Below are 207,500 nucleotides of genomic sequence, written 5' to 3'. Positions count from 1 at the left end.
TGAACGGTCACGTCATGGAGTACACCACCCTGCCGGGCTCCGGCCGCATCAACGGGGGCGTGCATGGGGGCTACGGCGTGCACGGCGGCCCCATGCTGCCCCAGGGCTGCCATCACCTCCACCACAAGCTCCCCAACGGCTTGGCACTGCTCAACGGGTCGGGAGGCCTGTTCTCGCCCGCCGGCCACCCACACAGCACCCACGACGGCACCCTGCCCCACAGCGCCGTGGACTGCGAGCACTCGCACCCCCACCACCACCATAACGTGAGTCGTGTGTCGTCGTCCCCCGCCCCCAGCTCTCTCTCTCTGGGCACCGCACGCATAAACACCAACCACACGGAGACTGGGGGCTCATTCTTTGCAGGTTGATCCGTTCCATTCCGGGCATTGACATGGCCAAGTGGTGGTGTTTTGACATGAGCAGGTGTGAGTTGAGTTTAGTTTGGCTGACGTTGTGTTTGTGTTCCCCACACGCTCGCTCCGTCGGCTGGCTGGCTGGCTACAGGGAGGAGGGATGTACACCGCTCTGCCCCAGACGGACTCCTCTGACTGCATGAGCTGTCAGAACTTCTGCAACAACAACAGGTACGGGAGATGTTCCTCTCCTCTGTGCCTTCACTGCCAACGCATGTCTGCCAACGCATGTCTGCCATAAGGTTAATGCAACTCAGCTATTTATATAGTCGATTATACAAAATAAATCATTTAAATGAAATAATTTAAATTCTTTCCTCATTCGTTTTTTTCTAGGTGCAAAAAGCACCTTAAAAAAACACGCTTCTCGATAAGAAATTAATCGGTGTCCCTAATGAATGAATTTTCAGACTATATTGCAAATACTGCAAAGAATACAGATTCAGGCGCATCGTTCTTTGCCCTCTTCCTGCATTGTAAAAGGATGAAAAGGTCTGAGGACCTGCGGTGTCATCCCTCGATATGCTGGTTCCCTGCTAAATCTGGAGTGTTGATTTAACCTGGAGGGTGTAAAAATGGGACCAGTACAAATCCCCTTTTTAAGAGTCAAATAACACATTCCACACAGAATAATCCCGAGCGTTAATTTTATGAATTAACACTCGGAACAGCATCGGCCTGTTTGTGAGCTCACAAAGCGAGGGAGGCTCTCTCGCACCGCCTCAGAGACCCCTCCTCTCCTCTCAGGCCTCCAGGCCTGTTTATGTACTCAAGGGTCTCCGGCATCACAGTTTACTCTCTGTGCGCCCGGCCAGTGGACCTAATGAGGCCTCTGTTTATTTACCTCTGACTGCTGGGAAGAGGGTGGGGGGGTGGGGGGGGGTTGTTTGTGGGGGAGGAGGGGGGCGTGTGCGGTCACAATCGAGTTCTGACAGAGAGGACCAGACGCTCCTCTCCGCTCTGCGCGGGATGGAGGAACCCGTTGATGCGCCGCTCCTACAGCTGGGACACGCGTGGTTCGCCCAAAGTGACGTATTGTTAAACGGAACGGTCCCTGACCAACAACCCCCACCCCTCGCCCGTTGTCGACCTCTTTGAGCTCTCTCAAAACGGAAATGAGACTCGGCCGCTGACAGCGGGTGTTTTCTTTTGTGGCGGCCATTTCCACCGTACTCCATGAGTAGTGTTTACACAAGAGTGTTGTTAACTGTCTGTCTGGAAGATAAATAACTGTCACTCATCCACCTCCCCTCCCATCTCTTCTCTTATTCTGTCTGTCTGTCTGTCTGTCTGTCTCTCTCTCTCTCTCTCTCTCTCTCTCTCTCTCTCTCTCTCTCTCTCTCTCTCTCTCTCCCCTCAAAGCAGATGTTACTCCAAGACCAACGGTACGTTCCCCAGTGGCACTCTCCCCTTAATGCATCGTGTGGCCCCGTGCCACCAACAAGACGGGCTGGAGATGGTTCCCCTGGGCCAGGTATCGCCGCAATGCCACGGGCCAGACGACGAAGCCGGGCCGGATGACCGGGCTGACGGGGACAACAGGGACTGCTCGCCCTCGCGGCTGTCATGCTGTCTTGTCGGGGAGGGTGAAAACTGCCCAGGGGATGACACCGGTGAGGCCCACCACACTTTACACATTATGTGCCCTTTCACTCTTTCAAAATATATTAGCGACGTGGTGTGCCCACCCAATTTCACAAACGGGTGTACAGACGTCCTGGGCACTGCATGGGACCATTCCTAGGATATCTGGAGACGTCTTGGGCACAAATTGTGTTAAATCCCAGTATTTTTCTTAAAGCTACTGTAGACCGATATATTGGTTTGGCCAATGTATGCGCTATTATTTGTCTTTTGGGACGACGTCGGCTAGAGTAAAAAATGATGTTCAACCTTGCATCCATGTTTTGGACATTCAAAAGTGTGTGTGTGTGTGTGTGTGTGTGTGTGTGTGTGTGTGTGTCCGTGCTTGTGTGCACAGCTGAAGAGGAGCCGCAGTGCGTGGATTCGGAGGGTCCGGTTGTATGTTGGGAGACTCTGGGACTGCCTGACTTGGACTGTGACGACAAGTCTGGCTGGCTGTCCGGCAGCAGCCTGGCAGGGGAACTGATCCAAGCGGCCCCCCAGGAGGTGTGAGCGTAGCCCAGCCACCCTCTCCCACTGTGAGGGGGGGTTGGTGTCGGGACAGTCACAAGGGAGACGGACTACACAAGGAGAGCCGGGACGTCAAAAGAGACAGCAGAGTGACTGACTGGTAAAGCTCGGTTCATACTTCGTCGCACCATGACGTTTTGAAACGCCGGAAATGGAAGATCTGCTGATATTGGCGCACGGAAGCATCGTCCGATGGGGCATACATGAGGCTGTGATGTGTCCGTGGGAGAGGATAAGCAGCGTTGTGGCTCAGTCTGAAGACGCAGCGCGGTACGGTGGCATGGACACTTCGACTGACGCGTCGAAAAGGACAGGACTTGTGGGAGAAATGGGCGGGGAGGCAAACAAGATGGCGGAAAAGAGCACCCAAACGACTGAAAAAACTGTGCTGACCCAGCAGCAGAGGGAGGAAGACTCTTATAAAGAACAACAAACAATACAAAACAAAAAAGATCAAAAACTCTTTAGAAGACTTATTTATTATTTTTGTAGTAGTAAAATATTATTTCATATGAATGTACCTGTTTAAAAGAAAAAAACAAAGTTTGTCTTTTATATTATTTATGCCTCTTTTCGGATGAGAAATACTTTTTATTTTTTTTGTCATTCCCCCCCCCCCCCCCCCCCTTTGTGTTCGTCCTGTGCTCCACGCGTGTGGGGATTAGCAATTGTACGTGTAAAGTTTTTGTAATAATATAAAGAGAAGCTATGGAAGAGTAAACCGCAGACTTATTTCCAATCTTTCTTTCTTTCCTGTCCCCTCCCCGCCCCACCCCCCCTGTGTGTGTGTGTGTGTGTGTGTGTGTGTGTGTGTGTGTGTGTGTGTGTGTGTGTGTGTGTGTGTGTGTGTGTGTGGGTGGAGAGAGCACTGGATGTGTGGATGCCGCAGCCAGTTCCCCCTGCGGCCGCGGTTCCAACCCCGTCGATATTTCTGGCAGGCCTTTGATGTGGCTCTGTGATGGGGCTTGCAGTGACCCCTGAGCGGGGTGAACAACTCCCTTCACTGCTCTGCTCTTTGCTCCGCTGGCTGCTTGATAGCTCATTACTTGACACAGAGGAACCAGTGGTGAAACACATACTTTTTAGTATGAGTAGTTCACCCAAAAGAAAGACGTATTTTCTATCAATTACACACCCCGTTTTCAGTTTTTATCGCATTCCCGAGCCAATAATTTGATGACAGTGTTCATCGGTCAATAGGAGACTTGGCTGGTCTCAAAAAAGTACCAAAAAGGAAAGTATTTAACTTACTTATAGTTAACTAGACTTACATACAATTTTTTACTTAAAGGAGCATTCAGTGATTTGGGTGATTTGGAAAACCCCTGGTCTGCCCCGGTAACAAGATGTGCACATGCACACGCTCTACAGTGGGGGGACACGCGACAGGCCAACAGCACACACACCAACGCCAATCGATCATGATTGGCGGAAGGCCCCTCTCTATCCTGATTGGATGATAGCTGGGCCACCTTGCCAAAAATGAAACCTACGGTTTTTTCATCCCTAGGGGTAGCTCTGGTCTATAGCCTTCTACTGCTTCAGTATAAGGCTATGGGACTTTCGGATCCCATAGCCTCTCCTCTTAAAATAAATAAAAATAACCTTTTTGCTACTCACCAAAACAAAGGCGGGTTGTGTCCTTAGTGGACGCACTCTGAGCCCCCCACCACATGTAGAAACGGTACTTTTTGGCCAAAAAGGGATTTCTTTTCACCGGAGGAAAATATTCTCTATGAGGCAGTTCTCTGGGCAATATCGGTAAAGGGCGCATTGGAGTAACTAAAAGTATTTTTTTTCCCGGTGGAAACAAAATCCCCTTTTGGCCAAAAAGTACTGTTTAAACGTGTGGTGGGGGGCTCAGAGTGCGTCCACTAAGGAAAGTAGGCTTTCTAATGACACAACCCGCCTTTGTTTTGGTGAGTAGCAAAAAGTTTCTTTTTATTTATGCTGGTCTGATTTCGATTTGAGATTCAAAACCGAAAGTCCCATAGCCTTATACTGTAGCAGTAGAAGGCTATGGACCAGTCCAGAGCTACCCCAGGGGTTAACTGGGGACAGGGATGAACTCCTTATATGGTCAGCACACTCTATAGTAGGGATGATTATCACAACAAAACAAAATATAAGTGATATTTGAATTAAGTAAAATCACTGAATATACCTTTAAGCAAAACTAAACTTAAACTTGAACCCCAGTATGCCTATTCTGGGGGGAACGTTCACATAAATAGTTAGTGTAGTACTTGATAAATGTACTTAGTTACTTTCCACCACTGTTGCTTGATAGCTCATTACTCGACACAGGGACATGCTGTTCCCCTCGGGCGAGCTAATGACCCGCGCGCGGCCACGGTCCGATAGAAGCAACGGATGCCGTTATTATTATGTCAAAGCGACACAGTTTAATCTGGCCCGGGACCTTCACGCGGATTAGATTTGTGGCTCTGTTGCCCCTGCTTTATTGAGTTAACTTTTTAACCCAAAGTTGAAGGGAATGAACCTCAAAAACTATTGGTCTCGTGTCGTTGTCGGGTGGAAACTTCATGGGTCCAAAACTGTTAATTTTCAGGATGCAAATAAATAAATAGCAGAATTTTGCTTCATGAAATTCTTTTGAAAGTGAAAGTGGTTAAGTGTGTCAAGTAATGACAAGAGCTTCTGACTAAATGAGTACATTGTACTGTAAAGATCAGCGACAATACAATATGCTGTATTTCCTGAGACTTTCTCCTAGCATACAACCATCCTCCTCGTGTCATATTATAAGACCCGGGTTGCTTTTTAAAATGAGCTGGGTGGGGCATGTACGGTTGATCTAAAGCTGATAGGATTGCAGTGGGCAGATGACAGGGCTGGCCGCGCCTCAGCGGGGGGATGTCTGTGGTGCAGTGGCGTGACGCGCGGAGCCTGTCTGCCTGCATGAGTGCCCAGTGTTGGCCGCCACCTCCCCAGGCCCTGGCACGTCCTGCTGCTGGCATCTCTAATCTCCCGGCCCATCCCCCATCTAGCCCATTGGTGCGCGGGATATTCCTGGCACCCCGTTCCTGTCTGCTTCTGCCGCCCAGTCGTGCCGCGGGCGAAAGAGCCGTTCTGTCAGTTATTTTTAGTGATGAGAACTCCTCACTGTTGCGGCCGGCTGCCAGCGCTTTTTAGGAAATTGACGTGTGTTTCTTTACATGCCAGGCCTTTTCTCAGGTGCTGGCTGTTTGTTGTTTCCCACGCCGCACCCTGCCCCAAAAAGGATATTGGCCCCTTGTTGCTTTCTGCTATCGTGGACTTCACTCCGGGCTGTTCTGCCGAGGGTGTACAATAGATGTGAGCACTAAAGAGCCTCGGAGCCGGAGCTCGGGAAACTACCCTTGGTTCCCTCAAACTCTCTCACAGACCAATCCCAGGGAAAGGTAGCCACCTCTCTCGGCTTCCCAGCTCGGTCAGCTCGAACAGATTTCTCTGTGTTCCCACTCTGCGTTCATTTATAATGACTCAGAGAGCTCAGTCCTTTGTGGCCTGATGCAGCATGGGATGGAGAACAATGAGTAGGACATGAAGCTGGGAATGAAAGAAGGAACGGTCCTGGAGGTTTTGGGGCGTTTGGATGGCGTTTTGTGGTGGAGGGGTTTAGAGAGCACACGCTGACAGATGCGGGCCGGCGGCTGATTAGCAGGAGATAAGAGAAGCATGGGCCGTCTCCAAAAAGCTTCATCCATCCCCCGCGTCCGTCAGTCGCCACTGGCCCCTACAGGCCCTGCGCCCTTCACCCCCGCGCGGCCACGCCCCCTTCATTAAGGAGCTCCAGGGTGAACAAGCGCCCTCATTGTCCGCAGCGGAATTCCTGCCCCCTCGCCGCGGAGCCGACCTGTTAACGGCCGGACCCCTCTCTCTCCTCCACCCCGTCATTCTTCCTCTGTCTGAACGTCAGCATGTCCCTGAATGAATGTGATTATTATGAATCGTAATGGTTTGTGTGTGTGTGTGTGTGTGTGTGTGTCTGTGTCTGTGTCTGTGTCTGTGTCTGTGTCTGTGTCTGTGTGTGTGTGTATGTGTATGTATGTGTTTGCATGCGCGTGCGTGCGCGTGTGTGCGCGCCAGTCCCCCGAGTGGTTTTATCCTTGAGATGTCACAAACCGCAAGTGAAGCATGTTGTGGTTGGATGAGCTCCAGCCTTCTCGGAGCAGCGTCCCTTGAAAGGAGGAGGGGGTGAGGTCATAGACGATATATATGCATACAACAAATAATGTGTCTCTCTGAGGACAGCTGTATGCATCTGCAGGGCAGGCAAGTTCTAACATCTAGAGAGGTATAGGGAAAGTTCCCACATCTCTCTCTCTCTCACGCACGCACACACACACACGCACGCACGCACACACACACACGCGCACGCGCGCGCGCGCACACCCCACTTCACGGTACAGGGGTCTTATCTGAGGGTGTTTTGGTATAAATAACTTGAACCCTCTTAGTAAAAACTGACCTGAATTACTGAACTTTACTTGGACTTAGACTTTTTGGGGGGGGGGGGGGGTTCTACACCAAATCTCTTCCCAAACAAATCACTCTTGTGTGAAGTCAGGGGCGCCCACTGTATTTATATCGGCCACATTACATCTTACGTCATCATTTAGTGCCCTAAACAAACATAAAAGTCCATAGACTTGGCCGGGTAAAATCTGATTTATGTCTCTAAAGTGCTCTAAACCAGTGGTTCTCAACCTTTTTACAGCAAGCACCACCTCACAAAATAGTTGTCTCTCCAAGTACCATTATGATTCATTAAAATACAGTAGCGTACACCTAACCACATCCCATCCTATTCAGCTAGGTACAGTTCACACAGAAGGCAAATTAATTCCTAATCATTACAAAAATAAAGAATATATATATTTTATGTATTTATTTTTCTCACATTTGTCAGCCAAAGTATTGCTGTACAAAATAAAACTGACATTTTAACACAGTTCTCACACGGCAGCCAGACACACATGCACGCACACACACACACAAACACACTCACACACACACACACAGAGTGAGAGACACAAACAACACTTGCTTACTGCCTACTTTGCTATGCGTGAGGGAGCTACGTATGAGAAGTTTAACTTGTTACCACGGTTATGCAATGCGCACCGCAGCACAATGCAAAGAAACATTGTAATAACAAGCTCACAACGTGTCGATGTAGATTGGCTATTTTATCGTAACGTAATGTTTTTCAAAAGTAGTTTAGGGATAAGGGTTTAGCATGGACGAAAATAGAGCCCTTTATCTCTTTGGGTAAAAATCTGCTAATTTATTTTGTGGAATTTTCGCCCCAGAATAGGGATGCTAGGGTTCACTTGTTTAAAGGAACACTTTGCTGATTTTGAACCTAAGTCATTGTCTAAATATTAGGCCTAATATTTACACTACAATCAATTTCATTAAGACTCTTCAGCTCAGATTAACCATTATTGTAAAGCTATTGCATTTAGTATGGCGGTGTGGCTCATGTGATATGTCAGATTACCTGTGTACCGAGACACAGCTCTGATATCAACAACAACCCTCAGAGCGGAGCACAAGATAAACACATTACATGAACAACATAACAACTTTCAATTGAATGCCATATACCACAGATACATAGCACAATAGAACAATCCATAAGTCACATTATAATCACAGAATCACCCATTACAGAACTCGATACCACGTATCATATGATGGTACAACCCATAGAGAACTAAATGCCACAGGGAGGAGGCCGGGGAGATGGAGAGAATTTGAACGCCGACATCAACTCCTGTGTCAGCTAGGATTTAGACTGAGTGAATGCAGAATAGTGACTGCCTGATTTGCACTGAGGAAATGTGGGCGTGAATGAGATAGGCATAGTGAATGAGATTGAAGGGAGAGAGATAGCTGATTTAAAGGAGCAGAATTAATTACTGTTAGAGAATTCATATTATATTGAATGAACCAATTCTGACTTCCATGGCTCAATGAACTATCGCTGCGCTGGATTTTGACAGAGAAACTTCCCCTTTCTGTCCATTTCCAACACGGTGAACAGGCACAATGTCACGGCCACCAAGGGTAGTGGCTAAAAGACCAGGAAGTCAGGGTTATAGTTTATCAGACTTTACCCTATTGACGTCACAGGAGTAAACTTTACAGCACTAATGCAATGGCGTTTCAGAGACACAGAAGCCTGCTCCACACTATGGCTAGTTTTGGCTACTAAAGCATAGACATACTATTAAAGACTGTGATGGTGTCCTTTTAAGTTACCGATACTTTTAAACTATCTACAAGAATTGAAGTAATAATTGAATTGCTCTCTCCTTTTAATAAAGGAATGCATTATACAGACCTGTGTCACAACCTGTGTAAACTACTGAATTTTTATTGTATTACGTTTTATCCACCAAGCCGCCACTTCGCCACGTCATCTGTCTGCACTGACAAGAATAATGATCCATTTATACATGGATGGATGGCTTTAGAGAACTTTTGTTTCATGGGAAAGGCTTTCTGTCTAAAGCACTTGTCATGAAGGAACCCATAGTGTTTCTTAGGATTCAGATTCAGGAATGAGAGCTTGCGGCCGCTGGCAATTTGCTGTCTACAATTCTGAGATGTTTCAAAATGCCCCGGATATCATATGCCACAACAGGGCACAAAGCCTGTCATTTGGTGGAAATCACAGTCATGATACAGTATCCAAGGCAAAAAATAACTTTCAGCTCAGTCAAATAACTGTATACTTTACACATGGGACAAAAAGACAAAGACATTATTAAAAATAAGCCTTGTGTTTAGAAATAAATCTTGAGTTGAAGAGTCTTGAACCGAATATCAAAGGCTTTTATCAGACGCACCATGTAGTGCCGGTAATCAAAAACACAACACATTTAACGTTTTTTGATTTATTTCTCAAAGAGTTTATACAAAGTCTTGGTTTCTTTTGTTGCCCGTTTCTCAGATATGTGTTAAAGTGCTGAACTTGAAAGACAGACAGACATTAAACTCCCTTTAGTTTCTGTGGAACCCACAGAACAATGTGAAAGTGATCTGTCCACAACCACAAGTATAGACGATCTATAATTAGTCCTCCCCTAGCCTCAGCTGGGTGAAATAAAAGATGATCTTTGCCCCGTCGTCCATGTCATACAAGGCCTGGCAGGTGTACGTGCCCTGGGCGGCCGGGCGGACCTCCTGAATGAGGAGGGAGGAGGTGTTTGAGACCACGGTCATCTGGCCGAGGTCCGCCGACTCCGCCTGGAGCTTGGGGCCCTGGCCATAGTTGTACGCCACCGCTATGTTCTTATCGCTCCCCGGCTCCGCGTAAGCCCAGATAAAGATGGACGGCACCGTGGAGCCGCAGTCCAGGGTGACCGAGCCGCCCACGGTCGCCTTGGCCTCGTAGCGGACATATTCCACCTCTTCCTCCGGTGTCCCCAGACCTGGTATACACAACAACAAGACCGCCCCAGTAGACAGGTCGTTAATTCTCTGTATGTTTGCCTCAGCAAAGCTCATGGATGACTGAGCTGTCCTATGTGTTTGTGTCTGGTGTCAGATGTTAAATATTAAGAGTCTTCGCGAAACCTCTTCCAGGCCTCCCAATTTACTAGGGCTGGTGGTGACTAAGCCAGTTCTTGAAGATGAGAAATAGGCCTATGGGATAATTAAACACACTCATTGTTTATCTCCCCATGACCTGTTTGATGCAGGACATTTTTATGACCTGCTTTTCCATGCTCAGCGTTTTGGCTGCACAATAAAACCTAGTTTGTGATGAACACAAAACTTTAATCCTCTCCCCCAACCTCTGTTAGAATGTGTCTCTGTTAGTCAGTAAAGCCTTACCTTGCAGAGGAATGGCCAGCGCCGTGCAGAGAAGAAAGCAACGAGGAATCAACATCGTTTCCACAAACCTTCAGGCTGTTACACTGCTGGAAATGTCAAGGCAGCAAGAGAGCTTGACTTGAAGCGTATCAGCTGGACAAAACGGGCTCCTCTCCACCGCGTTGGAGATGCGTTCAGCGAGTGAGGGAGGGAGGCAGGCACACACTGGCGGCTCAGCCTCATTATGCTTTCCAATCAACCCGGGATTCACTTTAAATTATTCATCAATGCTTCCACCTCCCCTGTGTCCCGCTGTTGGCCCAGTTTCTTTTTCACTCGTGGTCGGTCTAATGGCTTGACCTGAGAGGGGTGCGGTGTCAGAATAATGCCTCCACTTCATCAATTATTGATTCCGCTGGAAAGGATAGCCTTTTTAGAAATTCCATCAGTTCCACTTCGTAATGAGTGGAATGCAGCAGGTGCACAAACACATTCAAGTTATTTATTAGGCCCATCGGAGAAGTGCAGCCAGCGTGAAATTAACACACTTTAAATCTAGCAGAAAACCGTAGCAGGCAGTGGTGGACAAAGTATTCAACCCTAGTACTTGAGTCAAACTAGATAGTCCTGGTCAAATATTGCTGTGAAAGTTGTGAAAGTGAAAGTTGCTCAGTCAAAAATGTACTTGAGATAAAGTACTAGACAACTAGTTATGCTTTGAATAATTAAAGGACGTCACGTAAGGACCACTTCACTTATTTTCAATCTAACTTTATCCACCTGTTTCCAGTGTCCATGAGCCTTTGCATTTTGTGTGTGCATAACTTCCTCTTCCTGCTGTGACCAGTGTTGTCCGATTTTGCGAAACAAGCAGCCAAGAGAAACAAGCAGCCAGGTCTATGAAAACATGCACAAATGTGGCCAAATTTGACTGAGGGCCAGCCATTGGATTTTTTTGAATTTTCGGATATTTGAAAATAGCAGATCTACAAGCTCACAACGACACGTGACGTGAGGTTGTAAATCTGTTAAAAAATATATTGAGAATAAATTGAAATATTTTGAATAACACAAATCTTGTATTGGGTTTCCTGGCACAAAATGTTTTCAGATGGATGTCCGTGGACAATTACATATTAATCTGGGGTTCTTTGACGTGAATAAATGTGGGAACCACTGGTTTAAACAACATTAGGAAGCAAGCAACTACTGTACACTTTAGAAACAACCAAAAATAACACAGCCAGCAACTACCAATATTTACAAGCGACAGAAAAACAAGCCAAAGGTCGCTTATTATAATAAGCAGCCATGCCAACACAGCTGTGACAACTGAATAGAAAGTGTGGAGGAAGTGAAGCACACACAAGGAGCCCAGTACATTCCTGCCAAAATAGGTGAATATAATTGGTCCTCACTAACGCTTGTCAATAATATGGTACCATTATTTGTATACTCAGAGGAGGGCTGTGGACAGTTCGGAAACCTGCCATCAATACTGCACTGATATTCTTGTCGACCCACTATGCTATTGTTAAAGCATACAATAGAAACATTATAAAAATGTCAAAGCAAATAAAAAATATCACACGCACACATGCGCGCGCGCACACACACACACACACACACACACAATTTACAATTTAGGCATTTAGCAGACGCTCTTAATCCAGAGCGACTTACATTAAGCAAGAACAAAAAGCATGGGAATACATCACAAAAAAGCATTTATCATGAAACATGCGTAAGCTAAGAAAGTAACAGTGGAATATCTATATTATGAGACACACACACACACACACACACACACATTTAAACAATAATGTTTGCTGTAACTGATCTTAATGAAAAAGGTTAGCCATTACCGTACATTTGGGTCCAAAGCCTTTGCCAGCTACATCTTTTTCTTCCTTTTTTCTGGCATCCCAATTCATGTACAGGTCCTGGCTCAGCATGGAAACTCACTCCAAAATGAGTAGTGTAGTTTGTGGACATGGTGTGGTGTTACACAATACTGGTGACCCATGTGTCACATAGTTGAAACTGGTTACCTATTAAATTCAACAAGTTACATGTTACTTGACGGCCTTATAGAAATGTAGTAAGTAAAATTAATTTTATTTATTTTTAGTATTGTAGTCGTGGAGTTTAAGTCATTTGTTTCCGAAACAAAAACAAATGCTCAAGTTAAGTACAGATACTCAAAAGAATTTACTTAAGTAGCCTACTATACTCAAGTATATGCACTTTTTGTTACCGTTCACCACTTAACAGGGTAGCCCAGCCAGAAGTCCAGAAGCTTGTTTACTACAACAATGACAAGGGGCACTCGCTTTTGGCTGAGCACTTCCCTTTCCAGAGACCCGGTTTCAAATTCATGTTTCCTGTGATTGGATGGACACTGCAGCACGTTGTCATCTGTCAGCCTGTTTTCAGGGTTGCATGAAGTAGTGTATACACGTATTTAAATATGTTCATTTACCTAATGCAGTAGCCTAGTGTATATTATTTCCAGAAGCTTAAATACATGTTGCAGTACAACGTTTACACAGCTAGAGCTACAGTATAGTCCTGATAATGGAAAAGTCGCAGACTGTAATAATGACGGATTTTATTTATAATGCACTTTACATTTTGTGATAAGTGCTACAGTAAGCAAAATAAAATGAATGCATTAAATAAACATTTGTCGTCACGCCACAACAAATATCTAAGAAACGGAAACAAAACATTTAAAACATGAGGGCATATAGAGCCTAGAGGTGAAACCAGTGTAGCTAAATAAAAAAAATGCTTCGTTAAAAAGGTAGGTCTGTGATGAGGTTAGCATTTGAAGAGTGGAGGCTGCAAGTCGAGGGTTTTAGGTAGACTAATTCCTTGAGGTAGGAAAAGGCCGGAAAGGAGTGTAGTGTATTGCTTATCCAGGGACTACTTTATGTGGCAGACCACTCTGCCTTGTGCTAGGTGCTCTTTAAGGTCCTGCAGCTGCATTGTATACCCTTGATTGATGTGTGTCAGTTCTGGCTTTGACCAGTAAAGTACTATAAACCTGAGCTCCCTTCTCCAGTGTTTTATTTATTTATTAGTTGTGTTCATAGGCCACATACACAACAGAGAGAGAAATCAAGGTAGGTGTTGCGTTTGGGAGCTTGTGGTTTCAGGAAATGGTTGGTGGTGGAAAATAATGTCTTAAGAGATGCCAGGGCGTTGATGATGTTGGAGTTAAACTGTGACTCCTTGAATAGGCCTTCTGGTGTTCTCTATAGGGCCAGGCTAAACTATGGACAGTTATAGGTCAATATCATTATGTAAAACATCCCAGGTATACTTGTCAAAGTGTCCTTGAGCAAGGTAATATACAGTACATCGATCCCCATAAAAGCATCCGCCGATGAATACCCACCAAACACAACCAGCACTAGAAGAGCATCATGGGTATAGCGGACTCTCTCCGGGATGGGGATGGGACCCAAAACCCTTAGCCTGGGTAAACCCACTCCCCCTGCTGGACAACATTTCATTCTGCCAGGAGGGGTGAGTCTGGCATAATCGCCTGTGTGGCTGTTTAGCCGTGGGGCGGGAGACTAGCGTTGACGGACAACCCCTTCAGCCAATCAGCGTATATCAAAACAAGAGGCGTCATCTAAACGCGTTCCGTTCCTACTTCCTCATTCCCATGTTTGTTGTTGTGAATGAGTCGAGGAGTTCACACGTCATCAACTGCTCAAATCGTTCCTGATTGGCCAACGTGCGCTGTCAATCACAGAGCCCTGAGCTCGGTCGCGGATTGGCTCGTACCAAAGCTGATACAATCTTAAGGACTTTGTATTACCATTTAGCCAGACTCACCCCTCCTGGCAGAATGAAATGTTGTCCAGCAGGGGGAGTGGGTTTACCCAGGCTACAAAACCCTGGCATCGGTCAGGCTTTATAATGGCTTAGTTTCCACTCAACTAAGATTTAGGAGGAGACAAACGATAATGAAACGCTGCACGTCATTAGTGGTGGCGTGCAGCAGTGTTGTTGTTTCCCATGCAGAGCCGCTGGCTGGATGTGTGGCCGCTGGATGCCGGAGCGCCGCTGAGCGCTACAAGGCCTGCGACTGGCCCATAAAGCTCCTCTCGTACCAGAGGCAGCCTCAGACTGACGAGAAGGCTCTAATTAGCAAGGACTTAGTTAGCATTCAGCTTTTCTTTTTTTTCTCCTGTGGGGGGGTTTGAAGGAGGACTATATTTAGAAGAGTGCCTGGAAGACAGACAGATGTAATAAAAGTCCAATATAAAACAACATGGTTTCTGAGGGCAGGGTTGTATTTGGTGGGAGCCAGTTCAAAGATGTGTCAGGGAGAAACCTTGCAGGGCTAGTAAACGCTGCACAATCTTGCCGTTTCCTCTTGAACCCGTGCTTTCCTGTGGGCCTATACTGCTTGACTAATCATGTCTCTCTCTCTCTCTCTCTCTCTCTCTCTCTCTCGCTTGCTCTCTCTGCCCCTCCTTTTGTTATAACACAAAAGTTAAAGATCATTGATTGATCATCATTGATTACAAAATTGTGAAAGTCTCATTCAACAGTTAAACTCAGTCAACAGTGCATGCAAGTTTAGCTGACCACAACATTTCCAACGCGCATTGGATTCCAGCTGGACAGCAGTGTTGAAATAAGTTTTTCCTGACCACAGCTTCCTGTACATGTCTCCACACTGTCCCGGGCTAAATAAAGCAAGAGCTGCATATTAGATTAAAACAAACAACTGCTGCTTTTATTTGTCAGTAGGGTATGAAACGGCTAAATCATTTTAAGCGTAGCTGCAGTACAGTAGGCTAGTATAGGCTAGAAAGCGAAGGACAAGTCACAGCCCATGTTACTGTAGCGTCATGAAAAGTATATAAGAAAATGTGTGATTGGTAATTAATGGGATCAGTGTGTCTGTTGGGACGGTTGACCACATTCCTTACTGGTGATGCACGTCTCTTTTTTAGAGATGGTTGTCAGGGTGGAATCCTGGACGCAAGGACCAGCCACATCTGTCGCCTGCCTGCCTGTCTGTCTGATTGCCTGTGATTTTCTGTCTGTCTGCTGAGCCTAGTTGTCTGCAACTAATCGGGCGCGGGCAGGGGGGAGGGGGGATAACTGGAAAATGTGAGCGGTTGAAAAACAAAATGTTTTTGGATGGGGTTGGAGGAGGAGAGTAGCGTGCATAGTGGGAGGGAGGGGAAAGGTTGAGGGGGCAGAGGAGATGCAATGGAAAGGTTGCATCTTATCTGGACCCTCTTATAGTCCTTTAAAAGCTTTCAGGTGTTGCCGCTGAGCAGATCCGGCCGGGCCGGGCCAGGCCCGGGCCCATCAGTCTGAACAATGTTCCCGTTTTCTTGGCAGCAGATGAGAGGGGCAGAATCAGACCCAGATAGCTCAGAATAGAGCTGTGGATGGATCTGGGGAACACATTATTACTGCCTCTGTCTGGGCCGGGGCGGGCCACCCCGACATGTGCCACCCTCCCAGGCTGCGGTACGGCGGTGAGTGTGTGTGTGTGTGAGTGTGTGTGTGTGTGTGTGTGTGTGTGTGTGTGTGTGTGTGTGTGTGTGTGTGTGTGTGAATGCTTGGCAACGGCGAGGCCTTTCTTATATGAATGGAAAGCATTACAAACCAGGTGGGTTCTTTGCGTGTGCCCTGTGATTAGATCAGTCATTACTATTGGCATTGTTCACAGCGGAGGTAAGCGCTCATTTTCGGCAGACCACCTGCACTCGATGGAACTTGTTACTGACGCTCAACAGCAGATGATTCAATCTCTATGTGGGGGGAGAAAAAAACGAGGGAAAAAAGCAAAACAAAAAACAATGCAATGTGTGGTTCCGTTTACCCTCTAATGACATTCTCTGATTTTCTTTTCCTGGGCTGTGGACAGACTTTTGTCCTGCATCTGTATCTGAAATCAAATTTCTAGAACTGTTCAGTGTTTAGCAAATAATGACGTTCGTTTCACACCGGTGTACACCCGCCATCTTGCGTCATCGTACGGGGTGCGTGCAGCTGTGAGCCCCCCTCTTCAGCCCCAAATCAGACCTTTCTTCAGCCGACGGTTGTGTCATCATGGACCACACAGAGAGAGACATGGCGGTGCTGTGTAGCTGCTCTGGTAGACAGAATGATGGATATTAGGCAACCTTCCATATATTCTGTGCCATGTCGTCACTTCTCTACCGCATCGTATTTCATACGTTACAAACGTAACGTGATGACACAAGCCAGTTGTCACTAGACTGCCACCCTCGGCAGGACGGTTGTCCCACATGGGCAACTTACGCTAACCTCAACCGTATCAAAATCATCCCTAAACTTAAAGGAGTAGTTCATGTTCACCCATTTTCAACCTATTAAAGATACCCGCCTACCAGTGACATCGTCGATGGGGAATCCAAGCTAATAGAAACTGTAGGCTTTCTATTCCTGGAAAGTTAGCATGCTGAAATAGAAGCCATTGTTCTCATATTCCTTACATTTTAATTTAAACCGATGATGTTGTAACCTCTGTGCCCAGAGTCACATTGTTGTATTTTTTGTTTGCAATGTTTCAATTTTCATGTACTTTATTATTTTCCACCAAACCGCTACTCTATGAGATTTTCCTATTTATCCGCTGAACTATATGCCACAAGAAGTCAGTGAGATACATGTGTTGCTATGGCAACAGGCAGTGATTGAGAAGCCTCGCCCACAGCTCACCTGGCTGATGGAGTGATGGGCAATCACAGTGTTTGGGCCACCTGGAGAGATTGACTCTGTCAGTCCAGAGTGGAGGTGAACAGAGAGACAGACAGGCTACTGGAGAAGCAAGAGGAATTTTCTACCATTGGATTTAGTGACCTTCTTTCCATTGTGGATTATTTCCCTGGATATTGGACCAGACTTTGCGAAGGAGTTTAAGGGTGGCCAGAGGAGACTGGCCACACTCAGTGAGTCGGTGTATACTGGAGACTGGTTTCCATTTGATTTATTTTGGGACATTTAAGTTTAGTTTTGGACAGTGCCAGGACACTTGAGATTTACACCCATTCTTTTGAGGCAGTTTTATTTTATTTTGATTTCATTAGGTGAACGTTTTGCTATTGAAAACGTTATTTTGTTTTGATTTAATAAATTATAGTTAAACTTATTTAACTTTAGTTATTTTTATTCTGAACTGACCCACCACCTCCCTCATTTTGCTATAATTGGTTCCTTAATTGTTATTGTTGCAACCGTTATAATGTCACACTGGTAGGCGGTTTTCTGAACTGTGCACATTTCATTATAATATAGGTTGAAAATGGGAAGTAGTCCTTTAACCTCAACTAAATATAATTAATTAGACTTGACTAAACTTAACCTGAGACTAACATGGCGAAGTGCTCAGATGGGTGGGCCGCCCGCATGCATTTTCCAGAGCATGTTTATTTTAATGTATACTTTATATCACAATGAAACGCTATTTTCCCAAGGTTTTAAAGAAAGAAATACAACAGAGGTGTAGCAGTAGCAGTTCCTATCCCCTTCTCCACCCCGTAGCTCTCATATGGTCACAAAGGTCAATGACGGTCATAGCTGAACTCAACGGGACTCCACAAATTAATGGTGGACACCACGTCTTTTGCATAATCTTTTAAATGACTATACTTAATCACATTTAAGTGGTGTAATCACAGTAGTGTAATGTGTTGTTGTGCTGTTGACGCTCGTTAATGTCAAGGCAATTATATTATGTTGACGCTCGTTGACGCTCGTTGACGCTCGTTAATGTCAAGGCAATTATATTATGTTTATGCACTGTCAAATAGGTCTACATCTATTCTAAGGTAGCATATACTTGTATAGAGTCAGACATATATATCACCATGTCACATGTGCTCATACTGTGCACACATGTATTACATAATTCTTTGCGTTTGAAGTGAACACAAAATGCATTTTGAGAACCCACAAATTTCCGCGCTTTGCGTGCACGCTGTTTGCGAGTGGTATTGCTTACAGACGAGTAATTCAACTGCATGAAATCACAACCTTTTAATGGAGGAGATCTTTCAGCATCATCGGAGGATTCTAAATCACAACGGCTATAAAACAGCGCTTTCCCTTTCCTCCCTGGCTCCCGCCTCATCTCAGAGCCAGCAGAGCTCCAAAATGGAGGCCTGCTCCTGGCCTGCATGTTATGTCCCACAAATAAAGTTCCACGTTTAAAATTAAGCAATAACAATCATCCTTCCACAAATGTATAGACACAGGGTGGTCCCAATAGGAGCTTGACTGTATTACTATGTATCGGGAGACAATGAGTTTCACCCTGGCATTTGCCAATGCACCAAGGCAGAATTGCCTAATCATGACATTGTAAAATAAAAGCCGACTAGAGCTGATCTTCATCAGGGCAAGTGGGCACCATTGAACACCTGGTTGATCTCCCTCTCTCTCTAGTCTTTACTTGTACTTTACTTGAGTATTTACATTTGAGTGGTGCAACCACTACTATAGACAGATGTGTGTGTGTGTGTGTGTGTGTGTGTGTGTGTGTGTGTGTGTGTGTGTGTGTGTGTGTGTGTGTGTGTGTGTGTGTGTGTGTGTCCCTGTGTCCGTCCCTGTGTCCGAGCACGGAAGTAGCATATTGTCACCACCAAGTGTCACTGTTGTGCAGAGTGTCACTGGTGTGCAGCCTAACACAGACAGAGGCCAGGGAGGAGAGCCAGTACAGTACAGTACAGTACAGTACAGTACAGTACAGTACAGTACAGTACAGTACAGTACAGTACAGTACAGTACAGTACAGCACCACTCACTTCAGACAAGTCTTTTCAATACTTCATAGTTTTATTCCACTACTTCTCAGATGCAAACATTTTACTTTTTACTCCACTACAATTATTTTACATCTTTACTTTGAAGATTTAGATAGATTATTACAAAACATACATTGACCAGTTTAAGCCCCATTTTATTACAAAACATACATTGACCAGTTTAAGCCCCATTAGAAGATAGATCTACAAGCTAACAATGTGTCACAACGTGCGCATTGCGTGAGCTTGTACGTCTGCTAGTTTTCACAAACAATATTGACCAATTAAAAAACATCTGAGTATGTATTTACTTCAGTTCTGTAAGTTTTTTTTAACACACCTTTTACATGTAAGAGAGCATTATTTTAAATGGCGGTATTGTTACTTTTACTTAAGTAAAAACATCTGGAGTATACTTCGGGCCTGGGCCTCCCTATACCTGAATAACATCACAGATCCCAGGCAGCCTCAGATGACTGGCCTTGGGACGGGGGGGCAGCAGGAAGGGGCCTCTATCCTGAACCCAGCCCCATGGGTGCACGAGCAGGAATGATTGCTTCGCGATGAATCTGCACTTAATCCGCTGTTATAAATTATCCCATCCCCAGTCCAGCAGTTAGACTCAATTTGTGTTCCTCCTGATTTAACACGAGCCAAGTTGAAATGTATTATCTTTATGGCCGACAGACAGTGGTATCTTTATAGCCGACAGACAGTGGTAGACAAAGTACTCACTAGTCACTACTCAACCCCAGTAAGCTTACAAGATTCTCTTAGTCAAATTGTTTGCCGTCGAGGCAGAAACCGCTTACCTTTTTTGTTATTGAATGCCCTCCTTGATCATACTACAGCGTTAGCGTCACACTAAAGCATAAAAAGTAGCAGAGCTCCAAGCTTTGAACATTGTGCGAATAAACATGTTTTGAGCTTGTAGATCTGCTACTTTTGCTGTTTTTGAATTAGAATCCTGAAAAGTATGTTGAACATAATGAGGTTTTTGAAAGTATTCAAAAGTACAAAGTACATTTTCTTTTTCATATCAATGCATTGCTGTATTGAAATTGATTTTCCTAAATAATTCAAAGCTTTTCTATAATTGCTAATTTCTATAAAGTACTGATACTGTCCACCACGGAAGTACAGTACTGTTTACTGAAGTACAGTACTCAAGTAAATGTATTTCATTGCTGTCCACCACTGCAGATGTTAAAAGAAATCACACACGTGTGAAGTGAGGGGTGCTCTTATCATCATACATCTCATTCCAGCCAATCACAATTTGCATCCTCAATTTTGTCTTCAATGTCCTATCAAAAACTTATCGTGGCCTAAACATGCAAATTAGCCACTTGCTGAAACCTGAAACCACTGTGCTTTGATCAGCAGAGAAGGGCGGGCCATTCATATTTGAATATTCATAGATCAAGAATTTCTCAATGGGAGTGCGGGCGGGACTTACTCACGCTGTGATACAGACACAGATCCCCACCTTGGTGGTGGTCTAGTGGTCTTCTAGGCATTTGACTTTGGTATAGGGTTGGGTTTAGGCATAGTTTTACTGAGGTTACTTTAGGAATTCCAGGCCGCGCAGTTCCGCCGGCTGTTTCGCCCGGGGCGTGTTGGCAAATGGGTGAGTAGTCGGTGCCAAGTCTCTGCTACAGTCCAATGTTTTTTATAGCAGTGCTGACCCGACGTTAGGACAGACACTCATGACGTGGTGGTAGGTCGGTTATGTAAAAAAACAGACAGAGGTTTGCAGTCCGACACACTCTCTTCTACGGGGCGAAGAGGGCGGAAAGGAGGTTCATGTCAGGAAGACGAGCGCCCTGCTCGAGCATGACCTGCAAAGAAGCCAGATGGGGATTGGGAGTTTAAGCACCACCGAGGCCTTCTGCAAACAACATGTGGAAAGGCTTTGGCGTCTAATGTAGCGTGGAGTATTTATGGTGCCGCGCCACGGCGCACACAGACCAACGTCCGCTGCTCTGGATCCCGGCAGCAGATACACTAGTAACACTACGGTCACTCGGGTCATTTCCACGGAGCAACCCCCCATCTCCCACCAGGGACCGCTCATCGTGCTGCTTCTGGTTCAGCTGTTTAGTGTACAGTAGCTCCTACCCACAATCCTCTCTGAGCAGGTGGTCCATCACAGGCCTCTTTTGTTTTCAAAGAGTCTCCAAATAGCAGCTGGGGAGGGGGGGGTTCAGTGGATACAGAGCGACATGCACTAATGTAACGCTATAGTGTGGGCCTTGGCTTTGTACCCCTTTCAGAGCATCTGAACCCTGTAATGTTACACTGTACTGTTGTTTTATTTAACCCCATGCAGCATCAGTATTGTGAGAAAAAGCTTTTGCTACAATAGCAGATCGACAAGCTCACAACGCGTTGCGTTACGTTGTGAGCTTGGCGGTCGGCTATTTTCAGCGAAAGTTTTCCCCACAATAACAGAAAATGGAAAATACACAAGTACAGAGTCCTGAGGGACTCCGCTCAACCATATGTTTAAAGGAGAATTCCAGAACAAACGTTTTCTTACCTTAATCTGATGTTATTACCGTATATCCAGGTGGTACAGGTGAAAATGTGCATACCAATGTAACCAGTGCCAACGTAACGAGCGATTGTCTGAACCTTCAAAGGTTCGGTGACAGCCTTATTGGGTTTAAATCACGCGAAATCACTTATTTTGATCCGTCGGAAAAAGACAATAACTGTAGACATCTGTCTTTCATAATGTCGCATAACTCTCCATAGTGTCGTAGTGGGCCAACTGCCGTTAAACCCACTGCACACGCTCTGAGCTGCGGTGCGCTGGGGAGTGGCAAGGGAGTTATGAAATATTTCACCTCGTTCTTTAATATAATAACATTAGATTAAGGTAAGAAAACAGCTACCCTGGAATTCTCCTTTAAGTGGTTAAGAATGGGCGGTCCACTGGCACCTGCCTATTGGTCCACCAGCCCATCATTCCAAAACCCCAATAGTCTGAAAAGCTTCAGGTTAGTGTGGGTTAGTCTCAGTACTAATGTTACAGGTTAGTCTCAGTACTAATGTTACAGGTTAGTCTCAGTACTAATGTTACAGGTTAGTCTCAGTACTAATGTTTCAGGTTAGTGTGGGTTAGTCTCAGTACTAATGTTTCAGGTTAGTGTGGGTTAGTCTCAGTACTAATGTTACAGGTTAGTCTCAGTACTAATGTTTCAGGTTAGTGTGGGTTAGTCTCAGTACTAATGTTTCAGGTTAGTGTGGGTTAGTCTCAGTACTAATGTTACAGGTTAGTCTCAGTACTAATGTTTCAGGTTAGTGTGGGTTAGTCTCAGTACTAATGTTTCAGGTTAGTGTGGGTTAGTCTCAGTACTAATGTTTCAGGTTAGTGTGGGTTAGTCTCGGTACTAATGTTTCAGGTTAGTGTGGGTTGGTGTGATGCCCCACACATTTAGACACACAGTAGGAGTAGTGGTTAGGGAGCACCTGCCTAATTGTCTCCCTATAGAGGGTATGCGCATGCTTAAAGTGAATGGCACATCGAGTGGCAAAGCAACATGCAAAGTGAGTTTAACATGGTGTAACGTTGTTTAATGCAATCAGATAGTGATGACTGTTTGGATGTATGGGTTGTCAAGGCCAGAAAGTAGTTTTTTGCATTCCTGCGTAACTTCCGAGTTTGATGACGATGTCACGCGCATACCCTCTATAGGTGAGCCTGGGTGGGGCACTCAATCTTGATTGCTCATTGGAGAGCACCTGGGCCCGGTGCCTCCAGTGAGCTATAAAAGCAATGTCCCTGCCATTCACACTGAGAGATCCAGAGGAGGCAGACCTGCTGTCTGTGCCTCCACTTGCTGCTTGCCTCCATGTTCAAACTCTGTAGTTATGGTAGCTTTATTCTTTCCATCCACACATGCACCACACCATGTTCCACAGATCCATCACCACCACCACACCACTGATTACTGACTCCACACCTCATAGGATCCGTTGCCTTGTTATGTTGCCCTTAATTCAGTTATAATGTCTAGGCCTATTTTATAATAAACACAGTTCTTACACTGTTGCTTCGTCTCCTGCCTCCCAATGTTTGTCATGGCCAAGAGCCAACAATGACAAATGGGGGATCGTCCGTCTCAGTACGAATGTTTCAGGTTAGTGTGGGTTAGTCTCAGTACTAATGTTTCAGGTTAGTGTGGGTTAGTCTCAGTACTAATGTTTCAGGTTAGTGTGGGTTAGTCTCAGTACTAATGTTTCAGGTTAGTGTGGGTTAGTCTCAGTACTAATGTTTCAGGTTAGTGTGGGTTAGTCTCAGTACTAATGTTTCAGGTTAGTGTGGGTTAGTCTCAGTACTAATGTTTCAGGTTAGTGTGGGTTAGTCTCAGTACTAATGTTTCAGGTTAGTGTGGGTTAGTCTCAGTACTAATGTTTCAGGTTAGTGTGGGTTAGTCTCAGTACTAATGTTTCAGGTTAGTGTGGGTTAGTCTCAGTACTAGTGTGGGTTAGTCTCAGTACTAATGTTTCAGGTTAGTGTGGGTTAGTCTCAGTACTAATGTTTCAGGTTAGTGTGGGTTAGTCTCAGTACTAATGTTTCAGGTTAGTGTGGGTTAGTCTCAGTACTAATGTTTCAGGTTAGTGTGGGTTAGTCTCAGTACTAATGTTTCAGGTTAGTGTGGGTTAGTCTCAGTACTAATGTTTCAGGTTAGTGTGGGTTAGTCTCAGTACTAATGTTTCAGGTTAGTGTGGGTTGGTCTCAGTACTAATGTTTCAGGTTAGTGTGGGTTAGTCTCACTCAGTACTAATTTTTCTGGTTAGTGTGGGTTAGTCTCAGTACTAATGCGTGCAGTCGGATGAACGGTGCCGCGGAATAAAGAGCCATTGGACCAATGCAATGGCACCGCCCCGGTCAACCTCCCTGATTCTTCATATCCATATTGAGTGAAACTGCCGGGATGATTTGTTTATTTTTCAAACACAGTTCTTATATGAAGCGATCTAAGATCCCCCTATGGGGATTACAATACAAATTTAAAAAGTACACAAACCCGTGAAATAGCACCCTCTAGCGATTGACGTCAGACTTTGGTGCTCTATAGTAAATTAGTAATACAGTCAAGCCTGTATAAGCATGCTACATCTACATATCCAACCCTAACTCTAACATCAGAAAAATAAAACACCATAAAGGAACAGAATTTTAGGTCAAATGTAAACAATAGGGGGTGGAAATTTACCTACCCTGGGACCCCAAATAACGCCCTGATTGTTTTAGTATCCAGTATATTTATATTTGTAGTATAAGAAACCTTATCTCCATATTTTAACCTTTTGTTTTTTGTACTTCATCATACTAAAGCGTAACACAAAATCGTCAAAGGCAATGCAAGCAAAAAACGTGGCATGAAACAGCGCATTTTGGACTTGTCGATCTGCTACTTTTGCTCTTTTTGAATCCTGAAAAGTAAAACAAAGTTTGGGATATGAGGTTTCCACCCGACATAGATAGATAGAAGACATTGAAACAGCCTGGTCAGCATGCAGACAATGGGTTCACCTATATAACGTATACAATCCCTCACCCACCAATCCGACTCATACCTCAGCATTTCTCAAACAGGCAGGCAGTGTGATTTCAGGGGCATCCAAGGCCAACACCGACTCTTAAGTAATCCCCCCCCCCCCACACACACGGACACGGACAGGACACACGTGGACACACAAAGAATTCAATAAACTGTGATTCAGTCTTCGAATATAACTGCAACCTGATGGGAGGATTTGTCGTTTTCCCTGTGCGGTAGAATAAATACTCCAGTAGGCGAGAGTGTGAGCCTGAGGGGTAAAATAGACTGTACATATGTCTTGGAAAATAAACACAAATGTATTCATTTAATACCGTCAATTACCAGCATACTGTGTAATATTGATATTTTAAAAAAGGGTACTTTCTAAGCTGTGTTATATAAATCAAATATATTATTTAAAGTTAAAATAAATGGGATACATTGGAGCTAGTGTCTGTATAATGTATGAAAATAAATGAGACATTGGTGTCCATGGTTCTTCCCAGAAGCCCTAACCCTAAACCTACCCCACATTTCACGCTGTGGGTGGGCCTAACAGCCGTGGGCCTAAATCCTAAACGTCCGGGGACTGGGAGAACATGTTTTCTTAACTTTTATTTCTATTATCATTCAAATTAACATTTTAAGTTTCCCTGTCTAAAAAACGAAAAGATAACATTTATGAGGCTGCAATGATCACAAGAAGTCCCTTTTACATTGTTGCGCCCACACACAGCACAGCGTGCGCTCTAAATATAACATTTATAATGATCTCCTCTCAAGTCACATGCCCGTCGGCCACCAGCCTACTTAGGAACGATGCAAGTTGGGAACCTAGTATGCAATACCCGTTTTCATAGCACCCGTTTTCACCATCTGTCTGTGTCCCATATGTCTGTCTGTGTCTGAAGAATGTAAACTGACTGTGAAAAGTGGACTGGCTAAAAGGTGTGGTGTTGCCATGGCAATCAATTGGCGGAGGCAGAGGCTGGGAAATTCTACAGGTGAGGGGACTTAGGCTCATTAGGTCCACTGGCAGAGCCTGACCAGAGCCTTTTGTGGACAACCGTTTATCCGACATTGGGAACTGCACTGCATGGCGGTGTGGAACGTGTGTGTCAAATTTGAAGTCGTGGGGCGAAGAGTTCTCAAGTTACGTGGATTACAGACATGCGTACATAAGTACACACAGAGACATGCTGCATTTATAGTACGATGATTTAAAGATTGACACCAACACAACAGTTGGCAGGCTTTAGCTTTCCAGCCTATTCCTCTTATATTGAGACAGAGTAGGAAAGCATCGAGGAAGACAACTCAAAAGAAATCACAGGACAGCAGACATTAATGATGGGATGGGAAAGCATCTTGGGGTGGACTATGTCTGATTCCAGTTCCAGAGACACCACACCGCCTGTTCACTGCATGAGCAGCTTCAAGATATCGCACCGATGAATCGTGCCTTTCATCCTGCCCAACCGACCACAAAACATTAAAGATCAAATACTTTTCCTCACCGATTTGCATGCAGAGAGGTTATTCCTGTTGCACAGTTGACCGCGTCGGATGCGTTTTATGAACGTGTCTACATTAAAGACCTGTTCGCAGGCCGCAGCTACGCCATTTGAGGCAACAGTGACCAGCCGTCCATGTTGTGGTTGAGGTTGTCTCTGGAAAGCTTCATGTGCCCCCTCTGACCTGCACTGAATCCAACGCTTTCTCTCCATCGTGGTCTGGCTCTCAGCTTACATAATAGTCTGCCTCAGTAAGAAAAACAAAAACAAAATATTAACCACCATTAAACCATATACCGGTGTATACACAGATATATACACACACATATATGTGTCTCGAAACACAGCACAAAGCAACTTGTTGATCTGCTACTTGCTATTTTTGAATTTGAATCAATGTGAGGTCATCTCGTCGCTGGAAGAAAAGAGAACAAAAAAGGCCTTTCCTGTGATGGAAATTCTATTTAACGTTCCGCCCAGAGTCAAATTCAAAGGAAAAGGTGCTGTTTTTCGACGATGGGTTCTCAGATTGCTTTTCAGGTAATGGGGACAAAAGAAACTGTGTTCCCGTAGATTCGGTGTAGTTATGATTTAGTAGTCACAAGCTCTTAATTTTTAATGCTTTCACATTACATTCACTGTCAGTCTTAATCACTTTCACTTTCATTTTCCAAATAATAAAAAATAGGAAAAATAGCAGATCTACAAGCTCACTCCTAACTCCTAACAGAGATGCAAGGTTTCATGCCCGACGGCAACAAAACAGTAGTTCCACAAGCAAACACAAGCAGGAATAAACAAGTCATTTTGTGATTAGCTCAGACTTGGGACACAACAGTGTGCATTGACTTTCTTGGTTGCGTATTGCTTTGGTGTATGGATTTTATTTCATTTCGTATAGGCATTATAGCATTAGATTATTTTTTTGCCCCCCAAAACAAACTTGAACCCTACAGTGCCTCCCCCCATCTGGAAGCAGTAGAGAGGCTTGTCTGAAAGATAAAAAACGATATGAATTGCTGCTGGCAACTCCAGTGTCCAATCTGGGATCTATTACATAGACAGGATTCTGAAAGTGAAGTGAAAGGGGGTGGGGGTGGGTTAGGAGACACTAACAACAAATTCTATATTGCGGTCTGGTCCAGTAGAGGGACGCACCCACCACGACTCCCCCCCCCCCCCCCCCCCCCCCCCCACACACACACACACACACACACACAATAGTTTGTATCAATATACTTGTGAGGACATTGTTTGTTTTAGGACAGCGGTTCCCAAACCTATATGGCCATGTACTCCCTGTTACGTCCCGACCTAGCTGACACTCCCCTCCCACATGGAAATATAGATTGCATAAGCTATATAGAGACATATATTTCCTATTTATCCACATATATGTGCATATATGAACCTGAATATGGCATAGCATAGGCCATATTCTGCATGCATATACTTGCCATATATTGGCATAATATGTTGATATATTTAAAATAAAACCATATCATAACCATAATAAAAAATATAAAATAACCATTTCTCATGGGAGAACCAGTACTCACAATGTCAATTTCTCAAGTTCTACTATACTTAAGGGAACATTTGGTTTACTTGTATAGTAATACAAATACACACACAAACACAGAGAGAGAGAGGGGGGAGAGTAACACACAAAACAAACTATGCTTTGACCTATACAGTTCTCAGTGTCTGCTTAAGGATTGGCTTAAAGACCGCATGCATGCTGTCGTTCCCGCCTCCCTTGCACGCTGCCTTTAACAAGCAACTGATGGCAGCTCCAGATGAGGACCCGAATGAGGACCGCTCCAAACCAGATGCTTTGTCACATGTGGCCGTGGGCCATCTGAAAGGCATAGTGCAGTATCAAGAGTAGCACCACCAGGCTAAGGAACAGTTTCCATGTACCCGACATCCGTCAGATTGCTGAAGCATGGCATGAGCCTTGCCCAGCGACCTGATGACAGGCGATGCCTTGCTCAGCGGCCTGATGGCAGGCAATGCCGTTAGGCTGGCTGTAGACCATCTTTTTGCTCTTCCTGAACCGACTATGGATTATACCAGGGACTAGTTTAATTGGACTTTAGCTCTTCCTTGAACCACCCGCGGACAATACGCACCTTGAATAACGTCCTGCACCTTGAATAATGTCCTGCACCTTGAATAATGTCCTTATGCACAGTACACAGTAACTGCTATTTTAACGCACTTTGATCTATTATCTCAGGTACTATGTGTACTGTACATTTATTTTGTAAACTCATTTTTACTATTCATCATTGTGTGGATTTACAAACAAAAAAGCACATGCAGGCGAGTGAATAAAGCACACATGCGTGTCCAACCTCCCCCTTAGCCTCCCTTGCTATAAATGCCTTCCCGCTTCCCTGGATAAAACATATTGTGATTCTACCCCCTGGAACCCCCCCAAGGACCCTGGGGATCCCTGCATGGACCCCAGTTTGATAACCACTGCCTTACAACGTGTGAGCAGGTATATCTGGTTCAATGCCTTGCTCAAACCCTGCAACCTAGTACAGCTAGTAGAAACATATAACCCATAAAAGAGAGTCATCCATTACAGGTCTTTTACAGTACTACACTTTCAATAAACAATCCAGACTCCATATTCCATATTAGTCTTTTTCCTAATAAATAAACTTTAATCATCATATTATACTAACATACCACTGTGCTAACAAACCATTCAAGCTTAAAGATGATATTCCATTTTGTCAAGAGGCATGAAGCATGTCCACCATTTTTGTAGTGAATATGCCTTGAAAACATCTGCCTTGCAGCCTTGACGCACTGCATTGTGGTCTGCATACATGGGGCTGGGGGGAGGGGGTGTAATGCACTGAATATGAATATCACAAAGTAAAAACAGAAGGGGAAAAAAGACCGGAGAATGGGCGAAAGACAAAAGGATTTAATAGGATCCAGATTGTTTGGATGTGTCATTGTTTCAAAGGAGAGAGAGATAGAGAGAGATGTGTGTGTGTGTGTGTGTGTGTGTGTGTGTGTGTGTGTGTGTGTGTGTGTGTCTCTCTCTGAGACTTTCACAGCCCTATACAAAAGGTCACAGCAACACCTCAAAGTCCCTGTAACCTCTTTTAGGGTCAAGCTTAAATTCGTAAATAGCCCAGCGCCTCGCCATGTGGGCCCGTAAATGTTCTGAGAGAGCGGCCCCTGCCTAGCTTCGTCTCCCATTACTCACTCAAAGGTAAATACTTATGGTTACAGTCAGATTGTGTAGCACATCCTGGGACAGTAGCATTTACAGTTGTTAGTCCTGTTACACATCCTATAAACTAGACAACCTGGGCTATTAACTGCAGGGCTTTTTTTTTCTTTCTTTTTTTGTATAGACAATGCAACATTTGATTTCAGAATAACCACAACATTGCTATTGCTAGTGTATGTACATATATTTTGTGCTAAGGAGAAATGGAAGGACATTACCGGTAATAAGGAATTATTTTTCCTTTTGGCTACATACTGTACATACTCGGCATGTTTTTCATGATTGATACAGCTTGGTTTGTTTGTTTTTCAATCCCTTTCTTTTAGAACACAGCCTTACATGCTGTGTAAAATACAATGTAGCTACAGTTAACGCCTCATGCTTCACATACACATATTTTCTCACAACATATTTGTATGCAGTATTGGGTAGTAGTTGTTTTCAGAATAGTTACATAGTTTTATAGACATAGTTTCCCCTCATTATACATCAGTGCTGGCAACATGACACATGCGAGGGGGTAAGATGAGCCACTATTTACATTTTACATGGTCACATGCGTGCTTGCGTACGTATGTAGGCTATGTATGCATGCATGCATAGTTGCATACATACAGTACATACATACACATACATACGTACATACATGTATAAATGGCCTACTAGTGCGCAAGCAGAGCGCACAAGTACTGTGACGGCTTTCGATGGTGACGTATATGTCGATCAGTGTCGGGTGGATTAAAGGAAATGCCTCTATGTATATGTATATGTAATTTGTAAATTGATTAGCGGTATAATGTGGTTACTTTGCGTATGCCCCGTTTGATGCGTATGTATCGTAGCAGCATATGACGTCAGGGTATAACTGGGTATAACTAGCTCTCAATGATGACGTAATAAAGATGTGGATTAAAGGACCCAATGCCAGGGTGTAATTGGTTTTCGATGGTGACGTAATGACGATATGTTTTAGTGTCGGGAGGATTAAAGGTAATGCCCCTATGTATACATACATATGTAATCTGACACCACTGCCATATCAAGCACAAGTAGTCATTACACTGGCACGGCACATTATGCATCAAACGGCGACATACGCATTGAAGCACTGGACGGAAACTATTACTTGCACGCTCTGCTTGCGCAAGTAATAACTGGGTGGGTTATTCATTTCCAACTTGCATCGTTTCTAGTGTATGTGAAGGGTGGTGTGTTCATCATGCTCTGCACCCCGCCCCGGGTGATGAACTCGAAGAAAGTGAGCACTCCTTTTTCAATCTGACTGTTTTTCAATCACACTGTAACATATACCATATCCCTGAAACACTTACACCCTATACTTAGTTTACCAGGTTGACCCAGGGGTCTGTACTTGGCTCCCCTCCATTTTCCCTCAACACAAAATCTCTGCTGAAAAAGCAGATCCAGTGAGCTTGTAGATCTATTTTCTCAGAATGTTTGCCTATTATGACATGCCTACATAATTACGACACTAGGATTCATGTGGTTAATGACATAGGCCTATACATTAAAGTATTGTGATCTCATTCTGTACAACATGCACATGGCCTTACATAGAGTACTGAATGTAACGCTGCTTGTAATAGTGATTATTTTACATCACAGAAAAAGGCTAACACAACTTACCTAAAGTAGCATTATGTTTCCAAGCACAGATTCAGCTGAGCTTCCTGGTTTGTGGGCCAAGTCAAGTCTGATATGAGTGAAAAGGTGCAGTTCAGTGTTAGATGCTGGGCAGAATTTAAATTCATCAGGATAACTATACTGCCACCTGCTGTCTGTTCTGCCTCTATACAAACGGAGTAACTGCATGCTCTGGTGCCCCCACAGATCTACAGTACGACTGGTTTTAATCCTAGCAGATTAAAAGTGGTCAAATAGAAAACTAGAGGTATTATTATGGGTGGATAATCACTGTTACCATCAGTATGATGAAACAAGCTGAAGCTAGACATTGTGCTGAGTAAAGCAGAGGCCTCCACCAAGATTGCAGTTTCTCTAGACTAGCACAGTTTCTCAAAAAGAGATCCAGGGACCCACAGGGGTTTTTGGAGGGTGCCAGGGGGTGACAGCAAAATGAGGAACAGCTAAAACACTAAAGCCTTATTTCATTGTCCGGCTATTGGAAACATACTTTATGTACGGGGCGACTGTGGCTCAGGAGGTAGAGCAGGTCGTCCAATGATCCATTTTACACAAACTTACATTCCCAATGACAATGAATGGAGAATTTATGTCATACTGTATGTGGACGAGCAAATCTCTCTAGGTCGTCCTCAGACGAGCCCTCCATCGTTGCTTCCAGTCATCCCGGGTGGCCATACATCTGGTCAGCTCGTTGGTAACTTGGTGCTTTGGGCTCCTGCGTCGTTATTGAGTACATCCACGTATGTTAGCGTGGGACGTCCTCGTGACCGGTGCCCGTGTGTTGGTTCCCACAGCACTAGTTTGCTGGCTGGCAGCTCTTGGTGTCTTACTGATGATCTTACTGATGTTGAGTGATGCACGCAGCATTCTGGTGTAGCACCCGTCGAGAGACTTCTGCAGGGTTGGCTTCAGGGTCCAGTATTCATGCCATATAGGAGAACAGACTCTACCGTTGCGTAGAAGAAGCTGAGTTTGGTTCTCTCATTTTTCTCTTACACAAACTTACATTCCCGTTGACAAGAATGGAGAATTTACGGCATATGTGGACGAGCATAATCAGCTATTTTCGTCCTAAAGATAAAATTCCCATTGACGATGAATGGAGAATTTACATCATGATGATATACGATGATAAGAGCGCCCCTCACTTCACATGGGTGTGATTCTTCACAATATCAGGGTGTGTAGCAGCAACCCACTGATGTAATAACGTCTCATTATGTACGGTTCATAATGTAGAAATCACTCCCGTGTGAAGTGAGGGGCGCTCTTATCATTATACATCATCATACATCATCTCATGAACAACTGAATTTATGTGATTGGTTAGCCGATTTGCTCGTCTATATATTACGTAAAGTTTCCCTTCATTGTCAATGGCAAATATGAGACGTGTGTGGACAAAAGCTGTATATAGGAGGCTAGCCCCTCAAAATTCACATTTGTGTGAAGTGAGGGGCGCTCTTATCATCATACATTACATTCTGTGCTAAGCCAATCAAATCATCACAAAGGTTATTCCGGCCACTCACTTCAGGCGTCTTCACTTTTCTGCCCTCACCCTCAATGTACTTAGCTCAGCCAATCAAATAAATCATGTAAGTAGCATTGTCAGTATCATGGTAATATGCTGTCAGTAGCATGGCCAGTATCACATCAGTTCAGTATCATGTCAGTTTTGCGGCAAGGCTATAACATAAACAAAACACAAACCCCCTAGTGTCCATAGTGATGAACAGGCCTGCGCCACCAAAGCGCACACTCTTCTTTAAGGCAAATGACTACAGGGATTGTTTTGGTTGTAGTGGATCAAATTACATTCTCATTATAGGGTTCAGGACAGTGTATTGACTTTTGTTCTGTGTAGTATTCTGTTATGGAGAAGGTTCCAGGCCTTCAGTACCTGCTTCTGGGTGACCTCTGGCTCCCACTGTGTACAGAGTACCACGTTGGCATGCTCCACCTGCCTAGCACTGGAACCCTGGCTCTGTAGCCTCCTCACAACCTCTTCTCTGCTCAGCCCGTCCCGCTTGGTTATCCTCAACACTGCCTCCTCCTCTGGTACGATGGTGACCCAGAGCTCATGGACCATGTCTGTCCAGCCAGCATCCAGTAAGACAGCTGCGTCTATAACACACACCTGTTTACGTTCCTCTCTGGCCTGGTGAATTCTGTCCTTGACCAGAAGTTCAACCTCGGGCCACACAATGTCTGTCAGGGCTTTTAACCGTCCCTTGTTACCAAATACTTGTCTTCCTAGTATGCGCCTGTTGATGGTTTTATCTTCATTCAGAATATCTGAACCAAACTCTTCCAGTACCCTCTGGTAGGCAGTTGCCCCCGGCCGGTATGTCTCGTGGACCAGCAGATCGGCGTCAATGTGGACGGCGCCCAGGGCCTCCAGGCGCTTGGCGACGGAGGTCTTCCCACTGCCGCTGCCTCCTGTCAGTCCAATGATGTACGGGACAGCAGGGAGACAGGACTTGCATTTAGGTGGGGTTAATAGGCTTCCCAGAAGACGAGAGCGTAGGTTGGATGAGCTGATCTTCTCTTCCTCCTTCTCTGTGTAGTGGAAGTCTTTCAGCAGCTGGATTTCACAGATAATCAAGCTGGGCAAACCATTCTCCACACGTCTCTTGTTGATGGCCTCGCCACCCTTCCTGGTCTCCTCACTAACCACAATGCACTGCAGCTCAGAGTCCACCACGGAGGATCCAAGGGGGTCGTGGAGCGGCACGACCTCCATCTGCAGGGACGGCTTGGTGTCCTGCAGGAACTCCCGCAGCCTCTGCACCCGGACTGGATAGGGCTCAATCAGCTCCTTCAACAGCTTCCTCTTCAGCATGTCCTGGTCACACACCCCGGTGAGGAGTCTCCTGTTGGCCAGCAGGCATGCGGTGGTGAGCAGCGTCTTGTGGGCTCCATGCAGCCGGTCAAACGTCCCTCCAACCACTACGTCACTGAAGGTCTCCAGGGGGTCTGACTCGTGCTCGACCGCCTCTACCCCTTTCCGCAGATCCTCCAGCTGTGGGTGGAGAAGCACTGAAGTCAGACCGGGGCTGCACACGTAACAATGGCTGGCGTACCTCTGCAGACACTGGGCCACCAGCGGTGAATGGCCAGGGTCGTGCATGGGGAAGTCTGTCAGCACCACGTCCGGGGTGTGAGAGAGGGGCTGCGGGGTGGGGAAGGGGCAACCTGTCCCTCTGCCAGAGCTGGAGGCTGGCTGGGTGCACAAGTTGGCCAGGAGCACACGCAAATCCAGATGTGCACACACGTCAGCCGCGTTGCTGTAGAGGCGTGATATCAGGCTGGACAGGTCCGCCATAGGGGGAAAGAAAACGGGCCGAGGTGGACTCCCGCCCCCCAAGTTCAGACCTGGGTGCAAATGGACATACAGGGTTTGATCCACTACCTGGGCTGCTGAGCTCAGCACCGGGAGGATGCGCAGGGGGAGGATGTGGAGAGGGGTGGTGAGCACCAGCAGACCGGTGCTGAACTTAGACATGTTGTTTATTGTACGTATTCAAGTGACTAGCAGCACATCATGGAGTATGGGGTCTGATTCCTGTGTCCTGACAAGGTCACTATTGAAGCCCTCTAAGAATAAAGGATGCTTAACTCTGGCTAGTTGGTGGTACTTGAAGTTTGAGAGCAGACAACCATTTTGATCCATAGTATCGGAATCTGTCTGCCTCACTGGAGATGCTCATAATACTGTCAGGTGCATTTGTTTGCTCATGTCATCACAATGATGTCAATGAAAACAATGAGTCATGACCTGATATAGAGTGTCATGTCATGCCTAACTATGGAGTCTGTCTATAATGTCAAACTTAGTCACTGGACTCACTCTGACACATTGAGTAACCATGGTGACCTAATACAAACAAACCTGGATGACGAAATATAGTAATTACCGACTTTATTCTGGATAAACTTTTTTCCCCTGTGACTATATGTGAGTCAATACATCATCATCATCATATATTGCAGTTGTTGTTATTTTTAAATGCCTCTTGTGAAAGATGTACTGTACCGTTATGTACATCATCAGTGATGATGTACATAATGGTACAATCATAACCATGGTAATGCAAGGTGATGATTCATCACCTTGCATTACCATGGTTATGATTTTGTTTAAGTCTCAGGGAAGCAGTAACTAATTGAGAATAAAAAGACTACTCTGCTTGTATGCAGCACAGTCTTATTTCTGCCTGACCATGGACACCTGACCTTAACCCATTCTGACCTGAGATCAGATTCATACGAGGTTTCCGCCGGACACACACTGGTCTGATGAACCCATTCTGACCTGAGATCAGATTCTAAAAAATGTCAGTCGCTCTTCGATTTTTCAAAAATAGCAGACCTACAAGCTCGTATCGCGCCACTCGGTGGCGCGATATGAGCTTGTAGATCTGCTATTTTTAAATAGCTAAAGCATAACATGATGCTGACACCAAAATGGGTTAATACTAGATCATCAAATACTGTCCCATCTGGAGATGCTCCACTGTCAAACAAGAACACTGCCAACTTCTGCAAAGATCAGAAAGATGATTGCAGTGATCTCAGATCTCCCTTAACTTAGAGTTATATTATGTAACTAAAGTCTGTTCACCCATTGTGGAAAGAATATAGAATACTTCTCCCTGGCCCAAAGAGTTAAATGTATAACACAAGTCTAATCCTCTGCAGCAAACAGTTGCTTTTACGCGTGCGCACGCGCACACACACACACACACACACACACACACACACACACACACACACACACACACACACACACACACACACACACACACACACACACACTCACACTCTCTCTCTAAAGTGACACACAAACATGTTGTAGGCCTACCCCACTGATTCTAAACACTGAAAACAAATTTACAATTTAATTAGAACCATTTAACCATATGTAATGCTTTATGTGGAATGAATCCATTGATAGAAGCTCACATCACACAGCATGTTGCACTGAACTTGGAGATCCACTATTTTCATTTCATTTTCAAGTCTTTTTTCATAGAATGTATGCCAGCATGGGATCACGAATTCCTCTGTAGGAGAACAGCTGCACTCATCTCTCTGTTCGAATGAAAAGCCTTCAAGTTTCAACCCTCCTTTTCACCATAAATTATGCACACAGACACAGTGCACACTGCTAATTGCTAAACAAATTACGATGCACAGTGCACAGTCACACTACTGAACAGATAGACCCAAATCACAATCATCACATCAATCACATGACATCAATCTTCTGTGAATTGAGTACATGAGGACCCCATTGGAAACACGCTGAAAGACTTTCTTGGATTCATCCTGTTAGCAGACCTTAAGTTGTGTTGTACTGTATGTACTGTACTTTCCTGTGCGTGTCCATGCAAAATGTTAATAAAGTAATCAATCAATCAATCAATCAATCAACTATCAACCTGTAATACAGCCTACTATAATCACACCACATGGAACGTGAGGAAAGTGCGCCATCTTGTGATAAAGCACAGGTACTACACATGTTGCCGTTTCACCGTATACAACGCTGCACTCAAACGATGTTTACAATTTACATTACTTAACTGGAGATGCCAGTCATCATCAGTTATGTGTTTAATACATAGAAATATAGAATTGTTTATCTTTCTGGAATAGTGATTGGCGTTACGCTTACGCGGCTACGCCAGAGGTGTGCGTGTGTGTTGTCCAACATGGTGTTGTTGTATTGCATTATTTACATACACATAATACATACATTATTTTAACGTATATGCCCTTGTACTGATACCGAGTAGCTGGTCCGGTACTAAAAAGTCTAAATACTAATTTCAGCTTTCATTATAAACAAGATGTTTGTTGTGGAAGCAGACGCAGTGGTGATGACGTCACCCGGCCAGGATGACCACCACGTGTGGTTTGTGTACGTTCATGTCACGTCGCGCGTTCTTAGCAACGGTTGCTAGGTTTCGCGTGTCATCATCAACAAAATCAGAATGTACACAAATTGTGACGTGGGATCGATGACTGACGTTGCAGAGTGTCCATAAAAGCGTTAGGCTACATCATAACTTTTTCATTTCAACAGTCAAGATGTCCCTAATTGGAGATATAATACCTTCATGCAGATACTCAGGAAATGATTCCACCTGTACCACAGATGAATATGACTCCATGGATTCAACTGGAGAGAGCAGCAAGAGGATGAGAGGAGGGGCGAAGAGTGAGGCAGGGCAGAAGGAGGGTGCAGCCGTCCCACTGCAAAAACCCAAGACACGCGGCCGTGTAAAGTTAGAAATGGAATTAATTGAGAACACGTTAAAGCGACGCAAAACCTTCAGCAAGCGTAAAAATGGCATAATAAACAAGGTCAAACAGCTCTCCACTCTGACAGGATCCCAGGTTCTCTTGCTAGTGGCCAGTGAAACGGGACACCTCTACAAATTTGCCACCGACAAGCTCGAGCCCATGTTCACTAGTGAGGCAGGCAAAGACCTGATTCAATCGTGTCTCAAACTCAAATCACCAGCACTGGACTCAACACCACCACCCCACGATGATAATGAGCCCACAGATGATCATGTGAGCGCCACAGCTGCAACATGCTACAAGGAAGAGGTGGACCTCACCACCTTCCAGGCGTCTGAGTCGGAGAGCCTGGACAACACTAATGATGAATCGAAACCATCTTTCATCAACGTGACCAGTCTACTAGGAACACTAGGCACCACCACCACCAGCAGTGCCCAGTCCATGCTGCCCACAACCTCCACCATTCAGGAGAGCAGCAGTGTCCAGTCCATGCTGCCCACAACCTCCACCATTCAGGAGAGCAGCAGGCTGCAGGTACAACAGCACAGCCAGGCCCTCGTGTCCTCCCTGCCAATGGAGGGTCACATGATGTACCCCAGTCCTCTTCACACAGTGATCTACCAGGAGCCCTATATTATACAGACGTTGATGGACATGAAGCAATTGATGGACTTTACACAGTACACTGCCAATTCAAGCTTTTATTAATTAAATTAAAAGGCAGAGAAGGTTCAGGTTCACCGTTATTTGATCTTATATAATATAATGTTCTCATTGCTTAATGCTTTTATGTTTTGGGTTTTCTGTTGATGATTCTGTGAAAAACTTTGTAAGTGATTTAAAAGGTGCTATATAAATAAAGATTATAACTATTATTGTGATTTTGACTATTATTATTTATTATTATTAGCTTATAAAGGCATATGACATGGCAATGTCATGGATGTGGTAGGCTAATGGTTTAAAGGACAACTTTAATTTTTCAACCAAGGTTCATGTTTTAGATTGTTATCAGAGCAATTTTAGCTATTTTTCACAGGGGGCGGGGGCATTTGAACATGGTCCTAAATATGTTTTTTTTTTTTACAAAACAATATGGTGATTTATTTTTGAATTATTTACTATAGACCCCAAGAAATTATATCTGGCCACAAAAGATCACAGGATCTGAATGTGACAAACTGACATATTGAGCCTATGACAGACAGTATGGCATAGTACCTCTACCTTCACATTCAGTAGATCCCGTGATCTTTTGGACAGATGTAATTTACTGGGGTCTAGTACAACTATAGTAAATATTAATAAAGAAATCGCCGTAATTAAAAAAAGGATGTATTTAGCCCCATGCTCGAATGCCCCCGCCCCCTATCAAAAATAGCTAAAGTCGAGTTCTATGGACTCCTATACCCACCACTTAATTACTTTTATTTAAATAATAAATCACATCCGTGTGAAGTGAGGGGCGCTCATCGTACATCATCATGACGTAAAATAGACACTGTAAAATTGTCCATTCATTGTCAATGGGAATTTAATGTTTGTGCACACACACACACACACACCAAAAACTGGATATAGGAGTGCCCTATAGAGTTAAAAATAAAATAGCAGGTTTATCTAAAGGTGAAGTTTCCATAATATACGAAGATTTATCACAAATATGTATGTACTTCCTCAATACCTGTTATCCAATCCTGGAATACTTACTGACTTCAGGGGATTACATAATTTTATCAATTGGTCCATGGCATGATCCTGAAACCCAAATCATCAGCAGATCCATTTTAATTTAGAGGACGCAAGTAACACAAATTGTCCAAAATTGTTATAGCCGATCTACAAGCTCACAACGTGTCGGTATAGATCGGCTAGTTGAACGATTTCAAAATGTTATTCAAGATAGTGAAATATGGCAAAGAAGTTTAGGGGATTAAGGGTAAGCCAGGCGTGCCCACTGCCCAAGATAGGGCCATATAGGTAGTTCTGTGTCAGCCTGTGGCCCCTTCTCCACCAAAATATCTTTATTCTTTATTTTTTATTTTTTATGATGGTTTATATCACTTCTGCATCTTCCAAAACTGAATAGTGACACACCCACTTTGCTTCCAGTTCTGAACCAATTAACATAGTTCAAAATTAGTCGTGGAAAAAGAAAGGAACCGGTTCTGGTTTAGAAGTTCTTCAAAATATTCCATCCATTTGTTCTTCCGTTGCTCATCTCCCGTTATCTGTTGTCTTCCCTTGCACTTGCACATACACACACATACTTGCACGCACACACACACACACACACTTGCACGCACGCACGCACACACGCACGCACACACACACACACACACACACACCATCATTGTCTTTTTATAATAATGTGTTCTTGGCTGTATGACTAGGTTTCATTGCCAAAGTGCTGGGAGATATTGAACATGTCCCGTACGACGTACAGTAAGTGAGATGCTGTTTTACACACAGTGGCACAGGTCGCTCCGCACAAACCATTAGTTGCTTGGTAACACAAATTGTCTCTTGCCAACTCTAAAATAGAATATAATGATGATCGGATTTCAGCAGTTGGTTGAAGGAGAATGTTATTGAAATACTAGAACAAAGCAATGATGCTCTGATGATTTTTTTTTTTTTACATTCCTACTTTTTGATGTATACTAGCACAAAGCAGTAGACAGATAATTCTACAGTATGAGTACATATTCGTACATACTCGTACAGTACTGTACATTACTCGCACAGTAATGTACAATACATAGTACAGTACAAGTACATACTCATACAGTACAGTATGAGTACAGTGTGAGTACATACTCACGCAGTACTGTACAGTACAGTACGAGCAGTACAGTACGAGTAGTACAGGAGTTCAGTACAGTACTGCAACTATAAAAATAACAGTATAGTTGCACCACTCAGTTCACACGAGTGTGATTTTGTATCTGTAGGCTCCCAATCTACACAGTAAAATGCAACGTTTTCCATTTTACTTTGAGTGTGCACATTTGTACACTCTCAGACCTGAAGGGTCCTTGGTGGTCCCTGAACCAGATGTTGAGAAACAGTGAATTGACACCAGTGTATCACTGATGGGCTATCACTAATGACAAACATGATCCTAATGAGCTAATCGGCATGAAAAAGACTAACGTACGTGATTGCCAGCAAATTAAACACACACATCCACATGTAATTAGTCTCAAAAGTCACATTAAGACTAATGAGATTACTCAATTGCCAATGTGTCCATTCTCCATATTCCTCATTCAGAAATTTGATTTGTGCACGCACGCGCGCGCGCACGCGCGCACACACACACACACACACACACACACACACACACACACACACACACACACACACACACACACACACACACACACACACAGTGTATAGTATACTGTACTACTTTACACTGAACTACACTTGATTCAAATTAGTTTATTTCTGCATAACGATACGAAGGTTCCTGAACCGTTCATCCCTTAAACAAATTTTCCTGCGTTTGTTTCTTCCTTGCTGCTCCATCACACTCCCGGAGGGAAAACCAATTTACATTCTTGTTTTGGTCTTCAGATCCATGCCAGTTTCCATGACAACAAAATTTTCACTTTCTCGTCCCCTCTCCATCTCTCTCTCTCTCTCTCCATCTCTCACTTTCTCTCTCTCTCAGTTCCTACTGTTCCTTTCTTCTGTTCTGTCTTGACCTTCCTCTAGCATCATTTCATTCGCTTTTCTCTCCAAATACCAGAATCTATCCTTCACACTCTCATTTCCTCAACTAATTGTGCTCATTCCTCTGCTCTGGTGAATAGCAGAGGGGAATAATAGACCCAGGGGGACAGATATCTCTGTCTGGAATGGCATTCACGACTTCTTCAACATTATGCAATGTGTTCCTTGTGTAGGCTCACTCTCACCTCATTGTCATGCAAGCCTCTTTGGGCTGGTTGGGCAGCATCTTTGGTGGAACAGTGGTACCCAAGCGCATATAATGACAGAAAGAAAAATAAATAATTACTTTGCAGAAAATAGTTTCTTTCTTTCTTTCTCAGAAGATATTCTGCATTGCGTTGGACTACTTTTGTGGACAACACAACATGCCAATTGCCAAAACCATGCATCCGCCTTCTCAAACATAGTAGGAAGACAATGTTGTAGCAGTCTAGTGGAAACCTTGTATGTCCAAAACGGTTACTTTTCAGGAAATGGTAAGAAAGACCCTGTGCTCCAATGTAGTTATATTATTAGTCACAAACTCTTTTCATTGGTTAAATATTTATAAAACCCACAGACAGATGTCACTTTCACTTTACCAAAAAAAATCTAAAAGAGTTAGGCATTCAATTATGGGGAAAAACACAATAGAATGAAAAATGGAGATGCAAGGTTTCTGTCAATTCTGTCTCAATATCCAACAGACGACCTCTGCTGCCAACAGACTCACTACACCCACTCAGCCCTGGCTTACTTCTCACTTACTGCTCACCAGTACCCGTTCCAGAGACCATATTACACCTGTCCTCCGTGACCTTCACTGGCTACCGGTTAAACAAAGAATCCACTTCAAAACACTCCTGACCACCTACAAAGCACTAAATAACCTGGCTCCCCCATACCTCTGTGACCTCCTCAAACGCCATGCCCCCTCTCGCTCCCTCAGGTCTGGTGATGCAAACCTCCTCGACGTCCCCAAAACCAAACGGCGTACGTGAGGGGATAGAGCTTTTGCCTTTGCTGCCCCAACCCTGTGGAATGCCCTCCCTAAGGCACTTAGATGCCCCTACCCTTCAAACCTTCAAATCCACCCTCAAAACCCACCTCTTCAAAATTGCCTTCCCTAGCTAACCCTTTTCACTGTCTTTTAATGTTCTTTAGCTTTTAGTGTTATTTTTCCTTTTTCTATTAAAGTTGTTTTTATTTGTTGTTACCTCTGTAAAGCCCCCCCCATGTAAAGCGTCTTTGGGTACTCAGAAAAGCGCTATATAAGTTTGAGATATTATTATTATTACTTCTTTGCTAAATAAATAATAATTTAAATATTTAATAGTCCACACTATAGGGATGCAACAGTCAATTGATTTTAATAAAATAATCAAATAAATAGCAAAGCTATTTACCAGCACACTGGTAAAGTGGCTGTTGCAGGTTCAAATCCACCGTTGTGCATCCGGCTTTGTCGAGCGTCTTACGAACACAATTGGCTCGTGTTCGCGGGAGGGAAGGTGGGGAGGGTGATATTTGTCATCATTGTACATAATTCTACGGGCTGGGGAGTAGGACAATGGCTCTATGTCATCCCGGTGGGGGCTCCTCACTGGTAAGTGAGTCAGCAGGATGCAGTGACAACAGAAATATGTGTTGGGTGGAATCAATTGGCTAACTAAATTGGGGAGAAGAAGTTAAATACAATAGCAAAAATGTGTGCTTTCCGCAAAAAATACAACATTTATAATAATAATAATTATTATTATTCCAAAGAAGATCACACTTGTGTGAAGTGAGGGGCATCCAGATTTTTGGGGGCATGTTGATGTTCTCATGTCCATGGAAAATGAAATACATTTATTACAAGATGTATTTATCAGCAAGGTGACATCTTACATCGTCATTACTGCCCTAAACAAACATTAAAGTCCATAGACTTGACTGGCAAAGAATTACATCATAACTACCAATAACAAACATTAAAGTCCATATACTTGGCTAACGATGGGGAATTAGGCGGCTCTAAACAAACTTAAAAGTCCATAGTCGTGGCTGTTGTCACTGTGCCACATGACTTAATTTCGGAAAGCCATGCATTGGATGTGCCCCTCAAAAATAAATGCATATATACAGCGCTCACTCCCAATTTACCCCTTGGGACTGATGCTGACACACACACACACACACACACACACACACACACACACACACACACACACACACACACACACACACACACACACACACACACACACACACACACACACACACACACACACACACACACACACACACACACACACACACACACACACACACACACAAACGCACACGCGCACACACACACGCCTGGTCTGCTTATCTATTCTGACTGCCTGTAAAGATAGTTTGGTTTGGTGTCTATATTTGCATAATAGTTCACCTGGGGGTATTTTGTCGAAATTTGCCGGAGCCCACCGCCAGGGGGAGTCCTTTCCTGAAATATCAGCCAGAAGGTAGCAAGACCGAGTTAAATTTGTATGAAATTATTGAAATAGCAGATGGACATAAGCTCACAACGCTTTTGTGGCCTTGTATTGTAGGTCTGCTATTTTCGGCGCGCGACACCGTCGTGCAACGAATCATACATTGGGGTTTATTTTAGTGAATCTCGTTGACTTTGGCGATTCAGCTCAGTTTAATTGATTCCAAAATGATATGTTAGTGTTTTTCTCCTGCATAGGCCTATTCTGTCTTTGAGGACCCTGCAGCTTGCTGCTGACCTGATAATATTATGTAGCCTATATTGATCAATTGGTTGATTGATTGTTTGGTTGGTTAACTGAAAGGTTGAGTAGCCTGCTTGATGGCTGATTTAGGGGAAAGTCTGCTAATATTAATATTGCATATTAATAGCCTAACTAACATGTCTGCGCGTCATCATCTTCCTCACACCCAAAAGTAAAAACACTTAATTAAAACAGTTACATCCAGAACATATAGGCTACAATTAAGTTGTTGACATAATGTCATAATAATAATTAGGGCTATCACATTATTGGACATGAATGTCATTGTCATGGACAAATTTGAATTGCTTGTTTATTCATTTGTAACTGTACCAATGGATCCAAAATGGACACGAAAATGTTCACATTTTCTATTTCATTTGTAGGCCTATTATTCTCCAGGGTTAAATCGACACTGAGTATTTTTTTTTGTTTTACAGTGTAGCATAATATTACCCTCGCCTCATTGTCAGTCAAATAAGGACCCCGGGCCCACTGGGCCGTGGCGATCATCATTACAATGACATACGGATGCCTGCGCGGCCACACCAGTATAATTGCATGTGTGTCTGCAGATCTACAGTATCATGGACTTCTGTTCTGTGTGTGAAACGACCTGTCTGCCTGTTTGTCTGTCTCACACATCTCACACATAACAGTGGTGGAGCGGAGTCATGAACCGCTGCAAGGTGACGCGTCCTCCTCCGTCTTCGTGAGCAAGAGAGAGAAAAAAAAAAAGAAAAAAAAAAACTTCCAATCCAGGAGAGACAGACGGCCGTCGGGTCGTTTTGTTGTGTTTTGTTATTTATTGTGGGAGAAAACCTACGCAGAGGCAGTAACCTACCTAACCTAACCTTCCCTACACCTATACGGACCGGGGGGCTGCCCCTCTCTGACTAGAACCAGTGGGACGCTAGTCTGCTGCTTGCGGTAGCCGCGCTCCGGTGGTGGCGACCAGGCAGCGGGCGGAGTGAACAAGGCAGCAGCGAGCGGCGGCAGCATAGCGGCCACTTCGGGGAATGAATGTCGACTGGCCGGCCGTCAGTCCTCCAGACATCACCGGCCCTCTGCTGACATCTCAGCCGCCAGGCTGCAGCGACATGACGGGGTACAGTAAACACACACAACGCCGCCGTTCTATACCAGCCACTTGGCGTTCCGTACGTGCTTGTCCCTTTACTTATTATTATCGGTTGAAGTGGTAACTTTGTGTTCACTGGAGTGTGGCGGCGGCGGGGGGTCTCGCGGCGTAACGCATTGAGTTACATTGTAACAAAGTTCCAGCGGATCCCCGTTAGCTAGCATTGCGTTGGGTTCAAGCTTGCAGATGTTGTGGTGGCTAGGCAGGGGGGGTGTTGCGTCGGAATCGGTGAGCTGTTGAATTGCGCAACTCCAGGGGTCACTGTTGTGTCAAGTCTTATCTTCGTTTTATTTGCGGTGTTGCTCGTGCACGAATGGACGCTGCTTTGGGCGTTTTGGTGTTTGTTACAGTATTTAGGAGATAATGGTTGCCACTGTCATGGCCAGTTTGGTCAAGGTACTGCCTTTTATGAAAACATGATTTTCTTCTGGACGCAAGGATCATACATATAGTTCACTTTAAAGTCTTATCGCTCGGCCGCCGACAGCACAACTGAAATCGGGGGGAATTGGCGACAAGGGGGTCGCGGGTCGCCGTATTTTATAGGTCACCGATTTCGCTGTAACGACGGCAACGTCAGCTTTACAGTAATGTGAATTAGCATCATGCTAAAGTAGTTAGCTCCATGGGAGCTGTCTCAGTCTGTCTAGCACAGCTGCACTCAGTCAGCAGACGGGTTGACATCCCAGCACGTCGGCTCTTTAATGTCAACTTGACGCTGACAAAAGAAAAAACAGAGTCCTGCTTTTACTGCCATGTTTTGTCACCAGATGTTGTTTAAGTTCCACTAGCCTGGCTGGCTGTCACTGTCACAGCTAGCTGAAGGTGACAGACGGAGCTCAGCAAGCTTCCATCAGCGGGTGGTTTGCTAACAATAAAGCAGAGGTTCTCAAATATTTTAATGTTAATTAGGTGCCCCCCAAAATCGAAAAGATTTGTTACCAGAGACCACCATAAGGGAAGGTCTTCTTAATTAGTTTGTTAGATTAGATTTAGCACAACTGTCTAGACTGTAGGTGGGGACGGGGAGTCATTCTTATACATTATTTTTCTCGAATTTTTCAGCCTGGTGTCCCTATTTTGGACATATCATAGGGGCAAGCTGCAAAACTGTTAAAAATAGCTGATCTGCAAGCTCACAAGGCAACTGACAGCTAGATTGACATTTTGTTTTATAGTAGTGCTTTAAATTGTTAAACTGTTCCTCATTTAGCTGGGAAGCCACTGGAACCCTATCAAGGACCCCCAGGGGTCTCCACACAAGAACCACTGGGGTTTACTGTAATGGTGACATTAAGCTGTTAACTGCATGCCTCGACAGTTCAATTGGATGTCAAAGAACCAAGTCTTTTTAACGCTGTCTGACACCTCAACTGTTTGTGTTAATAACGCTAGAATGTTGTCGAAAACACTCAAATTGGGTGAAATGTTTTGTTGTGGTTGTTGTGCTGTGCACACATGCTGGTAATAACAATAGCTACTCCTGGCATTAACTGAATTACTATGGCAGTTATAACCATCAATTCTTTGGTTATAGTTGAAGCGTGTGTGTGTGTGTGTGTGTGTGTGTGTGTGTGTGTGTGTGTGTGTGGGATGATCACAGTTGACTTTGACTAACCATTTCCATGGCTCTTGGCCAGCTCAGCCTGTTGAATATGGTGTGATTATGCTGCACTTCAGCCTATTCACTGCTAGTGGTAATATAATCTTTCCATCAATCAATCAGCCAGGTGTGTGTGTGTGTGTGTGTGTGTGTGCGCGCGTGTGCGGTCGGTCTGTGTACATGCACAATATGCCAGTGAGCTAGCCTATATATAGCACCTAACAGAGTTTGCAACTTGATCTGAATTGTCTTTGAGGGCGCCTCCAACAGCCTACTGTGTGGCTTTCCAAGTGCAAGTGGAAGCAAGCTTGTCTTGCAGATATAATCCCGGGTCATTGTTTCCAAAGTGTTTTCTGTGTTCTATTTACAAGTTACTACAGTATATTTCCTATTGCAGTGCTGACAGCCGTTGCTTTGCGAAACAAGATGAATATTAATGGAACTTGTGTGCAAAGCATAGACAAACGGAGGCAAAATCATGTAAATTAAGTTGGTTTGGATTTGTAGGGGGGAAAACTATAAACCACATTATGTTGGTGAGCTGCGCTGCGCTTGGCATTGCCAATTTGGGCAATATCAAGTTGTTAGATAGATATGGTAAATGGTGATAGGATAATAGGTAATAGCTGAGAACAGAAAATCACACCTGTGAAGTGAGTGTTGTGGGGGTCCCCGGGGGGTCTGCGGAAGTTCCAGACCCACAGGAACATGGCCAGGGTGCCGGTGAGCTGCCCCACGTCCGAAATGGTACTGTACTGTACTGTCACTGTTCTGTACTGTAACACCCCAAATCACCATATACACTGTGTGTGTGTGTGTGTGTGTGTGCGTGCGTGCGTGCGCAACAGTGACACTTGATTGTGAAAACTAACCAAACACTATTTTGTGCTCAGACAGACCCAGCCAGGGACACACATAGCTGTCTATAGGAGTGGTTGCACCACTCAAAAAGGGAAGTACATGTAATGCAGTTCTCCAGCCTGAATCGAACCGAACCGAACGAATTATATTAAAAAGGGGGAAATAATTAGGCTTCATCTCTCTGTTTTGATTGTGCAATGGCAGGGGTTTTCAACTGACCACACCACTGTTGTGTTGGTTGGGGATATGGGCTATTAGTTCTTTTTCGGGGGGTACTGTTTCTCAACCAATAGTCCATGGACTACTAGTGGTCCATGCTATAATTATCTGCAGGTGGTCCATGGTGAAATGTTTTAAAATGGAAATTAATAAAATACCTTTGTTAAATATGTTTAAATAAGCTTGAAAATGAATAATTTGTTTCGTACGCACAACAAATAATATCTAGCCCTTATCTGTCATTATTTAACTGAAATATGCTAGTGGCCCAGAGCTAAAAAAGGGTAGAGAACCACTGATCTATTGTTAATCTCACGGTTAACCGAATTCCTTTCTCTTAGTTCATCCAACCTTCCATATTAAACTCATCATGTATTAACTGATGATAATGATTGTACACACATGCAATATATATTTCTTAATAATGATAACTCAGCTTGGCAATCTGCACAATTCCCTTCTTGAGGTTCAAACTCCCTTTTCTGTCTAATGTCTTCACCTCCAACTTCCAGTGAATTATTAGAACATTGACGCATCATCATAGGTCACCAGGTAATTTAGTTTCTCTACTAGTGGGAAAAATAAATAAAAGATAGTCTTCTATGTTTGTGTGACAGGGACCACATGCAATTCCTTCACGGACCACCATTGGTCCATGTACCACCAGTTGAAAACCCCTGCTCTATGGTGCCTAGCCCTAGTGCCTACACCGCCTTGGGGTGCAGTGTCTTGCTCAAGGACATTTCAACACTAACTGGGGATTTGAACCAATTACAGTACGTTCCGAATACCACCTGCCACACTGCTGCCCCAAAGTGCAACTCCAGTGGGACACAAACACATAACCTTTGAATCGCATCTCAAGTGATTGTGCTGTCTGTTGCACCATGGAGACACCTGTTTCTTTCTTCAGTAGTTTACATTCTTCATAATTCATATGAGCTGAGAGACCGCATAGACTTGACATCACTCCCAAGCTCTTATTTGGAATCTGCTTCCTGTCCTTTTTTCAGAATTGATTTGAAGGAATAAGCCCATGGCAGTCACTACCCCCCCCCCCCACCACACACACACACACACACACACACACACACACACACACGCAAGCCTAGGCAGATTTGGTACACTGTGCTGACAAAGTGTTTCTTATCAGGTTAGGTGATCTGAGCGCATGGGGTGAGTTACAAGAAGCACTGCTAAGGTGAGCTATGAAAAAATAATGTGTTATCGAGAAGGTTTCCACAAGCACAATATACCGTGACAGTTCTGGACTCCACAAATAACGGAAAAGCAATGTGCTAAGCTGCTGTTTACATTTATTTTTCAGACCATGTTTCAGGTCTGATCTATTGGAATGTCCAGTGACTGTTACCCTTTTTTGCATGGACACGGTGCAGTATTCAAGCATGACATTCTTTTGCCACTCGTCCCGAACCCTCGGTTCTGCAACATTCTGTGAAAAAAAAAAATAGGTAAACATTCTGCAAAAATCACACCAGTGTGAAGTGAGGGGCGCTCTTATCATCGTACATCATCCATTCATTGTCAATAGGAATTTACTCTTTGTGTAGGACGAAAATAGCCGATTTGCTCATCTACACATAACGTAAATTCTCCATTCATTGTCAATGGGAATTTAATCTAATCTTTGTGTAGAACAACAGACAGCAGGCACCCTTCAAAAATGCTCACAGTACTTTGTGAACTTGTAGATCTGCTACTTTTGCTATTTTACCTTCAACAAATTCTATAGGTTTCAATTGGTCTAACTAGGGGCCTTTCTGGATGGTCACAATTATAATGTCCTCTTATTTGGTTCCCAGTTAATGGTAACGTCCAGGAGTAGTTTGAAACGGTAGAATCCTGTTGATTTACCAAACTCATTCAGTTTTCAGCTTTTTGTTGTTGCTGTTGATTATGATGATGCATCAAATCAAAGAAATCCTGCAGTGGTTCCATCCGTCAACATTTAAAGCACAGCAGAGCTTCAGTAAGTAGCAAAAACTAGATTCAGACAGTACATGATGTGCAACAAATGCACATTGAAAGCTTTATGGCACCCAGCTAAAGTCAGATGCACCAACAAGACGGTGTCTTTGACACTGCAGGTTATGATTAAGAAGTTGAACATGAGAAACTGTATGGATTTATTTGATCTATGTCAGCAATTTGTTTTTGTCTGATAAACTTTTAGAACATCTATAGTGGCTCTTTCCACAACCCATTTGAACGCAATCAAATTGCTGTATTGTAACGGCTCTTTGGACTGAAATGTATATTTGACTGTTCTTATACATGCAGTGTGTTCACATTGCAGTGAATATTTTGAGTACTAACCAGTGACCATCACACACCATTGGCACCTGACAAAAAGACCACATTTATTTCCGTATAATGCAAAGTTGACAATTTGCATCTCCTCAGTTTCAAATCAGGAGAACAAACTGCAATATCAACCTTTCTTCATTATTACCAGCGGCCAAATATAGCAGCTTGTGGCAACTATAAATGGTTCCTCTGGTCTTCTACCAGAGCCAGCTCAGTTATCGGGGCCAAAACTGCAAGCTAAGCCAGGATACTATAACATAGCTGATATTGAATTCTGTAGATCCCCTCGGTGTAAATTCACCCTGTAGTTGAACCCCCCCCCCCCCCCCCCCCCCCCGCACACACACACACACACACACACACACACACACACACACACACACACACACACACACACACATGCAATGGTGTGTATTCAACTCTCTTGGTCAAACTGTGCCAGGGAGCATCTGGACAGACTATTGAGAGATTGAACGGAAGCTGTGCAATTGAACATGAAATATAGCTCTATACATTTGGCACATACTGTACTGTTTTGTGTCTTTTTTAATGTGTTCTAAAGTTTTGGCATTATAATCTATTCTATAATCAATTAACCCATTAAGACCTGAGGCCGAATTCTACAAATGCCTTCTAAATCAGTGTTTTCATTCCAAAGACCCCCAGAACCCAATATGAAAATGTTTTGTGGCAAATACCCAAATGTTCAGAAATACCAATGTACAAGCTCGCTTTGAGCTTGTAGATCTGCTATTTATGAGAACCACTGTTCTAAACCACTGCTCTAAATCTTAAGAGTTTTCTGAAAAACGTATGTTGCTACGTACTGTATATAGCTGTATATAGCCAGAGCTACAAAATTGGTGGGAAAAACTAGTCTTATATTAAATTGTGTATAGGATCAATACAAGTAAATGAATACATGATAACCCTTCCACAGTAGTAGCTTTTTCATATTTTCCTAAATAATGCCTCATTTGCATATTTAAATGTAAAATTTGTAATACAATAAATCATTGTCTTTGTGTAAGTATTCAATTGGGGAAGTGTCATGGTGATAACAATCTAATATAGGTATGGTTTTGCCCACTCAATTCATAATTAACATTCCAATTTTGGAGCTCTGGCTCATGGACTAAGAACCAAAAATAACTGAACCGGTTCCATTGGGAACCAACCGGTGCATAAGGGGCCCCAGTGTCAATTGTCTAGTAGTGTAATCCTGAGCACTGCACTTCCTCTGCCAACCTTGGGAGAGCAACAGACAGACCTCATGTTTCCTTCCATGCATGAGGCTTCCAAGCCACCTTTTTTCACCTGACAGGGGGGAGTTTTCCCAGTCGGACATAGCGTGTGGAAGGAACACGTTATTCCAACCAGTTCTTTCCCCTCCATCAGGCCCCCCGGCTGGCCAGGGGGAGGCAGTAGTGAGACCAGGGTACCTACCCTAGGGGACACGGGGAGAACATGCAAACTCTACACAGAAAGGCCCCTTCAGCGTATTCCATTCATCCGGTGTGTTACAGGTGTGAAGCAGTCCCCTTTGAATTGATTAGATGGCTAAAATAAAAACCGCTCTAAGACCTACTGACCTACATAAAAAGTATAATGGCACGCTACGGAAGTGTGGAAGAGTTTGAAGTACGATTGTAAACTTAGGACTGATAATGTCCTTATTCTGGGTGATTTGCTTGTACTTTACACCCGCCTTATTTTATTGTAATGATGGTATAACATTATTATTATTATTAAAACGTTGGTTCCTTTGATCCAAGGTGGAATGCAATCGATTTTGATTATTGTTAGCTGGTCGTTGTCGGTCATCAAATTTTCTTTATGTATTTAAACAATAGGCTTTAGTGATGTCAAAAATAATCGATGCAGCAATGTCACATAATCGATAATCGAAGCCTATTAATTATATCTAATATATCGTTTTATTACTGTTATAATATATATAACTAAAAAACATTGCATGGATGCACCTGGGACGTATCCTCAGTGATGTATCCTGAGGTCAACGGGGTTTCGGGTCTCTCAACATCATACCCCTCACTCAGGCGAACCAGCCGGGAGTGATCAAGTCCCGACTTACGTCCCAGTAGCTACCCTCAATCAGTCCCACTAGGGAAAAACCAGGGGCACACAATCTGTTGGAACTACTCCAGAACTATTCTGCCAGGGCTGGGAGGTACACTTCTGGCACATGGAGGGACTAGGCTCTGTGGGTTGTCTCCTGGCCGGGCCCCTCCTACGTCTCACCAGGTCCACTCCTGCTCTCACCAGGAGTAGAGCGAGGACCTGTGCGTTGCACCAGAGTCCCAGCACCAGACAATTCATTCAGGAGTGGTGGGCAATGGTTCCGCAGGGTCATGGTGCTGCGGTTCCGCTTGCTGCTTACATGGCCCTCCTAAAGGCCTCACCGAGGGTTGTTGGTCTCCACGGAGGACACAGGCTGGGGCGCTAACCCATACTGCTCACCCGGGTGCCGTCTACATTCCGGCTGTCACCCGTCTCTCCGGTGGTCACCAGACTATACCTGGTTGTCACATAGTCTATTCCTATGAGTCACTATAAATAGAAGAACTATAACAAAAAATATATAATATATAATATAATTCTAGATTCAGATTTCAGAATTCAGATATACTGAACAACATTTTATGTTTGTATTGACTGATGAAAAATGTGCCGTAATTGAATCGTTCGCTGGTGAGTTGAATTGAATTGTGAGGGCAGTGCTATTTGCACACCTCTAATATGATTAGCCTAAAGCCTACAGGGTAACCAGAAAGGTCATTTTTATTCATCCGTTCTTATGTTCAATACCAAGAACACAATTAAATCATTCATCACAATTATTTGCACGATAATTCATGGTCTACTAAAATTGCATGATCATGACAGCTCCAAATGCCCCACTACCACGGAGTCTCTTGGGCCTGAATGTATAGGAAATCGTGGCTGTCGGGTGGAAATGTCCAAAAATATCAGGAAATGTTCAGAAATAGTGAAAATAGCAGATCTACAAGCTCACAATGTGGCGATGCGACACATTGTGAGATATTCTATTCTTCACTTTAGCGTGACTCTCGAAGTAGGGCATTTAAGCTGCTATAAGCAATAATATCAATCAAACCTTTAATGACCTTTTTATTTTTTTTGGTATTCAGACAGCCAGCAATGGGTAGAACGCTCCCCAAAAACATTTGTCTCTGTGACACATCTAGGGGCCACAATCTGCATTCAAAGATTTTCCTAGAAGCTTTGTCATTTCTACCCATTGCTGGCTGTCTGAATACCAAAAAAAATAAAAAGGTCATTACATTTTTGACATATAGATGTGTCTGATATATTTAAATGACGGAACGTTTAAATTTGGAGATTCAAGGTTTCTGCCAACGAAAAAAAGACCCTCTGCAGTCTGCATCATGAAGACAGACCTTGCCTACTTAAAACGACTTGGAACACTCTCTGACTTTGTAGGACCATTATAATGAGTTCAAGAAAGCTGGCTTTTTTCTCCCATGGCACAGCCAGCGCACATTCAGGTCAGGCAGTGTGGCAGGGAGGCAGTCATTTGAAGCGTCTTTCTTTAACCATATATTGTAACCATTAAATTTTTTACGCCACAATTTATAGTGTAGCAGATTGGTGACACAGTCGTTCACTTTGTTCACTTGATCTACATTACAATGTATTAATCAATGCCAATTAGTTGACATTCTTTTTTTTTATAAGAGTGATTGCTGTATGACTTGGCATGAGGTTCAGCGTCGGCGGAAGTGTGTAATACTCACTGTAGCTGTAGTCTACTACGAACTGTAGTTATTATGTAAGTGTCCCGACTCCCAAATGCTATCTAATATAATTAGCCCTGTATATACACCAACTCGGGGGCCACCCACTGACCTAAGCACTCTATGCGGTTACTTAGGGCTAAATCCACTAGAGGAGCGTTCAGACGGGCCTGGGTGACTGGTGTAGCGGCTGTAGCCGTCTGGGAACCTTGGCTGCTAATCCAGCCTGACAGCAGGTACGAGTCCCTTTGCTGCGTGTCACCCCCCCCCATCTCTTTCCCCATTTCCTGTCAGACTGTGACACGTGAGCTTGTAGATCGACTATTCTCAGCATGCAACATTGCAACCAAGTGTAAAATCAACGCCATTGAGGTCTGCCACATTTTAGCATTTACTTTATCGGCAAAATCAACTGTCAACTAAAATCGTATGATATTTAGTCGACTAAAACTAGAGATTTCAGATGACAAAAACGAAGTCATTGAGAAGCGTATAGGAGAAGGAGGCTTGCAGAGCAGCTCTGCTTTATTTCAATTCCTCTCTTGCTGGTCGTCGATTTTGTATGGCTGCTACCTTCTTAGCCTAGTCTCTCTTGTAAAAGAGATTTATCTCAAAAAGAAAAAACGGTGAAAAGAAAAAACGAGGTCCTCAATATTTATTATAAGATAGATGGCACATTCATGTCTACTCATTCTGTGTCTCAGAGTGGAAAGTTCATCAGTTCATCAGTTGTAATGGTAAAACAATATTTCAGGTAAAAAACAAAAATCAAAACAATCAATATTGATTCATTTCAGCGTGCTAGCTTTCCAGGAAGAAAAGGTCTGTACTTTCTAGCTTTTGGAATCCCCATCGATGATATCTCTGGTAGGAAGGTTTCTGAACTGTCCACAGCTCTCCTCTGATACACGGAGCAAGTAGACAGAAATGATACCATCTTATAATGAGCATTAGTGATGGCCAATTCTGTGAAGATATAGGGTTTGATGATAGTGAGGTGCTCTTTAAGCCCTCTCTTAGTCCTACTCTTTGGCAACGAGCTCACATTGACGTGTCACAATGAAACATATTATTGATACATTTGGTAAAAAATAGAGGCACAATCAAGACGTGTTATATTTTTTTGTACAACCAGTGAAAACATTGTGGTATAAGATTTATTTCAATATCACTCAGCCCTATATTCTCAGCCAACCACAATTTGGGTAAAGTGGCCTATCCTCTCTCTGCTTTCTCTACTTGTTAATTGGCCACCACTAGCTTGGAAACTGGCGAGATAATCACGTTAGATTTATACTCAGGAACAGGAAATTGGGTGCATCCTTTTATGTCCCCCCTGGGCAGCAGCTTCCTCTTCCTTTTTGTTAGTGCCGTTAAAATGGTTATTTGAACAGTTGTCCCCTTAAATTTGAGGAAACTTGGAATGTAATTGGGATGACTCCATAAAGCTGAGTCTAGAGACCACTTAAGAACAGTGGTTCTCAAGCGTTTAAAGTTTAAACTGTAGCCTAACTCATTTTGCTGGGGACACCTTGGAACCCCCTCCAGGACCCCTTGGGGTTCCCAGACCCCACTTTGAGAATGACATACATGGCCGGTTAAAACTCAGCCATGGTTCCACACTTGTGTTGCCAGTTAAGACACATGCGTGGCCAGTTAAGACTCGCCCGTGGCTCCGACATGCATGACCGCCGGATAAGACGCGTCCCCGTTTTTACTATTCAGTTTCGCACCAGTGAGGGGAGGGAGGGGCTAGCCCACACCGTGCCCGCCGCAGTCAGCGCACACCTCAAGGCAGACGGCTGTGGAACGTGAACTCGTGAAGCACAACGTGTTGAAAGAAACAACACAAATAAAAACTCCAACACGAGGATAAAGGAAACATTCAGTCCAAATGACTATTATAAACTTTCACGACAGTAGCCTACAAATATGCAACGGCTATACTAAATTATACTAAATTGGTCAATATATAAGTAAAATAATATAGCCTTTCCATAGGAGTATATTTTTATATTTGTCCAAGAAGAATACAGGCAGTAGACTATCACATTAAGTTATGTAATAACTAAAACATTATAGTAGCTATAGGCTATTCTGGGGAATGTACTCGTTTACCTCAGAGAATGTTTTCATTATGGATACAACCATAAAATGGTCTATGGTCTAATCTAATAAATTGATGATCAAATGCAGGAGTTTTGACAATTCAACTAACTAGGGCCGTCGCCTTGCCCCCCCGCCCCTCCCTCCCCTTACTGGTGCGAAACAGGGTAGTAAAAATGGAGACTCAGTAAGACTCGCCCGTGGCTCCGACATGCGTGGCTGGTTAAGACTCACCCGTGGCTTCCGTGTGCGGTTAGGTTAAGGTTTGGGGTAGGGTGTCGGACTGTTAATATGTCGGATCAAACATATACAGTATGCACCCCACGATGGGTAATGTCTCAATAGTAGAGCACCAAATGCAACTGCCCCAATTGTAGAAGTTATATTGTTGGACCAACGGTCGGACATGCTGTGGAACATTATGCTGCTCCTGTGCTTGCAGTTAGGGTTTGAGGTAGGTTGTCGGTCTAATGACAGTCGGACCAATAGTATGTCTAAACTAAAGCCTGTACCCGAGGGGACAAGACAAGACGGTGCTTTCCTGAGGACGGGATATGTTTTCATGAAAGTGACTTGAGTACATTTACTCATACTGCAACTACAAGTACAATTTTGAGGTAATTTAACTTTCCGTCCAATTTTAAATACTTTATACTTCTCCACCTCATCTCATAGGCAAATATTGTACTTTTTACTCCACTTTGACTATTTGTAGATCTAGATTATTATCGCAAAACATCCAGTAACCGATTAAGGCCTATTTTGTACTCTGTCTATTTGAAAATGGACAATCTTAGGAGCTCACAACGTATCACATCGAGACATGGTTGTGAGCTTGTATATCTGCCGTGATGGACTTGAGGAGTTGGACCTGTTGATGAGTCCATTAGCAGAGGGGGAGAACAAGTCTGTCCTGTCCTGAGGACACACAGAATGGCCTCTGTCCAGTCAGGTTTTTTCTTCTCCCTCCAGTTGCTTGTGTGTCATGCTGTCTCCCTGCTGTCTGTGCTGTGGCTGCAATTTGGTCTTTTTCCTCACTCTCTCTAATCTGGCCTTGTTCCCAGAATGTGTTGGACGGGTTTCAACCCCTGACCCTCTGTACAGAACCAACCCAGCTCTTCTCTTCTCTTCTCTTCTCTTCTCTTCTCTTCTCTTCTCTTCTCTTCTCTTCTCTTCTCTTCTCTTCTCTTCTCTTCTCTTCTCTATCCCTGAATGGAGGCAAAAACAACTACAGTCCAGGGAGTCCTAAATCAGTGGTTCTCAAAAATATTGGGCTAGGAGGACCCATTTTTTGGGCACTCAAGCATTTTTATGCGTCACGACTCACAAGTAATTCCACCATATTTCTTTTTCCCAGAAATTGGAACATTTTTCTAAAATCTTCCCCCAAAAAGAAAGAAAAAACCCCCCAAAACAACCTGATTATTGAAATATGTCTTAAATGTTCATATGGTACTTTTAAAACTTTAGGCCTTTTTCTTTTCTTTTTGTCTTCACCCACAGCTGAAGTGTGAAAGAAAGCGTCAGATTTCAGATAATGGATGTGGGGCTTTAAATCCTGTCTACCTGCGAGTGCTGTGCAATAATTTGGACAACAGAGCAAGGCAGCAAGCAAAACGGGTGCAGTACTTAGTTTAGACAGTTTTAAACAGCCTAATGACAGACTCTGGTCCACAGCAGCCATTACTACAATATACATTAAAAGGTAAATGGTATAGCGCTTTTATCCAAAGCGCTTTACATAGATTGTGCATTACATTTACCCATTCACACACACATTCATACACCGATGGCAGGGAAAACCATGCAAGGCACCAACCTGCACATCGGGAGCAATTAGGGTTACTTTGCGGTGGCCATCCGGCCACTCTACCCCTGAGCCACTGCTGCCCATACATTGTAGTGTGGCTGTCCAGTGGAAACATTGTATGTCCAAAGCAGTTCAGTTTTTGTTATTATTTAAAAAAAACACACAATTGTGAAAATGGTACATCTACAAGCTCACAGAGATCTGCTATTCTCACTACTTGTGTCCGAAGTATGGCATTAACCCATTCTGACCGGGCACCCATTTTGGTGTCGGCATCATGTTATGCTTTAGCTATTTAAAAATAGCAGATCTACAAGCTCATATCGCGCCACCGAGTGGCGCGATACGAGCTTGTAGGTCTGCTATTTTTGAAAAAAATCGAAGAACGACTGACATTTTTAGAATCTGATCTCAGGTCAGAATGGGTTCGTCAGACCAGTGTGTGTCCAGTGGAAAACCTCGTATGAATCTGATCTCAGGTCAGAATGGGCTAATTTACAAAACAATATATAAAAAGTTGAAATATGGAGATAAGAGGTTATCCGCCAAGGACCCCCCAAATGGATACATATTAGACCACACGGACAGTATTGTTTGCGTGTTGTCTTCCTGGGAAGGCCACTTTGCAGTCTGTCATTTTGATACCAGGGCTGACACCAAATTATGCTGCCACTCTGAGTAACGGAACACCAGCACTTGCCCTATTGCACGGGAAGGGACAAACGTGGACTCTTTCCATGGGGACAGTGTTGCTACTTGGGAGCATGAACACAAACTCAACAAAGTTACAGGACCCATTTCATTTCATTTCATTTCATTTTATTTCGCACATGGAGTATCACAATACAGTACAAATCATAATAGATAACAATTCATTTGTCTTACATACTTCATTTGTTTTTCATACCTATCTGATACACCCATGACGAAAAGGAGCAGGAAGAAGAATAAATTCTTATAAATACCTGCCCCCTTTTCACTCAAGTTAGTTTTTACTTTAATGATTGGCTCATACACATCCAAACAAAACAAACAAAAACAAAATAAAACAACAAAAATCAAAAGAGTAAGACAAAACAAAACAAGCAAGAAGTTGAGCAATGACACGTGCAAGAAATAATAGCTAACCTATTCGTCGGCTTCATATTGCCTAAATATTAGATTTTCGTAATTCATACTCAGGTGCCAGGCAGGTCGCTCAAAACGAGAGTGATTACCAACAGAAGCATATTGGGGGGATTTTGGCAAAGTAAAATCTTTGGGGGGCGCTACTACGTTTAGCCCTGTTGCTCATCCCACAATTGCACAATCCTTACGTTATACCTTGTTGTAAAGGTGACTAAATCGACGATAACAACAATTTAAAAATAAAATTGGTATTACTGAAGGGGAGAAATAATCGACCAAAGTATATTTCTTTTAATTGAAAGTGGTTAAGTCTGTCTGTATGTTTTAATAAATATTTATCCAATACTTTATTACATGAGCATCTGACTAAATAATAACTACATACATTGGATACATTGGAACACAGGTTCCTTTTCCCCCCATTTCCTGACAAGTATAGCAGTTTTGGATAAACAAGGTTCTGTGACGCTGTAACAGTCATCTAATGTGTGAACAGAGTACAGACGCCACACAGACCCTTCATAAAGGAGGCCAGTGTGTGAACGACTAAGGTAGAGCGGCCGTCTTGGAAACGGAGGGTTCTGGGTTCCAATCCCCCGCTCCTTCTGGCTTCGTGTCCCTGACACTGAACTGCTCTCAGTGAGCAGATTGGTGCCTTGTACCGCTGTCCTTCACCGTGTGTATGTAATGCACATTGTAAAGAACATTGGAGAATAGTGCTATATAAAAGTGCACCATTTTTTATTCACCAAGTCCTTTGCCAGATATATTTCATCCATGATCCAGAAATGTTATGGATCTCGTATATAAATAAATACAAACTAAGCTGTGATGACTAAAACTATGGCTAAATATACTGACAAAAGCTGGTCAACAGATTAAAACTAGATGGAAATGTTAAACAAGGTTTAGAGAGGACAACATCCAGTAGAACTAATCAATGTCATTTTAGGCTTGGTGGTTTTCCTGGGTGTCACGCTCCGAAAACATTTTCAACTGTATCAATTCAGTTGAACTATATCTAAAATAAAACTATACTATACTAAAACTAAAAACATTGCAGATGACTGACTGAATAGTTTTAAAGACTATGACTAAAACTGAGTAAAAATCAAAATGTGCTGTCAAAATTCATTCTGATTCCATTAACAGAGTTAATCACTTAAACCCTGCTATTATACTCAGTTGACCAAGGTCCCTCAGGGCTTTATACTAGGTCGGGTCCGCTAGTATATCCCTTTATAAAAGCAGAATTAGCTGTAAATTGCTGATCTACAAGCTCACAATGCGTCGCCATATGACGCATTGTGAGCTTTGTATATCAGCTATTGTCAACAAATGTTATCCCCAGAATAAGGACGCAATAGGGTTCATGTGGTGGTTAATCATTGTTATTGTAGCTTATGTAGAATAATACAAATTCAGTTTGATTCACCTTTACATCTGCAGGTATGAGTGTAGGCCTGTATTAAGCGAACAGTAAGGCTCCAAGCACATTATGTTTGACAGGAAACACACACACACACACACACACACACACACACAGTCACACACACACACACACACACACACACACACACACGGTGCATTAGACCACAGAGTGGATAATTCTTTGACGAATCCAAAGTCCCGTCTCTGTTTCTGCGAGTCTCCTACTGGCTCACAGCCCATAATATTTACTCGGCTCACTGTGTCATGTTCTGTTGCCACAGCAACCTGCCTCAATATATTCCACCTCTCCAAATCAACTTGTTTGGCTGTCACCTGTATTTTCTCAAAGTCTATCTACTTAAGCCCATTCTGACCCGGCACCCATTTTGGTGTCAGCATCATGTTATGCTTTAGCTATTTAAAAATAGCAGATCTACAAGCTCATATCGCGCCACCGAGTGGCGCGATACGAGCTTGTAGGTCTGCTATTTTTGAAAAATCGAAGAGCGACTGACATTTTTAGAATCTGATCTCAGGTCAGAATGGGTTCATCAGGACCAGTGTGTGTCCGGCGGAAACCTCGTATGAATCTGATCTCAGGTCAGAATGGGTTAAACCCAATGCTTTATAGTTGATGGGAGACCCCCAGGGAAATTTTCTTGTATATCAGCTCACGTACAGTAATGTTCACAGCAGAATAGAGAGACGCTATATTCGGCATGAGGCCGAATAGATAGTGTGGAGTTTGAAGGGGCTTGTTCTCTGAGAATGAATGAAATAAAGGAATGCTTCGTTGCTGTCAGGCTGAAACCGTATATCTCCATATTTAAACGTTTTATGGTGCTCCTATGCACAGCGTTGTGTGTATGACCACGGAATGGGCTCGGAATGCACAGTTTTGTGTGTTTGTGTGTATGAGCAGGGAATGTGCTCAGCTGATTGGCTGAGCACATAATGTTATGTATGATAATAAGAGCACTCACACCTCATTTCACACGAGTGTTTCCATAAATTCATGCCTTACAAACACAAATGTTGTGAAAATAGCATACCTTCAACGTGTTGCGAGCTTGTAGATCTGCTATTTTCACTATTTTATCAAAAATAAAAATAAATAATAAAAAAGGGACGGTTTTGGACTTTGGAGGTTTCCAGTCCACCCGACTGCAGCGACTTCCAATATAGGGCTGCAACTATTGATTATCAATTATCTATCAAAAACTAAATAAAATATTCGTCTATCAGAAGGAAGTGCCCAAAACAGGGACGTCAAGTGTTTAAGTGTGTCTGTGGGTTTTATAAATATTGAACCAATGAAACAAGGGGTCTGTCTTCACTGTAACTATCAATAAAGGCACAAAAGCCAAAAACTAATCTTAACACAATATAATGCCCAAGACGTCCACAGACGTCATAGGAACTACCGCATGTAGTGTCCAGGACGTCTGTGGACGTCTTTGTAAAAAAACTAAACAAGGCCAGCTTTTTTATTAACAGTTTCCGTGCCTTGAATGGATTACTCCAGGTTAATGTCGCTGCCGTATCGGACATACCCGCCTTTTGTTTTATGTGTTTAATCCGCCGTAATGTAATGAATCAAAAGAAAATCCGTCTTCGTCGCAGAGTATGAGACTGGATGCCTTCGCTGTGATGACGAAAACGGAAATCGTCACATGCTGTGGGCTGCTAGGGCTTCTGGGAAATTGAGGCCAATGGAAATGCATTGGATGCAACGCCTCATTGAAACCAATCTTGTGTGCGTCTTCCGGGTGCACCAAGATGGTGGATGCTACACACAGATCATAACAAACCACGGGAGCTTTTTTTGATGGATTTTCGCGGATTAAAAGCCCAAATAATTCAGCGTATGCTCTAAAGGTAATACAACAATCTCGGCAGTGAAGGGGGGTTGATTAAAATGCGGGTTAATCGTAAAAAACAGTCAAACTGTTAATGTTTTATGTCAAAAAACCCCACTTCGCTATTTTGAAAGAATGAAAGGGCACATAATGTGTTTTTTTTAAAAAGGGAAAAAAAGTATTAACAAGAGCTTGTGACTAAATAATAACTACATTGAATCCTTTTTTCCATTTCATGAAAAGTAACGGTTTTGTTCTTTTGGTCAAGGTTTCCGCCCGACAGCATTGTTGGGAATGTTGGTGAACTTTCAGCTAAGAATGTTCTAGTTCATGTTTAATCACTGGACAGAACGTCCAGTACATTAACTTGAGTAGGCCTACTAAACACTGGACAGAACGTCCAGTACATTAACTTGAGTAGGCCTACTGTAATTAAGAACATTTTGTAATATTTAAACGGAAATATTGTAAGCTGCCTTATGCCCTGTTTAAATAAATAGTGAAAATAGCCAATCTACAAGCTCAATGCATCACATCGTGTTGTGAGCTTGTAGATCTGCTATTTTCTTCACTCTTTGGACATATTTAATGTCATTGCAGCAATGCATTGATATCAAAAAGAAAGTGTGCTTCATAATTTGTACCTTGAAATGTGAATACACAACAATTGACTTGAATTTATATATAGCCTACTGTAGGCTATATCTACTTTGTCCACCACATGTGTTTAACCCATTCTGAACGGGCACCCATTTTGGTGTCGGCATCATGTTATGCTTTAGCTATTGAAAAATAGCAGATCTACAAGCTCATATCGCGCCACCGAGTGGCGCGATACGAGCTTGTAGGTCTGCTATTTTTGAATAATCGAAGGAAAGACTGACATTTTTAGAATCTGATTTCAGGTCAGAATGGGTTCGTCAGACCAGTGTGTGTCCCAGTGGAAACCTCGTATGAATCTGATCTCAGGTCAGAATGGGTTAAGGCAAAGAGAGAGGGTGGCACCTTTTTACCTCACTTCACCTTACTTCCCCCTCCTCCTCCTCAGTGGTCCTGGCCTACATGCTCCAGTGGCGCCGGGTTTGTTGGGCCCAGCCGGTGTCATAAAGTCCCTGCAGAGTGCAGCTCTGTGGCGCTGCATGCACGCCGCTACTGCGTCACACGCATTATGCTTCATTCATCACCGCAATTAAACACTTTGGCCTCACTGTTTGGCCCCGTCTCAGTCTCACAGAGCCGCTTTGTGGCCCCCGGAGGGCCCCTGTTCTCTCTCTCTCTCTCTCTCTCTCTCCAATTGGCTCTGTGTTTTCTGCTTCACTTTGGACTCCTGATGTCCCAGCGGAGTCATGTAGCTAAAAATACCAGCTGGCCGTCCTAAAAATACAGAGTACTGTGTGACCTACTGGGACCGAATAGGAGCTCACTCTCGCTTTCTCTCTCCGGACACGAGCATGCGCACGCACGCACACTAGGGGAGCAACAGTTGATCGATTATTCAAAATTGATTATGATAAGATAATGCATTTAATGAATTAGTCAATATCTTTAATTATTACAAAGTTATATAGTTCGGGCTATGGAAACGCCATGGTTTACATACAGCCCTGCAAGCTATGGGATCATCTTTAACTACTGACTACAAACGGCCACACAGACAGAACGGTAGAACACACACACACACACACACACACACACACACACACACACACACATACACACACGCTGTAAACTTATACTGTACATGCAATGTTGAATCCAGGTTTTGTTATTGGCACTATAGCTCAAACAGCTTAAACATCAACTTCCCATGGTTGTGGGTGGCGATGATTCCATGTCGGGATGTCACACCTGGGGTCCTCGAAGCATTCGCTGGGGATTTGTCTTTCAGTAGGCATTTTGAAGACAATGGAAACCATGGGCGTGGAGCAGTCCTGCAAATGTTAGTTTGTTTCCCCATATGAAGTGAACAGAGCACAAAATACTTTGACTGTGCACAACCGCGGGCCGGGTATGGACTAGTCTAGTTATTATTTTTAAGCCATTACAACAGGGAAAGCATCTCTGTCACTTTAGATTTTAGCGTTGGCTATTCAAAAATAGCAGATATACAAGTTCATAGTGCATCACTTCATAGTTCATTCTATGCTATGCCGTGTTTCTTGAAAGTGTTGAAAAGGTTGCATAATGTACATTTTGTTTTAACACATCTTCTCTTCTGGGGGTCCCTGCCACAACCAAATACATCTAAAATGTTTTCGTACCAAGGACCCCCAAATGTAAAACGACTGATTTAGATGGCATTAGGCAATAGATGTTTCAAAGACTCTGACATTCCTAGGGCGGGGGGTCTTTGTACATTTTTTTTTTGCTCAGAGCACTTTCACTTCTCATGCTTTTGCACTGACCAAATGGACACTTTTTTGATTGGCATTCAAACCCTGTACACTCAAGACACTGCCCCCGCTGTCACCCTTAGATCTCCATATATGGAGCTGACCTGTTCTGACATTCCATATGTTGATCTGACCTCATCAAACCCTGTACACTCAAGACACGCTCCATATGTGGCCAGTACAGAATTCATTCCATATGTTGATCTGACCCCCCATGCAAAAGCGCCAGTGCTCACCCAGCAGTCTGCCGTCACCCAGGCGGATATGTTGATCTGACCCCCCATTTCAAAGCACCAGCGCTCGCCCATAGTCTGCTGGTGACAGGTGTCTGTGTCGGTCTGTCTGTCTGTCAGGTCTTGCAGTGGAAAGGTGGAAATGAGGATTGGAGTTTGGCTAGAGTGGTGTTTGTGGTCAGGCTTCGTGAGGCTTGTTAACGGTCATTAGTTACTTACTGAAACAAGGACAACCTAGATGTGTGCATAGTTGATCTGTGTGGTTTATCACCTTTCCTTTGGGGTGTCTGGTGGCACGTCTCAGGCAGCCCAGGTTTGTATCACCCTCTCAGGCAGTGGTTCTCAAACCTTTCATTACCCCTACATTAAATTTGGTTTGACTCTGTTCAACAGATAAATATTGTGAAAAGAGCTTGAAATCTTGTAGATCGGCTATTTTCAAATGTTTGCCTCTTTCTTATATTATTTGACAATTTGGTTACAGGTTTGGTTAATGGATGGACAGTTAGTTTGTTCATTAAGAATGGTCTTAAAAGTCCTTACATTGTCACTTCACTGTCCTCTGAGGACCCCCCCAAAATCTTCTTATTCTGTGTTTTAGGCCCAAACTGCAAGTGCAACAAAACAGTTTTAAAGACATGTCACACCAAAGCAAATCCTTGCAACTGCCATTGGGGATAATGGTTACACTTGTGTGTATGTGTGCGTGCGTGCGCAGGTTTTGTTTGAATAATTTCGTCATGGATGTGTCATTTTGCTATGGATGTGCATGACCGACAAAAATTGAAGTCGATTATACTACTGCAGCTGCTATTGATAGCGATTATTTGATAATTCGACCAAATTCTATGTTTTAACAGTTTGACTGTTTTTTACGTTTAACACGCATTTTAATCAACCCCCTTTCACTGCCGAGATTGTTGTATTACCTTTAGAGCATACGCTGATTATTTGGGCTTTTAATCCGCGAAAATCCAGCGAAAAAAGGTCCCGTGGTTTGTTATGATCCGAGTGTCGCATCCACCACCCGGATGCACCCGGAAGACGCACACAAGACTCGTCTCAATGAGGCGTTGCACCCAATGCATTTCCATTGGCCTCAATTTCCCAGAAGCCCTAGCAGCCCACAGCATGTGACGATTTCCGGTTTTGTCATCATAACAAATGCATCTAGCCTCATTCTCCGCGACAAAGACGGATTTTCTTTTGATTCATTACATTACGGCGGATTAAACACATAAAACAAAAGGCGGGTATGTCCGATACGGCAGCGGCATTAACCTGGAGTAATCCATTCCCGGCACGGAAACTGTTAATAGTCATGTTTTTTTTCATCATAAATTATTTAATCCATTATTTTGACCTAATCCCTAATTGCAAGTGGTTATCGTCTCTGTCGGGTGGTAAGGTCATTTGTCCAAAACTTTTTCCTTTCAGTAAATTCCAAAATAGCAAATGTATCAGAGTTTTGATTTTTGTGTGACGCTGTAGTATGATCAAGTAGGACATTTGATTTCCGAAAAAACACAAAAGTTAGAATATGGATAATAATATTGGACTTAATTGGACCCTTTATGCAGTGGTGGTAAAGTAACCAAGAGCATTCTGTCAAATCTTGTACTCAAGTAGTATTCTGAGTAAGGTTGTCCCGATCCGATCACATAAATGGAAATCGGGGGCCGATCACGTCACTTTCTAATGATCAGAAACGGATTGGGAGCAAAAAAACGTGATCGGGACATCCCCAGTATCAATACTATATATCCATATCATGATATTCGACTGGATAATGTCTGTGACTGTGATATGGCATAAGTATTCTATAAAAATATAAATCTCGAATCCGGAAAAATCGGTATCGGCAGATACTCAAAATCAATTCTGAGTAGGGGTGCAACGGTTTTCGGTTTAAAACCGAACCGTTCGGTACAGCATACACGGTTCAATGCGCTCTAATGAACCGCGCTATTTCGGTTTGCATTAATTAATTTCTTACAGCTGCGAAGAATGTATTTCTCGGTCACACACCGGCCTACTTAGAAGTCTAGCACTCTTTCGGTCACAGAAGTGTAGAACTCTGTCGGCCCACCCCCTACACCCCCCCCCCCCCCCACACACACACACACAATTCAAAGGGCTTTATTGGCATGAGAAAACATACGTTTACATTGCCAAAGCAGAAAGAACACACACACACACACACACACACACACACACACACACACACACACACACGCACACAGAGAGACGGCATGATGAGGAGAATCCACTCCAGCCCTCGTCTTTAAACGTCGTTCTTGGAATAATTATTGATCGTCATACACAGAAACACACACAGCGGAGTAACCTCGCGCCAACAGGCTTCTAAGCACGGTCTTTGTAAATTTGTTCAGATCTGATTCTGCATCTGCACTCGCTGTTTGAGTGCTAACTAGAAAAAGTGCCCTTCTGGGCGTAGGACATTGCAGCTTGCCTTCATCTGGTGGTTGGATAAAAGGGCAACAAAAGTAAACTAGGGAGTTGGCAATACAAAGTTATCCACAGATCCGTGCAGTTAGAGGTAAAAACACTTTTCGGCCAGTTATAGCGCCACCTTGAGGCTGAGTTGAAATTGTTCATGTGGCATTTCGTCCTCGGCCTAGTGGGAATGTGGGTGCACAATTTCACGGAAATCACGCGATGTGTTCATGATTTTCAGCATTTTGTTTGAAACTGAGCACTCCTGTGAACTTTGGAAGCCAATCTTAACCAATCAGGATGGAGTCTGAGAAATCTGAAAGACCGGTTTCGTTGAATGGCTCTAGAGAGACTGTGTACCAATTTGAGTGATGTTTGGACAAAATATGTAGGTGTACTGTGCAAAAACTTGTTTTGCACAAAGCGGCCTCCTGGTGGCGCTATAACAGGCCGTTCTGGAAAGTTTGGGGCAGAGGTTCATCGTTGGCATCCAGGGAGTGTGTGCAAAATTTGGTACATGACGCATTCACTGTGTGAATCCTCCCCTCCCCTCCACCACTCTCCTCTCCTCATGTGCTTACTGCCCTGTGTGAGCGCATAGGTGCATTGTTTTTTCCCCTTGCAAATAATGATGAGGCACATTAAAATGGCAATATAAGGTTTTTTTCCCCCTTTAAAATAATGAAAAGGCAGAAATGCCTAATAAAATAATATATGCTAAAAAAAAGAAAGAAGAAAAGAAAATGCTATAAATAAACTTTTTTGAGTGGTGCAAGCCACTGCCTGGCTGGCTGGCTGGGTATGAGCATGAAAACAGCATGGTTGTTTTTCACCACCTGTGCGCAACCTAACACACACACAAACACACACACACGCACATTATTAACTGTATATATGATGATTTCGTGTGTGCCAGTACAGTGACAGTACAGTACAGTACAGTACAGTACAGTACAGTACAGTACAGTACAGTACAGTACAGTAGAGGGACCGGCACACAGTAACTCTGTAATTTCTCAACCGTTTCGGACACGGGGCGGCTCGCCGGAACCGGCCCGGCCCCCTGGGCGCGTTCCTGGGGGTCACTTCACACGGGTGTAATTATTTTTACTGTACCGAAACCGAACCGAAACCGTGGCCCCCATACCGAGGTTCGAACTGAACCGAGGTCTAACTGAACCGTTGCACCCCTAATTCTGAGGTACTTTTACTTTAATCGAGTCATTTTTCAATACATTACTTCTACTTCACTGCTCCTCTTAGGCAAATACTTTTTACTCCACTGTAATTACTTGACAACCTTACTTACAATTTTGTATGCATTGGCTATTGAAATATTTAGATACTTTTACTTTGGCACTGTAAGTATATGTTGATGCAATACTTTTTTACTTTTACTCAAGTACAATTTTGAATGCAGGGCGTGCCACCATTTCTATATTGTGCTACTTTAGTACTTTTACAAAAAAACAATCAGACTACAGTGTGTGTGTGTGTGCATTGTGACTCTGCGCTTATGGTTCTGACTGTCAACCGAATGATAGCTTTTATAAATTAGGCGAGCAATCGCTGGTACGTTGCCAGGCAAATAGTTTCTCCTTGGCGAGCATTGTTATTTACTTGTACTTGCATATAGTGCTGTCATAGTGAACACATACTGCCAGCTTTGGTTTCAGAACCAGATGTAGGATGCCCTTACTTAACCTCCATTGTTTTGTTTTTTTTAGGGCCAGACCGATGTCAGATCTTTAGGTCTGATGCTGATCCTGATTTTGAGAGTCCTACCTACCACTGATGTTTTGAACCATACAGTATTTTGATTGAAACAAGCACAAATAATAATAATAATACATTTGTGTATTTGAGAACTTTCTAGAGAAAACAAATATCAGCTGCATCAGTACAGAAGTCGTTAAAAAATAATAAAAAAAATAATGGGAGATATATCGGCCAAACCAATACCATTTTGCAGGCTCATCTTTTTTCCCTCTGTGGGTTAATCCTAGTCTGAAAGACTAGACCCCCCCGGGAACCCCCACACCACTCACTTCACACGGGTGTGATTTTTTAAATAGAGTTTGAAGTTACATTGGGTTTGTATAGGAAGGGGGTGTGTCTGATAAAATCAATATCAAATATATAAATACTGAATCAAGCAACTTGCTCACAAAAGCCAAAGCCAAAAATTAGAATGACCCACACATTTGAAAGTGAACTGTCCCTTTATTTGCACTTGCACACTGCTCCTAATACTTAGGATGAGATGTTTTCATGTATGCACAAATGGACTGTGACAAAAAGGACCCCCATTTCCCTTGTACCCAATGCGTTCCTCCACTGCTTTCTGACCACAGCGTGGGGCAAAATCATACACTGTCCCAGCCCCCCCGACTGCCCTGCAAACAAGAACCCCCTCCTGCTTTTCAGGATAAGTCAGGCTTCACTTGGGAAGGCAGGAAGGCACGTGGGTGACATCACCTCTACGTAGCCCAACCCCTTGCATCCAGCAGCGAAACGCAGTCTGCCTTGGGCAGTTGGGAGATGTGTTTTGTTGGATGTACACACACACCGCTCCTCGGCCAAAAATAATAAGCTATGGGAAGCTATTTTTCGGTGGCACGTTATGCTTAATATGATCAAACAACAAGTTTACCTCAGTGTTTTTGTGTGGGGACATGTTCTGTATCTGCTGCGTGGATCAGCTCGAGTGAGAGCACACATCAGCCCTGAGCTGTGCTGCGCGCACCAGAGAGTGCACAGCAGAGAGGGATTCCATAACTCGGTTCACATGGGTTTGATTTTATTTTTTAGATATTAATTTTGCTTTTACTGCCTTTCCTGATAGTATAGGTAGATAGACAGGAAATAGGGAGAGAGACACAGTTAAAATGTCATCGGGATCGGGACTCGAACCAGTGACATGGGGGAGCCTAGGGGTCCGCTCTACTCTATCTTGCAGACCTGGGATTCCCTCTACGGCAGACCGGCCACACACACACACACACACACACACAGTCACACACACACACAGTCACACACACACACACACACACACACACACATAAACACCCATACGATTTGTCAGCCCCCGCCTTGTGTTGAGGGAGTGAGTCACACATTTTGTCAACAGGAGAGAGACAGGCATGTCTCTGTCTGTCCCCGTCGTGTTGGGTTAATGACTGATAGATAGTCCTCGCTCGCTGCACAAGGCTCTATCTGTGTTGACCGGAGCCGGCGCTGGTTAATGACTAATTTCAGGTGTGTGTGTGTGTGTGTGTGCGTGTGTGCGTGCGTGCGTGCGTGCGCGCGTTTCTGTTTATTCTTCACCTGTGTGTAGGTGAGTGAGCATTTTGGGGGAGGGACAACCTGGGCTTACTCACTCACTCCCTGTGATTAGGTTTTTCCTTAAGTCATCAGAGATGTATTTCACATTAACCACTTAAAGCGAGGAGCCCCCACCAGGAGGATGTAGAGATTCTGTCCTACTCCTCCCGCCCGACACTCCCTTCTGCAAGTATTGAAATTTGAACAAAACGTCTTTGCTCGAGGCCAAAAATTATAATTTGATGTCTTCCCGTGAGGCTGGGACTCGGTTAAAATAGCTGATCTTCAAGATCTGATCTTCTTTTGTTAGACATCATGCAAAGAAAAACATGTTCATCAAGGAAGCATCAAAGATGTATACACAAAAGTCTTCCCGACTTGTTTTCATTGTGGTCCTTGGTCTGGGACAAACATTGCAACAAAATACATACATTACATCAATAAACCAGTAATGCCCTGTAAAAAAATATTTACGTTTTCGAGCCAGGTAGGGCTTTACGCCTGCTAATTATTAAGGCCAGACGGTGCCTCGGGCCAGCCCAGATAGGCCCCAGGTAGGGCCGTGCCTTAATTTTCGGGCCTGTTGAGAACTCCAATGCCTTTGGAGGCCGTGTATGGCCTACTTGTGCGGTTGTTGTCTGGTCGAGACAAGAACACAGGACCACACGGCACCACACAACACAACACCCCGCGCAGGATAGACGCTTCTACAGCACTAGAGAGAGAGAGAGAGAGCCATGCTGATCACGACGATTCAATTCAGTTTGATTTTTATCATAGTGCCGATCCACAGTTTCCATGTCAAGGACCCCCACATTGAGACGAGATTCAAGCAATATCTCACACACACACACACACACACACACACACACACACACACAGATTTTAACCTTTGCAACAAAAGTGTGTGTGTGTGTGTGTGTGTGTGTGTGTGTGTGTGTGTGTGTGTGTGTGTGTGTGTGTGTGTGTGTGTGTGTGTGTGTGTGATGGACACAGACAGGTGTTGTGTCAAGAGGGCATCAGCTTGCAGTTCTGGACTTGAACCCAGAATAAGAATGTTGTAGTACACCGTAAAGTCCTCAGTGTTCATTTAACTCAGTGTACGGATCCATTTAGGTTCCAGTCTACCAAGGATTTTACTCTGTAGTAGAGCTTGTCTCCATACCTAGCCAGTATACCGTATCACAGAGTAGAATAGAACATTATGATTTTCCTAGTGTGACGCGCATCAGTCTTCTATGGACACAATATTAGTGTAAACAAACGGCGGGCACAGCGACAACAGAGCACTGTCTGAAACGGTGGCTAAACCTGTTTTTGTTCAATGGTATCATATGGCAGTATGTCACAGAAGATGCGGTCCAAAAACGGTGGCATTGAAAACCCACTGCGTGTCACGTAACGAGGTGTTTCACTGTTTCAACAGGTAGCCAGGTTAGCTTCTGCATGGCTAGCTTCCAGCCAACAGTCCAAGGCAAGCAAACTTGTCTTCTCCCAGGGATAGTCATGGAATAAGGCTGCATCCTTTCCACACGTTGCCGTTGATGCATTATAGTCTTCCTTAACGCAAAACAATAACGAGATGCCGCAGCTACAGAGTATAGCCTTGTGTTATTGATCAACATGGTGGATACCAGTTTTTTATTTATTATTGTAGCAGCTAAAATGGATGAGGTTGAGGAAAGGTGAAATGCTGCTGCTGCTGTTGTTGTTGCTGTGATGTGATCTCACTGCACATGGGGATTTTGTTTTTGCTGCTACTATCCAAAACTCCTCTCACTGTGTCATTATTACATAATGAGTAGTTAAACAACTAGTCGACTAGTAAAGTAGGCAACTAGTAAGAATCACTAGAAGTGAAAGCCCTAAAAAAAAGTGTGTGTGTGTGTGTGTGTGTGTGTGTGTGTGTGTGTGTGTGTGTGTGTGACTATGCTGTGGCCACAGCGATGGTCAATAGGTGCGGTTGGCGGGGGCTTAAAAATGTTTTTCTAACTCCAACAGCAAGAGAGAGGGTGAATACATGGACGGACTGGTATACCACAGGTCCATTATTTGGTTCCATTTGTGCCCTCTGACTTAAGTGTGTGTGCGCGCGCGCGTGTGTGTGTGTGAGAGAGACAGTGCTTTGCTTGCTATGATCTATCTTTGAACTGGTAAGGACTAGTCTCTCTTAAAACAGTTTAAAGTAAATATCTCTAGATCATTATGTATGTTCATGTTATTGTTGACTTGATAAATGCTAAAGGTGTCTTCCAACTATTATTCTGGGGACGTTTGAGTAATATAATTTGATCAAGCCTTTTCTAACATTACAGACTACACAATAAGTTATAAAAAAATAAGAATAAAACATATTGCTGTCAGCATAGAGATACTGAGTAACACCTAGGTGTGAAATGTACGCGACCAGTCACGACCTAGTCTACTCCAGGGTTGCCAAGTCTGCTTACTTCCAGCAAAACTTGTATTGGTTTTTTTCCCACAGTTGCTTGCCTGGTTTTTGGATGTTAGTTATCTTATTTCTGGCAACACTCTTGGATTTGAATCCTGCAAATTAGCAGTTTTGGACATATATGAGGTTTTCCACCCGACAAAGACAATATCCTTCCTGCAATTCTTACAAACGTCTATTCATTCATCATCTTGTTTAGATTAATAATCTAATAATCTCATAATTTACAACCGGTCCGTAACGCTGGTCGCTGGTTTCGTTTTATAGGCCATGTTGTTGCCCCAGAGCCAGACAACGTCCTGCTTCCGGGCTGCATGCTTCCTGGCCTATTGGGTCACAGTTAAAGGGATTAAGGAATTAATCTGGTTTAATTACATTGGTCATTCATAAATCCAGTTTAATTACACAATCATCCACTAAAGCAGACATGATTTAGTTTTCGTCTAAATACACACAACCCTACTATTATCAGTCGACATGTGTGCGTGTGTGTGCCGTTACTGCCGTAGACCATCCTACTCTAAATGCGTCACGCCTCTGCGTTTGTGTGTGTGTGTGTGTGTGTGTGTGTGTGTGTGTGTGTGTGTGCGTGTACGGTTGTAATGCACGTAACTTGAGAACCGTTTGCCTCACCGACTTCAAATTCGACACACGCAATCCACACCCCCGCAGGGAGTGCAGTGCCTGGTATCGAGTCGGTCGGACCCACGGTTCTCCAGAACCACTACAAAAGGCTCTGATCAGGCTCTACCAGTGGGTCTAATCAGCCTAAATCCCCTCGCCTGTGCAATTCTGATCATTTCAATGCCATCGCACAATCAGTGTAATGTAGTTGTTCCGGCCATGTCATAAGGGTAAACAAAACATATGGCTAAAATAGCTGGTTTACGGGCCCGTTGTGAGCTTGTGGGTCGACTGTTTTGTTTAAATTAAGTTAAACAATTTCATAGGTTTAAACATATTGTTTGTTACACCATCACTAAACACAGGTATATTTTACCCAATATAAAAAATATTTATCATCAAAATATATTGCAGTACAGCAATACATTGCCAGTACTTGAGGTGCTTTTTTAATTTTTAGTTTTTTCAAATTTGATTTCATGAGGGGGCCCTGTCATGGGGGGGAAATCGGTGAAAAACGTGCATATTATTATTTAAATATTCCTAAAAAAAGTTGGGAACTTCTCCTTTGGTCCACCCATTCCTAAAACATGTGAGAATGGTCCAGTGAAGAAAACAATAACAATTAGTTTTTAATAAATCTTTATCCCACGATTTTGTAAACCATTTTTTGTCAATTGTCTAGTGGAATCCTGGGCACACTCCCTCTGCCAACGCGGGGAGAGCAACAGACTGACCTCATGTTTTCTTCAATGCATGAGGAGTCCGTCAATCTTTTCAACTGACGGGGAGGGTTTCCCCATTTGGGTGTAGCGCGTGGAAGGAAGTAAGGAACACATTATTCCAACCATTTCCTTTCCCCTCCATCAGGTGCTCCGGCTGGCCAGAGGGAGGCAGTTTTAGAGACCAGGATTACTGCATGTTTTTGTGAGGATTCCTACCGTAGGGGACACAGGGACAACATACAAACTCTGCACACTCCTTTTGCCAACCCCACTCAGGGTATGGGCACTGATGACGCAGAGGAGAGAACATGCCCCCAGCCCCCACAGTGTCCCCAGCAGGAATAGAGCACAGGATCAGCTGTGAGGCAAACAATTTGTATTTCTGTTTGCCTTTTAAGGCTTCGTAATCAAAAATTGCATTTGTGCACTTAAATAATACAAATAAATCACTGACATATTTAATAATTTACAATATAGCGGAAGTAGTTGATCCACAAGAAAAGAGGGCCACAATTGTAAAATGACTTAAAGTCTGGGGTCACAAGACCGTGACAACGACACTAGGGATGCACCGATCCGGCTTTTTGGCATTCGATACCGATTTCGATACATGGGGGTCCAGTATCTGCCGATACAGAGTACCGATCCGATACCCCCCACAAAGAAACGTAAAAGCTGTATGCCTCACTGTGTGGAGTCTGGAATCATTATTTTGTGTAAGGCAACATCAAGGCTTGACTTAAACATTACTTTCCCAACTTTGTAAAACAAAATGTAACAAGCACAGATATAAATGCACTGAATTATTTATTAAATAACTGTGCAACAATTAGACCAGGTTAATGTGTGCGCAGGCTAGCCTGGCTGCATTCCACATGTTATACTGTCAATACTACACTGCTGTGTCACAGAGGAGGTAGAGTTGTTTTCATACTGTAATTACACATAATTATCGGATCGGATCGGATAATGGATCGGCCACCAATCCGATACCCGATCTAGAATTTTAGCCTGGATCGGCGCCGATCTCCGATACGAGTATCGGATCAGTGCATCCCTAAACGACACCATTAATAGCAAAATCATTCAGTGTTTTTGAAAAGTATGTGCTTTACTTTGAGGAGTTTGTTTCAGAAGGATTGATCTCTATATCAAGTCTCAGTGTGGGACAAAATGACAAAATGAGATGTCAATAGTTCCCTGTTCTTTGTGTGCTGTTGATGGTACATTCCCACAGACAAAGCCAGTCTGATGCATGCAGTAGAAGATGGCAGAGCCTCTTGAAGTTGTCCCACAGCCTGATCTGATGTAGGATGATCTTGCAGGTATCCCACAGCCTGATCTGATGTGGGAAGATCTTCCAGGTATCCCACAGTCTGTCAAAGTTCTGATAGTTGACGCCATGGGTGTTCTTCAGAGTATGAAGAAGGCATCAACCATGCTGAAGCTGGCAGATCTTCAGGATGCATTTAACAAACGCTATTATGAGGGACGCATTGTCTTTGATCGGTATATGGATCAGTCATTAAAGAAAAATACTTGACAGAAGAGAGCTACTTCATCTGTAGAATATGAAATCCATCCAGAGATGAAGCTCACCATGTCCATCAAGGATAGTAAAACAAAAAAAAACAAGTTAACCACTTCACTAATCAATGACATAATGTATTTGTTTTTGCCCTGAAGTAGGGTAATTGAAAGGCAGAGAGTTGACAAGTTTGCTTTTTTCCCTTGAAAACAATGAAAGTCAGACCAAATTAAGATGTCTGTTTTGCATAGCTCAACTCACTCAAGGATGTATTGGATCTGAAAAATATTTTGTGCCATTAGTGTCACTAGACTGGTGCCCGGCTGTAGAGAACTGAGTTGATGGATGATGGAAGTAGGATCCATGCCCCACCCGGCTATGCAATACCCGTTGTACCCGTGTCAGAGTACCCGTTCCACCCATTTGTCTGTGTCCCTTTCATGCCCATATATAGAGATATCTGTGGCTGTCTCTCTCTTGAGAAAGCCTGGTGTTTCTTTCTTCCTGTGAAGTGCTCCTTTTCAGTCATCTCGGCAGGTTAGCTTGAACAATTTCCAATTAAGATGTGGGTTCTTGTACCAGTGTCTTGATTTCAAATGCAGTACTGGTGGGTGTACATTTGGGACCCTGAGTGAGTGGTGTCACTAACATTCCTCCTATCTAGTAAAGTAGCCTATACATTGTTTTCTTATCCGTTAATGAGCTTAAGTTAATGCTTATGGAAAACCTTAAAAATGGTCAACTTGTACAACCAACCATCCAATAATATATATTTCTTTACATCTATTTTTACATTGGAATATGGAATGAATATGGAATGTGTTCCAGGCCACAAGAAATCTCAGCTGGGGTGAGATTTGGCCCGTGGGCTGCCAGTGTAATATCACTAGTGTAGAGCGAAAAGGGGACTACGTATAGAGGGTGACCTAACCCTGATTAACAAAGTTTATAGAGATTAAGTGGTTTACCATATGAACCCTATAGCATACCTTACCTATTCTGGGAGACGATCATTCGTCAAAAATAGACTATTTACAAGCTGCATGTTTTTTTTTGCTGAATCTATTTGGTGTCGAGGAGAATACTAAGCAGACCTATTATAGAGCCCTGGGGGACCTCTGTCAACCAAGTGGTTAAACTAGTTTGATGTTTTTTTCTTTCTAGTTTTTTCTTTCTTTCTTTTTCCAAACGAGTTTGCACTAAACACAGCCGTGAGTAAGTGCTGGGCGGCGGGCGCTTTCCGTTGCTTCGGACTGGAACCCTCAGAGCGAAACTGTGAGTAAGTATGAGAGAGAGAGAGAGAGAGAGAGAAAGAGAGAGAGAGAGAGCGAGACAGGTATTGCTAGAGATAGTGTAGTAGTGGAATGTGTGTGGTGGAGTTGTTGTGGTTTGCAAGCGGCCTGGGAGAGAGGGGGAGGGCCCGCTGCTTCACCTCTGATGGCTCTCCTTCACCCTTAAAGGGACAGTTGCATCTATTGTTCCACTTTTCTTCCTTTTTTTTGGAAAGTGTGTGTGTGTGTGGGGTAGCTTCTCTTCTTCTCTTCTTGTCTACTCAGATTTGTTGTGGTCACACATGTTTGAGGGGCGCAAGCCTCCTATACACAGGTTTAATGTTTGTCTTTAGTTCAAAGTTTGTTGACGCATTGACAATGAAGGGAAAATGTACGTCATGATGTGTCGTTTATGTCATATTGTCTCTTTATTGTTAATGGCGTTTAATGTTTGTTTTACATCACCATTACATCACCTAATCAACATGAGATAGACTTTAATAGACAAGTAAGATGCGCAAACGCGGGAAGCGAACGCAGCTCGTAAATTGCAATAACAACAATTAGAATAAATTACGTACTTTTTTTTCTTTTTAGTTAGTAATTATTTTAAGTTTTCTACTGTGTGTGTGTGTGTGTGTGTGTGTGTGTGTGTGTGTGTGTGTGTGTGTGTGTGTGTGTGTGTGTGTGTGTGTGTGTGTGTGTGTGTGTGTGTGTGTGTGTGTGTGTGCGCGCGCTACAGCTGTGCCCTCTGGTGGCGGGCGGGTGGTGTCACAGCGGGACAGACAGACAGACACACAGACAGACAGACACACAGACATGATCTGCAGGGTCTCATAGTTAGTGCTCATTGCGTTCGCAATCACTGCGTTCGCAATTAGCGCCCCTCAATTCACACAGGTGTGATTTTTTTAATACCATACCAGAGATATTAAAAAGATCCCTGGCTAATATGCCTTATATGCCTTAAGTATTTTATTTTGTATTTTATTTTAGAAAACGGACAATTCCCGTCTCAAGTTATAACTTTTATCAGCTTTTGATATAAACAATACACAAAGATGGAAATGTTCCCATTGTTTTGGCATCTATTGTAGCGTACGCCCATATTAGCCGTGTGTCACAACATACATTAGAGCGAGAGCCTTCATATAGGCCTACTTAGTCTCCACCTCCCCTACCCCTAACCAAGGGAAACGTCTTAAGGCAACACTGATTTAACAGGTGGAGAAGTCAAACGCAGGTCTAAGATAATAAAGGTTCTATAATAGACAGTAAACAACAGCTGTGTCACAACAGAGCAGAATAACTGCCTTCAGGCAAATAGTAACAGCTGTTGTTTTAAACATAGCTGCCCTGAGGTGTTTTCTATGTTTAACCACCCCAATTTCCTTGACAATATGATGACCACGGATGTGCTCTAAAAGTGTGAAAAGGGTATTTTTCATTTCACTCCATCCTTAACCGTGCTGCCTCCTGTGTCCCCCTGCAGGTCAGCAGCATGTGGTCAGTGACGCGTCCTCCACAGCAGCAGCATGGCCCTGCGTCCACCGGGTGAGATGAGGTGAGGCCTCATCCCCAACTCTGGAACAATAGTTCTGAACCACAGTCTGGAGCAGTAGTTCTGAACCACAGTCTAGAGCAGTAGTTCTGAACCACAGTCTGGAGCAGTAGTTCTGAACCACAGTCTGGAGCAGTAGTTCTGAACCACAGTCTAGAGCAGTAGTTCTGAACCACAGTCTAGAGCAGTAGTTCTGAACCACAGTCTGGAGCAGTAGTTCTGAACCACAGTCTAGAGCAGTAGTTCTGAACCACAGTCTAGAGCAGTAGTTCTGAACCACAGTCTAGAGCAGTAGTTCTGAACCACAGTCTAGAACAGTAGTTCTGAACCACAGTCTAGAACAATAGTTCTGAACCACAGTCTAGAGCAGTAGTTCTGAACCACAGTCTAGAGCAGTAGTTCTGAACCAGTCTAGAGCAGTAGTTCTGAACCACAGTCTAGAACAATAGTTCTGAACCACAGTCTAGAACAATAGTTCTGAACCACAGTCTAGAGCAGTAGTTCTGAACCACAGTCTAGAGCAATAGTTCTGAACCACAGTCTAGAACAGTAGTTCTGAACCACAGTCTAGAGCAGTAGTTCTGAACCACAGTCTAGAGCAGTAGTTCTGAACCACAGTCTAGAGCAGTAGTTCTGAACCACAGTCTAGAGCAGTAGTTCTGAACCACAGTCTAGAGCAGTAGTTCTGAACCACAGTCTAGAGCAATAGTTCTGAACCACAGTCTAGAACAGTAGTTCTGAACCACAGTCTAGAGCAGTAGTTCTGAACCACAGTCTAGAGCAGTAGTTCTGAACCACAGTCTAGAGCAGTAGTTCTGAACCACAGTCTAGAACAGTAGTTCTGAACCACAGTCTAGAGCAGTAGTTCTGAACCACAGTCTAGAACAATAGTTCTGAACCACAGTCTAGAACAATAGTTCTGAACCACAGTAGTTCTGAACCACAGTCTGGAGCAGTAGTTCTGAACCACAGTCTGGAGCAGTAGTTCTGAACCACAGTCTGGAGCAGTAGTTCTGAACCACAGTCTGGAGCAGTAGTTCTGAACCACAGTCTAGAGCAGTAGTTCTGAACCACAGTCTGGAGCAGTAGTTCTGAACCACAGTCTAGAGCAGTAGTTCTGAAAAACAGTCTAGAGCAGTAGTTCTGAACCACAGTCTAGAGCAGTAGTTCTGAACCACAGTCTAGAGCAGTAGTTCTGAACCACAGTCTAGAGCAGTAGTTCTGAACCACAGTCTAGAGCAGTAGTTCTGAACCACAGTCTAGAGCAGTAGTTCTGAACCACAGTCTAGAGCAGTAGTTCTGAACCACAGTCTAGAGCAGTAGTTCTGAACCACAGTCTAGAGCAGTAGTTCTGAACCACAGTCTAGAACAATAGTTCTGAACCACAGTCTAGAACAGTAGTTCTGAACCTCAGTCTAGAGCAGTAGTTCTGAACCACAGTCTGGAGCAGTAGTTCTGAACCACAGTCTAGAACAGTAGTTCTGAACCTCAGTCTAGAACAGTAGTTCTGAACCACAGTCTAGAGCAGTAGTTCTGAACCACAGTCTGGAGCAGTAGTTCTGAACCACAGTCTGGAGCAGTAGTTCTGAACCACAGACTAGAGCAGTAGTTCTGAACCACAGTCTAGAGCAGTAGTTCTGAACCACAGTCTAGAACAATAGTTCAGAACCACAGTCTAGAACAATAGTTCGGAACCACAGTCTAGAACAATAGTTCGGAACCACAGTAGTTCGGAACCACTGTTCTAGAACAGTAGTAGGTCCACAGTTCTCAAAAATAGCTGAAATAGCCAATGTATAGGCTTAATGTTAAAGTTAGAGCGTCTTGACCTCCTCTCTCCCCCCCCATAAGTCCCCATGGTCCGTCACTGCTCTGGAAGCCCTGCATTTAAAGGTTTACAATACGTATGGGTAACAGATCTTTAAAGACATTATTTGTTTAAAAAAATACCAAAAATAGCCAATTTATTTTGGTGCCTTAAGTCTGCAAAGTGAAGGTTCTTACTGTACACAGGGGTCATGTTATGCTTTCCGACAAGTGACGAATGACGCATCGCACTACGTGTCTCAGGAGTTTTGAGGATTTGCCATTTTACATGTTGTGCCGACAGCATGGGCACAACATGTAAACAAGGAAGTTAATGTGTATTCTGGTGCTTCATCGTCATTATAGTGTGCAACATATGATGAAACCTCAGCAACCATTCATCTTTCCAGAGGTTTGCAGTCTGCAGAGGTGCTCCGCAACATATTGTATTTTTGTCATTTTTATGTCACTTTTATGCTTTCGGGTGACATTTGGCAACCGAAAGCATTACATTCACCATAATCAGAGCAGAGCATTATTGGTTCTCAAAAATGTTCATGTCAAGGATACACAAATTGATATGTATCCGGGACACCCCCCCCCCCCCCCCTCCCTCAAATAAATGAGGTCAGTTAAATGGTTAACTGACTCCGACTCTTTTTCTCTTCCAATCAGCGTCAGCTGTGATCAGCGTTGAGCTCCACCCACAAGGACCCCCCCACAGATACCTCTCCATACCACACCCCACAACCTTCCCAAATCCAACAGCCAATCAAATGCACCCGGACAATAAACTGGCCAATCATGGCAAGGCGGTGACCAGCAGCGACCAAGGCCGCTCCCACATCCCCAGCGTGAGTCAGCAGCAGCAGCAGCAGCAGCAGCAGGCTCAGCAGCAGCTGCAGCAGGGCTCTCAGGGTGGGGGTCCGGGACATCCACCGGGGCCCAAGGGAGGCGGGGGAGGGGCCGCCGGGAGCCATGTCAAAAGCAACCCCATCTCCTCCTCTGCGGCCAACCCCGCGCTGAAGGCGGCCGTCGTCGGCCAGTTGGCTAGCGGCGGTGGCGCAGGCAGCGCGGGGGGCGGCGGCGGGGGGATGCTCAAAACCAAATCCAAGCGGGAGAGAAGCGTCTCCATCGACTCCTCTTCCTGTGAACCGAGGGATGCCGTCAATGCCGGCGGCTTGGAGCCCGATGCCAAAGGAGGTGAGGGTGACATGACCGCACGCACAGTGCACACACACACACACACACACACACATCACTTGTAGATCAGCAATTTTCAGGGGTTGCGGACAAATGCATATTAATCTGTGGGTCCTTAACATGACAATGTTTAATTTAAACAACATTAGGAAGTATGCTCAAATAAGCAACTACACTTTAGAAACAAGCCCAAAAAACCCCCAAACTACCAAATTGAACGATTTATATCAGCTCATTTGGAAGAGAAGTGTATAAAAAGCATTGTCTGAGATATGTTGTGTAACTGTACTTGCCTCTATGTTTGATTCACAGTAGAAGTGTGATGGGAGATTAATCGGCAAACACATCGGTATCGGCCGATATTGACCTTCAACCAATATATCAGTTAAATAATATATCGGTTTTAGCAGATATTTTATGTTATAATAATTATGCTGAAAAATAAATAAAAAAGCCAGAAAAAGCCTTTTGGGATGATGAAGGCTGCGAATTATATCAGTGTTTTCTGGGGAAGCTTTCAAAAGTATCAACACGTTGGAACATTTTTAAATAAATATTCTACATTCAAGCTGTTAATGTTGGGATATGGGCGAACATTTCAATAATAGTGCGTGCGTGCGTGCGTGCGTGCGTGCGTGCGTGCTTGCGTGCGTGCGTGTGTCCGTCCGTCCGCTGGGTTACTTTAGGCAGTTTAGGGGGTTCCAAATGGACCATTACAGGTCTGCAACTCAGTTATGGTGGTACTTAAAATACAAACAAACAAAGAAAACAGTAAACAGTTCCAAATGTGATGAAACCGATTCTGGTTCCTCAATGTTGGAATGCGGTTCCGGATCCAAACCCTACTTCGATCCACTGTTCAATTCCAACACTTTCCCACTAGGCTTTCTTTCTAAGAAAGGATGTGATGTGTGAGGTCAGGGATGCACAGACATAATGGGGCTCTGCATGCATACGGGATACGGCTTCACTTCCTTTGCTCCCTCATATCAGGCCCGATCTTTACCAGCAACACACGATCACAACGCCTTCACCACCTCCAGCAGGAAGTCGAGTGAAGTGAGCGCACGCCACGGACAGGAAGAAATGAATACAATCCAAAATTGTTTTTGTCCTCTTTGCCGAAATGCCCTGACCTTTCTGCCAGCCATCAGGACTTTCCCCCCACGCTGTCTTCTTTCTTTTCTTTTCTTTTTGATGCATCGCTTCAGCAGTGTCTGTAGCACGTCATAGCTGTTCTGGTAGCATTTAGTCGACCCTAAATTGATACATATTTGGCCGCAGACCAACCATCTGAAAAGGTTTTGTGCCAGGGACCCCCAGAAAAGAATATTTGTGTTAAAACACATAGTAAATGGTTCAACATTTTTCAAGATGTTAAAAAACACAAAAAACAGATGCACATCGCTGGGACAACTTGACACGCTGTGAGCTTGTAGATATGCTATTTTTGGATAGCCAACATATAAGTGGATGCTGTGCTACTTTTACATCTTCGCGCCAGTTCAGTCTCTATCCTTCTTTATCCCATTCTGACCTGAGATCAGATTCATACGAGGTTTCCGCCGGACACACACTGGTCTGATGAACCCATTCTGACCTGAGATCAGATTCTAAAAATGTCAGTCGCTCTTCGATTTTTCAAAAATAGCAGACCTACAAGCTCGTATCGCGCCACTCGGTGGCGCGATATGAGCTTGTAGATCTGCTATTTTTAAATAGCTAAAGCATAACATGATGCCAACACCAAAATGGGTGCCCGGTCAGAATGGGTTATACTCTATGGTCTTCCCCCCCATCTCTCTCCCCATTTCCTGTCAGACTACTTTCAACCTATCAATAACGGCAGAAAAAGCCAAAAAGAGAAATCTTAAAATAACTACTGATTTGGAAGGCATTTGTAGAATCGGCCTCAGGCCTTAATGGGTTAAACAGAGAGGGAGTGGGAGGGGTGTTGTAGATGATTTTAACACACCTGTCGGCGTGCTCGCCTTTTCGTTTAGATTTTTCTCTTGGATTTAGGAGAAAAATCCCTATGACAAAGCAAATATATATAAGCAAATAAAGTTTTTAAATAATGAAAGAATGTGGAAGAAGGGACATCCGCACACTGCCACTTGCTAGTTCAGAGCAATTTTATTAGCTCAATTAATAAAATTGCTCTGAACTAGCAAGTGGCAGTGTGCCAGATGTCCCTTCTTCCACATTGTATACTCTTTGTCATCATCGCACCTGCTCCAAATTGCCTGCCGGGTGTGCGGAAGTCTTCTCTCTATAAATAATGAAAGAAAAAAGAAAATAGACAATGTGCTATTTTCCCAATGTTTGCCACAAATCACTGTACGACAAAGTACAACATACCCCTCAAGTGACTAATCGATTAGTTGAAATATGAAAATAAAATACAAAAAAACATAAACAAAGTGAAGAAAACGTATCTATTAAATTCAATCGATTATAAAAATATAACGTTGCTGTCGGGCAGAAACCTCTTATCTCCATATTCTAACTTGTAAACTCGTAGATTTGCGCCCTATTTGATCATACTAACAGCGTCACAGAAAAGCATCAGAGGTAGCAGATCTGCAAGGCTGGAAACACAGCCCGAAGTGACACGTTTAGACACTACTTTTGTTATTTGGGTATTTTAATCCAGTTTTAATCCAGACCTGGTGACGAGGCCGTCACGTTATGATGACGAAACCGGAAATCAACCCATGCCCTGGGCTGCTAGGGCTTCTGGGAAATTGAGCCCAATGCAAGTGAACGAGGGGGTAGAGACAATCTTGGCCCGCTTTGCTCTTTGTCTGTGACGCGGATCAGGGAAGTGGCTTTTTGTTCTAGGCAGCGTAGAATATTTGATTAAATAGCGGGGAACGTGGCTTACGCAGTAGTCCTGTTAAAACAGCTAACTCAACCACCCTCCCCCTCTCATGCAAGTAATTGACAATGGGTATCTTGCCAATGTCAGCTGGGGAACACCGTAAAAGAGGATGAAGAAACCAAAGGTCATATATAAAGTCACAACTTTGATGAGGCTTTGTTTTCAAAATATAAGCTTTTCTTCATTTGAAAAAAAAAATGTATTTTTGTATTAGGTGATTTCTTCCCGACAGCAGAGATATGAGGTTTCCACCCGACAGAGACGATACTAAAACGATCCGACACGTTGTGTCTGGGATCTTGTCTGTGTTTTTGCATGACATCATTGTATTACTCAATTCAAGCATCCAATAGGGCCTAAGTGGTCAATCAGACTAATACATTGAGTTGATTTCTAGAATATTTTCTCGTTGATTTATAATGTAACAAAGTTTTTGTTTTTATTATACAAAGAAATGCATTTGATGTATCGATTAATCATCCTCGTTAGAATAATCACTATGGAAATAATTGATTGTTGGAGAGAGAGAGAGAGAGAGGGAGAGAGGGAGAGAAAGCGAGAAAGCCGAAAGAGAGTGAGAAAGAGAGAGAGAAAGCCGAAAGAGAGTGAGAAAGAGAGAGAGAGAGAAAGCCGAAAGAGAGAAAGAGAGCGAGAAAGAGAGAGAGAGAGAGAGAAAGCCGAAAGAGAGCGAGAAAGAGAGAGATAGAGAGAAAGCCAGGGCGGATCCTTTGAAGGGAATTCTCCTCTGGCTCTATTCTCTCTCTCCCTCTCTCTCTCTCCCTCTGTGATCTAATTTCTGCCCGTAGGAAAACAAACAGACACACATTCAAATGAAATGCAAGTCACCCCCTGCCACACACACACACGCACACACACACACACACACACACACACACACTCACACACACACACACACACACACACACACACACACACACACACACACACACACACACACACACACACACACACACACCACCCACTTACTTGACAGGCACTTGGCCCCCTGCACCGGGGGAAGAGGGCCCATTGTTAGGAGAGACGGCTAAATGAGGTATTATAGCAGAGAGGGTGGGGTGGGATGGACGGCTAACTTGCCAATGTCAGCTGGGGAACACCGTAAAAGAGGACGAAGAAACCAAAGGTCAGCTCGGTATCGCAACAAAACGCCCGTATTTGTCTGTCTGTCCCCTCTTGACCTTGACAGATGTGGGATTTTTATGTAACTGATTCCGATATTAGAGCGTTTTCCCAGTAACTGACGAAAACGGATCAAAACTACATACATATAAACTAATATACACTACACATACAGCATACTATAGAGCCGATACTATGACAGAAGATACTATCCACTTTGGACAAAGAAAGAGCTCCCCTCAGGCTCTTCCCTCAGATTTGATCAATGTTGATATAACAATGCTTTAATTGTAACGGATATGTTTTTGTTAAAAGTTTAAAGCACAATGTGCTTTAGTAATCATTGCTAGTAGGGATGTGCCGATGAGACATTTTGGCCGATATCGATATCCGATATATTTAATTGCTGTTATGGCCGATAACCGATATTACCGATGTCGATATGATCTCATTCTGTATTGAAAAATTACAATAATTTTGTCCATTCTGAAAAGTACATGTAACAGGCCGGGTATCTGCATTGCAGGCAAATCAGATTGAATTTAAATACCTTTATATAAGCTTGTAGATCTGTTCAAGCTGTTACTTTGGGCTTGTTTATCTGTAAAGACATAATCGAATCGATGCCGGATTAATCTAAAAACAACTAAAATCGACCGATACCGATGTGTTTGCCGATTAATCTCCCATAAATAATTGCTAGTATACAGAGTGTTTGTTCATTAACGGAGGTCTCCCCTTCAATCCATTTCAGGTGGTTTGCCAATTTCAACTAATCAGGAGAGTGTACCCATTTATCAGCTTCAATTGAATATATAACGGCTCAAACATGTCTGCTCATTTTCTTTAACACGATTCGCTACTCACCAATACAAAGACGGTTTTGTGATGAAAAAAGCCTACTTTCCCTTAGTAGTGGACGCACTCTGAGCCCCCACTACACGACGTGTTTTTCACCGGAAGAAAAATATAGTCAATGGGATTTTCTCTTGGCAATATCTGTAGAGGGCGCAGTGGAGTAACTAAAAGTATTTTTTCTTCCGTGTATAAAATGCAATTTTTTGCCAGATTTTTTTTTCCTATGTGGTGGGGGGCACAGAGTGCATCCACTGAGGAAAGTATGCTTTTTTCATCACAAAACTGTCTTTGTATTGGTGAATAGCTAAATCGTTTTTTGTATTTTTGTAGAAGTCGAGAGGCTGTGCTGCATGTTATGCGGCAGCAGGTAATGGAGAGTTCCATAGCCTTAAGGCGGAAGAGTCTTAAGGCTATGGATCAGAGCTAGGAGATGTGGAGATTCCTGCTACTGAACAAACACTCTATAGCAATACTATCAGAATATAGAGCTATTTAATTAACACTTACTTTACTATTTGGAGCTAATAGATGACGCATTGTGAGCTTGTAGATCAGCTATTTTCGGCAAAGCCATATGGTGTAGATGAGGGAAAATTAGTGTCCTTATTATAGACCCTTGGGGAACTCCGGGCAATTATGCAATATAGGGTTGAAGTGGTTAAAAGGCAATACAGAGCCAGAGTTTGAGAGCCCTCTATGGGCCGATGGAAGAATAGTTGTGGCTGTCATCTTGTCTCTATACTGTGACAGTTTGTCCCTCTGGTATTCTGTTACTCCAGGTTATCTGATATGCTTATTAGAAGGTAGACTTCTCTCCCAACAACTGGGGCCAGAAATGGCAGCAACGGGGCCTGTAAAACAGCTGCTATAGACCACATTCACACGGTGGCCATGTTGGCATTTTAGGAGGGCTGTGGGCAGTTCAGATAACCGCCCACCAGTGACATCGTCGTTAGGCAGATTATTTTTTAAACAAGATTTAAAAAATATATATATATTTTTTTTTATTACCATGAGAACGATTGCTTCCATTTTCGCACTGCAACTTTTCAGGAATAGAAAGCCTGCAGTTTCTATTGGCTTGGATTCCCCTTTGAACAAACATCTGGAAGCACTGTGCCGAAATAATACATTTTATCGATTATAAACAAATCTATTTATATATTTTAGTCGATTCACTGATTTATTTAGAAAATGCAATAAATATGTTTAAAAAATGTACTTCTCAATTATTGAATTATTTGAAAATGTATGCGCACAACAGCAGTGATACAAACGTGTGTGTGTGTGTGTGTGTGTGTGTGTGTGTGTGCTCACGTGTGTGTACGTGTGTGCTCACGTCACGTGTGTGCACGTGTGCGTATGTGTGTGCCCATGTGTGTGTGCATGCATGGTCCTACAGAGGGTGTGATGCGCAGTAAGCGGCGCTGCGTCCTGGAGAAGAAGCAGCCGTACAGCGGGGATGAATGGTGCTCCGGAGCAGACACTGAAGATGACGAGGACAAGGCCCACGCTGCTTCCCACCGTGAGTACAGCTACACCACTGGTCCTTAATGTGGGGTCCTTGAGGTGGTTCCAGGGGGTCCCCAGGGGTCCTTGAGGTGGTTCCAGGGGGTCCCCAGGGGTCCTTGAGGGGGTTCCAGGGGGTCCCCAGCTAAATGACTGATAGATACTGTAGGAACCAAACGTGTCTGTAAATTACTGTTCAGAGATAAAAATGGTACCGGTATATAAATATTGAACCAATGAAAAGTATTGACTTTAGTCGACCCATTGGAACACTGGTTCTTTTCGTTTTCATTTCCTGAGTTTAAGTATAGTTTTTGGACATACACGTTTTCTAACTGAACGTTCATCTGAAGCACACATCAAAGATTTGCCATGACTATTTAAATTAAAGACCAAGGACTTTCAGTTGCACCAGACCGTACGTTTACCAACGGTCGGCCCAAAATGGCGGGGGGTTCTGAGCCGCTGGTGGTTGTGAGTCACTGGGGATAGATACTTAGATAGTCCACTTGGTTGGTGCATATTTTCATCTGCAGTCAGACCTCGCCGAAGCAGTGGGGAGCCTGATTTATTTTATTTTATTCTATTTAAGGCCGTCCTCTGTAGTCTATGTTGGAGCCTATGGCTGCATCTGTCCTTATCATGCTCTGTCCTATAGCTCCCCTAGTCTCGTGTAGCCAGATAACTATTTCACAATCTCTGAATGCTATAGAGAGTCTGGAACTACACCTCCCGAAATCCGAGAACGAAGGGACTTTTCTGCACGACTGGGATTCTGCTTTATCCTCTGATCATTTTCAGAGCTTCCGTGCACCAGGGAAGAATTAGAGAATTGTGGGAGGCTTGTCTGGCTCACGAGACTATAGCTCTATAGTCTATAGATGATAGCTCCTCTATCCTCTACGAGACTATAGCTGCTCTATCCTCACTCACTATAGACTATATCCTCACTCACTATAGCTCCTCTATCCTCACTCACTATAGACTATATCCTCACTCACTATAGCTCCTCTATCCTCACTCACTATAGACTATATCCTCACTCACTATAGCTCCTCTATCCTCACTCACTATAGCTCCTCTATCCTCACTCACTATAGCTCCTCTATCCTCACTCACTATAGACTATAGACTATAGCTCCTCTATCCTCACTCACTATAGCTCCTCTATCCTCACTCAATATAGACTATAGACTATAGCTCCTCTATCCTCACTCACTATAGCTCCTCTATCCTCACTCAATATAGACTATATCCTCACTCACTATAGCTCCTCTATCCTAACTCACTATAGACTATATCCTCACTCACTATAGCTCCTCTATCCTCACTCACTATAGACTATAGCTCCTCTATCCTCACTCACTATAGACTATAGCTCCTCTATCCTCACTCACTATAGACTATAGACTATAGCTCCTCTATCCTCACTCACTATAGCTCCTCTATCCTAACTCACTATAGACTATATGCTCACTCACTATAGCTCCTCTATCCTCACTCACTATAGCTCCTCTATCCTCACTCACTATAGCTCCTCTATCCTCACTCACTATAGACTATATCCTCACTCACTATAGACTATATCCTCACTCAGACTATAGCTCCTCTATCCTCACTATAGACTATAGCTCCTCTATCCTCACTATAGACTATAGCTCCTCTATCCTCACTCACTATAGACTATAGCTCCTCTATCCTCACTCACTATATACTATAGCTCCTCTATCCTCACTCACTATAGACTATAGCTCCTCTATCCTCACTCACTATAGACTATAGACTATAGCTCCTCTATCCTCACTCACTATAGACTATAGCTCCTCTATCCTCACTCACTATAGACTATAGCTCCTCTATCCTCACTCACTATAGACTATAGCTCCTCTATCCTCACTCACTATAGACTATATCCTCACTCACTATAGCTCCTCTATCCTCACTCACTATAGACTATATCCTCACTCACTATAGCTCCTCTATCCTCACTCACTATAGACTATATCCTCACTCACTATAGCTCCTCTATCCTCACTCACTATAGACTATATCCTCACTCACTATAGCTCCTCTATCCTAACTCACTATAGACTATATCCTCACTCACTATAGACTATATCCTCACTCACTATAGCTCCTCTATCCTCACTCACTATAGACTATAGCTCCTCTATCCTCACTCACTATAGACTATAGCTCCTCTATCCTAACTCACTATAGACTATAGACTATAGCTCCTCTATCCTCACTCACTATAGACTATAGCTCCTCTATCCTCACTCACTATAGACTATAGCTCCTCTATCCTAACTCACTATAGACTATAGACTATAGCTCCTCTATCCTCACTCACTATAGACTATAGCTCCTCTATCCTCACTCACTATAGACTATAGCTCCTCTATCCTCACTCACTATAGACTATAGCTCCTCTATCCTAACTCACTATAGACTATAGACTATAGCTCCTCTATCCTCACTCACTATAGACTATAGCTCCTCTATCCTCACTCACTATAGACTATAGCTCCTCTATCCTCACTCACTATAGACTATAGCTCCTCTATCCTCACTCACTATAGACTATAGCTCCTCTATCCTCACTCACTATAGACTATAGACTATAGCTCCTCTATCCTCACTCACTATAGACTATAGCTCCTCTATCCTCACTCACTATAGACTATAGCTCCTCTATCCTCACTCACTATAGACTATAGCTCCTCTATCCTCACTCACTATAGACTATAGCTCCTCTATCCTCACTCACTATAGACTATATCCTCACTCACTATAGCTCCTCTATCCTAACTCACTATAGACTATATCCTCACTCACTATAGCTCCTCTATCCTCACTCACTATAGACTATATGCTCACTCACTATAGACTATATCCTCACTCACTATAGCTCCTCTATCCTCACTCACTATAGACTATAGCTCCTCTATCCTCACTCACTATAGACTATAGCTCCTCTATCCTAACTCACTATAGACTATAGCTCCTCTATCCTCACTCACTATAGACTATATGCTCACTCACTATAGCTCCTCTATCCTCACTCACTATAGACTATAGCTCCTCTATCCTCACTCACTATAGACTATAGCTCCTCTATCCTCACTCACTATAGACTATAGCTCCTCTATCCTCACTCACTATAGACTATAGCTCCTCTATCCTCACTCACTATAGACTATAGCTCCTCTATCCTCACTCACTATAGACTATAGCTCCTCTATCCTCACTCACTATAGACTATATCCTCACTCACTATAGCTCCTCTATCCTCACTCACTATAGACTATATCTCCTCTATCCTCACTCACTATAGACTATAGCTCCTCTATCCTCACTCACTATAGACTATAGCTCCTCTATCCTCACTCACTCCAACCGGAAGTAGAAGTCATTCCGTCATTTTTCAGCTGTCGACCATCCCAAGTCTCTTCTTCGTGCTCCAAGGAGTTAGAATTAGGAGACATTACTGAGGCGGAAGGAAACAACACCAAACCTTTCCAAGCTGAACAGCATGAAAGGGACTGCGCATTAGTCCCACATCCCGTTAGTCTGACATACGTGGCCGGTTAAGACTCACCCGTGGCTTCCACGTGCTGTTATGGTTAGGGGTGGGGTTAGTAACGTCGGAATAGCGACCCCAGAATAGTTACGCCAGGGGGAGTCATGTGTCAATCATGTCATTATTGACTTTCTGTTAATATTGGCTAAATGTTTTGATTTCTCTTTGAAAACACTTTCACGTTTCAGAATGAGGTCACATTAGTTCAGATCTTGTTGCTGGTGTCACACTTTTAGATTGCCACAGCTTCTGTGCAACACTGTGTATATTTCCATATGTAAATACTTGACGATCTCAATATTGCCTGATAAGAGTAATAGTAATAGTGCTTCAGACTCCCCAAAGTACTGCGATGCTGCGCACAATCTTACACATACAAATCAAGTTGCACGTGGGAGTAAATGCGTAGGCTAATGTATTCCACTCGTGCAAATTCTAAAAATAGGACCACAAATATGTGTCACAGGTTAAAGCAGTTCTCAGCACATGCTGTAGTTGTAATAAATAGCTGAAACAAATATCAGATTATTATTATTTATTTTATGGTGGTTCATTATGCAGTGTTACTACTAGCAACCATGCAGGGCAGAAGAGCCTGGCCTCTGATCAAAGAACTCGCGGCCATAATCCAGAGACAATGGCATCATTGTCACTCCCTCTGTGGTGACAACATGAATGACACAAATAATGCCTTTCTGAGTCGCACTTGGGAACACTTTATTGACAGTGTGAGGGTCACATACTGTACACTGTCCCCATTGTCCACATTTTATTTAATAATAATAACAATAACTAGAAAAGTCACAATTTTGGAAAATTGCAAAGTGTGGTTGCCGCAGTCGCTTACATAGGCCCCTCCCACTAATGTTGCCAGCCAATTACAATGTCACGTCACCCCTGTGATCATGCGTAAGTAATTTGGAGGGGATTTATCCCCCAAAAATCATGTTTTTGCGACAAACGCACAAATGCATTTCTCGCATTTGCGGCGCCCCGTATGGATGAAAATGGAATTGCTTTTGGAACTTGGTTGATTGAATCACCCGCGACATGTGATTCAAATTTGGGATGGATTGGACATTCCGTTCGTGATTCATGGCATTATTTGTAAATATCTTCGGACGATGATTACGGCCGAACGATACGCACTACCATAATTCTGCAGTTGGTGGTTTATTCTGATAGGAGGAGCCAAAAGTGTGTTTTGGAGAAAATTCAAATTTGCAGGATTATTTTCCCTGACGAAAATGGGCGTGGCCTATATGTGGAAATGCATCATGACCCAAGGAATCCATGGAAAAAGATAATTTGATTTTACGACTTACGGTTCAAGAGTAATAGGGAAAAAGTGGGCTGTTATAGCGCCACCATGAGGCCGACTGATGTAATTTCTTTTCAATTAATTTTCATAATTATTATGAACTTCCCCCCAAGTCTTGTAAATATGGCGCTTATGGTCTCCGAGGGAAACAAATAATTACATTTAGTCTTAGATTTCCCCATTATAAGTATATGGAGAACTAATTAATTAATATTAATTCAATTCAATTCAAAGGGCTTTATTGGCATAAGAAAACATACGTTTACATTGCCAAAGCAGAAAGAACAATACAACAATACAGCAATACAATCAAAACAAAAATTATGTACATTTGAAGGTCAGAATCTTCAATAGAACAAATTCTATGTACCAAGATCACTCGATGCAGGTATAGTGCAGGAATATACACAATGATTAGTCTTTAGGGTGGTTGTGTTCCATTTGATATCCTTCTCCTATCACAGCAACTCAGTCACAATATAAATTAAACTATACAACGGATCTCTTAGCAAAATACAAGCACACGATTCCTGATGAAGCCGGTCGATTTGACATTATGGCATATTTGACATATGGCAAAAACTGTGGGAGGAGTAGTATCCTCATTTACAATAACAATAGTGTGGTTGCCCTGTTAGGGCAACCACACTAATAACAATAGTCTGGTTGCCCACACTAATAACTGGCTCTCTGTAAGGTTTTTGTCCTCAGCTGGAGCAGGTTATATTATCTACACATCAGAGGCTTGATTATCCTTACTGGTGAATTGCCTTTAGTGTACTCTAGCTCCATCTAGTGTTTGGATATTGCAACTTGAATGTATCAGAGTCAAACACATGAGAGATTTGCTTTGGCACGTGGTGCAGCTGCATGGCAACATAAAAACAATTTGTGTATAATAACAACAAGTTGTACTTGGACTGCTTTTTTTCCATCTACACCAAAACCAAAAATGGCTGATCTGCCATTGTTCTGAGCTGCTATTTTTTGGTTGTAAAATATAAATCCCAGGGCTCAAGTGGTTACCACAGGAGTAAAGAACATGGATCTCAGAATCTTTCAGCCCGAGATCCCTGGACCCAAATTTACACAAATATGAATTAACCACTTAAAGGAGTAGTTGACTTATTTTCTATCAATTACACTTCCCATGAAGCCTTGAATTCATGGAGATGTTTTTGTTGTTGCATTCCTGAGCCAATCATTTGATAACTCTTGGAGTCTCCGGTTGATTGATGACCAAATTATTGGCTCAGGAATGCGACAAAATCAAAAATAAATTTCCATGAATTCAAAGCTTCATGGGGTGTGTAACTGATAACTGGTAACTGAAATAAATATTTTTTGTATTTTTTGCGTGAACTACTTCTTTAAGTCGTATTTCCAAAAATAGTAGATTGATCTACAAAAAACGTGTTACTTACAATGTGATGTGCTGTGAGCTATGATCGATCAAGAGATATGGAGTAGAGGAGGGGGGGAGGCCACCAAGTATAGATCCCTGGGGGTCTCCGGTCATTGACGTAATATTTATCTGATCGTGCCACAGGATATATCCCAGAGCTGATGAAATAACATGTCTGAACAATTTGTTAATGTGGCTCTCAAAGTTTAGAAGACAGACGATCTGAACATTGTTGGATAACGCAGTGATTCTCCCCCAGCTTCATTATTATTATCTTAAAACATTTTATATAGTGAAAATAGCAGATTGCAATTTTTGCTACTTTTGTCCGACACTCTTGTATGATGACATTAATTTATGGAAACAAAAACAAAAACAAAACTGTAATCTGGAGATATAGGTTTCTCCCTGACAGCAAAGATATGCATGTGAGATAGATTCACATCTTTGGGCCTGGTTTCCAGCCTGATTCGCTACATTCCGTGAATTTGTGTGACAAAACAAATTCATGGAACGCAGCGAATCAGGCAGGAAACCCGGCTACCTAATCTACCTTTGTAAAATCCTGTAAATTTGGTTCCTACTGTAGCTATCAATCATTTAGCTGGGGACCCCCTGGAACCCCGTCAAGGACCCCTGGGGGCCCCTAGACGCCCACGTATGAAACCAGTAGAGAATGTAGTGAGTGTTGATTTGGATGTTCTCTCTCAGGTGAGCGCGTGCTGGCCGCTTCCATCCAGAGCCTGTCGGGGGGTCGCTCCTCAGCGGGCGCTGTGTCTGAATCCGGGGCTCCAACCATGGCACGTGGAGTGGGACCTGGGCTGAGGTCCGAGGCCTCACAACACTCCCAGCAAGTGGTCTATGTTTTCACAACCAGCCTAGCCAACAAGTGAGACATTTTGCTTACAGTATCTTTCTGATTGGCAGATAGTGTTTGTTCACTCCCCATCTCTCCAGCTCTGAAGTAAACAAAAAATCACACATGTGTGACGTGAGGGGCGCTAATATTAAAGTCTAACTCATGTTGATTAGGTGATGTAATGGTGATGTAAAAACCAACGGTGACAAAACAAACATTAAATTCTCTTTATTGTTAATGGCATTTAATGTTTGTGTTAGGGACAAGATGACGTAAATGTGAGGATGAGGGGGTACTCTCCTCCAAGGGGTACCAAAAAAGTTTGAGAACCCCTGTTCTATAGCAATGATTACTGTCAGAATATAGAGCTATTTATCACTTAATTTTAACAAAACATTATCACTTACTTATCACCTTTGACTGTGTAATCTCCTGTCTCCGGTTTACAGTGCTGCAGAGGCAGTCATGAAGGGACAGACCGATTCCATCCTACTGTTTCACCAGCAAAATGTTCCAAGGACCAAGTTGGAGCAGGTCAGACCCCTGCCTCAAAGGCCCCATTTCCACCAAAAGAACCTTGGTCCTTGAACTGGTTCTGTTCTTTATTTTTTACGATGATTTATTATATCACATCTGCATCTTCCAACCTGAATAGTGACACGGCCACTTTGGTTCCCACTTCAGGGAAAGAAAATGTATTGTTTGGTTTCAGCTTAGCCTTTTGTGGATCTGAACCAATTCATTGCACTGCTGCAATCGTGTTGGGGAGGAATCCCGAGGCGTTCCCAGGCCAGTGTGGAGATATAATTCCCCCATCTGGTCCTTGGTCTGCCAGGAGGTCTGCTAAACCCAGTGGGACGTGCATAGACATGGATGACCTCCCTAGGGAGACGCTCGGGAGGCATCCGTAATAGATGCCCGAACCATCTACGCTGGCTCCTTTCCAATCGTAGGAGAAGCGGTTCTACTCCAAGTCTCTTGGGTGACTGAAATTACTCCCCCTATCTCTAAGGAAGATGTCAGCCACCCGTCTGAGAAAACTAATTTCGGCCACCAGCAATCTTTGTTCCTACTCTCACCATGAAGTATCGGTCATGACCCATACTTCATGGTGAGAGTAGGAACGAAGATTGCTCGGTAGACAGAGAGCTTGCCTTCTGACTAAACTCTTCAACTGGTCGGCTCGGCTGCATGTTGCAAGAACAGCAAGAACATAGGTTTAGAACGATAATACCTAAAATGAATTCTAATAAACAAAATGGTTCAATCATGAGATTTTATTTAGCTTTATGCCATGCACATGAGATGCATTCGGAAATGCACTCCTAAAGAGTGCTAATGTGATTTAAGAGGCTCTGGTATTGACGTCATACGGCAATCTGATACGAGTTAATTTATGAACGGCCAGAGTAGATATTCATCAAGTAATGCTGGTGTTTTCATCTTTTAAATTTGCATTCAATTCATCCCATGTATAAACATGATTACAACCTGTTTTATTACATGTAAAAACATTACTATGAAAACCCCTGCATATCCCGTCCGTCCGTCACCCACACCTCCATATATGGTCAAGCCTCGTGACATCACGTCTCCATATATGGTCACGTCTCGTGACATCTTGTGACATCATGCATGAAACACCCATCGTGTATTTGACCACGCAAACAGTGCAAGAGATCTTCTCAGCCACCACAGGTGCAAGGGGATGTGAAAGTCTATTTTGGTCTCCCATATAGGGCTTTGTTCCTCTTTTCACTAGCAGTTGTTTTGACCGAATCTGTGCATTTGTTACAGGGATGTGGCCTCTAATGTGACGGATCATTTGTTACAGGGATGTGGCCTCTAATGTGACGGATCTAGAGTCATTTGTTACAGGGATGTGGCCTCTAATGTGACGGATCTAGAGTCGTGGACCAATGCCACATTTTTGGGTCCGATCACGATTTTGCTCGAGATCTAGACCACTGATGATTTTGCTAGAGGTCTAGACCACTGATTATTGTTAAAGTGTTGACCGATGCTTTGTACCAAAAAACAGAACACAAAGTCTTGAAACTATTTCGAGCATCGTAGATTTGATAGATTTGAAAAGAAATAAACAAATGGAGAACCAATATATATTATACAATATTAGGTGTACAGTAAACTTCAATAAGATGCAATAAACACGCAAACAAGTCAATATATGAACTGAACTTTAAAATTGCACACATGCTTACAATATTGCTTTGTGACGCAAAGATGTTGCGAGTTTGTAGAAAAAAAACTGATACTGATCTCATTAAAGGTATATTCAGTGATTTCACTTAATTCACATAATATATAGAGTACCGTATATGTAAATGCCATAGGATGTCAGATGTCTGGCTATTTCTCCTAATCATTCCTTCTGATGACATCAAATGACTGTGCTTCCCTGTTATACTATGACAGAGCATTGTGTCTATTGTGTGGTGTACCACAGGGCCTCGCGTTGGGGAAGCTTTCCAGCCTGTCGGAGAAGGTGAGCAGCTCCAGCAGCTCTCCGCCCGTAGGCATCCCCAAATCCCAGAGCGGCACGCCACGGCCGGCCTCTGCGGGCGTGGCTGGAAGCCATGCGCACGCCGCGGGGGCGGCGGGGACACTGTCGTCTTCGGCAGGGCACTCGGACAGCGAGTCGCCCCAGATGAGGCCCACCACCGGGGCTCCCAGCAATAACATCAGCGTCATTCATCCGCACAAGTCAGGAGGAGGAGGAAGCACCCCGTCTCAAGGTTGTTCTAGTTCAGCATTTTTGCTTTATTTATTTTTAAATTGGTTAGCTAGTTTAGTTTGTATTTTCCAGATTGGAAAAAAGGGTGTTCAAATGTATGAGCTAAGTTAAAAAGTTGTCAAAAGGTACAAGCTCACAATGCAAGGCAATGCATTGCGAGTTTGTACAGTAGATTGGCTATTTTGCGTTGTATTTTAGAAATTCTTAAAACTGGCACAGCTAAAGGACTTGTGTATACAATACTGATAAAGAATAAAACATTATTATTTGTGTTAGTTTCAGTGAATTTGAATAACCCTGCACTGCTTCCTCTGCAGGTCTGCTTCCGGGAGGTCCTGGAGGAGGCTGTGGCGATGGGCCGGGTGGGGCAGGGGGGGGCTCCCCGTCGGGGGGAGGAGGAGGGGCCAGCCCCTCGGTCCTGTCGGCACACCTGCAGGGTGAGGCGGGGCCGAGGGGCGCAGCCAGCCTTTCCAAAGAGCAGCTGGAGCACAGGGAACGCTCTCTGCAAACGCTGAGGGACATCGAGAGATTGCTGTTGCGGAGCGGGGCCGGCGGTGGCGCCCCCACCCCTGGTGGGGACGCTGGGGGTCCTAACAACAACCCCAACAACAACTCCTCAAACCTGAACAATAACAACAACGTGCACGGCGGCTCCGGCCTCGACGACGACAATGGCGGCAACAATAATGGCGGGGATTGCAACAGCGGTAACATCATGGCCTCTGCATTGCCCCCTATGGGAGTAATGAAGAAGTACGAGGAGCCCCTGCAGTCCATTATGTCCCAAACACAGAACATTGGCGCACCCGGCATGGAGAGCCCTCAGATGGGCTCCCACCACCACGGCATGCCTTCTCACCCTCACCCCCACCACCAGCTCTCCCCCGGGCTGGACATGGGCTCCTTGATGGGCCCGGACGGCCTTACCCCGGAGCAGATGGCCTGGAGGAAACTCCAGGAGGAGTACTACCAGGTAGAGCTGCCACAATCCATTCCTTTCTTACCGTCTATTCCATGTTTGATTAACCCATTTAGGCCTGACGTCGAAATCTTTAAAATTCCTTCTGAATCACAGTTTTCTGAAATACCTGTTTCTATATCAGTAGTTCTCAAACTATTTCATGTCAAGGACCCCCAAAAATGTATGTAATTGGCCGTCGACCCCCATCTGAAAATATGTTGTTCCAGGGACCCCCCCAGAAGCAAAGATTTGAGTTAAAAACGTTCGCTCTGAAAGAATATATAGTATATTCAAAGATTTGCGCCACATTTTCTCGATTTTTCAATAGCTAAAGTATTATGAAATGCTTAAAACACCAAAATGGGTTCCCATCCAGAATGGGTCGATGTTGTTTTTTATAATGGGCACAATCGATTAGTGTGGGACCTGTTCTTGCTAGCTACGTTTATAAGCGTAGACAAACGTTTACTGTATATATGAACGCGCTGTCCGTCTGTTTACCTTTTAGCATTGCTCCGGGTAGAATAGCCCTCCTCCTTCACCAGCAGCAATGTTTATTTTAAATCCAGCTCTGTTGAGCCTCCATTATAACCCGATTTTCAAAGCGCCGTATCTCCAAAGGTTAGAGAGCTGTCCATGGTGAGCCGGCGCGCATCTGCCGATCATAAATCATTTGTGATTTTGTATCGCATCGCTGAGACAATGTAGCTGGTTGTACTGCTAGCTAAAGGCTGTGAGCTGTGGTGTCGTTCCACTTCCGGAAGCCCCCACCCTCCTGTTTAACGCGGGAGGACAACAAGCTCGGTAGCATTGGAGTGAACCAGCGGCAGAGAAGCAGTCACAGTTTTTGAACACTAGATGGCAGTAAAGAAGTTAAGCCCTATTTAATATTTAGTCATACAACAGTGTGTTGCACAAAATGAGCGAACATAGCAGATCTACATGCTCAGCTTTTTTCTTAAAGGTATTATGACATTATTTATAACATAATTTTAACAACATTAAAAGTCTTGGCCATGGTCCTTCAAACGTGTCTAAAAAGTTTGAACACTCAACTCCACTCCAGTATTTCTTGCCAGGAGTTTTTGTGTATGTGTAATCTGCATCCTGAGAAGCCATGGAAAAACACATTCTTTTAGCCTGTAGATGTCGGTAATTCCCCCTTTCCTGTCAACCCAAGATGCGCTTCTTTGACAACTTAGTAGGAACGTCACCGTCAAAAATAATAATAAGAGTCATCTAGGCCAGTTGGTATCCAGTGTAAGGACTTGTGTTGATTGACACAGCCAACAACAGAGCAGATTGATTTTTCTCTAGAAGCCATTATTAGTAAGTATTACAAAGAAACAAAGTTGCGGTCACAATGAGGAAGCGGAGAGGAGAGGGGCGGAGAAGAGAGGGTAGGCAGGGAGCAGAGGGGAGGGGGCGGAGGTTTAGCAGGGATCTACGTATATGCCTGCCGTCCAACCAGATGAGACATTTTTGCATAATTATTCACAAAAGTCCAGACAGCAGAGAATACACTGAATGTTCAAACTTCGTTTTTTTTGTGTGAAATTGATGTCAAGAAAAGCCAAAAACCAAAAAATCTACAAAAATGTGTTTTAAATGTCACAATCCCTTTAAAGGACAACTTTAGTTTTTGTCAACCAAGGTTCATGTTTTAGGTTGTTATTAGAGAAAGTAAAAGATGAGTGTTCATTTTTTTTCATTTGCTGCTTTCTTTCGTTTTAGGGATTTTGGCTCTTTTTGACAGGGGGGCGGGGGCATTCGAGCATGGGGCTATATATGTATTTTTTTATAAAATGTTATGGTGATTTATTTTTGTATTATTTACTATAGTCCTAATAAACCCCAGGAAATTACATCTGGCCACAGAAGATCACAGGATCTACTGAATGTGAAGGTAGCCTACTGGGGGAAGGTTTATACTGTGTGTATAGGCTCAATATGTCAGTTTGTCACATTCAATAGATCCTGTGATCTTTTGTGGCCAGATGTAATTTCTTGGGGTTTATTAGGACTATAGTAAATAATACAAAAATAAATCGGCATATTTTGTAAAGAAATACATATTTAGCCCCATGCTCGAATGCCCCCGCCCCCCTGTCAAAAACTGCTAAAATCCCAAAAACAAAAGAAAGCAGCAAATGAAAGAAAAGTAACACTCACCTTGTAGTTTCTCTAATAACAACCTAAAACATGAACCTTAGTTGAAAAAAACTAAAGTTGTCCTTTAAGCTGGAGTGAAACATAAATCAACCCCCCCCCCACCCCAAACACTGATTATATTTGAGCAGAATCAAGACTGAAAGATAAAGATAAGGTTAATTTCTCTTCACAATCGGTCCAGTCATGATTAACTATTGCACCGCCTGCTCCCAGGAGAAGCGACGTCAGCAGGAGATGCAGCCCCACCACGGACAGCAGCAGCAACACGCGCAGCAGCAGCACTTCAGGATGATGACGGAGATGGCGGCCATGCAGCACGGAGCCGGCGGTCCCGTCATGATGCGGGGGCCGCCGCCCCCGTACCACCACAGCGGCAAGCCCGGGGGAGAGCAGCAGTGGCCGCTGCCCCCCGGGGCCATGATGGGGGGGGGAGGAGGAGGAGGGGGGGGGGGGATGGGCGGAGGAAACGCACGCATGATGGACATGCACCAACAGGAGGGAGGGCCCCGCGGCGCGCCCAGGTTCCTGGGACAGATGCAGAGAGGCCCTCCGGGTGGAGGCGGAGGAGGAGGGAGTTTCCCCGGCAGCCCTGGCTCCGTTCTATCGATGGTGGAAGGCATGGGGGGCCATCATCATCAGAGGCCCCCCAGGCCGGGGATGGTGTGGCTGGACGACATGCACAGCAACATGGGAGGAGGAGGAGGTGGCGGGGGGCCGTTTCACCCAGGCTGCTACCCCGGCGGGCCGGGCGGACCGCCCCCTCAGCACATGCAGGTATTATTAGGCCTCCCACAACTAACTAACTAATTGCCTGCATTGCATCTGTTGAAACAAGAGTGGAAATAGATGATCTACAAGCTCACAACGTATTGCTATGCAACGTGGTGTGAGCTTGTCGAATGGCTATTTCCACTATTTGGGAAAATATTTGAATGTATGAAATTATTAAACACATGGCCTGTTTTGACCATAGTACATTACCGTACAGTACTGCACTGAATTTTGATTATTGGTACCGGTCATTTCTATGTATATTTTAATGACTGATTCATATGTTCCAATGTTCAATGCCAAAAACACAATTCAATCTTTAATCACAGTTAGTTTTGTGAAGTGTTTTTTTTATCATCCGTAGCATTAAATACTGTAACATACTTTAAATTGTTACACAGAGGAATAGGCTGAAGTTAACGGCGTATAAATGCCTGTCCTTCATAATACCATTTTGTTATTTTATTTGGACAAAAAGCAGCTGCAGTGAATGTAAATGTGGCCTCTAGAATAATGAACAGTCAACATTAATGTCATGATGGTGACTTGGTACCCTGACCTGCAGGGCGACCCGGATCGCCTCCTGACCCGAGAGGAGATGTTCCGCATCATGGAGAAGCGCCAGCTGCAGGGGCTCCACAGGCTGGAGCTGGACCGCCTGGCCAAGCAGCAGCATCAGGCCGGCATGGGCCAGAGACTCCTGGACAACCCCGGGGGGTTTCCTAACATAGGAATGGGGCCCCGGGGGGGTCTGTCGTCCCGGGGCGAGCCGATGGACTTCCCCGGTTCCCGTGACGTGATGATGGGCTCTCCTGGTGCTGGGGGAGGAGGCGGAGGCCCCCCTCCCCAGATGAGAGACTTGGTGGATTCTCCGCTGGGGGGCCTGGGTATGAACATGATGAGCGCTGAGCAGCAGCAGCAGATGATGCTGGTGCAGAAGCTGCGAGGAGGCGGAGATTTGGGCGAGATGTTAAGCCCGGAGGAGATTGCACGAATCAGGGCGATCCAGAACGGAAGGGGCGGAAACAAGGGGATGATCCCGGGGGGTCCCGACGGTCCCCTCCAGTTTCCCAATCAGAGCCCCTTCGGAGGGGGTGGACAGGCTGAGGGCGCGTACCTCCAGCAGCATCCCCCCGGCCCCGAGATGTTCGGGCCCGGCGACCACCACCAGGGTGGTCCCGCTCAGATGGGGGGGGCCACATCGCGGCTCAGTCACATGCCCATGGCGGGAGGAGGCCTTGGCACTCGCCACCCTTCCGACCTGGCCCTCAACATCAATGCCATGACCTCGCCTGCCATGCCACCACCACACCAGCTCAAGTCTCCATCCCTCAGCCAGCAGCCGTCTCCTCTGCTGCCTTCCCCCTCTGCTCCAGGTAGGCCTGCTCACAATTATTAGTGTGGCTAACCCTAAAGCCCAAACCACACCTAAGGGTTGAGACGGGACGAGACGGTTCATAAGGTCAACCACACAAATGCAACTCAATGAGTTGCTTTGTTGTGGTTGACCTTAAAACGGTTTTGTCCCAAGGAGTCCCTACCAGTGTGGTTTGGGCTTAACAGGACAACCACACCCTGTAGTACTTTATTCTGTATGATAGACAGCAGTCGCGCTACTAATCGACCGGCTACATCGGGAATCGTGGACGTGGGCTCGTATATTGCCAAGAGATATGTTGTTTTCAGTTTAAATTATATTATTAATTTATTACTGAATTAATTTTCCATATTGACTTGAATGGAAAATGTGAAAACTCACATTAAAGATTCTTTGTCTCGTAAATTAACGCCCCACTTGATCACACTACAGAGTCACACAAAAGTATCAAAAGTAGAAGATTTGCAAGCTTGGTTTTGAGCTTGTAGATCTGCAATCTGGGAACCCATTGGCAAAAAAGGGGGAAAATGGAGCCCCCTGCAGTTTCTTCCCACTCTGAATGTGTCTTGAGAGATTAGTAGATCTGCTATTTTTGAATTTGAATCCTGAAAAGTAAGTAAGACATATGAGGTTTCCAACTGCCAGAGACAATCTATTTGTACATTTAAGTTATTTGTCATAATTGCCCTGTGCCTAAAAGAAAAAGAAAAACTGTTGCATTTATATTATTCCAGTGTTCAATGCAAAAGAACACACAATTAAATTGTTAACTGCAATTATTTGTGTGACAATCCTACTTGGTGACTGGCCCAGCTCCAGGACTGAAGTCACCCACTCAGATGTCCTCCACGGGGCCTCACCCTCCGGCCTCTGGCGCTGGGACTCCCTCGTCCTCTTCCATGAAGTCCCCTCAGGTCATGGGGTCTTCCGCCCTCGGCCTGCGCTCTCCCTCTGGCTCACCCGGACAGCTCAAATCACCGGCCATGCCCGGGGGCTCTCCTCCGGGCTGGGCGTCCCCGAAAACGGCTCTTCCCAGTCCGGGCGGACCCAACGGCGGGAAGGGAGTGGGCAACGGAGGAAGCAGCTCTACGGAGACCGGTATGGACAGAACCCCAAGACATTCACACACTAAATATAGAGCGTCGCAGTCCCACCCCCTACCAGGGCCCAGGAAATGATTCCTCGTTCATTTTCCTCAGACATTTCAAAAAGTATTTATTTAAAGACCTTTTGAGCCAACTCGAGTTGTGAGAAATCATGACAACAAACACAATTTTTCGGGCCGAACAAATAATTAGAAAGAAATAAACGGCAGGTTACAACACTTTTTTTGTTGTTTTTCTTTTTGTAATTATTTGTTCGGCCCAAAATGTTGTGTTTGTTGTCATGATTTGTCACAACTCCAGTTGGCTTTGTCCGCGGCGTAAACTTCTTTAAATATGTTTTTTGAAAAGCCTATGGAGAAAATGAACGGGGAATTCACTTCTGGGTCTCATGTCGTCATGACTGCGACGCTCTATGTCATTGTTCTTCTAGTGTTTTGTTAGCTTTCAATGCAACGCTTTATGCTTTATGCCAGCGGTCTTCAACATTTTCCAGGCCAAGGACACATTAGCTAATAGAGAGATGAAGCAGGGACCCCCACTACATATTGGATAAAATTGTGTTGCATATTAAACTGTTTTACTGTTCACACAATAGGTTTTATAATTTGTTAAATTTAGATTAATCTGTCATTACATTTCTTTGGAAAACAAACCAAGAAATACAATTAAATAAGCTATTCTGTACAGCAGAACATTCTTTGAGATTTATTTAAAAAAAACATCATAAACAGTTGTTTATGTTCTACTCACTCACTACATCTTTTCACATTTGTGGTTTTGACCTTGTAGTAATTATCAGTTGGTACTAGCTAGGGCTGGTATATCAATATTATCCATATCGTGATATGAGAAGAATCATAATACGTTGATATGTGTTGTATTTTCTAGGTTTAATCACTTAAGCCTCATCATATACTTAAAACAACAATCAACAATTGTCAAAAAATAGCAACTCTACAAGCTAGGCCTGGCCTTGTGATGTAATGCATTGTGATCACCATGCGATTGCCTTAAATGTGTGATGTATTTTTGCAGGTGACCCGTCATTGCCCCCCAGGAGCTCCAACTCCACTCCAATAAGCCAGCCGGGCTCCATGAATCCCAGCATGCCGTTCAACTCTTCTCCGGACGGCGCGCCTCACGGCGCGCCTCACGGCGCCCCTCACGGCCCCCCTCACGGCGCCCCTCATGGCGCCCCTCATGGCGCCCCTCATGGCGCCCCTCACACCCAGAACCCTCTGTCCCTCATCATGTCCCAGATGTCCAAGTACGCCATGCCCAGCTCCACTCCGCTCTACCACGACGCCATCAAAACCATCGCCACTTCCGATGACGAGATGCTTCCAGAGCGCCCTCTCCTGTCAGGTGTCAGCGTCGCAGGTACCGTAAATCAGTGGATCTTTCAGAAGGAAAGGAAATGGTCAAGCGCCATGACACTTTCATGGACACTTTCATGGGATCAAAACTCACACCGGAGGTTCAATGAATACATGGCAGTGAATGGAGCCGGCTGGACCAGTTTGAGAACTTATGTCATATAATCGGTTCAGGAATATAAACGAAGACATAGCACAGATTGTTTTCTAATCACTTGCTTTTCGAGTGCAGTAAGTGCACAGTATATAATTTTATCTGAGGATTTAAACAGCAGCCGGTATCGTTTCTGGCTCGGAGGTATCGTGAGATTTGGCTGCCAGAAAGGAAACGGTGGGAAGTCTCGCGATACTTGGTACGTTCAGAAAGGTACTTTGTGCTCTTTAAATACCACATCTCTATAAAAATTACACAGTGTACACATCAAAAAGCTACACCGCAGACAATAATATGTTATATGTCTTCTGTTGTTTTCCAGAAGCGATTACTTTACAAAAGGTCTCAGTCATTCAGAAATAGTGTTTGTTCATGAGCTGGTCACTGACTGAGCTCTCTTGACTCCAGTGCATTCTGCCAAACTTTTGGCTTCTTTGGCTTCGTTTGGCTCCCATGAAAGCATCCATGAAAGTGTCATGGCGCAGCCCAGTCACATGACCATGTCCTTTCCTTCTCAAAGCTTCCTTGGGGAACCCCAGGGGTCCTTGAGGGGTTACAGGGGGCCTATAGTAAATGATTGAAAGTTCATAGTTTGGTTCCATTTGTACACTCTCTGAGTTATGTGGGTCTGTGGCCTATTGCTGGGGCAAACTGCAGGGTTCCTGAAATTAAAAGTTTTAGAACCACTTCTGTTGAAAAAATATACATACAAAATACTCACTTCTCACAAATCATCTAATAATAATGCTAATAATGAACTTCAGATCTTTCTGAAATGTTGCTCAGAAGCAGTGTTGGGAAAGGTTACCGTACTTAAAATGAGTCATTAGTGTCAAGGAATTCTGTATAGGTTAGTTTGAGACATTTGGCACTATCACTATGACTATGAGATAGAAGTTTAATAATATATGAGCTCATGGGAGAAGTACATGAAACATTCAGGGTGGTACAGTATAGTGCTCTGAGGAAAGCAGAGAAAGAACCTAGTTGTATACATATTACAACGATAAGAGAGGAACTTCGTTGTGTCATGGGACCAAGCTGTACACAAAACAATAGATACCAGGCCCGTGCCGTGTCATCTTGACTCTATTCAGATGGGAAGTGCATATAAAGGGGCCAAGGTGAATAACATGAACTAGAACTGCACTCTATTGAGTGCCTACTTGCTTGTTGCACACAAGTAGGCCATAAATGGCCTACTAGTGCGCAAGCAGAGCGTGCAAGTACTGTCGACCGCTACAAACTGTCAAATCTCAGCTTCTCTTCTCTATTTGCGACGTACCTAGTTTTTGTAGGTAAAAAAGTAGTAACGTAATGTTGTAATTAATACGGATGAGTGACGGCTTTCGATGGTGACGTATATGTCGATCAGTGTCGGGTGGATTAAAGGAAATGCCTCTATGTATATGTAATTGGTAAGTTGATTAGCGGTATAATGTGGTTACTTTGCATATGCCCCGTTTGATGTGTATGTATCGTAGCAGCATATGACATCAGGCCAGGGTTTAACTGGTATAACTAGCTCTCAATGATTACTTAATACAGTTGTGGATTAAAGGACCCAATGCCAGGGTGTAATTGATTTTCGATGGTGACGTAATGACGATATGGTTTAGTGTCGGGAGGATTAAAGGTAATGCCCCTATGTATACATGTATGTAATCTAACACTACTGCCATATCAAGCACAAGTAGTCATTGCGTCATGCGCTGGCACAGCGCATACACATCAAACGGCGACATACGGATCGAAGCACTGGACGAAAACTATTACTTGCGCGCTCTGCTTGCGCAAGTAACTAGAAATGTACTCTGTCGAGGTGCCAACTTGGGCCAAGCAGAGCGGATCCTTTAGACCTGTTATTGACCATATACCAACCTTGAAACGTACCTTAGTTACGTTACCATCAACATCCAAGGACCCAGGTTGTGAAATAATTAGTAATTGTAACTCTGCTATTAAATTGGAAAAGTAATAAATGAATGTAGTGAAGTTACAGTAACACATTACTATCAGCACCGCTCAGAAGTGCTTTGCAAATATTGCTGTATAAAATAGGTATGAACATACAGCTGGATGACCATATTTGAAGTAACCTGGAAAACACTGCAGAGACTGCATATGAGCACTAATTGTCTATACTTTTAAAGGCTTCCTAAAAGCTCAACTTAAAGGTAGAATAAGTGATATTGTCTATCATTGCTATAGTATAGACTCTATAACAAGTACTTCTATGCTATAGTATAGATAGAGTATTTGTTTAGAACAGAGGATAGAGAACTCACACAGGATACAGCATAAACAAGTTAATTTGGAAGTGATAACACAAAGAAATGAGCACACAAAATTAGAACTGGAACACCATCAATTGGTAAGCTGATGAATGGGAACTTTCTCCTGATTGGATGAAATTGGCAACCCACCTGAACATGTAATTTCTGTTGACTAAAGAGCTGGAGGGATTGGGTGTCCTCTGTTACTGAACAAACACTCTTAACAATGTTTACTATGACAATAATAGAGCTTTAACCTTTTTAACAAACACTGTTTTGTTTTAACCAACAACATATCACTTACCCTACCTTTTAACATGCTCTTTCCCATGCTTATCAGGGAACATGGGGAACCCCCAGATGGGCCCCCACAGCGACCCACAGAGCCCCATGGGGATGGTCCTCCAGGGGCAGCAGCCGCTGTCCCACGACACCTCTGGACCCATGCTGTCTTCACCCAACCACCCTATGGGCCTGCCTGGCATGATGGTTGGGGGCCCGTCGGATGGCATGGGGCCCTGCAACGTCTCCCCCATGTCCCAGAACCAGATGGCCGGTTTTGGCCGCATGCAGCCTCAGCCCCACGGACCCATGCATTCCCCGATGGGAGGGATGGCGCAGCAGTTCTCGCAGTCCGCTGACGATGTGGTCATGCCACCGCAGCAGTTGCACTTGCTGGCCAAGGGTCTCTCTCACCAGCGAGGCTCTCACCATCCCTCGGAATCATCCCACCCATCCCATCCCTTCGCCTCGATGACACACGGAGCTGATCTGAGCGATGTCATGCGGACCTCGCACACGGGCATCCCCGAGTTCGACCTCTCCCGAATCATTCCTTCTGACAAGCCCAGTAGCACCCTCTCGTATTTCCCCAAGAGTGAGCCCCAGGGGAACCCCCACCATGGCGGGCAGGGCCCCCAGCAGCAGCCCACCACGCAGCAGCTCCTCAAGCAGCTCTCGGCCTCCGGCCCGCCGCACAGCAATGCGCCCTCCTCCAACCCCCACATCGCCAACCTGCAGAACATGATGGCCGAGCAGCAGCTCCCTCCTCACCCCACACACGGCGGGATCATACGCCAGGGCATGGCCATGCACCCGGGGGGCTCTAGGGGAATGGGAGGAGGCATGGGAGGCATGGGTCCCATGTGTCCCCCGGGACACATGATGGGAAGGACAGGCATGATGTCTCAGCAGCAACTCCAACAGCAGCAGCAACAGCAGCAGCAGCAGCAACAAGCCATGATGGCAAACAGCCTGCTGCACCATCCGTCACACCCGCAGGCCGGCATGATGTCCCCCCAACAGCACCCGCACAATCTGATGGCACAGCAGAACCTTATGATGATGCAGGCCAAGCAGCGCGCCATGTCTGTGGGCGCGGGGGATCCTTTTGGCCCACAGGGGCCTCTCATGTCCCCTCAGGGTCCTATGATGGGCCCTCCCCATCCGCAGTCCGGTATGATGGGACCCCAGGCTCTGCGTCAGCGGGGTATGTCATTGGACGGTCCCATGGGCTATGGCCCCGGCAGTATGACCAACATGCCTTTCTGATCCATTTCACACACAACTGTAAAAACTTTATTTACACAATTTAGCTTTCTCCCCCCATCATGTCCAAATGTTTTTATTACTTATCTCTGCCAGGTCGATAGGTCGGGAGGCAGAGGTTATGTTGTTGTTCCCGCAGTTGTTCAAAAGAGATGCATTGTAAAACTAAAAAGAATAAAAAAAGAAAGAATGAAAGAAAGAAAGGAGAGAAAAAAAGGAGAATCTTGAATTTCTAGTACAATAACGAATTTAGGAAATTGTACTGAAACACGGTTAAATGACAAATCTCAAGCCATTTTCTAAAATACTGTAAAAATTGTATATTTCGCAGAAGTGTGTATTTGTTGTGGAGAACAATATTGGGGGATGGGAGAGGAGTGCCTCAAATTTCTATTTGTTTTAATATCATTGATTATTTTCACCAACTACCAAACTGTTGTGCAAAGGAAAATATATAATATATAGTTGCTGTAAATAAGATGCAATTTGTGATTGTTTGCAATGGTACTGTTTAACTGTGTTTTAATAGAAGTAAAGAAAGAAAAGAAAAGAAAAAAAAGAATAATATTGGTCTATCTATAACATGGTGTTTCAGTCTCAGTTATTATTTGACTGCTCAGCTGTTGGCTGTAATGTTTAATAACGGATGTGAAGGATACAGTTGCAGTATAATGGAAAAACTTTTTTTTTTTACTTTGCAGGATAGAAATAAGAGGAATGTAAGTAAAAAATAACGTCATATTGTCAATTGTAACACGTTTGCTGGATGTTACACATTACACACTATTACAGAAATATCCTTCATGGCATGGTAAAAACACTGCGTAATTACAAAAAAGAAAACACTGAAATCATTACATGTGTACACAATACATGTGTAGTTGGGACAGCATATTTATCCACCAGAGAATGAACAAGTCGCTCGAGAAGAAGCCCTACCACCAAACACCCCAAACCAAAGCGTGGCTAAAATATGCAGACCTCTAGGTCAGTGCTTCTCGCCCTTTTCAGGCCGTGTCCCCCTCCCCACTACAAAACATCATGTGTGAACTTGGGACCCCCATTGTAGGAGTTGAGGCATTACATTTACTGACTCAGATTAATATTGTGTTGCGATTGTTGTAGATGAGCAATTTTCTAACTTTTTGCCTCTTTATTTGACATTTAACAGTTTGACCAGTTTTTATAGTTGGCCACTGGAGGTGGATGATGATTGTCCCTGAACCATGAGGTGTGTCAGACAAGCAGGCTTGCAGCCACAGCTAGAGCACAGCTGTAGCAGGTCATTGCAGAACCTCACTCCAACAAAGGCATACAGGAAAGGGTTGAGGCAGCAATGTGAAAGGCCCAGTCTCTCTGTCACCACTAGGCTTGTTCCAGTTGTGTGTAGGTCTCACAGCTTGAGATAGAGGTAACTCCCAAGACTACCATGATGTCCATCAGCATGGTGACATTATAAGGCAGCCAGCAGATATAGAACACAGCTGTGGCAATTAAAGCCAGTTGAATGGCACCCTGCTTCTCTAAGCTCCGCTGACTGTGGCACAGTGTCAACACAACCGCCGTGTAGCAGTACCCCATGACAGCCAGTGGTACGAGGAAGCAAAAGACGTGTGTCAAGAAGCGATTGGCCAGCATCCAGTTGTTTGCATGTGTGCCGTGTTGGTTAAAGGCGCAGGAGAGCACGAGTGGGTTTGTAGGAACCACAGCCACAGAGTAAAAGATAGCACTGGGAGCCGACAAGGCCAAGCAGACCAGCCACAGCAACACGCAGGTCAGGTGCACTGTTCTGGGCCTGCGACTTTGCAAGCTAGGAATAGCATGAACGATAGCCAAGTATCGGTCAAAGCCGATGCAAGCCAGCAGGAGACTTCCGCAAAGGAGGTTGAGGCGCTCCAGCAGGCCGACCAACTTGCAGAGGACGTCCCCAAACTGCCATCCCACGACACTCTCGGCCACAATGAAGGGAAGAGTGGAGAGGAGCAGGAGGTCAGCCACAGCTAGATGGAGCAGGTACATCTCTGTGATCCATAGGAGTCTCTTGCGCTTCAGCAGCACGAGGCCGTTCCCCGCTACGCCCAGCAGGAAAACCAGACTGTACGCCAGTGGCTGGAACACGGCATAGAACAGCTGCAGGCCCGTCTTCACGTCATCACAGACCAATTCTCTTCCAGTCTCTGACGAGCCATCATCGGATGAATTGTATCCACTGAATAAACCTCGCAGAGCATCCTTGAAAGAGGTTCATATTGTTATTTTCGAACTCTTCATATTGCACTATTGCAAATCTAAAACAAAGCACATTTTAACAATTACATTATTGATAAGTAGATTGATATTTGTATAGTGACATAATGTTGGCTTATTTCTATAGCATAGTCAATTTAGTTCAAGCCATACGTTTTATGTCTGTTTCTCTGATGGAGAAAGACAATTGTAACAATGTCAGAACTACAATACAAAGAGTGGCATATTTACTGTCCAATCCAGTGTCCCATCTGTTTCAAATAACTATACTGACATTGTCAACCAGAAGGTGTCCAACTTGACAGCACGGTATAAATGTCTCAATGTTAGAGTAGGGAGATCCCATCCAACCACTGCACATGTACTGTACACTTAGTTACTACTTACATTGTATAACAATAACATGCTCACTATGATTGGTTAAAATAAGTTCTGGTTTGAAGCTTTAAAGATGGATGGAGAACCATTTTGATTTTACCACAAAAAATAAAATAAACATGGGTGTTATGTCAGCATTATTGGCACCCTTCACAATGCTGCAATCCCCTGTGTAGGGTCTCCACAGGGGACTTTTAGAGCAACATATTGCTATTTTTAGATAGAGTAATGAAACTCGAACGACTTGGCGTGCGATGCAAATTCATCACTCAGACTGCAGTCGACTCAATTTAAGGCTTATAAGGCTGCACTCGCCCACTGTGCTGCACTCACCCTTAACACTGTGCTGTCTTAATGTTTTTATACTTCTATCACATAGAAGTACAGGGTTATGTATAAAATTACAAACTATACATATATAAAAAGTACTCATCATTATGCAGAATGGCACCTTTCACAATCATTGGTAATATTGAATTAGTAGGTATGTATTAATGGGTTAATCATTTAACCACATCCCTGTTCTGGGGTGAAAATAGCAGTTCTACAAGCTCACAATGTATCACAACATGGTATATTGTGAGCTTGTAGATTCTATCGAAAAAAGGTTTAAGTGCATGGTTAATAGTGCAGCTGGTAAAGGTGGGGCTGATTTTAAATACTGTAGCTTACATAGGGTAAACATAATTGATCAGTCAATGCACAAGTCTTCTGGTAATCTAAATCTGCAAAGTAATTGGTAAGAAAATATGTCAAATAATTGTAGTCGAGTAAAAAGTACAATATTTGTTTCTGAGATTCTGTTGCTGGGTTGGTTGCTCAAAACACCAACAGCGCCACGAGTAGTTAAACTGTAAGGCATTGATCCAAAGCGTTCAGGTGGTGCAGGGCCAAAAGTGCCTGTCCACCCAGCTTGCCGAGTGTCTAATCCTGTGCTCTAGAGCTAGAAAGAGCCGCATGTGGCTCTTAATAGGCCCTAGCGCTCCTGTGGCTCCCAGTTGCTAGGGCAAAGAAGTATGAAGGAATAAGAGGTTTACTTTATTCTTTCTTTCTTATTTTTGAGGGGCGCTAGCCCCTCCTATCAGGTTTAATGTTTGTTTTTAGTTCAATGTTTGTTTTAAAAACGCCATTGACAACAAAGGGAAAGTTTGCGTCATCTTGTCCCTAACACAAACATTAAATCCCATTAACAATAAAGATAATGTAATGTTTGTTTTGACACCATTTGTTTTACATCATCATTACATCACCTAATCATAGCATGATAAGAGCGCCCCTCACTTCACACGGGTGTGATTTTTACAATGTAATCATAATTTATTATTGCAGTAGGCAGAGTGTTATTCTTAATCTTACATTTTCCTATTGTGACACAAAAACACATTATTGAAGGAAAATATATAATGTATTCATTCTAGGACATATTTGTTTGCTTTTACCACCAATGCTGGTGGCTTACTGGTATAGGCCTACTTGATCTGCTTTTTAAATTAGCAAACAATGCAAAAAAACATACAGTAATATATATTGAAAGACCAGAAAAAGCATACATTACATACAGATTCTCAATACATTTTTGGGCCAAATTGGCTCTTTTGACAATAAAGGTTTACTAAACCAGGGGGGCAGTCAGACAGATATTTTGTGAATCCACAAGGAAATCGGGATTTCCTGAAAGTTCATATAATGGCCTGTTGTGGCGCTGTCATTGGGCCCAAAAAAACCCATAGCCCCATAGAAGTCTATGCCAGCCAATGGGCCAGCTGGGCCCAAACGGATCTAGAAAGATGGCGACTTACAATTCAAGGACTGACAGGCTTCATTTTACATTTACATTTTACATTTTATGTTAGACCCGGGGAACGCTTTGTCCATATTTTTTACAGTCTATGAACTAAACGTATAATTTGGCGTTTGGCCATGTTTCAGGAAGCTGGGCGTGGATTGGCAGGGTGATATTTTTCACTACACATAGGCCTACTCTTAAGGCTGGGTCAGCACCTGTCAGCGCGGGATGTTGAACAGGAGAAGTAGGATGGAGGCAATTATGTCCTCCCGGTGGGGGCTCCTCACTATTACGTGAGTAGTAGGGTATAACAGCACTGGCAAGCAGTGGGTGGAATTAATTGACAATGTGGCCTAACAAGAAAGTTGAAAGATACAGGTAGCCTCTCTCTGTGGTCGTGAAATGTTCTAAAGTAAACTAATACTTATTTGTATAGACGTACAGTGGCAACATTGTATCCTTGCAACTGGGTTGGAGATGCATTCAGTGGAGTTGAAAAAAGTAACCCACACCAAAACACGTACACAGTACACAGTACAGCCTATCAGCCTATAATCCTGTCCCAACATACATGTTGGCCTTGAAATGTTTCATAGATTCCCCCTGTTCTCCATTTCCCCTACCCCTCCCACAGTAAAATGCAGCTAGAATTGTTGATCAGCTATTTTCAGTGATAGCTTTCCCCACAATAACAGAAAATACACTATAGCCTACTAGCATAGTCAACCATATCGGCCAGGGCTTAAATGTTAAGTAAAAGAGAAGCTCACCACTACTCCATTGTATAACATTTGTCAATTGTCACAAATTGTCGAGTATTGAATTAAGAATTCTGTGATTTCTGAGTACAAACACAAAAGGCAGGTTCACTGCCCTGCAGTGGTCCTCAAAGTGAGGTCTGCAGGACTCCCAGGGGTAGGCTATGAGGAGGGGCCTCTAGGGAAAATCCCCAGCAAAATGAGGAACATACAGTAGCTATACAGTAGTATAGCCTACTATCAAGGGGGAATTCAGCTAGACCAACTGATGGCTGTGTTCAGTTGCTTATGATGAGCAGTGAGCACTCAGGGATTTCGTTCTTGCTAATTTACACTTCACCGGGAGGTGAACCGGTGACCTTGTAATATAGCAGATACAGTTCAACAAAATATCTTATGGGGCACACAATATTTTCAGATGAGGGTCTGTCTGTGGCCAAAATAGGCCTACATATCAATTTGAGTGGGGGTCCTTGACATGCATTTGTTTTTTCAAGATGATTCCTGATTTAAGATGTGAAACCAGCTGACCAGTGTGATGACGATTGTGGGAGGGCTCAAATCAGAGTGGAAGCCATCTTGAACGTTGCTTTTAGTTCGACACAGAAATTAAAGAATTCATGGTCAGCTAAAACAACAACTGCTCATACAAACAAAACATCACTAAGCGAAGTTAAATATTCCAGCATTCTAAGGTAAATGACAATTTCTTTCTCCGCCATCTTCAACAACAGAAACGAATAGAAAAGACACTCGTTATGTGAATTAACCTTTTAGCTCCCGAGTATCTGGGCTCTGTTTTCCAGCTAGCTAGCTAACTTGGCTGATGCTCAAGCCTATAGGTTAACGTCATCTTAGCAGCTGCTACTTGTAATAATAATAACAACAACATGCCATAATGGTTTCCAGTTCGTTGACCAGTGAGCTTGTCGAACAACTGGAACCCAGCATTGGAATACTGGAATGTTGTTGTTTAGCTAGCTTGGTTAATAATGCTACAGCGGTGGGGAGGCATACAATGATCCGACGGAGCAGACGGACCATTGCTGGTCCGAGGTGCGCTGGGGGTCGGGAGAGGGTTGCGGTTAGGTTTAGGTGTCTGCCCCGGGGGAGGTAAGGGTTAGGGACGGGGTGAGGGTTTGAGGTAGGTTGTCGTTCGGACCAATGCGCTCACAGCGGAGCTAGCATTAGCTGCTAACTTGGCTAATGCTAACCAGAACCATAGAGTAAGACACTTCTATGGTAAGCTGGAGTTTGAAATGCATATAACCAGTGGGTATTCAGTATTCTAGTGTTAGGAGAACGGCCTTCTAACGCTATGGACCAGCCCTAGGTTGACCAGTGAAGTGACAGACTGGATGTTGACATTAAAAGTGTCGCGTTTGTGTGTGTCGTTAACGTCAGCGACGTATCATGGATACTGACGCGGTGTTGGCATGTAATGCTAACGCGCACGGCGCAGGCATAAAAAACCCCAAAAGGGATAACGTGTATTCCATCGCATTTGGAACACGATTATTGTCAACACATTTGTTTTCAGTTGTAGTTGAACCCCCATCACATCACGTATTTTAGTCACGCTGACGCTACATACAATATTGTAGGTGTCAAGTTCAACGTCGTGCCGAAAGGCTGCTTTCTCGTAGCTTAATTGTTGCTAACTATACACTTTAATTTAATTGATGCTCCGTCCTACGATGGTGGTCGAAAATAGCCGATCTACTAGTACACAAAAGGTCAGGTCTTTATCGGTTATGTTCGGCGTGCGACAACGTCGTATGATAAAGTATAAACCGGGCTTAAAAGGTTGACATTAAATGAACTGGCTGCTGGTCTGCGGTCACTTGACACAATATCACTAACCGAAGCCCTGAGAGCATGTACAGGTTGAGTGGGCACGGTAGGCTACTTAAATTGGTGCAAGTTAGCTCTTAACGCATTAGAGCTATGGAACAGAGCTAGGTGCAAGTATGGGTAACTGTGTAGTACCAAGGAAGAGTGAGCACCTCGGTGTAAAATGGCCATTTTTCTCTTCTCAAAATGTAAAAAAATAAATACAAAATATATTAAGTATACATGACATAAACAAGAAGGTGAAGGATAAATAGACCTGATAACGATGTACCGTTCACACCATTTATACTTTACATGACAAAATATGGGCTACACATATGTCCCTACTAGTACCACCTATCCTGTATTCGTTAAAGTATACATGATTTGAACTGCATGCACAATTGCACATTGCACAGTAAGTAGTCTGCATCATAAATGTTTCGGACCATCATTTTCAGAATGTAGCCTTCAACTTCTTGTGTATCATGCTAAATAACATATGTCGTGCCAATTATTGAAGTATACAAGATTTGAAGATTATTTGTATTTTGTATAAAACAAATGGTGCCCAGCCCCAGAGTCCTCAGGTGCCCACTGTACCCTGCCAAAAATCATAGACGCATCAACCAATCTACCCTGAATTTGAATCACTTATTGAGAGGCATCTACACACAATGCAGGACCTTGTGTAGAGTTGTCGTTTCAGACCCACAGGGGGCTCCACAAATGCTGCTAATATATGTCACTGTCACAGAAAAATATTATAACTTTTTATTTTTGAGTGATAGACAGCTATGTGTGTGGCTGTGTCCGTCCCTGTGTCCGAGCATGAAAATAGTGTTATAGCGTTTGTTCACCACCAAGTGTCACTGTTGCACAGCCTAACACGCAGACACACAGGCCAGGGAGGAGGGCTTGTACAGTACAGTACATTACAGTACAGTACAGTTACCACTCACTTCAGATGGGTCTGATTTGAGAGGTTTGGTTTGTTTTCATCACCAAGTGTCACTGTTGTGCAGCCTAATATACACACATGATGATGATTTTGGGTGTGACAGACAGTACAGTGACACTACAGTACAGTAGAGGGACCCCCTCGGGACCCCCACACGGCAACTGTCATTTCTCGACCGTTTTGGACGTGGGGCAGCTCGCCGGAACCGGGCTGGCATCCTGGTCTAGTTCCTGTGCATCTGGAAGTTCTGCGGACCCCCACACAGAGTTGCACCACTCACAGATTTTGAATTTCTGCCAAGCAGCGCTCTATAAAAGCTTGGATGATTTATATTTATAATATTGGGACACATTTGCACTACTGTAAAGATGAAACGGAAGTGGCGAGGAGGCGTCTCGACCAATCGACCATATGACGGAAAGCATTTAAGAATTGTGGGAGGCAACTGAAACTACAGAAACATTAATTCACCAAATTTGTACAAATGATCTCAGGATTTTGATCGACTAGGATCAATTCACCTTGTAGTTGGTTGTATTTGCTTTGTAATTGGCTGCATGGCAGCCAATCAGACACTATGTCCTTTTTTGGGAAACACTGTCAAACACGGGGTGCATACTTAGTTTAGACTAGTAGTCATTGGTTAGACATGGGTTAAGGTTATGTTTAGGTGTGCTGCCCCGTGGGAGGTTAGGTTTAGGGTGAGGGTTTGAGATAGGTTGTAGTTGTAGGACTAATGACTGGTCTAACCAATGACTAGTCTAGACCAAATACTGTCTAAACTAAGTACTGCACCCGTCAAACACAACAACATAGATTACCTAGATTAGAGCACAGCCATACGTCCTCATTGCGCACGTAAGGCCTCCTGCATGAATAAATTTAGAAGCAAACCCTTTCCCTAAAGCCTCTTTAGCCTACACACACACCTGTCGACATGTGGCAGTAGTAAAACCATTTGCAGGCCTACCAATATAGGTCTACCATAGGCCTCAGGCCTACCATACCAGCCTCATTGCGTGGCACATCTATGCACGGAATATCTATCTTCACAGTTCACAGTGAAAGGGCGTGTTGTTGAGAAGAACCACACACACATACTGACTAGTATGCGTATTTCCTTTGGGAAACCCAGCCAACCTTAGTAGACACTTTTGATTGGCTGCCTCTAAGCCAATGGGAGACTTACACTTACCCATAAAACCCATAATCTGAATGGCATAAAACCCATACTCTAGTCTGAACACAGCAACGTGAAGCTGTGAGCTGAGGCAGGGGCTGTGGCACAAACTGATTTAAAATGTTCATAAATGAGAGCTTGCTGCACCTGGCAGTTATGACGGAGTCATTCTTGTTTTCTGTCTTCTACCATTGTTATCATCCATGTTGACTCACACTAAGATCAATTTGTAATGAGCGTTTCTAACACTGCTGTGTATTTTCAGGGTAAGAAAACGACGACAACCTGAGAGAAAAAGGACGGCTCTAGGCTAAACAAGATGGCTAGCTAATGGTTGGCCAGTACTTGGATGCCATCCGGCCAACTTTGCCCGTGAGACCTGCAAGTCTAAGCCCACATTTGCTAAAGGGATATGTGCTTATAGTCCCATTTCTTTAGCCTGCAAAATCTATTTAGTCTTTTGAGACTACAGCAAAAACTGTTTATTGAAGACTCCTCGGTTTCAATGATTTGAATACATTGCCTTTTTGGACAATTGTTATCAGAGGGAAGGACAATCCTCAAACCTTGCATAAAATCCCCCTGAGGAGGACTAGACTCTTTTACTCGGACACTTGTAGACATTTATCTGCTTTTTGAAGCAGACAAATTGAGTAAATATGAGCACCGTCAGAACAGAGACCCCAGTGATTTTGGGCCTGTCCAACCAGAATGGACAGCTCCGAGGTTCCGTTAAGCCTGTTGGAGGACCAGGCGGAGGAGGAGGAGGAGGCCCGCCACAACAGCAACTAAGCCAGATAAAAGGCTCCAGCACAATCAACAATGGTAGCTCCCAGCCAGCCCCCACAGCCAACACTGTCATCAAGTGAGTTCAAGTTAAATAAGTCTACGACTATGCATTATTAAGATTTTTTTTTGTTGCGGCTTACGCCTTTATTGATTTTTTAAGGGATAGAAAGTAGGCTGACAGGAAACGGGAGAGAGATGGGGGGATGACATGCGGTAAAGGCCGTGTCGGGTCCGGGAGTCGAACCCGCGGCACACCGCGACTGGATCACCAGTCCGGTGCCCAGACCGTTACGCTACGGCCTGGGCCGACTATGCATTATTATCCGATTATTTTATCAAATTACTTGTATTGGAATAGTATTGGAAGCGTGTTTGTTTTTATATTGTTGCTGTCGGGCAGAAACATCCTATATCCATATTTAAACTTTGTGTAGTAAATGAATGCCCTACTTGATCATCTTCCAAACCTTGAAACGTGGTGGGGAGCTATGTGTGTTGAGCTTATAGATCTTCTACACATTTGTGTGTGTGTGTACACATGATCTACAGCGTACTGTATACCCATCTTCCATTTTGACTTGTATGCTTATTTCCACTCCGTTCAACAGGCCTGGAGATGACTGGAAGAAAAATTTGACACTCCCCCCGAAAGACTGCAGGATGAAAACTTCGGTAGGTCCATAACATATTTGATACCTTTATGCTCATATGCAGTTCCCGGTTGTAAGATATATTTGCCTCATTCAACACATAAATGGCTCAATTTCTCACTTTCCATTATAAAACTAGCCACTTCAACCCTGACATCCCTTCTCGGGCCAAAATGGCACTTGTACACGCTTGTAGATAGCCTATTTTTGGCACCAATATTTGGTGTAGTGGGAAAACGGGTATATACTGGGTATACCCAGTATAGAGCTCTTGGGAATCCGGTCAACTAATTAGAGGGTTTAACCACTTGCAACTCATATGGCTGACTAAGGTGGTCTTTACACGAGAACGGTGTTCATAGGAAACGGCAAAATAAAGTATCGTCTACTGGGGTCCGTTTAGACAAGAACAGTGTTTTCAGGAGGTTAAAATGCAACAAAGTGAAACCACCTCCCAGAGTGGAAATCTTTGAGAACGCCGTTTCCTATGGTCTCCATTTGAGCCCGACCGATCCGTCGGTCGCACTGATGTATCGGTCATTTTCGGGTCATTTTGCGACATCGGACATCGGTGTTTATTTAATCCGATGTCCCGATGTTTATACAGGAGAGGAAAATTATTTAATGTTTACTACAGTCCATCCTGCAAATATCACTCTCTCGGTCCTGCACTGCTGTACTAGAGAAGTATATCACCTTTTCGGTTCTGCACCGCTTAGTGGAGAAGTCTATCACTCTGTCGGGTGTGCAGCGCAACTACCCCCCCCCCCCCCCCCCACACACACACACACACACACACGACACACCTCTACAGTACTACAGAGTGAGAGACGGAGAGAGAGAGAGAGAGAGGGGAGAGAGGGTGGGGGGGAGAGAGCGAGAGAGAGCGCACGCAAACTCCTTACTCCTCGATTGTTTTACCTTTGTCTCAAATTGCCCAGCAAAACTATAATCCTTGTGTGAGTGTCCTTGTTCCAAATTGATTGGAAGTCATGTGCATATTGGTTGCCAGCAGGCACGTGGCAGCAGCAGCTAAAGGCCTATTCATAGTCTGGATTTTCGGTGGTAAGGTGACCACCGCTCCGGTGGTGAGCTGACCACCGGAGCTGAAATAACGTTGAGCGGTGGTGAGTAAAAACGGAGAGAAGGGCTGGAGCGGTGGCGGTTGTTTGCTCTTCACCGCGGCTCGTGACGTCATGTTGTAGTTCGGTGGTCACCCCACCACCGTAAATCCAGACTATGTATGAGCCTTAAGACGGTGAGCCTGTACATTTCACATAAAACTTGACCGCATAGGCAATCAAGACCATTAATTAATGACAGCTGTGAGGCTGTGAGCCTGTGTGGGGCTGGCTAATCCTTCCTTATAGTGAGGGACTACAGGGAGCAGGGACAACTATTATATTTTAAATCATATATATATTATATATATAAGGATCAGTGGAGGAAAAAAACATCCTGCAATTAACTAATCTTTCTCAGCTGTACAATTTCACTGGAGCGCACCGCGCATATCTAACAAACTATTGATGATCACTTATTGTTTGATTAAACATATAATGTGCCACGAAAAATAGCTTCCAAAGCTTGTTATGTTTGCATCGAGGAGGTAGCCTGTGTCCATACATGATTATCGGCCAACAAAATACATTAATCTCCCTCCCAGTGAGTGAAGAGTGCTGATGCCTGATTTATTCTTCGTGTGCTGAAAATAGCTGATCTACAAGCTCACAACGCGTCTCGTCCGTGACACGTTGTGATCTTGTAGATCAGCTATTTTCAGCACGCAGGGATATGCAGGCTCTGAGAGCATTCAGAAACTTTTGCCTTCACAATAAAAGTATGAAGCTTTCACAAGTTGGCCCATGAAGACAAGGAAAAGGATTAAGAATTCGTTGGCATTTCACATTACAAAAGATTTTTTCCAAAATGTAAAAATATTATAATAAGGAATTAATTTGGATAATGGTAATGGTATATTATTGTACAAATTGTCACTATTAATCCCAAAGGTTTGGACTGCATTACATTTTCAACACAAAACCTTAAACTGACTATGTGTGTGGAATATAAATATTGCCTTTATTGACTGAGTGACTTTGTGTTGGGTTCAAACCATCTACAGTGTTTTGAAGTATAACCAGGTAGGTTGCTGTTTTTTACACAGTGACCTTTGTAGGGTGATTCGAACCTATAATGGTGGAAACCACTACATAAATAAAAGGCATGATAAGAACATGTATTAATACCACGCTATACAAAGAAAAAAATGGTGCTACCTAATTTGTAGTGGCGCTACCAAATGAAAAGGTAGGTGGCACCAGTGCTACCTGTGAAAAAGTTAGTCTGGAGCCCTGATCCTACATACAACTAAAACAATCACACCTGTGTGAAGTGAGGGGTGCTAATATATTAAAGTCTAACTCATGTTGATTAGGTGATGTAATGGTGACATTTTTTGTAGGACGGACATCTACACTAATAGCTGGATAATAGGAGGGCATATATATGGGTGCATTTAATTTAGAAAAAAGCCTTATGTGACAAAACATTTTATTTAAATGTATTCAATGTATTGAATAAAAAAAACGTATTTTGAAGTTTAGAAGTTTTTAAAATGTATTTTTTATTATTGATTACGAAACATCGGTCCAAAACATCGGCATCGTATCGGCATCGGTGGTGTAGGTCTCTCCAAAATCGGCATCGGCATCGGACCCAAAAATATGGCATCGGTCGGGCTCTAGTCTCCATATAAACAGGCAAAATGCTCATTTTGTGTGCATTAAAATGAGCCTCTCTGCAAAGGGCTTACATGTGGAATGATGATCCCAGTGATCATCATGATCACCACCACTTTAGAGATCTGCTCTAAAAATCACTAATCGATCAATTTACAGTAGGTGATAATTGTGTGTTTAGGCTACTATAGTGCTGTACGAATGAAATGCAGCATAAAACGACAATGGTTATTTTACTTGTCAACATGTGACTGTCATGATCATCAAAAGGTTATTAAATAATCTGTTTTCTGGTTGAAAACTGACTGTCTATTTACTTTAACTTGATAAATTATTTTTACTGCTATACAGGATGTGACTGCGACTAAAGGCAACGAATTTGAAGATTATTGCTTAAAGAGGGAGCTTCTCATGGGAATCTTTGAGATGGGCTGGGAAAAACCATCTCCGATCCAGGTACGCATTTGGATTTGCAGTTGTCAGACCAGGACTGACACCCAAATCAGGGATGCAACAGTTGATTGCGAAAACAAAGAAAATAAAATTGATAAATGATTGTCAAATGTAGCAAAATAGCAGATCTACAACCTCAACGTGCCATGTTGTGATTGTGAGTTAAAAAGATAAACGATGGGGGCACGGTGGCACAGTTGGTAGTGCTGTCGCCTCACAGCTAGAAGGTCCTGGTTTCGATTCCCACTCAGGACACTGTGTGTTTCCTCCTCCGCGTCATCAGTGCCCATACCCAAGGCGGGGTTGGCGAAAGGGCCCTTCTGTGTGGAGTTTGCATGTTCTCCCTTCTCCCCGTGTCCCCTAGGGTAGGTACCCTCACAAAAAAACATGCAGTAATCCTGGTCTTTAAACTGCCTCCCCCTGGCCAGCCGGGGCACCTGATGGAGGGGAAAGGAACTGGTTGGAATAACGTGTTCCTAACGTCCAACCAGGGAAACTCCCCCCTGTCAGGTGTAAAGGAGCAACTTGGACACTCAGGCATGAAGGAAGCATGAGTTCAAGTCCGTTGCTCTCCCCATGTCCCCCATATATGGGGACTAGGTTGGCGGAGGGTGTGTACTAGAGCCCAGGATCACATTAGATAAATGACACGGGTGAAAAATGGGCTACAAAATCGTGGGATATATATATATATATATATATATATCAAATTAAAAAAGATAAACGCTAACTTGCAGCCATAACTTGGATGTCATGTTGGTCCCCAGGAGGAGAGCATTCCCATTGCACTGTCGGGAAGGGACATCTTGGCCAGAGCCAAGAACGGCACAGGAAAGAGTGGAGCCTACCTCATCCCCTTACTTGAACGCATCGACCTGAAGAGGGACTGCATACAAGGTGAGACGTGACTCTGTTTACCACTTAAACCCTTAGTTTAAACCCTATTTACTTTTTTCAGTCACCACAAAAATTCCTGGCTGAAAATGGCTGATTTACAAGCTCCAGTCATCCCGGTGTATGGAGAATTGGGATGACAGGAGACACCAATGGAAGGGCTCATCTGAGGAAATGTAGAAAGAGAAGATTAGCTATTTCCGCTTAACATTTGCGCCAGAATATTTTCTGTGCATGACTGTATAGTCTAGGGATCTGAACGACTCTGTACTATGTGGCGAGTCAACGCCATTTACTGACGTGTCGATCGATTTTCTGCGCAAGGAGAGTGCAACTGTGCATTGACTGCATTCAGCACCACTAGTTCTGCAGCTGCACCCATCATGTTTAGAATTTGCAACAAAGCCCCAATTAGCTCTGCGTCGATTGGCTCTGTAGCAAATCTGAAACATATCATCTGTCGGATGGAAACCTCATATGTTACTTTTCAGGATTCAAATTCAAAACTAGCTAAAGTAGCAATCTACAAGCTCAAAACGTCTCTTCGTGCCGTGTTTCGAACTTGTACAGCTTCTACTTTTGATGCGTTTGTGTGAAACTTTAGTATGATCAAGTTTTATTTCCCCAAAAAATCCAAACAACCTTGGGTTACAGTTATGAACAAGACGCTAGGGTCATGTGGCTAAATCAGGTTAAAGCCTTAATTAAATTATTTCTTGTCTAGCTGTCAGCCAAATAATTGCGATGTCCCCAGTTTGATTTTCTGCTCGCTCTGTGCCCTCAGCCTCTTGTCTCTTCACTGTCCTGTCTTAACAAGCACCGACTGACAGACGGTAAATGATAAATCCTATTTATGAATGATTTATTTCTCAAACGGTGTTACATGGCAGTGCTTCTCATTGTCAAGATCGTCCAAATTGACCCCCATCTGAAAGGTTTTCTGCTAGGGAAGCATACCATTTTCAGGTTTCTGATCCGGTCGGGAGTGTAAAGAACCTAGAAGTCACTGGGTTGTAGTCCTCAGAACGATGAAAGTCATAAATATGTCTTCCTCTGTCTGTGCCTCCAGCTCTGGGCATCGTGCCTACCAGAGAACTGGCTCTGCAGGTGAGCCAAATCTGTATCCAGGTCAGCAAACATATGGGCGGGGTAAAGGTCATGGCAACCACAGGCGGAACCAACCTTCGTGATGACATCATGAGACTTGACGAGACAGGTAAGATGCTACAGTACAGTAATCTTGAGGATTAACTGTACATTTGGTTTGTTACCTAACCCCCATAGATCTGTTCACACATACTTGGAACTGTTAGGGTTGTCATGAAAATAAATCCCTTTATCAAAAAGACAAGATAATTGAACTGCGACTACATAAACACTAGTCACTATTGTTTCAGGCTCCATCCCTACTCCTACAGGCCCCTGGGAGACATGAGTGTATAGGGTTATAGTGGTCCACCACTGACTTTGTGCATGGTCTCTTTCTAGTACACGTGGTCATCGCCACTCCAGGGAGGATTTTGGACCTTATCAAGAAGGGAGTGGCAAAGGTCAACCAGGTGCAAATGATCGTGCTGGATGAGGTGAGTTTTTTTTAACCGCTTTAACAGCTGCTGTCACACCCGTTTTGGGCAAGCCTAAAGTAAAAAAAAATGGTTACAAAAAGTAATAATCATTAACTGATAGCTGCAGGCAATCAATTTGTTACAGCATAGGTCCATAGGGGCCACCTAGGCACTCCAATGTTGAAGCGCTGGGCCCTAGTGGTAGGAGGAAGGACTGCAGGCGGACCCGTGGATTCATGACGAGGAAACCCCGTGCAACCGAGCGCTCAATGTTAAAGCCCAGCTGCACTTCCGCATTTGGGCACCAAAATTTGGTGCCCAAATGCTGAATCAGCGGAAAAATGCGAAAATAGACGGTCCTTCCGGCAGCCTTCCGGGTGCTTCAAAACGCCACTGAGCAACTTCCACTGACATGAATAGCGGAGGGGGCGGAGCTTCGCGCCAGTTCAGTCTATATCCATTTAATACTCTATGCATAGGTCTTGCCCAGCGTGAGTAGTTATACACTACCTGGTTTTACAGTTCTAACTTTGAACCTGATCAGACGGACTGGAATGATAATCGCTTATAAGAATATAATCGCTATTTGCATCCCTACTTGAGCCACTGTGTTTTACAGTTCTCAACGCCAGGCCAGTCTATTGAACATTGTCTGTCTGTCTCCCTGCCTGCCATCAGGCTGACAAACTCCTGTCTCAGGACTTTATGGCAATGATGGAGGAGCTTCTGGGCTACATGGCTAAACAGAGGCAGATCCTACTTTACTCTGCAACTTTCCCACTCAGCGTGCAGAAGTTTATGGTATGTTTTGAGGTTTTGTTTCCTTTGTTTCACAAATGTTGGAATCTGCCCGCCTATACCTTGTTTTGTTGTACAGTATATGGCACAGATGGGGCAGGAACTACGCAATATATTGAAAGAATAAACTTATTGATTGTTTCTTTGGTTTTTTTATGGAAGAAAATACAATATCTGGCATCTTCCTAAACAAGCTGTTAAGATTTGCCAAATACCAGATATGAAAGTCGGGTTAGGACTTGAGCTTTTATTCTAAACAAGCAAACTCTCACCTTGCTGTCCTTTGCAGAATGCTTACTTGCAGAAGCCGTATGAGATTAACCTGATGGAGGAACTGACCTTGAAAGGAGTGACTCAGTATTACGCCTACGTGACTGAAAGGCAAAAGGTTCATTGCCTTAACACCTTGTTCTCCAGGGTAAGTGCTTATTCGCTTACATGAATCCAATATATTAATAGAAAACATAGTGTGTTATTAACAACACAGATGATGTTACTGGAAAAAAAAAACGTTGAAGACCCCTGCTCTACACCAATTATCTTTGGTGAAATAGCCAATCTGCAAGCTCACAAAGCGTCAGAAGCTCATATCTTTTAATGCATGTCATTATCCATTATCCTTTTGTTTTTCCATTCCAGCTCCAGATCAACCAGTCGATTATCTTCTGCAACTCCTCTCAGAGAGTAGAGCTTTTGGCCAAGAAGATCTCCCAGCTGGGCTACTCGTGTTTCTACATCCATGCCAAGATGAGACAGGTCAGCTCAACAGCACCTGTTAGACATTTACAATGTAGCTGTCCAGCACAGTGCTCCTCAAAGTGAGGTCCAGCGACCCCAGCTGGGTCCTTGAAAGGATTCCAGGGGTTCCCCAGCTAAATTGTAATATAGCATCAAAATAAGCTCAACCACTTATAAAACAAATATTTTTTCAGTCGCTTTCCATGTGTGACACAAAAGTGTTTGTTTTGTTAGTAGCATTCAGCAGGCGCAGCCACACTGTTCAACGTAATCGCGTCGGACAAATTAAACTAAACCAGCGGCAGCTGTACCAACGGTAAAGAACGTAGGACTGCCACATTTTCAAACTGTCCACTCGGTAGAAAATATTTGTTTGCGCCTTTGCGGCGTCACCGGCTGCACCGGGGCTAAAGCTCCCGGCCTCTGCACTGTCTGTGTGTGTGTATGCAGAGGTCGGAGGAGGAGGAGGGGAGGAGGCGTGCATGCGTGCGTGTGTGTGTGTGTGTGTGTGTGTGTTCTGGCTCGCTGAAACCGGGCCGCCACTGTATGTGGCTCTGGATTAAGAGCACCTGCTAAATGCCTAAATTGTTGTTGTAACCTTCATATTAGTCTTTCATATTATATCTCTACAGGAGCACCGCAATCGTGTGTTCCACGACTTCAGAAATGGCCTCTGCCGGAATCTTGTCTGCACTGGTAAGTGACAGAGCCGGGTACCAGTATATTGGTTTATGTTCAGACTGAAGGCCAGGCCTGTGTGTTTCTCAAATCTGATCTTTACGACTGACTGTCCACACAGTGGACTGGCCATTTGTAAGTGATCAAATCAGATTTGTGTATTCAGACATCGGCGACCTATCTGTTGGTTGCTGTGGTGGCAATGTAACGACATATGCAAGAGTTATACCTAACTTTGCCAGTGGCGCTCGCTGAAAGTTCTGCTATGTTCTGTAGTGAATCATGCCTCTGTGGCCAAACAACCACCTAGGGGGATGTGTTCAGACTTCATAAGCCAAAAGATGTGATCCAAAACTTTTGGATAAGAAAGATATCAGTCATTTCTTAATGCTCATTTGACCTGTCCTTCCACCCAGATCTCTTCACAAGAGGAATTGACATTCAAGCTGTCAACGTCGTCATCAACTTTGACTTTCCCAAGCTGGGGGAAACGTACCTTCATCGTATCGGCCGATCTGGTGAGCAACACAAGTCTCTGTACTGTTTGTTTAAGAGTACTGTTTATTTTTTTTGCTTAAAAAATAATAATTACCGGTACATGCAGTATGCATGCAAAGGACGGCAGGAATTATGATGCTCACACAATAGAACAGACATATATCCACATTTATCACAGGCCTGGCCTGCATCCAGCCATGCATTGCTTTCCAAAATATCCTCTAAAACCCTGCAGCATTAGTTTCGGAGCGGTAGTTGGGTGCTTTTGTTTTAACTGAATTCTGGGATTGCAGTTCTAACGGACCATAGAGCATAGACAGACCTGAGGTGGCACCAAACGGACTACTAAAATGAATGTCACCAAGTATGGCTTTACGGTACCATGGTTTGATGCTGTTCGTTCCCCCCCACCCACCCAGGCCGTTTTGGACATTTGGGTCTTGCCATCAACCTGATCACGTATGACGACCGCTTCAACCTGAAGGGCATCGAGGAGCAGCTAGGAACAGAGATTAAACCCATCCCCGGCATCATCGACAAGAGTCTATATGTGGCAGAGTACCACAGCGAGACCGGGGAGCTTCTCAACCCCTGAGCAGGTGACGACCATAATCTTGGGAAATTGACATTCCAAACTATTTCATCCTCTTTTTGATCTAGAGAACCTTTTTTTCAAAACCAGCTAGAAGAGTGGTTCAAATCTGATTTGAAAACCATTTCATTATTTTTGTGTGTGCTGTTCAGACTTATACAAAATAATTTGATTCCAACCTGGATAGGAGAAATGCTGCTTTAATTCTGTAAGTCATTATAGTGCATGGTGGGAGGCGGCACATACTCTTGGCTTTAGCAAGAGTAGGTGAGAATACATTGCATTAATCAATCGACATGCAAAAGCTATTTGATAAATATTGTATTTGGCAATGAAATGTAAGAATTGAGAACTTGAATGTGGGGTTGACAGTATAACAGAAATATAAAATACTCTGTCCCATTTCTCTCCACAGATCAATCCATCCTTCACGCCACCACCCCCCCCACCCCCACCCCGCCACCCCCCCCCCCCCCCCCACCCTCACCCTTTTCAACTGTGTCTTGGGATTTTTATTTTTTATTATTTTATGTATAGCTTCCATCTGTCTTCCTGTTTTGGATTCCACCACAAGGAATGATGGATCCGTTTAGGATGAACTGGAGTCTGTTTCCACAAGGGGCTGTTCGTTTCGCTGCACCGCTACATCCAGAAGACATCAGCACTGGGAGTGGAGGGAACGCAGGGGACCAAGTTGATTCATATTGTCCACCTGTCACCGGCACGACAGCACGGACAGACCCTTATCCCACCCCCCCGCCACAATTCTGTTTTTATGGATTTGTATCAAGTGCCTTAACAAGAAGCTTAACTTGTTCTGAAGTAATAACCCCCCTTTTTCCGCCATGTTGCTCACTTCATCCCAGAAAATCACGTGACTCGTTAATTCACTTCTAAACTAGGTGAATTCATAATCTGTCCATCTATCCGTTAACCACAGGGATAAAGCGGTCTGACTCGTCATTCTGACTGGCTGAGCTGTGCATGAGTCTGACTGCTATATGAAAACAAACTTGGATTTTCCACGGACAGGGATGCTGGATAAGAGACAGCCAGAGACTGTCCGCTTGCATGTGAAGAAGCGTGTGCTTCTAAAAAAAAATGACCCCAAGCTATCCCTCCCACCGTCTTCAACACCAGAACACTAACAGTTGATGAGAACTCTGCAGCCCATTGACAGACAGCGACAGCGAGTCACAGCGATTCCTGTCTCGGTGAAGTGTGAGGAGAAAAAAAAAGCTATTTTATTTTTGTCCCGTGTCTTCACCTTCCTATGGATGGCCATAACTCTAATCTGCTAGCTGTGTGGCCCAAATGTGTCGGGCACACCTGTATACCTTGTATATACTTTATTTCCTTTTAAAGGTTGTTTTAAACAAGTTTGAAAGGCTGGCTGACAGAGCAAAAATCTTTTTTTTTTGGATTTGGATCTAGTTATCACTGGAGAGACTTTTCCCATAACTGCCAGTTAATCTTATTGAACAGCAACATTGGTCTGTGAATTTATTTATGATTTCCTTTTTGTTTTCCGTTTTTGTGAGAAATTGACACATTTTGGTCAGTCGGTAGTCTAGAGCTCTTGCCTTTGGACCACAAGTTCATGGGTTCGATCCCGGGCACCGCCAACTCGGCGTATGAGTAGCACGGCTTGGGTGTGGCAAGTCGTGCGGGAAGTACTGGGAGCTGATGGTAGGTGTGGCGCTCCACCTCAGCAATCCATCTCCCAGGGGTCTAGCGCATTGTAACGGGGACAGACTCCCCGTGTTGCCGGCTGATACTGACAATAAGCCACTCCCAACCTACTTTTTCTTTTTAGATTCCACATTTGGATTGCATGAAATCCTTTGGAGGCCATTCACCATGAGTTTATTACCCCAAATTCGATGGCGCATGTGCAATTTCTCAAAGCTGCACACTTAATGTTGCCTCCAAATTGTTGCGCTTTGATTATCATATTTGCGTTTCACCAGTGTTGAAAAGACTCAATTCTAGACAGATGGCTTTGTTAAGCCCTTGTGTGTTTGAATAATTTCTTTCTGTTGTCAGCAGCCTTGGCTTGTTGTCGTGACTCATGAACACTCACTGGGACATTCAGCAATAGTGAGTCCGTGTTGAGAAGAGTCAAAAAATTATATTCATAACGTGTAGTAATACTACTTGCTGCAGTGCAGCTGAATTGGCAGAAGGAGAATTTCTGTCGATTCCTGGGGAGGTTTTTAGCTGTCCTGGGGAGGTGTTTAGCTGTTACATAGGATCTGTGTGTTGTTTGAGCACTGGTACATTATTTGCAAATATTTGGGAGAAAGATGCTCTTATTTTCCCCCCTCTTTTTAAGAATGTTGGCCTAATATATCAAAATGAAACGTCTGACCCAACACGTAGCAGGAATTGATGTCTCGGTGCATTGCAAGTCAGCTGGCTTTTCTTAACCACCGCTTTCAGAATTTGTGGAAATAGCTGAGCTGAACAGTTAATTCTGTAATTGGCCTTGGAAAAAAAAGAGGGATGCCAGATTGAAAAGTGGTGGGGAAAACCAGTTTACAAACGTGCACAAATTTAAAGCATGTACAGAGATAATGGGTTCAGGCAATAATAATACTGACTGCACTGCATTTTGTACACCTGGCCACTGGGGGTGTATGGCAGTAGTGTGGGACATAATGGTCGGGAGGCTTGGAGGATTGGCATGAAGGATAATGATAAAACAATTTCCATTCATGCGACTGCTTGATAGAAAAAAACTACAAAAAAATCTTTGCACCTCAGACTGCTCTGAGTGTGTAACAGTGTATGCTTAATTTGTTGCCCTGTATGGAATATTTTGGGGATTGGGTTAGAAATAGTTGTGGTATACTTATGCAAAACTAACCTTTTTTTTTAGCTTTACGGTCCTATGGTTGGTTTTGTTGAAGCCTGATTTATACTGTGTTGAGTGAGTGCTGTGTGCTAAACATTGCAGATATACAAGCTCACAACAACCATTTTACGTGGCCAGATGGACATCCATTTTAGCCACAAGGGGTGCAACTGTTAAACGAGTGAATCGATTATATAAAACAATGAGAATGGCAGACAATGAGAATAGGCATTTTTAGGGTTAATCAGACTCCTTATTAAACAAAACCCAATTCTAATGGATTTGATGTATACATAATTAAACTTAATCAAAGATATTAATATAATGGCTAATCGATCGCCGCATCTTTCCACTGGTATGACTCCAAGTCACCGGCCACTTGTGAGCTTGTGTATTGGCTATTTAAGGCGTGCGACACCTGCATGCAACAGAGCATAAAATTCTGGGGCCTTTCTGCAAATCAGAATTCACAAAAATGTTGAGATGCTCTTTTTTTTAATAGGTTCTAGTCAATGAGAAGTATTGCACATTAAATCACTTAAATTGATGTTTTTTCATAGACTCTCATTGGCTAGGACTAGGGGTCCGCGTTCACTCATGTCTACTGTAAGGCCCTTCATACTTGCATTTCTCATTTGGATGTTTTTTGTGTTGGGGGGTGGGGGGTGGTCTGGGGTTAAACATTAAGAAATGCAACAGTAGACAATGGAACGGGACTCCGTCACACAGGCACGTGGCAGCTGTCTGTTTGCCTGTCACTGGCACAAGTAACATCAGTCATCAATTATCCATTCAGATTTTTGATCACTTACGATACTGTGACGACGCTTGTCTTTTTTTTTTAAATGGGCGTCACTTCCAGTGGCTAAGGCGTTGTTTTATCTTGAAGAATGAGACGAGAGCATCTCGTCGTCTATTTGGTTGACCACTTTATTGGATTTTGTGCAAATATTGAAATCGACTCATTCTTCAAGGTCTATGATTTTATTTTCGGGGAGGGATGTTTGCTTTGATGTATGCTGCCCTGATGCAAATGTGAATCCTCCTTGATATTCAAAAACACATATGTTGTGTGCATCTTATTCTTTAGTAGCCTGGTAAACCATCCCGTCGCAGTATTCACATTTCTCATTTGGAAATGTGAATTCCACGACCAGGATGGTATACCAGGCTATGTCTTTGGTGCATTCCAACATTTCTCCTGTCAAGAAGGATTCACTGGGGATTTCTCTCAACTGTCAAATTTGGAGTGTTAATTTAACTGTGTGGAAATGGTCCCCATTTGCACACCGTTATATTAACACAGCGTTTTGCAGTATAGATGAATGCATCAGTACATTTAAAACGGGGTGGGGACTCATTAATGAAGTCGGGCTGACCAATCTTAAAATCCAAAAGTAAAGGCTTGGGGTACAAATGGCCCCTCAAATTGGGATTTCTTTTGGTTATTCAATTAATGTGGTTTCAGCAGGGATGTTTATGGAAAATTACACCAAATTTATTGACACTTTGAATTGTCATTTGGACTTCTTTCAGTGGAGCAGTTTGCAGAATTGACGTGTGTTCCAAAACATGTCACAATATGAAGTGAATGTTTTTGTTGGAAAATAAAGCTCACTGAAATCCATTTGTGTGTATGAATTAATGTTTTCTTTTATCAGCTCGTCGATCAGCGTGTTGGGAGTTTCAGTCTCCCCTCAACCTCTCCTCACTTCTGAATTCTGACTACAAGGTTTACTAACCTTTTTCAGGCCGCGACCCCCCCCCCCCCCCCCCAGTTTGAATCGGTTCCACAGCACTCTGCCTTAGGTCGTGATCAGGCTTTTCTATTCGCAGATGAGTAAGGCCTGGAACAAGGCTAGTTTCACACAGCCTGGCTAAAGCCAGACCGAATCAGACGTTGGCAAAAGAAAATTGCCTGCCAGCACGACTGTGATTTGAGTCTGGCTTACTAGCCAGGCTAAGTTCCACATACAAATAGTGAAAATAGCTGAACTACAAGCTCACAATGCCTCTTGTAGCTTGTAGATCGGATATTTTGACCGTTTGTAGCTTGTAGATCGGCTATTTTGACCACGTTTGCCTATTTTTTTTTTATGCAATATTTGACAAGTTGGTATTAAAAAGGTCCTAAAAGCTATTACGCTTTAACTTTACAAATGTGCAGATACCCTGTATTATACACTCATATTGTGTGTTTGTTTATGGTTGATGTTGCACATTAAGCCAATCACCTGGGGGGCCCCCAAAAATAATTTGGGGACCCCTGATTTGCACTGATGGGCACTGCATACCTGCTGCCCTAGGCAGATACTGCCCACCACAGCTTGAGCTTTCTAGTGATACTCTTAGTCTTATCCGCTTAAGCTCTATTTAATAGCCTACTTAAAAAAAAAAGGCTAATCTACAAGCTCACAAAGTGTTGGAGAACTTGGGAGTTGGTTGGGACACGTGAGCTTGTAGATTTTTGTGGCTATGTTGGAGTGGGCAGGGTCCATGTATGGGCTGGAAACCACTAGGTGGTGCTGTTTTGTTGTTGAGCTTAGACGGATAATTTATTGTCTTGCGAACTGTGACCCGGAGGCTGGCCGCTGGAGATAACGAAACTTGAAAGGCACCGAGACCGAGTCCACTTTATTTTTGTAGTTTGGTCACGCTGGCGTTTATCTTTTATTAATAGAGCAAGGAATGGACAAGTCAGTGTTGTACCTGCTTGTGTCTCTTAACTGTGTGCAGGCTTCTTTTCCACCACCATGTGACAGGTATGTAGCCTATTATGGCATGATTCCTGCATTCATCATTTTCCATAATGTAATAAACTTTGCAGGCCTATGGCAGTGCAGGCCAAAGTTCTTAATAAAAAATAACCATCACCTAGCCCAAACATTTAGACTCTCGTAGAGGTTTTGTCGATTCTGACGAATCTACAGAATCGAAAAATAACCAGAGTCTAAATGTTTGGGCTAACCATCACCCATAATGATTAATGACGCATATAACACAAAACTGTCATGATATACACATTTGAACGAGTAAACGTGACACGAATATAAAGGCAGTCATTTGCAGCTTTCGATTTTCTTTGAAATTAAAGACCTTTGTGCTAAATATGGTCAGACTCTACACACCAGATTAGATGATTATACACACCTGACCCGATGAGATGACTAATGTCTGTTTACGTCTGTAATCAATAGGCCTACCACCACTGTCCTTCCTTTAGTCTTTTTGTCCTTCATTTAATTTGAATTATACATGTGCAATATATGTTTATAAATAAACGAGAGGCAGGGGGAGAGGTGAGTTGCAACACTCGGTTCACACAGGTGTGATTTATTTTTAATATATCATGACAAAGGGCCATTCTGCATAATGAGTACTATATTTTGATGCCAATACATTTGTATTTTGTACGCTTTAAGAAAATTTGGAACACCAGACTTTTACTTGTAATAGAGTAGTCTACATTGTGGTATTGATACTTTAAGTATTTCAGTATTTCTTCCACCACTGTCCATTTATTTTACTTCTTCTTTTCTTCATTTAAGTGAAATCTATTGTTCGGGGGACATCCTTCAGCAGGTACAAATGGCCAAACTGTTTGATGATGACAAGTACTTTGTGGACATGAAGCTGAAGGCAGCCCCTGGTGAGAAGAAGAATATATTTGTAACTTTATGTTTACCTGCCATGTTTATGTTTACCTGACACCGTGGGTGTTTATATTCTCTCCCCCCCCCCCCCCCCCCCCCCGTCTCTTTTCACAGAGTTTGTTTTGTCAGCTTTTCACAATCTGTCAAAGGAATGGCCAAACACGACGCTCCCGACAGCCGAGCTGCAAGAGTTCCTCGCTGCGTATTTTGAAGAACCGGGAACTGAATTTGAGCCGTGGAGCCCTCCAGACTGGCATGACAAGTGAGAACAAGTTAAAGCAGATTCAGATCTAGGGCTGGGAAATGTACCAGTAGTCCAGTACTGATCAATATTAAATGTATGAAGCTGTGGATTTGATCCAACCCCAAATGTTGCCGTACATGTAGATTTGAAGTGTCTTTCACTGAAGCTCGTTTTGTTGTGTTTTGACACACAGGCCACAGTTCCTGCTGAAAATAGCAGACCCAGAACTGTGCCGCTGGGCAGAAAAGTTGCATCAGTTATGGAAATCCCTTGGAAGAAAGGTGATATGTTTTTGTTTTATTCATCGGTTAGTCTCATTGAGATTGATATAAAATATGTTCTTGTACATTTTTATATTGATACATTTATGTTTTATATCAGTGAAATGATGATTATAGTCAATTAAATCAGTTATGGTAGTCTGATCACGTAAGCCCTGTTTTATACTTTGTATACACTATTTTTGACCTTTGTCAAAAAAACTGATTATTTTAATCATTTTATTTTAATTTATTTTATAATCGATTGCTTTGATTAACTGCACCAATTGAGGTAACCTTTTCAAGACCTGTGTGCGTACTGCGTAAACAAACTGAGTCGAACAATCGTCAAAGATCAAAGTGTGTTTTTTCTCCTCCCCACTTCTAGAGCATGCATTTGCGTGGTCATTATGGAGAATAGCAATAGATGCCAAACAAAATGGACAAAAACATTTCGGTCATTGGTTTCTCTTAATTTTTAAATGCATTTATTGTAGTTGCTCATCTTATTTGAAACGGTATTTGGTTCAGTCTACTTCATCATATCCACTTACTGTAGACGCCTGCAATATCCTTACTTGATGTACCAACAATCTTTAAAGAGGTTGAACTCCATCTGATTGTAATGAGCTTCCTCTATCCTCGGATAGAGGTTCCCAACCATTGGTACGCCGACCAGTATACACGGGACATGTCCCAGCGGTACGCGAGAAGGGAATCCCAAGTTTTCCTGACCAGGATTTTCCAAACAGCGGTGAAATTTTGACTTGATCGAAGGAAGATACCAAGGATTCATCAATGACGCGTCACTGACTGTGGTTTATAAACAGCTTCGAGTCTGTTACTTCCGTGTTGCGTTAGCCTTGCGTTGCGATACTAATATAGGGTCGGGTGAAGTGTGGCTGCGCCAGGCTAGTGGAGAGATGTTTTCAGTAAAAGTGGTGGTTTCTTTTATATGTGCCTTGACAGAGCAGTATCTATCTGCGTGCTGGCCAGTCTAGGCTAAAATCTCAGGGCAAATGTTTGACCCAGTCCAGCCCTGATGTATCTGTATACAAGTAATGTATGTATCTACTGTATGTCTGTTCATCTTTTAATGGGATCTTGAACATGAGATGTTGCATCTCAAGGGGCTATCCCTTCTATAAAAATCTGACAATCTACTTGTCCGACTGGCACTTGTCAATCCCTCTTCCACATGGAGCTGATTCATTATGCTTGACACTATGAGGGTGGTGAAATAGAGTTAACGTGCATTATAAACGTTATAATTTGAAACTTGAAACAGCAAAAAATCAAATAGAATACGCACATCACTTAGTAGAGGTGCTGGCTTTGAAAGTGACATCAGCATATATATTACTTTATTGACGATGTTTCGAGCCAAGGCTCTTCATCTGGTCAAACTCCAGATGTGACCAGACTTGGTTCAAACGTTGGGTTCTTTCTTCTTTTTCGGATGAAACTGAAAATGGTACACAGAAATATGAGCATTTGAGGTGAGAAATAGACTATGTAGTGACAAACTTGCTGTGTGCAGTGCAGAGTTTCGCAGAGGGGTATACTCAAGTATACCTGACGAAGGCGCCTTGTTGTCAATACATTATTTGGGTAGCTTTTAAAATGGTGTGCGGATCTCCTCTCAAATGGAATTATGTCACAATAAACTTCACAGAAATACATTTCAGATGGTCTTTAAACTCTGAAACACTCTAATTTTCACGGTCCACTGTAGTATATTCCATTTATCTGGGCCATGGTAGTCTTTACCTGTCATATACCTGTACAGTATCTAAAGCTAAATAATACTGTGACATATCCTGACCTATAGTATATATGCCATATAAATGTATTAAAGGAGAATTCCATGCTAAAATGCTTTCTTACCTTTCTTAGTAGTTAAGTCCCCACCAAAAAGGTGTTTTTTTGTGCAAAAACTCCTTATTGGCTATTTTCCCTACCATAAGCCCTCAATGAATTGCATTGCATTGAATGGGAATTGAATGGGGCTATGGGGTGTTATGCTAGTTTGCTTATTTCCATCGAAATAAGTAGTAAAGTGTGCCGCTTGGGATATTATTTACATTATGAAGAGAGGATATATACAAAGAAATTATAATTTTGAGTGATGGAAATAAGCGAATTAGCACAACACCCCATAGCCCCATTCAATTCCCATTCAATTCAATGCAATTCATTTAGGGCTTATGGTAGGGAAAACAGCCAATAAGGAGCTTTTGCACAAAATAACACCTGGACCTCTTTGGTGGGGACGTAACAACTACAAAGAAAGGTAAGAAAGCCTTTTAGTATGGAATTCTCCTTTAACCATGCTGTATTTAAAAGCAAAAATGATGGGTATATAATTTGATGTTTATGGGAGAATGTTGTAACTTTGTTACATAGTGTTCAACAAATTAAAATTCACAACAGAGTTTCCTCTCTCCCAGATCCGCGTCGACGTGAAGGACCACCCGGAGCTCTACTCACAGATCTACACCCCCCATCCCGTCATAGTGCCAGGGGGACGCTTCAGGGAGCTGTACTACTGGTGAGTGAATGTTGCTACGGTCTGTCTGTGTCTCAAAATAAGCCAGACTAGACTCTCAACAGGGGCAGGAGCCACTTGAGAGATCACAGCAGCAAGTAGGCAGACCCCGCTGAGTGTCTCCCCTGCGCTGGGAAGCCTTTCCCCGGCCGGGTGGGTGGATGCATGCTGTGACACATTTCTGTTTTGCTCCTGACAGGGACTCTTACTGGATCATCAACGGCCTCCTCCTGTCAGAGATGACAGACACCGCACGCGGTATGATCCTCAACTTCCTCTACCTCGTCAACAGGTGAGCCCCCCCCCCCCCCCCCCACACACACACACCTCTAGCAACCCCTGTTACCCCCACATCCTCGTCCAGCTGAGTTATGCCCCCCCCACTGCGGGCTGTTCAGCTGACTCGCACTGGATGGATGGCAAGGTCATCTAGCAAAAATCTTTTCCGTATAATTTGTCGGGCTTCAAATGGCGATCATCCTTTTGAGTACTTTTTCACTTAATTGAATAATTGTGAAGCCCTATTTTATACTTTTTTCACAGTTGTGAGCTTGGACATCTGCTATTTTTGAACATTTTTTACATCGGGTCTTAATGGGTTAAACAAAGAAGCGTTGCATTAACCTGTAATAATAACCTGGAAATAGAGTCGGTAGGTGAAGGGGATTCAGCCGTTTTGAACAACGGGGATTTAAATTTTATCATCCTCTCCAACAGATATGGCTTCATTCCAAACGGGGGGCGGATTTACTATGAGCGGCGCAGTCAGCCACCATTCCTCACACTCATGTTGGACAGCTACTATCAAGCCACCAAGGACAAAAGCTTCCTCAGGTGATATTTAATCGTCTGATGTTTCATCCCAGACAAATGCACTGTAATTCCCCTCCACACTTCATTGCATTGATGAAATAGACCTGTTCAACTTGCCTTTTTTAGTTTATTTTGTTTTTGCCTGCACATACCGTATCTCCAGAGGTGTAAAGTACATTTACTCAAGTACTGTACTTAAGTACAGTATGCTATACATTTCACAGGATAATGTACTTTTTACTCCACTGCAATTTTTTAAAACTGGTGATGATTTATTATTACTACAAAACCAATTTAGCCCTATTTTATACTTGGCCTATTCGAAAATAGATGATTTACAAGCTCACAATACGCTGTGGGCTTTTTGAAAGAATATTTTTAAACATGAAATTGGACATTCTGCATGAGTACTTTTACTTTTGGTACTTTTGATGTCAATACATTTGTACTTCAAGTGTGTGTATTTCTACATTGTGGTATTGCTACTTTTACCTGAGTAATTCATTTTTATTTTCTGCATATTTCTGGCCTCTCAGTGTTTCATCATTTTTCCTTTGATGCAGATCTCACATCTACGTGATTTGAAAGACTCCCTAGAAAAAGCCTGCATTATTATGTGCCGTGAAGTCTTTCTGATGAAACTGTACATCGCCCCCTGTTGTTTTTTTTTTTTTTCACATCTAAACTCCTTTTTTTAATCTTTTTTAATGATGCAGTACAGCGTTGCCAGCTCTGGAGCGGGAGTATCACTTCTGGATGCAAAACCGATCTGTCACGCTGGAAGTCAACGGCACGGAGCATCAACTGAACCGCTACAATGTGGAGGTGGGCTTGCCCAGGTGTGTACATTGTTGCCGTTGGGCAGAAAGCCCAGAAAGGGATATTTCACTTTTGGTCATTTTATCGTCTACTCAGGCCTATGTGAACACCCCAGACAGTTTTTAACCCATTCTGACCTGAGATCAGATTCTATAAACGTCTTCTACATCCTGACATTTTTCTGATTAAGCTATGTTTCTATGTCACTCGTTCTTCGATTTTTCAAAAATAGCAGACCTACAAGCTCGTATCGCGCCACTCGGTGGCGCGATATGAGCTTGTAGATCTGCTATTTTTCAATAGCTAAAGCATAACATGATGCTGACACCAAAATGGGTGCCCGTTCAGAATGGGTTAAGTTGCTTGATTCAGTATTTAGATTGATATAAATGTTTGCTTCCCTGCCCCCTTCCTATACAAACCCATTATAACGTCAAACGTTTAGCCATGATAGATTAATCGAAAACACCCGTCCTTTTTTCTGTTGACTGATATTGTCCTTCTAATACACGAGGGCCGTGTTTATAATAATTATTTTTGACGTTTAAGTCTCCTCCGGCCTCCTCCTGGAGGAGGTTATTTCCTAAACAATTATTAAAACGGCCCCCTCACGTATGAGAAGGACAATATCAGGCACCAGAAAAAAGGTTGGGTGTTTTTGAGGAATCTATCATGGTTAAAATGGAGTTTGAAGTTATAATGGGTTTGTATAGGAAGGGGGCGGGGCAGAAAAAGGAAAATCTAATATCTAAATACTGAATCTAATATCTTAAAAACTGTCTGGGGTGCTGACATTACCCTGATTAGGTCTACGATAAAATGACCAAAAGTTTTTAAAATATCCGATTAACTAAAAAGCATCAAAGGTGCATATCCTCAAGCGTTTTGTGCTTGTAGATCTGCTACTTTTGAAACTTTTAAATTTGAATCCTGAAAAGTATAATTCTGGACATCTTCACCCAATAGAGATGCCATGATGAAGAACATGAACCTGTCAAAGCTGAATGATTAAGATGTTTACTGTAAGTGAACCATGCGTGTCCCTATTCCTGCAGGCCAGAGTCCTACACAGATGATGTTGAGTTAGCTGAAGGACTCACACATGGTAATAACATAAGATATTAAAGATGTTGTAAGTGATTGCTTTTGTTAAAACAAACAACTTATTTTTGTTTTTAGTTTAAAGGTTAAAGCTCTATCCAGATTGTAATTTTGCCATAGAGTGTTTGTGTAGTAACAGGGGTCTCCTGTTCCCTCTAGTTCTTTAATAAACTGAAAATGCATTCTCAGTTGGGTCACCGATTTCATCTGATCAGGAGAGGGAGAGATGTTTTTAGTTTTTCAGGGTGAGTGTGTTTTAGGGCGAGCATTCTTGTATTCTAGTAAGGGGCTGGAGAGACAGGACTGTTACTGAACAAACACTATGGTTCCCATCAGAATTTAAAGATTTAAAACACTTACTTTAACAACAACAACAAAACACTGTACTCATTCACTTATTTTAAGATAATATAATATTTAAAAAATGAAGGTTTGTGACATAAGATTTTATTTTATTGGACATCATAAAAGAAAATCACATGTTTATTGGAGAAATGTCAAGGATACAGGCACAACAAAGTCGTGGGACTTAGTTCCATTGCGGAAATGATTGAAATGATTATGAATATGACATATGTTTCTTGAGTCAATGTGATTTGACAATACTATTGAGTCATTACAGACACACTCACTACACCCACCCACAACAACAATAACACGTTTTATTAATATTTCACTTTACATTTGAAACAAATCTCAAAGTGCCACAGTACATAAAGAAGTGGGAAAAGAAAACCTATAGGGTGAAACCAGAATAGCTAACCAAATGCTTACAATGAATTAATTAATACCGTACAATGGAAACAAGTGCCCTAGGATTTTGTTTTTGTTATCCTTTTAGTCTGTCTTACTTATTTCTGAGTAATAAATTATCCAAACAATATTCCATAGTTTTGAAATCATGTCACGACGAAAAAAGAAAACCTACTCTGTTCCGTTGGGTTCCTAACTTCCTGTCACGTGGTCTGTTCTCAGATGCTCAGGAGCAGCTGTGGGCGGACCTGAAGGCGGGAGCAGAGTCCGGTTGGGACTTCTCATCCCGCTGGTTCGTGGACGGGCAAGGAGACAACGCCGGCGCCCTCGGGGACACGCGTACCAGTCATATCCTTCCCGTCGACCTCAACGCTCTGCTGTGTGCCAACGAGAGGCTGCTCGCCTCCTTCCACAGGATCCTGGGTAAAGACATTGACATTCTAATTAGTTCTATATCCCCAGGCGTTAATCATCATGGGTGGACAATAACATTACCAGAAACACAAAGAGCTGGCCCTGTCTTAGCAAATACAACATTTGTGAACGACTAGTCTAGCACTAATGGACTCCTAATGTTTTTGATTGATTGAATAGTTTATTAGACAGAATGTATAAACAGCAAACACAGTACAGGCAAACACTCCTAAAGGGAGTCCTAAAGGGATAGCAGCACCAAAAACGTCCTTGCGGTCATTTAGGCCCTATGCAATCAATTCAAAATCATCATAGGAAAAAACAACAATGTGCCATAGTGTTGTAGTAAATAAGTGTCATACATTCTGAAGAAAACCTGGAGACTGACATTCAGTAGCCCTATGCTTTCTATGGCATAGGCAGCTCCCGGTAGGATCCGCCGGGAGAGCGACACAGAGAGAGGTGTGTGTGTGTGTGTGTGTGTGTGTGTGTGTGTGTGTGTGTGTGTGTGTGTGTGTGTGTGTGTGTGTGTGTGTGTGTGTGTGTGTGTGTGTGTGTGTGTGTGTGTGTGTGTGTGTGTGTGTGTGTGTGTGTGTGTGTGTGTGTGTGTGTGTGTGTGTGTGTGTGTGTGTGTGTGTGTGTGTGTGTGTGTGTGTGTGTGTGTGTGTGTGTGTGTGTGTGTGTGTGTGTACGTGTGTGCATCAATTTAACAAAGGTGCAGGTAGACGATCAGAAATCAGCAGAAAGTGATCAACGTTTGCACTACTCTATGCCGAAAGTGGACTCGGTCCCAGACTTTTATTTTCTCCCTGGAAATAAAAACGTCTGATGCCCCCTGATGATAATAATAATAAGCTTTATTTATATAGCACCTTTCATACAGGGTTGCAGTTCAAAGTGCTTCACAGGCAGGACATACATCAAGTGCTTTACAGTTAGGTCATAATAGGTTATATCAAACACAATACAAGACAAGACAGTGAATGTGCATAAAGTCAGACATCAGGATAAAAATAGACATGAGAAGGTCCAGCATTTAAGATATTTGTTAAGAGAAAATAATAATAATAATAAAATACATGATGGGAAGCCTCAATAAAGTGCTACGGTAGGGTGGAGAAGGCTAATCTGAAGAGGTGTGCTTTTAGTTTTTGTTTGAAAATGTTGGTGGAGTTGGCCTCTGATTTCCTGAGGAATTGTATTCCATAATTTTGGTGCATAAAAAGAGAATGCGGCCTCCTATTTTCTTTCGTGGTTTATTTTTTCCTTTTGTGGTTAGTAAACCTGATGTTGAGGATCTTAATGTTCTGGATGGAGTGTATGATGGTAAGAAATCTGTTATGTATGCAGGGCCTTGGCTGTTGAGTGCTTTGTAACCTATAAGTAGTACCTTAAAATCTATTCTATTGGAGACCGGAAGCCAGTGGAGGGTGTGTGATACTGGTGTGATGTGTTCTCTTTTCTTTGTTTTCGTTAATAATCTAGCAGCAGAGTTTTGTATGAGTTGTAGTCTGTCTATGGCCATTTTTGGTAATCCTGTGAATAGAGCGTTGCAGTAATCTAGGCGGCTAGTGACAAAAGCATGGATGATTTTTTTCAGCATCTGGTTGTGTTAGGAAGGGTCGTATCTTGGCTATATTTCTGAGATGAAAAAAATGCAATTTTGGTTATTTTGTTGATGTGGGATGTGAAGTTGAGGTCTGAATCTATTATCACTCCGAGGCTGGTTACTTGTGGTTTAACCCACGCTGCTAGATGTCCTAGAGAGTTCATCACCTGATAATCCTGCTTCTACTACATCGGTTTTCCCTGACTGCAAATGATCTCCGGGAATCGGTTCTGTGCAGACTGTAATCTTAGCCTGTTTCCAGTTCCGGATCAGTTTCCCATAGCTTTGTTTGATTGGCTCGGCAGCAAAATTGAGCCAGAAACGCATATCAGTCTCTGTCGGCTGGAAACTTCATGTCCAAAACTGTTATGTTTCAGGATTCAAATAAAAGTAGCACATATAGAACCTGGGTCTCCCCATAGCCATAGAGCCAAGAGTGATTCTCCTTTAGGCTACTGGATTAGATGGTTTGGCTTTAGTGTCCCTTTCCGCACGACACTGGAGACCCAGAGCCATAGAGTAAGACAGAGTTACGACATTGAGGGGGCAGAAAACAGCCTGGTCACGTGGTTCATGTACTCGTGCGAACCCACAGACTCCGATACATTCCGTAAACTTGGCCCCATGAAGGGAACTTCTACTCCACTACATCTCAGAGCAGGCAAATATTGTACTTTTACTCCACTACAATAGTTACTAATTACTTTGTAGATTTTCATTATTATTACAAAACATACATTAAGCACTTCAGCCCTAGTCTACTCGCATAATATATCACAATATTTGATACATTTGTAAACATGAAATTGGACATTGTGCATAATGAGTGCTTTCTGCTTTTGGAAAGTACATTTTAATGCCAACACTTCTGTACTTTTACTCACGTACATTTTGAATTCCGGACTTTTACTTGTAACAGAGTATTCCTACATTGCAGTATATTAGTACTTTTACTTCAGTAATACATGTGAGTTAGTACCGTTTTCCACCACTGCCTCTGTGTCAAGGTGACGGGGACCGGGCTGAGTACTACGACCGTGCTGCGGTCCGCAGACTGGAAGCCATGGAGGCCGTGCTGTGGGACGCTGAGAGGGGCGTCTGGTTCGACTACAGCCTGAGGACTCGCTCCAGGCACTCTGCGTTTTATCCCTCCAACCTGGCGCCCATTTGGGCAGAGTGTTACTCCCACCCTGCCATGGCGGAAAGGGCAGTCATGTACCTGAAGGTCAGTCTCTCCAGTGTTTATCTAAATTATATTTCAAGGATATTTACGCTGTTTATTAGCATTTTCTCCTCGGGTTATGGGAACTGTTTATTCGCATTTTCTCCCTGTGCTATGTGAACTTGTGGTAAAGACAGAGACTGCCTTTCCCACTTTTACACTCAAGCCTCAATTTAGTTTTGTTTTTCCTAATGAACCATTATGCATTCTCACCATAGAACTGATTACCATTATTTTATGCTGTAGTATATTCACCATTACCTTTTGTTACAGCCTCATGGTCAGCACCAGGGTTGTCCCGATACAGTTTTTTCGTTCTCGATCCAATCCCGATACCACAATTTCTGTGTTGGCCAATACCGATACCAGATAATAATATTTATAATAAAATATAGAAAATAAATCTTATTTTGAAGTCCACCGACCAGAAGTCAAGGGTGACACATAATGCAATGCTAAGTGTGTGTGTGTGTGTGTGTGTGTGTGTGTGTGTGTGTGTGTGTGTGTGTGTGTGTGTGTGTGTGTGTGTGTGTGTGTGTGTGTGTGTGTGTGTGTGTGTGTGTGTGTGTGTGTGGAGAGAGGGAGAAAGAAGGGGAGACGGAACACAGCAAAGGAGGTGTTTGTTTAGACAGATATCTTGTGTTGTGCTTATAGCTATCTATTTAGCTATATCTCATGTTGTGTTTATAGCAGACTCCTCACTCAAACATGCAGTTGCAATTTGGGCAACTCGAAAGCAATCTCCACATGCCCAAACATTGTATTTACCTGCCATAGTGTCAACCCCTTACCTGTGTCGGGTCGGTGGTTAGACTGGAAGTTGTAAATTATATTACAATTGATTAAGAAAATAAGTGATTAGTGTTAAATCAGTGCACACACACATCACAGGTGTTATAGCAGTTCTCCATTGCGCCAGCAGATGGAGCCCTTTCCCCATGGAAATGTTCTCTGTGTTAAATGTGTGTGGTCTACACACACACACACACACACACACACACACACACACACACACACACACACACACACACACACACACACACACACACACACACACACACACACACACACACACACACACACACACACACACACATACAGTCACACACACACGCAGGCAGTGGTGGAAGAAGTTCTCACATTTTGTACTTAAATAAAAGTATCACTACTACAATGTAGAAACACTCCAGAAAACAAATACTTGAGTAAAAGTACAAAAGTATTGGCATATATATATCATGTACATAAAAGTGCCAAAAGTAGAAGTACTCATTGTGCAGCATGTCCAATTTCAAGTATTCAAATATATAATCTTATATACAAGATTATATATACAAATCTACATATATATATATATATATATATATATATATATACAAAGAAATTAAGCTGCAGTTCTACAAGCTCACAATGTGTCACATTGTGAGCTTTTAGATCGTCTATCTTTCGAATGACCGAAATGTATATAGGGCTGAAGTGGGTAATGTGTGTTTTGTAATTTTTATATAAAGTAAGTAACTAGTAGGGATGTTTCCTTTCCGATCCTATCCTGTTACCACCATTTCTGTGTTAGCTGAATACCGATACCAGAGAATAAAAAGCAAACATGCCCCAAAATTGTATTTACCTGCCATAGTGACAACCCCTTACCCCTGTGTCGGATCTGTGGTTAGACTGGCATATGTGCAGATACCGATATGACCAAATAAGGGCCGATACTTTTCCGATACGATACAGTATCGGGACATCTCTAGTAACTAAAGTTTCCAAGTTAAGTAGAAGTATTGGAAATTGGAAATACTCAAGTGGAGTACAGATACAAAATAATTAAGTACAATATTTAAAGATGGAGTGCCGTGATTCTTTTCCACCCTAAAACATTATCATCAGGTCTTATTGTTATATAAGGAGGTATAATCTTTTCAAAAAATTGTACAGTATTTGTTAAATGTTGTTTTTATGTGGGCACGCCCACCATGCCTGGTGGGTGGTGATCCACCTGAACTGAAGCCGCACCCACAGCTGTAGTTGTATGATAAAGGGGGAGGGGTTAGGAGAGGGTATATTACTGTTTATTTCATTGGCCCTGTCAATTATTCAGCCTCCAGGAAGAAACCCTAAATACAAAGTTAATACACCATTGCACATCAAAACGACTCCAGGGTGTCTAATGAAGTACTGTCACCTCATGGACACATGAAAAACTGGAAAAACACAAAAATTGTGGCACTAAGTAAATACTTAGTTACTTGTTTCCACCACTCTACACAGGACAGCGGTGCTCTTGAGTTCCCCAACGGCGTGCCTACCTCCCTGACAGAGAGTTCTCAGCAGTGGGACTACCCCAACGCCTGGCCACCACTGCAGCACATGTTAATCCAAGGTAAAACAAACACTGGTGGAAACACTTGTACAGTTTTTACTGTATTCATTTTTATTTTTTCAGCTTGCAGAGCTGATCAATGATCAGACTTTCTAGTCTAGTCTAGTGTCGAGATTTTCATGAATGGCTGACCTCTAAGCCAATGGGAGATTAGCCCTATACGGCCAATGGGACACTATAAGCCAGCTCTCCTCTTCCCCACTGCACCATGACTAGAGACGTGACTACATGAAAGCCCACTATGCAAGAGCATGGAATGCAAGCTGGTATATCATGTTATTGTTTTCTTTTCTTTTTACTACTGCTGCGCCGTCATCTGTGTTAACGTGCTGCGTTGACGCGAGACTCTTATCGCGAGATATATATATTTATTTTAAATATCGCCGTTAATCTATTCTCAAAGTTGGGTATGGGAGCTGGGTCTGCAACTTGCCCTCGTCCGTATAACCGCCCATGGGCCGTTATTTGCAAACTTAGTCAGCCTCATTTATATTATATATACACAGCGTGTTGAGTTTGCAGATCTATTTTCTTAATTCGTGCCATACTCAGTCTATGCACAACGATTGTTTTAATTCAAAGTGGTATTCTGTGAAATGTTTATTGTCATTCTGTGTATCTACAAGGTCTGTAGAACTGGAGGTCTGAAAAGAATCATTATAATGATTTTTTTTCATACTTTCAGTTCTAGGAAACACATAATGGGGGGACTTTTTATTATTTCCACACAACAGCTCTAAGGTATATTAATGACATAGTAAAATGTTGAAAATGAGTGGAATGCCCCTTTAAGCAACAGGAGCTGCGTATAAACTCCCCTATTCTCAATATTAAATTAAAAAGATGTATGTTTATCATAACTTTTTAATTTTTGACTAAAACACATGCTCGACAGGAACTGTAACCAAATAATGGCCTGGTGCAGGCCGGTGAAAAAATAAATAACTGCCTACTGCAAATAACGGCCTGGTTCCTTATAAACGCCCGGGGTCCGAATCGATTTTGTATATTAACAGCCTGGGCTACTATACGGTATCCATAATTAGGACTCCTCCAAGGACTTACTTCTGGTCATTATTTAAGTAGCGCACACATATTTTGAATGCCTTCGGCAGAGTTCAAATGAGCCATTTTAATCTAGATTAACTCCAGGATTGCAGTGAGATTAATCTAGATTAAAACTATTAATCTATGCCCACCACTACTTTTTACTTCGGTAAAAGTATCAATACTGCAATCAATGTAGAAAACACTCACAGTTACAAGTAAAAGTCAGGTAATCAAAAATCACTTGAAAGAAAATAAATTTCTGGCCAAAAGTGCATTGTATACGTGTGGTGGGGGACCACTGGAGGAGTACGCTTTTTTCATCACATTCTCTTTGTATTGGTGAGTAGCAAAAGCTGAGAGGCTGTCATGCAGTGGCAGGTAAGGGAGCGTTCCATAGCCTTAATGTAAGAACATTAAAACATTGTGTGCACAGTCTGCACACTTAGGCTATGGATGGCAACAAAGACTGTGACTGACAATGACCAGACTCATCTCAAACTCACCGAGATATCTATTTCTGAACAATCCAGAAAGAAAGAAAAAATCAAAACGTTTTTAATATTATCACCTAAATACTCGAAATAGCTTTCAACGGCAGGTTGAAAGATCATGGACAGCAACATGGACATTGTCGCTGTTATTATGGTTTTAAAAAGTACTGACATTCATCACTACTTTTGTGCGACACTCTTGTATGACGATAGGGGTTTAATTTATTGGAAAATATAAAAAGGTTAAATATGCAAGGTTTCTGCCGGACACCGATGACAAAATAGTCGTGGAAGTACATAATTTCTGTTAATTTCATCCAGCTATTTTTATACAGATGGAAGCAAAAATAATTAGCACACTTAATCGTGATGAGCTGATTGTGTAATAACTATGACAGCAGGCCTAGTAGTAGCTGGGGCGACCAGTGTCCATGTTAATTTTTAATTAATAATGGATTACTAATGCCAAAGTGCTGCCCAATGATTTAATGAATTCTGAAATACGAGGTTAGGACATTGCAGTAATGAAAAACTGTTTGTAATAGCCTTCCAGCTGCACTTGTAGGCTGTATCCTGATACAGTATCCAAAATGGATAATTCTTCTCCGTTGGTAGTGGAGTTCAGCTTGTCACACTTCTGATTGAACGTCACAAGACATAGCCAAAGCATTTCCGGGGTGCCCCAGCCAAAAAGGTTGAGAACTCTAAAAGTGTGATCTGTGGACGCCCAGGGGGCCTTGAGTGGGTTCCAGAGGGTCCCCAGCAAAATAAGGAACAGTATAAGTTCACTGTTCACTTATCACACTTTGCTATCTCCGTTGAGCACCTGGTTAGTTCCTCTTTTTCTCAGTATAAGTTCACTATTAGTATTTAGGGAACGTATAAGAATGACTAGTATTGAAAATGTTTGGACGATTTTGGATATTTTGAAAATGATTGTAAAGGCTCATTCATAGCTGATAGATTTTCGGTGGTGAGGTGAACACTGCTTCGGTGGTGAGCTGACCACCGGAGCTGAAATAACATTGAGCGGTAGTGAATAAAAACAGAGAGAAGGGCTGGGGCGGTGGCGGTGGCGGTGGTTTGCTCTTTGCTCGTGATGTCATGTTGTAGTTCGGTGGTCACCTAACCACCGACAATCCAGACTATGTATGAGCCTTAAGGCAGCCATAGCTGAATGGGTAGAGCAGTGGTTCTCAAAGTGAGCCCCAGGGGGAGGGGGATTCCAGGGGGTCCCCAGCTAAATGCATTACAGCGTCAGTCATTTTAACCACTTTATCCATGTCTGTCTGTCTGTCTGTCTGTCAGGGTTCTAAGACATGTTGTGTATGTGGAGGAGAAATCATTGTTTCTTGTTTTTATTTGCAGGTTTGTCCAAACTGCCGTCAGATGAGACCAAACGGATGGCATTGGACTTAGCTCAGAAGTGGATCAGGACAAACTGGCGGGCGTTCGCCAAATATGAAGCCATGTTTGAAAAGGTAGACACACACACACACACACACACACACACACACACACACACACACACACACACACACACACACACACACACACACACAGAGCTGGAGAGTCTATTTCAGCCAATCATATTGCTTGGTCGGTACTAAGTCGTTTATGTCAAAATTATGTATTTTCAAAATAAGAACTTCGTGGTCGCTTGACAAAGGAAACTGCAAAGAGCCTTATGAGTTTGTTTCTTCGACAGTATGATGTGAATGGAGATGGTAAACCCGGTGGGGGAGGGGAGTATGAAGTTCAGGTATGTTTATATTAAAAACCTGCATTGATCGATCGGCCAAAATCCCTCTCTTCTATTTGTATGCAAATTATCATCCACGCCAATCACTCAATTTTCTTTGGTTATTCTATCGCCGATTCTTTTCATCTAACAGAATGATCTTGCAGCACCTTTTTTGATTATTTCATACATCATTATACAGTGTCTTGCAAGCATAGTGGATATAGCAGATCTGCTGATCTGCTCACAACGCCTCGTGCCGTGTTGTGAGCTTGTGGATCTGATATTTTCTATATTTTTCATGAACAAAATGTGCAACAAAAAATTGCACCTAGGGTTGCCAACTATGTGAAATTCAGGCCTACCTGCACTACTTCCTACTACGACTGTCCAAGAAAGACACAAGCTCACTGTATAGCTTGTGTATGTTATATTAACCACTTGAACCCCACCGTCCATTGTTCTGGGGGAAACATTAGCCAAAACATAGCCAATCAACATAATTGTAGATCGGCTAGTTTTGGCAAAGAGATTTAAGTAGTTATAAGTACAACCTGTATTATAGTATACTGTATGTACAGTATATGAGCATTTTGAAAATGCATTGTAATGTGTGTGCCATTGATTGATTGAAGGGTGGCCCTAATCAGTTTAATAAGGGACACGTCTGTTAGTTTCAAAATTTGAGACAATTCCTTATTTCAAGGGATGGTTGGCAACCCTAGTTGCACACCTGCAATCATATCCAAGTACCGTTCGTACTTACCACAGAGAGCTGTGTGTTTGTTCAGGTTTCCATTGTAATGATCACACCAGGTAATTTGGCAGATTCATTCCCATCTTCTCTGGTTGATGATGTGCTAATTACTTGCCTGGAGTTTGGTCTCATGTGTCTGAATCATCCCTTAATTTATGCAACACTGTCGTGTAATTAAGTATCTCTCAGAGTTAGGGTTTTATAATGTATATTTGTGCGCCATAGATAGAAAATGTTATCAAATGGGGGTCCTTGGCCTAATGCGTAACTGGGAGTCCTTGAAATGAAACATTAAAAAAGTTTGCGAATGACTGCAATAATCCATAAGAAGATAATAAATAGTTGAGTGCCCCCCCCCCACACACACACTGACCTATAGCCTGTGGGCTGTGTTTCAGCTGGGCTTCGGTTGGACCAACGGTGTGGCCCTCCAGATCTTAGAGCAGTTTGGCTCTGATCTGATGTCCGGGACCAGTGAGGTGTCCTCAGGACTGCTGTTGCCTCTGGTTGCCTCAGCTCTCCTCCTCAGGCTCCAGTGAAACACTGTGTCTTGTCACATTTGCTCTTTATAACGCATGGATTAAAACGTCGCCATAATGATTGATTTCAGTCGTGTTTGGATTCCATAGAATCCAGCATGCCATTCTCTTGGCTTGTAACCACAACCACTTGTCTTAAACCCTAGGCTCAACATTTTTGCGAAAGCTTTCCCGGAAAATAGCAGATCAACTAAATGGGAAAGGCTACCCTGAAGAGCTGGGTTTTGAGTGTGGTTTTGAAGGAAGTGAGGGAGAGGGCATGGTTAAGATGTAAGAGTATTTTAATTTGTCAAAAATAGCACTAGAATACAATGTTCTAGATTCTAGAAGCATCTCCTGTAAATCCCCAATGGTCTCCTACAGTATAATACATACAAGTCTTAATCTGTGAATTCTTTAATTGGTAGAGCAGCAGGTACATTTTGAATGGTAATCCAAAACATCATCATTTTAGTAGTTAGTTTTGGAACCTGAATGCTAATGTGGGGTGCTCCTTTTATGTTGTTTTGTGACTGAGATGTTTTTAATTTCTTTTTGATATTATAGTACAGCTTCTTACTGCATCTGTGTTTATCTGTGATGTCTCAATTACAGAGTTCAATCAAAACACCCAGTGACATTATTGCCAATTTAATTGCCGGTGCCTGGACAGATCCAATGCAAGACATATTTTGTAATATAACTTAAGAATGCACTTGATGAATATTTTAGTATTTGCGCTCCAAGGCAGGTGATACTTGATCCCGGGGAAAGATCGTTTAGGGCATTTGCCTTCTCCACCCCACTAACGTTGGCCAGTTAGCACTCCTTGATGCCCGTTGGATCAGAACATTGCCTTGCAGTTGATATTGAACTGACATTACAAACGGTAATTCACTTAATCCAATTACTGTGTTTATTGCACTACTGTTGCTGTAACTCCCAGTGGGAGTCTTGGTGCATTTGCATGTCCTATGTGCAACGTGAATTTGAATGAGCCTCGTGTTGGGGGTGTCTATGGCTGTAAACGGGCCTAATGTTTGTTAGTGGGGCTCCTGTCGATAATCTTAGCAACGATAACATCTTTAATTTGTTTCTAGCTGTTTTGAAGGGGTCAACCAAAGGATATAATCGGAAAGTGCAGCAGAGAATTCATTTCACTGCTTTTGAAAGAATAGGCTATTGCATATTGCTTTATGCCTTTTACAGTTACTTTTCAGGAAATAAAAATATTGAATCTGTGTTGTTATTATTTTATCACAGGAACTTGCTATGCTTTTCATAGATTCAATTTCACTATCCAAATATAATAAAAATAGCAGATGCTGATATGTTGTGAGCTTGTAGATAGGATATTTTCCTCAACTTTTGCGCAACAGTCTTTGCGAGGACAGAGGGCATATTTACTTGCATTATATTAGTTGCAATTGCAAGGTTTCTGCGGGACAGCGGCAATGTTGATGTTATGAACAGAATGTTCTTTTATTATTGTATACTTTTTAAATGATCCATATTTCCACATAGTTTGAAGCAACCGTAACCCAATCTGAGAATCCCATTGGCAAACCGTAACCTAAACAAATGTTGTTTATTCAGAATGAGGCCAAGAGACTGAACCCTTTTTTAACTTCCTGGCGAAACGTATTGCTCCTTTTGCCATTTCCAGTCATACACATGACAAACCAGGTCAAGCATGAAATTAAGCCGATATATGTATTCAGAGGGTTGGCAGACAAAAGCCAACGAGGGACTTATTTTCTTAACCAATTAAAACCGAGAAAGTGTCAGTGTCATTTTTCATTTTTGTTGGATATCAACTTCGCACCATGTTTCGAGGTTGCAGATCTGCTACTTGAGATGCTTTTTGGCTGTTAATTTACTGAAAAATAAATAACAATATGGATATGGTTTATGACTGACGATATATATATAGCAACATGTGTTTTTCAGAAAACTATTAGGATTTAGAAAGCATTTTTAGAATTGTCATCAGGGTCTAAATGGGTTAAAGGGAAATCCTGTCGTGAGTGTTCTAGGTGCAAGCAGGTGCATGGCTTATGCCACAGCAGTCTCCTTAGCATGAGTGCACAGCACAGATTGACTGCAACTGCGGGAGGCGAAAGACCAATGAGAGCAGCGGTGCATGCAAGCTCAAAGATCACATTCGTATGATGCACTGCTGGATTAAGAGCCTTGGTGTACTATATATATAATTTGCATAAACCATGCCCTAACGGCGTACGAACACACACACACACACACACACACACACACGTGGACTACTTTTGAGGATATCAAACGCTGTGATTTTGTGAATTTGCCTGATTATCATCATTTACAGAATGAGAAACCAAAAGGAAATGCGAGATTAAGTGCTCCCAAAAATCACGTTGAAGCCTCATCGAAAGGCATCACCCATGTATAAAAGGTAATAAGGTATAGCGAGCTGAAGACTGCATTAGAATCGGAGCACCGCGCATCTCCTGGTCTGTCGGGGGTCCCGTGCTTCATTAGTTCTGCCTGGATGGGGGGTGGGGCCGTCTCCCGGGCCCCCTGTGGCACACATCACAAACACTGCTCATCACCCGCCGAGTCCTGTGTGCCGTGGGACGCCAGGCCCTGCGGCGATAATCCCCCCGCACACAAAACCATGGAAGAGCAACTGGTGGACGGACCATATAGCTGTCTGTCCTCTGTTGGTTGGATCAGCGAGAGACTCGAGAGTCTTTTACGCAAACACAGATGTCCCAGAACTCACTCCCCCCTTTCAATTATCACCCTGTCAATAATCTCACACTGTGGGACCATGCCTGTTTTCCCCTATAGTGCCTTGCCTAATGGATTTGCCTAATTAACAAACCATTCCATTTGCTGTGGAGCCCCGACTGGTCCAGAGCTGTTGGTCCCATACTCATTTCTCGAGTCTTAGCCCGTCGATGACTAAATTTAACACTAAGCAATTGAGAAACAATAGAACATTTAAAAATAGCTGATCTACTGTGAGCTTGTAGGCTATTTTTTACCTTTTTTACTTTGAAAGTAGGTTAGGTGGAAAGTAGTTAATATACAAGAAACGAGCACTGTGTCCGTTGTGCATCTCCGCTCCGCACTGCAGTGTTTATATATGGTTGCAGAGTGTGGTCTGGGTGCAGAAGACTTCCGCGGTGCGCATATGTCATAGCTTAGGAGGCAGCCAATCATGACTAATTACGCGATTGGTTGGTGGCGTTTCTGGTGGCGTTTCTGGTGGCGTTTCAGAGTATGGGGTCCGTCTCCCATTGGCTTAGGCTGCGTTTCAGAGTATGGGGGCAGATGCTGTTATGTCAGGTTTCACCTGACAAAAAAATCTATTATTAGCAGTTATAAAACACAAACTTGCGTGAAATTGTAGCTTGTAAACAAAAACAAAATGGATATGTATTTTCAGGGTTTTTTTCCTTGGTTTATGTGAAGTTTGCTGCAGTGCAGAGAAATGCTGCTTTTCCACTCAAATAATGTCAAGTCTTTTTTTCTGATTCAGCCAGGAGGCAGAACTTATCCGTCTTTCAATTTGGCCTAATCAATACTTCATACTGGCAGGGGGGTTGGGGCCTGTTTGCCTGCCTGCTGTACGGTATATGTGCTTCCCTTCTTATTAAGCGTCATAAAATGTAAGATGGCGCCGGATTGTACAGCTAAATTGTTTGGAGAGTCGGCCAACTCTTAACTTGACCTCTAAACTGGAAGGATTGGATAACCGGAGGCATTATACTGGAGCAATATGAGATGGCTTATAGCAATATCGATTTCGCACCGTCCAGAGATATCAGGCTTTTTCACGCCCCCTGATCAATAAGCCTGGAAGAATCATCTCTGTACAATCTCTGTTCCTTATAAGTAGATCTCTAAAGAAATCCATTTCCATGCGAGAAGTAACTGTCAGTGAAGGAACATTGAACTGCTCTGCATCCTTTGAAATCGAGACGAGAGGGAGGCAGCGCAGAAATAAGTTGTCGTTCAGTTGCTTGTATTAAAGACCTAATCATTTTGTGTATGCGAGTTGTGATTTAAATTGTCCTTGTATACCGTATCCAATTTGACTGCAATAGTTTATTTTCTTCTTGTGTAGTAGTTCTCCCACGGGCGTGCCCCACTCCTGTATGTTTCTTAACTACTAGTATGTGTTTATAATCTTTTAGCAACAGTGTTGTCGTAAAGGCCTTACAGATCTGATTCATTGCTGTGAACACTAATTGATTGATTGGTGTTTTTATTTACAAAAATGCATTCCTTGGTGTCGTGGAGAAACCACCTAACTAATTATTATATCAATGCTATTGAACAACCTTAACGTCTGTGTGTTGCTTAAAATTATATTGAACTAATGAATAGTAAAAGTGCTTCGGACAACTCCATTGGATCTCCCTGCACCAAATTATGTTCAGATGGAGGGGTCTGCAGGCCTATACGCATATTAATTTGAGGGTCGTTGACATGAACATATTTGAGAACCACCGATCTAGATCTTATCATTGGAGCGTGTTCAAGCCCCTGCATCTGGTTTGTTTTTGTTTTGATTCACTGGATTTAGGCCAGAGAGATTGTTTCACTGTCAAGGTCACTGATGGTGCTCTGGACCCAGAGGGCTTTCGTTGGAGATAACGGTGTTCTGCTGTGAAGTATTTCCTCAGTAGTAGTATTTGAGGAGCCTTGACCCACAGACGTGTTAAAAAGCCCTCTCTCTCAGCTCCCTGCCTCTGGGAATGTTCGCTTTGTGGAAGATAATTCATTTTTTTTTTTTTACTTGGAAAGACCACGTGCACTTCACTCATTTTCAACCTATATCATATGATTGGTCCTCACTAATGTTTATTATAAGATGTCTATACTCCAGGGCTTCTCAAAGTGGGTGCCGTGACGCAAGTCCAGGGGTGCCGCAGCAGAGTACTTTGATATTGTTTGGAATTTATCAATGTCACTTCAGTTTAAACCTAGACCCTCTTAGACCAAACTGTACTGTGCCAAAAGTAATCGGCACGGAAATGTGAAATACCACTTTGCCCTGGCAAAATTGCAAAGGGTGAATTGCAAAGTTGTGTCACTTTGCCCTGGCTGAGCTGGGAATGCTGACAAAGGGTGAATTGCAAAGTTTCAAAGTTGCAAAATTGCAAAATTGCAAAAAAATGCAAAAAAAATGCAAAATTGCAACAAAATTGCAAAGGGTGAATTGCAAAGTTGTATCACTTTGCCCTGGCTGAGCTGGGAAGGCTGACAAAGGGTGAATTGCAAAGTTGCAAAGTTGCAAAATTGCAACAAAAAAAAATGAAAAAAATAAGATTTGCAAAATTGAAAAAAAATTGCAAAGTTGTGTCACTTTGCCCTGGATGAGCTGCCCTGGATGAGCTTGCAAAGTTGCAAAGTTGCAAAATTGCAAAATTGCAAAAAATTACACAAAAAACTTTGCCCTGGCTGAGCTGGGAAGGCTGACAAAGGGTGAATTGCAAAGTTGCAAAATTGCAAAGGTTGAATTGCAAAGTTGTGTCACTTTGCCCTGGCTGAGCTGGGAAGGCTGACAAAGGGTGAATTGCAAAGTTGCAAAACTGCAAAATTGCAAAGGGTGAATTGCAAAGTTGTGTCACTTTGCCCTGGCTGAGAAAATATGTGGGAGAAATATATATATAAATATAGGTTAATGTAAATATCCAAGTGCATACAAACATCCGCTTGTGTAGTAATATCAATAATGGAAATAATCAGTGTCATCACCAACCATCACAGCTCTAGTATTGAAAGTAATCAAATAAAAGTCGTCAAGTATTAGTATGAAATAGTTCTTGTGGCGTTTCATTATCAATGACATATTCATAGTTTCAAGTGTGGTGTGTGGCATACCTCAATGGAGAAAAATAATACTGTCTGTGAATCAGTCCTGTCAGAGTAAGTGACCACCAGACCAAAGTTAACAGTTCAAGGTTCAGGATTTACTCCATCGGACCAAAGAGGAGGGGGGCCACTCACTGAAAAACCACCCAATATAAGTGACGGTCGAAACATTATTACTTGTAAACAAAACAGCGGCTGTGGCTCAGAAGGTAGAGCAGGTCGTCCAATGATCCATGGGTCAGCGGTTCAAATCCCAGCTCCTCCTGTCTACATGTCGAGGTGTCCTTGAGCAAGACCCCAAATTGCTCCCGATTTGCTGGTTGGTACCTTGCATGGCTTCCGCCACAATCGGTGTATGAATGGGTGAATGTAATGCACAATCTATGTAAAGCGCCTTGGATAAAGGCGCTATATAAATGCACCATTTACCATTTACAAAACAAAATGCGCCATCAAGGCTAAACAATGACCAACACACATCGATAAGTAAAGTAGCATTTGATCACTCCCTAACACAGTATTCTCCACAAACCCTTCATGAAATAAAATAAAGAAAGAAAACAACACTTAGCGCGACAGCATGTAACGATCACAAACAAACATCATGAAATCAGAGACTTAGAAAGGAAAGTAGGCTTTCTAATAACACAAGCCACCTTTGTATTAGTGAGTAGATAAAACGTTCTTATTTCCACAACGGAGGAGAGGCTGGTCTGCGTGAACCAGGAAGAGAAGCGTAGCAGAGCTCTAATGAAGGCATTAGAGATCAGAGTTAGGCCTTCAGTAATTTCCATGATGGAAATGGACATTTTAGGCAAACGTTGATCAAAATAATTAGTTTACATTCTGCAATTTCTTCTACATTAAGTAGGCCTAATGCAGACGTAATGTTAAAAAGGTTAAAGATCTTTAAGGGTCCATTTAGTTTCCAACTCTTTCATCATTTAGCTGGCTGACCACCTGGAACCCCCTCAAGGACCACTGGTGGTCCCCAAGCCACTGGTTGAGAACCACCCCTGCATACAAGGTCCAATATACACAAGATGCATGATTAATTTACAAATGGATAAATGGCACTATGGAAGCCAGAAGTCTGTCTTGTGAAGGTGGAAGACATATCCAGCATAATAAACATAGTAGCAGCTATCACAGTTTTGTGTGCGTGTTTAAAGTGACATGATTAAAGGAATGAAAAGCACAGCATCACACATCGTCTCTGCATGTTGGGTGGAAACTCTACTTAACTCATCTTTTCTACATGCATGCATATGTTTGTTCATCTCTTTGAAGTATAGGCTGCTTTGCTTGTAACTTGTACAGTGCTTTGGTCAACTGTGGTTGTTTTATAATTAATATAATATTAATATATGATAATTTTTAACACTGGAGTTACACGATCAGGTTGAACACTTGGATCACATAAATATCTCAATGTCTGTTAGCAGTTGAATTGGTGTGTGTGTGTGTGTGTGGGGGGGTGGGGGGGTGGGTGGGTGATTTTAGGATCCTGTATAGAAAGTTTGTGTGTTGGGTTTTAGGATCCTATATAGAAAGTGTGTGCGTGCGTGTGTGTGTGTGCACGTGCGTGCGTGCGCCATATACACTTAAGCTATCTTCTCATTGAGCTTTGTGTTAACCGGCTTAGCGGCTGGCTAATGGTAAGACGCACTGCAGCAGGAGTGACAGGCCGATCTGTCCAGACTGAGTCTGACTGCATGGTTTGCTCCGCCATGGAACACAAATAGTCATACAATCAAGCAGGAGAAGAGGAGACAAGATGCGGGAGAGCAGGAAAGAGTGGAGGATAAGAGAGGGGAGGAGAGAGAGAAAAGGAGTAAGAGATATGAGGGATATAGAGACGGAAAAAGAGAGGTGTCGTGTGTGCTGCTTATTACATCTGCACAGATGGTGCAGCAGATGAAAGGACAGATAGAGATAGAGAAAGAGAGAGAGAGAAATTGCATGGGAGCACATGTGTGGCAGTGTACATAAGGTGCAGCATACTGTAGAACGTATGCAGGGTAGGTGTATGTGCGCGTGTGCATACTGTATACAGCGAGTGCATATACAGCCCGAGGCGGGCCGGTTAGAAGCGAGAAAAATGGCCGAGGAGGTGGCTCGCCACCACCTGTGAAATATTAATTCTGTTGCCGAGGAGGGGGAGTTAAGGAGCTGGACTGACATATGGTTCAATGTCCGGAGGGGGAAGAATAAAGTCTTGTGCCGTTGTCCTCCTGCCACACGCCTCCTGAGGCCTCCGTGTGCTGAACCTGCAATGTGAGGAAGAAACCTCTTATCTATTTCTACTTGCCTATCTCTTCTGTTTGTGTTTTTTCGAAAATGAATGCCCTACTTGATCATACTACATAGGGGTGTAACGATACATTTTAACAGCGATATGATACGTATCACGATACATGGTTGACGATACGATACATGGACTATATTTGTTCATTATTGCGATCTGATACGATCCGATTCAATGTTTTGAAATCGATACAGTAACTATTTAAAATACATTGACATTATTTTAAACTAAGTAATTAAACCCTTCTTTTTATTTTTTCTTCAAAAAATTGATAAATACCACGCACAAAAATGTTGTATTGATACAAACGATTATTTGCATAGCAAAACTATTCGATACCGATTATTTGCATTTAAAACGATACGATACATAGTCAATGTTGCTGTTTTCATTTCGATATACTTAAAATCGATTTTTCGATGCAGTTACTAAATTGTTACACCCCTAATACTACAGCATCACACAAAAGCATCAACAGTAGCAGATCTGCAAGCTCGAATTGTCGCGTTTCAGCTTGTAGATCTGCTACTTTTGCTACTTTTGAATTTGAATCCCACAAGCACAAAGTAACAGTTTTGGATATATGAGGTTATCACCTAACAGACGGGTATGTCAAGACGGGTTGCAAAGTCAGGACACTGCGATGCTGCATTCACAAGTAGCAGCACAGTGACATGCTGCCTTTCCTTTTCATTGGAAGCCGGTGACATGGAGATACAATCCAATGCCATATATCACGGAGTGATGAGCTACAGTGACACAGTGGAGCATCATCATGATGTGTTTTTGTTTCCACTCACTGTCAGCTTCTCACTCAGCACAGTTCTTGCTTGTAAGGTATGGGGAGAGAGAAGAAAAAAACAAATTCCTGCTGTCAGTTTCCTGTTCTTTCATATTTCATATCCTTCATATTTCTCACACACAGACACACGCTTGATTATGTCAACGAGCATGTTGAGCAACATTTCAACAGCGACTTGGCGACAGTGTAGTTGGTCGTTTGTTTTGTAGATTTTGGTGAGGAGGACAGCATAGTGAGGACATATTGAGGAGGACACATTGAGGAGGACAGCATAGTGAGGACATTGAGGAGGACAGCATAGTGAGGACACATTAAGGAGGACAGCATAGTGAGGACATTGAGGGGACTGCATAGTGAGGACACATTAAGGAGGACAGCATAGTGAGGACATTGAGGAGGACAGCATAGTGAGGACACATTAAGGAGGACAGCATAGTGAGGACATTGAGGAGGACAGCATAGTGAGGACACATTAAGGAGGACAGCATAGTGAGGACATTAAGGAGGACAGCATAGTGAGGACACATTAAGGAGGACAGCATAGTGAGGACATTGAGGAGGACAGCATAGTGAGGACACGGTGAGGAGGACAGCATAGTGAGGACATGGTGAGGGGACAGCATAGTGAGGACACATTGAGGGGACAGCATAGTGAGGACACAATGAGGGGACAGCATAGTGAGGACACATTGAGGGGACAGCATAGTGAGGACACGGTGAGGGGACAGCATAGTGAGGACACATTGAGGGGACAGCATAGTGAGGACACATTGAGGGGACAGCATAGTGAGGACACGGTGAAGGGACAGCATAGTGAGGACACATTGAGGAGGACAGCATAGTGAGGACACATTGAGGAGGACAGCATAGTGAGGACACAATGAGGAGGACAGCATAGTGAGGACACATTGAGGAGGACAGCATACTGAGGACACATTGAGGAGGACAGCATAGTGAGGACACAATGAGGAGGACAGCATAGTGAGGACACAATGAGGAGGACAGCATAGTACTGAGGACACAATGAGGAGGACAGCATAGTACTGAGGACACAATGAGGAGGACAGCATAGTACTGAGGACACAATGAGGAGGACAGCATAGTACTGAGGACACAATGAGGAGGACAGCATAGTGAGGACACATTGAGGAGGACAGCATAGTGAGGACACAATGAGGAGGACAGCATAGTGAGGACACATTGAGGAGGACAGCATAGTGAGGACACATTGAGGGGACAGCATAGTGAGGGCACATTGAGGGGACAGCATAGTGAGGACACATTGAGGAGGACAGCATACTGAGGACACATTGAGGGGACAGCATAGTGAGGACACAATGAGGAGGACAGCATACTGAGGACACATTGAGGAGGACAGCATAGTGAGGACACATTGAGGGGACAGCATAGTGAGGGCACATTGAGGGGACAGCATAGTGAGGACACATTGAGGAGGACAGCATACTGAGGACACATTGAGGGGACAGCATAGTGAGGACACATTGAGGAGGACAGCATACTGAGGACACATTGAGGGGACAGCATAGTGAGGACACAATGAGGAGGACAGCATAGTGAGGACACATTGAGGAGGACAGCATACTGAGGACACAATGAGGAGGACAGCATAGTACTGAGGACACAATGAGGAGGACAGCATAGTGAGGACACAATGAGGAGGACAGCATAGTACTGAGGACACAATGAGGAGGACAGCATAGTGAGGACACATTAAGGAGGACAGCATAGTGAGGACACATTGAGGAGGACAGCATACTGAGGACACAATGAGGAGGACAGCATAGTGAGGACACAATGAGGAGGACAGCATAGTGAGGACACATTGAGGAGGACAGCATAGTGAGGACACATTGAGGGGACAGCATAGTGAGGGCACATTGAGGGGACAGCATAGTGAGGACACATTGAGGAGGACAGCATACTGAGGACACATTGAGGGGACAGCATAGTGAGGACACAATGAGGAGGACAGCATAGTGAGGACACATTGAGGAGGACAGCATAGTGAGGACACATTGAGGGGACAGCATAGTGAGGGCACATTGAGGGGACAGCATAGTGAGGACACATTGAGGAGGACAGCATACTGAGGACACATTGAGGGGACAGCATAGTGAGGACACATTGAGGAGGACAGCATACTGAGGACACATTGAGGGGACAGCATAGTGAGGACACAATGAGGAGGACAGCATAGTGAGGACACATTGAGGAGGACAGCATACTGAGGACACAATGAGGAGGACAGCATAGTACTGAGGACACAATGAGGAGGACAGCATAGTGAGGACACAATGAGGAGGACAGCATAGTACTGAGGACACAATGAGGAGGACAGCATAGTGAGGACACATTAAGGAGGACAGCATAGTGAGGACACATTGAGGAGGACAGCATACTGAGGACACAATGAGGAGGACAGCATAGTGAGGACACATTGAGGAGGACAGCATAGTGAGGACACAATGAGGAGGACAGCATAGTACTGAGGACACAATGAGGAGGACAGCATAGTGAGGACACATTGAGGAGGACAGCATAGTACTGAGGACACAATGAGGAGGACAGCATAGTGAGGACACATTAAGGAGGACAGCATAGTGAGGACACATTGAGGAGGACAGCATACTGAGGACACAATGAGGAGGACAGCATAGTGAGGACACAATGAGGAGGACAGCATAGTGAGGACACATTGAGGAGGACAGCATAGTGAGGACACATTGAGGGGACAGCATAGTGAGGACACATTGAGGAGGACAGCATAGTGAGGACACATTGAGGAGGACAGCATAGTGAGGACACATTGAGGAGGACAGCATAGTGAGGACACAATGAGGAGGACAGCATAGTGAGGACACATTGAGGAGGACAGCATAGTGAGGACACAATGAGGAGGACAGCATAGTGAGGACACATTGAGGAGGACAGCATACTGAGGACACAATGAGGAGGACAGCATAGTGAGGACACAATGAGGAGGACAGCATAGTGAGGACACATTGAGGACAGCATACTGAGGACACAATGAGGAGGACAGCATAGTGAGGACACATTGAGGACAGCATAGTGACACAATGAGGAGGACAGCATAGTGACACAATGAGGAGGACAGCATAGTGAGGACACATTGAGGAGGACAGCATAGTGAGGACACAATGAGGAGGACAGCATAGTGAGGACACATTGAGGAGGACAGCATAGTGAGGACACATTAAGGAGGACAGCATAGTGAGGACACGGTGAGGAGGACAGCATAGTGAGGACACATTGAGGAGGACAGCATAGTGAGGACACATTGAGGAGGACAGCATAGTGAGGACACAATGAGGAGGACAGCATAGTGAGGACACAATGAGGAGGACAGCATAGTGAGGACACATTGAGGAGGACAGCATAGTGAGGACACAATGAGGAGGACAGCATAGTGAGGACACATTGAGGAGGACAGCATAGTGAGGACACATTGAGGAGGACAGCATAGTGAGGACACATTGAGGAGGACAGCATAGTGAGGACACATTGAGGAGGACAGCATAGTGAGGACACATTGAGGAGGACAGCATAGTGAGGACATAATGAGGAGGACAGCATAGTGAGGACACATTGAGGAGGACAGCATAGTGAGGACACAATGAGGAGGACAGCATAGTGAGGACACATTGAGGAGGACAGCATACTGAGGACACAATGAGGAGGACAGCATAGTGAGGACACATTGAGGAGGACAGCATAGTGAGGACACATTGAGGAGGACAGCATAGTGAGGACATAATGAGGAGGACAGCATAGTGAGGACACATTGAGGAGGACAGCATAGTGAGGACACAATGAGGAGGACAGCATAGTGAGGACACATTGAGGAGGACAGCATACTGAGGACACAATGAGGAGGACAGCATAGTGAGGACACATTGAGGAGGACAGCATACTGAGGACACATTGAGGGGACAGCATAGTGAGGACACAATGAGGAGGACAGCATAGTGAGGACACATTGAGGAGGACAGCATAGTGAGGACACATTGAGGAGGACAGCATACTGAGGACACATTGAGGGGACAGCATAGTGAGGACACAATGAGGAGGACAGCATAGTGAGGACACATTGAGGAGGACAGCATAGTGAGGACACATTGAGGAGGACAGCATAGTGAGGACACATTGAGGAGGACAGCATAGTGAGGACACATTGAGGAGGACAGCATACTGAGGACACATTGAGGGGACAGCATAGTGAGGACACAATGAGGAGGACAGCATAGTGAGGACACATTGAGGAGGACAGCATAGTGAGGACACATTGAGGAGGACAGCATAGTGAGGACACATTGAGGAGGACAGCATAGTGAGGACACATTGAGGAGGACAGCATAGTACTGAGGACACAATGAGGATGACAGCATAGTACTGAGGACACAATGAGGAGGACAGCATAGTACTGAGGACACAATGAGGAGGACAGCATAGTGAGGACACAATGAGGAGGACAGCATAGTGAGGACACATTGAGGGGACAGCATAGTGAGGACACATTGAGGAGGACAGCATAGCGAGGACACATTGAGGAGGACAGCATAGTGAGGACACATTGAGGAGGACAGCATAGTGAGGACACAATGAGGAGGACAGCATAGTGAGGACACATTGAGGAGGACAGCATACTGAGGACACATTGAGGAGGACAGCATAGTGAGGACACAATGAGGAGGACAGCATAGTGAGGACACAATGAGGAGGACAGCATAGTACTGAGGACACATTGAGGAGGACAGCATAGTGAGGACACAATGAGGAGGACAGCATAGTGAGGACACATTGAGGAGGACAGCATAGTACTGAGGACACAATGAGGAGGACAGCATAGTACTGAGGACACAATGAGGAGGACAGCATAGTGAGGACACATTGAGGAGGACAGCATACTGAGGACACAATGAGGAGGACAGCATAGTGAGGACACATTGAGGAGGACAGCATAGTGAGGACACATTGAGGAGGACAGCATAGTGAGGACACAATGAGGAGGACAGCATAGTGAGGACACATTGAGGAGGACAGCATACTGAGGACACATTGAGGAGGACAGCATAGTGAGGACACAATGAGGAGGACAGCATAGTGAGGACACATTGAGGAGGACAGCATAGTGAGGACACAATGAGGAGGACAGCATAGTGAGGACACATTGAGGAGGACAGCATAGTGAGGACACATTAAGGAGGACAGCATAGTGAGGACACGGTGAGGAGGACAGCATAGTGAGGACACATTGAGGAGGACAGCATAGTGAGGACACATTGAGGAGGACAGCATAGTGAGGACACAATGAGGAGGACAGCATAGTGAGGACACAATGAGGAGGACAGCATAGTGAGGACACATTGAGGAGGACAGCATAGTGAGGACACAATGAGGAGGACAGCATAGTGAGGACACATTGAGGAGGACAGCATAGTGAGGACACATTGAGGAGGACAGCATAGTGAGGACACATTGAGGAGGACAGCATAGTGAGGACACATTGAGGAGGACAGCATAGTGAGGACACATTGAGGAGGACAGCATAGTGAGGACATAATGAGGAGGACAGCATAGTGAGGACACATTGAGGAGGACAGCATAGTGAGGACACAATGAGGAGGACAGCATAGTGAGGACACATTGAGGAGGACAGCATACTGAGGACACAATGAGGAGGACAGCATAGTGAGGACACATTGAGGAGGACAGCATAGTGAGGACACATTGAGGAGGACAGCATAGTGAGGACATAATGAGGAGGACAGCATAGTGAGGACACATTGAGGAGGACAGCATAGTGAGGACACAATGAGGAGGACAGCATAGTGAGGACACATTGAGGAGGACAGCATACTGAGGACACAATGAGGAGGACAGCATAGTGAGGACACATTGAGGAGGACAGCATACTGAGGACACATTGAGGGGACAGCATAGTGAGGACACAATGAGGAGGACAGCATAGTGAGGACACATTGAGGAGGACAGCATAGTGAGGACACATTGAGGAGGACAGCATACTGAGGACACATTGAGGGGACAGCATAGTGAGGACACAATGAGGAGGACAGCATAGTGAGGACACATTGAGGAGGACAGCATAGTGAGGACACATTGAGGAGGACAGCATAGTGAGGACACATTGAGGAGGACAGCATAGTGAGGACACATTGAGGAGGACAGCATACTGAGGACACATTGAGGGGACAGCATAGTGAGGACACAATGAGGAGGACAGCATAGTGAGGACACATTGAGGAGGACAGCATAGTGAGGACACATTGAGGAGGACAGCATAGTGAGGACACATTGAGGAGGACAGCATAGTGAGGACACATTGAGGAGGACAGCATAGTACTGAGGACACAATGAGGATGACAGCATAGTACTGAGGACACAATGAGGAGGACAGCATAGTACTGAGGACACAATGAGGAGGACAGCATAGTGAGGACACAATGAGGAGGACAGCATAGTGAGGACACATTGAGGGGACAGCATAGTGAGGACACATTGAGGAGGACAGCATAGCGAGGACACATTGAGGAGGACAGCATAGTGAGGACACATTGAGGAGGACAGCATAGTGAGGACACAATGAGGAGGACAGCATAGTGAGGACACATTGAGGAGGACAGCATACTGAGGACACATTGAGGAGGACAGCATAGTGAGGACACAATGAGGAGGACAGCATAGTGAGGACACAATGAGGAGGACAGCATAGTACTGAGGACACATTGAGGAGGACAGCATAGTGAGGACACAATGAGGAGGACAGCATAGTGAGGACACATTGAGGAGGACAGCATAGTACTGAGGACACAATGAGGAGGACAGCATAGTACTGAGGACACAATGAGGAGGACAGCATAGTGAGGACACATTGAGGAGGACAGCATACTGAGGACACAATGAGGAGGACAGCATAGTGAGGACACATTGAGGAGGACAGCATAGTGAGGACACATTGAGGAGGACAGCATAGTGAGGACACAATGAGGAGGACAGCATAGTGAGGACACATTGAGGAGGACAGCATACTGAGGACACAATGAGGAGGACAGCATAGTGAGGACACATTGAGGAGGACAGCATAGTGAGGACACATTGAGGAGGACAGCATAGTGAGGACACAATGAGGAGGACAGCATAGTGAGGACACATTGAGGAGGACAGCATACTGAGGACACATTGAGGAGGACAGCATAGTGAGGACACAATGAGGAGGACAGCATAGTGAGGACACAATGAGGAGGACAGCATAGTACTGAGGACACATTGAGGAGGACAGCATAGTGAGGACACAATGAGGAGGACAGCATAGTGAGGACACATTGAGGAGGACAGCATAGTACTGAGGACACAATGAGGAGGACAGCATAGTACTGAGGACACAATGAGGAGGACAGCATAGTGAGGACACATTGAGGAGGACAGCATACTGAGGACACAATGAGGAGGACAGCATAGCGAGGACACATTGAGGAGGACAGCATAGTGAGGACACATTGAGGAGGACAGCATAGTGAGGACACAATGAGGAGGACAGCATAGTGAGGACACATTGAGGAGGACAGCATACTGAGGACACATTGAGGAGGACAGCATAGTGAGGACACAATGAGGAGGACAGCATAGTGAGGACACAATGAGGAGGACAGCATAGTACTGAGGACACATTGAGGAGGACAGCATAGTGAGGACACAATGAGGAGGACAGCATAGTGAGGACACATTGAGGAGGACAGCATAGTACTGAGGACACAATGAGGAGGACAGCATAGTACTGAGGACACAATGAGGAGGACAGCATAGTGAGGACACATTGAGGAGGACAGCATAGTGAGGACACATTGAGGAGGACAGCATAGTGAGGACACATTGAGGGGACAGCATAGTGAGGACACATTGAGGAGGACAGCATAGTGAGGACACATTGAGGGGACAGCATAGTGAGGACACAATGAGGAGGACAGCATAGTGAGGACACGGTGAGGGGACAGCATAGTGAGGACACAATGAGGAGGACAGCATAGTGAGGACACGGTGAGGGGACAGCATAGTGAGGACACATTGAGGAGGACAGCATAGTGAGGACACGGTGAGGGGACAGCATAGTGAGGACACAATGAGGAGGACAGCATAGTACTGAGGACACATTGAGGGGACTGCATGGAGACCGTTTCCATCAAAATAACTTTGGTTGATTTGGTTCTATAACTGGTTCCGTTCTAGATTCTTGGAACCTTGGTGCTTTCACGGAACCAGCGGCCATTCTTTGGTTCCAGTTCCGAACCAACTTTTAGGGTTCTGAACCAACTCATTTTCAGTGGAAATGCTCTGAACTGCTTCAATATTAGGCGGGGGAAAAAACAACCGGAGCGGTTCAGTCCCGGTGGAAAAAGGGGCCAAAGAGGAGCATCAGTGGAGAGACGAGGCGGAAGGGAAATTAAATTACATGTAGGCGTTTATGAGACCAGAGCTTATGAGACCATGTTTGCCATTTGAAGGCCAATATTAGTCTTTGTCTAACCCCCCCTTTTGTGTTGTTATTCCGAGCACAACAAATACCCGTTCAGCTCTTCTGCCAGCGATACAAAGTACCATTAAAAATATGACATTATTCATTAGTAATTACGCAGCGGCCCCTCAACACAAAGGCCTTGCAATTCTCCACTCTAATTAAACATAATCACGTGTGTGGCGAACTGTGCTTTTTCCTAACGAGATGACCTCACAGAGGTCGTATCAAAACTTGGGAAGTTTGAAACTGTTTAGTTTGCTGTACATTCTGAGTCACACTTCTCTATGTTGTTGCCGGTGTTTGCACACAAAATCCCCCCCAAAAAAGGGAGTGAAGTGAGGCTCTCTTATTATACATCATCATGCATCATCTCATGAACAACTGAATTTATGTGATTGGTTCGCCGATTTGCTCGTCTACATATTTTATGTACATTTTCCTTTCATTGTCGATGGCATTTAATGTTTGTGTTGCCACAAATTTACGTCATATTTGGTGGACATTTTGACCTGATTTCTCCTTTCATTGTCAATGACAAATATTGAGACGTGTGGGGACAAAAGCTGTATATGTGATTGGTTAGCCGATTTGCTCGTCTACATATGATGTAAAATGTCCCTTCATTGTCAATGGCATGCAATGTTTGTGTTCCCACAAATTTACGTCATATTTGACAGACATTTGACCTAATGTCTCCTTTCGTAGTCAATGGCATATTGAGACGTGTGGCTGTATACAGGAGGCCCCTCAATAAGCTGTAAAATTCTCCGTTCATTGTCAATGGTTATTTAATGTTTGTGTAAGACAAAAATAGACACTAAGCCGATTTGCTCAGACACTATGACGTAAAATTCTCCATTCAATGTTTGTGAAAATCTACAATAATAGCTGAATATAGGAGGCAAAAGGTGCAATTCTGGGAATGTAAGGATGCACCGACCACACTCGCTAAGTATGATTGAGGATGTTGTATTGACCCACATGACGTCACAAAAAAGTTTATACGGGATAAAGTGACGTCACTAAAAGTTTATCTAAGTTTACTATAGTCTATGAATGGAATGAAGCAGATCAATGGGCCGTATAAGATAAATGATTTATATTCCACATGAGGTAATCAATAGGCAATCATGGCTCTCTTGTTCGTAGTAAAAGCCGTTATTTTGGTGGTGGCTGCACTTCCCCATCGTAAAAAGTGTAGAGAAGTACATCCTGTAATTAACATGAACACACACGCATGTTTTTTTGATGAGATGAGACTTGTTTATCTTCCAGAGGAGAACAACAAAGGTGACTCTGTGAAGCAAGATCTCTCTTTGCCCTTCATTAGAAATGCACAGCTGACATCTCGTGTATGTTTGGATGGAGGAGGGTGGGGGGGGGTCTGTGACTGTCTTTGTTCTTCTGAGACCTGTTGTGTCCCAATGGAATAGAATACTGAAGAATGTCATTTGCTCTTTTTCTTTCCTCCGAAGGTGCGTGGACAAAGCAATCACCAGCGCCTGCCAATATAAATTAAATAATTGAAAGAGGACTTTGAGTGGAATACAGGAGCGAGTCAAAGTCAAGGCCTGGTTTATGCTTGGTTTGCGTGCCGTGTTGCGCACAGCAAAAAAGTAGCAAAACAATAAGAGATTTTGCATGTGCTGCACATGGTCTCTATATGATGCCCAACTGCTTTGACTGATAAGGAGTTCATATTGTCTGTCAGGTGGAAACTGTATTCAAATTCAAAAGCAGTGGATGTACAAGCTTAAAACGTGTTGCGTCACGCCACGTTCCGAGCTTGTGGATCTGCTACCTTTGATGCTTTTGTGTGACGCTGTAGTATGATCAAGTGTGATTTACGAAAATATCCCCAACAGTTAGAATATGGAAATAATAGGTTTATGCAGGACAGCGACAATATTCAAATGAGATAATATTGCACATGACTTCTGAGAGCTGCAGGGGAAAATGGGCCATCAAGTTGTGTAAGCCGGAGATTTGATTAAGAGTAATATACTGTATACTGCATGTACGTAGATTGTCACTGGCTGAGATGCTTTGCCTTGCTTATTGCTTAAACAAATCATCGCCAATGATGTTTGTATAATACAACATATAATAGTTAAAGATAGTCCACATCACTGGAAGTGAATACATGCTGTCTGTGAAACTGTTGACCGCCAAATTGGGTTGAATAAATCAGCTGTGTGTTTGGCCGCTATAATGGAATTCTTAGAATGTAAATTTGTTCAAAGTTATTTCTGTGCCTTCTAATTTTATTTGGACCGTAGAGTGTTAAAGGAGAGTACCGGACAACCCATTTTCTTACCCAAATATGATGGCCATAATCCATTGGACCATTGATCACTGGGAAAGTAGCAAAAAAAAAAACCTCGATGCTCAGTGTTTTCCCCGCATGGCCGGTCAAACGCTAAATCTCTTCCCCATCCCCATAATAATGTATTCATTTATCGCACATTGCCAAGGTTTTTTGTTGTTCTCTCGTTGGGTGCTCCTGACCGCGAATATCACAGCACCGGCTGTAAGACGTTGAAAAACCTTGTTTTGACCAGAAACGACATTCATTGTGCCGATTTGTTGATAAAGGCCATTGAAAGCAGCACATAGAACATACGTGGATGTGTGCACAGCATCTTAAGATGGCGCCGTCCAGTGTCACACTTTACACTGGGATGCTAATGGGGACCACTATCGACTCGATCCGATCAAAACATGGATTAAGGAATATAAAGACATTTTTCACATAGGCGTAGGCTACGGTTTTGACAGGCCCCCGGACTAAAGTTTATCTACGTGATCTACGGTTCTGGTGGGCTTCGTGTTAAATCGTAGTGAAAGTAGACGATATACAAAATATCTAAAATAGCACATCTTCAAGCTCACAATACAGCTCAAAACCACTCTTCTAGTGTGTGTGTTTTTTGAGTGAAATCACTGAATATACCTTTAAATTCAATGTAATTCAATGGAATTCATTGAGGGCTTACGGTAGGAAATAGCCAATAATGCACTTTTGCCTTCTAGTATGGACCCCCAAAATATTTCTGCTGGCGTCACAGGAAACCCACTGCTGGACCCAGTAGGGAGTCCACTTACAGAACCACAGATCTATACAGTCGATAACACCAAGTATCTCTCTATTTCCACCATACAAACTAACAGAAAAGTCCCCCTGCCCGCCCACACACACACACACACACACACACACACACACACACACACACACACACACACACACACACACACAAATACCATGTATGATGAATGTGCCTGCATGTCTCCAGCTAACTATGGGAGACATTGAAAAAGACATATATCTGCTTTATTAACTACTCGAGGGTGGGCCCTTCATTAGTGTTGCAGCGGGGTGTGTGAAGCAGCCATGGTGGAATGCCCCCCTCCCAGGTGTTGCAGCGGCAGATGGGCTTGGGGGCTGGGGGGGTGGGGGGGTGGGTGGTTGAGATGGTAATATTTTCCCCAAGCGCTCGGCTGCGCCTTTGAAAAAAAACGGCATGAGAAATGTGCTGCTGCTAGAGAAAGCTGGGCTTGCTGCGTTTGAAAGTAGCGGCATGGGGTGGGGGGGGACAGCTGTTCTGATATTCCAGTAGGAGTTTTACAGTAGCTGCAGCGGCTTCTCTGTCTGCCTGACGGGGGGAAATGCCGATGAGGAACGTCTCTGTGGCGCGGAAGGAGGGGGGAGGGAGCAGCGGGGTGTCATGCTGTGACGCTTGCTGCACTGGTGTGGGTGGAGGACGGGGACGGGGGGGCAAGTGAAAGAAGGGAGAATAGCGTGATTTTTCTAAGCTTGTGAAGTCGGGGAGTAGTGCTTCAAATTCCGATATGGTCGTTTAGCGTTAATCATGTTGTTTGCTATTGCTGCACAATGTTTCCATGATGCCAGCATTCACAAGGGACTCCTGGCCAGTGGTGCATTTTGGCATCCCAGCTAAAGGATGGCAGCTGCCAGACAACTAGCCAACAGCTGACTTCATGTTTAACCTCAAATTCAGTTATTTTATAGCATATTCATTGCTTGTGAGCTTGTAGTGGATATTGTTTTTAAATTGAGCTTAAGTAGTCACTTTACTTTGCCACCCTCCAATTCCACTGCTGTAACTGGAGAGTAAAAAATATAGAAGTTGATAAAGCAACAACAACAAATGAACACTTTTTGCAATAAGATGAGTGTAAGTCTGAATCAAAATGAATCAAATGCTCTTTGGCAACAGATAAAACCTAGAAGAGCAAAGAGATGTTGAGAGATTCTCACGGAGCATCACTGGACTAAGAACAAAGAAATTCTCAATGTCTACCGCTTCGTGTAATCGTTACATCACGCTGGTCCCAAATCTTCCCTCTGGCAATCTTAAAGCAGAATGCTCTGAGGTTGAAGCATATTCTAACCCAATTATAATGTCACAGTGTCTCATGCTGTGATGTAAGACAGGTTTTAGATTGGTAAATAATCACAAACTGTGAGTCAATCAAGAAGATGCAACTTTTTTGGAAAAGTTCATCATACTCTGCCGAGTTTCCATAGCGGTGTCTTAAAGTTCTCCCTGGGGAAGGGTGTGTTAATCACAGTCGTGCAGTTGCCTGTTGAAGCCAGTTCGTTGGAACACGACCAGAAAGGTGACAAGTAACCATTGGACATTGTCTTTGAATATATGTGCACTGGAGGCTGCAAACTTAGTCTAAAAACTAGAAAAAGTGCCCTTCCGGGCACAGGTCTCCACCAGGTTATCCACAGATCCGTGCAGTTAGAGGTAAAAACACTTTTCGGCCAGTTATAGCGCCACCTTGAGGCTGAGTTGAAATTGTTCATGTGGCATTTCGTCCTCGGCCTAGTGGGAATGTGGGTGCACAATTTCAGGGAAATCACGCGATGTGTTCATGATTTGCAGCATTTTGTTTGAAACTGAGCACTCCTGTGAACTTTGGAAGCCAATCTTAACCAATCAGGATGGAGTCTGATAAATCTGAAAGACCCGTTTCGTTGAATGGCTCTAGAGAGACTGTGTACCAATTTGCGTGATGTTTGGACAAAATCTGTAGGTGTACTGTGCAAAAACTTGTTTTGCACAAAGCGGCCTCCTGGTGGCGCTATAACAGGCCGTTCTGGAAAGTTTGGGGCAGAGGTTCATGGTTGGCATCCAGGGAGTGTGTGTGCAAAATATGGCATCGAAAAACTTGTTTTGCACAAAGCGGCCTCCTGGTGGCGCTATAACAGGCCGTTCTGGAAAGTTTGGGGCAGAGGTTCATGGTTGGCATCCAGGGAGTGTGTGTGCAAAATATGGCATCGACCGGGTTAACGGTGGCCGAGATTAGCTGTTCACGGACACACGGACGGACACACGGACGGACACACAAACGGACGGACGGAGTGCAAAACATACTCTCCCCACATGCCTTCGGCCTGGTGGAGACAATGATGTTGCTTATTCCCTGTTCAGTCTTTATCAGCAGTTCAATTCAGTTACATTTTAATACAGTGCTAACCAATGACTAGTCTAAACTAAGTATGCACCCCCAGTAAACACAACCGCAACACTGGCCATAGTGGCGATGGCCAGTGCAGTGTAAACAAGACTACCATCAGGCGATATACAATAGCTTGTTAGTATAAATAGCGGAAATAAGTACATATATATTTAGCCAACCATAACCATAAAATAAATAACAATACCAGAAATAACAATACACACACTTATATCATTCAAATATGGCCATAGAGAAAATACTCCTGGGAACCAGGGGATGAGCGAGTCACGTCAGGACTTCTGTGCTCTATGGGGAGGTCTATGTTTTCTTTGGCCTAATGGATAGAGTCTACAAATTTGCATCGTAAGAATTATGTTGGTTTATCTATAGGATATTCACTGAAAAATAAATTGTGGTAGTGGCCAGTGGGGTGTGAGCAAAAGACAACTGAACTACTGAAATCCGTGTGGCAGGCTATGTTCCCAGGACAGCTGGGCTGACTTTATTTTGCACTAGGAGTATTTATGTTTTGTTTAACCAAGTGTCTGTGTGGAGCGAATAAATTAATGCATCCAGTGTCTGTCCTTACATGTAGCAGAGAGGAACCCACAGCAATAGACAGCGCTACAGAAATGAATACATCTTTGCATGCAATCCAGCTTCCACTCTCATGCTGTGTTCATTCATGGCTGGAGGTGGTTCCCCCACCAGGAGTTGAGGCATTACATTTCGTTTGACTCGGTTCCACAGACAAATATTGTGAAAATATTTATTCTCATGCCTTAAACCAATGGTTCTCAAAGTTCGGTCCAAAGAGTCAAAGACCACCCCAGAGTCCTTGAGTGGGTTTCTGGTGGATCCCAGCTAAAAACAACAGTAGCATCTATGCTGCGTTCACACCGGCAGATACAAAGCTACAGGCTGAGGCTACCATTCATTTCCAAAGGAAGCCGGCGACATGATTGAAGATACAAAGATATATCTTACGTTTGTAGCTACAAAGCTATACAAAACTATTGAGCTGGCATCAACATTAGCTACAAAGCGGCAGCTATGCTGTGTAGCCTTATCTTTGTGTATGGGCGCTGTCGGGCAGCACTCCATATTCTATATAAATTAGTTTTTAGTACTGTAAGTCGACGCCCTACTCGATCATACTACAGCATCACACAAAAGTAGCAGACTGGCAAGCTCGAGACATGGCACGGCTTGTAGATCTGCTACTTTTGCTATTTTTTCATTTGAATCCTGAAAAGTATGTTTTGGTCATATGGCACGAGGTTTCCACCCATCAGAGATGATATTTTGTATAGCAGCCAGTGTGAACGTAGCATCTATTTCAAAATCAGCTAAAATAGCCAATCTAGATTGGTGAAAGTGGTTAATTTATCTATACTTGGGTAGTCCTATGTACCGTATAAGAATGAATGACTATTAGGATGGTAGGTTTATCTCTCTCCACCTACAGTCTAGTTTTAGTATTCTGTACTACTACTAAATCCAATCTAAGGTCTATCATTCAAATGGCAACGTGGCTTAAAGCGTATCAATTTGGCAGTTTGCTTGTCCTTGATACGAAAATGTTTTAGAACCACCATGAAAACAACTCCTTTGACGCTACCATAAAACAACCCAGTGACTACAAACAAAAAGAGGAAAACATTGTGTGTTGTTGAGGTGAGTGAAAGACTGTGTGTTCATTGCCATCACCTCGGTTTGTTTTCCAGCAGCGGTAGTCGTTTCAGAAGACTGTGTGTATGTGTGCCTTTCCCTGGCCTTGCTGAGTTGTGGAGGAGGCCTTGTACACAGCGGTCGAGTTTATCACTCTTAATGAGAGCCTCCGCGGCAGGCCACACTCCATTACACACGACTCTGTGATAAATTACATTGCCTCTCCGTGACTCTCTGACCCTGCAGCATGTTTAATTAATCAGAGGTAAGACGCGGGGACGGCTGCCCGCACGCCATTAGTCCAAGGCAGCCGGATGTCCAAGGCCATGCCGGACATGTTCTCGCTGGACTCACTGTCCACCTCCACGCCACTCACCTCAAGCAGGCAGGCAGGTGTGATTTGTGCAGTGAATATATACTGTATAGATTAGTGTTTCCAAAGCATAGGGTTTATAAAAAGGAAAGAAAAGAGGTCTTTATGAAAAGAAAATAATATATTTCTATATTCTGTTCCCCAACCTGGGAGACCAGGTCTCCCTTTGGCGGGGGTGCCAAAGAAACATCCCAGGGTATACCCTCACAAAAAACATGCAGTAAGACTGGTCTCTAAACTACCGCCAGCCGGGGAGCCTGATGGAGGGGAAAGGAACTGGTCGGAATAACGTGTTCCTTCCACGCGCTACATCCGGCCAGTACAGGGAAACTCCCCCGTGTCAGGGGAAAAGAAGCAGCTGCTTGGACTCCTCATGCATAGAAGGAAGTGTGAGGTCAGTCCACGTAGTGCGCCCCCCAGGTTGGAGGAAATGTAGCGCCCAGGATTACATTAGATAATTTACACTGGGTGCAGAATCGTGGGATGTACTGTATAATCGTGGGGTGATAAGGCGTATATAAAGCCTGTGGTCCCATCGGCAGTAGTTTGGAAGGCAACAACTAGTGATCGTGACATTCGACTGAATTAGGACTGAATTAAAATAGGTGGATGAATGATCCAGGATCTGAAGCTGTTATATAAAAATGTAGCGTTAAAATGACATTTAAGACGGAGCCTGTCAAGCCTCTCAGCACAGCGGTGCAACGCCAGCGCATGCGTACTGCACAAGTCCTGGTTGAGAGTAAAGGCTCATACATAGTCTGGATGTTCGGTGGTTAGGTGACCACCGAACATGACGTCACGAGCCGCGGTGAAGAGCAAACCACTGCCACCGCTCCAGCCCTTCTCTCTGTTTTTACTCACCACCGCTCAACGTTATTTCACCTCTGGTGGTCAGCTCACCACCCCGGTGGACACCAAAAATCCAGACTACGAATGAGCCTTAAGACCTCCATAATATTATGTTCAATGCCTGTTTGAAAAGTGAGGGCGATTGGTGCAGGCAGTGAGGAGCAGCGGCAGTGTTTCATTCATGCAGACATTCAGCGTTCAGACATTGAGTGAATTATAGTATGATATATATCCCCCCAGGGAGGTGTGAGGCCTTATATGTGTGAAGGACAAGGTTGTCCAAAATTGTTTATTTATCACTACCTACAATGATTAATACATAATTTAGTTTTTGTAAGTTTGGATTCCAGGGAGATACCAGATTTCCCTTTTGGTGTCCCGAGCTGAAAATGAAACAGTGATATATAGTTAGATGTCTGCAGAACATGGAGGGAGACGTTTGAGTGAAGCCCCACGGGAGCTGTTAGTGATGCTAACTGCCCTTTGGATGGTAAGAACAATGTGAGCTCTTAAATCAATCTATGAATAATTAAGGCTGATTAGCGGAGAGGAGCTGTGAGCAGTGGCAGTGATGAGGATAGCTTACTGCACTGCTTCTTTCACTGGGTTTTCTTTTTAGAGCCCTGAACTGAGCTCATGCTTCCTTCAATGCAAGAGGAGTGAGCAGGCCGCTTCTTTTCACCTGACGGGGGTGTTTCTCCGGTAGGAGGTAGCGTGTGGAAGGATCACGTTATTCCAAAAACGTTCCTTCCCCTCCATCAGGTGACCAGGGGGAGGCAGTATAGAGACCAGGATTACTGCATGTTGTTTTTGCGAGGGCACCGACCCTAGGGACACGTGGAGCGCTTTTGCCAAGCCCACCAAGGGTGTCCCTGGCAGGAATCGAACCAGGACCCTCTAGCTGTGAGGCGACCGCGCTATGACCTTGTTCCCCGGAGATACAAGGTTTCTGCCTGGCTGACATGCACTTTGGGCGTCTCCGAATCGCACGTTGTGAACAAAGAGTCTGTATACCAAAACCTGGTCTTCTATCCCAATAACTACCAAAATACTGTGATGACATCGATGGGGTCAATAACCCCCTCAAATATGTGTACAAATATTGCCGTTGGACATAAACCTCTTATCTCCACATTGTGAGCTTGTAGACCTTGAAAAAATGTGTATACATTTGAAAACTTATGAAACAGGACATTCTGCCTAATGAGTACCTTTACTTTTGGTACTTTAAGTAAATTTTATACCAATACTTTGTACTTTTACTCTATTAAATATTGAATTCTGGCCTTTTACTTGTAACAGCTAGTATTTCTTTCTACATTGTAGTATTGATACTTTTACTTAAGTAAAATAATCTCTGAAATGAAATATTCTTTAGCGAAAATAGAAAGAGTAAGTAATAAATATACCGTATACATTTAAGGCTTCTGTGGTCTGTAAAATGTATGTCGAGTTCATGTGCATAGAATAGTGGTTACCATGACGGCCCTTGCTGGCCTGCGATTCAATAGAGAGCCCGCCCTGCCTGTCTGTCTCAACGGCAAAAGTCATTAATGACATTGGATTTCCCTGTTTCCATTTAAAAAGAAAGCACGAGGGCTGTGAGTATAAATGCAAAGAAACACATTACCATTTACATCACATTGATCCAGTCCTTTTGTTGGCCCCCACGCTGTCTCAGAGTCTGCGCGTCGCTGTATATTCTATTGGCATCGCAATCTATACGGAACAAACATATTACCCTTGCTCTCAGTGCATGGTTTATTAACCCATTCTGACCTGAGATCAGATTCATACGAGGTTTCCGCCGGACAAACACTGGGTCTGATGAACCCATTCTGACCTGAGATCAGATTCTAAAAAAATGTCAGTCGCTCTTCGATTTTTCAAAAATAGCAGACCTACAAGCTCGTATCGCGCCACTCGGTGGCGCGATATGAGCTTGTAGATCTGCTATTTTTCAATAGATAAAGCATAACATGATGCCGACACCAAAATGGGTGCCCGTTCAGAATGGGTTAACCTGTGGTCCACTGACTATACACCAGGTCCATGGCATAATTGCAGGTGGTCAATAAAATATAAAGGTTTGTGCTGTAAATTCGAGGCTTAACCAAGATAAAGCTGCAGGTGCGAGAAGCCAGCACTATAGTCCAGAATCAACAGAAGTGGCACACTGATGTTGTCGGCTCTTTGGGATGCAAAAATAAATGTATTTACAACATTTTTAAAAACTATACCTATACTTTACCTTTGTTAAATGTATCACAGATATTTTATAATATTCATATCATATTTCACGTGTCCATCAAATATAATATTTGAGAGAAATATTTGAACTAATAAGCATGGGGGGGGGCTTTAAATAAAATGGCTGTTGTGGGCTAATTGTACTTAGTTTTGCGCAGTGTGTCATGCAAAATAGCCGATCTACAAACTCACATGTGAATCTAATGCGATGGGCTGTGAGCTTGTAGATCGACTAATTTCCAAGGTTCAATGTTCAAGGTTGTACTTTATTGTCACATCTTGTGCACAGCTACGTAAGAGTAAAACCCTGACGATGTGTCATGTGAACATATTTTATCCTTAAAGACTGTTTGGCCACCTGCCACAATTCAACTGAATGGTCAGGGGACCACCAGTGGTCCTTGAGGGGGTCAAGAGTTAAATCGCATTGTTAAACATCTGCATACTTAATTTATAATTTACAAGAAGTCTAGGCAAAAAGAGAATGTAGAATAATTGTTATTTTGATCAACATTTGCCTGTTATCGGTACCACATCAATACAGCATGGAATTGTGGACAAAATCTTATCCAACGATAACAAAATATTATTTAGTCTAAAGAGGCTGTGATCAAATGCCCAATACATAATGTGCCTTGATATGAAGAATGTTGAAAGCCACTTGAATAGAGGCTCCGGCCATGTGGCTCTCATATCAATCACTTAACCCATTTCGACCCGCGCACTTTTTTTTATTTAAATAGCAGATCTACAAGCTCATAGCTTTTTTATTTTATTTTTTTATAGCCAACCAATGTGCTACATAGAAAAATAAGAAAAAGGCCGTACACTCATAGCCACGATGCTGAATATTTATTGAAAATAAATGAATGTTTCGACCTGTAAGGTCTTCTTCAGCTAAGCTAAAATAACTCCGATGCTGTCCCGGTTTTAAGGGGTTAAAGAGCTCCTTTTCTCCATGATGGTAATGAAGAGGAATTGAGGGTTGAAGAGAAGAAAGAGATGAGAGGGGCAGGCGGAAAGGGTTTGATCTTAAAAGGAGAAGCACTCCCCAGGGAGCTAGTCTGCTTGTAGGTGCTGAGCCTCAGGAGGAAAACTCTCTCTCTTTCTTCCTTTGTGCATGTCTGTCTCTCTGTGTATGTCTCTCTGTCTATGTTCGTAATGTCACCGGCGTAATATGTTCCTCAGTAACACTGCGTTTACGTGGACAATATTTATTCTTTCGGAATGAAGTCATTCTGAATTAATAAATGCCGCCAAATAACAAAGTACATAATTTACATACATTCTCGTTCCCTTTTATTCTGATTTAGCCATCGATCTCTGAATATTAGTTGGAATATTCCGCAGCGTGCGGTTATTGCACTGAGAACTCTACCGAAACAATATCAGTGTATTCTTGTGACGTCGTAATGACGTTGTGATTGTCTGTATTTGCATGTGTAGCTGCCTACCCAGCACAGGGTGGGGTACTTTAAACCCATTTAAACCCGAGACCAGATTCTACAAATGTGTTCTAAATCATGACTTTTCTGAAAAACTATGCCAGTGGTTCTCAAACTATTTCATGCCAAGGAGCCCCAGAATAATATGTAATTGGCCCCGGACCCCCATCTCAAAATATGTTGTTCCAGGGACCCCCCCCAGAAGCAAAGATTTGAGTTAAATTCTGAAAGAATATATATTCAAAGATTTGTGCCACATTGTCACGATTTTTCAAAAATGGCAGATCTACAAGCTTGTAGATCTGCTATTTTTCAATAGCTAAAGTATAAAACATAATGCTTAAAACACCAAAAGGGGTTCCCGTCCAGGAATGGGTTAGCGGCAATAACTGTAGTGTATTTTCTTCTACATAGTGTGGGCTAGTGTGTAGGCTATGTAGGGTGTACAGTGGTGGAAGAAGTATATCATTTATTATTATTATTTTCTAGTAAAAGTATCAACGTATTACATACACAGTTTTTTTTTATTGGCATCAAACTATAGTAGGCCTACCAAAAGTAAAAGTACTCATTCACATAGTTACATAGTTACTTTCCACCACTATTTGCCATGAGGGCAGGATATTGTAACGACACTGACTGTACCTTATTTATACTCTAAAGGACTGTACATATTTTGTTCTGCTTAGTGCAATAGCGCAGGCTAGAGGTCTCTCTCTCTCTCTCTCTCTCTCTCTCTCTCTCTCCCTCTCCCTCTCCCTCTCCCTCTCCCTCTCTATGTTTATTTCTGACTTTCTCTTTGTCCCCCCCCCCCTCTCTTTCCATCCTCATCTGTCCTACCTCACCCACGCTGCTGCTAAGGGTGAATGAATTATGATCGACATGCACTGCTGCACCCACACCTCCAGCGCTGTACTAAAAGTTGTTTGATCTATCATTAGACATCAGTAAAAGGCACCCTGCTCTTTCATCGCATCATTAGCACATGTTGTGAAATCATGCAAACGAGCTGTGGGAGTTCAGCGATGGATGCCAGTGAAGCGGCTACAGAAAATGAGGTGCCACAGTGCTGGAGAGGATCTGTTCTTTGCATGACTTTTGCCATTTTTCAACCAGTTTGAGAGATGCTGCTATATTATTAAGTGATATGCTGCAGTGGTTCTTGTCCTTTTCTGGATCAGGGCCCACCAACTGACCACTTAACCCGGCGGCCAACAAGCTTGTCTGTGTCTCTTTTCTGTCCATACAGTATATGGAGATCTCTGATGTCATAAATATGGCATCATAGTACTGACGTCATAGACTGGGCCTCCACGTACTACAATGGGTATGGTACTAAGTCCGGAGACCCCCGGGCATCCCCCCCTGAAGGACGCTGGGGGTCCCCAGACCATACTATGAGAACCACTGACAGTGGACAAATGGGCTCAATCTCTGCCATCTCCATTTAGCCTATGCTGCCGATAACACCGCATTCAGCATGAACAACTGTCTGGACCTGGCTGTGGGTTTAGCTGAAGTCCTCCCAAATGAACATCATGCTGTGTGAGGTCTGTGTACCAACAGCTCCAGCTAAGCATGGGGGTGGGGTCTTGCACACGCACAAAACATCGTCTAGACCTGTCAAATCACCACCCATGACAATTCGCAACAATTCGTGCAACATTAAATTGATTTGTTCAGAACATAGCATCAAATCCATATGAGTGCCGGAGATGGGTCCTGTTGACTCATCGCTCATTCAGCGCGAGTGAATGAGTTGTTGAGTCTGAGCGGAAATAAACGGTGTGACCTTGGTGTGCGTGTGTCTGCATTCTTTAGACACAAGCTTGTTTGTAACAACCTTTATATATATATTTTTCAGTTAGTTTAAAGGTTTTTGTAGAGGCAGACAAGGTGAGGAAAATGGTGCAGGCGGGGATTTAAGGTGAGAAACACATAGTCACTCTCAAGCTTTACTAACAACATTTATGAGAAGGAAGGGTAGGTGTCTGCTTAACCGTAATGTTTGTTGTTAAAAAAAGAACATGATCTGCTGGAAAAAAGGCATGCATCACATCCCTGGTTCAGACCTCTGCGTGCATGTGTGTGTGTGTGTGTGTGTGTGTGTGTGTGTGTGTGTGTGTGTGTGTGTGTGTGTGTGTGTGTGTGTGTGTGTGTGTGTGTGTGTGTGTGTGTGTGTGTGTGTGTGTGGCTGTTCTTTGTGTGTCTCGAGAGTCGAGAACCATCCGACCAATCGACTTCAAACTGTGCATGTCCTCTCTTTCGGGTGGATACCCTCCTGTTATGTCCAAAAGTGTTACTTCAAAAACAGCAAAAGTAGCAGATCTACAAGCGCAAAGCACTGCACTTCGATCTTGCAGATCTGCTACTTGATGCCAATGTATTTGTCAATTTCGTTAAAATATATATAAGAACATGTCAGATACAGAGATCTCCTTACATGGGCATACAAGGGACACAGACAGACAGACAGACAAACAGATGGGCACAACGGGTATTGCATTCCCGACTTGCGACTTCCGAGCAGACCAGGGCCGGTCTATTTGTAACGATAGTAGCAATAATAATACACTTTATTTGTAGAGCACCTTTCAGAACACTCCAAATTTGCCAATATATTATTATTTTATAACATCTTTCAACTTGTATTGTTATGCCCATGAGCATTTTATGCAGTGAGTCTTTGTTTGATGTAATAAAACAAGCTGACAACACAATGGGTTGCTTGGCAGCCTGTGCCAAAGTTACACCGTAATGGAAAGCGCCTGCTGACTTAATCGTCACGATTGATCTGATCCAGAGGCCGTAACATAAAAACCACCCTGTTCATCCGAGCCTGTGGGGTGCTCTAGAGCCCTCTGGTGGCGCTGAAGGGCATAGAGCGCCCACAGCACAAGGGTGTGGAGGCGATAGGGATTTTCGCATTCGAAAATCTGGCATAGGAAGACCACTTCCTTGTATTTTGCTAACCAATAACAGTGCATCGGTGTGTCGCTCCAAATTTGGTGACGTTTGTGTACTCTTCTGGGGAGAGGAGGGGGACGGGAGCTGTCGCTCAGATTTGGGAACCAATAGGATCCCCACCGCCTTATACACGCCGGCACACTCCCCTCTAGACCAGAAACCACACAGGCTGGGCCAGGCTATTACTCGGGTAAATCTCAATTGTATACAGTAAGTAGGCCTACAGTACCTGAGTTAATGTACTTACCTTCTACCACTGTAAGCATCGGCCAAACATTTATCAATAAAGGTTGTTCTTGCACTGTACTGCATGACTGATCATCCCCTGTATCGCTTCTTCAACCTCATGCCATCAGGACAAAGATACAGAACCTTACCCTGGAAAAAGGTTCATTTCAGTAGGAGTTTTGTCCCATCAGCCATCGCGGCATTAAACAAACTGCCCCGCCGATTGGAGGGTTTCTGTACACAGTGGGGAACTCATGTTTTTGTATATTGTCTTGGTGTAATGTTTTTCTGTACTATGTGCTGCTTTTGTTGTTGGTGTTGAACAGACCTGTGAAGATGAATATCCTTCGGGACAATAAAGATTATTAATATTATTATTATTTGCTAAGGTAATTAATAATTAAAAATAAATAAACACATCTCAAGTGATTCCAAATGACCTAATAATCAAATAAGGTGTTGAGTGCTACTGTAATTAATACTCCATTATGTTACCGGCTGAATTGCTTCCCTCTGTTATATTGATCTCATCTGCATTCAAATGCTGTTCTCTGCACATCAACAACCACCCAGCTATTGAACACACTGTAGAATGGACAGGAATATTGAAAGGATCCATTATAATGCTTGGACATTCATTGGCTTTTAACAGCTTTTTCACTCTTAGTCTTTGCCTTCCTTCTTTCAGACAGACCACAAAGGCCATGGCCGTCGTTGCCCCTCAGTTACTATTTAATGAGTCACAATCGTGTCACAGTCTAACGTTGCTTACACAAATTAAATGAAACATATTGCAGCAGCATCCTAAACAAATGTATATAGAGACAGCATGAAGTACACCCCCTGGACATGACACTAGTATGTATGTCACAATGATGTACAAGTATCCTGGACATGACACTATTATGTTGCAGGGAGTGCCAAACATTCTTAAAGGCCCTCATCTATCAATATTGTATCAACACAGCAATCAATGTTGCTGTGTTGTACTGTTTTTACGTTTCAAACCTATACGACCTGCTGTAAACCAAATTCCCCCCAGGGACAATAATAAAGAACTTGAACTTGAACTTAATGACTTTTATCAAGTTGTCTTGGGGCCAAATGGTCACAGAGTAAAATACACTGGCTGGTCTGGGCTTAAAAGATCTACAAGCTAACTTGTAGGCTATTTGATTTCCATTGTGCTGAAATTGCTGCCCCTAGAGCTGAAGTAACTGTCCATGGTGCTGAATTTGCTGTCCCTAGAGCGGCAGTAACTGTCCATGGTGCTGAATTTGCTGTCCCTAGAGCGGCAGTAACTGTCCATGGTGCTGAATTTGCTGCCCCTAGAGCTGCAGTAACTGTCCATGGTGCTGAAACTGCTGCCCTAGAGCTGCAGTAACTGTCCATGGTGCTGAATTTGCTGCCCCTAGAGCTGCAGTAACTGTCCATGGTGCTGAAACTGCTGCCCTAGAGCTGCAGTAACTGTCCATGGTGCTGAATTTGCTGCCCCTAGAGCTGCAGTAACTGTCCATGGTGCTGAAATTGCTGCCCCTAGAGCTGCAGTAACTGTCCATGGTGCTGAGGTTGCTGTCCCTAGAGCTGCAGTAACTGTCCATGGTGCTGAGGTTGATGTCCATAGAGCTGCAGTAACTGTCCATCATGCTGAATTTGATGTCCCTAGAGCTGCAGTAACTGTCCATGGTGCTGAGGTTGATGTCGCTAGAGCTGCAGTAACTGTCCATGGTGCTGAGGTTGATGTCGCTAGAGCTGCAGTAACTGTCCATGGTGCTGAGGTTGATGTCGCTAGAGCTGCAGTAACTGTCCATGGTGCTGAAGTTGATGTCCCTAGAGCTGCAGTAACTGTCCATGGTGCTGAAGTTGATGCTGAAGTTGAGTCCTGCACGGGTCCATTTTCGATACCCGCACCCGTCCCGCCCGTCAATCATCAGTTCCGCAACCCGCCCGTTACCTGTGATTTATATAAAACTAGAAACCAGATCCGCCCCACCCGTCAAAAAATGGACCCGTTACCCGCCCCGTTACCCGTTCGTATCACAGGGACCGATAGTTATCATTGACTTTATTTCATCCAACACCGCATGTGGTGGTGGTGGGCGGCGGCAGTGTGTTGCACACGGAACGGAAGACATGTAGTTGACTGAGGCTACTGCTGCAGTGCTGCTTATTATCACAACATAAAGTTATATCATGATTTCGACGTAAATGGCATATTGGCATAATATATCAACGAGGAGAGGACGATAAAAAAAAGATTAGCCTGATGAGTCGACCGTCTTGATCCAAGGCAGTTTCAAACACGGTCATCACTCATCAGGCTAATCTTTTTAACTTGATTTACACTTAGACAGAGTGGCACATTAGGCCAACATTACCTGGGGTAGCTTTACATCTTGTGTTGAATGTTGGCATTATAATCCCTTGGTGTTTCATCAGCGTGAACGAAAATATAGGTTACAGGCTGCAGCCTGGTGATAAAAAAATGAACTCCACACGTGAAGGAAACAAGGATTCAGCCGTGATGTAACTGCTATGCAACAAGGAAGTAGCACAGGGAAGCACAGCAGCAGAAACAGAACGCCATTATGAAGGAATGTGACATCACTGACGATTCCTTGGGCATGTTACGGATTTAACTTGTCTCTGCTGTTGAGGAAAACCCCCAGCTCAGCTGCTGTTTATAACATCGCACAGTGCGGGTCCACGGCTTAAAAAAGGTCACCCACCCACGTTGCGTTGCGTTCCGCCCGTACCCGTACCCATTCACTTATAAAGGTATATTGTCCCGCCCGTTCCCACCCGTCAAACTCGGGTACCCACGGGGTACCACGGGTATCCGGCCCATTCCAGGACTCTGACCTAGAGCTGCAGTAACTATAGTGTATTTGGTGCTGAGGTTGCTGTCCCTAAAGCTGCAGTTAACTGTGCATGGTTCTGAAGTTCTTCCTTGCTGGCTTCTGCACTTTACAAATACTGTCAAATGGGTGGGCCCCGAGGACACTTTTGAGATTTTCAACTAAGTGGACCCTGATCCAGAAAAGGTTGAGAACCACTGGTTTAAGACAGTAGACTGGTTCTCAATGCCAGCACAATCGAAGGTTATGCTAAAATGATAACATAAAAATCCCCAGGGAGCTTGTTTCCATTGGGGTCCATTGTACTTAAATCAGTAACACGATATCAAATGGGTATCCGTGGCCTAATTTATTTCAAACTGCATGGGGTCCCTAATTTGCTGATTTAATACATTAAACACCACACAATTTGTAAAATACCCATGAATCCATTTGGTTAATAATGTTTTATTGCTAGGCTACAGTTAGCTCTTTGTTAATGCCATTGCTAATGTTCCTTCCAGTCTTTTGAGTGTGAATTTAGTTGCCGATCCTATTTTCCCTTAAAATAAGGGGCTGTCGAGAACCAATTTAGTTTCTACTCCTCTCTCCGCCTCCTGGGAGTCTCTGTTTTATATTTGTGCTTTCCTCTCCCAAAAAATGCCAACACGGCTTTGTCAGCATTGGCGCCTTCTCTGCCTGTCACAGATATCACCTGACCCCAATTTATGAAAGGCAGAGCGACATATTCCATGCGGCACAATATGAATATAGTTAGAAAAGCTCACTATTCAGCATTAAGCTGAATGGAACGCTGTGGTGTAAAAATGCAAACAATCCTTCAATTTAAGATGAAACGTTGGAGGCAAACTAAAGAACTTTTTGAAAAAATGTCGGGCGTCCCTCCAACCAGTCACATAAGCAATAATAACGCAAATGTAAAGCTTTGATCAAAAGCACACAGCATTTTCTAATGCATGCTCTCCCCTCTTCCCCCCTCCCCCCACCGCTCTCTCTGTCTCTCTCTCTCTCTCTCTCTCTCATTCTCTCTCTCATTCTCTCTCTCTCTTTATTCTAGTTCTATTTACAACAGCAGCCACACACACACACACACGTACACTTTCTCCTTCACTCTTTCTCTCTCTCTGTCTCTCTTGCTCTCTCTCTCTCTTGCTCTATCTCTTTCTTGATCTCTCTCTCACTCAGTCACTCACTTACTCATACACATGGGCGGGTGGCTTTGAAAAGGCATATATCATGCATTATACATGTGTTGTCACTATACTCAAGTACTGTAGTCAAGTAATATTTTGAGAAACCGTTTCAATACTTCTACTCCACTACCTGTCAGAGACAAAGTATTTTAAAGCTTTTAGACTACTATAAAAAACATATTTTAACAACTAATGCCTGCTTTTATAGTTTGGCTATTCATATAGCGTTGTGACACGTTGTGAGCTTAACACACTCCCTACTTTTGGCGGAGTACTCCGCCATAAGGAATGTAATAACCTTCCGCTTTTGGCGGAATTCTCCGCCAGATAAGCTTTATTATTGATATCAAACCGGATCGCTGATATCTATTTTTTCATTATTATTTTGGCTTGGCCTTTCCTTCTTTAGCGATCCTAGATCGGGTTGCGCAACAGCGGTCCCGTCCACCTCCCATTATACACCCTGACTAAAAGCTGAATAACTCCTAATCTACGGAGCTCTCCATGGTTTGGATAATTAGCGCGATGTTCGGAGGTCTTTGCTGATTATCCCGTGGTCTAGATGGAAACATTGGCGCTTTCTAGAGCAAGGATGGATATATCTTAGCTCGCTAGCATTGACGCTATTTATTTAGCATAAGATGGACGCCCACAACATCCGCTTCTGTGCTGTGTGTGCAACCTCTAAATCACAGTCTGAGGTTGGCTTTGCGTCCAGCAGGTGGCAGTAAACCTTTTAAGATGTGCTTTTTACCAGCTGCTTTAGCTGCTGGTTAAACAAATAAACACAGCTCATGAAATGTCCCAATAGTCATACTGGCTAGTCCTGATTGGCTACCTCATCTCCAGCCTAACACGGCTAACCAGCCATATTTCCAGCCAAACTTGGATAGTTTATTTTTCCCATGTTTCTTGCCTGGTTTTTGGAGGTGGGTTGGCTTACTTCTATCACGACAGTTGGCACGGCAACCTGGCACGGCATGAACACTCGCAACATAATACACGATGTGCAACACTATACATGTGGAAATTGTCGGCAGCAACCATAAGCATGTGGAAAATGAACCACATGCATCAACGTCAACGGCATGGGGAGTCAAATTGACGCCAGCGACACTAGTAACAACTGACTGAACTGACTTCAAAAGTGGTGATTTCACTGTTTGTGAGAAATGGTAAATGAATTGTGCTGCACATTCTTTATGCGCTTGTAGATAGGATTTTACACAACATTTACACTTTAGCCCTATATTACTCTGCAGACAGCAAAGCCCACTACAGAGGGACACTACGTTTGGAACCAAATGGACCCTTATGGGTCTGTAACTCTGACAGTGTACAAATGGAACGATATAAAAGCAGCTGGTAATATGACAATGTCATCATTTCTTGTTTATTGTAATACAGGCCTGTTCTTTACTATAACAGAGTTACTTTAACAGAGTATTTATATATTATATACTGTACATTTTAACTTTTTTTACTTCAGTAGTGCTTCTTCCACCACTGCTACCATGTGACCAGGAGGCTTTCACTCGCTCGCCTCCAATGAATATAAAGTATAAACACACAAATTCACTACCATGTGGCCCCCATTTCATACCATTATCTTAGCATAATAAACACATTAGCTGCTCTCCGTGACCAATTCCCGCTCCTAAGATGCATCTTTCTGCTACCATATAAAATAATTTGCCAACATTTCATGAGTTCGTGAATAATTCAGGAGCTAGGGGTTCAGAGGGGACTTGTGGACCTATCGCAGCCGCCCAGAGCCGGATGACAGCCGTGCATACAGTGGATGTGAAAATTATAAACACTAAACCTATATCGTCTCTGTCAGGATTCAAATTCAAAAGTAGCAGATCTGCTTTTGTGTGACACTGTAGTATGATCAAGTAGGGTGTTACATTTACCACCAAAAAGAGAAATAAAAAAAATAAGAGCTTGTTTGGAACACAGGTTAGTTTTTTTCCTCCCATTTCCTGAAAAGCTATGGCTTTGGACATGCAGGGTCTCCACGCCACAGTGAGATAATTATACACACTCCAAATTAAATATAACACATTTCCAACAGAGGGAGCGGCTCGCCGGCTCTGCTAGAAAATAGAAATGCAAGATCACTTGATCTCAATTTTCTGGATAGTTGCAGGAAGTGAAATTGCTTTCATTATGTATGTTGTTATATTATTGTTTCACTTTTTGTTTTGGGCTGCTGTTTCTTCGGCTCTGTCAGAAAGATTGTTTGATTCCCTGCGGATATGGTCGCTGTTTGTTGGGTGGAAACCTTGTTTGTTCAAGGGTTACTGGACAGAGGAACCTGTGTTCCTATTGAGCCAATGCAGTTACCATATAATACTTTTCATTGGTTCAATATAACAATTTAGCTTGTAGATCGCCTATTTTGCTACTTTTGTATGAGACTGTATAGTATGATGAACTAGCATTCATTTACAAAAAAAAAAAAATGATAATAAAAAAATATAATAATAATAAAAACATCAAATAGAAATATGGAGATACAAGGTTTACATCGACGATATGTTCCAGGCTAGCAGAACCATTGAGCCAGGTCACCTTGCCAGCAGCCATAGACTAACAAACACATGCACGCTTAGAGAACAATGGCCATTAAACACACAGAATTTCCATGACAGGAATAATTAAGACCACCGGACAAGGTGATACAATGGTATCACCTTCACAATGCTGTTTGGTTGGCTTAATTAGTTCGCTTCTTTATGCTCAACTTTTTTAACACTTTGAATCTGATAAAATGTAACGTTTCCCCCCAAATTTAAAATGAATACAGGCATTCAACAAAGTAATTAATAGACTCTACTGTTCTGTGCTCTGGGTTATTCTCGACTAGGGTTGCGTGCATGTCGGAAACCACGCGAATACTTTATATTGGATTATGCAGCACAACCAAAGCCAACTGTTTGGGTTGGCCAATCAGGGAAGCCTAATTGAATGCATATACAATCTCCCGAACACACAGATCTTCTTTTTTTACTCTTTTAGGACGATGTCACAGACTCACAGTTACATATATTCATGGTTTTTCTGTTCTCAGAAACCGTTGGTCCATCTGAATCCGGCTCCGTGCACCTCAGGGGCACATGAAACTCACAAGCCAAGTTCGGTGGGATGAGTTGCGGCAGGGCAAGAGTTTGTGTGACGGACCCATGTGTGGATCGTGGACCAATTTCTATGGGCAGTGAGTAAATACCCATTTGCTCTTCATTCTACTGTTTTAACCCATTCTGACCTGAGATCAGATTCATACGAGGTTTTCCGCCGGACACACACTGGTCTGATGAACCCATTCTGACCTGAGATCAGATTTTAAAAATGTCAGTCGATTTTTCAAAAATAGCAGATCTACAAGCTCATATCGCGCCACTCGGTGGCGCGATATGAGCTTGTAGATCTGCTATTTTTAAATAGCTAAAGCATAACATGATGCTGACACCAAAATGGGTGCCCGGTCAGAATGGGTTAATTATTATTATTTCAAAAGATTCAAAACAAAAAGCTAAAGTCTAAAATAAGATGTAGTGGAAATAGTAGATCTACAAGCTCTACAGCAAACAACTGGATCTCTAACGCAGGGGGCTGCCATACTGTGTACGCCCAAGCAGCCCAACGGTCACGTGACCTCCCCCTTCCCATTCAATATGTCCCTCCATCTTTCATTGCTAGATATAATATTAGATCATATTTAGCTGCTGCCCCAATGCCCACCGCCCCACTATAACAAGATTGTGAAAATTGCAGCAGTAAATGAAATAATTTTAACACTCCTCTTTTGGTTTATCTAATTACAACCTAAAATGTAAAGTATGTATTTGAGTACAGTAACTGTACACACATCCAATACAACACATTTCTGTAGATTATATATTAATTGGACTGTGATTGGATCTTGGACATTGGATCCACATTGTATTTTGTATACACACCTCATTAAGCCAGCTCCACTACCACCTGAACCGGAGCTGTTTATAGCCTTTCTAATTCTAATTCTAATTATTCCTTTCTGGCTGTTAACAGCCAGTGGCATCGCCACATACTGGCACTTTGCCCCAGCATGTTTCTTGACCAACCCTGACACTTTGGACAGAGGAAACAATCTAGAATCATTCATTCACATCCAGCCTCATGCAGTGCTTGCAGTTGCCTGCAGTGGAGACAGTTTGGACTTGATCAGTGTGTGAGCTTTGTGAAGCAATGAAAAGTAATTAAGTAAAGTACTAACAAGAGCTTGTGACTAACTGTTTTGGACATACAATAGCCTATTTCCACCCAAACTTTTCAAGGACCCACAATTCTAGATGCAGAACTCTGACCACAACTCTGAGAGTGTACAAAAGAGCACTGAAATCCTTTCATCTTTCAATTAGTTGATACTGTGACCAATGACACCATGCTATTATAATGACCCGAATCTTAAAACGTTAATAAGAAGAGTGTTGTGTGGAGGAAGAGAAGTAGGTATAGTTTGTTTATTTGTCTCGGTTAAAGGTCTATATCTCCGCCAGGCAGGGTTACCTATACCCAGAGCTGTGTGCGTAAAGGGTTGCAGAACGTCACGACTCTAGGTCGTTGTAAGTAGTAGTAGTAGTAAGCCTTGCCGAGCCATGAGGCCAATAGCTGAACATACACGTGGAGTGGAGCGGGGGGAATACTTGCTATACGATATCCACTCATGTTGACAGGGCATGCTCAAACATGTGTTGCACGGCCCTGACCGGAGTGGCTTGCATCGGCAGGAGGTCCATGTTCTTGAGTTACTACCTTTTTATAAACCCACATGGTAGGAGCCTGGCTGGCTGGACTCATTGTGAAGGGGGAGCACTTCATCCGCATTTGCCCAGTGAAAACTGGAGAAAATAAATTGGACAGCATACTGTACACTGAGAGTGAGAGAAAGCTCAGAGTGTCAGAGAGAGAGAGAGAGAGAGAGAGAGACACAGGCACTTCACAGACGCAATTGTTTTTATAGAGCACACACATCCTTTCATTGGTAATGGTGGATAATGTAACTCCTGTAGCGAGTTTATATATAGCTACAGAAAAAGTATATTTTTTATAGTGCCCTTAAAACACATTCACTGCCAGCTTTTAACAACAATTATGCTAATGACGTTTACACGTCTTTAGAATAAAAACACAGGGTGCCTTGGACGTGTATAGGCGTCTTTAGGTCTTTTTTATTTATATATATATAAATAAAAAAATCCTTTCCTTCTTCAGCGTACTCCTTGTGTTTCGCATAAGCGCACTGCCGTTCACTTCCTTGTTTACAGCTCGATTAGAATGTCTCATAACTACCTATAACCTATTACATGAACCCCCATTCTGCATAAGCACATCATCGCTGCTTCGTTCACAAAGTGAACAGCTAGTAACTTGTTAGCCATACATGCAAGGTTGCACAGGCAGCGAAGCCACACCGTTATTATACCCTATAATAGTCTTGTCATTTTCTGTTTGTTTATTGTTGCCAAATTGGTTTTGGAGCTGTGAGAGCAGTCTGCAGAGAGCATAGCTTAGTTATTATTAAACAACTGAACAGTTTTTTGGTTGCCTGCCTATCTGTCTGACTGACAGTTTGATTGTTTGTTGGTGTTATTCACTGAGATAGCATTTACTTGGAATGAAGTTGGTTTAAAAGAGACAGACAGACGTTTTTTACTGAGATAGCATTAACTTGGAATTAAGTTGGTTTAAGAGAGAGAGAGAGAGAGAGAGAGAGAGAGAGGGGGGGAGGGAGGGAGGGAGGGAGGGAGGGAGGGAGGGAGGGAGGGAGGGGGGGGGAGAGGGAGAGGGAGAGGGAGAGGGAGAGAGAGATTTGATGAAACTTTTGTAATGTCGCTGTAGCTTAGCCTGCTATATTTCTCTGGGGGGGTTAAGGCTTCACTGCTTCAGACAGTGAAGCTGCTTTTAATGATGAGTAACTGGGAGCTTAGGTCACACCACTTTCCAAGTAGCTTGAACAACATCAGTACAGATTATGTACAGCTGTAGACCCCATGCCACGCTACACTTGGCCAGAGACAAAGATGGGGGAGTTCAATCATATCTTGCAAGTATGATTGAACCCTACAAACCCTCCCGCGCACTCAGATCGGCCATCGCAGGGAAACTGGAAGTACCCTCACTAAAAACGCCGGGACAACGCTCCACACGTCCCAAACTCTTCTCCCTTCTGGCTCCAAAACTGTGGAATGCACTTCCCATTGCAGTCAGAACTGCAGCATCACTCCCAATCTTCCGCCGTAGTCTGAAAACCCACCTTTTCAGACTCCATCATGGCCCATAGCACTTACCCTACCCCCTTAGATAGCATTTCTGTAGACTTAGATAGCATCTGATACAGACTTATAGCATGTTATGTAGACGGCACTATAATTGCATTGTATATAGTCATAGCACGCCATAGTACATATGTATAGCATAGTAGTATATATATATAGTTTATATGTATAGTCTCATAATATAGATATTACACTGTTACTTTCTTAGCTTACGCATGTTTTATGATAAATGCTTTTGTGATGTATTCCCATGCTTTTGTTCTTGATTATTGTAAATCGCTCTGGATTAAGATCGTCTGCTAAATGCCTAAATTGTAAATTGTAAATTGTAGTTATTAGGCCTCCTCGTTGAGATGTGTGCTCTAGTGAGCACAACTTTGCATGCTCAGCAGCCATAGCTGAGTGGGTAGAGAGGCCACCTGGGGAACCAAAGATCCCGTGTTCAATGTGGTTCATGACCCGGCCCTACTTTTCCAAGTGTCCCTGAGCAAGACACTTAACCCCTGACTGTCCCCTGCATTGCTGCCCCTATAGCACTGCCCCCGTAGTGCCCGTTGCTCCTGACACTTTAGGAGTTTATAGGTAGTGGCACACAGGACGCGTTTTTTCAGGAAACCAACGGAAAAACGCAGCTAAAAATCCGAAAACGTGTCCAGTGTGCAGGGACCTTAAATCTGGATTTAATCCAGATGATGCATTACCTGCAGAAGCTCGCACACACACACACACACACACACACACACACACACACACACAGACAGACACACACACAAACACTATATTAATATTTCACGTCAACAATTTTCCTTCAACCTCACTAATTACAGAGAAAGAGTTTGCTCCAGTTGAGGTTGAGTCAACCTGTCACCATCGTCAGGACGCAGCTCTAAAGTATGTTACAGTTCAGGCAGTGCACCATACATATAAGTACATGCATATTCACGTACAAGTATCAGTACACAGCATGTTGTATATTACAACAGTCAGGACCCAGGGTCACTGAACCACAAGGTTACAGGTTACAGAGAGGAAGTGGTCTTGCCCGTGGGCGTTAGCAGAGTTTGTATGGGTGGTTTCCATGAACACAATAGCCTATTTGCCGATGAGTTCCCAGGTTGCCAGATTAAACGTTTCCAACCTGGGACCCCAACAGCAAGAAAAATATGAATTTGTATTTATTTATTTTACTTTGAGCTGCCGAATCTGTCTTGAGAGATTTTAAATGATGTTAACTCAGTTATCGTTTGTGTGTGGCTTCCCCTCAAAGAGACACACTCCCTGGAACAGGAGTTCTTAAAGTGGGGTCTGGGGACCACCAGGAGTCCTTGGAGGGGTACCAGGGGGTTCACAGCAAAATGATGTGATATAGCGTCACTATCATTTGAACCATAATACCCAACACCATGCCAAAATTCAAAAACGTGTCACTAAAAGCCAAATCTTGGTGATTTCTCACAAGTCCGCCCCCTGCTATTATATGTTATGCTTGTAGGCCTACATCTACATTTTTGAAAAAATCTTGAAAGTCTCTGCAACTCTTTTAATATATTGTTAGAACTAGAACAGAAATAGAACACACATATTTGCTTCTGGGGGGTCTCCCTGGCACAAAAGATTTGTGCCAACTACATTTTGTTGGGACCTTGACACAGACAAGTTTGATAACGACTGAACTAGAAGACTTATTTTGGCCCTGTTGCAAGTTACAGACAGGTGCTCTTTTAGGGAGGTTTTGAATGAGGATAGGGCATTATTGCGTTGACAGTATTGCTTAAATGGGGGGGGGGGGGGAGTTGCAGATAGAAGAGGACTTGGGAGAGATGTGCAGCATGGGTGTTAGAGAGATGGATTGGTGGAGATAAGATTCGGGAGGTGAGGGAAATAAGGTGGCAGAGAGAGCGCGGGGGGAATAGGCCTACCTCCGTAAATTCTTTCACATTGGTGCAGCCATGTCGTCGTCCATTATGCCGAACTGACAGGCGACAGAGTGCATGGACTCAAATTTGCCGACTGTTGAGCTGTTGCTCTACAGTTGTGTTAAATTCCTGTGAGAAGCTAGAAGAGAAGTGATTGAATGATTAATGACGCCTTGCCAGGACAATATATTGCTCAATATACAATATATAACTCTCTCTCCCCTGACTCCTGCATCATTAAGACCCAGTCACTCTGGTGCAATGTCATTTCAGCTTCTTGTTGAGGTTATTAAGAACTTCATGGTCTACGACAGTGGTAACCATCCGGGTCGATCTTCAAAGCCATCACATTCGATCCCAAACAGTTTTGTGTATTGGGAGAGGAATTGTGCAAAGGTGACATATAAATGTGAATATTCGTTGAACTGAGAAAGTCAATATTGTGTGCATTGAAGGGAAGATATCTGTAATAGCAAATGTTTTCATGTCCCTGTGTGTTTTATGTTGGCAGACATTGTTAATATTTTGCCATTATTACACAGCTATCCGTGCGTGTTTTGAAATTGTTGAAATTGTTCATGTGGCATTTCTTCCTCGGCCTAGTGGGAATGTGCGTGCACAATTTCACGGAAATCACGCGATGTGTTCATGATTTGCAGCATTTTGTTTGAAACTGAGCACTCCTGTGAACTTTGGAAGCCAATCTTAACCAATCAGGATGGAGTCTGAGAAATCTGAAAGACCCGTTTCGTTGAATGGCTCTAGAGAGACTGTGTACCAATTTGCGGAACAGAGGTTAAATCACCTAGCATGGGTCCTCTTGAATCAGATCCTAAGCAATGGCACTGATTATCAAGCCCATCCATGCTTGCCAGACAACCTGGCAACCACGCAGGTTTGGATGTGACAGACAATGGCGGGTGTGCGTGCTGATGGTGGAGGCTCTACTTGCCCTCGCTCAAAACCCGATATATACAAAACGGAGGATGGAAAGGTGATTGTGGAAGACGAACTTTTACATTTTATTGTGGTAAAAATGAAGACACTGAGTCATGATGAAATTGTGATGCTGACAACAAACAACTTTTCATCCCAGTGGATTGAGGAATCCAAGCGGTTGCTGTTTGAGCTCTGCCCAAATCCCAACTCACGTAATGTCATGCACAAAGGCCCACAGAAGGACATAAAAAACGTCTCACACGTTTGTCTCACACTACCTGGATGAGCTACCACCTGTGGGGTTCGGCAATATGGACGCCTCGGCGCTGCTAAGCAGAATGGAGCAGCTGAGCCATGAAGTTGCTGGTCTGAGGAGGTCACTCGAAACACAGACAGATGTGAGCGTGAACCTCAGTGCTATTGTTGCGGCCCTAGATCGCCGTGTGACAGCTACGGGAAAACACCGTCTTCAGAGCGAGAACCCCCGGTGCGCTGTCAGGAGGGGGAGGGGGGGCTAACAGCCCCTGAGCTAACGTCTACCGCCGGGGAGCTACCGCTCGTTGTCCCGGCGGGTTTGGGCTCTGGTACTCGCCAACAGGAACCAACGTCTACCGCCGGGGAGCTACGGCTCGTTGTCCCGGCGGGTGGTGGAACCCCCAGTACCTCACGAGTGGGGGGCATTCATTCAGGGCTCGCGGATGGCGATCAACATGAGGAAGTGGTGGATGTGACAGGTGTCATTACAACTGCATTACCACGTTCGCCACTACAGTCCCAACAGTGGAGCGTTGTCGTGAAGGAAGGGCGCAAGAAGCCGGTGTCAACAGCAGCGCGACCCAGTCACAACAAGCAAGCAAACCTGAAACGTGAGCAGAAGAACCCTGGCATAGTTGGCACGGGCACGGAAAGCAACATCGCAGTGGTGACAACCAAACTGGTGAGTGTGTTTGCTACTCGATTCTCCCCTCTTCTGGATGCAGATACCATACGTGATTATCTAGCAGAGAAACTGGATAATAAGATTCGGTTCATTTCACATTACTGCAGAATGTAATAGTGTTGAGGAAATGTTTGATCCCAAACTGTGGCCAGCTGGGATTTATGTCCGCCGCTATTATGAGGCTCGTGGGCTAAAGCCTAATAGCAGCGCGAGGGGGAGCGATATACCTGCTGCTCGGAATGAGAGTCAATCTGCGACTGCATAGTCACTGTGACACGTATCAATTACTATGAACATGAACATCAGTGTTGTATCCTACAATGCGCGAGGGCTGCGTGTTGGCCACAGTGAAACAGATAAATCACGGCGCATTGTTGTGGACAAACTGTTGACATTTTGTGTGTCCAGGAGACATTTCTGGCTAAACAAGACTTGGAAGGTCTAAACTCTATCCATAAGGACTTTCACGGGGCGGGGGAATCCACCACCGATCTGTGCTCTAAAGTGGTTCGAGGGAGGATCCCAGGGGGAGTTGCAACTCTGTGGAATAAAAAATATGACCAGTTGGTTAATGTCATTAGGCTGGGAGTGGACTGGGCTGTTGGGATAGAGCTGTGCTGTAATGGTAAAAAGCTGATTATTGTGAATGTCTACACTCCGTATGAGTGCAATCAAAATGAGGATGAGTATCTCGGTAGAATGGCATTCATTATGTCTTTTATTCAGGATAATCCTTCCACCTCCATCTACGTGGTCGGTGACCTGAATGCTGATGTAACTGATGCAAAATCTATATTTGGCAATCATTTAATGGACTTCTGTTCAGACAGTGGTTTGATTTTATCTAGTAAGATACTGTTACCAGCAAATAGTTATACTTATATAAGCGAGGCTTGGCACAGCACTTCCTGGCTGGATCACTGCCTCTGTACAATGGATGCCCATGACTCTATTGAAGCAATGGAAATTGTGTATGATTTGGCTACCACTGACCACATACCCTTTCGTGTGGTATTAAATACAGGCAACTTACCAATATTGTTGCCGGTGGATAACAGCGCAAGTGCGGGTAAAATAGACTGGTCTAAATTGTGCAAGAGAGATCTTGATAATTACTTGAACCACTCAGATGCCTTGTTGGGTAATATTAAAGTTCCAAAAGATGTGGTAATGTGTAGAGACATGAACTGCAAAAACCCACTTCATTGTAATGTACTATGTTCCCTATACGAGTCTATTGTGGAGTCTCTGTGCATTTCCAAATCATCGGACTTCCTACACCCACACTTTCTGATATGAACAATAACGCCATCACACGACTAGCACTCTCGATATCAAATGACACTGATCATCCTCTGTATCGTTTCTTTAACCTCATGCCATCTGGACAAAGATACAGGACCTTGCCATGGAAAAAGGTCCGTTTTAGTAGGAGTTTTGTCCCCTCAGCCATCGCGGCATTAAACAAACTGCCCCGCCGATAGGATGGTTCTGTACACAGTGGGGAACTCATGTTTTGTTTTTTTTGTTTTTTGTTTTGTCTTGGTGCTATGTGCTCTGTGTTGTTTTTGATGTGGGTGTTGAACTGTTGAACAGATTGTGAAGACAAATATCCTTCGGGACAATAAAGATTATTATTATTCCAGTAGGGCTCTCTGTAAACACAAGGCCAAAGTGTACAATGCCAAGCCAGGGTGGAATGACCATGTACAAGAGCTCCATCTAGAGGCTAGAAATGCTTTAAAAAAATGGGCCGAGGCAGGAAAAGAGAGACATGGACCTCTGTTTGAAATGAAAAAACGCACCAACACTGACTTTAAATGTGCCCTTCGTTTCATCAAAAGGAATGAAAACACAATGAGGTCAGATTCTCTGGCTAAGAAGCTGCAAAAGAATAATGTAAATTACTTCTGGAAGGAAATAAGAAATATAAATAATTGTAAAACATGTCTCCCATCTAATATAGATGGGGTAAGTGGCTCTGATGCAATTTCACAGTTATGGCAGAAACAATATTCAGAACTGTTCAACTGTGTGAAAAGTAATCAGTTTGTAGTGGATAATGCAGAGTTGAATGATGATGTCATAGTCACTCCTGGGGAGATTTATGAAACCGTTCTGAAGCTAGGTGACAACAAGGCCTGTGGCCCTGACAATCTAACAGCTGAACATCTTAAATGTGCCAGTGAGAAACTGTGTCCTATAATTGCAATGTGCTTTACAGGCTTCTTTGTTCACAGGATTTTACCTAAATCTATGCTCTCTGTGGTGTTAGTGCCAGTCATCAAAGACAAAGTAGGCAAGCTGAGCAGCTCAGACAACTATAGGCCTATAGCCCTGGCCAGCGTCTTGTCCAAAGTTTTGGAAACAGTTATTCTTAGTAGACTTGAGAAATACATTGTGTCTACAGATAACCAATTTGGATTTAAACGTAAGCATGGCACAGACATGTGTATTTTTGCACTTAAAGAAATTTTAGATAAATATAATGGACACAATTCCACTATGTTTATGTGTTTTATTGATGCATCGAGAGCTTTTGATCGCATTAATCATGAGAAACCTTTTTATAAATTATCGCAAAGAGGGGTCCCTAACTTCCTAGTCAGAATCCTAGTTTTCTGGTATGCTCACCAGACGATGAGGGTTAAATGGGGGAGGTCAACCTCTGCTCCTTTTGGGGTAAACAATGGCCTCAGGCAGGGCGGGATTTTATCCCCTTTTCTCTTCAATGTCTATATGGATGATTTAGGGTTGGAAACCTGCTAATTAATTACCTCATGTACGCTGATGATTTGGTCATCTTTAGTCCTTATAGTGCTGGCCTTCAACAGCTGCTGAGTGCTTGCTCACAATACGGTGCTGACTTTGATATCAAATATAATGCAAAAAAGAGCAAGATTATGATTGTCCGTAGCAGGGAAGACAGACATTTAACCTTTCCTGACTTTTATCTCTCTGGCTCTATCCTTAGTGTCTGCAGTGAGATTAAATATTTGGGCCACATCATCTCGGATGACCTCTCTGATGACAAGGATATATTTAGACAGCGTCGGATGCTGTATGCACAAGGAAACATGCTGTGTAGAAAATTTAGCATGTGCTCAGTACCAGTGAAGACCTCACTTTTTAAATCCTTCTGTACACCCCTGTACACCGCCCACCTGTGGTGCCGCTACAAGCAGGCCAGTATAAGACGATTGACAGTGGCATACAATGACTGTATGAGGCTGCTTCTGAGAGCTCCAAGAAGCTCCAGTGCAAGCCAAATGTTTGTCAGTGTTGGGGTTCCCACCTGCTCTGCTGTACTACGAAATCTTATGTACAAATTCATGTGTAGGGTATCTGAGTCAGTAAATGACATCATTAATGTCATCACTAACACAATACGTAGTTCTGTCAGGTTCTCCTCCAGACTATGGAACCATTGGCAAACTTGTCTGTATGTTCGAAACTGAATATGATTGAACTCTTTTTATTGTATATTTCTTTCTACTTTTTATTATTCTTTTTATCTATTGTGTTGTTGTACTGTACTGTGATATGGATTCCCCTGAGTCTGCAATAAAGAATCAATCAATCAATCAAGAGGGGTCCAACCTCGTGTGATAGCACAATGAACCAGCTGTGTATTACACTGCACAGCGACCAAACGCAGCCTCACATTGACCAATGGTAAATATGAATTCATGCTATCAGGGATGAATAATGCTATTTATGTGTTGTGTTGTAACTTGTAAACCTGTAAATTAACAAATGTATTATGTATATTCTGTTTCATCATTCAGGTTTTTTACCTAATCAAAAGTCTAATCAAAGGCCTGAACAAGGGCTAATAACTAACCCAATCTAAAAGAGCTAAGCTCATTGTGTTAAAATTTATGTTTATGAAATCATAATAAAAGTATATAAAGACACATGAGTAATGTTATTTAGATTGTGAATGGCCTGAGATTTGAGTAAATACGTTAACCCTGTGTGAAGTTGCGCCACTTTCGGAGGGGATAGGTAGCGTGATATGTTATCAATTAGCAAAGAAATCGCAGCAAGCTATAAATCTGAACAATTATTATTTCCCTAATTTAGATTTCTAATAGTTGAGTATTATAATCATATTCAGGAGTGGAAATTCATTTCATAGTGCTTTAATGAGCCACAGGTTAAACCTTATCTAATGATGTTTTGCTGTCTACGTTGTAATTAAAACTAGAAGCCACTAAGGCATAAAATAAAAGGTAAACAACCTGCTGCTTGGAGCGTCATTTATTTCATATCCATCTATATTGCTCCCGGGTTCAGAAGTCTTGTATAACTCAAAACCTGAAACTCATGGCTTTGCTACTTAGTGAAATTGCTGTAATTATACAGCATATTAAAGTGATTGTAGCATTAAAGAAAGTTTTTGTATTTTTTATTTTATTTTATTTGTAGGTTTTCTGAGGTAAATTCCACCCAAAAAAATGTTGAGTAGATTTTCCCAGCCAAAAAGATTGAGAACCCCTGTTTTAGGGCTATTCAAATTAAAATATTTTGGTTCCAGGGACCCCCATGCATGAGCATTTGTAGAATCCGCCTCAGGCCTAAATGGGTTAAGTAGTTAGACTGTTACATGCATGACCCTGAACTGTGTTTATGCCAAGTTGGGCACAGACATAAAGTGTGGCCCCCCCTTAGCACCTGACTTGGCTCCTGGTGTACTCTCATGGCACACTTATGAACAGTGTTTGTGCCACGTTTGGTGAGGATTGGAGCAAGTGTTACGTTTGTGACGTACACCATCCATGGTCTACCCGCACCCTCTAGTCATGTTTTATAGGATTTTTGAAGATCAATTATTTTATTAAAAATCACCCCGTGTGAACTGAGCGGTGCAGGTTGCTCAACAACACTGCTGGCTGGCTGTAGTTATACAGTAGTTAAACTGCTCAGTGTGAATGGCTGCTCAACAGTGTATGAATCAGCTGCAGGGGTCAATGGGTCGTACTACAAACAGACATTGGAGCTGTTGAGGCCATACTCTTGACAGACAGACATACAGACACACACTTGGCCAGTCAATGGAGCGGTTAGGCAACGCTAAAAGATATTCGTTTTTTATGTTTGATTAGCTATGTTGCACCACCTAATTCGAATGTGGAATACAAAGTATGCATGTGTGTGTGCGAGTATGTGAGTGCGTGCCTGTGTGTGTGTGTTCATTTATATTCTCCTCACAATGTGTCTATCACACTGGATGTGTGATATTTATTAAACAGCAAAATGTATTAACCATGAGGGCCTCTTTCAGCCTAATGGGAGCTGCAATCATTTTAGTTGTTTTCAATCTCTGCAGAAAAGGTCATTTATTTTGGAGATATAATATGGTAAAAAAAAACATTCATCAAACTCAAAACCCAATAACAACTAAAGTTAACTTGTGTGTGTGTGTGTGTGTGTGTGTGTGTGTGTGTGTGTGTGTGTGTGTGTGTGTGTGTGTGTGTGTGTGTGTGTGTGTGAGGAGATTGTAGCGGTAGGGGGGATCGGGAGGGGACATGAGGTTTGAGGAGATTGTAGCGGTAGGGGGGGAGGGGACATGAGGTTTGAGGAGGTTGTAGCGGTAGGGGGAGCGGGAGGGGACATGAGGTTTGAGGAGATTGTAGCGGTAGGGGGGGAGGGGACATGAGGTTTGAGGAGGTTGTAGCGGTAGGGGGAGCGGGAGGGGACATGAGGTTTGAGGAGATTGTAGCGGTAGGGGGGAGGGGACATGAGGTTTAACACTACGAAGTCTGAAAAAAAATCACTACTACTCAGTCGGCTGAACGGTCAAGGGGACCGTGTTTTTGGTGCGATTTGATTGGCCACTCTCTCCCCCACACGTCCCTCTCCAGCTGGAGAAGACATTGTTCAAGCCTGCATCCCATTTCCAACGAATTAAATCATAATATGTTTCTTAACACATGTTTTCACTCCTAAAATGTATAAAACTAATAATACATGTGAAAAATATATATTTTGCCGTTGCCCGTTAGTACTATATTGCAACATAGCCATGGAAGAGTGTCGTTGCTGCCTTTTGTTGTTATTTTTTTCCTTCCAAAAGAGCAAGATCACTTGTCTTTTCTTGTGTGTTATCGATGTAATTAATATATGTCACCCCACGCGATGTACAGACTGCTTGACTAGGCATGTAAACATGACATAATTGTATTAATGTTTAAGTGTAATGATGTTATTGACCGGATTGTCCGTAGTCCTCCAGCCGTTAGCTTACAGTTGCTAATATTATAAGCTAACAACATTACTAAAGCCAATGTATTGCATTAAATGCGGCCTGTCCGCGGTAAATTACTTATACAAGTGAGTCGCGTTATATTTACCTAAATTACCAGCCAAAGTACATTCCAAATAAACAATTATTAGACACGTTATGTTGTTATATCAGTTTAATTAATAAAAAACATCGTTCAGAATGCCGTTAGCACTGTGAATTCAACATCCGGTGAGGAGAGGATACGGTTCGTGTATGTGTTGTGTATGGAAAACAGCGCATACAGCGGCTTACCGGATGTAAGCCTTGCACACTAAATAGAAAGCCTGCAGCCTGGTGATACAAAAAATAAACTCCACACGTGAAATGCACTGCATGTTGAGGAGAAACACCAGCTCAGCTGCTGTTTATAACATATCGTGCAGTTATTGAATTCATGAACATTTGCATGCTTCCCTGAGAGGGAGAGAGAGAGAAAAAGTTTACAGATAAAGAAGGACGGACAGGCTGAACTCTTTTGACTGACAAAGAGCTGGCGATATTGAGCCTATATGCCAGAACAAATTAATCCACAGCAGCATGCCTACATAAGTTCCACGTCGCTTGCAGAAAGAACTGTTCTTTTGACTGACAAAACATTTAGCGGTTCGGGAGGTCTATCTGGTTGGAATTATTCAAACACTTTTTATTTTGTATCGTGCATCGGCAAGCGTTCTCGCTTCATGGAAAGTAAATGTCGGGTCGAGTCTAACCGAGCATTCAATAATAATAATAATAATAATAATAACAATGATAATAATCATTGTATTCATATTCCTATTATCTTATCAAAATAATAAACAAATTCCAAGTTAATTAACCAGCCAAACGTATATGATTTAATTCGTTGGACATGGAATGCAGCAACAACAACAACAATGCCGTCTCCAGCTGTGTGTTCTTTTTTTTTCTCCACCCCTACCACCATAACCACCATAACTCGCTCATTTTTTTCATTTAAAAAAATTCAAAATACCATGTAAACTATGGAATTGGGGCTTTCATTTGGTATATAAATCGGTTGTGTAGGCGCTCTCTACGAAACGATATCAAGTGAAAAGGAAATGTCGGGGAATCACCATTAACACCATTATCAAGCAGCGCAAACAAAAGACGAGAGGGGGAGAAAGGGTGACGGCGGTCGATTGGGCCGATTATAGTCAGACTGAGTAAGAGATATATGCCTAAAATCATATTTACAAAATGTTTCAAATGGAGAAAAAAAACAGAGATGATTTCAACCGAATATTTAGACAAAGTCATGCAAGGGGAACTTTCTCTGGACTCCATGGGCTAAGAAAATAAACGTTGAAATTTCAAATTCGGTCAGAACGGCTGCTCAGACTTCCTAGTGTTAAGGAGCTTGTAGGGGGGGAGGGGACATGAGGTTTGAGGAGGTTGTAGCGTTAGGGTAGCCTGAATTTTCATTTCGTTTCACTTCATTATTCAGACTGAAAGCCCTCCCCACGGCAGCAGTTTATGGGATGGGTGTCGTCAAAAGCGGCAGTCTTCGGTGATT

At 43.4% G+C, this 207,500-nt stretch overlaps 6 protein-coding genes across 8 annotated transcripts in view; 4 read left to right on the top strand and 2 right to left on the bottom strand.

Annotated features, from left to right (window-relative positions):
• The window catches only part of cdon (cell adhesion associated, oncogene regulated), a 54,966-nt gene extending 51,670 nt beyond the window's left edge, over positions 1-3,296 (top strand). Inside the window, 4 exon segments of the mRNA XM_083773268.1 lie at positions 1-266; positions 508-587; positions 1,782-2,029; positions 2,398-3,296. The exon segment at positions 1-266 is cut by the window's left edge and continues 39 nt beyond it. Of these exon segments, the coding sequence (XP_083629394.1) occupies positions 1-266; positions 508-587; positions 1,782-2,029; positions 2,398-2,552 (749 nt within the window). The 3' untranslated portion in view covers positions 2,553-3,296.
• A 29,753-nt stretch (positions 3,297-33,049) lies between these two features.
• LOC310864578 (bifunctional coenzyme A synthase-like) lies at positions 33,050-34,723 on the bottom strand (the record flags this gene model as incomplete). Its single annotated transcript, XM_083773267.1, has 1 exon — positions 33,050-34,723. One exon carries the CDS (start codon positions 34,721-34,723, stop codon positions 33,050-33,052), a length of 1,674 nt encoding a protein of 557 aa, XP_083629393.1.
• A 9,943-nt stretch (positions 34,724-44,666) lies between these two features.
• Positions 44,667-110,818, top strand: bcl9l (bcl9 like). Its single transcript, XM_083773265.1, has 13 exons — positions 44,667-45,123; positions 78,801-78,872; positions 81,351-81,878; positions 88,163-88,285; positions 95,290-95,467; positions 95,887-95,971; positions 97,905-98,193; positions 98,510-99,165; positions 101,539-102,099; positions 102,662-103,472; positions 104,288-104,572; positions 105,616-105,960; positions 108,727-110,818. Exons 3-13 carry the CDS (start codon positions 81,452-81,454, stop codon positions 109,935-109,937), a joined length of 4,971 nt encoding a protein of 1,656 aa, XP_083629391.1. The 5' UTR covers positions 44,667-45,123; positions 78,801-78,872; positions 81,351-81,451; the 3' UTR covers positions 109,938-110,818.
• Positions 110,819-111,210: 392 nt separating this feature from the next.
• cxcr5 (chemokine (C-X-C motif) receptor 5) lies at positions 111,211-114,798 on the bottom strand (the record flags this gene model as incomplete). The annotated part of the gene is made up of 2 exons (XM_083773264.1): positions 111,211-112,143; positions 114,788-114,798. The coding sequence occupies 2 exons, from the start codon at positions 114,796-114,798 to the stop codon at positions 111,300-111,302; spliced, it is 855 nt and encodes a 284-aa protein (XP_083629390.1). The 3' UTR covers positions 111,211-111,299.
• An 878-nt stretch (positions 114,799-115,676) lies between these two features.
• ddx6 (DEAD (Asp-Glu-Ala-Asp) box helicase 6) lies at positions 115,677-133,957 on the top strand. Its single transcript, XM_083773966.1, has 14 exons — positions 115,677-115,798; positions 119,343-119,942; positions 120,475-120,538; positions 123,609-123,713; positions 124,478-124,607; positions 125,674-125,820; positions 126,093-126,187; positions 126,848-126,970; positions 127,257-127,385; positions 127,607-127,723; positions 128,338-128,401; positions 128,800-128,901; positions 129,301-129,480; positions 129,889-133,957. Exons 2-13 carry the CDS (start codon positions 119,737-119,739, stop codon positions 129,474-129,476), a joined length of 1,458 nt encoding a protein of 485 aa, XP_083630092.1. The 5' UTR covers positions 115,677-115,798; positions 119,343-119,736; the 3' UTR covers positions 129,477-129,480; positions 129,889-133,957.
• Positions 133,958-134,958: 1,001 nt separating this feature from the next.
• Positions 134,959-152,913, top strand: treh (trehalase (brush-border membrane glycoprotein)). Of its 3 annotated transcripts, XM_083772615.1 has the most exons (15): positions 134,959-135,092; positions 135,879-135,979; positions 136,098-136,245; positions 136,421-136,508; positions 138,938-139,038; positions 139,235-139,327; positions 139,753-139,869; positions 140,565-140,687; positions 141,723-141,772; positions 142,744-142,944; positions 145,552-145,769; positions 148,038-148,149; positions 151,059-151,171; positions 151,399-151,452; positions 152,587-152,913. In XM_083772615.1, the coding sequence occupies exons 1-15, from the start codon at positions 135,019-135,021 to the stop codon at positions 152,725-152,727; spliced, it is 1,734 nt and encodes a 577-aa protein (XP_083628741.1). In that variant the 5' UTR covers positions 134,959-135,018; the 3' UTR covers positions 152,728-152,913. The 3 variants fall into 3 exon arrangements, with proteins under 3 accessions (XP_083628741.1, XP_083628743.1, XP_083628742.1); XM_083772617.1 differs by lacking the exon at positions 139,753-139,869; XM_083772616.1 differs by lacking the exon at positions 151,399-151,452.
• The last annotated feature ends 54,587 nt before the right edge of the window (positions 152,914-207,500 follow it).

Source organism: Protomyctophum parallelum (assembly GCF_964188405.1).
Source record: "Protomyctophum parallelum genome assembly, chromosome: 9".
Taxonomy (NCBI): Eukaryota; Metazoa; Chordata; class Actinopteri; order Myctophiformes; family Myctophidae; genus Protomyctophum; species Protomyctophum parallelum.
This window is presented reverse-complemented; position numbering and strand designations above follow the sequence as displayed.

Excerpts from the sequence above, each read along its gene's own strand:
- bcl9l (XM_083773265.1), top strand. The coding sequence starts at position 81,452 with ATGCACCCGGACAATAAACTGGCCAATCATGGCAAGGCGGTGACCAGC. Across the intron at positions 81,879-88,162 it reads GGAGCCCGATGCCAAAGGAG|AGGGTGTGATGCGCAGTAAG; the intron begins GTGAGGGTGACA and ends ATGGTCCTACAG. Across the intron at positions 95,972-97,904 it reads CAAGGACCAAGTTGGAGCAG|GGCCTCGCGTTGGGGAAGCT; the intron begins GTCAGACCCCTG and ends GGTGTACCACAG.
- ddx6 (XM_083773966.1), top strand. The coding sequence starts at position 119,737 with ATGAGCACCGTCAGAACAGAGACCCCAGTGATTTTGGGCCTGTCCAAC. Across the intron at positions 126,971-127,256 it reads TCAGCGTGCAGAAGTTTATG|AATGCTTACTTGCAGAAGCC; the intron begins GTATGTTTTGAG and ends TGTCCTTTGCAG. Across the intron at positions 127,386-127,606 it reads TTAACACCTTGTTCTCCAGG|CTCCAGATCAACCAGTCGAT; the intron begins GTAAGTGCTTAT and ends TTTCCATTCCAG.
- treh (XM_083772615.1), top strand. The coding sequence starts at position 135,019 with ATGGACAAGTCAGTGTTGTACCTGCTTGTGTCTCTTAACTGTGTGCAG. Across the intron at positions 136,246-136,420 it reads CCTCCAGACTGGCATGACAA|GCCACAGTTCCTGCTGAAAA; the intron begins GTGAGAACAAGT and ends TTTGACACACAG. Across the intron at positions 139,870-140,564 it reads AAGGACAAAAGCTTCCTCAG|TACAGCGTTGCCAGCTCTGG; the intron begins GTGATATTTAAT and ends TTAATGATGCAG.